Here is a 283,274-nt window from a genome sequence, read left to right as displayed (position 1 = left end):
GTGTGGTCTGTTGGCTACCACTCCAAGTAGAGCCGGGAGACTTTGGTTCTATTCTGAGTCTTTTTGGGAACAGGATGAAGGAGGGGGACGCGAGCCTTGCCCTTCTACGGGACTTCCCAGGATGCGGTGCCAACAGAAGGAAGTTGCTTCCTCCCGATCAGAAGGGGGCCGGGACCAGCATTTATGAAACCAGCAAAGCGCCGAGGCTCACTTAATCCTCGCAACTGGGTGAGGGAGGGTTTGCGACTTCCATATTGCAGATGAGGAAGCTGAGGCTCAGAGAGATGTTGTGAGTTGCCCCAGGGGCGCACAGCTTGTCAGCAGGGAACACAGCCTGGCTCTGATTTCATTGAGTTACTCAATTTATTGAGCACCTATTATGTGCCACTCCCCATTCCAGTTGGGAGCAAAGATCCATTTTTTTTATGGAGCTTCTATTCTCGTTATGGGCGGGGCAGAGGAAGGAGGTAGACAGGAAATAAACACAATAAATAGGTAAATTATGTAACACGCGATGTCTTCCAGGCTGAGGACAGAAGTAAAAATAAAGCAGGCTAAGGGTATTGGGAGGGTTGGAGACACAGTTGTACATTTACACAGGGTAATCAAGAGAGGCCTCCCGGAGGAGGTGACATTTGCGTGAGGATTTAAGAGAAATGAGAGTTGAGGGTGGTGTTTGAGGGAAATTATTACCGTCAGAGGGAACAGTCAAGGCAGTGCCGAGACCCTGAGGTGGGAGTGTGCTGAGCATGTTTGACCAACGGCAAGAAGGCAGGGGTGAGCAGAGAGAGCAAGGAGTCCTTACACAGAAAAGGGCCACTCTCCTGTGTTGTGAATAGACGGCAGAAGGGTGGGGAGAGCAGGCAGAGCAGGGAAGGGCTGTTGCAGTCCCAGGTTAGAGATGTAGTTGGGAGCAGTGGAGTGGTGTTGGAGTCTGGATTTGTGCCGAAAGCAGAGTTGGTGGGATTTCCTGACAGATTACAAGTGCAGTGTGAGAGGGAGAGGCATCGGGCACGTTCCAAGGTCTCTGCTGGCCAGAGGAGGGTTTTGAGTGGGGCAGATGTGGGCAGGAAAGGAAGATCAGGAGCTTAGTTTCGGACGCAATGAGTTTGAGATGTGTAACTTCTCTCCATTTGGCCCCAAATCAAGATATCACCCAAAAGCAAGTCCCAGGAGGCCCATTTATGGGGAGCTTCCAAACTAACCAGCCAGTTTCAGAGTTTCCCCAACATCATCTTCCTCTTTTTTTCTTTGAAAGATTTTATTTATTTTTTTGAGAGAGAACGAGGGAGGGAAAGAGAGCTGGGGAAGGGGTAGAAGGGGAGGGACAGAGAATCCCAAGCAGACTGCACTAAGCGTGGAGCCCAACGTGGGGCTCGATCCCTGGGCCCCGAGATCATGACCTGAGCTGAAACCAAGAGTTAGACGCTTAACCGACTAAGCCACCCAGGCGCCCCCACATCCTCTTAACCATCTATTTTTAACTCGGGGGTCTAAAAACTTGGATGGGAAAAAAATTACATCTTTTTTTCTGCCCCACTAACCTCTTACTAGAATTTTGCATTTCCTTCGGAAATTATGAATGTAGGCAACAAACCCCAGTAGACTTAGCAAGGCCAGTGACTGTTACCAATCGGAATCACAGATATTTTCATTTTACATAATTGGTGCCACAGATTATCCACAAATATCTTTTATCTTCATCACTTCTTTGAACTTCTGGTAATTATTAGGCACCTCTACAGTTTATAATTTCATGCATTAGCAAGCACATATATTACTATACCATAAATTGGAATTCAAGACATTTTTGATAATGGAATTTCATCATACTTAGTATCCCTGGTAATCCTATGCATTTTATTGTTTGTATCTAAAATCATTATTTTGGGGGCCTCTGGGTGGCTCAGATGGTTAAGCGTCTGCCTTCAGCTTGGGCCGTGATCCCAGTGTCCTGGGATCGAGTCCCACATTGGGCTCCCTGCTCGGCGGGGAGCCTGCTTCTCCCTCTCTCTTTACTGTTCCCCCTGGTTGTGCTTTCTCACTCTCTCTGTCCAATAAATAAATAAAATCTTAAAAAAAATAAAAATAAAATCATTATTTTGAGGGGTGCCTGGATGGCTCAGTCAGTTGAGCGTCGACTCTTGGTTTTGGCTCAGGTCATGATCTCAGGGTCGTGAGACCCAGCCCCCGAATGAGGTCAAGCTGAGGCCAGAGTCTTGAGATTCTCTCTCCCCCAGCTCCTCCCTCTGCTCTCTCTCTAAAATAAAGAAATAAGATCTTTAAAAATAATAATGAAATAAAAACAAGAAATAAAACCATTATTCTGAGAAAAGCTTCAGCAGCTTCCCCTGGCTGCCAAAGGGGTCCATGGCACAAAAGAGTTGAGACCCCTGATCTAAGTTAAAGACTCCTTGACAAGACGGGAGCAAAAATCAATAAATAAGCCAGTAATGTTGCTTGAGCCATAGCGGGAACCATGCCAGGAACTCAAGAGACGTTACCTCATGTAATCCTTGCAGTTGCAAGGTGGATATTCTTATTATTCCCCCTTTACAATTGAGGAAATTGGGGCTCAGGGACGTTAAAGTCACCCAGTCACTCAGTGAAAAATCGGGCGTTCAAACTCAGGGCTATTTCTAAAGCCAGTGTTTATGTTACTAAAACAAACTGGTTCCTATGTGGAGCCCTGCGTGGCCCTCTGAATCAGCACAGCCCAATGGCAGGGTGGTATTAGTTAAGAATTGAAGACTTGGGGGTGCCTGGAGGGGTGCAATCGGAACGGTGTCTGACTCTTGATTTCAGCTCAGGTCATGATCTTGGGGTCATGAGATGAAGCCCTGTGTTAGGCTCTGTGCTCAGCAGGGAGTCTGCTTGAGATTCCCTCTCCCTTTCCTTTTTCTTTCTCTCTCTCTCTCTCTCTCTCAAATAAATTAAAAAAAAAAAAAAGAATTTGGGGCACCTGGGTGGTTCAGTCGGTTAAGCGTCTGCCTCCGGCTCAGGTCATGATCTCAGGGTCCTGGGATCGGGTCCTGCATCGGGCTCCCTGCTCAGTGGGGAGCCTGCTTCTCCCTCTGCCTGCCACTCCCCCTGCTTGTGCTCTCTCTCTGACAAAGAAATAGATAAAATCTTAAAAAAAAAAAAGAAGTCAAGACTGGGACTAGTCTGCCTGGGTTCAAATCCAGCCTAAATTATTCAAATCCAGCCTTTGGCTAAATTATTCAACCTCTCTGAGCTTTCATTTCCGTGTCTATAACCTAGGCATGAGGGTGACGAGAATGCCACCAGCAGAGATGTGTTGTGTGTTAGCACGAGCGTGACCCCTTGAACAGTGCCTGGCATGTAGAAGGTGCTTGCTTTATAAGGATTTACTTTTCTTAAGAGCTTTGGCTCTAGAGAGAAACAGATTAGGTTTGAATGTCAGCACAACTTCTTACTAGCTGTGTGATCTCGGGCAACTCACTTAAGCTCTCTGAGCTTCCCATTCCTCATCTGTAAGTGGACAGTAGTCCACTGTCATCTTCCAGGACCACGATGGTGAGTTCATCCTCCATTGGTGATAAGCACCTTTGGTCTTTTATCATCTTTCTCCAGGGCATTGTAGCCTCCAGGAACAGCCATCCGATTCCCGTCTTTGAAACCGTCAAACACCTGATATATTGCACCCATCAATTCATTCTCTTCCTTCCATATCCCATTCCAGTTCACCACCAGTGAAAATTTTAACAATGGTGCCATCATGGCCCTCAAGAGGCTGCTGGAACTCCACAAGCCACCAATGATAGGGTCTTCATTGGCAGGCAACCCGCCCGTGATCCAGCTCTAAAATCCCATTTTAGTTCGCTTCCTAGAACCACTTTCTGTAGCAACTGATATAGGCTGGGTTCTCTGTGCAACAGATGCTGAGTCTGAAATGTGTATGGAAGACGTTTTTGCGGGGGTGGGATGCTCTCAGGAACCGTACCGGTGAGTGAGTGAGGGAAGCAGAATCCGGCAGAGCAAGAAGCTGAACAGCGACGAAGTTGCCCCAAAGCCTCAGAGAGAACGATGGGGAGCTCTGGAGTTGAGATGGATTTTCGGAGTTGTCCTGCCTGAAGCAAGGGGGCTGGGCATTGACTCTCCCTCCTGGACCAGTCGTCAGATACAAGGTGCCTTTAGGGAGGAGACTGATCTTGGGCAAGGCATCACTCTGTGGCTGAGCCGGGGGAGTGAGTGGCTCAGTTCTGCAATCTGGGATCTGCGAGAACCCCGCAGCATCCTCTACGGAGACTTTTTCATACCGGCATGCAAGGATTCCATGCACATTTTAAATATTTGAGAGTCTGAATATCTTTGTTCAATCTGTCATCTATCTGTCAACTCTTAGTGTCATTTGCTGAGCAGAATTCCTTAATTAGGTTGTAACCAAATTAATAGATTTCTCTCCTTAACGATTTGTCCTCATTCCCAAGATCACAAAGAGATCCTCCTACATTACGTGTTTTTCATTAAATATATTCTTACCTTTCAAATTTAGGTCTTCAGTCCTCCCGGAACCCACTTCGAATGCGGGTATTACGGGAAGTATTTCTTCCTTTTTCCTCTGTGTAATGAACCAGCTTTCTCCACGTGTCTTCATCTCTCTGCTCTCCGATTTCTGCTCTCATCACTGTCTTAAGACTCCACATCTGCAGAGAATCATTGGCCTCTTAATACTCTTACTTCACGGCTTTAAAAAAAGGAAAAATCTCCATTCATCTTGCCCTCTATCCAGCACTGGGCGCTTTGGACCATTTCCACTGCTTGCAGCTCTGTGTGCACGACCTTTCTAGACTTATTATTCTTGTTTGCCTTTTCCTCCTTCATCCTTTCCTCCTCTTTCATCCCTGGGGCTTTGTGGGTTGACTTTCTCTCGCAGCTCCTAACAATTGGTGTAATTTAAGGCTCTATGCTTGTCTTTATTTTTATCCTGTGTAATTCTATCTTCTTGGAGAAATCCCTTCATTTTCAAGGTTTCAATGCTTCCAGGTGTGTGACTTCCCGGCTGGCAGGTCCAGCCCTGACCTCTCTTGTGAATGCCGTCAAATTTCAAATGGAAAACTGGGCATTTTTAGTATGTGTAGATTAAATCAATCTTCACCACGCAAGTAATGATATATGATTCACCTATATTTTATGCGTTTCCAGATCCTTCAACAATCTGGCACGGTATCTTCTAAAAAGTAGGTGTTCAACATGTATTCATTTAAAGGATGAGAGGATCTCTTATGTTTCGCCCTATTAAAAGTCAGAGTCAAATATTTTTATTCATGGTTTAAAAGATCAGAGTCACACAAATTTCAGAGGGAAGTTCAGCCATGAGTCAGCTTGTCTTCTTCTTCTTCTTTTTTTAAAGATTTATTTATTTATTTGGCAGAGAGAGAGAGCACGAGCAGGGGGAGTGGCCGGCAGAAGGAGAGGGAGAAGCAGACTCCCTGCTGAGCAGGGAGCCCAATGCAGAACCTGATCCTGGGACCCTGAGATCATGACCTGAGCTGAAGGCAGACACTTAACCAACGGAGCCACCCAGGCACCCCAGTTTATCTTCCTCCTTTGGGAAGAGAGTGGTTCTCTCCTGGTTGGTCCCCTCCTCCAGTCTTGCAGCGTCGCTCTCTCTCGGAGAGAGTAGGGCGTGAGGAAAAGAGTTGACGGTGCCAGAGCCATAGTCACTGTGCGGTAGTGGAAAGATCATAGTTTTGGAGTCAGAGAGACCTGCGTTGAATATTCCAAGCCCTCCACTTACAAGGGCTTGCTTTTCTTACCTATCAAAGTGTGTAAGAAGGCTCGGGGCAGATGGCTACCACAGACCAAAACAACACACGGAGAATGCTTTTCACCTGAAGGATGCTAAAGAAAATTCTGAGTTCCCTTTCCTTCTTTCTCCTTGCATCCCTCTCCTGCATTCAGCTTCCCATGAAGACAGAAATATCTGAGCTCTCAGGATAAATGGCCTCTATGTGAGCACCCTGCAGAGCCAAAGGGGAAAGTCGGACTGCGAATGTCTGTAATCCACACGACCTTCCCCAGGTATCTGTAAACCTGGTTGAGGAACTACAACTGTCCCCTCTCTACAGATTCAGAATTCGACGGATCAGGTACCATCCCAAGAGCACCCAACGAGCACTTTACAGTTTACGACAGCTCAGAACTCAGACTCTCAGGAAGTGAGCTCACTGTTAACTTTTCAGATGGGCAGCGGAGGAGATCAGGTCAAACTATCCATCCACCACGATCCTTTCCAGCGACGTGGGCAGCATGCTCCGGCTGGTGCAGGGATGAGATGTAAAGTCACCGCGATCATCCCCAGTTTGTCTCTGGAATCCTTCCAGACCACCTCCTTGTTTTTCCACCCTGTGACTCCTCGTTCATGAGTTCATAAGTTTCTTAGTCCTCAACTCTCTTTGTTTTGGCTTTAGACTATGGCTCCTCTCCTCCACCCACCTCTGTGCTAGATGGTCCTCTGGGCTTGACTCACGCTCCTGGCTCTCAACCACCACACTGATCCAAGCCATTGCTTGGTCTTTGTGCTTCGATCTCCCACACTGCTCCCACGGGTCAGAGCAGCCCATCTGCCAGATCTGCTAGAGGCGCCCCACCCCTCAGCAGGACCACCAGGGGTCATGGTGTCCTGCCAGTTTCAAGATGGTAGAATCAGGGCATTTCTGCCCCCATCATTAAAAAGCACCCCAAAACAAACAGCGCAGGATATGAAAACAAAAGTATCGTTTATTAAATCAGGAGAAAACAGCAGCCCCCCATCGCACAGGGACCAGGAATGTGGAATGATGAAGGGCGGAGCTCCCCATGTAGACATTGGAGCCTCCCCACGGAGACACCAGAGTAGGCTGTGTGACAGGTGTGTCTTATGCATTTCTTTTTTTTTTTTTTTTTAAAGATTTTATTTATTTATTTGACAGAGAGAGACAGCCAGCGAGAGAGGGAACACAAGCAGGGGGAGTGGGAGAGGAAGAAGCAGGCTCATAGCGAAACAGCCTGATGTGGGGCTCGATCCCACAACGCCGGGATCACGCCCTGAGCCGAAGGCAGACGCTTAACCGCTGTGCCACCCAGGCGCCCCGTCTTATGCATTTCTTTATCCTCAAGGCTTAGCATAGGACTCATCATTCAACAAATCCTCATTCAACACTTGTTGAATGAATTACCTCATTTTATAAATATCACATAATAGTTATACGCAGATGAAGGCATATTTTATTGTAAGGGGAACCATTAGAAATGTTGCCTCTGTTACTAAGTGAAGCTGCCATTACTTCTCTTAGAGAGAGGGCCCTTCCAAACCCATATGCTAAGGAAGAGAACTCTAAGCAATGCCCTTACCTGATATTTAGCATTTCATTGCTCCAAATATTTTTAAAAACTCACCAAATCAGCTCTTTTATTAGCTCGATGTTCATCTTTCATTATTTTAACGTGAACTTGGTTCCTATGGCGGTCAGGACTTGATAATTACACGCAGCCCTTTGCAATTATTAATAAGGAACCAGGTAACGGTGCTGACATTTAATAGTTAATTGTTTTTGATCAGCATTAATTAGTCACAGATGCACACCAGATTCCCACTGAATTAAATTCTCTCGGGAACATATTGCGGGCTCAGGGATTCTAACCACATCAAAAAGTAAATGTTCAACTTTAAAAGTTGGGCCCTAGAGACCCAGGCATCCATGGAGAGGAAATTCCAGATGTCTCGCATTCTCCCTCTTTCGTCAGAAGTCAACCTCCTCCTTGTAGCCCCGTGGAATCTAAAACCTCCGGGTTCTGCAGGGGACCTTGCAGGCTGCAGTCTCTCCCTTTCATCCACCAGTTTAACCCTCTTCCCAGAATCATTCCCATCCGCCTACACACGAGGAATTTCTCCAATCCTAAAAACCTGCTATGGACTCTACCACTTCTCAAGCAACTGCCCCTTCTCTTTGTTCCTCTTTAGAGAAATACTCCTTGAAAAAACTGTATGCACTTGACATCTCCAACCCTGCACCTCCTGGTCTTTCTCAGACCCACTGTCTTCACTCTTGGGCTCCGACCCCTCCCAGGAGATTGTCCTTGTCGATGTAACCGGAAGAACCACCTTGGCGAGAAATCCAACAGCCGGGTCTTCATCTCCCTTCGACCACGTCAGTCATAATCTCTTTCTTGAAACAGCGTTTCGTCGTTTGGCTTCCAGGAAACCATTCGTGTTGGGTTTCCTCCCACCCACGGTCGTTCCTTCTGATTCTCGTGTGCTGGTTCACCCTCCACTCCCCAGCCAAGAGTGCCGTAGGCTCGGTGCTGGCTCTTCCTTGTTCCTCTGTCCACACTCATTCCTTAGGTGATCTCAGAGAAGCACATCTATGCATTGAACACTCATTTTTATCTCCAGCACTGACCTCTCCCCTGCTTACTCTGCGTGTCCTCTTGAATGTTGACTTAGCCTGGGTGCCTTAGACATCAGAGCCTGAGGCCAAGCTCACACTTGGGCATGCTCTATTAAAGGAGTGCAATCGCAGGGCAGAGGTGGGGGGAGGGAAACAAGCCAGGGAAGGAGGGAAAGCAAACACCAGGGGGTGCATTATCTAGCTAGCCATACATCATGAGAGAACCCAGCGAGCGGCTGGGTCACATGGGAACATCTCCAGAGAGAGGCCAGGTGTGTGTGTGTGTGTGTGTGTGTGTGTTGGGAGGGACCACAGCACCTTAACACTGCCTCTCAGGAAGCAGGAGGTTTATTTCTGGCCTGCAGAAGGAAATAGAATTCGTCTGTTGTCTCCTTCTTATCTCTTGTCTCTCAATGATCAAAGTTGAGCCCTGCACGGCAGGGCTGCGGTCCCTAGCCCTTTTGGACTCCTTAGGATGCCAGCACTCCCAGCTCTGGTTTAGAACTTAATCTGGGCTCAGACGTGTTTGGAGGAGCCAGGGCCTCAGTGTCTGGACCTGTGGGCCGTGTGCCGGGAGCTTGTGCGGGTCCTGGTGCAGCGGGCAGAAGGGAGCTCATGCTGGGAGAGACAGAGGCAGCTGGTCTTAGCAGAAGGCCATTCGCCGTGGTGGCCGGGCCCTTCTTTGAGTTCACAGTCAAGAGCAGGTGGGGAGGATGGGGGTTGGGGAAATACGGGGCAGCACATAGACTGGGTCTCCCTGGCAGCCCCGAACTTAAGCTAGCCAGATCTGTTCCCCCACACAAACTCTTTTCTCCCATTTTCTTCTTCCTCTTCTTCTTTTAAAAGATTTTATTTATTAATTTGCTGGGGGGAGAGAGAAAGAGCACGTGCGTGAGAGCGTGAGCAGGGGGGAGGGGTAGAGACGTAGAGGGAGAAGCAAACTCCCCGCTGAGCAAGGAACCCAATGTGGGACTTGATCCCAGGAACCTGGGATCATGACCTGAGCTGAAGGCAGATGCTTAACCGACCAAGCCACCCAGGCATCCGTCTCCTGTTTTCTTCTGTCTCAGCTTCAACTCCTACCTTTCCCTTTGCTCACACCCCAAATCGTAGAACTTAAGTCCTCTTTCTTTTTTCCTCAAACCTACTTCCCATCCATCAGTGAATCCTATCAGCTCTACCTTCAAAATATATCAGGAAGCCAACCTCTTCTCACTGCCTCCTTTCCCATAATTCTTAGATGATTGCAAGGGTCTTTCTGTCTGCCCTCGGCTTCTGCCCTTGCCCCCACATTCTCTTCTCAGCACAACAGTCAGAGCAATGCTTTTCAAACACAAGTGAGATGGTCGCTTCTCCTCTCAGGCCTCTAATGTCTTTCCGTCTCATCCAGAGTAAAACCAGGCTTTGCTATAGCCTGCAAGCTTCTATACCTTCTGCTTCTACCACCCCTCTGATTTTATCTCCTGTTTGCACACTCTGTTCCAGCCACACGGTGTCTTTATAGGGTCAAGCAGACTCCTGCCCCAGGGCCTTTGTACTTGCTCTTCTCTGTGCCTACAAGACTCTCTTCCCAATATCTGTGTGGCTTGCTTCCTCGTTCCTTCAGAGCCCCTCACCTTGTGTTCCACTGCTTCTCAGCTGGAGACGGCTCCATGGAGGATGGGGCTGAAGGATGAGAAAGACAGCAAAACAGAAGGGAAGAAATGATCCCTTCAGGAGCTTGTGGGAAAGCCCAAAGCAATTGCAGGGATAGTCTGGCCAACAACAAGACCTTCTGTGTGGGAGAAAGTCCCATGAAAAGAAAAAGTTGAAGAGGGAGCGGAATCTTTTCAAAAGGCTTTGAATGCTAATAAAGGAGAGAGTTGTTTATTCTATAGACAAAGGCCCCCAACTGGGAATCAAAGTCAGTTCACTTAAGTTTCCATTGAAAAAATGTCTTCCAACGGGAACTCTGAGTCAGAGTTTGCTCTGGTGGTCAAACATATCCACGAAGGAAGCAAGAGAAACCAGCATTGAGAAAGGAGCAACAAAGCTGAGGAAACTGTATGTTCCTGGGAAGAATTTTCCAGGCCCTTTCAGGAAGTTGATAGGAGAAGGTAGTCTTCTCTAGAGCCACTCTTTGAGATCTTACACATCCCATGATGTGGCAACTGGGGGTTGGAAATGGGATTTCAAAACCAACCCAACAGGAAGAACAGGGGAAGCTTGGTGTTCTCTTCTGGTGCTCTGGGGTCAGGACTACCTCACCCCATCACTAGGATCTCTTGACCCCAGTGTTGTAAGGTCAAGGAGGTCAGCGACTGTAGGCGCCACTGCCCTCTGCTGGAGGGACTGCAGTCCTCCCCAAGGCCTGTATTTGGATCCTTGTCAATGGCTAACCTTTGGATCATGGGTCTTTTTGAGAATGTGAGGCAAGCTATAGACTCAAAGGGAAAAGATATGTACTAATCCATAAAGATTTGCATAGAGCTTCAAGGATTTGTGGAAAGATCCTCTGAAACCCATCCATCAACCTTCCAGATAAAGGTATAACTTTACTTTTTCCTATTTATGTATTTATTTATTTAGATTTCTTTTAAATTGAAGTATAGTTGACGCACGATGTTACATTAGTTTCGGGTGTACAAAGTAGTGATTTGACAAGTCTAGACCTCATGCCGTCTATGCTCCCGGTAAGGGTAGCCGCCATCTGTCACCACACAACGTTATTACAATAGCATTGACTGCATTCCCTATGCTGTGCTTTTTTTATCCCGGTGATTTACTCATTGCGTAACTGGAAGTCTGCATCTCCTACTCTCCTTTACCCATTTTGCCCATCCCCCCAGTCCCTCCCTTCTGGCAACCACCAGTTTGTTCCCTGTGTTTATGGGTCTGTTTCTGCTTTTTCATTCGTTTGTTCCTTTGTTTTGGTTTTTCTCAAATCCACACATAAATGAAATCATATGTATTTGTCTTTCTCTGTCTTATTTCACTCAGTGTAACACCCTCTAGTTCCATCCACATTGTTGCAAATGACACGATCTTTTTGGGGGCTGAGTAATATTCTATTACATATAGACACCGCATCTTCTTTACCCGTTCATCTATGGATGGACACTTGGGCTGCTTCTGTACCTTGGCTATTGTAACTAATGTTGCAATAAACACAGAGGTGTGTATATCTTCTCCAATTAGTGTTTTTATTATCTTTGGGTAAATACCCAGTCGTGAAATTACTGGATCATATGGTAATTCTCTCTTTAATTTTTTGAGGAACCTCCATACTGCTTTTCCCAGTGGCCACACTAACTTACATTCCCATAAAGGTGTAACTTGTGAAGCAGCAGACCTAAGTGCCAGTTCAGGGCTGAGATACCCAGCTATCTGGCTGTGAGACAGAAGAGAGATAAAAACGAGGTTACTCCACCTATTTTTTTAAAAGATTTTATTTATTTATTTGACAGAGAGAGAGAGCACAAGCAGGGGGAGCAGGGGAGGGAGAAGCAGGCTCCCCGCCAAGCAGGGAGCTCGATGCGGAGCTTGATCCCAGGACTCTGGGATCATGACCCGAGCGGAAGGCAGACGCTTAACCGACTGAGCCACCCAGGCGCCCCCCTCAACCTATTTTCTGTCAAGAATGCCTTTTCCCTTCTTTGGATCCCATATTCAGAAATATTTTCCCTACCAAAAGAATTGCATTGACCAAATCTTTTGTTAACCAAACAGAATAGGCAAGTGATAGCCCGTAACCTCTTTATGGCTGAATCCATACAATCCAGGCAAAAATCAAAGCTGACGCGACAGTCAGTTGGCCAGGGGAACTGTCCTGTAGACAAGTACATGGTACATGGCTTTGGTTGGCCTTTGAAATAGCAACACGCAGGCTATAATGATTACACGTGCTCCAGCTCTTACTCTCAAGCTCATATATTTAAATCCAAAGCAATTCAGAGATGATATTTGTCTCAAACTCACCCACTCTCAGAAATCCATTTCCACGCCCCTTCAGTGTACCTTCAAATGCAGGTAAATGCACCTTACAGTGCATCTTTCCAAGCATCCCCTTAGACTCAAACTCTCTTCGAGGTCAATTCAAACACATGGTGACCACAAAACTACACTTAAGTCTGCTCTGGTTGTTACTCGAGCTGTGTCCCACCCTGGGGCCCTCCGGCCTCCTAGGCAGGGCCACGTGAGAACATAGAGCATCAATTGAGCACCACTTAGTACCTGGCGTGGCTAGTGCTAGAGTTGCAAAAATGAAGAAAAGCAAAAGCCATTCCTGCTCCTCATTCATTCTTTCAAGAAATGTTAGTTCAATGCCCTCAATATTATCAGACACAGTGTGAAGCACTAGGGGTATAATGACAATGAGACACATGAAGTCCCTGCTTCCATGGAACTTGAGGTCTGGTGGGAGAAGCAGGGCAGGGGAGGGGTGGGAAGGAGAGAGAGGAGTACATAAACAGAGAACGTGATTGCAATTTTGGATATGCCCTAGGAAGGAAACAAAGAGGCGGGGGGCCGGATAGAGAATGGGAGCAGAGCAAGGTCTGTCGTGGGTGTAACGGCCAGGGTCCCAGCAGGAAACACGGGGTACACTCAAAGAGGGGCATGGAGAGTTTAATACATTGGAGCTAGTAACAGTGGGAGCCATTGCCAACATTATGTCCACAGCACAAGGGGAAGAAGCAAACAGGAGAGTCTGGAAAGAGCTGATGGGGGGCGCATTTGATGAGAGCGGCTACATGTATGTACACAATCACCCACCAATCCGTGGCAGCGTAGACTGAGAGCCAGCTCACGATTTCCGTTCTGGCGCGTTCCCTGTTAGCTTGGTTTCCCAGGGTTGCTGTAGCCAAGTACGGCAGCCTGCGTGGCTTAAAGCAACAGAATGTTATTCTCAGTGCTGGAGGCTAGAAGTCTGAAATCAAGGTGTCTGCAGGTTGGTTTCTTCTTGGAGAGGCTCAGAGGGAGAATGTGTTCCATGTGTCTCTCCTAGTTTCTGGCGATCGCAGGAGTCCTTGGCATCCCTTGGCTTGTCGCCACGTAACTCCAGTCTCTGCCTTCATCGTCCCCCAGCCATCTTCCCCTGTATCTGCCTGCCTCCATATTTCTTCTCCTCTTATAAGGACACCAGTCATCTTGGATTTAGGGCTCCCCTTATCCAGTATGATCTAATCTTAACCTATACCATCAGCCGTGAACCTCTTTCTAAATCAGGTCACATTGTGAGGTTCCGGGAAGGACGTCAGTAGGGTAGGGGGCACTATTCAAGCCAGGATACCTACTTCTTTGCAAAGCATTAACTTTGCAAAGTGTCTTTGTCATCTTCTCTTTCAGGGTGCCCTTCATTCCATTTGAATCCCCCACTCCTGCTGTATTATGGATTTGGAACATACGATTGAGCAGTATAATCACTTGAAGAAGCTAGGATTATCTTAATGAGACGCCATGACACACGGATCAGATTGGCAACAATTTTAGAGTGTAATTGACAATCAGCTGCTGGGGAGGATGTGGAGTAACGGGAATGGTCATGCATTGCTGGTGAGGATGTAAACTGGTACCATCACCTTAGGATAAAGTCGTTAGTATCTAGTAAAGCTGAAGAGGAGCATGTCCTATTGCCCTCCTTGGTTACATATGCTATAAAATGTATGCTAGCGTGCATCAGGATACATGCACAAGAATGAGAAGCCCTGTTGATAATAATCCCCAAACGGAAACAACTCAAATATCCATGGACAGTAGAATAAGTAAACAAGTTATGGGTAAAATATAATAGAGTACTGTATAGCAATGAAACCAGAATGAATTATACACACAACACAGGTGAATCTTAAAGCATAATAATGAACAAAAGAAGCCAAATACCATAAATAGAGACAATTCCATTTATATGAAGTTCAAAATCAGGCAAAATTAAACCATACTATTTAAGGATGTGTGATCAGGTAACAATGCTTACAGAAAAGCAAGGAATGAGTAACGTGAAAGTCAGGATAGTGTTTATACTTGCAGGGAAGGAAAGGATGTGATTGGGCAAAGGACTCACCCAGGCGTGGGCTTCTGAGACGCTAGTAATTTTCATTTTACAACAATTTATTTGTTACGTTGTATTTAGACTTTTAGCACTTTTCTGTACGCTTGTTACATTTCTCACACACACACACACACACACACACACACACACACACACACACGTGAAATATGGAGGAGGAGCACCTGGGCTTTAGAACCAGACAAAGAGGCTACTTAGTAGCTGTTTGACTCTGGACACACCGCTAAAGGGGTGAAACCATCTAAGACCCTCTAGGGGAAAAGAGATATGAAACAAACAAACAACAACAAAAAAAAGTGTATCTCCTTTTAAGAAAGGAATTCACTTTTAATTGAAGGGAAATTGAAAAAAAAAAAAAAAACTTCCTGGAATCTGAAAGACCTAATTTATGCAGGTGCTGTGCTATAAAATATTCTAATCTGCGTTGTTAATGAAGCTGGATTTAGAACCTAGCAAACTAAATAAAGAGCTTATGTTTAGCTGAGTAACCAGTTGAGGGTGACATCTGACTACTTAAGTGACAGCTTTCACTTTTTCATTTTTCTTCTATTTAGTGTAAAAAGATGCTAGCTCCCTTGCTGTGAAATTGCTTTATTACAAGATTCTGTCTTTACCCATTTGAAGTGCAAACTTCATGTCTGTAAAACCTGTTCCATGCAGTGGGAAGTCCCAGACGTAATGACAGTGACTTACAGAAAGAGTTCCAGTTAGGAACCAAGTGCTACTTTAGGCAGTTTGGAGTCACAAAAACATTTTGACATGACATTGTTAACCTCTGAGGACTTCCTTACTCTGTGACACAAGAAGACGTTCCAGGGTCATCTCCTATTTGCCTGATCCAGCCCTGGAGCCTCGGTCATTTTTCTCAGGAGTCCTGGTATTTAGAAGCCAAAAGCTAGGCTTGCTTATTGCTACTGATGTGTCGTTGTTGATTGGTTGATTGATTGATTGATTGATTGATTAATAGGTTTCACGTCCAGTGTGGAGCCCAACATGGGGCTTGAACTCACAACCCTGAAATCAAGACCTGGGCTGAGATCTAGAGTCGGACAGTTAACCAGCTGAGCCCCCCAGGTGCCTGGTGTCGTTGTTTTAGACCCTCTCCTCAGACAGAATCAGGAAATACATGCACATATATTCATATTTATCTCTATTATATTAAATACCATGAGCTCATACCAATACATTCAATTCCAATCCAACAGCAATGGGTTCTTGCAAGGCTTCCCCCATTCCATGTTTGTAACTCCCTTCTCCAGCATTGGGACATCTATTTTTAATCTTTTCAAGCATTAACTAAGTTTACAATGAATGTATTGCTGTTTTTCTTTAATGTATGTGTTCCACATTTGTATTGGTCTTTGTTCTCTGAGAGCTATAAAAAACTCCAGAGTTTTCATTTCTTTTATTCATTCAACCAACACGTATTTATCAAGCCAACATTATGTGTCAAATAATGTTCTAGCAGTGGGGATACAGCAGTGAATAAAACACCGTGTTGGGAAAGGAACCATGGAAAGAGAGAAAAATAGATACAAGGCTAGGAAATGGCAAAACTGGGATCTGAACCCAGACAGCTTGGCTCCAGAATTCATGCTATTCCCATCTGCCTCTGGTTGCTTTTGTAAGTTGCTCTCTGCCTTCTACAAAAGTTTACAACTCTCTGGAAACCAATCAAAATGCCTCTGTCAGTTTCTAAATCTACACGATGCGGAGACTTCTGCATCTTCCCATACGACTTCTCTGAGACTCCGTTTCCAAATTTGTGAAAGTGAAGATACTAATTTCAACCTGCTATGAGGATAAATGGAATTATATGAGATGACTGGTGCTATTTGTGACACATCATAGGTATTTAGTGAAGTTAATTTTTTTTTTCTTTTCAACACAAATGCTACACTATACAATACCCCCAGAATGGTTTTTTTGTTTTAAGTAGGCTCCACACCCAACATGGGGCTTGAACTCATGACCCTGAGATCAAGAGTCCCAGGTTTACTGACTAAGCCAGCCAGGTGCTCTGAGAGATTTTTTTCTCTAATTCATTCAATCAGTCATCCATTTGTACACTAATTCATTCTTACATCCATGCGAAAAGTATTTATTGAGAATCCGACATATACCAGGCTCTCTGCTAGTCATTGGGGATACAAAAATGGCACAGGCCTCATTCTCAAAGAGCTCCCAGTCACATCTAAGAGATACACAGAGAATTACAATACAATCTGATACGTAGCTCAGGATAGAGCTAGAAGAAGGGGTGGTCATGGAAGGAAGCCCTCCTGAAGGAAGGGGCTCTGTCATGGCAAGGATCGGTACAGCAGTTCTGTTAAAGTTGCCAAGAATAAATGAATAAATTAACGGGTGAATGAATTCAATTCAGTTCAACAAGCACTTGGTAGAAGATCATATCGTCCAAGGCGTTGTGCTCTCAACAGGGAGCGTGCCGATGAAAAAGGGGCAGCTCAGGCCCATAATGAGCTTCTAGCTTTACTGGCAGATACATACATCTATAAAGAGATGTTTCAATAGAATGGAGAGAATTCTATGGTGTAGGCAGGCTACTTGGACAGTAAGGAGATAGAGGGGGCTCTACCCTCTATTAGTGGATGAAGGGGGGCTCTAAGATCTATTAGTGTGGGCTTCCTAGAATGAACTCCTCGAGTCCTGGATATATATGGAATGTCATTGACAGCTCCTAATTAGGATTGATATGGTCAAATTTGTATTTGTTGGTAGGATAGGGAATGCAAACGGGGAAGGAAGGCTAAAACCAACGCCACCAGCAAGGAGGCTGAACTATGAATAGGAGGCGTGAGGTAGACGTTTGATCTGGAGATAGAATTTGTAACTGGTTGCAATTACGCAGAGAGATTATGTAGAGGAAAAAGAGGATTGGTGGACTCCTTGGAACCCACACTCTTTAAGCATTTGGCAGAGAAAAAGCAACCCTGGAAGGGCACTTCAAGACTGGAGTCGGGAGCAGAACTAGGAAACATTGTGTCCTGGGAGTCCGATGAATAAAGAGAAGGCAGAGGCAAGGCGGACCAGGAAGGAGAAGGCAGCTGTGTCCAGCGCTGTGCAGAGGTCCGAAAGCATCCCTTTGATCTGGCCTAGGTGACCTTCGCCAGAGCAGTTTCCGTGGTAGTGGTGCAGGCGGGAGTCCCACTGCAATCAACGAGTGAATGAGGGAGTAGAAACAGTGAAGTGAGTACATGAATGAATAAATCAAGCGCTCTGCCCTCACTTGCCCTGGGAATTTCCAGGGCCAACGTCAGGAGCTGGTGCGGAGGAAGGGCCTTCCCGACAGAGCTCTGGATGCCGCCCGGGAAGTCATCAGCCTTGCAGCCCTCAGGTAGGCGCGGCTCCAAGGTCAGGGTCACCTCGGGCCTCCAGGCAACCCGTCACCATGACGACCAACTAAAAAAAAAAAAAACCCGGAAAGAGCGGAAGCACTCAGATCATCTCGCGATATCTGGCAGGCCGGCGCCGGCCTTCCGGGCATGGAACCCGCGGCAGGCTCTCGCGAGATTTGCCTGGAGTCGGAGCGCGGGGCCCGACCTTAAGGAAAGCGGGAGCTGCGGGTGGGGAACATGTCGGATTCAGAGCTCGGCAGGAAGTGGGACCGGTGCATGGCGGATGCGGTCGTGAAGATAGGTAAGGGGCCTCTCGCCCCTGGCATTCCCCGCCCGAAGCCGGGCGGCCGGCTCCAGGCCCCGCTGACCAGGCGGGGGGAAGGGAAGCCCCAGGGGAGGTCAGGCCGACCGGCCTGATCCAGCCCCTCGGGCCAGGGCGAGCTGCCCGAGTCGGGCGGGAGGTCACTCGGGCGGCGGTGGGGGACGGGCCGGCGGACCCTGGGCCCCCGCGCGAGGTGGGAGGGAAGGAGTCGCCGCTCTGGGGGCGGGGGGCGGTCGGGCTGGCAGGTGGCAGGAGAGGTGCAGAGCACCTCGAGTAGAAAGCGGTCTGCAGGGGCGCCTGGGTGGCACAGCGGTTAAGCGTCTGCCTTCGGCTCAGGGCGTGATCCCGGCGTTATGGGATCGAGCCCCACGTCGGGCTCCTCCGCTGGGAGCCTGCTTCTTCCTCTCCCACTACCCCTGCTTGTGTTCCCTCTCTCGCTGGCTGTCTCTATCTCTGTTGAATAAATAAATAAAATCTTAAAAAAAGAAAGAAAGAAAGCGGTCTGCAGGGCACAACCTCGTGCCAGAGGCTGGACATTCTCCTCCCCGTTGCCACATTTCCCGCACGGGGCGTGGAGCCTGGTCAGGGGTCACAGTGCTTGCCGGCTGAAACAAGTGCCTTCTAAAGAAGGTCATGGGGAGCGTTTTATAGGCCCTGCCAGGCCCCAGCGAGCGTTGCTGTCATTCCCGAGTCGTAACTCGATTTATTGGCCTCAGCGTAGTCTGCGGCCTGAAATTGGAGACTCAGTGATCCGAAATGAGAATTAACCAGGGAAGTAGGAGACCGGACACTTTTTGTTCCTTAGTATAACTCCGCGGAGCCTTTTAACACGTGCTCAGTGACGACACAAATTATGAGGTCACTGCATGGAGGGGAGCGGAGAGATGGAAGCTCATTTCTGGAGCGTATACTAAGTGCCAGACACTGTGTTAGGTGTGCAGCTCAATACATTCTCATTCAGGTCGTGAAATTGAGAGTCAGGTGAACGGATTTGTGCAGGATCGAATAAGTGACAAAAGTTGCTCAGAAATGGCACAGTTGGAAATTTAACTCAGGTTTTCTGGCTTCCAGTCCCATGCTTTTTCTTTGATACTAATTCTTATCCAAATTTGATAGTTTAGTGTGGAAAACGTGAGTATTCAGGGGTATTTAGAATTGTGCCCATTGAATGATGGTGTTGGAAAAGAATGAAGATTGGAAACACCGTGAGAGCGGGGATGCTTTTTGGTGTATTCACTGCTGTATCCCCAGGCCCTTTCTCCGTTTTCTCGTGCTTAATAAAAATTGTTGAGAAGGAGTTAATAAGAGGAATACTTACTTGATCACAGCCGTAGCTTCACTCTTGAATTTACTCACCAGCTGTGTGATTTGGGGCAAGTTGTTGAACCCCTCCATCCCTCTGTTTCCTCATTTGTAAATTGACAGTAGTAATTATTATCTCACAGAGTTGTTAGGATTACCAGTTAAAGTAAAGGCTTGGGTATGACTCACTTCTTAAGAATGGGTTATTCTGTAAGTGAGCGAAGAAATACAGTTTTTGTTATTGTAAACAGCTCACATTTAGGAGAGAAGATTTAACATGTCCATATTAAATGACCACAGTAAGTACTAAGCAACATGGTGGCAGTAGTTAAGAGTGGGAGGCAGAGGGGCGCCTGGGTGGCACAGCGGTTAAGCGTCTGCCTTCGGCTCAGGGCGTGATCCCGGCGATCTGGGATCGAGCCCCACATCAGGCTCTTCTGCTATGAGCCTGCTTCTCCCTCTCCCACTCCCCCTGCCTGTGTTCCCTCTCTCGCTGCCTGTCTCTATCTCTGTCAAATAAATAAATAAAATCTTTAAAAAAAAAAAAAAAAGAGTGGGAGGCAGAGGGCTGAGTTTGAAGCTTTGTAGCTTTGGGTAGGCTGTCTTCCATTACTCTGAAATGGGGACGAAAAGACAGATTTACCTAAAAGGGTTAGGAAGATTGAAGGATAGTAAAACACATAGGAACCTGAGCACTGTGACTGGTAGTTACGTGGTCAGCAAATGGTGGTCATGATAATTGTTGATATTAATATTGTGCCACTGAGGATCACCTGAGGGAGTGAGTAGCATGGCTGTCGTTCGTGAGTGGGACATTGGTGGGGGAGGGGTATACACGGGAAATAATGAAATGAGGCACAATGAATACATGATTACAGGTAAAAGTTGAAACGAGTGATTCCGGCTGCTTCCGTTGTAGAGTTGTTATAAATGCAGTCAGTGTGGTGATGGGCTAAGGTCATCCAGTGGGAGTTTGCAAGGAAAATGGGCCTTCATCTGACCTTTGGAGAATGACTTGGACTTGGATAGTCAGGGAGGGTGGGAAGACTGGAATGAGGCCCATTTGAACTTTTGTAGAACAGGAGATTGAGGCATGGAGAGGTTAAGAAGCTAGACGTGGATGAGCATGGGTTAGAACCCAGACATTCTAAATCCAGTACCCCTACTCTCTGAAGAAGGCTGGTTTGGGTGGAGTCAGAATTGTGAAATGTCTTAGAGAAATTCCGCGTTATCTTAATGGCTCTTGAGTTGCCTTTGGCTTTTACTCATGCATGGTGCATATTCAACGAGGCTGTCCTAAAGACCTATTTCTGCTTCTCAGGCTCATTAGGTCTAAACTGGTGGGGAATCATGGGATGGTTTTAAGCAACAAATATTTATTGAATTCTGGGCCAGTCCGTGGGCAAATAGAGAAGCAGAAGGCATTTCATTTCCCTCAACAGGGAACTGATGTGATATAAATGGAATTTTGGTATGATTGTTCTGGCAGTGTTTTATACAGAACAGGTCAGGAGTCGGGGAGGCCAGCGGTGCTGTGAATGTGAAGTGATGAAAGCCTGCTCTGTTAGACTAGAGAGGAATGGGTGTATTTGAGAAACGTCCAGCTTTGTTCCCCATTTATAAAATGGAGATAGTAATTCCCACCTCCTAGGCTAGAACAGTGCCAAGTTCATAGTAGAAACTCAGTAAATGCAATTTTCTTCATCTTTCTCTCCAGCTGGTTAACTTTGCTTCATTCCATTTCTTACAGAGATGACCCCAAGGTTAGAATGTGGTTATAAGGGGTGATTCACTGGTGGGAACTTGGACATAAAACAGGAGGGGGGTGTGTGCACCTCGTTTACACGAGGTACGGAAAGACTAGAAACTGATCATGGGGGATGGCGGGAGAAAGACCAAGGAGAACAGTGATCATGATTTTGGTCACTTTGCTGCTTACGTGATTGAATTGTTTGAGAGTGATAATGAAGTTGAGTAGGGAGTTTTAATTTTGTGGGAGAAGCTGACTTCAGACTTGGAGGGCGTTGTCCCTTTAGTAGTGGACTTAGAGAAAGGGCATAAGAGTGATGAAGCCCAGAAGTGTTATTCGGGGAGCCTTTAGTCTTTGAGACAGTGAAGAGGGGCACACTCTGTAGTGAGCGTATTGGTTCCCGTTCCCGTCGGCGGAGAGGTTAATGGGACTCTTCAGACCTCCTTGGCCGCCTGCTGCCTGGTGCTTCAGAATGGAGGTGGAGACAGAGTGGCTGCCTGCCAGAAGATAGATAGAGGTTTTGTCGAGATGTAGGCGGGGAAGAAGGGACCAGCGCAGGCTTTCAGCTACGTATTGGTAATTTCATTCCCTGGCTTGACAGAGACCGAAGGGAAGCCAAGGTGAGTGGACAGCTCCCTTTGTGAGCTCTTCTCTGCGTTTGACTGCCTTAAACCTGAAGTGTGTGTTTGTTCTTTTCCCACTGGCTTGCTGAAAAATGACTTATTTTCATTGCTCATGTTTAGCTAGAGGTAGTACAGCTGAGTTAACGAGCATATGAGCTTGTGCTTAGACAGTAGTTCTTTAAAAACAACAACGACTGCTCTTCATGGATCTCTTACTCCGAAGCTTGAGCAATGTGTCAATAGAAAATTCTCCTGTGATTTTTGTCCTGTAGGAAGAGCTACATTTATCCATAAATACCTTTTCCCTGCCCTTCGCTGTCATAAGAAAAGCAGTTTTATTTCCCTCATTAATTTTGGTTTTAAAATATCTATTTATTTTGTGTGTAATAGCGTGGTAGGATAGGTGGTTTCTAATATGGTTTGACCTAATATATCAAGCCCATGAATCAAACAAAACAAAACAAAACACATGCCTCCCTGTAATAGACACAATAGGCCATTGTTCCTAACACATCTGTTTCTCTCTTTCAGCTCCTGGGCCTTTCTTTCCCTTTCTCCCCCTCACATTCTTACCCTTCTCTTTGGCCTGTGTTCTTATGCCTGCCACTCATATGCATTTGCTTAGTTTCTCTGTAAAGTTTGAGATTAATGTAGCTTTAAAAAAAAACTTGTTAGCATTGTGTAAGTTCCTAGGTGTTCTGTTTATTGTCCATCACATCACTAATTTTTCTTAATAGCACATGGCATCATCTGAAATTCGCGATTTGTTTCTTTACTTGCTTGTCCCTCCTCGCTAGAATGTGAACTCTTGAGACCCAGAGGCTTCTGTTCACTGTTGATCCCCTAGCCCCTGGCACAGAGGAGGCATACGATAATTACTGATTAATGAATGAATGACATGTATTGCTGAGAATTTTGCAGACTACATTCTCTGCCCATATTTGCTCTTCAGTGTGTGTTTATTAACGGAATGAATTAGCATTTAAATTAAAAAGCCTAGTCAGGTAGATTTCATGTGAATGTCTGCCAGCTCACGTGTTTGATCCTGTGTCCCTGTAATCTTGGGACTTTTACCAACTTTTTATTTCATCTGGGGACGTAAATTGTTGTCAGTAGATCTTCATAATAAAGTAGTATTAGAAATGTTTGGGAGTAGTTAGCTAAGAAACGAACCAGAGAGCACTTTTGTGTTTAAACAAGTAGAGGGTGATGTTGGTTTAAGTGGTAGTGCCAAAGCCTTATTGCAGGAAATTAAAAAGGAGTGAAGAATATTACATTTTATGAATGGCGTGTTCCATTAGTTTTTATGTGAATGCGTCATTAATGGTTTTTTGCTAATTTTATGGATTTACTTTTAAGTTTTATCAGATTTATTGAATGCTCTGGTTTTCTTTCTGCACTCAGTTCACGGGCTGTGCCATTCGTTTTCCTTGTACATACCGAATAATTTGTCTTGTGTGTACCCACATGAATAAATAACACCTTCTTGTTAATGAGAATAGAAGGCAAGGTATCTTGCCAAAATAGAAGGCTTAAAAGCTCTGGGACAGAGCTGGTGCCCTCAGCTTGTGCTTGTCGCTCTGGACTGGATAGGCGGTTATATCTGCGTTCTATTTCCCTGGAAAATAAGATTCCAGGAGATGAGAAAAACCCAGCTAAGACTTCAGGAGGTGCTTGCCTGTGATTTGAGAATTTCTAAGCTGTGCAAGTGTGGGTCATGGAAGCACTGCCATTGTTCTCAGAGCCTTATTATAACTCCCTCTTGAATGCTGGAGGTCCATGCTGGCTGGCTCTGACCTCATGACCAAGTCGGTGTCTGTGACAGTGTCCAGGGCCTAGAGTTGCAGATTTGCCCAAGGAGGCTTAAGAGGAAAATCTGATCCCAGTACCTCCTGGATTCATACTAGGGTCCTGGAATCCCTAATGTAACTTTCAAAGTGGTGCAATGGACTGTGTCCCTTTTCCCGGCATTTTGCTCCCACTGGGATGCCAGAGTCCAGAATATCTAGTCTTACTAACTTGTGAATTGGCCAGGAGATCCAAAAGAGGGGAAGAAGATGTCATGGTTGGGGCTTGGGCTACCCAAAGCTGTGGTGCTTTCCAGAAAAAAGGCTGTCTCTGCAAGCCAGGTATATTCAGCACAGCATGGTTTTTCATTTTCTTGGAAACAAGGAAAAGTGCAAGCCATGAACACTGGGAAGCAGCCCTATCAGTGTGTTGCATTCATTGGGCTCCGGGGCATTCACAGTGCTTTCCTTTTCTTTTCCCTGGCTCAGTTGGTAGAGTGTGTGACTCTTGATCTCGGGGTCCTGAGTTTGAGCCCCACATTAGGCATGGAGTTTACTTGGAAGAAAATCAGTCAATCAATCAATCAATCAATCAATAAGTACCTCTTTGTGCCTCAGTTTCCTCATCTATAGAATGGTAGTATCTTCCTCAAGGGGTTGTTACAAGTAAGGATAAAATGAGATATTCTCTACAGAGCAATCAGGGCATTACCTGTACGTGGTAAATATTAGCTGCAGGCATGTGAATGAAAGCTGGCTGTCATAAGTTAAAATAATTATCACATTTGCTTTTGTCTTGCTGCTGTGGGTAGTATGGAAGCCTGATGATCAGTATTCCAGTTGATACATGTAATAGTAATCGTTAATGTATACTCCTCCCCCCCAAATTTAATGCCAGGCATTATGGAGAGCCTGGGGGGTGCAGTGCACAAATAATCGGCACTAGCCTTACCCTGGAGGGCCTTACTTCTGGAGGAATGTGCAAAGAAGGTGGTGATGTTGAAGTTCCACCTTGGAGAATGTGTAGGCGGACCAGGTGGAGGACTGCATTCTGGACCTTGGAAACTGTCCAGATGGTGTCCCAGAGGACAGAGAGGCTTTGGCTTCTGCAGGGAATGATGATAGTGGCTGCCATTTATCGAGCACTTAGTGTGTGCTGCCAGATACTGGCATTTTCCATTTTATATACATTATTGCATTTAAGCCCTATAGCCTTATGGGGTATTTCCCCAATTTTTTTTTTTATTGCGATAAAATACACATAACAAAATTTACCATCTGAACCATTTAAAAATGTACAGGTAAATGATAGTACGTTCATAATGTTGGGCAGTTACTGCCACCATCCATCTCCGTAACTCTTCGTCTTGTGAAACTGAAACTCTGTACCCATTTAACACTAACTCCCCATTCCTGCCTCCCCCCCAGCCCCTGGCAACCTCTGTTTTACTTTCTGTCTCTGATTTTGACTTCTCTAAGTACCTTCTGGAAGTAGAGTCCTACAGTCCTTGTCTTTTTGAAACTGACTTATTTCAGTTTGCGTAATGCCCTCAAGGTTCATCTGTGTTATAGCATATATCAGAATTTCCTCCGCTTTAAATCTGTATAAGATTCCATTGTGTGTGTATATGTGCGTGTAACACATTTTGCTTATTCGTTCACCTGTGGACAGTTGATGCTATTGCGAATAACGCTGCTGTGAACACAGGTACGCACCTGTCTTTTGGAGACCTTGCTTCTGGTTCTTTTGGGTTCATACCCAGAAGTGACATTGTTGGATCATATTGTAAATCAATGTTTAACATTTTGAGGATCTGCCACACCGTTTTCCACAGCAGCTGGACGTTTTACATTTTACATTCCCACCTGGAGTGCACCAGAGTCTGTCCCCATTATTTCACATCCTCACCAACAATTGTTATTTCCTTCCTGCCTTTTTTTGGTAGTAGCCATCCCAGGGGGTGTAAGCTAGTATCTCATTGTAGTTTTGATTTGCATATTCCTAATGATTAGTGATGTTGAACATCTTTTCATGTGCTCGCTGGCCATTTGTATATCTTCTTTGGAGAAATGTGTGGTCAAGTCCTTTGTCCATTTTTGAATTGGTTTATTGCTGTGTTTTAGGAATTCTATCTATAGTCTGGATATGAACCTCTTGTCAGATATATGATTTGCAAATATTTTCATTTATTTATTTGAGAGAGAGAGAGCAAGGGGAGAGGCAGAGGGAGAGGGAGAGAGAGTATTCCAGGCAGACTCCCTGCTGAGCACGGAGCCCAATTTGGGACTTGATCCTGTGATGCTGAGATCATGACCTGAGCCGAAACCAATAGTTGGACACTTAACCAACTGAGCCACCCAGGCTCTCCTATCATGGGATTTTGGTAAGGATTGCACTGAATTTGTAGATTGTTTTGGATAGTATTGACCTGTATTAACAAATAGAATATGGTTAATTAGTTTCTAATACTATTTATATTAATGATATTTATATTAACAGTTAGTATTAATACTGTTTGTTCTGTTACCATAGAATACTACAATATGGATATACCACATTTTGTTTATCCATTTACTAGTTGATGGACATTTAGAGAGAGCACAAGCGGCGAGGGCAGGGTAATGGGGGCTCGATCCCAGGACCCTGGGATCATGACCTGAGCCGAAGGCAAACACTTAACCAACTGAGCCACCCAGGTGCTCAGTCGTTTGTACTTTTTAGCCATTATGAATAATGCTGCTGTGATCATATATACAAGTTTTTATGTGGAGGCCTGTTTTCGTTTCTCTTGGGTACGTATATACCTAGGGGTGGAATTGCTGGGTTGTGTGGCGACTCATTGGGGATCATTGAGAAAAATCATGGAGTGTGAAGGTGAAGAGTGACATGGTTGGATGTCTGACTTCAGAAAGATCACTGAAGTAGCACGAGGAGAATGAACTAGAAAGGACCAGGATGAAGACAGGGAGATTGGTTAGTATGTTATTGCAGATTCATGCTAAAGATGAGGTGATCTGATTAGAGGAAACCAAAACTAAGATGGGGGCAGAGGAGTGGAATGGAGACAGATGTCATGGTGCTGTGCAGTGGTCCTATTTATGGAACTTGAAATGCTCATGAGTGGGAGGGTCGGGATGATGCCACGTCTATGTAAATGGAGAATGGTGTTGCCCTTGACAAATAGGAGAGGCAGGAGGGGAGCCCAAGCAACATTTTGCAGTTTATTAATTTCTGGTACGTCTTGGGATAGGTCGCTGGTTATATGCAGCTCAGTCAACAGAGATGAAATTGCTTTGCCGTGCATTCATTTTCATGAAAAGAAAGGGTTTGGCCTTGTTTCTTCCTTGTTTAGAAAGTAGGACGGTAAATGACTTAGCAGGTGACCTGCCTTAGAATTAACCAGCAGATTTTGTATATTCATCCAATAATCAATTACGTGTTGTTAAATTAATTGTGAAGGCCATTTTCATGTCAAAAAAATACTATACTGAAAGAGGCCATTGAATAAGGTCATGGAAAAAGAAAGCAAATTATTGTTTGTCTTTAAATATCAGTTCATCTGATCAGTGTGGGTTACCACAAAGTATTGGTGGCTCACCAAAAATTGGCTTTTGGTAGCCTGTGTTTGCAAACTGATACGTCTCCATTTTATGGAGTGATATCACTTAGGCTAAACTAAAATACTTCAAAGGTTTTTGGCTGTTTATAGATTTGGGTTTCAAATTAGTACATGTTAATTGTTGAATTAGTAGCCATATTTGTTTGTTATATGTATTTCTAAACAGTTTTTGAGAGCAAAAATACTTTTTCCATCTGCGGGCAGCGATATGAATAATGGAACATTGTGATCTTGCTAGAGGAGAATTTTGTTAGTATTATAGAATAATGTAATTAGGCACTCTATGGAACTTGAAAACATATTTAAATTTTTGTTCTGGCTGTGGTTTTATGCTTTCCTAAAATGTGGCCTGAAACAGTTTATTAGTAAATATGCTGAGTTGCTTTCTCTGGCAAGTGCATTTCAGTATTGAATCCAAGTGGAAATACAAATATTTACTTATAAAAGTCTTTTTGGTGTGGTAATATTTTCACTGTGGCCATTGACCCACTAGTAAAATGTGAGGGCATTGCTAGATTGGATCTTGTTTATTTAAAGACCAAGAGAGGGAAAGAGAGAGGAAGCTAACTTTAAGTGAGTGCCTGGTATCTGCCACCGTACTTGGTACACGAGTATCCCCTTTTTACCCTCCTAGCGACTCAGTGAGGAAGTTTATAGTCTCTCTCTTTTTCTAGCAAGAAAAACAATGCTCAGAGATATTTATAGAAATTGAGAAGCTGATTTTTAAATCTGTATTAAAGTGTAAACAATTCAAAGTCACGAGAGCAGTTTTTAAAATGAAAAACATAATTGGAAAAGTAACATTACCTGACATCAAGACTTCTAGTAAAGCTACAGTAAATGAGACAGTGGTATTGGAGAAGGGGGACACATCTAGATCGGTGTCTAGAAATAGACCCATCAGGGGCGCCTGGGTGGCTCAGTCGTTAAGCGTCTGCCTTTTGCTCAGGTCATGATTTCAGGGTCTGGGATCGAGCCCGGCATCGGGCTCCCTGCTCAGCGGGAAGCCTGCTTCTCCCTCTCCCACTCCCCCTGCTTGTGTTCCCTCTCTCACTGTGTCTCTCTCTGTCAAATAAATAAAATCTTTAAAAAGAAATTTTAAAAAAAGGCCCATCAGTAGATAGTCAGTTAAAGATGCCAAGGCAGTTTAATGGGGAACGGAAAATCTTTCCAACAAATTGTGCTAGAATAGCTGGGTATCCATATAGAGAAAAAAAAATAAACCTCATTATTGTGCATAAAAATTAACTCGAAAGAATCGCAGACCTAAATGTAAAAGCTAAAATTATAAAACCTCAAGAAGAAAACATAGAAAAATCTCTGCGACCTTGAGTTCAGGAAAGATTTCTTAGGTCACAGCAAAAGTCACAAAGGAAAAAATTGGTATACGGGATTTGATCAAAATCTAAAACTTTACTCTTTGAAAGACACCATTAAAAGCACGAAAAGGCAAGACACAGAATGGGAGAAAATATTTGCAGTACATATATCTGACAAAGGACTTGTTTCCGTAATAAATAAAGAACTCTTGGGGTGCCTGGGTGGCTCAGTCAGTTGAGCATCTGCCTTGGTGAGCCCAGGATCCAGCCCTGTGTCAGGCTCCCTGCTCAGTGGGGAGTCTGCTGCTTCCTTGGCTTCTGCCCTTCCCCCCCCCACCCCCCATGTGCTCTTGTGTGCTCTCTCTCTCTCTCAGATAAATAAATGAAATCTTTAAAAAAAAAATAAAGAACTCTTAAACTTAATGGTAAGAAGACAACCCATTTGAGAAAATGGGTGAGGGCGCCTGGGTGGCTCAGTTGGTTAAACATCTGCCTTTGACTCAGGTCATGATCCCACGGTCCTGGGATTGAGCCTGAGTCCGGCTCCCTGCTCAGTGGGGAGTCTGCTTCTCCCTCTCCCTCTACCCCTTCCCCCTGCTCATGCTTTCTCTCTCTCTCCCTCTCAGATAAAGAAATAAAATCTTAAAAAAAGGGTAAAATGTTTGATTCTTCACAAAAGAAATTATACTAATGGCAAAGAAGCATATGAAAGGATGTTCAATATTATTGGTCATTAGGGAAATGCAAATTTCAATCATAATGAGAATACCCTTCCACACCTATTAAAATAGTTAAAAAGACAGAGCATGCTGAAGTTCCACTAGGATGTGGAGCAGCTGGAATTCTCCTGTTCATGGGGTTGTGTAATAGTACAACCACTTTGTAAAACTGTTTAGTAGTTTTTTATAAATATACAATCTCGTCATTCCACTCATAGGTATCCACCCAAGAGAAACGAAAACATTTGTTCACATCAAGTCTTATATATGAATATTCATAGCAGCTCTACTCACAATGCCCCCAGACTGGAAAGAACCCAGAAGTCCATGAATAGGTGAATGCATAAACAAAATCTAGACTGTCCATAAAGTGGACTATTCATTAATAAAAGCAAATTCTAATACATACAACCACATATGTACATTTCAAAATCATTGTGTTGAGTAGCAAGCTAGACACAAAAGAGTGTATACTGTATTCCATTAAAAAATGTTTTTTTTAAGTAGGGTCCACACCCAGTGTGGGGCTTGAACTCACAACGCTGAAATTAAGAGTCACATGCTCTACTGACTGAGCCAGCCAGGCGCCCCTACTGTATTCCATTTATATGATGCCATTTGTATATAAAATTCTAGAAAATGCAAACCAGTCTGTAATGACAAAGTAGAGAAGTGGTTGCCTGGGGCAAAGGGTGGAGGGAATGGTGGACTGCAAAAGAACACAAGGAAACTTCTAGGGGTGACAGCAGTGTTCTGTTTCACTATTGGAGTGGTGGTTTCACAGGTATATACACTTGTCAAACACGTTAAGTGGCTGCAGTTTATTCTACAGAAATTATACTTCCAAAAGTTACTTAAAACCAAAAATACTCCGTGTTGGTGAGAATAAAAGCAACCAGAAGCCTCAGACTGCCTGTGGGAGTATTAATCGGTGAACCGCTTTGGAAAACTGGCAGTACCGACTAAAGCTAACCGTATGTGTGCCGTGTGACACAACAGTTTCATGCCTTGGTATCTACCCAGCAGACATGCATCCATGTGTTCACCAGATGACTTACACCGGACTGTTCATAGAACACGGTTCATACTTGCACCGACGGGAAGCTACCCAAGTGCCCGTCCGCGCAGAAGGGCTGAGTGGATGGTGGTGCGCTGCTGTGATGGACTGCTCTGCGGCAGTGATAATGAACGACCTACAACTGTTCCCAGGTGTTCGGCTGACGGACTCACTGTGTGATTCCATTTATAGGAGTTGAGAAGCAGGCAGAACTACTCTGTATTTGTAGAAGTCAGAAAGAAGACGATTGCCCTCGGATGGAGAGCTTTGAAAAAGGGAGCCCAAGGCAGGCTTCTGCGGATGTTGGTCATCCTCTGCGTCTTGCTCTGGCTGCTGGTACCGTGGGTGTTTTAAGTCTGAAAATACATCTCGTGGTGCACGTAATTGTGCAGCTTTCTGTCTGTAGGTTGTATTTCAAAAAGTTTTTAAAAGACGTGCTGTTGGGCCGCCTAGGTGGCTTAGTCGGTTCAGTGTCCGCCTCTTGATTTCGGCTCTGGTCATGGTCTCAGGGTCATGGGACCGAGCCCGTGTGGGGCTCCGCACTCAGTGGGGAATCTGCTTGGGATTCTCCGTCCTTCTCTCCCTCTGCCCCTCCCCTTGTGCGCACGCGTGCTCTCTCTCTCTCTCTCTCTCTCTCTCGTGCGTGCATGCACGCTTTCTCCAAAATAATAAATAAATCTTAGAAAAAAAGACGTACTGTCACAGAATGGTGTCCTTGATAATTATAAAGTGAGAAAAGCAAGTTGTAAAACATGCATGATGTGTGATCCCATTTATATAAATGGAATGATAAACAATAAACTTAATCCAAATTATCTCTTGGGAATGCTGATGATGCTAGGTGGGGAGGATCATTAACTTTGCTGTTTTTATAGTGTAAGCAAATAAACACATAAGAACAGTTTCTGTTTAAAAAAGTTATCTAGGGGCAGGCTGCTCAGCTGGTGGAGCGTGAGACTTGATCGCGGGGTTGTAAGTTTGAGCCCCATGTTGAGTGTAGAGATTACTTAAAAAGAAAATCTTTGAAAAAATGTTTTTAAGTTATTTAGGGAGTCCATTTGGTTCCTGTACTTGAGGATTATGAATAATCTTTAAATGAATATGTTAAGTCTAGTTTTGTTATTTAACAGGTTAGTACTTTAAAGTGAAAATCTTTTTAAGCTTGTTGCCAACTTTGAAATTATATTTGTGTCTATTAATGGAGTTTCTCATTGGGTGACCTGTTAAGGGGTTTGCTTTTGGTGGATGTGATGGTCCATTGTTGCCTTGGACGTCTCTGAATTCATAAACTTAAGGGTGTGGAAGCTGAGGGCCTTTAGCTGGAGAAGCAGTGCAGGATAGTGAAAAGCCAAATGGGCTTGGGACAGTTACGGGCTCTCTCTGAGCCTCAATTTCCTAGTCTGTAAACTTGGTTGTCTTTTTTTTTTTTTTTTTTTAAGTAGGCTCCACACTCAGTGTGGGGCTCAGACTCAACCCTGAGATCAAGAGTCACATGCTGTACCCACTGACCCAGCCAGATGCCCCTCCTCGTCTGTACGCTTGGGATGCTAGTCCCTACATGGTTTTGATGAGGCTCAGGATAAGATAATGATCTGAATGGACGTGAAAGCACTTTATAAATTGTAAACTCCTAGACCAGTGGTTCTCCACCGGGAGTTATTTACCGCTACCTCCTACCCCCTGGGGACATTTGGCAATGTCTGGCGACTTGCATGGTTGCCAAATAGGGGATGGGAGAGTGGGAACGCTACTGACATCTAGTAGGTAGGGGACAGGAACGCTGCCAGACATCCTACAATGTGCAGAACAGCACCAAAGGATTGTACACCCTAAATGTCAGTAGTAGAGGTTGAGAAACCTTGCCCTAGGCTTATGTAACTTCCCTCAAGTTCATACTCCCCGTGGCTCCCCTGCCACAGTCTTTCAGACTAATACTCGCATGACACAGGCCATATATTCATATATCTATATGCACATACTTTTTCAGCAACTGAAATCGAGGTGAGAAATGAAGTGAAGAAAAAAAAAAGGAACACACAGAATAAAATGATTTTAAAGAAGCATAGGCCATTATTTTTAGGGCCTTAAAAAAAACCCACCACATGCATGCATATGAGAAGGATATGGGATATGAGAATATGAGTCAGTATTAATGAATGACAACGGGGAGCCGAGTAGCAAAATGGTGTGAGGCACAGCTGTTGAGAGCGGGCAGATCGCAGTGCTTTTTGGAAACTATACAGACTTTCCAAAGTTGCTTCAGTTGGGTATCTTAGGTAGAATTTAGAGCTATTTGAGTCATAGTTAACAGTGTATATGGGAGGAATTGAAATCCACTATGTTTATGTCAAGTTTCTTTATCCAACCTAAAGCTGCATTAGAATGCTTAGGATAATTTATAATTATTGTAACACTCTGACATAATTGTTGACAGATTTGTAGACTTACTTTGACAAATGTTTACGAGTTAGAACAAATGTTTCTGATTGTCAGAACCTGCACGTGTAAACCACTCACAATTTCTGTCTGATAGATTTTAAATGATTAACTGAAGCGAATGATTTAAGCAACGTAACTGAGCTTTTACCAGGAAGCGGTCCTAAGAAAGCTGCCACTTTCTTGGCATCATCTCAGATGATTAAATCGAAATCCATGAGTTGTAGGTTTTTTTTTTTAACCATTTTAGTATAGGCCTGTATGTGACAAACCCTGAATTAATGAGCTCATCAATATCCCATTCTGATTAAAGCAAAAATACAGTATATTACTGCTCTTGTCATGCATTGTCTTGACTTTAGAATATATGCTACTAATCTGACCAGTTCCCAGAAAAGATTGGCTGTGACCATCAAAAACTCACAACTTTTCTTCTTGTTCCCACTACAACTTGAAATTCATTTTATTTCAGCTCATAACTTCTGTTTTAGAAGACTTTTTTTTTTCTTTACTCAGTTTATGAAAATTGAATTCTTGGTTTCTTTATGTGTGCAAGTCCAGTGATTTGGAGAGGTTTGTTCTTGGGGCTTTGTAGAGTAATGATGCCTTTCAGAAAGACTGTGGGCTTCTACGGGAACATACAGTCAGCTGGGTGCTGTCGCCTCTCTGGGGCCCCTTATTAGAGCCAGATTTGAGTAGCAGAGAAAAAGTCGCTTGCTCACAGAGGCCCTGAAATTCAGGTGAATCCTTCTAACACCTTTGCAAATGCTGATTTGGGATATTCCCCATTTGCACCAACAATAATGCAAATGGTTTTAAATGCAAAACCATTGGTATAGTTTTCAAATATTTGAGCCCCTTTTCTATCTCTGTTTAGCTTTGTCCGTGACTGTGTCTTAAGGACGCCGTATTTTAGAGTCGTCCCTGAGCATGGTCGCTCCCACTGCTCACAAGTTCCTAACCCCTGACCAGAGTCGCACTGTAACGTGTGCTGCTCACCTTTCGGTTCTGCCTAGCAGAGGGTACAGGGGAGGCAGAGGCGGGGCTGTTGAGGAGAGACCCCAGTATGTAAGATACCATTTTGCAGTCAGATGGACAGAAGAGAGTCTGTGGTCTGGACCTGTCTCCCACTTGGGCTACTGTGATGGCTTTCTCCTTCACCCCCATCTCTGATGAGGGCCTCTTCACATCTGTCCCCATTGCTGCCAGAGCAAGCCCGTTGTCAAGTGCTCATTGGATGTTGTTTCCCCGATTAATTCCCCCCCCCTTTTTTTAAAGATTTTATTTATTTATTTGACGGAGACAGAGACAGCCAGCGAGAGAGGGAACACAAGCAGGGGGAGTGGGAGAGGAAGAAGCAGGCTCCCAGCGGAGGAGCCTGATGTGGGGCTCGATCCCATAACGCCGGGACCACACCCTGAGCCGAAAGCAGACGCTTAACCGCTGTGCCACCCCGGCGCCCCTAATTCCCTTTTTTGCTTCCCTCCTGCTTACAGTAGAGGCCTGGGGCCCTTTGTGTGTCATGAGAGACTTGCTCCATCTGCCTCAGACTCATAATTTGGCACCAAGGAGCTCCTGGGAGCCCCTTTCCTTTGCCCCTTCTCTAGCCCTCCCGAATGGTTTGGGTATCCTCCCAGTGCTTTTTGTGCATCCTGTTTCCGTCATTGTACCTCGCACCTCGAGTTTCTGGTTACAGTCAGTTCCAGCACTGGACCGTGAACTTACCGGCTGCCCGGCCTAGCACAGCCGCCGCCCAGGGCAGGTCCTCAGCTCCTCTGATTAAGGGAATGCTCACGCATGGTGTTGGCCAGGATGAATTTGGGAAAGTATTCCGTTTCCTTTGGGGAGTCAAAATTATTATAATAGCTTTGTGTATCTGTGAGGGGGGTGATCAAGGACCAGGCCTTTGGAGTCAGGCTGCCTGGGTTCAAATCCCAGATGTGTGACCTGGGGCAAGGTACTTAACCATTCTGTGTCTCCATTTCTTGGCCTGTAAGATGGGGCTAATAAAAGAAGTTTATCGTCAGGATTAAATGAGATAATGGGCTCCTGAAGCTTAAGTGTTTAGTGAATGCTTTTCACTTAATGCCATACAGTGTTCCTGAAAACATTGTAGAGGTTCCTTTTTTTTTTTTTAAGGATCTTATTTATTTATTTTAGACAGCATGAGTGGGGGGGAGGAGCAGAGGGAGAGGGACAAGCAGACTCCATGCTGAGCTCAGAGCCTGACATGGGGCTCCATCCCATGACCCCGAGATCATGACCTGAGCCGAAATTAAGAGTCTGAGCCTCAACTGATGGAGCCACCTAGGCGCCCCTGGATGTTGCAGTTTTATAAACCCAGTTGTATTTTAGATAAAGGGAATTTGGTATTAAAAGGTTATTTGGTGAATGTTCTAAATAGCACCCATGTTTTTCTAGTTATCCAGATAGGCGTTCTCAGCATTTTCTTTGACAACCTGCCCCACTGCAGCCCCCAAACCCCAGACCAGCATACACATAGTTGTTACGTCCTGTAAATTCTGCCAACAGAATGTCTCTTCCTTTCCAAGGGATCCTACATACCTTAGATGAGTCTTATTAAAGCAGAGCTTCGGTCAGGTGACATATTTTAGAATACTCTTTAGGACGGCCTCCTGCCTGCTAGATTAAGTGCCGTCATGTTTTGGGGCCTTCAGAATGGCCCCATCCCTTTCTAGCCTTATCTCCTGCTCTCCCGGACATGCCTCATGCTTCAGACAGGCTGCCCCCTCCCCCGCCCCACAGTTTCCCTGCACGAGCCTTGGGTGGAGCACGTGCCCCTCAGTAGCTGTTGAGTCTACTCTTTAGCACAACTCAGATGACCCCTCTTTCTTGAGTATTTTTTTTTTAAGATTTTATTTATTTATTCGCCAGAGACAGAGACAGCCAGCGAGAGAGGGAACACAAGCAGGGGAGTGGGAGAGGAAGAAGCAGGCTCCCAGCGGAGGAGCCTGATGTGGGGCTCGATCCCAGAACGCCGGGATCACGCCCTGAGCCAAAGGCAGACGCTCAACAACTGCGCCACCCAGGCGCCCCTCTTGAGTATTTTAAAAAAATCTTCCCAGCTAAGTGTGTCCCTCTTCCTCTGGACCAGCAGAACATGGTCCCTCCTAGTTTTCTGGATACGTGACTTATTCTCCTTTCCTGATCACAAGCTCCCCAGGGAAGAGGCTCTGTCTTATTTATTTCTGACCTGTGTTGAGCCCCGGACTCTTGTAAATATTTGAACTTTTGATTTGTTCTTGAACAATCTTCCCACCTTCTCCCCGCTCCCTTCTCTAACCCGCCAGGATGGTTTGGCTGGTTGGGAGAGGAAGGGGACGGCAGTTACAGTGTGCGGTGCACTGTTCTTCCGGGCTTTTTACACTTGTTCTGCTGTGTCATCCTCACTGTTTCCCAGTCGGGCACAGGTACTTTTAGTATTCCTGATTTCCATATGAAGAAACGGATGCTGGGAGGAGTTCTATCATTTGCCCAAGGACTGAGACACACAACTAATAAGAAACCTACCGGTATTCTCCTTCACATTTAACCCGTCTTACCCCCAAGTCCACACAACCTTATCACTGAAGTAGAACGCCGTGTAACAATTCCCACCTTCAAAGAAGAAACACCTGTGCCTTCTACTTAATAAATGCTCATAAATGCAGCTCGAGTAAATGTATAAGGAAGAGAAATTATTGGTTCTTGTTTCTCCATTGAGTTTTTCATTTGAATCCGGAGTAGATGACAACATAATCTCTGTAATGATAGACATGTCTATCATTAGACACGATATCCCAGGTTCTTATATTTCCTTTCCCAAAGGCGAGAATCCAGTTATTATATTGATGGGGATGGGCTAGAAGGTTTGGGGCTATGGGGAGGGAAGGGACTCACTGGAAGATATCCTTCTGAGCATTTTGGATGAATTTGGATTCGTTTTATCAGCTCTCAGCCCATTTGGATTCATCTGATGTCCAGCCAGTGCACAGAGGGAAGTACTTCCCAGTTTGGGTTGTGGACTCTTTCTCATTGATTCTGAGTAATTTCAGGTTTTTGTTACCACTCCTGAAAAGTCAGACTTCCGTGGTTTCTGTTGTTTTCTTGAGGGACTGAAGAGTAACATAGCCATAAACTACCTGCCACAATGCAGAAAACACTTTGTTCTCATATGTAACATTAGACCAGTTGCCCTGCTGTTCTGCTCAACCCTCCATGAAGTTTACCCCTGTGTCTGGGAAAGAGCCTTGACTTTGGAGTCAGACAGCCTGGGTTTGAATTCTACTTTTTTAGTTGTGTGTACTTGGGTAAGTCAGGTCCACTAAATTGTTTCCTCTTCTGAGAGACAGGATCATAGTACACCTTACAAGGTGGTTCTGTGGATCAAATGAAATAATGCATAGAAACAATATGCAGGGCCTGACAGCGTAAATGTTAGTACCTCCACTGCACCCGCCCCCCCAGTAAGTGTAATGCGTTGTGTCTTACTGTGTTTATTGAGACTTAGTAATTCTGCATTTTTTTTCAGTCACCCTTAAATTACTCTTCAGAGCGTTTTCTCCTTTTCCTACATGCTCTGCCCGCATGTGAATTTATTAGCTAATTATATGTTAGTACAACGTGTACCAAACCTGTTTCTTCCTTTGTACATTCTTGGAAAGTCGTGTGGCTGTCAGAATTCCGGAAGTTGGATCACGTGCTACACGCACTCATTTAAAAGGACCCTTGTAGTGAGTTTGGCTTTTCTTGAAGCGGAGCACCCCAGTAATGACTCGGCATTTCCCTTCCCTGTCTTCACTGTTTTCTGCTGGCTGGCTGGCTTGTTCTGAGCAGGATCCCGGGAATTGATGTCCACCCGAGAAATCCCTGCTGACGTTCCAGCCTCCGTCTAGTCCGGGTAGCCGCAGGAGGGTGGAGGTCTCGCACAGTAGCCACCTTCTGTGTCCGCTTCCTCCGTACCCCCAGCGATGCTGACTTTTGAGAGGCTGGAGAACACAGACTGAATTTACAGTCTCTGGGTCTTTGGTCCGGCCCACTTTCTTGGGTAGTTCACATGACTTGGCATTTACACGTGGACACCTGGACAGTCTGTCTTTGCCTCAGAGCATTAAGTAACACACTTTGGAGCTGACTTAAAACTTTTTTTTTCCCTCCTAAATTGGGCCCTGAGCATCTTTCATAAATCAGGAATGTTCCTTGGAAATGTAACTCTCACTAAACTCAGTCCCAAGGGTACTTCTCTATAAAAGCGCATTCTTGTTTGTTCTGTCATAACAAATGCATTTGATGATTGTAATAGCATTGATCGAAACCTGATTGAACAAGAACGTGTGCCCATTATAAATAGATCAGTTTGATATTAATCCATGTTCAAAGCATGAATAGAGCTTTATGAAACACCAGATAGCCCCAGGAAAATTTTTATCATATTTTAAACGTTCTAGTCAGCGATGAGTCTGAGGGAATCCCCTGTTTTTAAGAAAAACGTCTGTCAAAACCTGAGGTGTTCCTATAAACAGTTGCTGATCCCCACACAGAGTTGGGGGGGAGGTCGTGACTTTCAGCCATGGTTCACGCACAGTGTGATCCTAGGCAAGCCAGTGGGTTGTATTTTAATAGAGGAATAACTATTACATGACACTTTTGACCTATTTTGAGTTTGATTAGAGAAATAACAGAACTTACGACCACTTGAGTTCTTTCCCAGACACTTCCAGATGCCTTCCGTTTTCCTGAAACAGCAACCCTGTGAGATTGTGTTTACTCTATAGCCTAGCGGGCTGAGGCCAGGTGACCTCAGTAATGGACGTGCGGTCAGAGAGCTAGCGGCCGAACAGTGGTTGACATGGGCCCATCTCGTGATGACACCAGTCCTCTTGCCATGCCACTTGGTGGGAGACTAAAGCCCTCCTTGCTTTAGGACTTTTCTGTTTGCTTTCAGACATTTATGAATAAAGTTGCTTGGCACGTGGCTTCTAGGGATCTGAAAGACTTGCTTGGGATTCCTGAAGCTTCTCATATTCACAAAATTGCCAGCGCAGTGGTACTTAAGTTCTTACTCCTACATTTCGATATAAGTTATAGAAATTAAAATGGAGTTGCTTTGCATTTTTACTTAATTTTTAGATACAGGTCAGATTTTAGCGTTGATAACTATACATTAGGCTCATAAATTTATTAGGAGCTTTGTTTAACGTGTGAAATATAAGTCCACTTCTCATGGCGAGCACTGAGTAATGTAGAGAATTGTTGAAACCACTGTATTGTGCACCTGAAACTAATATGACATCTGTTAACTATACTGGAATTAAAATTAAAAACTTAATAAAAATGAAAACTCAAAAATAAATAAAAATAAAATGGTAAACATAAGCTGGAAGGAGAACTTAATATTGTATAATAAAGTTATTAATAAAATGGGCCCATGGTCTCCCCGCCCCCCCCCCCCCCCGTGATCTTTCCTGGAAATGTTAGTTCTAAGTGACTTGATGAGGATTTTTTTTCTGTGCCCCTCTAAACAGTGAGTGCCGCCTCCTGGCCCTGCAAGTCCGTTGGCAAGTGCGGCTTTTACCAAGTCGGTTCCGCAAGAGCGTGGATTGCTCCAACTTGTTCTGCGTAGGGGCTCACGTCCAAAGTACACTTCTACCCCGAGACTGCAATCCGACTGTGTAGCCTGCTTGTTAATTCTTGCCGATTATGCTTGCTTCTTAATGATCAGCAGTGAAGTAAAGCGTTATGCTGGGTGGCATGGCAAGAGCTAAGATTTTTCTAAATCAAGTTGGAACCGGAAGTTGTCCACATGTCACAGTAATGGCCGTCAACATATATTTATTTCCTCCCCTTCCTTACACAGAACGTGGCTTAAGGCGTACACGGATGGACTGCTTTGGGTTGCTATTCTTTTAAATCTGTTACAAAACCCGCTTGGGCATAAGCTACGGCAATATTGTACATGTATTTTATGTGTCGCTAGTGGGAGTGAGTTCTTGTTTTCTTATTAAAATAGTATCAGATGAACTGCTAAGGAATTGGTCCTTCCTAAAAATTTGTGTTTCTGTCCTAGCCAGCTTTATGATGTCCTTTTGGGCACTAAGCGTGCACTGAAGTGCAGGATTAGATTGATTTGGAGTCCTTTCTTTTTGAAAGAGTTTGTGCCAATTCTTTTTCCTTTCCAAAAGAAATGGTTTCAGAGCATGGGCTCCTTGCCTAATGTCAATTCCATAAGGCTCCTCTGGGTGTGTGTGTGTGTGTGTGTGTGTGTGTTTGCCTTGCCCCCTCCTTCCCCTCATAACTGTGGACTTTGCCATGGGGAAGATGTGTACCTATCATCAGGCATTTCTTTCCTTTAGGGTGATTTGTCATTCCAGACAGAGCAAAAGAACAGGCTTGAGTGGGGGGAAGGCGAAGTTATATAAACTTTATTCATAGTTAAATATTTGCTTCCAGGGAAGGTGAAAAATGCTTTGTACTTTTTCCTTTGGCTTTTTTCCTCTAAGAGAGCTTGTCATGCAACAACACAAAAAAGTGGCCAAAGGCGGAGAAAACTCTTCTCTTTTCCATGTTGGTTTGTTTTTATTGTAAGACAAACCTTTCATGTTTTATTGTTATGAAGTTTAAACGTGGCCTAGAGGTGCCAATCTTTAGTGGAAACAGCTGCAGAGTGGGTGTCCCCGGATCAGGTGGGACTTTCTTTGAAGCAACATGTTGCCTTTTAAAAGAAATCCAGCATGTGAGAACTTGAGCCTGTAAAACTCATCAGCGGCTCCGCCGTTGCTAATCTCTCAAATAACCGAGATAGCTAAGTTTAAATAAAACATGGGCATTGAAAAAATCAGTTTCGGTATTACTTTTTTCTGAGGAGAACAGTCTTGTTATTTTGTGTCTTAAAAACACAGAAATGGAGGGGGGAAAATCACTCTTAAGAATTGAAGAGGTAGCAGCCCAGTTGAAGGCCGTCGAGCACCCTCCATCTTTTGCTCAGTCTGAACTGGGATTTGGAGCTCAGATGTGCGGGTAGGTGCCTTTGCTGGGAGCAGAACTCGGTGTTGGGCATATACCTGAGCTTAAGTGTCTGGGGTAAAGCTTTCCTGTGTTGCATTGATTGATGCCGAGACATTTCTCGTCTCTGTGGTGAGTGATGCTGGTAACAGTGGCTTACCATCATTCTTGGTCTACTACTTGGAAAAGTTGAGCTTCTGAGAGCTTTCTTTCCTTGGGGAAAAATAGGAGAGACAGGCATGGAGTCAGAAGGACAAGAAAAATGCTGAAATATTTTCCTTTTGGGCTTTTGATTTGTTTGCCAAAAAATTGCCTTCCAGATGGAGAAGACCAAAAGCTCTGATTGTAAGCCATTATGTTTTTACTGGCCTACCTCCCCATCCCATTGCCTGGTTTGAAATCTGTAAGCCAGTCCAAATCCTTTACCTCATTTTCTACTACCAATTTACTGTCTTACTCATCTTCCAGCTGCAAGGGGGTGAGGCAAGTTGCTTTGAAATAGAACCCAGTGCCATTTTATAAGCTGGGCGACAGCAGATTCTCGCCAAGGAGTATCAATCGTGATAGCTTTCATTTCTCTGAAGCTCTTTTTTTTTTTTTAAGATTTTTTTTTTAAATTTATTTATTCGACAGAGATAGAGACAGCCAGCAAGAGAGGGACCACAAGCAGGGGGAGTGGGAGAGGAAGAAGCAGGCTCCCAGCAGAGGAGCCTGATGCGGGGCTCGATCCCAGAACGCCGGGATCACGCCCTGAGCCGAAGGCAGACGCTTAACCGCTGTGCCACCCAGGCGCCCCTAATTTCTCTGAAGCTCTTGAATCTCACCTACCAGGTGGACTTCTGTCTGTGACGTGTGCAGTAGGATTAGTCTGGGAATGGATCTGAACAAGCCCTTTGGCCTTGTGCAGACTTGTTACTGCCCCGGTTGCTGAGCGTTCGGGGCTGTTGCATGGGAAGCACAATTTGGTTTTTGGCTGTATCTTACTTCAGTGGCAGTAGAAATCTTGACACTCCAGTTTTCCCTTGGAAGCTAGTGATTGTGTCGGGGTTGAAATTGTAGGGGACTCCAGTGTCAAGACATAGCGGGTAGAGTGGCTTTGGAGTCTGGCAGACCTGGGCCCCGTTCACTGCTCTACCACTAACTGAACAGAGTACCCTTGAGCAGATTATTTTGTGCATCTGAAAAATGGGGGATGATACTGTATCAGATTGTCGTTTGGTTTGAAAGAGAATTTGGGGGCAGGGAGGGGGAGAGAATGGTGGGTAGTCATGGGAAGTACCAAAACGTTAATTCCTTTTCCTTCAGATGATGTCAGCCTTGAACAGGTTTAACTATTGTGGTCTGACTGGCTTCCCACCATGTTATAAATTATATGGACATTGGGGTGACACGAGTGATTTTGAGATACTGCATTTTGTTTGTTTTTTTAAAGATTTTATTTATTCATCTGACAGAGAGAGCCAGCGAGAGAGGGAGCACAAGCAGGGGGAGTGGGAGAGGAAGAAGCAGGCTCATAGCGAAAGAGCCTGATGTGGGGCTCGATCCCAGAACGCTGGGATCACGCCCTGAGCCGAAGGCAGATGCTTAACGACTGCGCCACCCAGGCGCCCCTGAGATACTGCATTTTGAAGTTGAGCACTAAACCTAATGCAGGGTCTGTTGGACGGGGCAAAGTCATGATTTTTAATGAAAAGTCACATTTGTATAGGATGCAATCATAGGAGAGAAACCTGTACACCATGGCCGCATATGTGTGGGGAGTGGTCAGAAATCATTCTGAGTAAGTGGCCTTAATACTTTCTTCAGGCCTCCTTCAGCTGGCTGGTTGCATGGGTGGATGAAAACTCGTGTTTTAGCTTGCTTGTGCCGAAGTTCTGTGTCTAGAGCAGAGAGGTCAGGCTGCTGACCGGGGAAGGACTTCGAGTGTTTACACTGCAGTAGCCTAAAATCGTGGTTAGACGGAGAAGCTCTCAGAATTCCAACAGCCAAAATTGGAAAAGTATTAAGGCAAAGTGAGACTCGGGACTTTTTTGTGGTGCTTAATTGTAAAGAGGTTGGCCGGACCCTGGAGTAGACACTTCGTGAAGAGCCTCAGAATACTCTGAAAGGTCTGAAAACAATTGTCAAGTCTCAAAAACAAATATAAAATCAGACCTTGGCACTCTTTCTTGGTGTGTATAACTTTTTCGATAATGGAAAAATGACTTCAGAGTTTGGGACATGTATCACTATAGTTCGGGGGTGGTGATTTTTTTCCCCCTAAAATGGTACCACAGACCAAAAAAAAAAATTCTTTTAATGGTTCTACATTCATTTTAACACATTTTTAAAAAGATTTTATGTATGTATTCACGAGAGACAGAGAGAGAGAGGCAGAGGGAGAGGGAGAAGCAGACTGCCCACTGAGCAAGGAGCCCGATGTGGGGCTCGATCCCAGAACCCTGGGATCATGACCCAAGCCGAAGGCAGGCACTTAACCAACTGAGCCACCCAGGCGCCCCTCATTTTAACACATCTTATGAAAAAGATATAACTAGCACTCAAAGCTATGATTACACCAATATTATTTAAGTTCAGGCCAAATTCATTTAATGAAATATGTGCATTGATTTTCTTGTCTTTTTTTTTTTTTTAATGATTAAGTAATTGTGAAGGTAATGTAGATTTAGCAAAAATTGTGATGGCAGCACTAGAATAACCAAGGTTTGAGAAATACTGGTAAAAATGAGGATCTAGTCTTTTTCCCCCACAAGCTTAGGTTCCTGTGAGGTTTGATTGAAAATTAGGTATTTAATTTTTTTTTTCCTACCAGACCATTAAAATAGGCTTGCATTTGTTCTTTTATTTTGAAAGATAGTGGTTGAAGATGCCCTATGAGTGAAAACAAGGGAAGGAGACTAATCTTCACATTCGGGGCTTTTGAGGGAACACTTTCCCTCTGAGGACTCTGACTTGTGTCTGACCTGTGACAGCCTTTGCGAACTTTCTGGATCACTCCTTTCCCTATTCCTCAAAAAGTTGCCGTCACGCAAAGTGCGAAAACGACAAGGGGAGCTTCCAGCTGACGTTGCTTCCAGTCTGACGTCCCGGCCCCGGCACCCTACGGAAGAGGGCTCAGAGTGCCCGAGATGCCGGACACTGTTTGCGAGCGGGGCCCAGAGCGTCGACTCAAGAACTGTCTCTTGGCTCGCTCCCCTACCCCGCCAGACTTGTCTAGACGGAATTGGGAATAAAGTTTCCCTCCCCTGTTGCAGGCAGAAGGACCAAAGGCATCTGTACAGCCTCTGAGATGAGAAAATCAACTCAATACCAAATTATTTAAGACAAAATTTGTTTTCTAGATGTTCACATTTATGAAATATTCATTTTGTTTTTGTTAAGTTACTGTTAATAAGATTTAACCTGTTTTTCCTCCCTCTTTGTAGGTACTGGTTTTGGATTAGGACTTGTTTTCTCACTTACCTTCTTTAAAAGTAAGTGTGGCTTTACTACCTTTTCAGCATAATGTCCTCATGCGCGTGCACACACACACACACACACACACACCCAGAGCAGGCGCACTTCTGGAGGGCACAGCTACGTGGTTGCCACCCCATCCGTTTATGGGTGTAGGTAGGCCACTGTCGAAGGTGCTAGACAGACAGTGTGGACTCAGAGGAGGTCAAAGTGGGTTGGGCATCTCCAGAGTTCCCCCTGGGCGTTGAGTCAGGGTGCTTGATATCTTCAATATGATATCATCTGAAAAGCCTGTACTTTATGCCAGTGAGTCATTTGGCCAAATCTGCATGCTCCGATAGTTCTAATTAATTATAATTTTTTCTAAAGGAACTTGAAAGTGAGTCTTGCTGGTCATAAAAACAAGTGGACGAGAAATACACATGCTTTTTGGCCAGAAGTTCTCCTGAGCAAAGGGCGAGCAATGTCCCTTTCATTCTGTGGAAGAAATTCTGAAGTTTGGTTATTGAATAGAAGCCAGAGGGGTCGCTTTGACCCCTCTCTGTGAAGAATGGGTAGGGCATACATTACCAGAGAATCATATTACACAGTGTTGATACCAAATAATCACTTACCGTATTGGCATAAAGAAGCTTTATGACTTACCGCAGTCAGAATTCACTTGATTCCATTTAAAATTCAAGCACCTTCCTGAAAGTGCTGTTTCTGATAGGGCTAAGACATTAGTTAAAATGAGCAAATGATGAAAATGGATGTATGAAAATTAAAAGGTTCAACCGTGTCTGCTGTTTTCATATGCACCACTTGTTAAGACCTCGCACCTAGCAGGATAGGTACTTAATAAGTATTTGTTGAATTAATAAATTCAGTAGTAGACTCCCTTTGCTCGTCTTCACTGTGGATTAAACATCGATAGAAATGTGTGGCATGTTGCAGTCATCAGTAGGGTGTATGTTGAATATTTATTGAATCCTAAGCAAATGTATTTGAGCCAAAGAAAAAGCTTTTATCTTCTCTCATTGGTTCCCTATTGGGATTTTCCTTTTTGTGCTCACTAGGAAGAATGTGGCCATTAGCCTTCGGTTCTGGCATGGGATTGGGAATGGCCTACTCCAACTGTCAGCATGATTTCCAGGCTCCATATCTTCTACACGGAAAATATGTCAAAGTACGTACAGAATTGATATTTGTCCCCCTTTTAAAAGACAAAGAATTTCTCCAGAGTCCCTGAGGAATTCTTTGGAGCTCATTTGATTAGTAAACGGTGTGTGTCGTCGTGGCACCACCGAGCTCCTCGTCGCTCTTTGGCCTGTAGTGGTGTTGACACCGCTTCGGTGCCTGAAGCCTGTCCCTTCCGCTGTAGCTTCAGGCGCGGCTGTGCGCTCGCGGGTACACTCCCACGTTAGCGGGTGGAACTGACGCTGCCTGGGGAGGCCTGTCGTAGGACAGCAGGTCTGTCTCAAGTATCTGGAAGCAGCCCTTATGTTCACGATCGCAGAGTGCCCCATTGACCTCTCACACGTGCTCCAGCCGGGCCTCAGCATTCTTCCGCTTTTTGTTGAAGAGGGTACGTTCTGGACTCTTAAGTCCCATGTGATTCTGCTGGCGTCCTTGTCTGCAGATGGGTTTGTAGTAATGTGGACGGGATGAGACCCTGCGGGCCACGCCTCAGCGGGGAGCAGGTAGCCCACGTCTCCTGGGGTTCTTCCCGTGGCCTTACTTTAGATGATTGATTACCGTGGGGTTTGGGGGAAAGGATCGTGGGAGGCTGGGTGCTCAAGGACAAGGGTGGTATTTATATTTGTATGCCCAGGGCCAGGACCAAAGTAGACACTCGAATAAATAGGAAATGACCGAGTGAAGTACACTGTCTACCCTGCTAGGTGTGTTTGTGGCCTCGGGCTCGCTGAGGCAAGGTCTTTGTAGCGACACCAGCTTCAGGGCCGAGCGTCCCGTTGCCAAGAGGTGCAGAACCCTCTCCTTTCTGGGTCACCCTTGAGCTAGAGTCACTGTGATCTGGGCAGCAGCAGCAGCAGGGGACGAGGGGGAAGAGCCCAGAAGCCAGGAGACCGGAGGGTGGGTCCTGGGCCACCCACCGCTTGCCTCCCGTGTGATCTTGAGTTTTTCACTTCTGAGGTTCTGGCTTCTGTCTGTAAAATGAGGGTAAGAATTCCCGCCTGCATGGTTGCTGTGGGAGTTCAGTGTGAAGATGATTTTACGCTGCGAGGCGCTAGATTGATAGGAACGTTGGCGGTCATAGTCGAGGCCAGCCCGGAAAGGGTGATTGACTCCCCCATCTTGCCACCGAAATCACAAGTAGAGCAGAAGATGTGCTACTGTCAAGCGTCCCCATTCTGGTCAAAAGCTGGAGCCGCAAGGGTCACCAAATCTCAAACGATGGTCCCCACCACAGCTCAGTAGCCTCTCTCTTAGAACCCGCTCAGACCGCCCGCTGCCTGCCGGGCCCCCCGCCCGCGCGTGCCCGAGAGGCCTGGGAGCAGGGGGAGCTGTCCGGCCCGGGAGCCGGGCCACCCTCCCGCCGCCCTCCGCGCTAGTGACCGTCCCTGCGCCGGAGCCCGAGAGGCCCTCACAGGGACAAGAAGAGGCGCAGCCGCGTGGCACCAGAGCTGGCGACGGGCAGTTTCCGCCGCTCCCTGGTCCTTTGCTTTCTTGGCACCGCGGCTGGATTTGGGGAGAGGAGCTTCAGGTCTTCTAATTGCTCAGAATGTTTTCATTGTTCCAGACTGAGTTGTCGCGGACAGTGGCTCAGGGGTGACTCTGTGCGTGTTCTGCATTTCATGGCTGGGAGCTGCTGTGGAAAATACCGTTCCTTTTTAACAGCCGTGTGTGTACTGCTCCAGAGTGGCCTTGTAACCGTGTGTGGACTTGAGTCTGTGCCTCTGTGTGGTCACCCTCCATTCTCTGCGGAGAGCAGCACAGCGCAGGGCTCTTCCAAGGTAGTCGTCGCACGGTCGTTGCCTGCCGAGGGCCTGCTGCGCTCTGGGGGCCCTCCTGGGTGCCTTGCCTTCCTGTTCTTTCTCGAGACCTCCCTCCCAGTACGTGAGCGGGAGAGCTTTTCCTTGCCCTCCTTCAGCAGGCGAGGACGCGGTCGTACCGGCGGTGGTCGGCTGTTGGGTCCCAGAGCCGCGCCGCGTCCTCTCACCTGTGAGACAGCCGTTTTCTGAGTTTTAGGAACAGTGGTCCGGATACTGACTGTCGAGTGCTCCCCCCAAGATTAGGGAGCCACTCTTGAGGCCCTGGGTGGGGGGTGTTCACAGCTCTCCCAGGAGACTGTCGTAAAGGAAACAGGGTGTCAAGGTTTGGGGCGCATGGGTTCGGTGGGTCGGAGATGGTTGTCCAAGTGCCGTGTGCACGCTTCTCACCAGAGTGTCCTCACTTCGCAGGAGCCGGAGCAGTGACTTACACCTGAGAACATCCCAGTGGGAGGAGAAGAGAACTCATGTTTATTCCTCAGGAATACTGCCGTGCCCTGGAGTAAGCCGACATTCTTCTGTAACAATGTTATCAGTATCGCTTTAAACTCCAGTGCACTGTTTATGTATTGGAAACGAAGTCTGTTTCTTGTTTTGTATTTTCTCTCTGGAAATTGCAAGGAGGTGGTCTTAAAAGAAATAAATTAAAAATAGGCAGCCCAGTGCATCGCCTGCGTTTCTTTGCCTTGGGTCTTTGAGCCTCAGGAAGACTGTGTTTGAACTGCCAGTCGCTGTAACCTCCTGGTCCCCGCCTCACAGAGCCTTCCCGAAACCACAGCCGTTGCGCGTCCCGCCCCCTCGTCCCCTGACGGGTCGTGTTCGGAGCTGCTTCCACGTCCCTCAGGTGGTGTCGGAGGCGGCTGCCGTGTTGTGAGCTGACGGTGACAGACGCCTTGAGGAGCCTTGTCTTGCCGTAACAGCTCTGTAAGATCCGCGTGTCGCCCTTACCATAGCCCCGGTGGGACACGTTTCAGCCGTGCCTGCTGCACGAGGCCGGCCGGCCGGCTGTGTGGACGGGGGAGCATGCGGGCTGCGTCGAGGGCTCACTCCACCCGCGTCACGGTTCCCTGCAGCTTCGTGGGGCCGGACACAGCCCAGGCTTCACCTCGGGGGGCTTCGTGTTGGGGGGGAGAGCTCGTGGCATACCCACCCAGCTGGCTGGAAGGCCACGTTTGGGGTGATTTTATCTTCACGCAGCAGCTGAAGGTGCACACCCGTCTGTGAGTTTATTCCTTCGGCTTCACTGGGGAGTGAAACATGTGAGACCAAAGGAAGAATTCCACTACACTTGGAACCAGGGAGGCTGGACGCAGAAGTAATAGTGTGGCAAATTCTCTTGAAAGTGTACGGAAACCCGCAGGAGGCTCAGTCTTTCCTGTGGTGTTTCTCTCTCTGTAATAACATGAGGATGGGCAGAGCTTGATTCCACTGGGCCCTTTATCCTGTGCATGTGGGTTGAGCATCTCATGTGAGCCAGGCACTGTTCCAGGCCACAGAGAAAGACGGAAAGGTAAGACACAGCCCCTGCCCTCGAGCTGCTTAGAGTGTGCTGGAAAGCTGGGCCTGCAGACTCTTGACACCTAAGCGGAGGGGGAAGCGGAGGGGTGTAGGAGACGTGCAGTGAGAACCAAGGAGAAGGAGCAGATGGCCTGGTGGAGGAGGGATACCATGGACCGGTACTTGAAGTTGACAGGGACACTCGAGCCAGACGAGGAAGAGCCGGAAGGTGCTTATGTGAAGGCACAGGGTCACGCAGTGCATGTGGTCATTGGGGAATGACAAGGAGGTCCACAGGGGCCAGGAGAGGTGTGGAGGGTGAGGCCAGGCACTGGGGAGGAATAGTGTCTGACTCCAGTTCTGGAACATTGATTAGACGGTTCCTGCAAGTATCGTAATGAGTAGATTCTGGGTAGAAGTTCTCTTTTTTCCCTCCGTCATCCTTCACCCCACCCCTCTTTCCAGAAAGGGTTGCTCAGCTCTGGACCAGAACAGACAGCAGTGGCTCTCTGCCCTGCAAACTGTCCAGACTCTTCTGCTCTCTGGGCCTTTTTGTTGATTTGAATCCCTTAAAACCCAAAGTGGGCCTGATCCCAGGACTAGAAGTCACAGCCGTGGCTCCCCAGAGCCATTCTGCAGTTTTTCACTCTGCCCCCTTCATTCTGTGATCAAGACAACCCGTATCATTAAAAGAAAAAATACCTTTGCAACCTGTTTCATCCCTTACTCTCGTCTTCATATTTGCTTTAAAAGTTATTATTTCCCTCCAATTTTTCTGTCTTTATTCAGGCAGAGAGAAGAATAACAGGTCCCTTTCCAAAAAAGAAAACAGAAAACACAGCGTGCGCTCTGCTTCTCTGGGTAGTGTCCGAAGACTACGGAGTGGAAATGGACACTGGAAGCAGGCTTCCCTATCTCGCTTTGGTTACTGGCTTGGGCATGATGTGTGGAGGGTCCCTTTGCCCAGCATCTTTGAAACGCCACTTCTGTGTTTGAGAAACTGGTCGGCTCTGTGAGGGAATGATTCGGGCAAAGGCCAGCCAAAGGAAGCATTGGCTGTTTGCTTTAATTCCAGAGCACTTTGTATTCCTGCCTTGTAGCTCTTAGCAGAGACTGGCCCGAAGCACAGTGCTCAGTCTTGTCCCCACTCCCTGCCCCCATCTCAAATCAAAGACACACATTCTGTTCTACTTTAAGTTTCATTAGAAATTCAAGTCCTCCGGGGCTCTTTTCCCTTGTGGGGCTGTGAAACTTTGACTTTGCCTCTTGTCTGCCCTTCTGGAACCAAATACAAGGAAATTCGTGGGTTTGGGGAGAGAGTGATGGGAACCCAACTGGGCACAGGATACTAGGAGAAGGCTGTGGCGCCCCGAAAGTGGCCTGCTCTGCCAACATATATAAATTCATACAGTCTGAGCTTGACACTGTATAATTTGGCCCAGAACAATATGTATTTTGAACTCATTTAGGTGAATGGCTTTGGCATTCCAAGCACCCACTGGGGGAGCCTTTATCAGGCTGCGTTCGCCTTATGCAGAAGTAGGCATTTGTTCTGAGAAATGGCCTCAGAACGCACTCTGTTGAGCTGTCTCCTTAACTGAGTGTCATCCCCTCTCATCCATTTCAGAAGATCCCAGGGCGCAGTCTTGAAATCATGCTTAGAGGAAACGCAGAGATTGGGAATGAAGGAGATATCTATGTAGATTTGCTTTTAGTTTTCCCAAGCCTCACTGTTTACATTTTTTTTTTAATGTAACCAAGCCATAATTACATTTTACTTGTCGTGGTTCAATCTGATTGTATTGTTGAAGGACTATTTTTGAACCTGTCCAAATAAACTCTGCAAAGTATTTCCGCAAGGATGTGCTCCATGGGGCTGGAACAGCCTTCATCCTGAGTGGTCCGGAGACACAAACAAGTTGCCTGTTGCATGCTTTCTAATTACATAAATGCGAAAGGGTGGAAGGGAGAAAGTGGAAATTCTAAGTACCAAAAGGAATGTTAAGTTTAGAATAACAAGCTCATCTGGAAGCTATCGCCACTTTTTTCTTTAAGTGTGCTGCAAGCCCCGCTTCCCCTCAGACACCAAAGGATGAGGTCGGGGTGAACACCGACCTGGGCAGGAGTGGGCTGGAGGCTCCTGCGTTCGCTGAGCAGCGTCTGTGTGGAGCCTGTGTGAGAGGCAGTGATCACCTTTACAGCCAGAAAGTTCCTCGAAGGAAGAGGACCGGTGGGGAGCAAGGAAGAGGTCGGAAGACTATACGGGAAAGAGCATGGGATTTGGAGTCAGAGGAGCTGGGCCCAAGTTCCCATTCCACCACTTACTCGCTGAATAACTCCCTTCTCTGTAGAGGGGGGGGAAAGAATTCCTACCTTTATAGGCTTCGAGAGTCAAATATATGCGCTAACACAAGTATTAAAAAGGGGTTGTTGCTCTTTGAATCGGAATGGAGTATGTGGTATTACTAAGGGGGGGGGTAGAGGACTGTTCTAGAACAGAAAGGGCATGATCCTTGGGCTCAAGGAGTCTGGTTCTTAGAGTCTAAATGAGCAAGAGCTGAGCGAGAGAGCATGGATGTCTCAAAGGAGTTTCTTGTAATAAACTAGAAGTAGTTAGCAAACACTGCATCTTCATGAGTATGAACGCCATTTGTTTTCTCTCTGCTCCATTGAGATGCGCACGCGTACAGCCACTGTGGCATCTCCCCTTCCGACACGACCCGAGCTAAAACTCAGTTACTCGCTGAGCACACAGTACGCAGCAGGGGCAGGGGGACAGGGGACACGAAGGAAATAGAACGGGAACGTGACCTCCTCGCGGAGCTTCGGGCGTGGTGGGAAACAGCACCGCTAGTGAACGTTTGTATTCAGGATAATTGGCTTCAATTGTGCGATCCTCACTTCGGAGCTCGGAGCCAGGAGATGTAAGTGGGGGAAGGCGATGTCAAGAATTCTTGGAGGAATTCGCGAGTGGGCAGAAGAGTCTTTAATAGGGAAGAAACTGGGACGAGAAAAAGGAGCTTATTATCAACTGCCAGCCACGTCATCTTTCCCTCTTCCTGGTCCAGCCAGTCTGAGTCAGGCAGAACTTAATTTGATCACTTCGAGTGAATATATAATAAATAGGATTTATGGGGCACATGCTTGTTGCCGGTTACTGTTCTTAGGCTTTATGTATGTCGTGATGCTTCATTTTTGTAACTCTCTATGAGAGAAGTACTCTTATCCTCTTTTATAGATGAGGAAACAGATTGGGAAAGGATAAATTAACATGCCCAAGGACAAACAGCTAAGAAGTGATACAGGCAGGGTTTTTATCTGATTCCAGAACCCAAGCTCTTAACTACTCAGTTGAAAACTGTTGAAACTGGGAAGGGTCATTCAAAGGAGCTTGACCCACTTTATGTCTGATTTGACGCCCTTGAACTTGTTGAAATTGATCAGTTTCATTGAGTTTAAACTGATACGAACTGGGGCACCTGGGTGGTTCAGTTGGTGGGTGTGTCTGTCTTTGGCTTGGATCGTGATCCTGGGGTCCTGGGATTGAGCCCCACGTCGGGCTGCTCAGGGAGCCTGCTTCTCCCCCTCCCTCCGCCTACACCCCCTGCTTGTGCTCTCTCTCTGTGTCAAATAAATAAAGATGAAATCTTAAAAAAAAAAAAAAAAACTCATAAGAACAAGTTGATTCAATTTCAAATCAGCTGTATTTATCTAAAAAACATTTCTTACGTTTATTAATCAGAAACATAATTGTCCATCAGAGCTTCAGGTCAGTGTTAACTGACGTGTTTTGCTAAATCCTTGCACATGTGGTAGATAAAGCATCATGACACTTTATTGACCTCTGCATCTGAAAAACTACACTTTTCGATTAGGTTTTTTTCTAAAGACACAATTTACAAATACTAAAATGCACCCATCCCCTAGTTCAAAAATGAAAACCCTTTTATAATGTATACCTTTATATTTTACTTTTCAGAGGCTAAATATTTTTGTAACTTGATTTGATATAATTTTACATTTACAGAAAAGTTGTGAAAATAAGCCCCTTCGGAGCCTTACCCATGCTTATTACTCACACTTTACCCCATCTGCTATACCACTCTTCGTATCTCTCGGTGTGTGTATGGTATTTTTGAGCCGTACGAGAGTAAGATGGAGACGTCATGTCCACTGACACAAATATTTCAGTGTATGTTTTCTAAGAATAAGGACATTCTTAGATAAACACAGTACAGTTACCTAACTCAGGGAATTAACGGGCGCCTGGCTGGTTTCGTCAGTAGAGCATGTGACTCGATCTCAAGAGTCCTGAGTTTGAGCCCCACATTGGGTGTAGAGATGATTTAAAAAATAGAATCTTTAAAAACAATTGGGGGTGCTTGGGTGGCTCAGTCGGTTAAACACCCGACTCTTGATTTCAGCTCAGGTGGTGATCTCAGAGTTATGAGATAGAGCCCTGTGTGAGGCTCCGTGCTGAGCATGGGGTCTGCTTGAGATTCTCTCCCTCTACCCCTCCCCCTGCTCCCATGCATGCATGTGCTCTCTCTCTCTCAAATAAATGCAATCTTTTTTTTTTTAAGATTTTATTTATTAGAGACACAGTGAGAGAGGGAACACAAGCAGGGGGAGTGGGAGAGGGAGAAGCAGGCTTTCCGCTGAGCAGGAAGCCCAATGCGGGGCTGGATCCCAGGATCCCGGGATCATGACGTGAGCCGAAGGCAGACACTTAACGGCTGAGCCACCCGGGCACCCCAGAAATAAACGCAATCTTCAAATAAAAACAGTAAGTTAGGGAATTAACACTGATAGAATAGTATCATCTAATCCAGGTACATATGCCAGTTTTGTCGATTGTTGGAACAGTATGCCGCCCTGCTCTTTGCCCAGTCCAGGCTCACGCACGGTCGTTAGTTATCAAGTCTCTTCCTTTAATCCAGAACCGTGCACTGGCCTTTCCTCTTGCTCTTGACATTTGCGAGGCGTACAAGCCAGTGATTCTGTAGAGGGTTTCTCAGTTTGGGTTTGTCTGGTATGTTTACTCACAGTTACACTCAGGTTTTGCAGTTTGGGGGGAGATGAGTCTGTTTCAGTGCCCAGGAGGTCCATGTGTCTCAGCGGTAGTGGTGTGAACTTTGGTGACCTGGTGTGAGTGCTGCTTGCCCGGTTTCTCCAGTGTACATTGTGCTAATTTTTCTTTGTAATTAATAAACAAATTGTGGGAAGATGCTTCTGAGACTGTGACTATCTTGTTCCTTATCAAGCCATGGTGAGTTTTAGCATCTGGTGCCGATTTTCAGAATTCATTATTCCTTTTGACTTGGCGTCACTATGAGGAAGAACTTTGCCCTCCTCCCAATATGTTTGTTCCTTTATTTCTGTCATTATGGACTCAGGGATTCTCATTTTATGAAATTGATTCTAATCCATGATTGTCAATATTTATTACTCAGATTGTCCAGATATGCCTGTTAGGAGCTCTTCCCAGCTGACACCTAGTTTCCTTAAGATGCACCCATTCCATTCTTTAAGGACAAGATAGTCCAGACCCTTCCAGTGTTTTCTTTACCCCAGCCTTAGAATCCCGCCATTTCTCCGGGGAGCCCTCTTTCCTTTTAGAGGAGAGTGGTAGTCCAAAACCAAGATTCGTAAGTGCATGCATTGCTGTCCACGGCATTGCTCAGCAGAACTAGCAAACAGGTGTGTGTGTGTGTGTGTGTATCCACACACGCGCGTGCATGTCTGTAACCTTGAGTTCGTACTGATAACCGAAGCCCAAAACCTAGGGTTTTGTCTGGCTTTAGCCCATCCTGGTTTATAACTCCCATATCGAACAGTGAGAAACCTGGCTTGGGGATTTAATTTCTAGAGAGCAGTATTATCGGTGAGATCCACTTGGCTCCTGTGGGCAGGTGTAAAGATGAGTGAACATACGCTGCAGTTCTTTGGGAGGGAGTCGGAGCGTGAGTGCCCCCTGGCCTCTCGGCCTGTCTTCAGGTTCCTCTTTCCCTCCTCCTACCTCTTCTGCTGTCTACACCCCTGGGTGCCGTCAAGGCCCAGGGCGCATTTTTCCTGTCGTGGTGTTTATGAAGCAGTTTCATCCTTACTAGCTTTCAGTTAGGTAGTTGAGTTTAATATTTCGTGTATTTTCAAAACCCCTAAATTAACTTGCTTTTTAAGTGGGTGGCCCTGACTGATCATTTGTATGGGTCAGTGGCTTTGAATGGGAAGAAAGGCTTTCCTCAAATAGGGCGTCCTCTGTTCTCTTCTGAGCTGCTTCCCTGGGTCACTGTGTCATCATGAGAAGGTCACTCGATCTCTCTGGGGCTCATTGTAAGACGGTTGTAATGATCCCTTCCTGCCACACTGTACAAAATGTGAGGTCGCACACCCTGTGATTTTGGAGAAAAGTGGAACGGTCAGCTGAATATTATTTTATGGTATAATCAACATGTAACAAATTATGAGCAAATGAATCATTTTCCCACTTAAAATGGAGGTCTATCAATTGTGACATCACACGACAGACTCTTACAGCACAGAAAGAAAGAAAAGGCCCACCCCGGTTGCAGACTTCACTTCCTTTTCTCTCTATGGAGGACTTTGTGCATAAAATTCAAAGTCCCACTTACTCTACCAGGAAAAGTCCTCCTGCCGAGTGGTATAATTACAGATCCTTCCTCGATCCATTTAGATACCCTTCTTAAGGACCAGGAGATAGAGCCATAGAAGGAGAACGTTAGAACATGGCAGGCGGTAGTCACATCCCTCCAGGTTTCTTGGCTCCTCTCCCTGGGCCCTAGAAACCAGCCATAAAGCTGCTTTTTGGGCCCAAAGCTGTGATCTGCGAAGCCTTGTTCAGTCAAGGCAGGGGAGTCTTGGGGATTTCTTTTACCTCACCAGAATCTCTCTAACACTTTCGGTGGCCTCTCAGCCTCCAGCCTTACCTTCTCCCCCCTCCAGCTTTTTTAGGTTTTTTTTTTTTTTTTTTTTTTTTTAAGATTTTATTTTTGAGTAATCTCTACACCCAACATGGGGTTCACAATTACAACCCCGAGGAGGTGCTGGGTGGCTCAGTGGGAAGAGGGTGCCACTCTTGACGTCAGGGCTGTGAGTTCAAGCCCTGGAGGTTACTTACTCTGGCCAAGCCTTGCTTTCCTTTTTTTTTTTTTTTTTTTTTTTTTAAGATTTTATTTATTAATTCGACAGAGATAGAGACAGCCATCGAGAGAGGGAACACAAGCAGGGGGAGTGGGAGAGGAAGAAGCAGGCTCATAGCGGAGGAGCCTGATGTGGGGCTCGATCCCAGAACGCCGGGACCACGCCCTGAGCTGAAGGCAGACGCTTAACCGCTGTGCCACCCAGGCGCCCCATGCCTTGCTTCCTCATCTGTAAATGGGAACGATGATGATTCCTTCAGAAGGTTATTATGAGAATAAATTCATCCACATACGACTTCATTTCTATAAAAGAAACCTTTTACCACGGTGCCTGATCTGTACTAACGTTGGATTACATCATTATTTCCCCCCTTTATGCCCCACACAGCAGCCAGTGTTAAAACATAAATTGCATATGTCAGTCATCTGCTCAAAACCTTCCAGTGGCCTTTTGTCCCATTTTGGAGAAAAAGCCAAAGTCAATCCAGTGGACTCCAAAGACCTTGCGAGTTCTGGCCCTCCCCGTACCTGTCTGCCCTTGACTCTTCCCACCCTCTCCCTGGCTCCCCTGCTCCAGTCCTCCTGTCCTCGCTGTGGCCAAACACACTGGCACTTTCCCACCTTGGGGCCTTTAGACTGGCTGTCCTCAGCTTGTGACCTCTGACCTCTCCTCGCCCAGGTAACCCCAACGCTCACACCCTCGTCTCCTTCCAGTCTCTACTCAGTGTCTCCTGCTCAGTGAGATCTTCCTTGACCACTCTGGTCTTTCTAACCCTACACCCACTCTAACCCCCCTCTCTGCATGATTTTTCTCTCCGGCATTCCCCACAATCTCGCCATGGTCCGTATTTTTACCCGCATGGTCTGTTGGTTGACTGTCTGTGTCCTCTCACTAGAATGTAAGCTCCCTGAGGGCAGGGGTTGGAATTTGTTTGCTTTACTGTCGTATCCTGAGCACCGGAACAGAGCCGGCACACGGTGGGTACTCAATAAACGTTTGCTGACTAAGTGAATAGTAGTCTACGGACTCTGTTTCAGTCAAACTGGTTATTTATTCCTGAGTCACATTTTCCGAAGGGGTGATACGTTCATTGAACCAAGGTTCATCTCACAAGCGCAGTGTATCCATTAGGTGGTGACTGTCCAGAGCGGCTGTGTTAAGGAGGGTTCTGGGGCCATGTCTTGCCCATCCAGCCGCGTCATGTTACTGTTGTCCGCTGGAGCGCTGGGGAGGCCCGCGGGCCACGTGTTGGTCGAATATAAACCCCTTCCCCTCGCTCTTTCTTTTTCTTTCTTTCTCTTTCTTTCTTTCTTTCTTTCTTCCTTTCTTCCTTTCTTCCTTTCTTTCTAGATTTTATTTATTTATTTGACAAAGAGAGAGACAGGCAGCGAGAGAGGGAACACAAGCAGGGGGAGTGGGAGTGGAAGAAGCAGGCTCCAGCAGAGCAGAGAGCCCGATGCGGGGCTCGATCCCAGGACCCTGGGATCACACCCTGAGCTGAAGGCAGACGCTTAACGACTGAGCCACCCAGGTGCCCCATCGCTTTTTCTTTCTTAGTATGGACAGCTGTCCTGACTTGCTCAAGTCTTGCTCATATCTCAAGGCCCTGTTCAAGTCCTGTCTCCTCCAGCGACCCTCTCCTAGGCTCATCAGCTCCCTGGGACTTTGCTTCTTCTCATTGCCTATGTGTCTGCCCTTTTCCCTTCCCTTTCCGCCTTATTCTGTCCCTAGTGCCTGCCACTGTGCTGGACACTTAGGAAGGGGTCGCAGAAAGGCATTGTTTCAATCAGACTTTGGGGGAGGTAAATGGTAAACTTCTGCAAATTAGCTTAAGATGGTAAGACACTTGAGAAACTCAGAGATTCCAAGGACAGGTTACTGTCAAGGATGTACAAGAACCAAGCCCTTGTCGGCCTCTTCAGGAGCCCAGAGTTCTCTAGAATCCCCCTCCGACTGGGATTCAACTGCCCAGCACGGCCCCCGGGCCTTACAGTTCAGATTCCTTAGAGAGCATTTGATTGGCACAGCCTGGGCCAGCTGTCCACTCCGGTCCCACCGCTCTGGCCAGGAGGGCAGGTTCCAGGAGAACCGCTCACTGCCAGAGAACCCTGTTTATTTGTAGGTTTGGTCGGAGGCCGTCGCCTTGGTAGAGGGGCTGGACAGACATTCACCCAGATGATAGTCCTTTGTGTCTTTTTCTCCCCCAATCCCCACGTTCCTAAAAAGGGGATTTTTCCTTTTTTAAAAAAATTAATTTATTTGAGAGAGAGACGGAGAGAGCACAATCGGGGGAGAGGGAGAAGTAGGCTCCCCACTGAGCAGGGAGCCCACCGTGGGGCTCCATCCCAGGACCCTGGGATCATGAGCTGAACCGAAGGCAGACACTTCACCGACTGAGCCACCCAGGCACCCCAAAAGGGGATTTCTCAAGGAATTTATCTAGAGCACAAAAACCTTAAGAAAAAAAAGCTGTTGTGTGGGATATGAAATATGCATCAACACTTGAGGAGGGAGAAGAGCTCTGTTCTCTGCGGATATGTGTGGCCACTGGGTGCTGAGCAGTGGAAGAAACACTGTAAGATAACAATGGACAGGTGACACTGTCAAGGAGTTGACGCGCCTAGTGTGCCCCCCCCCCCCGGGCAACCTTGTTCAGTGCTTAGCGTGAGCAGCAGGCTGAGACTCGCAGGCCCCTTTCCGGACAGCCCAGCTCTTGTGCTGCCACAGGGGGGTGGCGGTTTGGGGAAGGGGGTGAAGGGAGGGAGGAAGCAGACAAAAGAGGGGCAAGGGGATGGTTGGGGACAGCCCCTGGCACCCCACCGCTGGCAACATCAGGGTGCTCACTGTTCGAGCTGAGTGAACAGCATGACCGCCATGCTAGGCCGGCCCTCCCGCGTGGAAAGGGACAACCATGGGGGTCAGATGGGTGTGGGCTGAAATTTCTACTCCAACATTCCCAGAATTCAGTTCTCGTCTCTCACTCTCTTCTCTCCCCTCCTATCCCCCAGCCTTGGCCCTTGATCCCTCTTTTTGATTCTGGGCCTCCCACCCCTGCCTACAAAGGGTATTTCAGATTTGTCCCCCGGGGCCTCATCCATGCTCTCCAGGCCAGCCAAGGCCACACCTCCGCACCGGACAGTGTCGTGCATCGCCACCTTCTCCTCCCGCTTTCTCTGAACCCAGGTGGGGCCCAGAGCCCTCCTGAGCCTCTGGAGACAGGGTGAGGAAGAGGCAAGCGGACACAGCCCAGGGGGCGGGCTCAGAGTCAGAATATCCGACTCCGCTCAAACTTAGGCAAATCCTTTTCCTCCACGGGAGAGAAGAACACCCGAGCAGCTCCCACTTCCCGGGAGGGGAGCGCGTGCCAGGCTCTGTGCCTCGTGTGCACGGCTCTCAGTAAGCCTGCGGTTGGGCACGGTTGGAAGTCCTATTTCACAGATGAAGAAACTGAGGCTCAGGAAGTCAGACGGGAGGAAGCTTTGTGCTCAAGCTGAGATGTGGTCCAGGGACGCGGACCCCCGCCTCTCCTCTGCTATATACGAACCTTCCTAAGATAGCTTTCAATTTCTGGAGCGCGCGCGCTGTTTTCCAGAAACCGTGCCAAGCACTTTGCATCCATTTATCTCCTTGAGTCCTGGCTCCTCACCACAGCCTTACCTTCGACGTCCCCTCTGAGCCGTCTTCTGCGGCTCCTCTCATTCCCATCCCTCCCTCTGGCTTACTTTGCTCCTTCAGACCACTTGATGGTGAGAAACCCATTCATCTGTTCACTCGGACTCTGCTCCCTGTTCCGGAACACACGCATGTCAAGGGCTGGGACCTTATCTGACACTCTGCGCCTGTCTGGCACGCACAGTAGGCACGATCAGTACCTGTTGAATAAATGAATGCATCCTGACCAACAACCCTGTGGAGTACCATGACCAGCCGCACCTTGCAGAGAATGAAACCGAGGCCCAGGCAGGAAACAGCTTGCACGGAGTCTCAGAGTCAGCGGGGATGGAGCAAGGATTCTGACCCAAGCAGGAAGACTCTAGAACCTTCTGTGATGAGCCCTAGTGGCCCCTCCCAACTGCAAACGTGGACGTGTGGAAATGCTTGGTCTTTATCTCATTGAAGAGGGAGGGACAGTGCTGCTCCCTGGGGGCCCCAGTACCAACCGTCTGATTGAGTGGGCTGGACTGGGAAGGAAGGCCTTTTGCTTGTTTTCACTCTCCAGGGGAGTGCAGAGGTTTGCACCCCTGTCGAGGCCGAGCTGACGGGATTAGAGGAAACAGCTGGCCCGAGCCTGTGCCCTGCGGGAGGGAGCTCACATTCCCGTGGCTCAGGGAGGGAGCAGCTCCCCACAGCCCAGCCACATTCCAGGTCGGTCATTTTCTTGAGCCCAGATGTTTGCTAATGAGCTGGGGAGAGAGGCTTTCAGCCCTCTACCCCAGCTCTGGGCCCCACATTACTCGGCCCCAAGAGGCTGGCCCGGGGCCAGCAGGCTCTGGCTTCAGGCCCGTGCCCTGTGCCAGCCAGGCCTGTCGGGGCGACTGGTGCGCCGCTGCCAACCAGGTGCATCTCCATGAGCTTGGGGACTCCGGCGTGACAGGTCCTGCCTTTCCTGCAGGGGCTCCGGCACCCTGGCTCCCAGTGGGGTAGCATCCTCCCGACAGCCTGATGGGGAGAGGCCCTGAGGCAGCCAAGAGGGTGTGGCAGGCGAAGGAGCCCAGGCTTCGGACTTGTCGGGTCTGGGTTCAAGTTCGACTCCGTCAGTCACTAGTTTTGTGATCTTGGGCAGGTCACTCCACTTTTTGAGGCCTCGATTTTTCTCACCTCTAAAAGAGGGATGATGCGGAGACTGCGGTGAGGATTCGATACGATAAAGCGGGCCCAGTGCTCGGCATGATACCTGCCACATAATGGGAGCTGTGGGTGTTATTGACAAGTCACTTTCCAGACCCTCTGCCCGCACTGCAGTCCTTCTGTGATGACCAGTCTTCCCCAGACAGGGGTGACTCAACACCAAGCCCCGTGTCCTTGATTAGGTGGGTTGGGATTGTTCTAGAACCTCCCCGTGTTGGAGAGGGTCATGGCCCAACTGTCAAGGGCTACTAGCCCCGGCATGTCTATGATCTGACAAGCTATGAGGCTACACAGTTAGCTTCCGATAGGGCTGGAGTGGCTTCTTTCCGAATGCAGACGTCCACCACCTACGCCGCCCAGAGTCTGCATGGACAATGGTCAGCACAGCGGTAGAGATTGCCTGGTGCCTAGGCTTTGCGGGACTCAGTCATCCAACAGACAGTAGCTGGCTTCATCTGCTGTGCGTGACTTTAGGCCAGTTCCTTAACCTCTCTGTAGGTTTTGCTTCCTTCCGTTATACAATGGGGACAACAGTACAGTTTATCTTACAGAATTATTGTGCCGGTGGCAAGTGCCTGGAATGGGAGTAGCACCCACTGAGGTGCTCAGGAGGCGTGAGCTATTCGGATTGTTATTATCCACACAAATACACGTCGTGAGATAACATATATTGGACGATTGTTATTCTTGTCATTCTCCTGGGAACACTTATCTATGGCGCTTAATAATTACTTCCCTTCAGCCAAATGCATCCTACACGTCCTTCGGCCCTGGGGACACTGAAATAGGTTATCGCTGCCCTCAAGGAGCTGTCGGTCTAATGGAGGAAAGAGAGGTGCACAAGCAGCTTAGAGGGAAATTGGCACTGCCAGAGGTCTGTGTTCATGCTCCAGGATCCCATCCGAGAAGAGAGAGGTTTATGGTACCCGAGAGTCTTGGGAAGTCTTTCCAATCTGGTGCTTAAAGAACGCCTTTACCAGGAGAGGAAAGGAGAAGGGAACTCCAGGCAGAGGGAACAGCATGAACAGGAGCTAGGAGGCACGGGGACACGTCTGGGTTTGGAGCCGTGGGAGCACACCTTGGAGTTAGCAGCAGGCCACTAGGAGCCCCCCCAGGTTGCTCAGCCACCAGGCACACGGATCCTCCCGGGGTAAAACACACGGACACGCACAACTCTGATAGAAAGCAAAATCTACAAGTCCCCCGATTGTGTCTACTACTTTCCAGGAGCAAAGCTGTTTCCTCATTCCACCGAGAGCACGCAGAACAGAGAGGGCGCAGCCGCCACCCACCCCAGTGCGGACTGCTCAGCGGGACCGCCGAGGCGACGCGGGGCGCAGGGCCTGCCTTCTGCCCTTCCCGAGAGCCAGAGAAGTGAGTCCGTGGGCCGGCGCGCCCGTCCTGTAGAGTCCTTCCGGGGCTCTCACACCCATCTCCGGATGCCGAGACCCGTGCCTGAGCTGAGAGGAGGCTGGGCGGAGGGCGAGGCACACGGGGGTCCCAAGAGCCGGACCTGACCCGGGTCGTGCCCCAGAGCGCATAGGTTGCGCGCACCGCGGGCCTGCGGAGCCGGTACGGTCGCCTGGTGCCGGGACTCGGTGGACCTGAGCGCCACAGCCTCGGAGCAAGCCCGCGGCGCCCGCGGCGCCCGGTCCCCACAAAAGGGAAGACCTCCATCTTTGTCACCCCGAGGCCTGGCCAGTGTCGAGAAAAGTTAGGCGGAGGGGAGTTCGAAGCGCGGAGAAAGCCGGCGGAGGGCGCTTTAGAACCGCCCGGGGCGCCGGGCTCTCTGCCCGATGCCCGGGGCGCCGGCCGGGGCGGCCCCGCAGCTCCGCTGCGCCGTCGGATCGCCGCGAAGGCCGGCCCGAGCCTCGCAGGCGGGGAGAAGGGCCGGGCCGGGCGGCCGGGGCGCCCCCTCCCGCGAGCCCGGAGGGAGCGGCCGTGCGCGCCCGCCCGCTCTTTCTTTTTCGCGTCCCTCCCTCCGCTGCCCCCGCCCTCGCTCCCTATTTGGAGCGGAGACACCCCTGACGTCGGAGCCGCTCGGCTCGCCGCTCCCCCGCACCGCGCGCCCGCCCGGGGCCGCAGACGGCGCGCAGCGCAGCCCAGCCGAGCCTCGCGGGGCCGCCGCCAGCCCTGCCGGCCGCCTCCCGAGCCTCCCGGGGGCGCCGGGCCTGCCGCCCCCGCGGCCCGCAGACAGCTCCGCAGGAACCGGCGGGCGCGCCGCGCTCCCCGCCGCCGCTGCCGCCGCGCGCGCGGTAAGTCCCGCCCGGGCCGGCACGCGGGCGCCCGGCTTCCAGAGGCTTCGGCCGCAGGGGCAGCGCCGCGCCCCCGGCCCGTCCCGCGGCCCCGGGGCACGGTGCGGAGGCGCCTCCGGACGCTGGGGCTGGGGACGTGGGCGCGGCGCGGGGTGGCTGGGCGCACCGCTGCGCCCCGAGCCCGTCCCGGGACTCGCCCGGGGGTTTCCATCGCTCGGTGAGAGTTTCGGCGGCCGGGAGAGAAAGGGAGGGAGGTGGGTGGCTAGCGCACGCCGGGCGGGTCGAGGGCGGGTCGGGCCGCGCGGGCGCCGGGGCAGCGGCCACAGCTCGGCCGCGGGGCTCGCGCGTCTCCCCGGCTCTGCCCGGGCCTCGCCGCGCCGCGAGCCGCTCCGGTCGGGTACGTTTCTGCCTCCTTTTTGTCTCGCCCCCTGTCTTTCTGTCTCCCCATCCGACTGCCCGTGTCTCTCGTCTCTCTGTTTCCGTCCCCCTCTGTGTTCGGTCCCTTTCTTTCTGTTTCTTCTCCCCTTTGCCTTCGTGTTCAGTCTCCCTGGGTTTGTGCCTCTGCCTTTATGTTCTCTCTGTCTCTCCGTTCTGCCCCTCTGGGGGAGTCCCTCTGTGTCTTTGCATCTCCCTGACCCCCCCCCAAATTTAGACAATCCCCCAGTGTCGGAGGCACGAGCCCCCCCATTGGGGTTCATGAATAGTTTCCTAGACCCGGTAAAAGAAGCGAAACCCTCCCCCTACCTTCCGCCTGCCCCCGGGGCCTGGCCCGGGTCATCCCCCTGGAATTGAGTCTGGGGCAGGGGGAGCCAGCCTTTCCGGGGGCTCAGTTTTCTTAAGAATTCCACCCCCGCGAGGCGGCCTGGACAACGGGGCCCCGCTGCCGGCCACCTGCCCGCCCCGCTCCCTGGGCGGGGCGATTCTGATCTTTTACAAGCGGCAGTAAAGGGGGCAGCTGCCTGCCTTGGCGCGGCCAGGGGGTTGGCAGGCATCAGGGGAGAAGGGCACATTTTCAGGCTTTCTGAGGCCCTCGCCCAGCTGGAGGACACCAGCCTGTAACTACGGGAACCCCAGGAAAACAGAGGTCAGGGCTGGAGGCCAAAGGCTGGGCGCTGCCTGGGGAGGGGGGTGGGGAAGCAATTTGTCAACAAGGAGCCCCTCACCCTTTGTTACTGTGGAAACCACCAGCCTCCAGAAACTCCCCCAGATGCTGGAACTGCTTGGGTGTGGTTTGCCTTTAGTTGGCGGCCAAAGAAAAGGCGAGACTGGAGCATTTCCTTGGTGACCCTTGCCCCTCCCCCCCACCCCTGCAAGCTGCACCTCTTTCTCCTGGGCCTGCACCGTTGGAGGCGTGGTTGGGGGGACTAGGTGGTCTACATTAGCCACGGGTATATCCTCATTCTTTTAAAGTGAGATTTCAGACTGTGTGGCTCTTTCTCCCCACCCCCAGCCCCAAGGGTCGGAGGCTGCAGAGTGGGCAGGGATGCTGGTGAGGTCTGCAGCGGGACTTCTGCTGAGCAGATGTGCAGCGGGCCCTGCAGCAGCTCATTAGCATAGATTTGTTTTGGAGACAGTTTTTGGTCTGGGGGCAGGAGGGTCTGCAGGTGGGAGAGCCGTGGCCTGGGTCTGGGGGCGGGAGCCCGGACGCTGGACCCGCCTGGCAGAGGCGGGCAGGCCTTTGGCGCACGGGCCTGGCCCTGTGTGTCTGCCCCCCGGACACTTAGTTCATGCTCTGCCAGCGCTGACGGCCGAGGGGAGGACGGAAGCCACCCTGCGGTGAGACTGGGGTCATGGAATCACAGTGGCCTTAAGCCACACACTGGAGCCAGACTGCCCTTGAGGGAATCCGCTGAAACGGACATTCCCAGGCCATGCTCCGTCTTCTAGAAGGGGCAAACGTGAGGCTCAGGGAGACAAAGCAAATGTTCAGCGGCTCTGTCTGTGACTATAGGCTCTCCCGAGCCCAGGCACACAGTAAGTCAGTGGATGAGCTTGGGCCTGAACTTGTCCTTGGACCCCAGAGTGGGCCCGGGAGAGCCTGCCGAGCAGAGCAGGGCTGGGGTCTGATGCCTCCTGGCCTGCGTCCCAGAGCGACCTTTCCAGCTGTACCATTCAAGGAAGTCCCTGCGCTCATTCCAGGACCTGCAGGGACTGCCCCACCCCGGCTGAGCCCAAGCCTGGGGCTGCGGCCACGGTGGCCACGCCCTCCACACCCGCAGCGGGACAGCCTGGCAGCCAGGCCCAGCCTGTTTTCTCCAGGCTGGGTCCTGGGGGCTGATCACTCCAAGACCCTGTCCCTCAGTCAGGGGCCCCAGGGTGAGGGGCTGAGTGGGTTCTTCCTCTCGGCACCCACCCTGGCAAGTCCGTGTGGGGGGCAACCCTCGACAGTTGATAAAACCCTTTCTGAGCCATCATCTCATATGGTTGGGTTTGCCCTAAATCCACTTTGATCAGGGCAGTCGCAGACCCAGATTTAGATATTTTCAGGACCCGCCCAGGATCTGGTGGGAGGAGGCGAGGGAGAGGGGAGGGCGAGGGGCATCGTGTGGAAGGCGGGGGTGGGGGGTGGGGGCAGAGTTCGGGGACCCCAGGCTGGCCCTAGGGGTGACATTACTGAGGCTTTATCCCGTAGCAGCTGCCCTCTGCAGACCTTTCCACGCACTCCGTGTGCCCACCTTACAGATGAGGAAATTGAGGCACGGAAAATTTAAGTTGGCTGAAGGAGGATGTGAGCCTGGGTCTGTGGCGGTCAGTGGTGGGGAACCCAGAGCTTGCCCTGTGTGTATGTGGACAGGAAAAGCGGGAGAGGGGGGCTGGGGTCGTGTGGTCTGATCAGTTCGAGAACAACACACCACAAAGGCCACGTACTTGCTGTGCCGGGACGCCGGGCCCCCAGCAGAAGTCTCCATCCGACTCCGGCGGGGTCCTACGTGGGAAGGGCGCCCGGGGGGGTTACGGAAGCAGGAGCTGAAGTTGGGGAGAGGCTGCCTTTGCCACCCAGGATTTGCTGGCCCTCCCTCACCTGCTTCCACACCGGGCTGGTTGGGTGATGCCACAGGCCTGGGTATATGTGTGACTGCTGGTGAGTGGACCATTCTAGCAAGCCAATCCTGGTGAACGTGGCCTGAATATTCAGCTTTGCCCCAAAGAGGAAACGGGCCACGTTTGTTCACTTCTTACACAAAACAGACTCTGCTCTACGCAGGGTTTCATGGTGGGGGTGGGTGGGCTGGAGGTCTCCCTTGAGATCAAAGCCCCTCCCGTGACTCGAAGACTTCATTCCGGGCCCTAGAATCCAGGCAGTGGGATGGGTGGCTCCCGTCAGCAGTGCTGTTATGAGGGCCCCTTCCCTGGGGAGTTTGGGGGGCCTCAGAATCATGTGGGAGTGCTGGTAGCTGATGCCCAGGCCACAGCCTGGACCTACACGGTCTGAATTTCCAGGGCTGGGGCCCGGGCGTCTGGGTTTTGGCAAGCATCTCCTGGAAGATGCTAGGGTCTGGGAGGTGTGCAAACAGAGAGAGAGGACCCCGAAGGCCCAGCCATGACGCCTGTTCTTGCTGCCCCACCCCTAAGCCTCCCCAGGGACCTTCTGAACCAAGGATCCCAAGAAAGCCCCCCAGCGGCTCTCCTGTGTTTGTCCCCTGCCCTCTTCGCTGATGTGAGAGAGCTGGGTGTTCACCTCCTTGGTCTGTGCCTCAGTTTCCATGGTGCTGGCAAGGGTCAGCCAGCATCCCCTCCCCTCCCCCAGGGAACTTTCTTGCTGTGTTGTTGGCAGCCTCAGGATGTGTCTGATGTTCACACGAGGCCTCTGAGGATCTGGGGGGTTTGGATTTGGGAGTGGCCATGGGGTGGTGAGAAGGCACCCACCCCGTGCTGAGGATGCCCCCACTGAAATCTTGCCAGGACTCTGAGGCAGAGCTGTATCGGACCTTTCCCGAGGCTCCAAGGACCCAGGGGTTGGCCTTGGCTGCATGTTTGTCAGTGTGTGGGAGGGGGATTGGGGGATGGGGTGGGGGGTGGTGTCTCATGAGCAGAGGGGTCTCGTGGGCAGTGGAGTCAGGAGTGAGACTTGAACTCTGCTCCCAGGTAGTGTGACTAAGGATAAGAGACGCAGGCTGCTGGCGTAGGGAGCCCCAGGCCTCTTGCCAACTCTGGACCCTTCCCTGGATTCCCTGGACACCTTCTCTTTCTCTGTTACTGGCTTTTTCCTCTGGGAGCCTTTCCATCTGCAAAGGTAGCTGGTGCTTACCTTGCGACTGTCCATGTTCAAATCTTGAGGCTAGTCAGTCCGAATTTTGTAAGCTTGAGCAAAACTCTTAAGCTCCCCATGCCTCAGTTTCTTCATCTGTAGAATGGAGGAGAGAGTAGTGTCTATCTCATGGGGTTGTTGTAAGGACCGCATAAGTGCATCTATGTAAAGCACCCAGAATAGCGCCTAGTCCGCGGTGAGCACGAGCTCTTGCTCCGGTGAGACAGGCAGGGAATGTGCTGGGCTTTGAGCGTTGAAGCCCCTCTCCTTGCCTTTGCCCATGTGGTCCCTTCAGCCAGGAGCTCCCTCCTCTCCCCATCATTGGTAACTCACTGCAGTCCTGAATTAAATCCAGAATTAAGGGGGTGCCTGGGTGGCTCAGTCCGTGAAGCCTCTGCCTTTGGCTCAGATCATGATCCCAGGGTCCTGGGTTTGAGCCCTGCTTCAGGCTCCGTGCTTAGAGGGGAGCCTGCTTTTCCCTCTCCCTCTGCTGCTCTCTCTGCTTGTGCGCTCTCCCTCTCAAATGAATAAATAAATTCTTAAAAAAAAAAAAAATCCAGGATTAAGACTCTCATCCTTCCCCACACCCCAGGCACTCCTACCCCGCAACCCATCTGATAGCTGCTTCCTCGAAACCCACCTCCTTTGACCTCCCCCTCTAGACTCTGAGCTCTGAGTGGGCATAGGGTCTGGGGCCCCAGCTCCCCTGCCCTCACCCTCGCCTCTGTCTCCCCCACCGCCTAGAAGGTGCTCAGGGGACCAAGGGTTACAAAGAAGAGCATTGCTTGGCCCGACTTGCCGGGGTGGGGGGCATTGGGGATGACCCTGTTTGCAAAGCAAGGGGGGTTGTTGGCCTGGGGGGATCCCTCTTCCCACCTGGCATTCTAGGAGTCCCATGACTTGTGCTGTGACCTCCAGGAAGGGAGGAAGAGATGAGAATCCGTGGGTGAGGTGCTTGTCTGAGGAAGGAAGGGCGCTTCTGTCTAAAAAAATTAGCTGAGTTGCTGCTTGAAACACAAAAAAAGCATAAACCAACAAACAAGAAAACCTGCCGGCAAAGAGCCCACCCTAGTGCGAGGGAGCAGCAGGGATTCTTGGGGGGTGGGTATGAGGGCGGCCAGAACCTGGGTGCATCCTGATGTCAAGTGTGTGTGGGAGAGACTAGCCTGGAGTCCTCCCCCCCCCCCCCCCCCGTCTCTTGCTCCCTCGGTCTGAGGCCTGCCCTCCCTTCCCCACGCTCTCCCAGGGGTGAGGGCTGGCCTGAGCTGGGGGCCTGCTGACTGCATCCTCCCAGTCCTTCTCCCCAGCAGTGCCATACTCCCCATCTTAGGGTTGGGGCAAGTAGGTGCAGAGAGAGCTTTGTTTCTGGAAGTCACACAGCTTCCAGGTGGGAAGGCCAGACTTGAACCAGGGGACTGCAGGGGCCGTGCTTGTGGCAGGAGCAGGGCCGTTGGCTGGAACTTAGGGCCGCTGGCCTGGAGAAGCAGACTGTGGTTCCAGCCCCCTCTGGGGTCCCGGCCGGACCTGGCGGGTTGGCTTACAGGACCCCCTCCTCCCCCATGGGCACAGCTGGTTTAGCTCTGGGCTGTGGACGGGGGAAGAAGACTCCCCTTGAGCTATCACCTGACCCTAATAACCAGTCCCCATACTCCAGGCCTATGACTCCCCTAAAACCTCACCACTACCCTGTCTCTCAATAAGCCTTGTTATTAACCCCACCCCCGGTCTCAGGTCTTCCCCCTTTAGCCTGGTCCCGGCCCATGGCTGCCATTCCACCCCCTCCCCCCTCCCCCGGCCCCAAAGCAGACCCCGCGGGGTTCTAGGCTACTTCCATATCATCCCAGTCTCAACTCCCACTCATCTCCACCCCACCCGATCTCCCTGAGGAATCGCACAGGGTCAGCTAGAGGACAAAGTCCCCAGACCCGTCTGAGGGCTCTGAGGGAGCTCTGGCCTCCGGTAGTCCCTGCAGGGCCCCTCGTGGTGTGCTGTGTGGTCAGACCCTGACTCAGAGCCTAATTCCCTAGGCACGAAAGAGGACTCGCTGGGGTCGGGGAGCCTCCTGGATGCCCAGCTTGTTGAAAAATTAGTTAGGCTGCCAGTTAGGAACGAGTCCGTTCTGTTTTGTTAGGATGTGGTTGTACTGAAAACATAGGCTTCGCTGTCCATCTTGTGAGTGAGACCGGAAATATGTGGGTGAGAGCCAGGGTCATGACACAAATGCATTTGGGATGGGGCAGGCTGGCCCGACTCACCTCCTACTGCTCTCCCTGCTTCACCCCTCCCCGCTGGCTGGGAGCAGGGGTCACCCAGGCGTTGGGTCCAGTGAGATCGGACTCGTCTCTGCTTCTGGACACCTCCTGCACGGAGGAGGGGCTGAGCAGAACTTTCTAGGTGGAGAGAACAGAACACAGGGCTGTGGAGGTGGTCACAGCCCTGCAGGCTGGCCCGGGCCCTCTCCTAGAGCCCAGCTGAGCCAGCCCCCCTAGGTTATCCCTGGAGCAGCAGCAGGCAGGACCCCCCCAACACCTCCCCCTTCCTGGACACTTCAGCAAGGAGGTGGGCCCAGGGTAGGATCGTTCAGAACGGGAATGTTCCCACTGCAGTGCTGGGCGTCTGTGGGACAGCACCTGGCCCCTGATCCCAACTCGGCCCTGCCCAGGCCCCTCTTGGGACTGTCCCAAGGCACGGAATCCCACACTGACTGAGCTGGGCCAGTGCTCGAGCCATGTCAGAAGCACCTTGGAAGCTTGCTAGAAATTTGCAGTCCCACTCCACCCTAGAACCTCACTCCCCAAGTCCCCAGGGGACTCAGGGGCTTCTCAGGGGTTTGGAAATCAGTGGTCCAGGGAACCTCACTCATTGTAGAGGCGGGGACAGTGAGGCCTGGGTGTCCAGCAGGTGCAGACTCCTGGCTCCTGGTCCAGCGCCCTTTCCTGTGCCCTGTCCCCAGAGGACCCCCTTGCAGGCGTTGCCCTCATTTCCACGTCGCTCTGAAGCCTCCCTTCTCCACACGTTTGGAGGTGGGGAGAGGGCGGAGCCTACAGAGGCTGAAGTTGGGGAACACTGGGAGAGCCCCCTCTGAGAGCCGTCCTTCAGACACACGCTGCCCTGCGGCGCCATCTTCTGGCAAATTCTGGTATTACTGTCTCCTATCCAGAGGGTCAAGCGCTTGGCTTGGCTTGTCTCGGAGGTTGGGATGGAACTGGGGACAGATAAGGATGTATGCGTAGACTCAGGGCTTGCGGCTCTAATGGGGCATCCAAAAAAGAAATAGCCTGGGGTTAGCTTTTTCACCTGACGCCTAGCCAGCCAAGGTGGCCCCGGAAGTCACCGTGCTGGACGGAGGAGGTTAGCTTTCCGGGTGGCCGAGCCGCGGGCAGGACGCCCAGGAGACACGCTGGGTGGCCAGCCCCTCGAGGGCAGCCCTGTGGTTCCCGGGGAAAGGTTTTGTGTTCCCCGGAGGGCCTGAAGCATCTCCACCAGCCCCGTTTCTTAGATGAAGAAACCGAGGCACAGACATAAAAAATAACTTGCTCAAAGCTGCCCAGTAGGTTATCAGAGTAACACCCACAGAGCGTGCCTTATCTGCTGGCCTCACCGCCGGGGGCTCTCACCCAGCCTTCCCGACGCCCGTCCCACATGTGTATGCTAGCAGCCCCGCCGTCCAGGTTCGGAAAGGAGAAACGACTTGTCCAAGGTCGTGCATTGCTGGTAAGCGGTGGAGTGAGGATTCGAACCCAGGCAGTCAGGTGTCAGAGCCCACACCCGTCACACCACCGTCCCCTCTGTCCACAGCCCCCTGTGCCCCGCCGGGCTCACCCGCAGTCTGTGCTCAGTTCTAGGGCTCTAGAGGCCACAGGCACAATGCTTCGGGTCCTGGTTGGGGCCGTCTTCCCCGCCATGCTGCTGACCGCCCCGCCGCCCATCAACAAGCTGGCGCTGTTCCCGGACAAGAGCGCCTGGTGCGAGGCCAAGAACATCACGCAGATTGTGGGCCACAGCGGCTGCGAGGCCAAGTCCATCCAGAACAGGTGGGACGCAGGGGCGGCAGGCGGAGGGGCTGAGGGCAGGGGCCAGGAGGGAGGCAGAGGCCTGGGGGCCCATCCCCGCCGCCACCGCCTCGGTGTCACGGGCACAGTGACCTCTCCTCCCACAGGGCGTGCCTGGGACAGTGCTTCAGCTACAGCGTTCCCAACACGTTCCCGCAGTCTACGGAGTCGCTGGTGCACTGTGACTCCTGCATGCCGGCCCAGTCCATGTGGGAGATCGTGAGTACCGCTGCCCGCCCCTGCCGGCCCGGCCTCCGCCCACAGCCTCGGCCTCGGCCGCCGCGCTTACCAGTCAGGCCCCACCGTGTGCAGGGGCCGAGCCTTGTGCTGGGGATCCAGACGTGCTCCTTGCCGCGTGATGGCTTATGTGTCTGATGCCAGTGTGTAAGGGCAAGAGATATCTCTGCAGCTCCATTCTGATGTCAGTCACATGATGAAATCCTTTCAGTGGTTTCACATTGTTTTAAGATGAGACCCGAATCGTTGCCGTGTCACTCAGTGCCCAGCGTGGTCTGGCTCACCAGGCTCTGGAGCTCTGTCTTGCCTCTCTCATCTTTTTTACTTGCTTTACACTTGACATCAATGTGCTTTCTTTCCATCTCTCATACCTGCTCTGCTTGCTGCCACCACAGGGCCTTTGCACATGCTCTTTCCCCTGTTTGGAATACCTTTCTTCTCCTCACCCAGTTAACGTCTATTCATTCTTCTGCTCTTGGCTCAGCACCATTCACAGGGCCCTTTCCCACCCCTGAGCACTGTGTGCCTCTGCTTTGACATCTGTCCCCTCACAATTTTCCATCTGCATTTGGGTGATCGTGAGACGTCTGTTTCCCCTGCTACACTCTGAATTTGTTGAGGGACCACGCCTATCCTGTGTCCCCAGCGCTGGCAGGGAGTAGGTGCTCTGTGGAAGGAAGGAGGGAGAGAAAAGGAAGGAAGGATGGGAAAAAGGAAGAGCTGTCGGAAAAGTGTGAATTAGGGAAAGAGCAAGACCCTGCAGCGTCCAGTAGGGCAGACCTGGGCCGGGCTCGGCTTCGGGATGGGGCTCTGAGGAAGTGACATCTGAGGGCAGACCCAAAGCTGAGGTAGAAGTTAGCTGGGCCGGTTTGGGGCAGGTGCTCCGGGGTGGATTAGGTGAGGACCTTTCAGGCAGAGGGAACAGCATGGGCAAAGTCTCGGGCAAATCAGGCAGCTCCGAGTTGGTGGGAGCGGCGCAAGGTCAGGGGTGGAGAGGTCCACCAGAGGCCTCCTGAAGGTCCTGGGGGGGCCTTGGTAAGGAGTCTGGACTTTTCTTCAAGTGCAGTGGGGAGCACTGAGGGGGTTGTGGGCAGGGGCAGGCCCCGCTGGATTTCTCCCCTCAGGCTGCTGCGGGGATGGGTAGGGAGGTGGCAGGACTGGCTGTGAGGAGACAAGTCGGGCGGCTCCTGCAGGGGCTCCCCCTCCTCCCTGTGGAGGGGCCCGCAGAGCTAACTGGGGTACCCCCAGGTGGGTTCAGGCATTCTGGGGTCTCTGGGATTGTCGGTCCTGTGGGGAGTGTAGTTGCCCTTGGGGCCTCTGGAAACATGTCTCCTCTTCTCTCCTGGCCTCCGCAGGTGACCTTGGAGTGCCCCGGCCACGAGGAGGTGCCCCGGGTGGACAAGCTGGTGGAGAAGATCCTGCACTGTAGCTGCCAGGCCTGCGGCAAGGAGCCCAGCCACGGGCTGAGCGTCTACGTGCAGGGCGAGGACGCGCCGGGCTCCCAGCCGGGCACCCGTCCCCACCCCCACCCTGGCGGGCAGACCCCCGAGCCCGAGGATCCCCCCGGGGCCCCCCATGCAGAGGAAGAGGGGGCTGAGGACTGAGGCCCCAACTCTTCCTCCCCTCTCGTCCCCTGTGGAATGTGGGGTCTCACCCTTGGGGGAACGGTGGGGAGAGAGGCTGGAGCCCCCCTTTGGCACTGGATGGACTTGGATTCAGACTTGGACTTGGAATGCTTTCCGGTTGCCATGGAGATCTGAAGGGAGGGGTTGGGGCCAAGCTGCACAATTTAATATATTCAAGAGTGACGGGAGGTAGCAAAGGTCTTCAGGGTTCTTTTTTGGAGGCGGGGGGGGGGGGTGTTCTCTTCCTTTCTGCCTCCTAGAGACGTGCCTTTGGGAGGGGGAGATGGTTGGTTAAGCTGCTGAGGTGGGTGTGAGGTCCTCACAGCCCCTGGTGGGGCAGGGCCCCTGGGGGGCAGATGGTGGAGTGGGGGCCCAGAGCTGAGGATGGGCGCCTTGCCAGTAGCAGCCTTGGGGGGGGGGGCTGGGTCCAGGCTAGGAAGACCACTGGCAGAAGCGCTAGCCCCATAATCTTCCCCGAAGACCTCCCATCCCCAGGACGGCTTCTCCCCAGTGGCACCAAAATGGCCCTCCCTCGATGGCATGCTTGGGAGTCAGGTCTGGGCAGGACCCTGCTGACTCATGGCCCTGGAGCCGGGAGCCAGGCTCTCCGGGGCCTCTCTGGCTTCCTTGGCTTTCCAGGGGGTGGAGGAAGGCAAGGGAGGAGCCTACCTGGGCCAGGGGGAGGGGAGGACTCCGGGACCATCAGCCGAGTATCCCTCCCTCTCCGAGATGGTTGTGCCTCCCACTGCCCCCCAAGTTTTGGGCCCCTCGGAAAGCTGATGGAGCCAGCCTTCCTCTGCTGGGGAGCTCTTTCTAAATATCTGATGGTGGGCAGGCTCCAGGGAGGGACCTGGGTGGCATGGACTCTGGCTGAACCTCGAGAAACCAGGAAGAGGAGGGGGGAGGGCTCACGGCAGCCAGTGTCCCCACAGCTCTCCAGCACCCAGTTCCACCCGTCACCTCCCTCCCAGCTGCACTTTAACCCAGAGGGGGAGTGGGGTCCTGGGGACAGGGCGGGTGGGCAGCAAAGAACGCCTCTTGGTGCCACACCTGCCTGTGTCTGCTCTTGTGTCCCCAGGGCGGCTGTCCGCTCCCCCCACCCCTGCCCGGGGCGCCCCGCCCGCCCTCACGGCTGTTCTGACGAGAACTTCTGGAGCTTCTAACCAGAACATTGTTTCCCTGAGTTTCTCCTGAATAAATTGTTCAATGCTTGTGTTCTCTTCCTCACTGGGTGGCTCTGCCGACCCACGGTCCCCCAAGGGGCCCTCAGCAAGGCCTGGGGGAGGGGGTCAGGCTGCATGGTGCACCCCAAGCAGACTCTCCCTGTGGCCAAGTGGCTGCTGCCTCCTTTCAGCCCCCACCTCTTTCCTCAGGCGCCCATTTCTGGCCTTGTATATACCTTGCGTGGGCCGCCAGACCAGGCACTTCTCATCTTGACCCCTGGGCCCCTTGGCTTGCCTCTTGCCACCTCTTCCCCCTCCCAGTGACCCAGCCTCAGCCCTTCCCTGGACCCCAGTCTAGCCCAGCCCAGAAGAAGGGGAAAGAGACAAAACCAGTGGTTATAAAGGAATATACGAGGTGGGGTGCTGTGCTAAGTACTTTACATAAAGTCACTCACTTAAACCTCAGCACCACCCCGTGATGCAGCTGCTGCCCGCACTGTACAGATGGGGCGTCGGAAGTGGGGAGGGATTACGTCATCTGTCTGGGGCCAGGCGGTGGAGAGGTGGCAGCCACAGACCTCGAGCCCAGGCTCACTGCTGTCAGCATACCCTGAGCGGTTGTCATTTGTCCGTCTCCTGCTCTGTGCCACGTGGGTGCTTGACCACCTGACAGTGATACTGCGGCCTTGGGATCATTACCCCCATGCCTTTTGCTCCTCCCCCTCCCCCCCAGCTTTCCCATCGAGACCCAGCGGGGCTGGTGGGGTGGGTGAGGGCCCCGACCCTTTCTTCCTCAGCCACATTGCTGTAAACACCACGTACCAGGCAATTCGCGTATATTACTTCTAATCCATTGAAAAACCCTCCTTTTGCAATTGAGCGCGTTTTTGCCCTGGGAGTGCTGTGCCCGGGCTTAGCAGTAGCCAGGCCCGGATTCTAATCTTGCGCCCTCTAGCGACAACGGTTGTATACCACACGCACGATTTCCTCCACGGACTCAGCCTTCCCTTCTTGGCTGCCCTGTGCTGTTGTGCAGGTTGTGTACTTTCCAGCTCCAGAATGGCGGTTTCTTGCAGTTGCGCGGACATAACCATCCACGGCGGCCCTGCGGCCCCGACGTGGAGTTGGACTGGAAAGAAGTATACCTCCTGCATGCAGACTTGAGGGACGCCTACCCTAGTCTGGTCGGGACAAGCCCTGGTCGTATTAACAGCCATTCTATATGGCGGGAGGTGAGGCCTGACCCAGGGGCTCAGAGAAGAGGCTGCGGGGCTTCAAGGACTCAGAGACCGGGTTCAAATGCAGGACTTCCTGAGGCCGTGTCGCCGGTGCTGGACCTGACAACCAAGCACTGTATTGGCAGGATGAATCTTGGCCAGGAGCCGCTGCCAGTCTGTATGGCACCAGAAAGGGTAGACATATAAACAAATTCAGAGGCTCGTTGGAAAGAAAGCAGGAGGGTAGGTTGGCGGGGCTGGTGGCAGGTCTGGAATGCTAGCCAGAGTTCAGACTTCATTCTCTTTGCAGTAAGAGCCCTGGAGGGCTCTGCACAGAGCTGGGTTTCCGGGAGAGTGGAGACGGGCGGCGGTGACTGCAATGGTCCGGGCAGGAGACAGAGACCGGAGGTGGTAAAGGCCAGAATTGGGTGGGGGCAAGGGCACTGGGGAAGCAGGGCCAGGCAGGAGAGGCGCAGCAAATGGGAGGAGCCAGATTGGAGTGCTGACAGAAGCATCACTTGTGCCAACCTGCCAGGGGGCATGAGATGGGGAATAATGACTTCGCTTTGCTTTTCCAGCCTCAAGCTGAACCACCAAGAGAGCCCAGCCAAACCATTTCAGGTCTTCCTCTGCCCTTCGCTCCCCGCCCCCCCCACAGCAATGGTGGCAGGATCTAAAATCTTTACAAGGGATTGACACCGAGAGCAAGGCCCTTCTTGGCAAGGGCGGGTCGCGTAATTAGCACCAGCTTCCCCGCCTTGTTTGCCTACATGGAGCCTACACCCCCCCAGCTCGTTTTCTTCCCCTGCTCCAAGCCTCTGGGAATATCCAGTCAGCCTGGGTTTAAATTCTGGCTGGGCCACTTCCTAGCTGGGTAATCTTGAGCAGGTCAGTTAAACTCCTTGAGGCTCAGTTTGCCCATCTGCAAAATGGGGACTAATGATCACACCTCTCTTACTCCCAGGGTCATGGTGAGCTTTACATAAATCAATGTACAGTGGATCTTGGAACAGTGCCTGGCATGTCGTAGGGCCTTGAAAAATGCCAGCTGTCGAGGCACCTGGCTGGCTCAGTCCGTAGAGCATGTGACTCTTTTTTTTTTTTTAAAGGTTTTTTATTTATTTATTCGACAGAGATAGAGACAGCCAGCGAGAGAGGGAACACAAGCAGGGGGAGTGGGAGAGGAAGAAGCAGGCTCCCAGCAGAGGAGCCTGATGTGGGGCTCGATCCCACAACGCCGGGATCACGCCCTGAGCCGAAGGCAGACGCTTGACCGCTGTGCCACCCAGGCGCCCCAGAGCATGTGACTCTTGATCTCAGGGTCCTGAGTTCAAGCCCCACACTCAGTGTAGAGCTTACATCATAGAACAAGACACATACACAAGGAAAATGCTGGCTGTCATTATAATTACTGAGAATGAAAGATTGGGTCACAACTGCTGGTGGCTGGGCTGAAAGGTTTGTTCATTCATTCATTGAACAGATGTTTATTGAGAGCTTATTATGGGCTGAGGATACAGCAGCGAACAAAACAGACAAATCCCCAGCCTCATGGAGTTTATCCAGTTAACCAGCGCCTTCCGGGAGAGCAGCTTTGAGCAGACTTCACAGCCTCTCTGGATCTCGGTTTCTCCATTCCCATGATGCAGAGCTCTGGCCGGCATGGGGTCTGGGGCTGAGGACTTCTGAAGAGTCCGCTGTTCCATCATGGTACCAGCCTTTTCCTCCAGAGAGGGAGCTCCCCATGGCTAGAAGTAATCAAGCAAAGGCTGAGCATCCCTGAAGATCCCTTTCTACCCTGAAAAGTTAAGGAAGTCTGGGGCTTTATTATTCCATGACAGATATGATAAACTTAAGAGCACACATATGGAACTTTCGAAAAAGTTCTTAAATTCAAGATAATAGTCTGGCCACAAGGTGGCACCACCGTCCAGGCCCAATCTTGAAAAAAAATTTTCAAAAAAATCATAGTTAAGGGGCGTCCAGGAAGCACAGCGGGTTAAGCATCTGATGCTTGGTTTTGGCTCAGGTGGTGATCTCAGGGTCATGAGATCGAGCCCCTGTTGGGCTCCACGTTCAGCGTAGAGTCTGCTTAAGATTCTCTCCCTCTCTCTCTCTCTGCCCTTCCCTCCCAATCCTGTGCGCACTCTCTCTCTCAAATAAATAAATAAATAAATAAATCTTAAAAAAAATTACAGTTAAGTACAGATCACGGTATAACAAACGTCTGTGAACCTGTCACTGAGAATGAACAAATATTAACAAATTTGTCATGTTTTCTTTAGGCCTTTTAAAAAAAAAAAGGCCCCGAGTCCACAGCTGGTAAGCAACAGCAATGGGATCCCAAGTCCGGTCTGTATGATTTTCAGCCTAGTGCCTGGTATCCTGTCCTCTGGGGCATGGCAGAAAGCGTCACAGGGATGTCACATGGGAGGGAGGACACACCTCCTTTTCCTGCTACGTAGACCCGTCTGTGGGCACGCCTGGGACTCTGGGCCCCAAACAGTGGCTTGGGGGGTGGGTAGGACGCTGCAGGATCTTGAGGTTTTTCTGTCTTGGGTGTTGGGCAGTCCTGAGTTTCAGTTCTACTTGGTCTCTTGTGCTGGTGACCTTGCATGAGGCCCTTGGCCTCTCTGAGCCCCCGTTGAACACCTACCTATCCACATTATTACAGCATTATTGCTGCAAGTTGTAGGAATAAGAGAATAAGGCCTCTGTACATAGCAGGAGTCTTATACATGGGGGGTATGGCTTTTCTGCTTCTGTGGAGGGAAAAAGACCCCCTTCCCCCTCAGATTCCCTTTATGTTGCTCTTCATTTTCTTTTTTTCTATAGCAGTGATCCCTTTATGGTGACTTTAAGAGATTATGATGCTTACTTTGTATTGTCTGTCTCCTTCCACTAGAACGGGGGCTCCATACAGCTGCAACTTTGCTGGGGTGATTGTAGCGGACCAGCGCCCAACATCCAGTCGGTGCTCAGTAAATGTTTGTTGAATGAATGAATGAATGAATGAATGGAATCCACAGGATTGATCTGTGAAGCGCCTGGTAGAGGCTCTCCTTAGCTGGGGGGAGAGATACCCAGCTGGGTCACCTTCAGAGGGCGCTACATCTCTACCTGCAGTGTCTCTACCCCGTCTGGCCTAGGGATCCCCAAATCTGTGCACATTCTTTGTTAGACTAGGAGTACCAGCACATCAGGGACGTCATCCTTCGCGCCTGGTGCTGTCGGGGAGGGAGTGCTGGGTTTCTGCACAAAGGACCCCAGGAGGAGGACGTAACCTGCTGTTTAAAGGTTTGAAGGAAGCATTATATGGGTTACTATGTATTGCGTATATTATTATATACATGTATATGTGCATATACATGTGTGTGCACACAACTGGGTGTCCAGCGAGCTCCCTAGTAGCTCGCAACGGGCTCCCCCTGCTAGCGCGGCGACCCCCGCTGCGGGTAGGCAGCCCCCCCATTGGGGAGCAGTCCTATATAAACGCGGCCACAGCCCCTCCTCTGTGTTCCTCCTGTGCCGCAGCCACGTCAGGTGGGAGAGGGGTGTGGGGGGCGGGGGGGCGGAGGCGGCGACCCGGAGGTGCTGAGGACCCAGCGCGCTGCGGGGCGGGGGCTCGGCTGTCCCCGCCCACCGCGGGGCGGGGCGCAGGCTCCGCGGCTCGGGGACCGCGCGCTTCTGGAAGCGCCACCGCTCCTCCGCGCGCGCCGGCCCCTCGCCGTGCCTCCCGGGCTCCCTGGGCGCCTGCCCGGCCCGCGGCCGCCTCTTCCTTCCCCAGCCCCGCGGCGCCTGCCGCAGTAGCCGGCCGTGGAGCAGCGCCGAGCGCCCAGGTACCAAGCGCGGGCGGGAGCGGGGCCGGGGACCGGCGGCGGCGCGGCCGCTGCTGCTGCTCCTGCCCCCGAGGGCCGGCCGGGCGTCCTCCCGCACGCCGCAGGGGACCGTGGCCGCCCAAGCCCTGGCTGCCACTGCGTCGGATCAGAGACCTGTCTTCCCCACCGGGGGGCCCCGCCCCGCCACCCCAAGTGGCCGCGGCTCCCGACCTAGCGCCCTGGTACGCCCACCTGCGGCGGAGGGGGCTGCTCGCTGCTGAGCGCGTATGTTCGGTCCCCGCTCCCAGCTCCTCAGGTCCCCGCCCCAGAGCAGGCGTCCCCGCCCGGACTTTCCCGCTCGCCCCCTCTAGGGGTCTCTGCTCCCACCCGTCCAACCTCCCAGTCGCCTGGCGTCCCGGTCCTCCTGACTTCCCTCCCGCTCCCTCTCGGGGACTCTGCGCCTCACCAGGTGCCCCCTCCCAAACTCCATACCCGTTTGCTCCGGGTCCCCACCTCACACCACATAACCCCTCTCCATCTTCCTTGGGTCTTTGCCCCTTAACCTAGTGCCACTGTCCCTATCATCCCACCTGACCCCTGGTGGCGCGTCTGTTTTCACCGACGACGCCCATCCAGCCTCCGCTCCTCCAGGTCCCTCACCCAGGCCTCCCGCCCATCCTTCCTCGTCCTCCGGACCCCTCTCGGGCCTGACGTCCTCGCCCCCGCCCCCATGGTCCCAGAGCCCGGCCCTGCCAACAACAGCACCCCGGACTGGGGGTCGGGGCCGCCGTCGGAGCCGGCGGGCAGCGGCTGGGTGGCGGCCGCGCTGTGCGTGGTCATCGCGCTGACGGCGGCGGCCAACTCACTGCTCATCGCGCTCATCTGCACGCAACCCGCGCTGCGCAACACGTCCAACTTCTTCCTGGTGTCGCTCTTCACATCAGACCTGATGGTGGGGCTGGTAGTGATGCCGCCCGCCATGCTGAACGCGCTGTACGGGCGCTGGGTGCTGGCGCGCGGCCTCTGCCTGCTCTGGGCCGCCTTCGACGTGATGTGCTGCAGCGCCTCCATCCTCAACCTCTGCCTCATCAGCCTGGACCGCTATCTGCTCATCCTCTCCCCGCTGAGCTACAAGCTGCGCATGACGCCCCCGCGCGCCCTGGGGCTCGTCCTGGGCGCCTGGAGCCTGGCCGCGCTCGCGTCCTTCCTGCCCCTGCTGCTGGGCTGGCACCAGCTGGGCCGCGCGCGAGCCCCGGCCCCGGGCCAGTGCCGCCTGCTGGCCAGCCTGCCCTTCGTCCTCGTGGCGTCGGGACTCACCTTCTTCCTGCCCTCGGGCGCCATCTGCTACACCTACTGCAGGATCCTGCTGGCCGCCCGCAAGCAGGCCGTGCAGGTGGCCTCCCTCACCACCGGCACCACCGGCACCGCCGGCCAGGCCTTGGAGACGCTGCAGGTACCTGAGGCGCGCAGGGAGACCTGGGCCTGTGGGATGGAGAGGAATGAGCAGCCGCGGGGTGCCCACCGGGCATCCATCACTTAATATATGCACTTGCTGATGACCTCCAAGTGGCCATTTCCAGCACACACGACTCTTTAGCACTCTAGACTCAGTGCGGACTGTCCACAGGACAGCTCTGTCAGCGCGCGGGGCAGGCTGGGAGAAGGTAACGTGAGCCAAGGGAATTGAGGGTGTCCCCACCCTCCCTACCTTTCCTGTCATGGCAAACGTCACCATCATGGCATTGCCCCACGGAAACTTAGGAATCGTTTTTTTCCCTCATGCCCATGGGGGCCATTATCAAGGCCTGTCCGTGCTGTCCCCTGAGGGCAGACCACCTCCCATGCCACCCTCCTCAGCCAGACCACCATGGCTTCTATCCCGGAAGCCCTCACTAGTCTCCTACTGGCTTGCCCTACTTCCTCTCCACTCCTGTCTGTCCTCTGCCCAGGAGCCAGAGTAATGAACAGAACAAAGTCACTCCTCCTAAAAGAGGAGACCCATGTCTGGGTCTGGCCTGGGAAAGTGGTCCTGCCAGCCTCTCCAGCTTCACCTCCTCCCCTAGCCCTCTCTCCTTCTGCACTGGCCCTTCTGATGTTTCTCGAAGGCACCAGACTGTGGTGTCCAGGCCTTGGCATTGCTGTTTCCTCTGCCTGGACGGCTCTTCCCCTGGCGCTGCCCTGCCTGACTCCTTTTCAGCTCACAGGTCCCCTCTTTCCGGAGTCTGTCCCTGACCACTGTGTCTGCAGACCCACCTGCGCTCCCTCACCCTGTTAGCCTCTATCCTAACCACAGGCTTATATGTTGACTTGTTCATGGCCTCTCTCCCCCACGAGAGTGTAAGCTGTGCACATCTGGGGTAGTTTTGGTCCACATTGTACATCCTGGGTGCTTACTAATGACTCGTGAGTGCTAAGGCCCTGCCGTGTCTGGAGTGGAGTGGCTGCTCTTGTCACTCAGGCCATACGGCACCCGACTCTTGCTGTCTGTTGTCCTAAACCCCCAAGGAATGGGAGTTTAGGTTGACCGGGCCTGAGGCCCAGAGAATTCGGTCACAGGCCTCGAGGAAGGTCCTGACAGGGCTCTCTAGTCTTGAGGTAGTCCCAGGTGGAGGAGGCTCCTGTAGGATGGGGGGGTCCCTGGAGGTTTGGGTGGATGGGGGCTGAAAGGCAGGCCCTCCGAGCGGCTTGCCTGACCCACCCCGGCGGTGCGGCTGGGAGCTGTAGCTGCCCCGTCGGCCAGGGTGTACAGGAGGTCCTCCCCCCTCCATCTGTTCTCACTGGAGGACATTCCTGAATTGCGGTAGGTGGCCGTGACCCTGACTTGGTTCTCCAGCCGTAGGAAGGCTGCCCTGGGCCATCCACACTGTCCCTGGGTTCTCGTAAAGGAGCGTTTCCCAAACTCGAGGCATGTGGGACCACCTTGGACTATCGGCCTTCTTCCCACCCACACACACCTCAGGCGTCTTCTTTCTTCTGTAATTTGCGTTTTCCTCTTCATCACCTCACTTATCTTTTTACGTCCATGCATTTGTTTAGAAAGGAAACTTCTTATCTCTTCCGGAAATGGAAACTCCGTACCTTTGCAGTAAACAGAAGGTGGTCCCAAAGGCGGCGTCAGTGCGAGGCAGGAATCCCAGCAGTGCTGCTGATGTCCTGAGGGGAAGTCAAAGCCGCCCAGCCCCAGGCCCGCTTCCTCTCTGGTGCCAGCGGGTTGTTAAAGACAGAGGCATCGACACCCACTTTTTCTCGACACAACCAGAAAGGGAGCTGGGAGAGTGCTGGGAAAGGCTGATGTGCTCACTCTCATTTAGTTCTGTTATGGGTCATCGTCCACTTCCACGCCTTGGGGAGCCCCGCGCCAGTGACTAAGGATGCGAGGAGGTGGCTGGTGGTGGGACAGGTCTGGATTCTCCGTGCCAGTGGTACCCGTGACACCCTTTTCTGTCCCTGAGGCTTCCTGGCTGGGGCCAGGCTTAAACCTGAGCCTGTGGCCGCCAAAGCTGGGCAGGAGCCCCGGGGTGCTGACTGCTGCAGCCCCACAGTTTCTGAGTGCCCACTGTGTGCCGGCTCCTGGCTAAGCTCATCCCCCAAACACCCACCCAGGCGAGGACTACCATCATCCCTGTTTGACAGATAGGGAGCCTGGGGTTCAGAGAGAGCGGGGAGCTGTCAGACCCCACCACTTCCCAAACCACTCAGCTCTAAGCCAGCCTCTCGCATGCCTGTTGTCCTTGTTGTCTGCACAGTTCCCTGCATTTTGGGAATTTGTTTCTGGGACATGGCCTCTACTCCATCTTCCCGGGTCATGAGCCCTTTCCTCCCACCCAAGCTGGCCTGCCCCTGAGACTCAGCTTCCTGCTGGGCAGTGGAACTCTCAGTGCCTGGACCTAGAGGAACTGATGAGAATGAACAAAATTTGGGGTGCATTGGACCCCTTTCCTCCTGTCCTCAGCCCTACTTAGCCCTTAGCTCCCTTCCCCAATCCAGCCACTAGCTTCTCCACGGAGGGTGGGGGAGTGGAGCGGGACATGGGTTTCTGAAGCCCCAGCTCCTCTGGGTTTGAGGACATGGTAACTGCGCAGGCTTGAGTATTTTAATCTCTCCTCCCACCCCCCACATCTGCCTAGTTATGTGAACAGGCTTTTCAGAAGCCACTGGTCAGCTCGGTGGTTTCAGCCAGGCTTTCTTGGCCCCGCGGCTGTGAGGTAGGGGTCTCGCTCACAGCTGAGGCAGACACCGGGCTAGGGATGAAGCGTGGGGCATGGCGAGAGTGGTTTCAGAGTGAGTAGATGCTGCCAGCATAGGGGAGAGAGGGAGAGAGACAGAGAGAGATCTGTGCCAGGGTGGGATGGTGCTCGTCGCCGGGAGGGACCAGTGTGGGAGCTCAGCGTTGGAGAGCGGCAGGGGGAAGCAGGTCTGCCGGGGCGTTTGCCTCCCCAGGCTCTTGGTCTCTGTGCCAGGACCTGTGCTGTGCCTTTGGTGTGGAGCCCCCCCCCCCGTGTCTTCCTCTGCACCTCGTCTTCCTCCCCTTCACCCACCCCTGTCTCCTCCCGGTCCATCTCGCCCCCTTCTCTGCCTTCTACGTCCTCCCATCTGCCTCTCCCCCTTCTCTCCCATCAGTTTCTCCCCATCTCCTCCTCCGCCAGCCTTTTCCACCCTCCCTCACCCAACTCTGCATCACTTTGTGTTAGCGATCTGTCTTCCCTTCCATCGCTGTCCTTCCTCCTCAGAGGAGGAGGCTGTGATCACAGAAATATCTCGGAGGAGGAGGAGGGGGCTGAGCTGGGGAGAGGCTGACAGAGGAGCAGTGCTGAGCATGGCAGCCTTGGCTGGTGCTGGGAACAAGGTGGCCTGGGGCAGCCAGAGCTGGCTGCAGGCGCTTGTGCACCTGGCTGGTCAGGGGTTCAAATCCTGCCTCCTTCCTATCCCTGCTGATGACTTTGGACAAGTCATTCAGCTCCCACTACGCCAGGGTAATGTCACTCATCACATGAGGCTGTTTGAAGAGTCGGTGAGATAACATATGTCAGCCTGGCACAAAGTAGGTGCTCAGCACGCGTTAGTTCCTCCCCTTTCCTCTTGGTGGTAAGATACGTGGTTCTGGAGAAATCATCCCTTTGAGCCTCTTTGGGGAAAAAAATCCGCCATTGCTGCCAATAACAGCATCATCACCGTAATCAGAGCTGAGCTGGACTCTAACAGCAGAAACGCTGGCTGACACTTACATGGGGCTTACTGTGTGCGAGGCACTGATCAAGTGACTTTGTGCGTATTATCTTCATTAGTCCTTACTACAACCCTGCCAGGTAGATGCCACTGTAATTTCCATTTTACAGATGAGAAAGCTGAGGCACAGAGAAGTGGATCTCCCTGCCTGAGGTCACACAGCCTGTTAGTAACAGAGCCACGATTTGAAACTAGACTGTCTGGCTCCAGAGTCTGTCTTAGAACCCTCACGCTAGGAGTAGGTGATCATAAAAGTTTTAAATTACAGGAGGGAATACATAAATACACTTTAAAATAAAAATCCAGGGGGTGCCTGACTGGCTCAGTTGGTAGAGCATGCAGCTCTTGATCTTGGGGTCGTGAGTTCGAGCCCCATGTTGGGTGTAGAGCCAGCTTAAAAAAAATAGATAAAACATTAAAAAATATCCAGCCATAGAGATGAAGTGAAAGGCCTTCCCAAGTCCCACCCAGTCACCTTCCATTCCCAGGGACACTCTTATCGATTTAGGATATGTCTTTCCTCTCCTTTTTCTTTGTGTTTTCGTGTTTGTCTATGCACCCAAAGGGACTTAATGCTTCGTTTTGTGTATTTTTTTATTTGTATTTTTTTATTTAAAAAACTTTTTAAAGATTTTATTTACTTATTTGAGAGAGAGAGAAAGAGAGAGACCACAAGCAGGGGAGAAGGAGAAGCAGGCTCCCCACCGAGCAGGGAGCCCGACGTGGGGTTCGATCCCAGGACCCTGAGATCATGATCCAAGATGAACCCAGATGCCCCTGTTGTGTGTATTTTTTAAGGAAATGGAGTCCTGTTGTGCCTATTATTTTGCAACTTGCCATTATCACTTATATATTGATATGTCTTGGAGATCTTGTCATTTGACCAATTACATTCTGTTAAACATCTGTGTCGTCGTCTGTAGTGTACGTATATGCCGAGTGTACAGACCTCCTCGGGTATTTATTGCACGGGGGAACCTGTCCGTGGGACTGCCTCCTGGAAGGGCACCTCCAGACTGTTGTCCAGGCGGCTGCCCTCGGTGGCGATAGGGGCATGCAGACAACAGCACTCGGCCGTGAGGGCAGAGAGAAGTGGGCAGGTGCAGCTGGCATCAGCTAGACCTCAGGGTGAGGCCAGTGGCTTCCACGGGCCTCTGCTCTATGAGGGCCTCTGGTGACAGTATTGGGGGTTTCTGTAGCCCCCTCCCCCCACATGGAAGCAGTATGATGAAGTAGAAAAGTGCAATTTCTGGAGCTAGAAATGACTTTGAATCCCTGACTCAACTGTTATCTGCTTGTGTGACTGCTGGCAAGTTCTTTTGCCTCTCTGACCCTCATCGGCAAAATGGGGATCATAATACCTACCCCATATCAAGGCTGAATGGCATGATGAGTATTAGATGCTGACACATAGTAAGTGCCCCCTAAATGCTGATGATGGTGCTGATTGGGGTCACTTGGGGTGCTTTGCTTTGAGGCCTTGTACCCGGACAGTGTGACCTGGGGAACGGCCCCTATCCTCTCGGTGCTTTGGTTTCCTTCTCTCCCCTTTTGCCTGTGTTCTTGGGTCAACTCTTTGGGGAGAAGAAGAGAAAGAAAAACCCAGGGTTTTCCCAGAAAGATTCCTAGAGTGGGAATCTGAGGCCATCTTTAATTCCTTCTCTGGAGCTCCCTTCCCAGTGATTGCTTCCCACCCAGATCTTTCTCCAGTGTCTCAGTTTCCCAGTGCCCTAGAGCCCTGACAAGATCAGGGCTGTCTCTTGCCCTGTCCAGGTTGCCAGAGGTCAGGGGGGGTACCTGTGTGGGTGTCTCTTCTGGAGATGGTAGCTCCCTCCTTCCCTAGTGTCTATCCCCATTGATGGCAGCAGTTTGAAGGCATGGCAGATCTTTGGGGGAAGCAGGAGCCTCGCCTCCAGGCTGACCATGGTGGGGCCACAGAAGCCATATAGAGTCTACCCTGGAACAGAGAAAAGGAGAGAGACAAAAGAGAAGAGCAGAGGCCTTTCCCCTCCCTTGCTACAGCATGGCGAGCATTTGTCCTGACATCTGTGCTGCTTTGGGGAGCCTGAGCTGCTGGCAGAAGGTGCTCAGAATTTCCCCAATCTCCAGCACATACCGCCGAACCGACCTCAGGGCTACCGTGTATGTAGCACTTAACTCTATGTCAGGCACTGTGCATGCATTTATTATCCACAGCCTCGCAACGACTCCACAAGCTGAGTATTGTTTTTCCCATTTTACAGATGTGGAAACAGAGACTGTCTCAAGATCACAGAGCGAGTAAGTGGTGGAGGCATGACTTAAAGCCAGATCACTTGTCTTACAAGACCATCTCTTACCTCTGCACAATGCTGCCCCACCAAGACAGAGGGGAGCAATCAAGGGCTTCTCTTAGGCTGCTTTTTGTGAATTTGTGCTTGGTATTCATATAACCAGATTTCACCTGGATAAACTGAGCGGTGGGAGTTACAGTGTGCTTTATCTCCCCTCTCCTGCCCGTCACCATTCTAGACTCCGACCCCTTGATCCTATAGAAAGAGAGCATATACTTGGGGTTTCAGCACCATGGACAGGACACTAAATCTGGATACCCTGAGGAGGCACGAAGAGCAGGGCTGAAAGGGGGCCCCTGAGCCTGAGAGCGGGGTGGGGGTTCGGCTTTGGTGCTCCCTGGGACTGACACATCCTCTTGGCTTTGCCTCCTCCGCCCCCTTTCCATCTGCGAAGGTTGCCTGGGAATCTGGTTCCCTTCCTGCCTCCTTCTGACTCTTCCAATTACCCTATACTCAACCCACCTCTGGCTCCCTCAAGAGCTAAGCTGGGCTCTCCTGCAGTTTAGGAAATGTTGGAGGAGGGGCACCTGGCTGGCTCAGTCGGAGAAGCTTGCAACTCTTCATCTCGGGGCTGTGAGTTTGAGCTCCACGTTGGGTGTAAAGATTACTTACAGATAAAGTCTTAAAAAAAAGAAAGAAAAGAAAGGAAAGAAAGAAAGAAAGAAAGAAAGAAAGAAAGAAAGAAAGAAAGAAAGAAAGAAAGAAAGAAAGAAAGAAAGAAAGAAAGAAAGAAAGAAAGAAAAGAAAGAAAGATTGGAGGAATCCCTTGGTCCCAAAGGCCAGGCATGTTCCCAGGCAGCACACACAGCCTTTACACAGCTCAATGAACTGTGCATACCTTGGCGTACTGGGATTTACTTAAGTTATAAATGTAAGTTGGTCTCACTTTGTGTAAAACTGAGGTATGAAAATCCAAATTGATTACAACACGCACTTTAGACGGGGGCTTCCTGTCCCAGGTTCCGTGGGCCTTGGGGCTTTTGTGGCTGGACCTCAAGGTGGTCTCTGAATCCGCTGGAAATGTGGGATGTTTTCTCCTTCTCTGGGTGCCTGTGCAACAGTTTATAAGCTTTTTGTTTTCTGGGGAAAGTTTTATAGATTGCAGCGGGTTCTTGATGAGCTCAGGAGGTGGAAATAGTTAAGAGAACAGCAGGGCTAAAGGATTGTCCAGTGCAGAGCTTTTTAATGTTTTGGGACTGCTGGTTGCCAGTTTGCAGAGTCCGATTCTAACCTCCTCATGCCTGTGTTTCCTTCGATGGCTGCTGCGGGCAACTCCTTTCTCCTTTTCTTCCCCGCGCTCCAGCTCTTGAGGTCAGTGTTGGGGGGTAAAGATGTCTGTCGGTCCACAGTGTAGTTTGAGTTGTAAAATGCTGAGGTCACTAGCACCCCTAGTAGTCTAAAATCGATTTCATTGTAAACATTTGCTCTGTGCACATGTGTTCAGAAAAGCACTATATTTTGCACAGCACTAGGGTAATGGTGCAGGCAAAGTCATTACTCCCAAGCAGGAGGAGAATCTGTTTATGAAGAGAGGGCCATGCCCTGGGCAGCAGCAGGACCTCTTTTGTCAAGTACTGTTTAATTGCAACTCATTCTTGTAGGGCCAAAGGCTTTGTGTGGTGCTGGGGCTCGCAGTCACGTGTGTTGACTTGGGCTGACTGTTGTCCTTTGCGAGGTGGGATCTTCTGAACTGTGTGACTGTGTGGCTGTCTCACTGCCCTTCCTAGAGCTCCTTGTGTCAGGGTCAGGGCTCAGTGCAGGGCCAGGATCGGGGCTCAGTCTACTGTTGAGCTCAGGGTAAGGTTGGGCTCAGTCCAGTCCAGGGTTGAGGCTCTGTTTGAGACCTTGGTTATGTAGGTCTCAATCTATGGTAACTATCTGGGCTCAGTCTGGGACCATGAGCAGCGCATGGTTTATTGCTGATGTCAGGGCTTGGTCTTGAGCCAGGATCAAGGTCAGGTCTACTGTTGGGGAATCTGAGACTATAGTTGGGGCTCAGCCAAGGATCAGGAGGGCTCAGTTTATTGCTGGTACTAAGGCTCAGTCTAGAATTAGGATCGAGGCTGTCTGTGGTTGGGATCAGGGTCAGACTGGGGCTCTTTCTCAGGTGACTTATGTATGTGGCCTTCCGTTCCACAGGTACCCAGGACCCCACGCCCAGGGATGGAGTCAGCTGATAGCAGGCGTCTGGCCACCAAGCACAGCAGGAAGGCCTTGAAGGCCAGTCTGACACTGGGCATCCTGCTGGGCATGTTCTTTGTGACCTGGCTGCCCTTCTTCGTGGCCAACATAGCCCAGGTAATGCCACTACAGGGGGCAGGTGAGTCCAGGCCCCTCTGGGGAGGCCCTGAACTGCACCCCAGCCCAGACATGGGGATGGAGGAGGGGGGCTGCCTCTCATGGCATATGTGTTTGTGGGTGCCTGTCCCATCTGTGCTGGCTGGGGTGGTCGGTGAGCCTGCTCCGGGACCGAGCATGACGTACCCCGTCTCTCCAGGCTGTGTGCGACTGCGTCTCCCCAGACCTCTTCGATGTCCTCACGTGGCTCGGTTACTGTAACAGCACCATGAACCCCATCATCTACCCACTCTTCATGCGGGACTTCAAACGGGCCCTGGGCAGGTTCCTGCCATGCCCCCGCTGCCCTGGGGAGCGCCGGGCCAGCCTCGCCTCGCCCTCTATGCGAACCTCTCACAGCGGCCCCCGGCCGGGCCTGAGCCTGCAGCACGTGCAGCCACTGGCCCTGCCACCTGACTCCAATTCTGACTCCGGCTCGGGTTCCGGTGGCTCCTCAGGCCTACAGCGCACAGCCCAGCCCCTGCTGCCTCGAGAGGCCCCCCGGGAGCCCCCGCCCTCTGCCAGGGTTGCTACGGTGGTCAATTTCTTCAACATCGATCCTGTGGAGCCCCAGCTGCAGCTGCACCCACTTGGCGCCCCCACGACCTGACCCGGGCTTGGAGCCGGTCAGTGGGGAGCTGGACCGGATGGGACGGAATCCCCAAGGCCTTGGACCAGCTCTCGGCTAAGGCTGGAAGGCTGCAGGCCTCTTGGGAGCCCTCGGAGTGCCAGTGGGGTGCACTGAGCCAGCCCCCACTGCCCACCCCCCTGGGGAAAACAGCTGGCTCCGATACAGTTTTCTCCAGGATGCCCCCACTGCCGAGTGTAACCCGTGGGTGTGTGTGGAGGTGGCTGGAGGACTCTGGCAGAGGGGAAAAGGACTTCTCGGTTCAGGTTAGGGTGAAGACAATCATCTTTGACATTTGATGAGACTGCAGGGGAGGGATGCCTGTCTACAGAGGTGGGTGAGTGCGGGGCTGAATCCCTCACTCCTCCAAGTGTCGTCCTCGGGCCACCAGCATTCGTGTCACCTCCCTGGTGTTTGTTAAAAATGCACCCCCCTCCCCATGCCCCTCCCGAGCCCTGCTGAGTCAGAACCTGCATGTTTGCAGAAGCCCCAGGTGAACTGTGTGCACAGTGTAGTTTGAGAAGCGCGGGCTTGGATGATCGTTAACCGCAAGGATGATTTGTTTTCAGCCTGGACAGCGCCTCAGGATGTGTGTGGGGCTGCACAGAAAAACACCTGACCTGGCAGTCAGGAAGGCAGAAATTTGAATTTCTGCTCCACTACTCACTAGCTCTGGCACAGGTCCCTTAACCTTTCTGAGCCTAGGATTCCATGTACAAAGTGGAGGGAACAATGCCTGCTTCATAAGATGTCACGAGAATTACGAGAGCATGTGTAGAGGACCCAGGACCCACAGGTGGTGACAACCTGCTGTTGTCACCACTCTGGGGCATCCAGCCCCCTTGGCCTCTCGCTGTGGGCCAGGAAGGGCTGTTTGTTCCTGCTATTTTTCCCATCTCCCTCCTCCTCTTCAGCCCTGGCCAGATCCCACCACCTGACTGACCATGGCTCCCCAACTTTTTGCTCTGGGTGCTGGGCGGGGCTCCCATCCCCGCTTCCAGGCTGCTGCACCGCCTCTCCTGGGGGACAAAGCAGGAGCTGGTGGTTTCTTGCTCAACACCAGAAGTAGGTCTCCCTCGACCCTGGACTTCCTTGGATGTGGAGGGGAACCAACTGATGGGGCTAGACCAGCCCATGGCCCCACCTCTTCCTGGCATTGCCTGGGTCAGCCAGGGAAACAGGAGTGGTGGCCACTCGAGTCCTCACAGCAGAGTGCAAGAGCTGTCCCGGGTGTGGGTTGCTGCCCTCAGGCAGGTCGGTGGACCCTGGCACAGGGACCTGGGTTGTTTTTCAGGGGGGATTCTTGGTTCCCACAGTTTACCTGCCATAAGGTCCTTTTCAGTCTGAGGCCCCCCAGATCCATCACCCCAAACTCCCAGGGAGCCCTCCACTAGTGGCCTGGCGCTCTCCTTGGTGCTGATTAGATTCAACTCTGGCCCCGCCACTGGCCACAGAGGGGTCATGGTGCTTCTTGGGGTTTCCCCTCTGCCCCCAGGCCTGCCCGAGTGGACTCTCAATAAACACCAGCTGAGGCAGTGACCGTGGTGTGGACTGGATTTGCTTGAGGGTCCCCTGGGGTTGGAGAAGCAGCTGGTGAGGTGGGATGAGACCCTGGGCAACAAGAGCAGTTCTGTAAGTATTTGTCGAATGGACAAGCAAACTCACATACGTGCGGACCCATTCAGCTCTAATATTCTAGTTCCTTCTGCTGTCCTCCTCCAGGCTGCCTCCCCCCCAGAGCTTGTCAATACTTTCTCTGCCTGGGTCTTGGTTTCCCCATCTGCACAATGGAGGAGAACCTTCTCTGGCCCCCTCATTCAGGGACAGCAGAACACAGGAGGAGGCTCCCGTGGAGACAGATACAGTGGCCGAGAGCTCAGGCTCTGGAGTCTGACTGGAGTTTGAGACTGACCAGCTGTGTGACCTTGAGCAGTTTACCTAACCTCTCTGGGTCTCAAGAACCTTCAGTAACATGACGATAATAATAGTAGCTACCTCATAGGGTTATTGCTGGGTCAGCCGAGACAACCCACGTAAGCACTCTGTCCTTGCTAAATTCTCAATGAGTGGTACCTATTATTTTTATTATAATCATTATCTCCCCCTTCCTGCTATAGGAAATCCTTCCCCCATGTAATTCATTCTTGTCACCGGGTCCACTTCCCACCCACAGTGCATGCGGATTCAGCATATGTTCACCACGCTGTGACACTTACAGGGCCACCATGTCGCACAACCGGGGGACCCTTCACATCACGTCCATGTGACCCAAGCTCCTGGGGTTCTGCAGTGCACAGCCTGCGCGACTGTACAGGCACATATGATTGCACCTCCCCAGAGCAGAGAGTCCGCTGCTGGCTCCCCATCTGCCCCTCTCTGTAGGGGCATCATGTGCCTGTGGGCTGGCGGGCAGCCCTGGCGTGTGCATGGATGAACAGGCATCCACCTGGATTTACTGGGGCCGGGGGAGCCCCCAGGGCCCCCAGATGGCCACCCAGCCCCCACAACTGTGGCCTGAAATACAGGAAGCCCAAGGCTGGTAGAGTCCTGGGGCTCTAAACCATGCTCGGTTGTCTCTGCAGGGCTCCAGCCTTGCTTCCTCGGGGAGGGAACACTGTCTTCCTGTGAATCCCCTCCTTCCAATTCCTTTCTTTTTAGTCCCAGTGCCTTCCACTTGGGAAAGGCACTGGTGGAAATTCGGAGGTCACGTGAGGCAGCTGGTGGAGGGGTAAGGAAGGGCTACATGGAGGAACCTCGAAAGGCAGCTCAAGGCCCCTTCTGCGGTTCGTCCAGCCCTGGGCAGGGCCCCTGGGCCTCCCTGGCACAATCGGGGCAGCCCCGTGGGTTGGGGCCCATGCCGTGGCTGCAGATCTGAGGGCTCTCAGCCGGGCTGGCAGTGGCAGGAAGGGAGGCTCCTTCAGACTGGTCCAGCCCTGTGGGCAGCTGGGCTCGGCCTGGCTCATTGGGTGTGGCCACTCTGGGGTTGTGTCCGGGTGTGGTGGTGTCTGATGAGGAAGTGGCTGCTGCCTGGTGAGGCTCCTCTGGGGCCAGACTGCCCGGGGCCAGCAGGAGCCCCTTTTCATCCCAGCCTGGCTTGGTGTGGATGCCCACAGTCTTCAGGATGACGTCCATCTGCTTGGCGTAGTCCAAGTGGCCGCTGACCTGTGGGAGGACAGTGAGTGAGGGCCACGGGGGGTGGTCAGAGCCCTGCCCTCCCCAGGGCCCCCAGCTGAGCCCTTTGGGCCTCACCCTCTCCCTCAGCAGCCTCAGCCACCCGATCACCAACGCCAGGACTCCAGCTCTCAATGACTCTCAAACCCAGAGGGGGGTGGGAAGCCTCTGAGTTCACGGCCACTCTAGAATTTATTACATAAAGATGAAGGATGTTTCTCTATACAGTCTGGGTCCTTTGAGGGCAGAAATCATCACTAAGACAAAGGTTGAGAACTCAGAAGAAGTGCCCACCTTCTTCCGCAGAGAATAGAGATACCCCCGCTTTTGTGTTGGGCTGTGTCGGTGAGTGAAAAGTAGGGGTGACTGAGAACGCCCGATGCCTCACGGGGATCATGGACAATGCCCAATGCGTCGCATGTCCTTCATACACTGTGGACGAGTTTATTGGATACAGGCCATTGACAGGTATTGGCTGCTGACTCTAGATGAAGGACTGGAGCCACGGAGAGGTAAGGTGACTTGCCCAAACTCATAGAGCTAGGACGTGTCAGAGGTGGGTTTTGAATCTGGGCCGGTTCTCTTCATAGAAGACGAGTTGGGGAGGGGAACCTGGAAAATCATGGCCATTTTACCAAAGAGGAAAGCAGTGTCCAGAGAGGGACGGTGGTTTGCTTAATGACACATGACACGTGAACAGCAAGGCCGCATGGGGCTTGAGATGCTGCATGTATAGTCTACTGGGCTCAGATCTGCTCCGGAAATGCAGCCGCGCGCTCTCCCCCCTCCCCCTACACCCAGTCCAGGGGGGTCTGCTTCAGTGCCAGAGGCAAGCGCAAGACAGAACATTCCTTTTTGTTTAGAAAGAAGACAGGAAAAACACTGGGGACACTTAGGGAACCACACAAAGGCTCAGTTGATAACATCTGCATTTCCATTTGAATCACAAATCACACTGAGCTATTCAAATGAGTTTTCAAGAACACAAGAAGACAATTCCCTGTAGGGTTTGGTTACTTTCTCATAACCAGAACCTGCTGACTTCTCCTTCCTTCTTCCTTCCTCCCTCCCTCCCTCCCTTCCTCCTTCCTTCCTTCCTTCCTTCCTCCTTCCTTCCTTCCTCCCTCCCTCCCTCCCTTCCTCCTTCCTTCCTTCCTTCCTTCCGTCCTTCCTTCCTTCCCCCTTCTTCCTTCCTTCCTCCCTTCTTCCTTCCTTCCTTCCTTCCTTCCTTCCTTCCTTCCTTCCTTCCTTCCTCCTTCCTCCTTCCTTCCTTCCTTCCTTCCTTCCTTCCTTCCTTCCTTCCTTCCTCTTCTTCTTCTTCTTCTTTTTTTTTTTTAAGATTTTGTTTATTTATTTGGGAGCGAGAGAAAGAGAAAGACAGCACAAGCAGGAGGGGCAGAGGAAGAGGGACAGAGAGAATCCAAAGGAGACGACACACTAAGCATGGAGCCTGACATGGGGCTCGATCCCACGACCCTGAGGTCATGACCAGAGCTGGAACCAAGGGTCAGATGCTCAAGGAACTGCACCACCCAGGCGCCCCTCATTCCTTTCTTTACAAATGCTTCTGAACAGTGTTCAGTGAACACACACACACACACACACACACACACACACACACACACACACGTATACATGCATACAAGGGGCGTTTTCGATCCCTGGGTTCAGGGTGGAGGTCAAGGTGGGGCAGTGTCCTCCCACAGACAGTGGAGGTTACTGGCTGCCAGGCACTAGAAAGAACCTAAGTTTGGCATCACAGAAACAGAGGTCCCAGCCTCAGCTTCTCTTACTAGTAACTGGGTGAGTCCCTACAATGTCCTGAACTCCAGCTTCTCTTCTGTAAAATGAGGATCACGACACCTACCTTGAAAGTCTACACAGAGTTCAAGGGCCTGGCACTTTGTAGGAACTGGCATACGTGACCTCTAACTATCATGTTCCATATATGGTCCAAAACACTTTCATAGGGACATTACCCAATTAGAGTTTGTGCTACCTACCTCCTGGGGTCGGTGGGAAGAAATAATACACACAAACCACGAGGTATAGCCCCTGGTACATTGACAGTGCTGCATAAAAATGAGCTCCCTTGCCTTAGTGTCCTTGGAAGGGGTGATGGGGGACAGAGGGCAGGGCCTTAGCGGGGCTGATCCATTTGGGAACCCAAAATGGCTGCTGAAGCTCTAGCCATCACACCTCAATTCCAGCCAGCAGAAACCCAGACCCACAGGGACAAACAAGAACTGTTGAAGGGCTGGTGCTGGGCCTGGTGGAGGCAGACAGCCACTGGCTGTAGCTGATTTCAGGTGGAAATCCCACCACGCAGCTCTTCTAGAATGCACAGCTCTGGCCTTCCTTGGCTCCACAATGGCCCAGGTTTTAGCCGACCTCAGTCTCAGAGCTGCCACTCTGCAAAGACCCAGGGGGACCACTCGCTGGCAGAGTCCCAATTTTACGGTTAGCCAAAGGGATGGGAGAGCCAAGGTGAGGTGGGCGGGAAAAGAATGTCTTCCCGGTGGCGGGAAGGTCTGCTGTGGCTGGTGTAGGACCCTCTCCCAGGCCGTCTTGATGGAACTGGGCCACCCATCGAGATTCACACTGAGTGTCGCTGGTGCGGACAAGCCCTCCCTGACCTTCCCACGCTGGCTGGGGACCGTCCCTGGGGCTCCCCTGTGACAGTGTTCGCTGCACCCCATCATCTTCATCTGCTCACACGTTTGTGTTCTCTGACGGACGGTGAGCCTAGGGAGCACAGGGGCCACTTCCCGCTCACTCGGTGCCCACGGCTGCCCTGCGCGGTGGTGCGCTCAGTGCTGCCTGATCCGCGCCGTGTGGATGGGCCTCCGCACCGCCTGTCTGCTGCCTTGCAGGGCACCGTGGGACCTACCCGACCGGGGGCTGCTGTCCCCGCCTCTGCCTGCCAATGACTCCTTCCCAGCCCTTCCCTCCTGGGCCTCCGTGTCCTCATCTGTAAAACGGGGCCCGCGAAGGCACCTGCGACGCGTGCGTAGGTGTGAGGCGTCAGGGAGCTGAGGCACGGGGCAAACTGCGTGACCTGGAGCCGGAAGTCACCGATGGGACACGTGAGCACAGTGGTGACGAGCCCAGGCTCTGGTGGGTTCCCCGGGCTCCACCCCTTGCACACCTGTACCGCGGGGCTGCGGTCCCTCCCCCACCGCGACGCTGTGAGGCCTGATGACACAAGATCTCGAACGCACGCGGAGCAGCTCCTGGCACATGCTGGCTTTGCTACCCTCTGTTCCTGCCCCGCCCTGGGCTCCATTCTAGAAGTCGGTGGGCATTTCCTGGGGGACATGAAGAGTCCAGAGGCTCCTGTGCTGGCTCTCTCGCCCCCCAGAAACCTCACGAGTTGGCCCCTCGGGTGGCGGAATCCCCCACCCGCTGCACCCCTGCCCCCACACGGGAGAGGCCGAAGGACAGGTGGGCGGTCCCGCCTTCTTCTGCTTCAATCGCCCCCACAGGAGACGCCCCCGCCCGCCGGCCGCAGGGCCAGCTCCTCACGCCCTGGCGGCTCAGGCTCATCTGAGACCAGAAGCCACCGCAGACCATGTCCGGGTCGGTGGCCGGTGCAGGGCTGGTTCACAAAGGCTCTGCCCACGTCGGGCCAGCAGGGACAAGGCAGACCGTGCCAGTCTGGGCTCTGAGCACCGGGCAGCGGTGCGTCCCCCACAGCACTGCCAGCAGCCTCTCCTCCAGCAAGAATTCTCAAGAAAAACCGGAGAGCGGCACAAAGGCAATGCGAATTACCTCCAATTACCCAGAAGAGAAAGGCCCTGCTCTTCGTGCTGCGCTCCTGTTCTGATAAAGAGTGAGGGTCAGGTAAGAGCCGGAAGCCGCCTCAATGACGGTCTGAGGAGACAGAGGGGTCTCGGGGGCAAAAGAACCAAAGGGGGTGGCAGGGGCAGGAGAGGAGGGAACTAGTATTGAAATGAAGGCCCACAACGGGCCAAGCATCTTACATTACCTGTCTGCTTTCAGGCCAGCCTTATGTGGAACTGGGGGGAAGGGGATATGCTGGGAAGTGCTTGGCACTTGACTGCTGTCAGCCAACAATGTAGCACCTGGAAACCAGCGCTCTTGCTCTCATGCCCCCCCACCCCCGCCCCCGCACTGCAAGGGTTTGCACTGGCCCGAGTCTGCCTGGGGACATAACTGCAGCTTAGCGCCCTCGAGGTGGCTCCTGTCCCACTGTCGGCCATATCTCCCTGAGCAGGAGCGATGCCCACTGGCCTCAGACCTGGGTTTGAGTCCTGCTTGGCCATGTGCCCCTCTGTGTGACCCTGGGCAAATCCCTTAGCCTCTCTGATTCTCAGTGTCCTCATCTGTACAATGGGGACGCTGGTGCCTGCAAAGGCTCAGGGCGGCGATGGACATGGAGACTGTTCCACATGAAGCTCTTAGCTCCCTGTGACAGGCAAGTGCAGGGGGAGCCCGAGAGACGGCTCTAGAACCTCAAGTTTGGTGTGTCCCACCCCGTCCCCAGCAAGCATTCTCTTGCACCATCTGCACCCCCTGACCTAAGCCTAGTTTTTGATGTCCAGGACCACTGGGGGGTAGTGGGGCCTGTTTAATCGGCAGGCTCTGCTCCCAGAGGCTGATCCAAAGGTCTGTGCACGGGGCCCTGGGGTCTGCATTTTATTTATTTATTTATTTATATTATTATTTTGTCCCCAGGGTCCCTGGGGGGGCAGTGTCTTGCATTTTAAATAAACCCCCAGGTGATTCCAAGGTGGGGGTTTTTGGAACACCTTCCCTGCTCTGCATTCCACAGTGTCACAGCCTGGCCGTCAGGGTCCGGCCCCAATCCCTCCACCTGCATTCTCTGGGGGCTCTTGGTACTTCCGCGGGAACCGGACCGTCCTGACGAGTAACGGGCAGGGCACGAGGGAAGGCACTAATGTAGGGTGCACATCGGGGCTGCTGATGGGCAGTTGTGTGACAGGAACTTTCCTAAGCCTCAATTTCCTAGTCTGAGAAATGGGTGTAATCACGGCTGCCCCCGGGGCTGGGTGAGGATTAGAGATAAATGTGTGTGAAGGACGTGGTGACAGAGCGCCAGCACAGAGACGGTGCCCCAACAGCAATTAGTTACACTCCCCCCCAAGTAAATTCTCATGACCTCCCTCCTCCGGGGTGAAACAGGCCAGTGTCCCTGGGGTGGGGGTGGGGGGGTGGCTGGGCTGGAGTCATGAAGCACCCCTGCGGGCAAATGCAGAGCCCTCAGCGGGACAGGCGATACTCACGACAGATGACAGGTCCACGTTCTCCACCCTCCTGTCCTGCAACAGCACGGGCTGCAGGCCGGCCACGCGGAGCTGCACGGAGGATGTGCGGTACACGAAGCTCAGCAGCCAGTCCCCCCTGCGGGCAGACAAGAGGGCGATGTCAGCCTCGGGAGCCGCCCCTGGCCCCGGGAAGCCTGGCCGGACCCGTGCACCTGTGGGCAGCCAGGGCCCCGGCCGCTCCGTGGAGCAGGACGGTGGAGCAGCGGCTGCTTCTCTGGGGATGCTGCCCGGGCCACGGCAGCTCCAGAAGGCTGTCCGTTTTGTCCCCCGCTGGGTCCCCAGAACTGAGAACAGTGCCAGGCATGCAACAGATGAGTGCCTGTTGGATGCATGCATGGGGACCCTGGATTACATCTCACAAGTCAGCATGTGGCTTTGGAGGGGTTTCCGGCTCCCAGGATGGGGAGGGGGGTGGCTGCTCTGGGGCTCCATGGGAAGAGAAAGGCAGTAGGGGTCCTCCTGGGGTGAGGGGACCGTGGGGACTGGGGGCTTCCGTGCTCTGGGGGATGGAACTCAGGGGCCTGGGTTCCTGTGAGCTGGGGGGCCCTGCTCGCGATCTGAGTCAGGTCCAGACCAGCCTCCAGGCCTCCCTGTCCTCAGGCATCTCAGAGGCGGCGAGGCTCGCTGCCCAGGCAGGTCACGTGCTGGGAACACTCCTCCACTTGCACAGGTGCAGTGAAACCCACTCCCGGCACCCTCATCCCTAGCCAGCCACACCCCTACAGTATCGAGAGAAAATAACCTTGGACTGCATGCTAACTTTTTTCAGGTACCGTGAGCATTGTCCATGGAGGACACGGTCTGAGGGGCCCACGAGATAGCCCTCCTCCTTGAACACTTGACTTTGTCCGGTTGAAGCTGGGCCAGCCAAGAGGGGTGCACATGGCTTTACCGCTCAGCAGGTCTGCACGAGCGGACACGCCTCGTCTCCCCTCTGTGGCCAGGACTGGCATCCAGCTTTGCACATCTGGTTGTCTTTTATTGAGACAGATTCTGACTCTGGTGTGCATGGCAACGTGAGACGATGTTTGCGTGCCCGTGTGGAAGAAGGGCCCCTCTCACAGTGCCGCGTGAGCCAGGAAGGGGCTCAGAGTCGGGGTCCCTGCCCTGTCTCCCTGACTGCTGTCTGGGGCCCGGGGTGTGGGGGTGCTCTCCAGACCCCCTTGCAGCTGGGCTTTGACCACAAGGGAGCTCTGGTGTTTATCACCCCAGAAGCCCCTGGAAGGACTGGGGCGCAGAGCTGAGGGGCCCTCTACAGGCCCTCTGGTTGTGTCCCACACAGAGCTCACCAGCCCTGACTCCCTCTCCACGGTCATCCGCCCTGTCCCCCAGGCAGAAACCAGTGGGGCAATGTCAGGCCCCCTTTTCCCCAACGGCCAACCCACCAGAGTCCTGCTGATTCTTATTACCTGCACCCACACCGGTCCCTTTGGCCGCAGCCCTGAGATCAGGCAATCCAGCCTCCAGGGACCAATGCAGCGGCCTCCTCCCGCTCTCCCTGCTCCTGGCCTCACCTCCCACATGCCACCATGGCTTTCCTGAAACGCCCATCTGACCACGGTCCTTCTCTCTTAGAAGCTGACCATGCCTCCCCACTGCCTGTAGGCTTTCCCTTCTAGAAAATTCCTTTACTCTCTCCAGAGAGCAATGCTTGCAAGTCCCAGCGATTATCTTAATATTGAGGGCCCAAGAAGCACGGTCTCTAAGAACGGACGGCTAAGTGGAGAAGAAAGACTCACTCGAGTCGTTGTACTGCACTAACCGTGACTTACGTGCATCAGACACTGGCTATGAGGGTGGTCCGTAAACATTTCTGATAGAGACAGTTATAAATGAGCAAAGTCAGCGTCGCCCCTTCCACATTGTTTCTGTCTCCATTATGACAACGCTCTACTTAAAATGCTAATTGCTTCTGGCCTGCAATGTGTCTGCTGAGAAAAAAAAAGTTAATTGCACTTCCTTGTGTGCATGTACGGACAGAACAGGAACATATGTTAGAAGGTTCCATATCCTCTAAACTGTGCTGAGTAAACCACAGGGTCTTCCCGGCATTCGAGACCCTTCTCCATCTGGCATCTGTCTCTCTTGCCCCGGGTGGGCCATGATCCCACACACGGGACCACACAGAGCCAGGCCCAAGTGCTGCCTTGTCAGTTACTAGCTGTGTGCGCTGGGGTGAGTTGCTTGGCCCCTCTGGGCTTCTCCTCACTGCCTCTTACCGCCCAGCGTGGGCAGGAGCGTGCACCGAGATGGCACATCACGGACATGGTGCTCACGCACGTGAATATTCAGGAAGCATCTGGTCGGATTATGCTTCCGGCTCTGGGCCCGCTTGTCTGGCCCAGTCTTCCCGTGTCTGATGGGCTCTTATCTGTCCCCTCAAAATTCAGCTTGGACATCACCTCCCCCAGGGAGTGCCCCTGAGCCTCTCCACCTGATATGATTAATAATCTGCCCCTTGTGTGCCTGGAATACATGCTCTTTTGGGGACATGAGTCCCATGTCCTCCGTGTGTCCATTCTTGAGTCTTTTTCCTTTCTTAGGCAGAGAGCTTTTTTAAAAAAAGATTTTATCCATTTATTTGACAGAGAGAGCACAAGCAGGGGGAGCAGGAGAAGCAGACTCCCCACTGAATAGGGAGCCTGATGTGGGACTGGATCCCAGGACTCTGGGATCATGACCTGAGCTGAAGGCAGACGCTTAACCGTCTGAGCCACCCAGGTGCCCCTCTAGGCAGAGAGCTTATTGATGGCAAGCCTGTGCCTTAGTCCCGTATCCTGAGTTGGATCAGCGCTCCCTGGTGGGGGCCCAGCAAGCCAGGCTTCCGTGGCCCTCCAATCGCAAGTAAGCTCTTGGCTGCCGTGGTTACTCACAGGCCTGGAGATCACGTGCAGGCAGGGGTCCTTCCTGCTCCTTTTACTGTCGTCCCCTCCCCACAGGGTATTTGGAGCAGAGACCACGGGCGTGCCCCAAGAGGCTCTGAATGACACCCTCTCACCACGGAGGGAGACGGGCCGGCCTCAGTTCACATCCTGGCTGTGCTGTGTGACCTTGGCGAGGCCCCTGACCCTCTCTGGGTACAACGGGGAGCAGTACCACTTGTCCCACTAGCTTCCAGGGGGTTCACGAAAGCCCAAGTAAGTGGACGTGTTTGGAAAGAGCTTTATTAATGTATATTATACATTTATATATGTCTATTTTTTGGTAGTTTTGGCATGAAGCTCCCCCCCACCCCCACCCTCCACCCCCCACGTTTAAGGAGGTTCGAAGCATGTAAAACACCTTCGGGGCCCAGAATATGAAATCCTGGTTGGTGCTTAGTTTGACCAAGAAACTACAATCACTGTTGGTCTGTGTTCCTTCCCCCTACTCTCCCTGCTTTCCTCCTCCTCCTCCTTTCTCTCTCTAGAGAGACGGCTCGGGATCTCACAAAATAATTGAAAACCAAGCTTATTAGCCTCAGGTTTGCAGCAGAACAGATGGGTTTAATAAGTTTTTGCTGTTTTCATATTGCACCCATGCAATTTTAATTCTTTCCCTTTGCTGTTTATGAAAAGCACCAAAAAAATCATGTGCTATGTGACCGGGCCCAGTTATTATAACGGCTATAGATTATTGGGCACCTACGAAGTGCCCGCCCTTTTCCGAAATAAGGTCGTTTAATCCCCCAGAACCCCTCTGCAGGACGGACTATTATTCAGTAAGTAACCGGCAGAGCCAAGATTTTAACTGAGGACGGTGTTTTTTTCCTTTTTTCCTTTTTTTTTTTAAGAGAAAGATTAAGAGCATGAGCAGGGCTTTGTGGGGGGATGGAGAGGGGCAGAGGCAGAGGGAGAGAGAGAATCCTCAAGCAGACTCCCCACTGAGCTCAGAGCCCGACCCGGGGCTTGACCTCACGACCCTGAGATCCTGACCTGAGCCGAAATCAAGAGTCAGATGCTTAACTGACCAAGCCACCCAGGTGCCCCGACTGAGGACCATTTGACATCAAAGCTTCCATGTTTCTCTTTGTACATCCATTTCTGGGCATGTGTGTCTTAGTCCAGCAGGATCACAGAAGTCAGAATGTGTGCGATCAGAAAACTGGCACATTAAAAATTTGGGTGGATGTGTCCACTTGTTCTCCAAAAAGTATTTACTAAATTCAACTGTCACCAGCAGTGGACGGCCCTGCCCATTTCTCCACATCTTTACCAACACTGCATGTTATTCAAGTTTCAGCTGATTAAGTGTCTGGCTCTTGATTTTGGCTCAGATAGTGATCTTGGGGTCATGAGATCGAGCCTGCATTAGCCTCCAAGCTCAGTGGGGAGTCTGCTTGAGATTCTCTCTCTCTCTCTCTCTCCCTCTGTCTCGCCCCATGCTCTCTCTCTCAAATAAATAAATAAATCTTTAAAACAATTACTGACTGTTTATTCTGTGAGTTCATGTGTAGATATCCTTTGAATATTTTCTTAGATTTTTTTATTGATTTGCACGAGCTTTTTATATATTATGGCTCTTTTGTTTCTTTGTTCTTCCTACCATATCCTAATTCTAAAAACTCAGCTTAGAGTATAAGTGAGAGAGCCAGACTGAGGGTCAGAACTCCTGTGTCCTGGCTAATGTCCTCTGTCTGTGGCTAAAAATCATCTTTATCTTTAGCTCTGAACGATACAGCTGTTGCTGTGGGCTAAATCATCAAATGAGAAGGACTTTCCAAATCTGTTCCATTTAGTTTGGGTCCTACTTAGGATGGTTGGGCTTAGATCAAAATTAAATTTCACTGGCCTTCGTTTTCTCTTTTGTAAACGGGGATTAAAGTGCTACCACCACAGGGTTTGGGGGAGGATTAAAGGAGATCATGATCACAAAGACAGGGGAGCAGGCGGTAAGAGTCTAATACTCCTGATATCCTTCCCCTCACATTGTGGCGTTGTTGTGTTTTCAGCTTTGACTTTTTTTTTTTTAAAGATTTTATTTATTTATTCAACAGATAGAGACAGCCAGCGAGAGAGGGAACACAAGCAGGGGGAGTGGGAGAGGAAGAAGCAGGCTCACAGTGGAGGAGCCTGATGTGGGGCTCGATCCCATAATGCCGGGATCACACCCTGAGCCGAAGGCAGACGCCCAACCACTGTGCCACCCAGGCGCCCCTCAGCTTTGACTTTTTAATAATTGTCTATTTCCGTGTGTGTCCTTTCGACTAGACGCAACTCTTTTTCATCGTGCCCCTCTTTGCATTCTCGTGCCCAGCTACGGTCTCGTAGCTGCATTCCCCAACCTCAGCTGGGAGCCTCTTCCTCCCCGCAAACCTGAAACATACTCTTCAGGCTTGGGAATCCAGCACTTTGCTCTTTCCCTGTGCTTTGCCTTTGCAATGATCTCCCCTGTCCCCTGGCTTCAGCAGAAGCTGGGGACCCCACTGGCCCTCACTCCAGCTCTGACTTCTCTGAGCTCTAGTGCTGCGTTTGCAGCCGGTGGGTGGAAACGTCATGTTCGTGACCCCGTGGATCAACCGCTTCCCCGAGTCCCACCTCCTCGTTTTCTAAATTGTCATATTTTAAGTTGTGTTCATGGAGCCCACAACGAGCCCGCCAACCTTCCCGTTTTCTAAACTCCAAGCCTGCTCTTCGGATCTGGGCTTCGAATGTCACCTTCTCGTCCATACCGTGCTTCGGGTTGCCACCATAAAATGCGGATCCCTTATCTAAAATCCGGGAGGCTGACCGCGCTTCAGAATTCAGACCCAGGTCTATGCGGTTCTAACTGACCGCTGCTCAACACCGCCGCCCCCGCCCCTTCCTTTGCCTCCTCTGGAGCCTGATGGGCCCGAGCACCTTCTCAGGCTGCCCTCCTGCGGTCTCAGGGCTGGGCTTCATCTTTTCTTCCCCAAAGCCCCCAGATGGCCTTGGCCAAAGCTCCTGAGTCCCCCTTCTCCGAGCCCAAACAAGGGGTGCCTCCTTTCCAGCCTCACAGTCGCCAGCCTTCACAGGCTCGCCGCATCTTGCCGAGGGGTGTCTCACAGTGTGGGTCCTGACTCCTCCGTTGTCGGCTGACTGTTCCGTCACCCCGCCTGAAACGGCGCTGAGAGCTCGGCCCACACACTCGCCCACCCCTTCCCGCGCTGCCAAACGGCGCCCACAGGAGCTCCTCAGCCGGCATTCGCAGACCTCCCGCTGGGGCCCAAGCTTTGTTTTTCAGTCCATCCCACTCTCCCACATCCCCTCCCCCCCCCCCCCGATCATGGTGGCCAGCCTGGTCTCGCCTGTCACCCTGTAAGCTGGCCTCACACCTGACACAGGGAGCCCCTCTTCCTTCATCCTATGGGGACAGAGGCCTCCCAGGCCAGAACACCTTGCTCCAAACAGGCCAGAATCCCACTGGTCCCTGGGATCCTCTAGGACAGGGGCCAGGCCTTGAACGTCCGCGTCCCCAGCACAGGGCTCGGGCGCACTACTGTCACCCCCGGCGCAAGACTGGGACAGACCTGCAGTAGCCATTAATGATCCTCCCAGACACCACCTTCCGGAAAGGTTCCCAGTGCTTGGCTTCTCCTTCCACGGGCGCACCCAGCAGGACGACGTCCTCGATGATCCCTTGGCAATCTGGGGAGAGACCCCAGAAAAGGTGGTCAGTGTCCCTGGCTACAGTGGGTCCTGGAATGGATGCCCCAACAGTGGGGGAGGAGGCAGATGTCACACCCACCCACCCACCCACACACACACGTGCAAGCACGCCTGCTCACACCCACACACGTTCACACACAGACGTGCACGCGCAGTAGCGGGGCCCTCGCACACAGAGTCACAGGCCAGGGGACTGAGCTCTTCCTGCAAAGCACCACTACCCCTATTTTAGAGGTAAGGAAAATCACAGGCATTCTCAAGATCACGTGGCTCGGCAGTGACGCAGCCTGAGTTCGGACCCAGATCTATTCTCAGCATCCGTGAAGCTCCCAACCAGCCATGAACTTGGGGGGGGGACATCTTTAGAAGGGACCAGTGGGCCCGGATCATCGTGCACACCGGGAGGGAGAGGCCCAGCCCTCCTTGGCAGCAGTTCCTCGGGGCCTGGCGGCACGGCAGGAAGGCGGGAGGGAAGGGAAGGTGGGGGCCGATGGGCCCTGGGGCCGGGGGTACCTCCATCGGCTGTACTGATGGCTCGGATATATTTTGGGCAGGGTTATTCAAAGTGCGGTTCAACAGACCAGGGCGGGCCCATGGACGGTTTGTCCTGTAAACACAGAGAGAGGCCAGCAGCCTTTCTTCCCCTCGGGGCAGACTACCATGCAACAGTTCGCAGACGGGCACCGGGCACACCCTGAGACACGCCGCTCGTGATTGGTGAGAGGGGTGCACGCCCCCCCCCCAATCACTCTCTGTTCCCTCCTCTGCTGTGGTTTTCCTCTTGTCATGTACTGCTTGTTTCTGTCGGTCTAGGTGCAGTGAGGGCCGGGCCCTGGCTGCCTCCGTCCCAGCCATACGGCCGGGGCTAGAACAGCGCCTGGCCTGTGGCTGATGCCCAGTGAAGATGTGAATGAATGAATGAAGGGGAAGTCAAGTGCCATCTCCCAGGGGAGCTGGTACGTGTACTTTGCAAAACCTTTGTAAAGCCCTGGCTTCAAATGACTTCTGAGTATGGGACTTGGGCCGGATCACTGAACTTCTCTGAGTCCACAAGTGGGCGACGACACTGGCCTTGAGGGTCTTTTAGGAGAGCTGAGTCACGGCGTGGGAAGAGCCCAGCATAGGCGATGCGCAGGGGAAGCGAGGGTGGCCTCCCCGCTGCCCTGCTCCCCCGCCTCCTCAAAGATGGCTCTTTCTTATGATTCTGGGTGTCTGCATGTCCCGGGAAGCTGCATGCTCAGTGTCACTCCTGGGGAACGCGCCCAAGAGGGACCGCTCTGCTCTGCCTCCCGCGAAGCCCCCTGGTGGCTTCCTCTCTCTGGGTCCCAGTTTCTAAGCAGAGTGCTTCCAACTGTTCTCTGTCTGGGATTCCAGCTCAGCGCTGCTCTGGATAAAGGGTTCCGGGCTAACAGGTGTCTGAGAACCCCCATAGTATCACGCGTTCTCAGGGCTCCCCTGTCTTGATGCTGAAAGATGCCATGGCACAGAATTCGGACTTCACTCCTTTTGCTTCCAGGGAGACGATAACCTGGCAGAAGGATTTAAAACTTCAGGAGGCTGGCCGTGTGTGTGCTGAACAGCAAGGATGACCCAGGGGCCCCTCGAGAGAAGGGCTATTTCACGTGCTTCTGTGGCTGGCCAGGCTGCAGAGAATGGGACTTTATCCTAACCCCTGCTATTGGCAGGTGAGGAAACTGGGTCTCAGAGGGGATGGGACATGTCCAAGATCACACAGGTAGGGAGAATAAAGTGGAGACCAGAACACAGACTGCTTGGACGGGGTGGGGCGGGGTCCTTGGGATCATGCTCTCTGCTGTTTGCCCTAACAACATGAAGCACCGTGATCACATGTGGGTCACCATTGCTCGCAGAGTCCCAAAAGGTTGCTGACCCAGGGCCAGTGATGGGAGCTCAGCAGCTCTCTCTGGGGGCTGGCGGCTCAAGGCCCCTGCTCCGCCCCACATGATCTCGCCTTCTCCGGAGGGCAGGGACCCCTTGTGGCCAGCAGTGGCAATGCAGCATTCCTGATGGGTTACCCCGAGCCACTGCCAGGATCCTGGAAGTGTCTACAAAAAAGATGTTAGGAAATGCCAGAAAGGTAGTTGCCTGTGACATTGAACTGAGAGCAGTAGTTGAACCTCACAAAATGGTCCAGAACGCAGCCAAATCAAGTCAGGGTGGGCAGTGAGCTGGAAACACATTAACCCATAATGATGCCTGGCCGGCCCTTCCTCAAGCCGTTTGCCACACTCAGACACGTGTCTTAAAGAGGGTTTGCCCTCTGCGAGGTTGCAAACCCGGAGGCAAGCCACGTGGCAGGCTCTTGGTAATGCACAGGCGTTAGCTGAGGGAAGTCAGCGAGAATGACTTTAGACCCACCCAAGGCAGGCTCCTCTATGGTCGGTCATCACCACCTGCCCGTTCCTGGGAATGGGATGGTCCAGGAGGGAAATCTGGGGTCAGGAGAAAGAGGACGCCGGCTGCTGTCATAGATGTTGGAAAGGAACAAAGATCAAATTTCACTGTTTGGTCCCAAACCTCACAATACCAGAAGATTTCACTCTTCCGGGTAAAATAGAGAAAATCCTTGCTCAGGTCTTGCTTTACTATCAAACACTGTCCTCACTGCCTTTTTGCTGCAGGGACAATGAATGTTTGCTGAGACATGGTTGGCTTTACTCCTATTGTTACCATCAACTTTTCTTCTTGCGAATTTTTTTTTTTTTTAGAGAGAGAGAGAATGTGTGCATCTGTGGGGGCAGGGGAGGGGCAGAGGGAGAGGGAGAGAGAGAATCTTTTTTTTTTTAAGATTTTATTTATTTATTTAACAGAGAGAGAGAGAGAGAGAGACAGCCAGCGAGAGAGGGAACACAGCAGGGGGAGTGGGAGAGGAAAAAGCAGGCTCCCAGGGGAAGAGCCTGACGTGGGGCTTGATCCCAGAACTCCGGGATCACGCCCTGAGCCGAAGGCAGACGCTTAACAACTGAGCCACCCAGGTGCCCCGGGAGAGAGAGAATCTTAAGCAGAGCCCAACTCAGGGCTCGATCTCATAGCCCTGAGATCGTGACCTGAGCTGAAATCAAGAGTCAGATGCTTAACCGACGGAGCCATCCAGGCGCCCCTCTTCTCGTGAATTTTTAAGGTATGAAGATAGTTCTATAGCTTTACAAACTGACTTTTGATGGAAAGGGAAGCAGGGATCCAACATGGGTTCAGTCACCTTCAAGTCAGGAGACGTGGCCTTTAAGGCTCGGATTTCTCACTTTAAAGATCTGTTTATTTATTTTGTAGACAGAGAGCGAGCGAGGGAAGGGACAGAAGGAGAGGGGGAGAGTGAGTCCCAAGCAGACTCTGTGTTAAGCACGGAGCCCAACGCGGGGCTCGATCTCACAACCTCGAGATCATGACCTGAGCCGTCAAGTGTCGGATGCTCAACTGACCGAGCCAACCAGGTGCCCCAGATTTCTCTTTTTAAAGATTTATTTTTTTATTTATTAGACAGAGAGAGACATCCAGGGAGAGAGGGAACACAGCAGGGGGAGTGGGAGAGGAAGAAGCAGGCTCCCAGCAGAGGAGCCCGATGTGGGACTCGATCCCGGAACGCCAGGATCACGCCCTGAGCCGAAGGCAGACGCTCTAACGACTGCGCTACCCAGGTGCCCCCCAGATTTCTCTTTTTAAAACAACCCTTTGTGTGTTATTAATATCCTGCTTTGTGGGGGCGCCTGGGTGGCTCGGTCAGTTAAGCGACTGACTCTTGGTTTCAGCTCAAGTCATGATCTCAGGGTTGTGAGATCGAGCCCCTCATTGGGCTCTGTGTGTGTGGAGTTTGCTTGGGATTCTCTCTTCCTCTCCTTCTGCCCCCCTCCCCTGCTCTCTCACTCTTTAATAAAAATTTAAAAATCTTAATTTTTTTATTAAAAATTTTTATTTATTTATCAGAGAGAGAGTGTGAGTGAGCGAGTGTGCACAAGCAGGGGGAGTGGCAGGCAGAGGGAGAAACAGGCTCCCTGCTGAGCAAGGAGCCCTACACGGGGCTCCATCCCAGGACCCTGGGATCATGACCTGAGCCGAAGGCAGACACTTAACCCACTGAGCCACCCAGGTATCCCCCAAATAAATAAATCTTTAAAAAATATCCTGCTTTGTTAAAGCTGGAGGCCCTCCACCCTGTTATAACTTTGGTGGAAAGGAGGCTCTGAGCCCCCAGGAGTTAAAGAAAAGCTTTGCCAGTCACATCTTTACCTCTCCAGTTCTAGTCTTTTCTGTCGTTCACACGTGTGGTGAAAAACATTTCTTTCCGATGCTCTCTTTGCTTCTACCTCTTGTTTTTATTCTTTTTTTTTTTTTTAAAGATTTTATTTATTTATTTTGACAGAGAGAGACAGCCAGCGAGAGAGGGAACACAGCAGGGGAGTGGGAGAGGAAGAAGCAGGCTCCCAGCGGAGGAGCCCGATGTGGGACTCGATCCTGGAACGCCAGGATCACGCCCTGAGCCGAAAGCAGCCGCCTAACGACTGCGCTACCCAGGCGCCCCTCTTGTTTTTATTCTTTTTTTTTTTTTTAAAGATTTTATTTATTTATTTGACAGAGAGAGAGACAGCCAGCGAGAGAGGGAACACAAGCAGGGGGAGTGGGAGAGGAAGAAGCAGGCTCCTAGCGGAGGAGCCTGATGTGGGGCTCGATCCCATAACGCCGGGATCACGCCCTGAGCCGAAGGCAGACGCTTAACCGCTGTGCCACCCAGGCGCCCCCTTGTTTTTATTCTTGACACAGGAGCCCAAGCGATCCCTTTCCAATGCAAGTCGTAGGCACGTGGCATCTTTGGGGGGTGATGGGAACGGTCCGAAATTGGGTCACAGTGATGGCCGCACAACTCTGGGTATTGACTAAATATCACTGAATTGTACATTCAGAATGGGGGATTTTGTGGTATGTAAATTAGGCTGCAGGAGAGTCAAATCCTTTCACTCCTGGGCTGAAAACTCTTCCGTGGATCCCACGTCCCCTGGAGTACGAGTCAGCCACTGTGACAGCCCTCAAAGGCCCACGTGACCTTTCCCTGCTTTCTCCTTGCTCCCTCTGCTCCGGCCACAGGGGCCTTGCTGTTCCCTCTTTCTGAACGCTCTCTCCTCTGATTTCCACACCTCCACCCTCCCTCACCTCTTGGCTTAACTGCCACCCTCCCAGGGAGGACAAAGGCACCCCACCGCGTGCCTCACCTCCCTTCTTCGATTTTTCTCCATTGCCCTTACGACTACCTGACTTCCTGTTTTGCTTTTTAAAAGCTTCATTTATAGTCTGTCTCCTACTAGCATGTGGGCTCCCCAGGGGCTGAGATTGTTTTTTTTTATGTTTTCTAGCGAATCCCCAGTGCCTGCAACAGCACCTGGCCCAGATGCTGGGCTCGACAGCTATTTGTGGAATGAATGAAAGCAAGCAAAGTAACCACTGTTCTCAGCTCTCCAGTTGCTCATTTCTAGAGCTCTCTTCCGGGGGAACAGGCACTACTGAGCACAACCGCAGTCTGCAAGGGGCAGAAGAGTGAGGGTCCTTCTGAAGCTAACACTGGTCCCGTCTCCTCCCCCCGCCTCAGACGACGTGATCCAAAGGCCCACAGTAGCCCTCCCAAGAACAACCAGATGTCAGCTGTATTTCTTGACTCCCTTGCGTCTAGCCTACCTAAGAAGACTTAGGGTCGCCAGCCCCTTTAGCCGATTCATGGTGCAGCTCAGGGGTACCTGATCTCCAGGGGTGGGGGGCAAAGATCTGGGGCGACTCTGAGGGCCTAAGAAACTGCACAAACACCAACTGCTGTCGGCCAATCAAATGCCTCCAGTGACTCACACATCAGGTGTCATAATTTCCAGACTACGAGGATGCCGTGCTGACTCACAGGATTCCCGGTCAAGGTCGCTGTCTTCTCAACCAGGAGACCCTGAAAATAGTACTGCCGTCAGGGGTAGGTCTGTGAAGATGGTTGCCCTTCGAAAGGGCCCACGTGCTCAGGAAGGCTGGGAATCACGGGTCCAGGGAAAGCGGCCTGGCCCGTGGCCTGAGAAAAACGTGGGTTCGAATCCCGGCATTGCCGCGGTCTGAACGGAGGTCGGTTATTCAGTCATGTGGCTTCTCAGCTGCCTCATCTGGCAGATGGAGAGAACAGAAGAATAGTGATTCCCCGGGGCCGGAGTGAGGCCGTGTGTTTGTCTCTTTGCAGACTGCCCGGCCGCTGATGGAGACAGGGCTGTCTGTAGCCGGCCGCTGGCTGCGGGCGCTGCTGTGGCTCTGCCGAGGGGACAGCGGTGACGCTGGGTAGATGGTGGCATGAGAACACAGTCACTGCGGAGAAGCAGCTGAAGAGCTGTCAACGGGGGTTCAACACCTCCTCACTTACTTCGCTTTAAACACAACTTGAAATTGTGATAAAATGCACGTAACATAAAATTGACCATCGAACCATCTTTCAGCGTGCGGTCAGTCGAATTAAGTATGCTCCCGGAATCTTGATAAATCAGTGTATGTCTTGTCCAGCATGCTTCTCAGGCTTCCCACAGTTCCCATGGCTTGCTTGATGGGACCCTTTTACCACTTGACCCTCTGAAGATTGTCTTAGCTTTTCAAAAAAAAAAAAAATCAAGAGCTGGGGCCACCTGGGGGCTCAGTCAGTGAAGTGTCTGACTCTTGATTTCGGCTCAGGTCATGGTCTCAGGGTCATGAGATCAGGCCCCACATTGGGCTCTGCGCTGGGCATGGAGTCTGCTTGAGATTCTCTCTCTCTCTCCCTCCGTCTGCCCCTCCCCCTCCTCTCTCCCTCTTGTAAAAAAAAAAAATCAAGAGCCGAGAACAGACAGCTTCTGTGTGACAGCAAACTTCCGTTTTCACTATAGTGTTGGTCTTGAAAACCGTATACAAATTTAAGTTTTTGTGAAACTAAACATTCCTACAACATACCAAGTAGGGTCGGTTCTTCCAAAGAGCCCTGTGGAGAATCTTCCTGTACAATGAGGGGACCCTTTGTCACTGGGAACGGCCCCTCCTAGCTTCCCCTTTGTCATTGTGTCTTGTCCATACAATGGGCTTTCTTCAAGTGAGGCAGCCCTGTGCAGAGCTTTCCAGGTGTTTCCAAACAACCCCCCCCCCCGGAGTTCACAGAAATCTCATCAAACGGCTGGAAAGGCGACATCACACACTCCCACATGCCTATCACGTTGTCGATAATGAGATTCCCCTGGTTTGCAAAGACCAAAGGATCTCAAACTTGAGAAGCAAAAAAAGCAGCATTTTCTCCCTCCTGGCAGGGGGCCATGTGTGCGGGGAGCGATAAGGCGGGAAACGAAAGAGGAAATTATCTCCTGACTGCGGGTCCAGAAAACAAACCTTGAAGGAAATGATATGAACTGCATCTAACACAAACAAAATCCACTCCAAAGATACACACACACACACACACACACACACACACACACACACACACACACTAAATACACGGCCAGAGGTGGCCAGACAGGGAGGGAGGCTGGTGGCAGGGCAGGAAGGGAGTTGGAGAAAGGGAGGCTCTGACTGTCCCCTGCCCCCCCAGGAATGAGGTTCACACTGGAAAGAAGCGCCTCAGGGAGCCCGTCTGGATAGACTGTAAGGATCTGGGAAATGAGTAAGCCTTTATCCCCCCCTTCAATTCCCGTCTCTTTGATTTGGCGGGGCAAAGCGGTAAGGCTGACACCAGCACCCCAGGACCCTGGAAATTCATCTGCATGCCCGGCCTCTCCTCGCCTCATCCAGGGCACAAAAGCCTGGTCTGTCTGAGGACAAGGCAACTGGTGAGGGCAGTTCCATGTGAGGGAAATAAATCACATCCAATGCGATGTCCGCTATCACGGAGATGAAAGGGCCAGCTGACCGAACGGCCGTCTGTTCTGCATGTCAGCTGGCATCTAGTTGCAGCCCGAAATAGTTTTCAGCCAAGGGGCAGCTTAGGGATTCAAGGGCCAGGAGGCTGAAACATAGCTGTGTGAGCGCATTCACAAGCTCTCTTGGCTTGGGTTTCTCTTGCAGACATCAGGGGTGGTAATGTTGGTCCAACTTCGTAGGGGCTGGGAATGAAACTGGAGAGAGAGATCTGGCTGCAAAGGTTTTATTGTTTTTGTTTTTTTTTGGTTTTGGTAAACAAAATTCTAGAATTTGATTTTATAATCCCCCTCCTTTGTTTATCATTATTGTCCTCACAGCTCACCTTGGGAGAGGCTAAGTGCTTTCTACGCATATTATTTCATTACTCCTCATAAGGGTCCCAGGAGTTGAGCAGGACTACTCCCACTCCACGACGGGAAAAGCGTACCTCAGAGACACGGAGTAGTTTGTCCCGGCTCACACGGCAGGTGGCATCAGGGCATTTGATTAATCCGACACTATCTCTCCTACTCTCCCGTCCCTTTCCCCTTGGCTATCCAACAGAACCTTGAACCCAAACCCATGTTTATGGACAACCGTGAGATCTTCCAAAATTGTATATTAAACACAGGACACATACGACCAGCCAAGACGAACGTTTCCAATTTGGCTGATTCGGGAGACACATTAGCAGGTTAAAAACTTTGCTAAAAGGTTCATATCCTGATGTGTGCACCAGGCCAAGGGTACGTGACCTTTCCGTTTTGGTAATCTCTGGAACATTTGCCGAACCAAGTGGGTGAACAGATACTGCTGCGAGAGAGAAAGCGCGGTCCTGGGTTCTGGGCACTGTGCTAGATGTTCTCTCTCTTGTCGCAGTAATTGTCACTGCTTTTCGTTTTTGTTGTTGTTTTGAAGATTTTTTTTAAGTCATCTCTACACTAACGTGGGGCTCGAACTCACAACCCCGAGGTCAAGAGTCGCTCGCTCCACCGACGGGGCCGCTGGCCAGGGACCCATCCACTGCATTTTGAATAGCTCCTCACTGGTTATTGCAGCAAAGGTCTGTTTGAAAACAGCTGTATTTTGTCCTTTATCTTGAACGATAGTTTCACCAAATATAGAATTTTAGATCGACTGTTCTTTTTCTTTTTCCTCTGGCTTCTATTGTTGTTTTGAGAAGTCTCACCAGTCTAGTTGAGCTTCCTTTGTAAGTGATCTTTTCTACCTGACCTTGTCCCCAACCTTTTAAAATCTTCTCTTCATCTTGGCAGTTCTACAATCTCACTATGGTGGGCGTGGGGGGTAAAATAGGTGTCCTGCTCAAGGCTCATGCTCCTTGAATCTCAGGAATCAATTCTGGAAAATGCTCAGTCAATAAACTGAACCTCTCTCCCACTGTCTTCTTTCAGAGCTCATATGAGGCAACCTTTAAGCTCCGAACTTCTCTCCATATCCTGGCTCCTTATCTTTCCCTGGTGCATCTCGGGTAACTTCTTCACATCAATCTTCCGACTCATGATCTCTCTCTCTCCCTTTGTCTAATCTGCCGTTTAACACATCCACTAAGGTTTTCATTCCAATGACTTTGTTTTTTCACTTCTAGAAGTTTCATTTGATTTATTTTCAGATCTCCCTGTGTTTTTCCCCCCTGGTGTCTTCTACTTTCAACTTATTGATAATGTTTTAATTTAGGTCTTTAATAATTGTAAACCTACTTATTTTTTTGGGGGGAGGGGCTCCTTCCAGACCGTTCTATCAATGACTCAGGGTCTATTCCTGATGCTTGTTTTTCTGTAACTGTCCCACAGGGTGGTTTTTAACTTATGTGTTTTAGAAGTCTGGATTATGAGCTCATCTTTAAACCTGGTCTTATATGGGATCCATCTGTGTGGTCTGGATTGAGGACCTATTTTCTCCAGAGTAGTCTGGTGTCAATTTTTTGACGTGGGGATTCCTGGATCCTGCAGGTGGTATACATTTGAACCCTAAATCCAAGTGAAGCATGGTCCTGTGTCTCTGAATTCCCCCAATTTCCTTTCCCCCTCCCTCTAGCCAGGGAACATGCTTACAGCTCTCATTTTCTGCTTTCTCCTTGCTTCTCATCTCTGAATGATTTCCTTTAATTTGGGGAGTGCTGCTTTACAACTCTTTATTCCACTTGAAACGGACGGGGCAGTGATCCCTGGTGAAGGACAGTCAGGGCAGAGAGCACGGATCGACCTGCTGGTGGTAAGAAGTCTGTAGGACAAACTCTGCATCTCCCTGCATGAGCAGCCCCGCCAAACAGCAGAGCCCCAGACTCTGGAATGGCCAAGATCCAGCAGCAGCCAGCATCTTTGAATGTCCCTGTGAGCATGGGCATGCATCCATGGACCTCTGGGCCTAAGCCCAGGTCACCGGGCACACATCATGAACTTGGCGATTGCTTGTCCACCTCTCTGCCAACGACTTTCTCCACATGGGTCTCTCACCCGGCAGGGGCTTCCCGGTGTCCTCTGGGATGCTGTGGAATTCTCAAAAACAACCCCACCTGAGTTCCCCTTCATTTTTTGAAATGTGCCACACAACCCTGCTTTTGTAGAATTTTGGTCGTTTTCAAAAAAGGTGGCTCGTCACCGACGGGATTCGATTTTTCTTTGTATTTTCTTATAATTCTTTTTTTTTTTTTAAAGATTTTATTTATTTATTTGACAGAGAGACAGTGAGAGAGGGAACACAAGCAGGGGGAGTGGGAGAGGGAGAAGCAGACTTCCCGCTGAGCAGGGAGCCTGATGTGGGGCTCGATCCCAGGACCCTGGGATCATGACCTGAGCCGAAGGCAGACGCTTAACGACTGAGCCGCCCAGGCTCCCCTAAGCAATTCTTGATCAGACCATTTCCTCCTGATATTCCTCTGCAAAAACATGAGGTCACTGAAATGGCAGCACACTTTGGGCAGTCGTGCTTGGACAGGAAGCGCTTCTGCTCCAAGCAGTGTAAGCAGAGGTCTGAGCTGCCTGGCTGGGGGAGTCGGGACCAGAGGGCACCTCTCCGTGTCCTCATCTGGAATGTGGCCCAAGAATCCCTAATTTGTAGGGCTGCTGGGAAGGTTCCACGGGACAAGGTCTGGAAACACCTGTTACAGTGGGGACTGGATAAATACCAGTTCCTTCCCCTCTCTGTATCTTCGGTGCCTAATAAATGCATACAGGAAGGCTATAACTGGGTGGCATGGGAATTTCTCGGGAAGTAGGAGCAGCTGTTAGGCTCCGCACAAGCCCTCAATGAGGGCAGCCCATAGACCCTTCCCAGTCAGCACTCGCTGGAAACTAGCCCACGCTGGGCTTGGAGGAGCCCTTTCCCACCACAAGGTGGTGCTGTGGCGACCACAAATGCTCCAGCTGCCTCCAGGGCCGGGCACTACCCTAGGGGCTTCCTGAATACCATTCAGGTTGGGGGGGGTGCCCTGCCAGGGGGTGGGCTGACCACATTGCCGGGCACCTGTCCCCCCGGGGACCCCTGAGAGGAGCCATAAGAAGAGGGGTCTGGCCCTGGCCCTGCCTTTATCAGCTGTGCAGTCTGGGCAGGTTGGGTAAACTCTCCGATAAAAAAATTAACGGGTGGCTCAGTCAGTTAAGCGTCCCGCCCGACTCTGGGTTTTAACTCAGGTTATGATCTCATGGGTCGTAAGATCGAGAACTGACTCAAGCTCCATGCTCAGTGGGGAGTCGGCTTGACGATTCTCTCCCTCTGCCCCTTCCCCCAGTCATGCTCGCTCTCTCTCTCAATAAATAAATCTTTAAAAATGAAAGGGAGAAGTCGAGGGTCCCTGTGGGCAGTAGACAGAGGCCTGCTGTGGGAGTCTCCACTTACATCTGTGTGACGGTGGACAAGTTCCCCGGGCTCTCTGAGCCTGTTCTCTTCAGCACCAGGGATAGCACAGCTCTCCCTCCCAGGCCACTTGTGATGGCTGATGACACTACACAGGAAGGGCAGTCAGCTGCCTTTGTGCGGTGCGGTTCACCCAGCCCCAGCCCTGGGGAAGCACAGAGTGTGCAGCCGCAGGCGGGGATGCCGAAGGATGGGCAGGGAGTGCGGTGGCAAGGGAGGTCCCGTCGCCTCCGAGATCTCCCCAGGTGGGGCTGGAGTCTGGCTAACCTCTGGCCCCTGAGCCCTGCACGGGTCCTGGCACGTGGGAGGTCCTGCTGATGGATAAATCAACACAGCGAGACAAAGAGGTGCTAATATCGAAGACTCGAGACAGCGCCTGCATCCGAGTCTCTGTGCTCCATTCGACAGGTCAGGCTTCTGAGTTCTGCACCCAGCTCACCTCTCCAACCTTACTTCTCCCAACTTCCCAGAGAAACCTGGGTTCTGGTCGCCTGGCCTCTGCAGACTGTTCACCTTCCTCCCTCTGGATCTTCGCTATTGCCCATGCTGGGCTCAGAGGCATCCTGTCTTCCTCCCAGCCTGTCAAGGCTCATCTTATCTTCCAAGCCTGCCTCCTCCTCCCTGAAGCCATCCCTGCCTTCTGGAAGGAAAGGCTCTCTCCTCTGAACCGCTTCTTGTCTAGGCCTAGGCGATGTAGCATTTGGTACTGTTATTTATGTCTTAAAGCTAGTATCTACCCTCTTAACTAGATTATAGACAACCTGAGGGCGGCGAGCTTATCATGAGATACAACATAAGAGAAGGGTTCACAGGAAATGGTTTGGAGTCAGACGTGCCTGCATTAGCACTCCAGATGTACCGTGTGTAATCCCAGATTACTAGCTGTGTGCCCTTGGACAAGTCACTTAACCTCTCTGGGCTTCTGGCTCCCCATCGGTAAAAATGGAAAATGCAACACCTGCTTCCAGGTGTAATAATGCCCACACCTTCCAAGGTGGAGATGGGTCCTGTTCCTGCCCGGCACACAGCAGGTGCTCAACGAACATCCATTCCCGTCCCCACCTTCCACCTTGGAAAGTTGGTTTCTTGTTTTGGAGATGAGCCGTTGTTCTCTATCAAACTTCAGGAGAGTATAGCAGGGCGAACTAAAAACCATGCTTTCCATTGTTGTCTGAGCCTGTGATCCAGGCTCAACCACGGTCTCTGCAGCCTTAACCTCCAGCAACCGCTAAATGACAAAATGTAAAATCACCCAAATGGAAACGCAACTGGGGACTTGTCACCTAATTAGCAGTCTCCCAAGTACCTGGCTGCTCCTGACAGCTCGAGATCATTACCTGCCGCCTAAGTGTCCAAAGAAGCCCCTGCGCCAACCTTCCTGATAATTAGGAGGCACCCTGGGGAGATCGTTCCCAGCCACCACACGGTCCTTGCAGTTCCAGGCTGGCAACTTCCAGTCGAGACCTGTCTAGCTTGCCGAAGCGAGAGACATTTGAGGCTCTGAGTCTGAGCGCTCAGCTCCGAAAGGGCGAGGGGGTGCGCTCTCGGGGAGAGGGGGAAACGGAGCCTCTCGCCCCCTGGGGACCCGGCATCTCCACGCCCCCTCCCGGAAGTGAGAACTCTGCCGTCGTGGCTTTCCGCAGCTTTGACGGCTGGGAAGCTGAGAGCGAAACGCACAGCTCGGTTATCACAACTGGGTAAACGCAGAACATATGATAACAGCGACAGTGACAAACCTAGTGGTTGCCGAATGCCAACTACTTGCTAGCCATTCTGCTGTGTGCTGGACCTACATTATCCCCCTTGCGTAGCCTCTGGAGAAAGCACTACCAGACCCATTTCACAGGTGAGGAGACTGAGGCACAGGGACTAAATGCCTGTACTGGTTTGCCGAGCGAGTGAGCTGGAATTCGGAGCCAGGCCTGGCTGCGGGGTCCGAGCTCCTCCTGCTCCGGGCCCTGCTCCCCTGCATCTGAGCTTCCCGATCAGCTCAGGCCTCTACTCACACACATGTTCTTTCTGCTCCTGATGTTTATGTTTACCCATAAGTTGTTGCATTCGAGGTTGTATTCCCTGAGAAGTCCTGCAAGGCCTTGGAGGAAGGAGATGGGGCTTTGCACAAATTAATAAATAGACATTTGAGAAGGTGAGTGAAAAAAAGGCAGAAGAAATAAACTATAATGAAGAACGTTCTAGAGACCTGAAAGGTTAGCGTTCACACGGGGACATCCCGTGCTTAGGTGGCAGGGACAGGGGCCCCAAATCTCAGACCCTGTCATTAAAATGCCAAGTATGGGGGACACACTGACCCACAGGTGGGAACATTTTTATCTTCTGTTGCAAAACAGGCCAGGCCATGTTCTGTAATGCGACAGTTTGATGATACTGCTAAGCAGGCTTGATGACCGCGGGCACCTTAGCTACAGGGAAAAACCCCAACAGGTTCCGTTACAGAATGCTGTGAACTGAGATGGTTAATTAATATGTAAATCAATGGGACTTGCGGTGTTTTCTTTCCTGGTTGGAATCTACCCAACTCCCATGGGAGCGGTCCTTCACTGCAGTGTCTGGATTCTTCCACGCTTATCAACTGGGACTCAAACAGACAACCTACTTACACAAAATTCTGAGTAAGGGGAGGCCCAGGAGGGAAGGAAACCGAGAATGGCCATGAGAGGTGGGATCTGTCCAGGAGCCTGGGGGTGGTCATCAGGGCCGAGCATGGCCAGGAAAAGGAACACTCCTAGAGACCATCCCCTCCCTAGCTCTGTGCTCACCACGGAAATTCTGGCAGATGATCTGCTTCCCCAGGAGCTTGGGCTGTGAGCAGGGACATCTGCTCCATCTGCTGTCATTGGAAGGTGACAATTATTGGTGACCTAATGAATCAGCATTCAGTTCCCAGCACTGTTTCTTTGAGTCTGCTTGATGGGACTCTGATCAGCTCTGGGTGCAAAACAGACAGAATCATGTGTCAGAAAATCCCAGGAGCAGACCTGGGGACGTGCTGGTCGCCCAGGGGCTGTTGGGCTTGGGGCTCTGTTGCCGTGCCAGCGCCCTGCCCGCACAACATCTGAACATGAACAGCCTCAGCAGATGCCCTAGACAGAGCCTGACGTTCCCCAGGCCACAAGCCATTGATGCGCAGATGAAACCGACCTGTTCCTAAATTCCTAACCACCCCGGGGCAGAGTCGTAAGCTTCCTGTCACCAGGAGCAATTAGGCAGCGGTGGGTAGACACGCGGTCGGTAGACACCCTGACGGATAAGGCCAAGGGGATCCTGTATGCATGGACGCCTGAACCAGGGGATTCCGAACAAGCCCTTGGAATTGCGTACGGCGTCTTTACTTCCTGGTGTTCATGGGATGGGAGAATGAACTGACGCCCTTGCTGACCGACCCCACGGATGTTGTGAAATGCCCCTGGATCATCAAACTGTGGTTAGACTGAGTGTTGAGCGGCCCTGCCAATGTTCTAATGCTTTCAAGACTCAAACCACCTGCTGTATGTATCATAGCCAGTGAGCAAGCATTTCCTACGGGTCAGGCTGGTGCAAGGTGCCTACTCTGTGCTGTTTTCTTTATCCTTATTGCATCTCCACGAGGCGGGTATCATTAGCTCTACTTCACCCGTGAGGAAGGCTTGAAAAACGTTTGTCACCCGCACAGGGTCACAGACTTGGCAGTGGAGCCAGGATTTGAACCCAGGGCTCTCTGACCCTGAGCCCATCATCTTAACCCTGTGGCATGGAGATCTGTGGCCTTCTGGGTAGTTATTGGCAGACTCTTCTATGACTTTTCAGAGTTAACCCTCCTATATTTCAGTTAGGAGGAGGAAGCACGTCTACAAGTGGCTAGACGGGGTGGTAGGAAAGACAGGCCAGGAAGACAGTTTGATTTCTGGAGGTAAGTGGACTCATCCAGTAGGCACTGGGGGCTCTGCCCTGCGGTTGACGGTGTAGCAGAGAGGCCAGGCCCCAGAGGCCAGGTGAGACAAGCCCTCCAATCCTTGCTTTCTTCATACAACTGAGACAACCCAGGATCCCCGTGTGAATAAATGCATGTCAGCAGGTGGCAACTGCCAAAGTCAAGGGTGTCTGCGTCCCCAAGAGGATGCAAGTGCCTTTCGAGGGAGTCAGTGGCCTAATCACAGCCACGCCTGGTAGAAAGACCCTGTTAGTTTAGACGAACAGAGCAAATGGATCCCACATTCTGCTGAATCATTCCTCCCCTGGGAGCTGGCATCTGAAGGTCTTCCTGTCTTACAGCGAGCTCAGAAGCATGCGCATTACGGTCTCGGAGACATCTGCCTGGATACGCTAACGGAGGAGAAGGGAGAAAGGAGTTCTTACTTCCTGAGGGTCCGCTGCCTGGCAAGCACTGTGTTGTCACATCCGCGATAGGGAAAGGGGCTAGAGTTGAACCCCGGGTCGCCATACATCTGTGATCGCACCTGGGACCATGTCCCAGGTCCCGTCCCAGGGGCTGGTGACACAGGGGAGAAGGGAATGGCAGAGTCCCTGCCTTCAACCTCCTCACAGGAAAGCAGGAGTATCAGTACCTATATCTTAGCGCTGTTTGTACGTTATGCAAAGTGCTTAGCACCGCGCCTGGTACGTGGTAAGTGTTCGGTAAAGAGAAGTTACTAAATCCAGACCAGCTTGACACGCATCAGTATTCTGACTTTGCCAACTAGCCTGAAGCTCAGAGGTGGAGTGACTTGCCTTCAGGGCACCCAGAGAGTAACGAGCAGAGCCTGGATTTGAACTCGGGTTTCTAGACTCCAGGTCCAGTGCTCCTTCTTGATGTCATCTGCTTTAGTTGCCACAATCCCTTGCATCTTGAAGATACAGGAAAAGTGACCAGGCAGCGCCTGCTTACAGATAGAGCGGGGATGGGGGTGCCCAGGACCCACTTCACGAACGCACTCCAGGGCCCAGAGCGCAGCACGCCCGGCAGGCTTTCATTCGCGGAGTGAATGTGCCGACAGGAGGGCTGGCGCATCTCAGCTGTCTCGCTGACTACGTGGACAGGGCCAATACGTAATGCCTCTAATTAATTCCCCTCAAATCCTTTTGGAACGAAGAGGAGAATAAATGCATCAATAAACTGAAACAGGGCTGATTTTTTCGTTCACGCAGCCATTTCCTGGCTCAGTTGGCTAACATGAGTCAGTCTGAATTGGGCTCGCTTTCCAACTACTTAATTTTTGAAACCTTTTAGAGCAAACACATAGAAAAATGAACAATCCGTTACGATCTGGGGCCCAGAGCCTCTCAGCGAGTACTTGGACCGTGGCTCTTCCTGGCACCAGGCGCCGTTCCCCTACCCCTGCCACCTGCCAGAGCCAGAAATACCCTTGGTTGGAGGGTCCGTCACTCCCAAAGCACATTCATCCCGTGAGCTGGCAGATGGGCCATCGGAAGGGGCCCGTTCATCTCTGGGAATTCTGGCTCCATGCATTTCCTGCCCAAAGGCAAACACTGGTTGGCAGGTGCACATTCTGTCTCAGTTCGCAGTGGGCAGGATCATCGCACGGGGTGGGAGTGTGTTGGCGGGTCACACCTGCTGGGCAGTCTGGAAGCGGAGGGGCCCAGGGGCCCAGGGTCACTGGGAGGCTGGCCCAGGTCATGGAGGGCTGTGCACTGCCCTCTGTAGGCAGCGCTCAGGGTGGACTTCCTGCCTCCATTCACGGGCCTCCTTGAATCAACTACCAACACGTGTCGGGCGCCTCCTATGGGCCAAGTCCTGGGGAAGAGCTGAACCCAACCGGCAGGTCCTCCATGAGGCTGACCACCCTCTGGTCGAGGAGGGAGACCTGTAGGCCATCCAGGCAGAATGCCCCCCACTTAGGGCTTGGGTACTGGGCAGGAATCTCTGCTCTGCTGCCTCCCGGCTCTGCCTTTGGGCAAAACCCTTCGGCCCTCTGGGTCTCTGCCTCCTTCTCTGCCCTTCTGTAAAATGGGACAAAGAATACTGGCCTTGTGAGGCTGTCTCGAGGATCCGCTAATAACACTGAACCACTAGGCCTAAGCACGACGTCGCGTCCTGTCGTGGCCAACACGGCACACAGAAGCAAGCCCACGCCGTATCCTCTGAGAGAAAGCCAAAACGAGAGGGTCACCTCATCAGTTCTAGTTCCCAAAGTGAACGAGCACCTCCCACCGTCTGCGGACTGCCCCATGAGAACAACTCCGTCCCCAGCATCTGGTGCGCTGAGGGCTGAAGACCCAGACGCCCCATGTGGCTTCCAGAGCCTCCTGAAAACATGGCTGTTTGTCTACCAAGAACAAGCCGATGAACATGGGTAACCTTGGGACTCATGAGTGTGTGTCTTCCCTTTAAGAGCCTGCCGTGTGTGTGTGTGTGTGTGTGTGTGTGTGTGTGTACGCAATTTGGTAAGCCTGGCCTTCTGAAGTTTGACTAGTTTGCACCTTTTTGCAAGAAACACCTGTTGTTGTTTTTTAAAGATTTATTTACTTATTTGAGAGAGACGGAGTGAGTGTGTGGGAGGGGAGGGGCAGAGAGAGAATCGCAGACTCCCCACTGAGTGTGGAACCCAATGCGGGCTCGATCCCACGACCCTGAGATCACGACCTGAGCCGAAATCAAGAGCCGGATGCTCACCTGACTAAACCACTCAGGTGCCCCAAGAAACACCTTTTCTTTTCTAACTGCTCCGGAGACTTCCTTCCACGAGGAGCATGGAGGACGGGGTTTTGGAGCCGTGTCTTGAAAAGGTTGTGTCTGAGCTGGCGCCAGGCCTAGGGTGGGGGGACGACGAGAGCCTTCTGGGCAGCAGGACAGGGACACAGCACAGGATGCCCTGACCCAAACAGACAGGGGTCGCCCTGAACGTGCAGTTTTCTTTCTTGGGCACGGGTGGCTCGGAGGGAAGGGCAGCTGATGGCCCTGCAACCAAAAAATCCTAATGGACGCACCTGGAAACATCGCTTTGCCTCACACTGAACCTTCGCTGCAAAATGGAGATAATTATCCGGACCTTAGGTTGCTGTAAGGCTCAGCGACCAAAGTCACGAGTAGGAGCACGGGCCAGCCACGGTGGGGGCAAGCTCCTGCCGCATCACTACCAGCCCTGCAACCACGGGCTAGGTGCTTTATCTCTGCAAGCCTCCGTTTCTCCATCTGTAAAATGGGGCTAGGGAGAGTCTCGCAGGATTATCATGAGGATTGAATAAAATACGGTATGTATGGTATTTAGCTGTGCCTGGCACGGCGTAAGTACCCGCGAACCGTCAGCTGGTGAGAGGCCCAGGATGAGGAGGAGGACTGCAATGAGTCAGCTGCGCAGACAGGGAGCAGGGGGCTCGGCAAAGCCCAGGTGAACCCGGGTTTATTGCTCTCTGAAGAGGGGATTCCTTGGCCACATGAAGCATGCAGAATACTCATCCGGGGCGCCTGGGTGGCTCAGTTGATTAAGTGTCCGACTCTTGGTTTCGGCTCCGGTCTTGATCTCAGGGTCATGAGATGGAGCCCCGAGTCGGGATCCAAGCTTAGCGGGGAGTCTGCTTCTCACTCTCCACCCCCCACCCCTTCCCCCTACTCACACACATGCTCTGTCTCCCTCTCTAATAAAGAAATAAAAAAATCTTAAAAACAAATATCCAGAAGCCAAGAGATTCTCAGGGGGAGTTGATCCTTCTCGTTCCACCGGGGCACATCTGAGTATGCTGTACGGCCGCTCTGAGAATCGGGATGCAGAGGGAGAAGACTCCGTGGGTAGAGTGTGGGTCAGCCCCCGAGCACCTGCAAACTCCAGCCACCTGCCCGGAGCCGAGGGAGGAGCACAGCAGCCCTGGAAGCCCTGCTAAGCATCTGACTATGTCCAGGAGGGGGAGGGGAGCTGGATTCTTGTGGTTCCTTCTGTTTTCTCAGCCAAGTACTTACGGGAGACCGTGGTCCCCCTATAAGGGCAGGACACTCAGATTAAGGATGTCAGCCCCAGGGGCGCCTGGGTGGCACAGTGGTTAAGCGTCTGCCTTCGGCTCAGGGTGTGATCCTGGCGTTATGGGATCGAGCCCCACATCAGGCTCCTCTGCTATGAGCCTGCTTCTTCTTCTCCCACTCCCCCTGCTTGTGTTCTCCCTCTCGCTGGCTGTCTCTATCTCTGTCAAATAAATCAATAAAATCTTTAAAAAACAAAAAAAGGATGTCAGCCCCAACCAGGCGGCTGCCCTAGAAGCTGGGATAGTAGGACAGTAAGAACTTCCCATACCGAGTACCTACTATGTGCCATGTGCTTTTCACATCACTGCTGACCTCCACAGCCATCCTGCAAGACCCCAACTTGAGTCTCCGACGGCAGGTTATTTGGGCAGACTGGCCTCTAAGCTCCACGGGGAGAGGGGCTGTACTGGCTTACTCACTGCCACCCCCCTGGGGCCCAGCATAGTGCCCGGCACACAGCAGGTGCCGAACGTGTAGGGGCCGATGGAGTGACTTTAATTTAGAGTGCTTCCGTGTGGCAGGTCTGAGCTGAGCTGCTGCTTTGAGTGAAAACATCCAACCAGGAGGGGCCCCAAATAACAACAGAAATAGGAGCTCTGGAGTCAGAGAGAGGTTTCAAGATCTTGGTTCTAGGGCACATACTCCTCCTTCACCAAATCTCTTGTCATCTGAAAAACGGAGGCAGAATTACCTGTCTCATCGGGTTGCTGGGGGGTTGAAGAGCATGATGCAAATCTCCCGGTGCAAGCCAGGCCGGGAGCTGGGCCTCCGTGACGGCACCTGTCACTCCCAGCGCTATCATGATCCCCAGAGTCCTTCCCATTGGTGGGCAGCTCTATATTTTCAAGGCATTTTCACCAGGTCCTCACCTCTGATTCTCTGGGCCCAGCACGTGCACGCAGCCTGGAGCCAATGGCCATCAACAGAACTCAGAGCTTTGGCCAGGATCTCCCTGGGCCCCACCCCTGCCAGACTGGACCCAGCTCCATACTGGCCTCAGCTCTGTCCCTTAGGTGGTTAACTCCCGACCCCGAGATCAAGACCTGAGCCGAGATCAAGAGACAGACACTTTGACCGAGCCACCCCGGCGCCCCTCCAGGGAAAAGCATTTTAAAAGCCAGTGCGTGACTCAACATGCTCCTTGTCTCTTGCTGAGGAAGTGGGTGTTGAGATGGGATTTCCATCGGCCTGGGTCTCAGAGTGATGGCAGAGATCGGAGCCCCTGCCTACCCACGGTGGACAGGTAGCATGAGTGAGCAGTGAACCTTTGTCATGTTATACCTCTAAGATCTGGGGAATGTTTGTTACTGTGGCATAACCTAGCCCATCCTGACTGATACAGTGTGAATGCTTATAACGCTATACTTCAAGTTCAAGTCACTTAAAGAGCTGACACTCTGGTGGTGTCATCCCAGGTACAGGAGGCACGGAGGCCAGTCAGACATGGTGCCTGCCCTCAAGGGGCTTGTAGTCTAGACACCTCTTCGAAAGGAAGCTGAACACACCAGGCCCGAGAGTAAGGCAGGCCCTGCGGTGAGCGGTACCTTATGAACAGTGGCATGTCCCCTTCTGTGTGTGACATCACCCAAAAGGGGAGAGGAAGCCGTGAAGAGGTTAATTCTGCAGGCAGCTTTTCTTGGGCGAGAGAGAAGGAAGAATGAGCTGCAGCGAGGAGGCCGTGGGGAGGAGGGGGAGGCCGGCCGAAGCATTATGGGCTCCGGGTGACTCTGGATTTATTGCTACATTTCATTACTAGGGGTCAAGGGACTCCAGAAAACAATGAGCGGATTCAAATGCGTTACAGCAATCCCTTTTTTACACCCGCTCCCTCAGAAAATGACGGCTTTCCCGCCACCAGGACAGGGCCTCCTCAGTGCGCAGATGAATTGGGTGTCAAGCAAGCAGGGCTGCAGGAAACCAGATAGCCACGCTGCAAGGAATTCGACGTGAAGCAGCAGCTCCAGGCCGAGGCGGAAGAATTCATTCACGATCCCGGCCAGCTGGGGACTTGAAGATGCCCCGTGAGTCACACAAGGCCCGCTGTGGGAAGGCGCTGTGGAGAAGAGGGGAGAAGGTGGGCGCCAAAACCAGAGGCCAGCTATTCCTGGGCTAGGTCCATGATGCGGGCGGTACTTCCTCGGACGGGCCCCTGCATAGTAGGAATGGGGCTCCCCCGGGCTGGCATTTTACACATGCTGTTGTGTCTAACCCCACAACCACCTCGCTGAGGTACTATTATTTCTTAAAAAAGAAATTTTAGAGAGAGTGCACCCACATGGGATGGGGGAAGGGGCAGAGAGAGAGCGAGAGAGAGAGTCTTAAGCAGACTCTGCGCTGAGGATGGAGCCCAAGGCAGGTCTCGATCTCACGACCCCGAGATCGGGACCTGAGCCGAAATCAAGAATCAGACACGCAACGACTGTGCCCCCCGGGTACCCTGGAGATACCATCATTATCCCGTGTGTCACATACATCAGTGCAGTGGGGACAGGTCAGGCGACCTGCAGAGCGTTGGGTCCGGGACTCCAAGCAGACGCTCTAAGTGCAGAGCCCACAGGCACGCGGCCCCTAGGCTGGCAGCTCCTCAGTGGGGAACAGCCGAGCCTCCTGTCACGGCGTGACCACCCAGACCGGCATCTTGCTCCCCTCCCCCCTGCCCTGCCCGGTCTGCTGAATGACTGGGGACCGGAGGGTAGGTTGTGGAGCCCCGGAGGCTAGGCGCTTGCCGGACTGCTGGTAAGAGGGCTGCACAGATGGGCTTTGAGGGCCTCCCTGGAGGCCGTGTGTGTAAACACGCACGTGTGTGAGCACGTGTGTATTTTGTGAGCATGTGTGTGTCTGTGTTTCTGTTTTACTTTCTGCTGTGGGTTAAGGAAGTTTGGCCCGCAAGATGCTGCTAGAGTCCCCGTCTGCTTCCTCCACCCGCCCCCGCCCCCCCAAGGCTGTCGGGGAGTCCTGTCCTCCGGATTCAGGACCTTTCAGCTCCCCTTTGCAGGTTGGTGTGTTTTGTTCTCAGCTTCCCACTTCTGGGAGCCATCAGGAGTTCCCTCACTTCCTCTCCAGAAAGAGAAAGGGCCATGGGGGAGGAGGGTGGTTATAAATGGCTCTGAGGCCTAGCTTTGGAGAGATCGCCCCTCCACGTGGAGTTGCTGAGAAGGCCAAGGGCGTGAAGCAGCCTGCACACCCCGGGCTCGGGAGGAGCCATCTGTCTGAGACTGACAGGTGACAGGCCACGTCGCCACTGAGGTGCACGCAGCTGCCGCTACTCTGGGAATAAGCCGGGGCTAACCAAGGGACAGACCCCCTGGAGTGTCCATGACCAAGGTCAAGGGAGAGGGTTACCAGAGCCCTCTCGCCTCCCGTCCAGATACAGGGTGGGATGGGACGTTATTAACAGGGGGAAATGATCAGAACGATCAGGAATAAAGACTTGTTCAGGGGCGCCTGGGTGGCTCAGTCAGTTAAGCCTCTGCCTCTGGCTCAGGTCATGATCACAGGGTCCTGGGATCCAGCCCCGCGTCGGGCTCCCTGCTCAGCAGGGAGTCTGCTTCTCCCTCTGCCTCTGCCCTTACTCCCCCCTTCCCCGCTCATGTTCTCTCTTTCATGCTGTGTCTCAAATAAATACAATCTTTCAAATAAATAAATAAAAATAAAACTCAGAAGTTTTCTCAAAAAATGCAGATGAGCTACGCTACCAACATAAAGAGGCCTCCCTTTCTCCTGCAAAACTTACAAGCATCTGTGCTCGGCGCAGGCAGGGCACAAAGCTGAGCAGGACATGGTCCTTCCCTGCAAGGAGCTCCAAGAGTGAGGGAGGCTGAGTTGCAGACCCCTGCCCCCGACACGTGGTGGGGCTCATCGCTCTTTGGTTCACTCATCACGGGACCACTGAGTACCTAGTACGTGCCAGATGTGAGCAGGTGACAGGCTCAGGAGGCAGGGATGAGAAAGAGAAGCAGTGCCCCTGCCCCCGTCTGTGCTGTGGTTCCCGGCCAGGGCTGCACATCATGGCTGCCCAGGGGAGCTACTGCCATGACAGGGGGTGACTGACCCCTTCCGCGTCGGGCCCTGGCATTTATGTTTTGGGAAAAGAATTGCCCAGGTAGTTCGGCTGTGCACTCCTAGGTTAGTGGGCCGGCGGGGCTGACGCGTAAACAGTCGGTTAGCAGTGACGCCAGTGCTGGGAAAGAAGCTGAGGCAAGAAGGGAACGGTGGCTTGGACAGATGGTCTGGCGTTGGGGTGGGGATCTCACAGCCTCTAGTCGGACTGCTGGCTCTGCCACCCGCTAGCCATGTGATTTGGGCAAGGTACCTAAGGTCCGTATTTCAGTCTGCTCATCTGTACAATGGGCACGACACCGGCATCAACCTGATGGAGCTGCTGGGGGGGATGACATGAGATGACAGCGGAGGAGAGTGTCAGACTGTGCGCGCGCACACAGGCACGTGGGTGAATGACGGGCGGCTCAGCTCGGACTCCGTTCACAGGACCCGTTCAGCTAGTCATTTCCTTCATGATTCAGAGGCTAAGCATCTAACCAGTCAGTTCCAGCTGCTTAGCCTGGCATTCGAGACCTTATACCAGGTTCCTGTCCTAACCATCTCCTGCTGTCCCACCTTGGTCCCTTTTCAAGGCTACAGAAACGCTGGACACCCCAAGAACCCCTCCTTTGCTATGCTGGCCTCTCTGGAATTCTCTTCCCTTTAGCCCCATTGGATGACCCCTGCCTGCCGTTCAAGGTCAAGGTCCTCTGCAAAGTATAGCATAGGGGTTGAGAGTGAGGCTTCTGGAGCCAGGTGACCTTCCCCACCCCAGCGGCCCGGCTGAGCAGAGGCAGGACTCAGATCCAGGTCTCAGCGGACTGCAAAGACAGGCTCCCTTTACTCTGGCACAGTCTGGATTGCCCTTTGGCGAATATTTGCTCCCCTCCCCTCCATGGTGGGAGGAGTGCCCTGCCCCACCCCGACCACCCAGGGCTTGGCCATCACTTGCTTTGGCCAAGGGAATGTGCGGAGATTAAAGATTGCCAAAAACTCTTTGCCACTCCTCCCGTTCTGGGGAACGGATTTCCCCTCCGGTCCCTTGAATCTGATCCTGCTTGTGACTTGTTCTGACCAACAGAATATGGCGGAAGTGATACGTTCTGGAGCCTGGCCTTAAGAGGCCTGGCCGCGTTCACTCCTGCCCACCTGAGATGCTGCCCAGAGAGAACCACGTCCGGACGTCAGGCGAGCCTGGGGGAGGATGCGCGGTCCGCCGGGAAGGCCTGAGGCATGCCAGCCAGCGGCCAGTCAGTGAGGGAGGCCAGCTCGCACGTTCCAAGCACTCCAGCTCTGACCGCCACCCCACGAGCGAGCCCGGGCGCGAGGAGGAGAGGAACTTTTCCTAGCCAACCCACAGAACTATGAGAAATACCCAGTTATTGCTGTTTCAAGCCACTAAGTTTGGAGAGGTTGTTTGCAGCAATGAATAGCCGATACAGATTATTAGTAAACGTGGCAGGACCAGAGGTCTAAAACGTGCACGCGGGTTTGCCTTGGCTCTGGCACTCTAGTGACCTACCCTGAGAGGAACATGCCCCGGGGGGCCGCTGCCCCTTCAACCCCACCATGACGAACGCACCCAGGGCAGATGTGAGCCCAGCCCGCAGCCTGGGGGCCAAGCCCGTCCAACCCATGGCCAGAAACAGAGTCTGTTCCAGAGCAACCAAACCAGAGCCTGAGCATGGAAATATTTGGTGCGTTTGTAACCCTCTGAGTTTGGGGGGGATGCTTGTTATGCAATATCACTGGAGCAAAAGCTCACTGGTACACCCATCCTGCCTCTCTCTAACCCACATATTTTTCACAAAGGTCCTGTGTCCTGTATGAGAAATGCCATCCTCCCAATCTTCCTGAGAGATTCTGATGGTGCAGTTTTCATTTGCACAAAGTCATCGGAGCACAGAACATGGCATTATGCAGGGGGAGCCAATGGCACTGCTGCGGTCCAACAAAGCCCTTTACCGCAGGGGAGAAGAGTTGAGGGCGGGGAGACACAGTGGGAGGGGGTTCCTCCCAGCCGGCCAGAAGGTCCCAGGTGGATTATTTGTACCAGGCAGAGCAGGAAAGGTAGGTAAGGGATGTCTTTTTGACTTGCTCTGCTCTGGTGATGTCTAGTTAGGAGAAGAACTTATACAGAAAGTACGATGTTCTCTATGGTGGAAGGGGAAACTCACCTTCAGCAGAGCCCCAGATTCAGCCCGGCTTCCTGGGTGGTTTTTGCTTGACCTCTGACCCCAGCCTGGATTTTCCTGGTGAACACAGCTCCAAGCTGGCTCCCCAGGCCCTTCTGTGTGGTGGTCCTAGGGTAACCAAAGCTACTGGAAATAGGACAGAGGTGCCTCTCCATTGCTTAGTGACACAGACAAAACCAAGTGACAAGGGGGCTGCTGAAAGCTATGAGGGAATGGGGTGGGGGTCGGGGTCCTCCAAAATGACACAGAGAAGATGTGAGGCCCTTCTGCAGGGCTCACCCTTAGGGGCTTGGCCCTTCCATGGTAAATGCCAAGGACAGCACACCCACCTTGCACCTGTGCAACCGGGAAAACAGCTCTGGTCCTCAGCCCAAGAAGGGAGACATTTTAGCAAAACAGAAAGAACATGAATGAACGAGGCCCCTAACCTCCAGAGTCTCTCCCACGCCCTCCGGGGAGGCCAACGCTGAAGATAACACCAGTCAGCCCCAACTTGTCCGACCACCCCCAGGTCCAGGCAACGGCAGACATTCCCACGCCTCCTCGCTTGTTGGCAATGGGTCAGCAATCAGGTCACACGCTTGGGTTGACCGAGGAGTGGCCGGAGGCCGTCTACAGGGTTAGCGTCAGGCTGGCAGCAGCTCTGAGAGCGGAAGCTGCAAGCGGACATCCCGGAGCTGAGTTTGGGCAACACGGGGTTTACAGTGTACAGAAATCCTACACACAGGGCACCTCAATGCAAGCACACAGGCTGGGTATTACAACTCCATTCCAGAAGTCGGGAAGCCAAGGACCAGAGAGGAGTTTCAGGAAATCCCCTGTGAGCCCGCTGGGTGAACTCCGGCCCTCTGTGCTTCCCACCCTCTGCTCCCAGGCCCAGGGGTCACTGAGTCAGCTCCTTCTCTTGCCTCAGGGGCCTGCTGCTGCTGTGTTCCCCCAGGAGACGGGTGAGACTGGGTCCCGCAGATTGTGGGCCACTCCCAGGGCCCCAAGCTCTGCACTTCCCTCCCCCAGATATGCCCCGCTGACAGATCTGTCCCAAACCGGCACTTTGTCCTGGGGACCTCTCCCACCCAAGGTCCAAGCAATGGCACTCAAGCTTTCCACTGCCCCAACACTCAAAGCGTGTCATTAGACAGCAAGACACACACCCAGAGGTGTTTGTCATGGCCTGAATGGTGGGTCCCCCAGAAGGTACGACCACCCAGAACCTGTGGATGAGAACTTCTTTGGAAAAGGTATCTTCAGATGTAATTGAATTATGCAAATGTAAGAAAGTCAAGGATCCTGAGATGAGATCATGCTGGATTGGGGGGGCGGGCCCTAAATCCGACACTGTCCTTAAAAGAGAAGAGAAGACAGGAAGGAGAGGATGACGTGAGGATGGCGGCAGAGAATGGAGGGGTGCGTCTACAAGCCAAGGGGGGCCAGGGACTGCCGGCCACCCCCAGGAGCTGGAAGAGACAAGGAAGGATCGTCCCCTAGGACCGTCAGAGGAAACGTGGCCTTGCCGATACCTCAATTTCAAACTTCTCATCCAACTCCTTTCCCTCTCGCTCAAGGACGCAGGTGAGAACATCAAGGCCAATGTCATTATTATAGGACCGTTTCACATCCACTTGAATTTACGTACGGAAAACATAAAACCATTTTCCAAGCGACTCAACCATTTTGTCTATTTTCAAACTATTTTTAACTTCTAACTACTATCACAAGAACTGGGAACACATTCACAAGGCTCGTGATCCCCCGCCCAGAACCCTCTGCCTGGGGGATGAACTTGGGAAGGGTTTTCATCTGTGACAATAAGCCAGACTCACCTTTCTCCTGAGCCATCTCTTGCAGACAGAAGTAGATGACCCTGGCTCCCAGGCTGAAGCCGATCAAGGTGACAGGTCTCCGGCCCTGTGGGAGACAGGACACAGGTGTCTGCCGGGGTACATTTGCCAGTTCTAGCAAAGCATCAGCCCCGACGAGGACGGCCCTCACACTTTTCTCACCGCTTGCCTCACGCTTTGTGAATCATGCGTCTGCTACCCCCGGTTGGTCCCAGAGCTCTGAGGTCTTAATCAGGACAGGCAGGGCCCTCATTCATGCAGGAATCCACCTGCCGCTGGAATTGCTTCCTCCCGGCCAACAGGCAGCCTCTGGCTCGGTTAATTCCCTTTCATCTCGAACCATTACCCAGCCACCATCTCTTCTTGCCCAGGGCACAGGACGCATCTATCAGGTGGCAGACGACTACAGTGAAGTGGGGTGCCAGGGAGAGGAGGCGGAAGGTACCTCCGGGTATGATGATGGGTACACAGGCAGGGACACGTGGGGGACAACTGTTCCATTTCTAGATAGGAAGGTGGGACTGAAATATTGGCTTTAAATCAGAGAAGATAGTAAGTTAGACATGGAGAGGGGTCTTCTGACTAAAGAACTTGTAGGAAAGGCAATTCCTAAGAAGAAGAAAGTTACGTGGAGTGCCAGCTCTACATGGAAGGAGGGGACAGGAGCTCCAAAAGACCGGTCTGGTCCTGCCAGTCTCTTCCTTTTCCTTGTTTTTGTGCCAGTACGTGCGTTATCGACCCTCCCTCCCCCCACCCCATCCACGGCGACAGGAAACCCTTGATCAAACAGCAGCCCAGTTCTGCAGGAACTGTGTGCGACAGCTGCTTGTTACCCCCCACCACCCGCTCAACCCCCTTGGTCCCTGGTAACAGAACTCCTGAGTTTTGCTGGCGCACAGCTCTCCAGCTCCCTGGCAGCTAGGGAGGGCCTAGGCATGAGAAGCGAGGCAACAGTGTGACTTCCATGCCCCTCACTCCGCTTTCCTGCCTCTGACTGTCTGGAATGGGGAGGTCGTGCCAGCGGAGCTGTCTTGGACCAAAAGAGACACCGAACGCTGAGGACGCGTGATCATGACGCTGAAGGAGTCTGGGCTCCTGGTACTGTAAAGCCGCCCATGTGGGAGGCAGGGTAACAGCCCCCCCAAGGATGGTCCCATCCGAACCCTGGGCCCCGTGAGTGCCACTTTATGTGACAGAGAGGGAGGCAGGAGGGTCAGAGTCAGACAGCTGACATGTTGGCAGAAGCAAGGGACAGAGAGAAAGATTTGCAGATGGCACAGTGCTAGCTCGGAAGCTGGAGGAAGGGGGCTACCAGCCGAAGAAAGTAGGTGGCCTCTGGCAGCTGGCAAGGGCAGGGCCGCGGATGCTCCCTGGAGCGTCTGTAAGGAATGTAGCCCTGCAGACCCATGGTAGATTTCTGACCGCAGAGCTGTAAGTTAATAATAGATTTGTGTTGTTTGAAGCCTGTAAGACTGTGGCCATGAGGAAACGAAGACACATTGCATTGCCCTGGATGCTGACATCCAGGCTGTTCCACGGGAGAAGATAAACGCCCACCTTGTTTAAGCCAGTACTGCTCTGCTGGTCTTTGCCTTACTGTCAAACCTGGCACAGAACTTCTCTATTTCTTCTGGCAAAGACACAGAAATCCAAGGGGAGTTTGGTTTCTTTCCTTTCCTTTTTTTTTTTTTTTTAAAGATTATATTTATTTGACAGAGAGACACAGCGAGAGAGGGAACACAAGCAGGGGGAGCGGGAGAAGGAGAAGCAGGCTTCCCACCGAGCAGGGAGCCCAATGCGGGGCTCGATCCCAGGACCCCAGGATCATGACCCGAGCCAAAGGCAGATGCTTAACGACTGAGCCACCCAGGCGCCCCTAGGGGGTTTGGTTTCTCAAGCAGTTTACCCACTGTGGCAATATTCATCCTCAATATTCATCCTCTCCTTTTCCCATAGCTAAACTTCAGCCGGGTTCACTGACACTCAGAAGGAAGACGACCTTCCCCAGCTTCTGCGCTAGTAGGGATGGTCTAGGACCAGGGTCTGGCCAATGAGACATCGGTGGAAATGCCACCAGGCCTTTGCTCTTTCTTCTTCGGCCCTTCCTTTTTCCTGCTGGCTGGAGCTCAGATGCTGACATCTGGGACCACAAGGTCAAGACCATGGACAACAAAGCAACAAGCCAGAAGGCACCGGGCCTCCTCACCACGGCAAGCATTCTAGTGCAAGACTGCCTTCCTTGGCCTCTCCTCGAGAAATGACCTTCTGCCTTGTGTAAGCCACTGTGCTTCACAGTTTTCTCTCACTTGCAGCTCAAACTAATCCTAACCATACAGTCATCTCTGAAACTTTTCCCCAAACTTCTGTCTCCGTTTACTGAAGTTTATTTTGAAGGGGGCAGTTTCCTTTTCCTGGTAAGTACTGGATTCAAATTTTAAAAGTTGTTTTTTTTTTTTTTAAGATTTTTTATTTATTTATGTGACAGAGAGACAGCCAGCGAGAGAGGGAACACAAGCAGGGGGAGTGGGAGAGGAAGAAGCTGGCTCCTAGCCGAGGAGCCCGATGTGGGACTCGATCCCGGAATGCCGGGATCACGCCCTGAGCCGAAGGCAGACGCTTAACGACTGCGCTACCCAGGCGCCCCCAAAAGTTGTTTTTTTTTAAATAAAGATTTATTTATTTATTTGAGAGAGAGAGAAAGAGAGCGTGAGTGCGAGCGTGTGCACGACGGGGAGGGACAGAGGAAGAGGGACAGAGAATTTTTAAATAGATTCCCCGCTGAGCACAGAGCCTGATGCAGGGGTCAATCCCAGGACCTTGAGATCATGATCTGAGCTGAAGTCAAAAGCCAGATGCTTAACTGAATGAGCCACCCAGGTCCCCCCACATTTTAAAAGTCTGATGGTCATTTATCTTCCTGACCATCATACATGGTATCTGGACCACTGAAGATCCGCTCAGATGGTAGCTCCATGCTTGTAGGAAGCAGCTCCTGGCCTTGTCCATCCCCCCAGATGTCCATTATTCAGTGCTTACCTAACTACCTGATGGAAATGCACAATCTCAAATTCTCATTGGTCCATCCTGGGATACTTTTGTGACTTGAACTAAGGGGCAGTGAAGACTGTCCAGCCCCCCAAAGCCACTAGACTGTCTCCATGTGGGCTTGGCATCTGTGCACAAGTCCGCTCGCTCACTTCCCCTCTTGCCCCTGCCCCGCACCCCACAGCCAGTCCCACGCACCTGCTGCCGGGAGAGCAGGATGTGGGCCAGGTGCTTGCCAACCTCTGCTGACCGGTGGAGACACACACCCCAGGGGTTGTCGATGACGTTGGCGACAGTGAGGAGTGAGGCTGGCCACGTCAGGGCAGCCACGATGCCTGGGGAGGTGGGATATCAGTGAAGAAAGCAGCGCAGGGAGGCCGTTCTAGGGAAGTGACAGGCTGGCTAGTGGATGCCCAGGTAAACGCAGAGTCTTGAACTTGGAACCCGTAAGTTTTCCAAGTGCTGCCAAACTGCTAAATAGCCATGAACAAAACTGAAGCTCATGCACTTTTGATTCATGGATTCCTTCTGTTCAAGCATCTGTCATGGCTGGGATTCCAAAGATGGCCTCGATGTGTCACTCCAGCCCGTGTCCTCCCACTTTGTGCCATACTCAGCAGTGCCCAGCCCTGCCCTGCCATCCATGCCAGGCTCGGCCACAGGACTTGCTTTGGCCAACGAGATAGGAGTCAATGTGAGACTTGAAACGGTTTTGTGCAGCCTCTCGTGCACTTCCACAGCTGCTGTGGGCTAGCTCCTGATCCCAGGGGTAGGGTGGAGACGAGCTGCCCTCGTGGCCCCAGACAGGCCAGCCTAGATCACTGGACAGTCAGCTGATCCACAGATGTGGGGCAGGCCCAGCTAAGATCAGGCAAATGAAGCCTCACGACTTCTCCACTGTTACAATTTAAGCTACTGGGTTTTGGGGTTGCTTGTTACGCAGCAATAGCTAATTGATACGCTGTGTGACAATGGGGTTGGCTGTTTACCTGTCCCCTCCCCATAAAAACCATAAACTTCATGGACAGGAATGCAGCCTTAACCTCTCCGTGTTCCTCAGGCCCAGCACAGTGCCTGGCTCACTGGGAGCCTCGGGCATGCAAAGACATGTAGCAGTGTGGGCTGGGAGCAGTGGGCATGCTGCTAGCGGCGGGGCAGGGGGCGGGGTAGGGGGGCTCACCGGACAACACTGTGTATTTCAGGGCCTCCTGGGCCACCATGTTGGCAAGACCACTAAGGATGGTCTCCAGGGCATTGCCGAGCTCCATCAGGTACTTGGCCTCCCAGGCCAGGCAGTACTGCTCGCGGCTGCGGGCCAAGGCCGCCCACGGGGCACTGAAGGTACCTAGGGGACAACACAGGCAGGTGGGTCTCTCCTGTCTGTGACAGAGGGTGCCCCACCCCAGCTTCCCAGACAGGCAGTGACAGGGGACCATGTGCCCTTGTGGGGAGACAGAGGCCCACCCCTGCTGATGCGCGGCTGCTGTCAGTGGAGCAGTTGGAGCACCCGACGGAGCTCAGCGCCACCCCGGGAGTCCGCAGGCTGGGGTTCGAGTCCCAACTCTGCATTCACTAGTAGCGGGGTGACCCTGGGCACACCACTATCCCACCCTGAGCCTTTACTGTGCTTCTCTGTGCAGCGGGGAGATGAATATTTAGCTCCCTTTATAGTGTAGTCGTAGGAATGAAATGTTGGAACTTCCGTGTGTGTGAAGTGCTACTCTCTCTCACCCCGCGGCCATTCTGGCATCAGCTGCTGAGGACGGATGATAGGAACGTGCACTGCACCGAGCAGTTGACTCTGGGAATTAGCGAGAAGTCATTCTATAAACTGGGGCTGGGAAATGATCTGGAAGTTTGGGGCAGAGGCACCTGAGCCCAGCTCGGCCACAATCTCACTGGGTCACGCAATGCTCCCAAGCTTCAGTGTTCTCACTTCGGGACTAGAAATGGGGGGATGAGGACAGCACCACCACGGTGACCAATGTCAGACAGAGGTCTAACCCCGACCGTCTGCCTCCTTCTCTCCCCTGCTCCGTCCCCTCCCTCTGCCCTGAGTGAGGATGGTGTCACCTCTCCAGCATGACACTGAGGCCCTGGGTGAGCTGGCCCCTGCCTCCTTCCCAGCCCCATTGCTCCCTAATTTCTCACTTACACTCTGCCCCCCCAGAAACACACTGCATCTTCTCACGGCCTCTGAAATAGGGTGCCACTATGCGCCCCGCTTCGTAGCTGAGGACGCTGAGCCATCTCGGCTCAGTCAGCAGGAACAGGGCCATGCACACATCACACAGTCACTCTATTCTGTGAGCAGGACAAGGGGGCACAGCAGGGTGCAGAATCTGGACCCGCCCCCCCGGCCCCATGCCTTTCTGCCTGTTCTCATCAGTGTGCAATTGTACGGTTCGTTGTGCCCCCGTGTGTTCAATGCACGTCCCCCACAGTCTGTTTGCCACGGACTAGACTCCCGAAGCCCGGTGACGTGGCAACGGAGTAAACACTCATCAAAATACGATCATGAGTGAACGCGTGGCATCACCTTCCCTAAGGCTTTGGGTTCTAGACATCAGCTCCCTGCCCGACTCAAAGGCCTCATCCCTACTGGAGGCTGACGCAGGCACCATCCTGGGGCTGCTCCCTGCTCTGCAGGGACCCTGTCACGGCTCCACGACAGCTCGGGGTGGAGAGCAGGGGCTGGGGTGGGGGAGAGCAAGGGTGAGAAGGGCTGTGTCCCAGCTTGGCAGCTTCCTGGTTGCTTGGCTCACAGCCAGGTGTGCCCCCTCGGGTCCCACATCTGTAAGAACGGAACAATAACATCTGACTCCTGAGTGTCACGGGGATCCCGTGAGAGGTCACGTGCACTGCATTATATAAACTGTAAAGCATTGTACCCCACTGCATCACCCGGGGCCCCGAACATGGGCTATGGAGCCAGACAGAACGGTGGTGAGTCCTGCCCCAGGCCCTGGCAGCCCTTATGAACCTCAGTTTCCCTATCTATAAAATGGGGGTGACAATAATGCCCCCCCCCGGCCTGGAGTGAGGGACTCAGTGAACAAGGCCCCCGAGATGCTTGGAATAGTGCCTGGTTGGCGGCAAAGCTGTTGTCGTTATCGTGCATCATCCTACGTAACCACGGGGTGGGCTGCAGAGTCCAGCTATTCCTATCACACACAGAAGCAAGCGTGCGATGACGCAAAGGCTTCTCTCCTGGCAGAGGCAGGCAAAGGGGCCTTATCGCCCTCCTGAACTTAATCTAGCTTGCTCCGTTTCTTTAACCGCCCCCCTTGCCGGGAGAGCACGCTGCACAGGCTGGAGGAGAACACTGAAGAGGGTTTCCTCCCTCTACACTGAACCTGGCCTTGGACCTGGGACCAACAGAGCAAACGGGGGTAAGACAAAGGGAAGGATTTTGCTTTCCAGATTGGTCAGAATCGCAAATTCCTTAACTTAGATACTTGCTCTCGTGCCTTCCCTCCTGTCTCGGTCCTGCCTGCAGCGTGGTGGGGAAGGAGTGAACAGAGACACCCATGAACTTTGGGTCAGGACACATGGGTTCAAATCCTGCATCTGCCACTCCCCTGACCTCAGGCGACCCCTCTGGGCCTCCTCTTCTGCCAGATCAGGCCAGGAACAGCCCCCACCTCAGCGGGTAGACGCGAGGATCCTGTAAGGTGATGGATATCAAGTTCCCATCGCGAGGGTAAAACGCCTGACTCGGGGAAAGCACAGACTAGGTGCTCAGTCAACAGCAGAGGCCCACTGTGTGGGGACCGGGCCTGACCACCACACACCAATAAGACTCTGGCACCTGACCACGCCTCCACACACAGCCTGGAAATTTCCTCACTCGCTTCTTCTGTGTCATTTAGAAGAGCTGTGGCTTCTACCTTCAGACCCCAGAGGGCTGGCAACTCAGGAGGCTGTCAGCACGGGTCTGCTTGGGATGCTCCGGGTGCCCTGACCCACCCTGCTCGCTCTCATTCTCTCTCTCTCAGTGAAAAATTGTTTGCTGAGCCTCACACTGAGCACTGGCAACGGTGAACCAGGCAGTGGGTGGACCACGGTGTTAGTCCTTGATGCCACCCTGGTTAGAATCTCCCCGAAACACATGTTCAAATTAGAGCAGCAAAGGGGACGAATGTTTGTGGAATGTCAATGAGAAACCAGGTGCCTTCCGTGTGTTAGCTTGTGTAATTTAAGCTTTGCAAATATCTCGAAAGGCAGGGATAATTTATTCTACTTTACAAATGAAGCAGCCGAGGCACAGAGAGGTTAAGTAATTTGCTTGAGGTCACACAGTCAAGATGTACTGATCTCTCACCTACTTCACGTCCTTTCAACTTTAAGTCATGTGCTTAAAGTCCTTTGCTCTCTCCCACTTGCTCTGAGGATAAATTCAAGCTCCTTGCCACACCTCACATGCTCCAGCATGATCTGACCCTGTCAACACCCCTGCCTTCTAGTCCCCCGTTCCAACCATCCTGTGCTTCTTCCGCACCCCTGGGCCTTGGTATATGCTGCTCCTTTGCTTGGTTTATACTTCTTGTTCCTTCTTTACCCAGGTAACCCCCAGTCTTTAGCCTAAAAGTCACTTTCTCCAGGAACCTTTCCTTCATTCCCCAGAAATACTCTGTATTGTGCCATCCATAAATCTTCCCTATAATTATTGCTCAATCGTCTGTCTTCTGTCTTGGACCACATGTTCCATGGGAGCTAGGCCATGATGGCGCTGCTCACCACTGAATTCCTAGGGTCTGGCTGTGTCTGGTGTGTGCTGTGTACGATACTCCATATAAATACTGCTCAACAGATCAATTACTAGGTGAACGGGTGGAGGAATGGATGGGTGAATGGATGGATGGGTAGATGGATGGTTGAGTGGATAGGTGGATAGATGGATGCATGCATCGGTGAATCAACGGGTGGGTGGAGAGGTGGACAAATGGACTGATAGTTGGATGGACAGATAGGTAATGGATGGATGGATGCACAGATGGATGGATATACGGATGAGTGGGTGGACAGATGAATGAGTGGATAGGTGAGTGGGTGGACGATGATGGATGGATGGAAGGGTGGATGGATGGGTGGGTGGATGGATGGATGATGGATGGGTGGGTGGATGGATGGATGCGTGGACAGATCAACGGATAGATGAAAGGTGGATGGGTGGATGGGTATGGGATGAAGTCATCTCAATTCTTGAGCCTCAGTTTCCTCTTCTGCAAAATGGGGCTCACCCCTCCCAGAGGTATACACAGGCAAGAGTCTAGACCAGGGTTTGTCCTACAGCAGCAGTCCCAGATCAGTCAACACCTCCCTCACCTCCCCCCGCCCCACCCTTCTCTGCTCTGCCCCTGGTCCTCACGGTATCTGCCGGACGCCAGCCACCCGGTGACGGCGATGGTGACATGCAGCTGCCTGCCTTCTGTTAGAGGCAGAAACGTGAACTCTTCAATGGCCCCGACACGCTTCTTCATCTTGTACCCTGAAGACCCAGATACCAAAATGAGGGTGGAGATGACTGGGGACCCCAGGAATGTTAGAGTGGCTCTCTGTGCTCACACTCTCACAGTGAGTGCCAACTGTGTGCCCTGCCCCTGGACAAATGTCCCATTTTCTAAGTCATTAAAGGTAGGTGCCATTATTGTCCCCAATCACAGCCAAGGCTAAGAGGCTTCCGAAGGCCGGCTGGCTCCCAACGGCAGAGCCGGGGCTGGAACTCACGGCTCCATCCTGACACCATTGGTTCTAGACCTACATCACGGATGTAACACACTCCTCTCAAAAAAGTGGATCAAACTGACCCTGATTCTCCATGTGGGGAGGGATGGACCCCACGTGGGGAGTGGAACAGGGATCGCTGTGTGTGACTGGGGGGCTGCTGGCACCTATGATTTAGACCCCCCTCTCCCCCTGTGATACTGGTAAACTCAGGAACCCTGCTGTGAGTTCCTGCAGGGCTGGGACCCAGCGTGAGAAGAGCCGTGTCCTCTTCTGTCCCCTGGGGAGCCACCTTGGGTGAGAATCTGGGCGTGCCCTGTAAGAGTCAGGCCTCCCTGGCTGAACATCCCCCCTGGGCCACCACTCCTCTGGAACCTTACCTGTCAGGCCAGCTCCAGCTGCCCCAAACAGCGAGGTCATGACAGCGATGCCGGCCACCGAGCCCAGAGCCGCTGCCCCAGCACTGCCAATGATTGTGGCCGCACTAGCGGCCACGAGCGGGGCAGCTAGACCCCCAGTCACGCCTGCAAGGAAAACAGCCCATGGTAGGTAAAGGGGGGAAGATGCGGCTTACCCGGTTCTTCCCCTACTGGCTGCCCACTGCCTTCCATGGATGCTTCTAAGAATGCACTTGCTGCTGACCAAGCACCTGGTGCGCACTGGGGGCCACCTCCCAGCTGACCCCCTTACTCTCTCCTCTCTAGCTTCAAGCCTGGCATCATCCCTCACTCCATACCGCCCTGGCCCAGGTTCACCCGCCCCGGCCCAACCCGGGCTGGCCTTACCAATCACGGTCCCGCCCCCGACGGTTGCCAGGCCTATCAGGAGATAGCGCTTCCATTTCCTCCGGTTTTCTTTCTTCTTCCGGGACGCCTCAGCCGTTCTGGGGGGAAAGAGGTTGGTCTTTAGAGCTGAGACCCCTTGAGACCACCCAGCCTCACTGACCCCCCAAACTAGTGATCAATGCTGGGTATGCTGCCATGCAGAGCAAGGTATCAAAGTCACCCTGAGCCCGTCGATGGTTTTGAGAAGCTGAGAAGTTTTTAAAACCCAGCTGGGAAATCCCAGCGTGGGGGATGTGCTACTCACCCAGTGGATCCATCCTAACAGGGTTGCAAGTTGAATAATAAAAAGACAAAAATAATAATAATAGCAGAAGCAGCACAAAAAATATCTTTGAGCATATGGACCCAGAACAAGTACAAATACAATCCCAGACTCCATCGCCCCCGTCTGCCCTTCCCCTCCCTGCTCTGCACCATCTGATCCCATCTGCCTCTGGAAGTGTCTGCCATCACAGACCGCGGCCTTGGGGCAATAGCTAGAATCGGCCAGACCTGACCTTTCAAAGTTATAAAATTGAGCAGAAAGGAAGCATTTGGGGTGACCTGGGTTAGGTGAGGCTCAGGATGGCCGCCGTGAGGGCGCTGAGAGTCACCAGGCCCAGCCCCGGTGGCAGGTGGGCAGCCCCCGTGCAATCAGGAGCAGGATGAGGGACCAAGGGCAGGTCGGTGCAGTCGTCCCGAGCACGAACTCTGCTGAGGTTGGAGTTTGGACAACAACTCAGTGAATAGCGTGACAGCATGACGACCAAGAGGGAAAATGGTTAATATTTACTGAGGAATTCCTTCTCGCCAGCCGCCGTGCTTAGTACTTCATATGGTTTCTCTTATCCTGGAAGCAGTTTTATTATTGTGCCTGAATGACAGGCCAGTTAAGGGACAACAGCAGCCCCCTCCTAAAGGGCTGTGGGCATTCAGCGTGATGGCACACTGCCAGGGGCGACCAAAACGGTGGCCGTTATTATCACACGACTGTGTGCATTTCTCCCGAGCCTCAGCTTCCTCTTCTGTAAAATGGGATTCATAACAGCTGTCCCGTCGGGTTGTGGGCCGTAAAGACGAAACGCATTCCTTCTTCATCCATCCAACCAACAACCTGTCCCCGAGGCTGGGCTTCGTGTCGGCACTTCTGGATGTTGTGTATCTGTGAGCAGAACCACGCAGCCCTCGACCAAAACTCGTTTTGTTGCCATCTCGTTCCCCCTGAACCGTGTGTTGCGTGGGGAAGTAGCTCGCCCCCCAGTCGTCGGAGAGAAGTGGGATTGGAGCTGGGCGCTCGGGAGCTGCTGTGCCGACTGGTTCTCTGCTGGCTCGCCTCGACAGGTTCCTTTCCCACGCCCCTCCTGGGTGACGAGTACCGCCCTTCACAGCTAACTTCACTAAAGGGAAGCGGAAACCGAACTTGAGCGCCCCCACGCACACCGCAGGTGCTGGTTCTCCAAGGCCAAAATGCATGCCGTTGGACGTGGGGTGAGGCTGAGCTGGGCATCAGGTGAAGCGGAAGGCAGGATGGCGACAGAGCGTGGGTTCTGCCGTCAGGATCTGACCCTGCGAACTTGACCTCGACCGCTGCTGTGTGGCACCACCCACCAGGTTCAGCTGTCCCTCCCTATGCTGGTCCTCCCTGCACAAACAGGACACCTCCCTGCCCTGTTGCACTGAGGGACCCCATGACCCACTCTCGCCAATGAAAGGTCAGTGGAAGGGGTGTGTGCCATTTCTGGAACAATCTTTAAGCGTCAGCGCAGGGGTCTGATGAGTCTCCTTCTGCTCTGCCATGAGCCAGCGACGTTCCAGATAAGGGTCCCTTTGTCACCCTGGGGCCCAGAACCAAGACAGTGCAGTGTGGCCTAAAGCCACCGCCAGTGTGCAATGGACACAGTGCACAAGAAGTGCCCCTTTGTGGCTGGAAGCCATTGAGATTCAGAGGTCATTTGTGACGTAGCAAAAGCCAGTCTATCCTGTTAGTTGAGCCACTTACTGCTGTGACAAAGCACCAGTTATTGACACGGAGGCCAAGGTGACTTGCCTCACCCCACAACTGGGGATGATAATAGCACTTCATCCCCCAGGGGCATCGTGAGGGCAAGTGAGATAATCCACATACAGGGCCCGGCATATCGTCATCAGTCAGTAAGTCTGCTGCTATTATCGTTCCTTTCGTTATTATGGTAACTTCCTCCTACACGCAGGCTGGAGATATACTTTGGCCCTTGGCTGCTAGCATCATTCCGTGCAAACAGGAAGGCTGGGAATTAGTTGCTTTTGGCCGAGTTCAAGGTCTGAGGAAAAGACTCCCATGGCTGAGGACTTGCAACAGGAACGCGCACTGCACTGAGCAGCCGGCTCTCAATCCGCGGCATCTCATTGAACAGACTCGGGCTGGGCAACAGTGTGGACATTTGGGGCAGAGGTATCCGAGCCCCGCCCCGATCTCACGGGGTCACCCAATGCTCCTGAGCTCCAGTGTTCTCACGTAGGCATTGGAAATGGGGGGGTGAGGACAGCCCCAAGACAGTGACGGCTAGTAGAACCCTGGTCGTCTGCTTCCCTCCCTCCCGGCCTCCGTGTCCCCTCCCTCTGCCCCGAGTGAGGATAGTGGCACCTCTTTGGCATGACACTGAGGCCCCCGGTGACCTGGCCCCTGCCTCCTTTCTAGCCTCGTCGCTCATTATTTCCTCACTCACACCCTGCCCTCCAGAAACACTGCACTGCCCCCAGGCATGCTGCCGGGACCTCAGTCCCTGTGCTCCCGCTGGACCTCGGCTGTCAAGGACCTTCTCACCTGCCTCCAGCTGGCTACACATTAGTCATCATTCAAGAGTCACCTCCTCCAGGAAGCCTGCCTGAGCCCCAGGGCTGCCCAAATGCCCCGACTCTGGGGTCCCTAACCCTCCGTACTCAGCATGACATTCTAGACCATTGGTTTTCAAAGGGTGGGGCTTGATATCCACTGCATCACAAGCCCCCAGGGTAGCTGTTAAAATCACGGCTTCCTTGGCCAGAAGCTCTGGCCATGAGGGTCAGGAGCTGTACCCTGGCAAGCCCTCCAGGGACCCGCTGTATCTTCAGTTGGACAATTGCCCAGACAGGACCTTTCTTGCTCTGTACCCTCAGCAGCTTGTCCTGGGCTTGGGACCTGGAGGGTGCTCAGAAAACGTTTCTTTCTTTTTTTTTTTTTTTAAAGATTTTATTTATTTATGTGACAGAGAGACAGCCAGCGAGAGAGGGAACACAGCAGGGGGAGTGGGAGAGGAAGAAGCAGGCTCATAGCAGAGGAGCCCGATGTGGGACTCGATCCCGGTACGCCGGGATCACGCCCTGAGCCGAAGGCAGACGCCTTAACGACTGCGCTACCCAGGCGCCCCCAGAAAACGTTTCTTGAACAGAACCTGATCATTCCAGCAACGACTGGACGTGAACACACTGCTACAGTATCTACCCCCCCACGCACTGCCCACATCTATAAAACCAGCAGGGCACTTTGGCTAAATCAAATATTTAGCCAGAGAACAGGCCAATCGCCATCAAGGATAAAACTTCTGAGATACCAGGACCAATCCGGAATGTTGTAAAGTTTTATAAATTTCTGCTTCTAGAGTCTTCCTGCAGCGACATCTGCACAACCGTGATACTAGATAATCTTTCCCTTTAGTGGAGTTTATGCAGAGTGGGGGGTGGGGAGCTCATATCCTAAAGGGAATAAAATACCTAAACAGTAAATATGGTTCTGGAAGCTGTTTTACTTCGATGTATGAATGCTAGTGTATCAAACCCATTTAACAAAGATGAGAGGGATGATACACTCTAAGCTCTACTATTAGTATTTAAATGTGTATAAAAGTTTGCTGAATAATGAGCAAAGAGAATACAATATTTCCCCCCAAGTTATTTAGGTAAGGACCTCTCTCTCAATGTTAACCCGAACTGATTTCCTTACTCATTTAAGTACTCGAACGTTCTTAATAGCTGTTTTGTACATAAAACGAAGGGCCTTGCCAATCATCATTAACTAACACAGCATTGTACTCCTGCAATGAATTCCATTGTCTAAATTCCAACATCTAAAGCACCAAGGAGATGCTGGCTGGGGGTGATGTCTATGATGCTTTCTATATTTGGCAGTGGGAATTCCTAAATCCAAGCGGAGCCCCGTTCCCATTACTGACTGCCCACAGGTCTGATACCATGGAAATCTCTGCCATCATCCGGTCCCGGCCACGCTCCTGAGCTGGGATGCCAGAAATGACCTTGAGTTGGCCTTCCAGGTCCGCCTTCCAAGGACAGAGGCTGAAGCCACAGATACACAGTGAAGAGTGAGACACCCACGCTGCCTATCTCACGGCTCCACAGAGAGACGTCACTCACGGCCACCTCATCTCCCATGAGAGGGTGTTTCTTATCCTTATCATCATCATCATCATCGCCACCTTGTTTTTCTTTTCTTTCCTTTTTTTTTTTTTTAATCACCTTCTCCAGTTGATAGAGGGAGAGCTTATTTTCTGGGAGGTCTAGAGACACTTTCCTAAGTAAAAGTGCAGAAAGCCTGATTAAGAAAAATCTTTACTGGGCGCCTGGGTGGCCTAGTCGGTGAAGCGTCTGACTCCTGATTTTAGCTCAGGTCTCGATCTCAGGGTCATGAGTTCAAGCCCCACGGTGGGCGCCGCACTGGGTGTGGAGCCTACTTAAAAAAAAAAAAGAAAAGAAGAATTATCTTTACTGGTTCCTTCAAAATTGAGATGGGAACCTGGGCGTGTCAACCGTGCCATGAAAGGATGCAGAGTGCTGTTCGGATGGGTATGGTGGATGAATCTGATGGTGTCACTTGGCCGAGGTACGTCACCCCTCTGACCTTCTGTTTCTTCCTCGGCCGCACTGTCACGGGACTGTCTGTGCATCAGATGAGATGGCGTCCTGTCCCACATCTACTGAGCGCTCAGGGACAGCTACGTGTTGACGACGTCATTCTGATGTGATCAGTGTCAAGGGCAGGCAGGATATTAGCTGACATTTATGGGCACCTAGTATGTGCTACAGGCGCTGGTCCAAGCTTCTGACCTGCATCTGTTCGTTTAATCCTCCCAACAGCCCGGTGACGGAGATACGACCATCACCCCCCTGCTGGAGGTGAAGGAGCTGAGGCACAGAGAAGTGAAGTCACCGAACACGCGGGGGAAGCTCGGCTGGCCTCCGGGCCCAGGTGGAGACCCAAGAACAGAAATGTCATACATCACCCTCTGAACCCGAGCGGCCAAGGATCGCCTCAGGGCGTCGAGTGATACGCTCGCCTTGCAGAAACACAAACCGGGGAGCTAAAAGAAGCCTGCACAGAATTCGATCCTCTACTTGTCTAGGTGAAAAAAACTGGTGCTGTTGCCCAGAGAGGGAAAGCAACGTGCCCAGGGCCACACAGACATTTAGTAGCAGAATCACCCTGGGAACTAGGTCTCCTGGCCCAATAGTCTCCAGGCCTTTCCTGGCTCTCAGACCCTTCCCGAGACCACAGGAGGTTTCCAGAGTCCCTAAAGCAGAATTTAAAAATTACACATGTGGAGTATTTTTCCGAGCAAAGGGCCCATATGGAGGAATGTCAACGATGATGCTTGTACTACGGCAGATAATGGAATTTTTCAACTGGTTACTCTGCAAAGCCTGCTCGAAGCACTTCACATGTATGAACTCATGTGAGCCCTCCCTCAAGGACCCCATAAGGAGGGTGCTACTGTCGTCCCATTTTGCAGATGAGGAAAACGGAAGCCCAGAGAGGTTAAATAACTTCCCCAATATCACACGCCGAGCTGGGCTGTCCTAGAATGTCTGCTTTGCATCATCCCTGATCTGGCATTACGAGTATCAGCAGAACAAATCCTCCCGATAACTTGGTTTTTTTTTTTTTTCCTGATAATAAGATTTCCAAACGCATAGCTAAGATTTTCCTTCATTTCCAAGCATACACATACGAGCGTGTGTATCTGTGTGCGACAAGACGAGACTCTGGGCCGTGCTCCTGATTATGGTCATGGGCCTGGGTCCAGGTGTTTCTTTACTGACCCGGCTCTGGGAAGCAACACAAGCCCGTGTTCAGGTTATTTCAACAGATCAAGTCGCTTCCTTTCTCCGGCAAACAACCCCTTCCGGGGCCCTGCTAACCCAGGCAGGCGGGCGGCTCTAGCGCTGAAGCTGGCTTCAAAGCTGCATTCCCGGCTGGGTGGAACTGTGCAAACTGGCTGCTCCAAGACAGCCCATTGTGCCGGCCGAAGAGGACGCTGGGAGACGTGCCCGGTGCAAAGAGCCTGCCAGTAGGCCGTGAGTGGGACTGACTGATGGCTCTGGCATCAGATCCTGTGTATGGTGTTCCGCCAAGAGCTGAGCTCCGGCCAAGCGACCAGGATAATACACGCCTGACCACGCGGGGACAGCAAAGCCGCTCTGCAGCTGGAAGGTACAAGGGCCTGTGGGGGAAGGAAGGACTCCTACCTACTGAGCACCTGCTACGGGCCAGCCGCGGGCTGAGCCCTCTGCAGGACCACGTTCGTTTTTCAGGGACCCTGGGAAGACGTTATCCTGACTCCCGTTTCACAGATAAGAATATTGTGGTTTAGGGAAGTGCGGGGGGCAGGGGGAGGACCCTGTCCAAGGTCAACAAGTAGAAGGGTATCAGAGATAGGATTTTAATCCAGGCCACTCCGGCCCACGGACCAGGTGTCACGAGAACCTGAGGCGGAGCGAGGTGTCGGGGTCACGGACTGTGGAAGTCACAGACTCATGCCCCCGCCATAATCCATTCAATCCCCACTTGGTATAACTGAGGACTAGGGCCCGGAGAGGGGAAGTGACTTGCTAAGGCCACACAGCAAGTCAGGGCTGCATTGGGACTCTCGGTCCAGTGCACCTTCCATCTCCCTGCGCCAGCTCTCAATGGCAGGGTGGGGGGAAGAGGGGAGCATCTGTTATCTGAACAGTGCACTCAAGTGGAAATCCTCGATTCCTAGCAGGCAGAGCTGGGGTCACGGGGCTCCCTTACTCAGATTCCTCCTCTTTAGTGTCCTTCAGGCTCTCAAGGAACGTCTCTTCAAGGAGATCCAGCTCCCCCAAGGGCACTCGGAAGAGGGAGGTCATGTGGCAAATGAGGACGCGGGCCCGCGCATCGTAGCGCCCTCGAAAGAGAGAAACAAGGACAGAGAATCAGTTTAGCTTTTAAGCACAGAGCCCTGTTAACAGCAGTGTCACGGACACAGCCCCAGGCCTGGAAACACGCCCAACATGCACAACCCCACCGGAGGCGGTCAGCTAAACCACAGGCCAGCCTCCCGGATGCGATACGGTGCAACGCCAAAATCCACCGATCAGAGGCAAGGTGGTATTTTTCAGCAAATTAGCAAAGATCAATTTTTTCAACCCCAAAGCTGTGAACGAGGTGATGAAAACAGGTGGGTGCTTGAGGACATCGCTGGTGGGAGTGTGCATTGATTTAAAGCGCCCAGAGGGCCACTTGACAATGTGGATCAAAACCTGAGAACGGCACGCCCCCCCAAATCATAGAGACACGAAGTAGAACAGCGACCTAGGGCTGGGGGAGGGGGACAGGGGGAGTTAGCGTGTAGGGGGACAGAGTTTCAGTTTCGCAAGATGAAAAGAGCTCTGCAGGGGCCCCTGGGGGGCTCAGATAGTGGAGCGGCCGACACTGGGTTTTGGCTTAGGTCACGATCTCGGGGTTGTGGGATCAAGCCTCGTGTCGGGCTCCGCACTCAGCAGGGAGTCAGCTTGAGGATTTCTCTCTCTCTTCCTCTGCCCCTCCCCCTGCTCGTGCTCTCTCTCTTTCTCTAAAATAAATAAGTCTTAAAAAAAAAAAAAGAAAAGAGCTCTGGAGAAGGACAGTGGTGGTGGCAGACACGGTGACTGTGCTTAATGCTACTGAACTGTATACTTGAAAATGCCTAAAATACTACATTTTATGTTACGTGTATTTTACCCCAATAAAAACAAAGATGTGCAGCCCTGCTGGCCCAGGAATTCCATTTCTGAAATGCTAATCTTAAGAAAACAATCCTGAATGTGGACACTGGTAAGTAAAGAGCCTACCGCTGCCTTTATAACGTGGAAGTGACAGCAATCTGGAGATTTCTAACATCAGGGGATCCGTTACATAAACAACACATCCACCCCATGGAGAATAAGCCATAGAAAAAAGATTCTTGAGAAACGTTGTAAATCTGAAAAAGACGCTTATGTAATGAAACAAAATTTTTAAAATGGATAGATTTACTTGAGAATAAACCATAGGGTTCCAACTAAGGAAAAAAAAAAAAAGCCCACTGTAGAGGAAAAAGGGAGAGAAAGATGTCACAGAGGACTTTTAAAAATTTTTTTGGTCTTTTCAAAATTATCCATAATGAACTTGGGTTAATTTTATAATTGGAAAAATTAATCAACCAAAATTTAACCAAAGGTGGTCTGTCCAAGCTCTATTTCTCAAGCCCAGAAGCTTGTACGAATGCATTACTACCTGGTTAGTGAGGCACGAGGGACGTGAGGGTGCCCCACCTCCGGACATGACATCACTCAGCTGCCAAGGCTGGAGACGAGGAATTCGCCTGTCCTCCTCCTTCACCCCGCACACCCAAAGTCCCCGAGACCATTAGTTTATCTAGAAACATCTCCATTGGGGGGGGGGGGAATCTCCACTGCATCCCTGTCCCTGCTTCCCACCCCCCGCTGGGAGGGCGGCCTCTCTGACTGGGACCAGTCTGGGGGTCCCTGTTCTCTGCAGAGAACGTGCGCGCTCCACCACATGGTGGGCATAGCAGGGCAGCGAGGCCCTCAGGGTGCAGCACGTCAGCACCTCAAGCCCCCAAAACTCCACCATCGTCTCCAATCATCCAGTGACACTGGGGCTCCCCTCTGCCTCACTCAACTGGCTCCAAACTCTGGTGGGGACAAGAGGGGTGCCCGCCCCCAAAGATTCCAGTTCTGCAGTGTGGGATGGGCCCTGGGAGTCTGTCTCTGCAGGTGACAGCCAGGTTTCAGGACCACTGGTCTGAGGGCTGGGAGGAGTAGGAACAGAGCTGCTGTTACTCCTGACCGCTCTCGGGTTTCCCTCCCTCAGACCCCCACTCACCCTCCCAGCCTAGAAACATCTCCAGGCCCGGGCTCCTGGCACTCCGCTTCCTTCTTTCTTTGGTGGTAATGCAGAAATGTCATGATTAGAACCAAATCCAAACCCTACCATGACCTACAAGGCCACTGGTCAAAGTCCCTGACCTCGACTTCTGGAATGTTCCTGCTCCAAGGGCCTTTGCACTTGCTGTTTCCACCACCTAAAAGGCTCATTCCTCAGCTCTTCACGTGGGCCTTCTCCTCGTCATTCAGGTCTCTGTTCAAAGCCTCCTGCCTAGAGAGGCCTTCCTGACCACCTACCCTTCTCCCTGCCTTTCGCTCCTCACAGAGCTCACCATCTCTGATACATTCGTGTACTTTCGTTTGTCTCGCCTCCTGAAATACAAACTTTATAAAGGCAATTTTATAAGAGTCGTCATTGCTTTGTCTTTAGTTCTCAGAATAGTGCGTTGCCACAAAGAACAAATGTTCAACGAATAACTTGACGGATGGGGAGGGATCCTGTTTGCGTGTCTAACCCTGGGCAAACAGCTCATCCTTGCTCAGGTGGAAAACGGAAATGGTGAGTCACCTCACAAAGGTTTGAGGAAGAGGACTCCCGGCCCACAAGAGGTCCCTGATGAACATGACAGAATTAGACTCCTCTGCTGGGCGCCCGCGATGTGGGCAATTGTATTATACTAAAGTAGTCTTCACCATGCATGGCCCTCCAAAGTCCTGAAGTTTGAGGTTTCAGCTTCTGCAGAATAAACCCGTTCCTTCCTAGCACGAGGGCACTCAGAGCGAGCGGCACGAACTGGCAGCGTCTGCCCCGCTGCCCTTGACTGCAACTGTCTACGTGCTGGGGAACAGACATGTCGTGTCCTGGGGTTACTGGGTCAATTAAAGCTTCACAAAGGAGCTCCCCGCTCTCATAGACTACTGCACCCAGGTGATAGTTGAGCTGTGGAAAGTGAGCCAGCCTTGGCCATGGTGATTAATTGGTAGTAATTATAATTAGCTGCGAATTCATACTCCACTGGTTAAGGCTCCAGTGACTTAGCTTCTAGAATATAGGTTGCCAGGTGCACAGGTGATTAGCTCCCTAAGTATACTACGGCATGGGGTTCTGGAATATCAGCCTTGTGTAAAGGTCACTGGCGGCCAGGCTGCTGGACTTGGAGCTGAGGTCCCATGTAAGGCCGATGGTAGGTGGTGGGGGAAGGGCACGAGTCCCAGGCCACCCCAACACTGGGGTTGTCTGGTCCTGGCTCTACCGCCAACGTGCCAGGTTGGCCAACTCACTCCTCAAGGGTCTGACTATCCTGTTGTGAAGCTCAGGTCAGAAGCCTGGGCATTGTTCCTGGTTTTTCTGGTTGCCCTACCCTGACATCCAATCCGCCGGCTAATGCTGTCAGCTGCACCTTCAAAATATATCCTGAGTCGGACCCCGGCTCTCCACTACCATTGCCTGCCGCTGCCACTGGGCCCACCTTCCCTCTTCAACTACCGGCCATCATGCTGGTTCTCATCGTTCACGCACACCAGCACACTCTTTGCCGCACAACAGCCAGAGGGGGCAAAGTCATACAACTGATTGTGCTCTCTCCCCAACTAAAAACTTCCCCAATACGCTCAGAATAAAATCCACATTTCTTCCCATGGTCCACAAGGCTGGACATTACCTGGCCCCTTCCCACCAGCCTCTCCCACATCACTTTCCACTGATCCCTGTTTCACGCACTAGTATCTGGCCCACCAAGAAGCCAAGCTCTTTCCCAGCCCAGGGCCTTTGCACTTGCTGTTCTAACTAGAAGGCTCCGCCCCCAGAGCTCTGCCTGGCTGGTCACTTCTCATCAGTCGGGTCACAAATATTATATCCTTACAGAAGCCATCAGCCTCTAAAGGACAGCAGCCCACCGCTGGTCACGCTGTCCCCATCCCTTGTTCCTACCACTGTTGTATCTGTGGATAGCTTAACTGTCTGGCTCTCCCCACCAGATTGTCAGTCCCACGAGGGCAGAAACTTTGGCTTTGTCTCTTGTTGTCTCCCAGAGCCCAGAATGATACCCGGCAATTAGTAAGACGTGTTGGCTCATTAACTAACTGAAGCTTTCCCTTGTCTGCCAGGGTTTTCTGATGTGCCCACCCACTTCTGCCTCTCACCTCCAGCTGACTTATTCTCTCTTTCCAGTACCCTCTGAGCCCTGCATTCCCAGGGGACAAGGGAGACAGTGGGTTTGCTGGGTAAGGCCTCTCTCCTCTTCTGGGTAGGGTCATCTCTTGCAGTGATGAGTTACCCTTAAATGTCAAAGTCTTGACAATGCCTCGAATACTCTCTCTTGGATCTGCTCATCACTCAGTTCCTCAAACGTCACCTCCTCTGAGAAGTCCTCCCTGACTCTACTTCACTGCTTTCTATTCCCTTATCAGGAGGTATTTTCTTATCCCCTTTTAAAACTTGATTTTTACATTGGCTGACTTGTTTATGACGCTTCCCCCTCTGGAATAGAAGCTCCAAATTCACTGTATATCCTTAGCATCCAGGCCTGTGCCCAAAACAGAGCAGATGTGTAATTATCTTTGTAAGAATAAAGAATAAGACTATTTGTAGGAATGAATGAATGAACGGATCTCTGTTGGGAGAGGTCCAAAATAGGGGAGAATAATTATGCTGGATAAGATCTGTATCTCCTTCCAGCAGAAACACCCTATGGTTAATACTCAATTAACACCGGAAGCTTCATTTCTGCACTGCTTCCTCGAAACCAGACTTGGTGCTACCCTCTGCATTGAGTCCCTGAATCCTCACAGTCACCCGAGCAGGCAGCTGCTGTAGTATCTCCATTAAATTCGAAGAGGACACGGAGACAGCTGGGCCACTTGCCCTGGGTCACCCAGCTGGTAGGTGGTGAAGTGGATGGTCCGACCGCAGAGGCTGTGCCCTTGGCCCCGCCCAGGACACGGGAACCATGGCTGAGGCAGCAAAACCCTGTCTTTACACATTTCCTAAGCCCACATACTGCCTTTGGCTTCTGCTCCGCCCTCCTGGCCTCCCGTTGAATCTGTCAAGCCTTGCTCTTGCCCAGCCTGCCCGGCAGGGGGCAATAACCACGCAAGATGGCCCCGCTGCTCCTGAGGGCGGCTCAGGTCCCAGTCCAGCACCTGGGCTGGCATTTCTGGAAACCCACCCGAAGGACCAAGGCCAGAGAAACTGGTCTCCTAAGGTCCCTTCCCGCTCAGAGATCTAAGGGTCAGCCTCTGGGTGCCTGTTCTCCATCCCAGCCCCTGGGAGGAAACTTCAGAGGTCCAAGGTCACTTGGACGTGAAACAGTTCCCGAGCAGCCTTGGCCCTATCTTTCATCGACCTCCGGAGACCAGAGTCTGCAAGTCACTGAACACGTGAATCCAGACGATGTGATGTGGGGTGATGGGAGGTCACAGGGGAGCTCGTGCAAATTCAGATTCTCCCGCCCCGCACTCAGGTCTGGCATGGGGCTCGGGAACGAGTACTTTCCACAAGCTCCCCACGTGATTCTGAAGCAGGTGGTCCCCACTCGGAGAAACACGGCAGTGGGCAAGCAGGTGAGTGCTTCCTGGTCTGAGAAGGTCTGGGCGCCCTCATGCCCGGAGGCGGGGGTGTGATCGAGATCCCCTGTGCTGTCTCTGCGGGAAGGAAAACCATGGTCCATGGCGCTCCTACTAAGGGCTGGGCATCACCGAGGGGCTGGCACGTGTGACTGATTGCTCATCCTCCCAATGGTCTTAGGAGCTTGGTAGGACGATGCTCGGCTTTGCACAAGAGGGAAAACAGGTGCAGAGAAACCTTCTAAGTCACTCAGCTGAGAGAGTGGTGGAGCTTGGATAACAAGCCAGGATTATCTGTCCGGTCCAGTGTGGCTGTCTCTTAAAGGTAAATCGACACTTGAGTGAGTTTGTGGTCAGCGGCGAATCCTATTTTCTGGGTTCAGGGGTATCTGGTGTGCACCCACAATCCCAGCCACAGCCCTAGCCCACGGGCCACAAGCACATATAAAGGTGAGGACAGGTCACCCTGTTCTTTGGAAAATCTTGGTGGTGTTGATGGTGATGGGGGGGGAAACCGAGGGATCTCAGCTCTGCCACCAGGGGGCAGGAGTGCGCCAGACCCGCACAACCGCTGAGCAGCCTGGGTGCCCACCCCAGACACACAACCACGTATCGCAGAAGCCCTTGGTGCCCAAGGGTCCCTCTGGCTTAGGAAGAGCAAGACGCGTGTCTGAAGTCACCCAGTACGTTCATGACAGAGTGGGGGCCAGAACCCACACTTCTGGGCTCTTCCTTCCACCAGCATCTCCCACTAGCGAAGCTACGGCATCCCGTCCTTCACTGTCCAGGGCTGTCCTATGCGTCGAAGGATGCAAGGCACCCCTGGAGCTTGGCCTGTTGCACCCCAGGTGTTGTGATAACAACCCCACTCTCCCCACTTTTTCAAATGCACCCCCCTGTAAGGGGGTGATGTAATCTTCATTGCAAGGCACCGCATCAGCCTCTGTTCTCAGCACAGCCCCCTCTCCAAGTACAGAGCCGGCCTGGCGGGCCCAGGGTTGACCTTCTACTTCCGGTACAGCAGCAGGATCCCTGACCTTTGGGAGGAGATCATGGTCACGGCCTTCCCTGTGGGGGCTGCCCCTCCCAGACCAAAGAAAGGGAGCCCAGAGGCAGAAGCTTCTCCTTTGTTGTCACACAGATTGGGTTTGAATTCTCAGCTACCTAGCTGAATAGCTTCAGGCCAGTTTCTTGACCTCTCTGAGCCTCAGTTTCTTTGTCTGTAAAATGGAGACAAGAATACCTTTTTAATCTGGCTTTTGTTGAGACGAAATAGGAGGCCCATGAGAGCCTGGCCAGCACTTGCGATGCCGGACCTGTTCAGTAAAGGACGGCTAATACAGTGGGTTCTGACACCTCCTTGATCCTTAGGCTAAGACCCTGGGGAAGAAGCCCAGGCTGCTGGTCCCACCCTGCTAGTGTCAGGCAGGCCAGGGACTCTTTTCACTTCTCCCCCTAGGGTCTGAGGACACACTTCTCAGGTTGTGTTCACACAACTGTCACCCACCACCCCTCAACGGACCAACTTGAAGAAAGTTTACAAGATCTATCCCCATTTTCACTCGAAGTGAACTTTTCTGCACATGAAGAATCTATGCCTTACTTCAATCCCATCCCAGCCTGCCCACCCCTCGGCACGGGGTTTAAGCTTTCACGTCGGCTGGTGTCTTCGCTTTGCAAGGCCGAACACAGCTGGGGGGATGGGCCTCTGAGGACGGACCCCCTCACAGCGCAGGAATTGAACTCAGATTGTTTCACACGTGACTCCTGCCTTTTCTTCCACTGGCTTATACTTTAGGGGGCCAATTAAGGGCATGGGGGTGGTGACAAGGTTCCTTCAGGACCAATGGTCATGGGAGTAGAGGGGCTAAATGCGGGACTCTCCTTCAGCTCCACCTTCTCGCTCCTCCACTCCTGCCAGCTGGGGCACCCACTCTTTGTTCTTTTTTTTTTTTTTTTTAAGATTTTATTTATCTATTCAACAGAGATAGAGACAGCCAGCGAGAGAGGGAACACAAGCAGGGAGAGTGGGAGAGGAAGAAGCAGGCTCATAGTGGAGGAGCCTGATGTGGGGCTCGATCCCAGAATGCCGGGATTACGCCCTGAGCCGAAGGCAGACGCCCAACCGCTGTGCCACCCAGGCGCCCCCCCACTCTTTGTTCTGACCTTGTCAAATCTCCTTAAAGTCAGCTACAAGGAAGAGGTCTTTCATCGCTTTCTATCCACATAGGAAGCATATCAGTAGTTAAGAGAAGATTCTGGAACCACACTACCTGCATTTGCATCCTGGCCCCACCACTTTGTAGCTGTGTGACCTTGGGCACGTCATCTCCCTCTCTGTGCTACGGTTACTTCTTTCGTAAAATGGAAACAGTAATGGCATCTGTGTACTAGGGTCACTGTGGGGTTTAAATGAGTGAGTATAAAGCACTTGGCTCAGGGCCTGCACACAGTGGGCTCTCCGTGAGTATCAGCTATGATGAGAATTACTCCCAGGGCCTCGTACAGGATCTGGCGCACACAGTGGGTGCTCGGTTCTGGCTGAGGGATGAACCAGTCAGTTTTGATACTGATAACAGGCTGTATGAGTCTCAGTGATGCTGACAGAAAACCCAGTGTGTGCAATTGCACCACGTCCAAACACCAATATCTCAAACTTCTGATTCATCGGGAAGGTAGGGTTTGCAGTTCAGTAATAAAGCCCAGGTCGCGAAGTAGAGACAAGCTCGCGGGGAAGACAGCTGTCCCATGTAGCATGCACCTCTTTCGGTTCCGTGGCCTGGAGCTGATGTTATCTTTGGATTCAGAGTCCAGAGGGCGAACCCCGTGATTCGGGTGAAGGTGCCCGGGCACCCGTGCAGAGCTCACAGTGACATTCACTTTGCCTTACATGGAATTTTGAAACTTACTTCGAAAGGCAACCCTGGGCTACTTATTCAACCTCCTGAACCTGACTTCCTTCCCTGTCCGTGGGGGTAATATTACCTTCCTTCGCAGTTGACCTGAGGACTATATACCATGCAGCAATTCACAATCTATGGGCAGGACCCAGGAGGGCAACTAGAATAACTTATAAAGATTACCAACTACAAATAAACCGGCCCCACGGGACATGGACAGATGCTGTGTCCTAGAACAGTGGTTCTCGGCCGGGGACGTTTTTGCTCCCCAGACGACATCTGGCAATTATGGAGACATTTTTGGTTGTCACAGCTCAGGAAGTGCTACTAGAGGCTGGTGAGTGCAGGTTGGGAGACCGCTAAACATCGTCAGTGCACAGATGGCCCCACAACGAAGAATGATCGGGGCCCAAACACCAAGAGTGCCGAGCTTGAGGAACCTGGTTTAGAGTTATCAGCTTAGATTCAGTTTAACCTTCGGCGAGTAAAAGAATTATTTTTTCAGTTGCATGGGAAAAGAGCTTCGTGGTTGTTACTGGATGAGACCATGATTATCACCCACAGAAGTCCACCCAGCTGCCAAGATGGCACCGTCTGGTGACTAAGATTCCAACGCTGTCGGTAAAGGTCAACGTTCCAGGAAGTTCCGAGAAATGCAGCCTTTCATATTGACTTCCTGGGCTGATTCCATGACTAATCACCCTACCTCACACTCAGAGAGAAACCCAGCAGCAGAGAAGGCCTTCTCCTACCCTATCAATCTCTGTAGAACATGGGTTAGCCTTCAAGTTCGGACAAACCACCCAGCTAGTATCTAAGCTCATTCTCTAAAGGCCATCCGTCCATCCATCCATCCATCCATCCATCCATCCATCCATTCATCCATCCATCTTTCCATCCATTCATCCATTTTTCCATCCATCCACCCTTCCATCTAACCATCCATCCATCCATCCATCCATCCATCCATCCATCCATCCATCCATCCATTCTTCCATTCATCTCTCCATCCTTCTATCTATCCATCCATCCATCCATCCATCCATCCATCCATTCTTCCATTCTTCTATCCATCTCTCCATCCTTCTATTTATCCATCCATCCATCCGTCCATCCATCCATTCTTCCATCCATCTCTCCATCCTTCTATCTATTTATCCATCTGTCCTTCCTTCCTTCCTTCCTTCCTTCCTTCCTTCCTTCCTTCCTTCCTTCCTTCCTTCCTTCCTTCCATCTATCCATCCAATAACTACTAACTGCCCACCATGTGCCCATCAGTATGGTAGATATTGGGGTGCAATGGTGAACAAGCCAGACCAGGGCCCTGTCCTCATGGAGTTTATGGGGGAAGCACCTGAACCAATGGGCCAACTATGACACTGACCTTCTCCTTATAAGATCCCTAACCATGCTCTTAGAACCAAAGACAGGTTTTTTGTTTTGTTTTGTTTTTAAAGAGTATCTGTCTGTTGCCCCTTATTTGTATTTGATGGGGCAGTTCAGAGAGCTTAAGTGACTTGATCAAGGTCACACGAGAGAGTCTCAGAGACAGGATGAGTATCCAGGTTTCTCGATTCCCAGGGCTTTGCCGCTTTACCTCTAACCACCATCACACGCGAGCAGCACTCGTAGCCGTCTGGAGCACTGTGCATGGCGTATCTCATTTAATCCCCACCACTGCCCTCTAATCCCATTTGATATGTGAGGAACTGAGGCACAGGACCATTCAGTAACTGGCCAACGTGGAATTTGAATTTTAACACCCAGGCAGGCTGATTCTCCAGATGCCCCCACTTCTTGGTCCCTGGTTCTTCATGAATATGGATAAAGAGTTGCACACAACAATTACTGGCAAGCCAGGCCCACCTCTGGGCCTCATTTTCCCAACTATGCGCTGAAAAGAGTGGTCTAGATAGTTTGAGAATCCACCCACCTCTGACCTCTGTAGATCTTTGGAGCCCTAGCACCTGCCCCTGTGGGGTCCCCGTGTGCCGCTGAAGCCGCAGGGACCTGGGGAGGCTATCAGATAATAACGGTTTTGATGCCGCTCCGAGAATGTCTCTGGGAGGGCATGAAGTACCAGGTGGTGACATTGGACACGCTGTTTTAAACCCACTCCAACTGTTCTGCAAGAACCAGGCCAAAGTCACCCACAGCAGAGAAGGCCAGGTTGTGTCCTAGTTGCTCAGGGGGCTCAGGAGGATTTGTGGTTTGCGGGTGGGGGGCAGAAAGAGGGGTAAGATAAACATGGCTCTCCAGGTAAGGACAGGGAGAAACTGAGGCAGAGGCAGGAGCACTGGGGACACCTGCTCCTCCTACCTGGTGATAAGGCAATGGGACAAAGTGCTGGCCCTGGAGGCCAGAGACACGGTTCTGACTCCCAGTCTGCTTTTAGCGCTGTGTGTCTCGGAGAAAGCCCCTCCCCCTCTCTGGGCCTTCATCTCTCCACCTGGAAAAACGAGAGGCTCATCCAAGATGCCCTTGAGACCATGTGTCTCAGATCTATAGCTTCACTGTCCCTCGGGGGGCTGAGTGGGCTCCCTGCCTCTGCGGCCCTCAGCTGCAGGCCAGGCCCATGGTGAGCGCTCGGCAATGGGTGGCTTTGTTGTTACACGATTATAACGTGAGGGTGTGTGGGCTCTAGCTACTGGAGTCTCAGACCTCCATGCAAACTCAACCCCTGACTCTACGAGAGTCCAGGAGCATCAGACCCGATTACTCCTCCTTTACTTCTGTTAAAAAAAAAAAAAAAAGTGATACAATTGGGCAATGTTCTCAGAGCATCTCTGCCACTTCCCGGAGCAAGCCCACTGGCAACGGGAATATTACTTAAGACCATGCTGGGCTGCTGCCCCGGGGACCTGGCCCTGTGGGCTCTTTCCTGCCTCTGTCCCTGCACCTGCTCTTCCTGTTCCTCCCCTCCCACCCTCCACTCCCCCATGAGCTGGGGTTCCCACAGGGGGGTTGGTGCAACTTTCCGTATGTAATTTTTCATAAAGGTGTAACTTCTTCCCACGCGATGGTCTGGAGGCTGTCGGGCGTTCACTTGCAATTCCGTGCCTCTCCTCCCTGCTCGCCATCAGAATAAACATCGGGGGGTGTTTGCGCCAAAACCTCTCACCAGTGCAGGGAACAGAGGAAGCCACACACACAATCATGGGGCGCCCGGGCAGGGAGGAGATGGGGAGAAACGGATGCGGGGCCACGGGGGCAGGGAGGCGGCGAGGCAGCCCTGTAGCAATCTGATGCGGGACACCCTGGGCGCTGCGGTGGGTTGCATGGTGACCCCCCACACGACACAGCCACGTCCCGGAACCCGGGGAGGTGACTTTATTTGGAACAAGGGTCTTTGCAGATACACTTAAATTAAAGAGCTCCGGATGAGGCCGCCCTGTACAAAGTCCCTGCAGGAGGCACAGAGATGAGAGGAAAGGGAGGAGCAGACCACGGGACAATGAAGGCAGAGACTGCATAGACGCGGCCGCTGTCTCTGCCCGGGGAATGCCCGGAGCTAGCAGAAGGTACGAGAGGCAAGAGGGATTCTCCCTACAGCCTTCGGAGGGAGCGAGACCCTGCTGACACCTTGCTTTCCGAATCGGGGCCTCCTGAGCTGTGAGGGGAATATCTTTCCGCAGCTTCAAGCTTCCCTGCGTTCGGTCATGTGTTATGACAGCCTGAGGCGAGAATGTAGGTGGAATCCCACACTGCTACTCACTGTGCAGCCTTGGGTAAATCGCTTAACCTCTCTGAGCCGACTTCCTCATCCACAAAACGGGGCAATAAGCTCCATCTCATGAACTCGTTCATCAGATATCCACTGAGTACATACTCCGTTGCAGGGGCTGGGTTAGGGACTAGACACATGTGGTGAAGGGAGCCCCATGTGGCTCTGCCCGCCTGGAGCTACAGACTGGAGGGGAAGCCCGCAAAGAATCCCGTTAACTGGTCAACCACAGCCACGGCCACGTGGTGCTGGGAGGAGCAATCCAGACTCGAGGCCAGAGGCTTCCCCAGGGGAGTGACGCTGAGCGGAGGGAGGAGGGCAAGGTAGGGAGGAACGGGGCGAGAGGGGCAGGATGATCTGTGGGCAGGGGAAGGGCACGTGTGAAGTCCATGGTGCCGGAAGCACAGGCACTTGGGGAGGGAGGCCGGTGTGGAGAGCAGGAAGGGGTGCGCTGAGAGATGAGGTGGGGCCGGGGCCAGCCCACCCAGGGCCACTCCCCTGAGGGCAGGGGGAGTCCCATGGGGACAGAGCCGGGAGGCAGTGCGGGGGCAGGAAGACTAGTAAGGACATCCCTGCTGTCATCCAGGATGGGGTGTTAGTGGCTCAGACCAGGGTGGTGACTGGATACCAGGAAGGAACCAGATTCAAGAGCTAATTAGCAGGTAAAACCACGGGGGCTTGTGAGGGGAAAGGACACAACCGCTCCTGAGCCCCCACAGTGTTTGGCATGAACAAGGTGCTCACTGGCTCCCCAACTATGCAGGGTTCCCTTTCCTTCCCTGCACCAAAAAGACGACGGGGGACGGGTCCACAGGGGGCAACACCCATCCCTGGCTTTACTGGCCAATTGTGAAGATGAGCACCCAAAATTTACGAACTTAAAAAAAAAAATTATAGAACTTAGAAAATCAACTCACCATCCTTGAGTGAGAAGCTCAGAAGGTCCTGGGGAAAAAAAATAACAGGAATTAGCAATACGTTGATAGATAATTAGCCTGCTCTTTTGACCAACACTTATTGACTTTTACTACGTGGGAGAACAAGGCCGACGGAGTACTTCTGCCCTGTGTTCTAGTGCTGAGCCAGCCATACGGGTAACAAATGCACAGACGTGCGAGAACTGCAAGGAGTGAACTCTGCTCATTTGCCAACAGCACTGTCACAAGCTGCCCGCTCTAGCGGCACACAGAGCCAGTTAGCCACCTGCCCAGGGCACACAGCAAAGCTGCTGCTTCCAAAAAGAGGCACCGCGGCTCAGCACTCAGGAGCCCGGACTCTGGAGTCAGACTGCCAAGGTTCAAATCCTGGCTGAGCCACCTGTCGGCTGCGTGACTCCGGACAAGTCACTTACCCTCTCTGTGGCTCAGTTTTCTCATTTATAACAAGGGGAGCATCCTACTACCTACCTCATAAAGTGGCTTGGAGAATTAAATGGGTTCGTGCTGGTAATGAGCACCATGTAAGTATTACATTAAATCAACGGTAAATATTCAATAATGATAATTTGCTATTAGCTCTGATCATCATCCTGTGATATGATGCTGAGATATTTTATTTATTTATTTATTTAAAAATTTTATGTATTTATATGAGAGAGACAGAGACAGAGAGCGTGAGTGGAGGTGGAGGAGAAGAGGGGGAGGGAGAGGGACAAGTAGACTTTGCCCCGAGCACAGAGCCCGATGCGGGGCCTGATCCCAGGACCCTGAGATCTTGACCTGAGCCAAAACCAGGAGTCAGACCCTCCACCAACTGAGCCATGCAGGTGCCCCAAAATATTTCATCTTTCAACTACACCACCCCACTAGCAGCGACTTTCAGACTGACTTTGAAAGGAAAGACTTTGTTCTACTTTCCCCAGCAGCTGCCCCCTGGGCAGTGGGTGTACCTGAATGATCACCAACGGGTCGTCCTTCAAGATGGGGTCCTTCAATAAAATCGGAGCAAACACGTCCGCTCCTTCGCCTCCCAGGCCGTTGGCAAAGGCAGTCATGGTTGGCAGGACGGCTTCGGGCAACTCCAGCCACTTCACTAGGCCCGTCACAAACTCTGTGCAGAAGGAGCTGAAAGACAGACGTGGCTTAGAGCCCAAGGCTTCCAGAACGGGTCTCAGAAGGCTGCTGGGAAGTTGAGGTCAGACGCGGTCATGGGTGTGAAAGGCTGACATGTACAGAAACCACAGTGACTGCGGTCCACGGAAGGAGACGGACAGCCAAACACCTAATTTCAGGTGATTTGGACCTTAGCTTCTTTTCCCAACAGCACTTTTACCAAAGCAGCTGACAAATCACAGGAAGGAGGGCGAGGAGCAGGTACTGACAGGTGCCCTGGGCCCAGCGTGGGCCCGGCGTGAGCCCGGGGCTGTGCTGGGTGGGGGCTGAGGAACCAGAGGAGCAAGATGTCACCTCTGGCCAGAAGCTCACGGCAGGGTGGAGACGGGCACAGGAGTCACACCCTCGTGCCTCGTGACACACAGGGACAGAGGCAGGGATGGAGCCCCGCTGAGCCCACAGAGGCAGTGCCTGAGGCCACCTGCGGAGGACAGGGGCCACTGCCGGAAGAGGCACCCTACGGAGGGTGACTGGCCGCTGTCACAAAACAGAAAGGACATGCTTCCAGGAAACAAGTCGGCCGCTGCAGAAGCGGCTAAGTGCACAGGAAGGGTCTGTCTCCCCACGGTGCCTGAGGATGCTGTTCGCTTCGGTTTCACAGGAGTCCCCGGACAGAGGACAGTCGGGTGCTTGCAGGGAGACGGAGCCCATGAACTGTGGGAAGCACACAACATTTGGGAGATGGGGGCAGAATCCACATCAGGCTTTGCTCCAGAGCCACCATTCCCAGCAGTGACAGCAGTGAACCCACGAGGTGGCGGGGGTGGGGATGCAGAGCAGGGGCGTCAATTAGGAGGTGATGACACCAGTCCAGAAAAAGGGCTGAGGCCTAGAGGCCACACCTATCTGCAAACCCTCGTCCCAGCCTGCCTCAACCGCACTGTCCCGGGGCTCCGTGCACTTGGCTCCTGCACCCCGGTGGAATCAGGCTCCCCGAGAAACAAAGAGAGCTCCCTGGTGGTGCGGGCAACCTCGGGAGGACCCCGTGGGCCGCAGGCAGTCCGCCCACCCCCTCCCTAGAGCCTCCAGTGCCAAAGCCCAGTGGAGAGGTCGCTGCGGGCCACCTGTAATCCTGCCCCACCATGTCATTGGTTTGGGTCCCCAAGAAGCAGCTCTGAAAGGGAGATGATTAGGGGTCCCCGTGAGGGGGAAGGAGGAAGCAGGACTGGGCAGGGGGGACAGTCAAGTTGCAATGCAGCCTCGACGGGACGCTCAGCCAGCCCCACAGGGAGTTCTGGAGATGGGTGACCCTTCAGAGCGGCCCAGTGGGGCCTTTACACCCCTCTCCCCTCTCAGGCAATCATCGAGCAAAGGCTGCCAGGGGAGGGGGGCGGAAGCATGGGCAACGTGGCTCTCTTTACCCGAGGCAGCCGTCTCTGCAGCGGCGGGAGAAGGCCACTGCCAAAGGGACATCTGAGCAAGGCAGCACATTGCCAGGGAAACTGACATCCCTGTGTCTCAGTTTCCCTATCTGTAAAAAGACCAACGTCACTAGGCTGTTTGAAGATTCAACAAGACAGTACATACGAAGCCCCCAGAGCAGAGCCTGGCATGTAGGAGATGCCCAAGGAATGTCAGCTGGCCTCACGACTTATTTCTAAGGTGACCAAGGGAGGCAGCGGAGAAGAGGTTTCAGAGTTGGGCTCTGACATCCAGGGCCCTGGGGAGTCCTGGCTCCCTCGCTGACGGGCTTCATGCCCGTACTTCACCTCTCTTAGCTTGGTTTTCCTCTGCTATAAAATGCAGATGATAACAGGCTTATGCCTCAGAGATTGGATAGAAAGATTAAGTGACATCGTAATAGGGCCTGGCACCTGATAACGCTCAATAAATGTTAGCTACTGCTACTACAATTATCATTTGCCCCGCTGCAATAGACTGGGGTAACCCCAGGGCAGTTACGTGGGTGTGTACAGAGGCAGGGAGTGACTTAGCGAGCTGAACATTACTTACAGGTCAACGAAGCATGGCCTGGCCCTGCGTCCAAGAAGAAAGTCTTGGATGCAGAGAAGCATCTCATCGTAAGAGCGGAGAGGTCAAGAGCACAGACTCTGGCTCCAATCCCAGCACTGCCACTAGCTGTGTGATCTTGGACAAGTTACTCGACCTCTCTGTGCCTCAGTTTCTTCATCTATAAAATAGTGGCAATCATGAAGAAACCCGTTTCACAGGGTTGCTGAAAGGATTACCTTAACATCTGCCCTCATGCTTAGAACTAAATCTGGCCCATATAAAGCGCTATATATGTGTTTCTTTCAACGAAGAAATGAGGGGTGCCCAGGTGGCTCAGTCAGTTGAGCGTCTGCCTTCGGCTCAGGTCGTGATCTCAGGGTCCAGGGATTGAGCCCCACACTGGGCTCCTTGCTCAGCGGGGAGCCTGCTTCCCCCTCTCCCTCTGCAGCTCCCTGTACTTGTGAGCACGTGCTCTCTCTCTCACTCAAATAAATAAATAAAATCTTAAAAAACCACAAATGAATGGATGAATTAATGAATACGTACGGAAAGTGGCAATACAGCAGCGGATTACATAACAAACAGCGTTCTAGATTGGCAGGGCTTTGGGAATTTCGTAGGGCTTCTAACGTGCTTGTTGGTTTGGCCAAAACGGGTGAAAATCAGCAGCAACAAGGATAACAAATCGCGGAGCAACGATCTGTCAGTCCCTGTGCCGGGTAAGTGCTTTATTCACACCGACTGGTTTACTTCTCGCCACACCCCCACCAGGGAGGAAGGTGTTATTTTACCCCCAGTCTAGAGATAAGGAAAGGCCCAGAGAGGGGAAGGGACGGGTCTAGGGTCTAGGGTTCAAACCCCTACCTATCTCCACGACACCAGCGGTCTTGCTTAACCACTGCAGAGACTGCCCCAGTGATTACATGCCTGGGCGCTCACCAGCGCCGGGCACTGGCTCAGCAGGTGCACTAAACACCCCCTTGCAGCCTGGCCCCCACCTGCTGATGGAGCCCGTGGCTGCAGAGGTTAAATCAAGGGTCTCAGTGCTGGGAAGGGGCAAAACCTTACTCGAAATCCAGTTTCTCATCCTGAGTCCAAAACTCCTCCTCACCAGGGGCTGGCAAACTACCCACGTGGGCCAGAGCGGGTCTGCAGCCTGCTTTTGTCAATAAAGTTTTATTGGAACACAGCCGCACCCACCCTCTGAGTACTGTCTTCCGCTGCTTTCAGGCTACGACAAGCAAAGTGGAGTGACTGCCACAGGAGCTACATGGCCTGCGAGCCTAAGGTACCTGGCCCTTCAGAGAACACCTGGGCCGCCCCCTGCTCCACCCCACAATTTCTCCACATTCAAGACACAGAGTTAATTGTAGGGAACGGCATCTGCGACGTTTATGGCTCAGATACGAAATACACAAGAAAGGCTTGCTTTTATGTCCCGTGTGGACCAAAAACTTCCTGAAACCAATGGCGTATCTAGGTTGTAACATGATTGAAATTTTCAAAATATGTTTTGGGCTTAAGAACACGGAGCTCAACCACGTGGAATGAATTGGCCTTCTGAAAGGGAAACTTTCAGGAAGGAAACACCCCAGGGCAAATGCTTCCAGCCGAGCAGAAGCACGTGTGGTTACAGTGGTACCTGGATGTGTGTGTGTGTTTGCCGGGGCGGGGGGCACACAGGACGGTAACTCGCTTCTCCCTGTGCCCTCCCAGGAGGTGCCCAGCACAGGCCTGGCACACAGAGCAGGCTTATAAATATTTGTTTATGGGAACGAAATACACAAAGGTCTTCCCCCACCATGGCTTGTCGGGTACACCCAGCTGTATAGGACGCTCTGGGGGCTCACAGGTGAACAAGGCAGCTCCCACCCTCCAGGAGCCCAAACTGGAGGGGTGGAGGGTGTGGGAAGAGCTGCAGGGGAGCATGGTGGCTGCAGGGCTGGGTCGCTGAACATACGGCCGGAGAAACACCCTGGTCTGGGGCTTGGGGAAGGTCTGGGAAGGCTTCCTGGGGGACGCCCCACGAGATGAATATGCTCAAGTATTCAGTCCAGTGGGAGAGATGAAGGGAACAGACAAACAAAACAAATAAAAACCCAGCTAGGACCTAAGGCATGGGGAAGTTCACCCATGGGGGACGTTTTGGGGGTAAGTCTTGAAAATACCACAGACCCCAAAACTTCCTGTCATTTCCTGCCCCCATCTGTGTTTCCTGTCTCAGTAATGGTATTTCTGTCCTTCTAGCTCCGCCCACCACCTGGAGCCTTGGGGCCACACTTAGCTCCTCCCTCTGCTCCATGCACAGCATCCAACCTGTCCCTAAGTCAACTCCATTCTCCCCAAGGAAAGTCTATCTCACCTGTGTGACCCACCGCCTCCTGGTGTCATTCAACCTGTCCATCTTCTGTTCCTATGACACCTGGTTTAAACCCATTCAGGCACTTAACCCCATTTGTCTAGTATAATGGTAGTCAGTTATTTGGGTGCCCTACCCCAGACTGTAAGCCCCTAGAGGGCAGGAGCCAGGCCTTGTTTCTCTCCTAGCACTACACCTCGCATACAGTAGGTGCTCAATAAATGCATGTTGCATGCATGAATAAATATCTTTTCTCCCATTAGACTGTGTCCTATTTGAGGGCAGGGATAGTGTCTGTCTTGTTCATCTCATTCATGTATACTTCCCATTTACTCTAAATCATGCCTGGCACACAGTAAGTGCTCAGAAAATGCTGGGTGTTGGTAAATGAGTGAGGACTGAATGAGGTATGTCTTATCCCCCAGACTGTGAACTCCTTAAGGTAAGGACAATGACTTTCTCCTCTTTGCCAGTAACACCCGGTAGGTGGCCTGGCTCTCAGTAATTGCCTCCCTGGGGAAGCATGACGTTCCTTCTGTGAGACAAAAGCACTCACCTTTGCTCAGGTTCTGGAAATAGCTGGGACAGGGAGACGCCACAGAGGGCAGCATAGGCAAAGCGGTTCGCCTCGGCCAGCTCCCGGCCTGTGGGCAGATGCGGCTCCCCCTCCACAGTCGGCTCGGCCACCACAGGCAGCCTCTGGCTCGATCTGTCCCGCGTGGCCATTTCCAACCCTTCAGGAAAAAAAAATCTCAATGAAAAATGCAACCAGGAGGTAGGTGAAAGTTACTTAAATGGGACACAAAACTATCAATCATGAGAGAAAAGGCTGATAAATGAAACGTCGTTCAAATTAAGAACTGCTATTCCTCTTCAAGAAAGTGAAAACACACACTACGGACAGGGAGCAGATATTTTCAATGTGTCTCAACAAAGGATTTATACCCATACTATATAAACAATCCCTATAAATCATGAAGAAAAAGAAGTAAGGCAAATTTAAAAATGGGCAAAACACTTGAACAGGTACTTCATAAAAGATAGCCAATGGCCAATAAGCACATGAATTTCAACATTGTTAGTCATCAGAGAAATAAATTAACGCTCCAAGGAGACACTGCTACTTTCTCGTCAGAATGGCTAAAATTAAAAGTCTGACAATACTAAGTGTTGGAAAGGAAAGGGACACATGGAACTTCCACATGCTGCCGGTGGGAGTGTTTGTGGTACAACCTTTTGGAAAATAGTTTGACATTTTCCACTAAAGCTAAACGTATGTCTTTTCTATGTCCCGGGAATTCTACTCCTCAGAAACGAGGACTTATGTCCACCAGAGGGCATGTACGTGAACGCTCACAGAAGCTTCATTCACAATAGTCCCAAACTAGAAGCAAGTCACATGTTTGTCCACAGTGGGATGGAAAAACTGTGTCATATTCAGGCCACGGAATATTACAAAGCAATGATAAAGGATGAAGTCTGGCTAACCACAACAACATGAGTAAACCTCACAGGCACAATGATAAGCAGACATACTTACCTGTGAAATTGTGTTCATATGAACTTGAAGAACCAAGTTGGTCGAACCAATCTAAGGTGAAAGAAGACCGAAGAGAGGTTGCCCATGGAAGGCAGTGAGTACTGGCTTAGAGGGGGCACAGTAAGGCTTCTGGATGAATGGAAATGTTCTGTGTCTATATCATCCAGTGGTGATTATATGGGTATAAATATATTTAAAAATTCATCAAGCTGCAGACTTAAGATTTGTATACTCTATATATGTTATACTTCTATGAAAGAAAGGAAGGAGGGAAGGAAGGGATGGGGGGAGGTCTCCTTTCCCTCCCTCCCTTTATTCTTTCTTTTCTTCCCAGGGACAGAAGGGGAAGCAGGGAAGGCAGGGGAGGAGACAGACCAAGTCAAGTCAGGCATCCAAGGGATAAGGAAGTTGTCCTGGGAGTGAGTACCAGGAAGGGAACCTGCCTTGACCATGGGGCATTGTGGATATGAATGCAGGCTCAGGACCAGACAGACCTGGGCATGGATCCAAGCACCTCCATGCGATAGATATGGAGCCTTGGGCAACTCAACCTCTCTGCACCTACATTTCTTCACCTGACAATGGGACTATAACAGTATCTGCCTGGAGGAGCCCTGTTAGCAGTAAGAGACATAGCTATGTGGGTTAGTATTTGTAAAGCACTTAGAACAAAGCCTGGCATTGGACTCACGCCACATAAATGTTTTTAAAGAAATAAATGCATGAAAAAAATCAACAAATGGGCACCTGGGTGGCTCAGTTGGTTAAGCATCTGACTCTTGGTTTTGGCTCAGGTCACGATCTCAGGGTCGTGGGATCAAGCCCCGAGCTGGGCTCCATGCTCAGTGGGGAGTATGCTTGGGATTCTCTCTCTCCCTCTGCCCCTCCCCCCAGTTTGTGTTCGCTCGTGTGCGCACACACTCTCTCTCAAATAAATAATAAATCTTTTAAAAAAAATCAACAAACAAATCAATAAAATGCTCAGCACAGTGCCTGGCACACAGCAGAGGTGCCCACGTAATGGCAAGAGCTAATATCAGGTGCCTGTTGCTGGGGGCCAGGCCCTGGGGCTGCAGTGTTAACGTGCCCAGTCTCAGCTAACTCTACGAGCCAGGCACTACCACCATGTCCAGTGTGCAAACAGAGCAGAAGTAACTGGGCCCACGTCCCACAGCCAGTAAATGGCAGACTGGAGCCCAAAGCCAGAGCTCCTGGCCACCACTCTGCTTAAACACTCACCGTATTACCCAGAGCTTTCCAGTCTAATACACACACTCTGCACTGACTTTCTTCCATAAATTCCTTCTCATCCGGCTGAACAATACAAATTTCGTCCTCAAAATATGATTTCCACAGAAGACTTATTTTTAAGTCTGTGCACAACTACTATTTCATTAGCTTTTCGAAGTAATCCTGAAATGGTTAAAGGCAGCAAACCAACACCTGTACCGCACGTAACAGTTTACAAAGCACTTTCCAATGCAATGAAGTCTGACAACTATCATGTAAGGTCAAGTACGACATGAGCCATTATGATTCCCTCCTACAGCTGAGAAACCGGCTCAGAGAGGCTAAGTGCTTTTCCCAAAGTTACACAGTAAGTAAGTGATGAAAGTCAAACCAGACTTTTGGCTCTGAACCCTGGGCTCTTTCCTCTACATATGCACACGGATCCCCCTTCCCTTGTTTCGGATGGAGAAATCGAGGCTCAGAGAGGTTAAGACCTTGGCCAATGTCACCCAGCAAGACTGGCCTCCAAGGGTTGCTCCAGGAACTCAAGTTTGAGACTCACAGCAGATTTTCCTGGCTTGCAGGATCAGCCCAGACGGTGGTGGAGGACAAAGGAGACAGCAACAAGTCACAAGTGAAGGACAGCTCCCGGGGCAGCACCCAGGCCTGATGCCGGCAGGCTTAGTGATGCCTACATTTAATCTACTCCACCTGCCATCTGGAGGCTGCAGGAATTCTGCTGACCACCCAGAGGAGCCCAAGATGGTATTTTATTGGGCTGGTCCTTGCAGAGCCCATGTTGGTTCCCAGTTCAAGAAGAAACAGCCTTCTAATCACAGAAGCATGAGCTGGCCTGTCTCTATCCACAGGGGAGAGGGAATAGGCTTAGCGCACAAAAAGCTCAGATCAGGCCACACTGATTTGTTTGTTCAACAAAATACACTCTTGATGCCCTATAATCCATTGTCTACACAGCAGCTGGAGTGGCCTTTCTGTCATATATACCAAACATGTCACTTGCCTGCTTAAAAGCCTCCAAAGGCTTCCCTCACACCAGGATGAACACTGATCCCCAAATGATGGCCCCTGCCTGCCCCTAAACTCTGTCTCATGCCCCCAAACCTGGCTTGCTCACTGTGCTACAGCCACACTGGCTGTCGCTGTGCTTTCGGATATACAAGCGGGTCCGTCCTCCAGGCCTTCGCACCTGCTGTTCCCCCTGGCTGGGACACTCTTCCTCTGACCTTCACACCATTCTGCCTCAGTCTGAATGTCACCTCCTCTGAGAGGCCCTCCCTGATTTCCCAGGCTAAAATACTTCTGCCCCTCTATCCCAGCACTCTGCTCTATTTTCATAATACTTATTCCCATCTTAAATAATATATATATATATATATATTTTTTTTTTTTTTTGTTAAAGATTTTATTTGTATGAGAGAGAGAGAGCTCAAACACAAGCAGGAGGAGCAGCAGGCAGAGGGAAAAGCAAGCTCCCCGCAGAGCAGGGAGCCTGATGCAGGGCTCAATCCCAGGACCCGGAGATCATGACCTGAGCCGAAGGCAGATGCTTAACTGACTAAGCCACCCAGGCGGCCTTAAATAATATATATTTAAAGTATTTGTTTACCCGTGTATACCAACAGAATTTAAGCTTCTTGAGAGAGGCCCCTGGTTGTGCTGTTTACTCCTATGCCCCTAGCTCTCTGAACAGGCCCTGGAATACTGCAGGCATTCAGTAAGTACCTGCTGGATGAAAGAAGAAGGGAAAATGACGCGTGACATCCTGGTCTGGGTCTTGGGGCAGATCAGGTGACTAACAAATTCCCTGCTTGCATTCTGGTGGGAGACAGGGGACACCTGGGTGACTCCAGTCGGTGAAGCGTCCGACTCTTGGTTTTGGCTCAGGTCAGGAGCTCAGGGTCATGAGATCGAGCCCCACATTGGGCTACGTGCTTAGCACAGAGTCTGTTTGAGACTCCCTCTCCCTCTGCCCCTCCCCCTGCTCATGCTCTTTCTTTCTCTAAATAACTAAACAAAATCTTTTCTTTTTTTAAGATTTTATTTATTTATTTGACAGAGAGAGGGACAGCAAGAGAGAGAACACAGGCAGGGGGAGTGCGAGAGGGAGAAGCAGGCTCCCCACTGAGCAGGAAGCCTGATGTGGGGCTCGATCCCAGGACCCCGGGGTCATGACCTGAGTCGAAGGCAGACACCTAACGACTAAGCCACACAGGCGCCCCAATAAATAAAATCTTAAAAAAAAGAATACAGCAATACATGATAATAATCTAAGTAATCTGCCCAAGATCACGTAGCTAGTTAGTGGTGGAACCAAGATTCACACTCAGGTCTCATTGTAGGATCCGTGCCCTTAACAATTGGGTCAGGAAGCCATCATCTGGGAAGAACAATTAGGGTGAAGGGCAGTGAAGTGAATGGGTAGGAGGGGGTGACGACGGTATGTGGTTGAAACGTGCTGTCGCAGCAGAGGCCCGCAGGAAACAAGGGGCACAGCCCTGCGGGTGGATGGGAGAGGGTATTCCGCAGAAGAAACAATGCCGTGGTAGAGACAGATAAGCAAACAGACGATGACAAGCCAGCAGGACAAACACTGGGGTGGTGGGGTGGGAAACACAGATGGAGGGATACAAACAGGGGCCTGCAGCCCAGAACTGGCTTCCAAGAGAAGGGGACACCAGACAGGGGTGGGGTGGTAGGAAGGAGCACGTTCTGGGCACAGGGGACAGCACGTGTCAAGACCCAGAGGTGGAAGAGAGAAGATGCTTTTGAAGAACCAAAAAGATGCTCAGTATAGCTGGCCCTTGGACAGGGGGTGGGCACGGAGGGGTGGGAGGGAAGAAATAAGCTGGCGGTGATGCTGCGGGGGGTGGGGGGGGGCACACCGTGCTGGACCAAGTTCTTCCAGCTCAGGAGTCAGACTTCCCTGTAAAGGCAGCAGTCATGGGGATGCTGAGTAAGGGTTTGTGGGACCTCTCGGTACTAATTTTGCAACTGCCTGTGAGACTATAATTATTTTAAGACAGAAAGATTTTAAAAAGCAGCAGGATGTCTCTACAGAATTTTAGGGACCTTTTCTCAAGTTCTAAGTAAATGAAAAATAAATGTCCACCTCCCCGCAAATGAACTAGTTCATGTAATAAATCCTATATGCACTGGGCGCCACCCCACACGCCGTGGGCACAGCGGAGATGACAGAGAGCAGCCCCCCATCATCGAGGTACCCTCCAGCGAAGGAGACAGACCATATGCAAACTCGTAATATTTAAAATAAGACAGTCTTAAATAATGGCAAGGATGTGAAGAAAAAGAAACCTGAAATAACACTTACCCAGATTTCAGGAAACAGTTGTGGACCTCCCCTCTCTAAGTCTGAAAACAGGCTGTTCAGCTTCCTGCAGGTTCTTGGAGAAATATGCAAATTGCTCTGGGGGAAGCAAACCAGAAAAACCAGCCTGTGGGTCCATAGGGTGTGGGATCTGGAGGAGGAGAGACGGAGGAGGATTGGGTTAGCCCCGGGGCTCAGGGGAGCCTCACTACTAGTTACACTCCTCTGGCCCGGGCCCCAGCAGGTCCTCTCCCTGGGATGCTTTTCTCAGCAGGGCGGCAGGCAGCGGCCACTGACGGAGCACAGCCCGGGCACCTGGCATGGGCCGCCTCATTTAATATTCCTGTTCGAACTCCTCATAACCCGAGATGAGGTGATAGCGCCCAGCTCCACGTAGCCTGCCGTAGCTGGCAGGCATGGGGTTTCCTCCTACCTGGGGTTTCCTCTTACCCCTAGCTGGTGCCCCAAGCACTTCCCTGCCACAGAGTGAGTGCTCAGAAGATACCCGTTACAAGGGCACCTGAATGGCTCAGACAGTTAAGAGTCTGCCTTCAGCTCAGGTCATGATCCCAGGGTCCTGGGATCGAGTCCGGCATCACATCATTGGGCTCCCTGCTCAGTGGGGAGTCTGCTTCTCCCTCTCCCTCTGCCCCTCCCCAATGCTCATGCTCTCGCTCTCTAATAAAAAAAAAATCTTTAATAAAAAAAAAGATGTCTGTTACAGGAACAAATGAATGAACTAGCTTTTAGGCTTAAGCAGGAGCCAGATCTTCCTGCTAATTCTCTCGCCAAAGGCACTCCTGTTCTTACACATAAATGGAGCATCAGATGAGGAAGGGAGATGGGGCAGGGGCCAAGCATCTGGAATTACCCAGGGTCCCCCAAAACTTCAAACAGTCTGAGTTTCATCCTAATAGCCATTGTTCATGCCAAAGAACCAGAATATTATTTTCTGCCTCTTCAATCCTTTTTAAAGGAATTAACAGGGATAAGGCCCTGTTCCTCGATAGCCCCTTCCCGGGGGCGTGAGAATGTGTCTGTACCATGCTACAAACGACGAGATTCAAGCTATCAGTCCAACCACGTCAAAAAGACACAGAGAAGACAAAATGGCTGGAAGGTATTCTCCCAAATTCTCTATGAAAGGCGAGATACCAGAGACTTCTCTGGATTTCCCCAATTTTCTGCCATAAGTATGTATTGATTCTGAACTGTGAAGAAAGTTCTCTAGTATATGAGGACTAGACCTGGGGCTCGATCCCAGAACCATGGGGTCATGACCTGAGCCAAAGGCAGACGCTTAACCGACTGAGCCGCCCACGTGCCCCAATTTTCTGTATTTTTAACATTTTCCATCCTGAGTGCACTGGTGCTTTTATAATGACAAAAATTTTTAAATTAAAAACAGTTTTGTTCTCGATCCCCAGAAGAGGAATGCCCGGGCCCCATGAGGCCCACCAAGCCCATGGGGCTGAGGTCACAATGAAGTCCCATTCCACGGACCAACAAACAGGTCTTATAATCAGCGAAACGGACAAGGGGTGGTATGACAAGCTGAGGCGATCCCCAGCTGTCCACGATGTGATGGCGGAGCCTTGGTTCCAACCCTGCGGACTGTCCGCTTGGCTGGGGTGGGAGGGAGAGTGCTGGCAGCCGTGGGGCTGGGAGATCCATCACCTGAACTGTGTACACGGGTCGTCAGGGGACTCTACCCCTTGCTTGGTGTGATTTGGGATCAGGGTCCGGTCCGTGTGGAGCTCAGAGTCTCCAGTCTGTCCGAGAAGCTAAACTAGTTTCAAGAGGGAGTACTGGATTCCCGCAGCGAGAAAAAGACCAGTGGTCAGGGCCACTGGTGACTCCAAGCCCTGGGGCCACCTGGTGTGCAGGGAGCTGGTCCAGCAGCACCCAGGGCCTAGGAGGTCACTGATGGACAGAGTAGCTTTCGGATATCACAGATCTCCTGGGATCCGTCCCAGTCCAGGTGCTGTGAAGACACCAAGAGACTCTGAGAAAGGCCTGCACTTGACCCAGAAGAGCACCGACTGGCCGGGAGAGAACACATACATAGCGAGAACCAGCAGGGCGAACGTGCACCCGTGGCTGGACGGCAATGTGCAGGCCCAGGATGCTGGCATTAAGCCAGCGTGGCCGTGGCACAATGGTCTACGATTATGAGCTTTATCTAGCCAGCTACATTACCTACCGCCAAAGAAAATGCTGGCTGAGCTATTATTGCCGGTAGGGAGGGAAGAGAGCCATTCCAAGACAGCTGTGCTCAGCTCTGCAAGCACCCACAGTCGGTGCTCAACCCGTATTTGTTAAGTAACGCCATAAACGACACAGCAGGATTTCTTCTTGGGGAGGTGAAAAATCCCCAAGTCAGCACCAAGGAGAAAACAAATATGATCGATATCATCCTGGGACATCCTTTAAATCGTCCTTAAAACTCCATGACCTGGGCCTTTAGGAGATCAGATGCTAGAATGAACTTCTTTTGTCTTTCTTTTCTTTCTTTCTTTCTTTCTTTCTTTCTTTCTTTCTTTCTTTCTTTCTATAAAGATTTTACTTATTTATTTATTTGAGAGAGAGAGAGAAAGAAGCGTGTGCATAGGAGTGGTGGGAGGAGCAGAGGGAGAGGGAGAAGGAGAGCCCCCACTGAGCGGGGAGCCCAATGCGGGGCTTGATCCCAGGACTCTGACATCATGACCTGAGCCGAAGGCAGATGCTTAATGGACTGAGCCACCCACATGCCCATAGCCATACCCACACACGCAACCTTGAGATGGTCCTAGAAGGGAAGATTCTAGGCAGTCCCAGTTCACTCCCCCACCCTGCCCCCCTCCAGCATTTTAGGAGAGAGAAACCCATTCGTTCTGTACCTCTCTCTGGAAGTTAAGCTGGAAGGCACTGGAACATGTAGCATCTCAGGAGGTCTCCATGGCAATAGTTCCAACACAGAAGAATCCAGAGCGTTTCGGACAATCCCACTACAGACCAGAAGAAGAAAGGGATGTTGACACAGAGGGAAAGCTCCTATCCCAACTCACTTCAGCAGCATGGAGGACGGGCAGGTGGTGGGTGGGTAGACAGCGTGCCATTGGGATGGACACTCAGGTTGTATGACATTCTGTCCACGGTATGGTTGCTCCACTCCTCCCCCACTAGCGTCCTGGTACAAGCCAACATCATCTCAGGTGGATCCCGGCAGGAGCCTCCCCACCGGTCTCCCTCCCACTAGCTGCCCACCACACTGCGGCCAGAGAGCTCCATCTTCACTGAAGTCAGATCATGTCCTTCTCTGCTCCAAACCTCCACTAGTCCCCTTTTCAGAGTCACAGTTCTTCCAGTGGTGCCTGCGCCATATGCAATCTGGCCCCTGGCCTCTCCGTCCTCCTCCCCTCTCCCCTTCACTTGCTCTGCACCGTTTGCACATCCTCCTCACTGTTCCTGGAGCCCACCAGGCATGTTCTCACCTCAAGGACTTTGCATGGTCTGTTCCCGCTGCCTGGAATGCTCTTCCCACAGACAACCACATGGCCAGCTCCCTCACTTCCCTTCTGTCTCTGCTCAAATCTCACGGCTCAGTGAGACCACCCTGCCCCTGCCTTTCATCCCAATCCCCTTTCCCTGGCTCCCCTGCTTGGCCCCCAGCACGAATCACTGTCTCACATACCAGATCATTTACTTGTCTACACCGTTGCTTATTGTCTATCTCTTTCTGCCCTCATGCAAGCACCACAGGCATTTATAAACATCTCTTGAATGAATGGTGCTTTCTGCTTGGGAATAACTAAAACATAATGGGAGGCACATTTGCCGAGGGAGGAGGTGGGGGAAATGGCAAAGTTTGTGATGGTTCACTTGATCCGCTGGTTTTTTAAACGGCCCCATGGGGCCCCAGGGACTTCTCGTACTCTGGTGGGCAAGAGGAGAGACGGTGGGGCTCACCTTCAAACATAGCAGTAAATTATCCAGCCAGACCACTTTGGGGTATTATGCCTCCAAAAGAACTGAAAGCAGGGTCTCAAAAAGATATCTGTGTACCGCGTTCATATCAGCATGAGTCACAAGAGCTCAGAGGTAGAAGGAACCCACGTGTCCATCCATGGGTGAATGGTTGAACAACAAAAAAGCAATATATCCATACAATGGAATATTATTCAGCTTTTTAAAAAGGAAGGGAATTCTGACATATTACACCACGGAAGAACTTTGAGGACGCTGTGCTAAGTGAAATAAGCCAGTCACAGAAAGACAAATGCTGTCTGATTCCACTTATGTGAGGTACCCAGAGTAGTCAAAATTATAGAGACCCAAAGCAGAATGCTGGGTGCCAGGGGCTGGGGAGGGGGGAACGGGCAGTTGCTGAATGCACACGGAGTTTCAGATCTGCAAGTGGAAAAGTTCTGGAGATGGGTTGCAGGGCGATGTGAATACGCTTAACACTACCGACCCGCCCACTTAAAAATGGCTAAGATGGTAAATTTTATGCTATTTTTTTTCCAAAATATTTTATTTTTAAATACTCTCTACTCCCAAGGCGGGGCTTGAACTCACAACCCGGAGATCAAGAGTCTCATGCTGTACCGACGGAGCCAGCAGGGCGCCCCAGTAAATTTTATGTTATTTTATCACAATTCAATTTTTATAAATTATAACAGTGAACGCTTGGTAAATGTTAGCCGTGGGCCTCCCCTTCCCCCCACCATTTCATTTCTTCCCAGTAGTCCTCCGGCGTAGGTGCCATTATCCCCAATTTACAGCCCTTTACTAAGGGGGCCCGGGGACTGCCATGAGCCTCCCTGCATTTACTCAGCGGCTCACTCCCTGTGTGCTGAGTGGGTGAACGAAGGGATGAGTGCATGAACACCTACCCCTACAACTGCAAAATGACTTCAGCCTCAGATAGTTTTTTCACTCAGCCCTCCTGCCTCCCGCCTATATATATAAGATTTATTTATTCATTTGAGAGAGAGAGATTGTGTGCGTGCATGAGTGGGGGAAGGGGCAGAAGGAAAAGAGGGAGCGGGAGAAGCAGACTCCCTGCTGAGTACGGAGCCCCACCTGGGGCTCGATCCCAGGATCCCGAGATCATGACCTGAGCCAAAGGCAGACACTTAACGGACTAAGCCACCCAGGCGCCCCTCAGCCTTACATTTCTGAAGAAGGACAGTTCAGTTTTACATAAAGCAAGGTTCCCATATTTGCTCAAGAGGTACTCCTAAATGTAGATTTCATCCCTGAGCACCTCTCAGCAGTCTCAGTCCAGTCCTGGAAGTCAGAAGGGTTGCAGTTGGGGTGGTGGACAGGGTACAGGCAGAAACTACCCCCCCCCAATGAGTATGCAACTCCCTCCTGGGCTAAAACTCCCACACAACTGGGGCGATCTTGTGGTCTGGGGTTGGGCTCAGATCTGAAGGATAAGGAGGTGTTAACCTGGGAAAAGGGAGATAAGCGGGAACGGTGGTCTAGAAGAGCATGTGCAAAGGCCCTGAGGCGGGAGGGGGCAGCAGGCCGCAAACACAGAGGGCTATGGATAAAATGGTCTGAGATGTGGCTGGAGGTGTAGGCCAGACTATGCAGCGCCTTAAGGCCCACATTCATGGTTTGGTTCTTTGGCCTAAAACGAACAGGAAGCCACAGCAGAATTTCAAGCAGAGAGTGGTTCAACTGAATGGGCCTGACTGCCCAAGTGGAGGGTGGCTAAGTAGAAAGTGGACTGGGGTCTCCCCTTCGACCCCCTTCTGCTCACTAGAACACATTCAAGGCAGCAAGCCCCCCCCCACCCCCCTGCCCATCTCATCCGCGGCCCTGGTTTATAACGTATAGCAGTGTTTACAAAACACACAGGCCATAAAGGACCCCGTGATTAATCACCTCATGACATTTCTCAGGTCTCACATGTGTGGGCCCACGTAGCCAATCCCGCCTTTGCAGCCAGGAGCACCAGCCTGGAGCACCTACGCAGGCTCAGGAGAAATTCTCTAGGCTCCCACCTTCACGAGCTTTCCATGCTGAGCCATGGCAACCTACTTGGTCAACGGTGCCCAACCAATCGCTCCTGGGCCTTTGGTCGAAATTCAAAAAGGCTCCCAGAGTGCCAGACACGGGGCCTTTGTGGTTTCAGCTACTTTCATCCTCATGACAACCTCAGAGACAGTAGTTCACAAATGAGGAAACTGAGGCACAGAGAGGTCATGTGGCTCGTCCAAGATGACTCAGGAGGCTACTGAGCTAGGACCTGAGCCCACATCTGTCTGCTCCCACACACGTGACAGCAAGCGTTGTAGAAACTGAAATGCTGTGTGGCAAACATTCTGTTTCTCCACGCTGGCAGGAAGAAGCCTCAGCCTCCTTGCCGGGAACTCAGCCCCCCCCCACCTCTGCCTCTTACATTTCTCTACTGAGTGGTAACAGGTTACCAACAGGGTCGCTGGAGCCTCTGAATAAATAAATACACCCTTGCTTATGCCTGATTTGGCAAGGCCTCTGCTAGAGACCACACTTTGGACCATGTTTCATTTAAGAAGCATTCAGACGCGATATTACCAACGCCATGCACTTTTATGACCCCCGTGGCATGAAAATGAAACAGAGGCCCACAGCGGTGATGTGACATAGCCAAGGTCACACAGCGAGGAAGGGCAATGCCAGGTTTCCAGACTCTGACATTAGCTGAGGGCTTCCTCTGGACCACCGTCTACCCACCTAGCTCCTCCCCACCAAATCCCTGGGGAGTTGGGAGAACGCTCAGGCTGGCTGGGCATCTCAGACAAGGCCCCCGAGGGTTTGATGCTATGAGGTTCAATCTCTCTCTGTCCTCTTCCCATACTTCACAGTTGGTAAGATTCCAATGGTCAGTCCTCTCAGACCAGCCCTCCCCACCCCTCCATCCCCCGAATGGAGAGCAGTGTTTTATTCCACTCTTCCCAGTGTACTTGTCCCCAAGGGCAACACTTCTTTTCTTCACTGCTGTATTTTCAGTGCCTAAACAGTGCACACACTGGCACACAGTAGGTACTCAATATGTGTCTAATAAATGAATGGATGCCCCTAAAACTTAAAGGGGTTTCATATTTTCTGCAGCAAAATGAATACTGAGTCAGGGAAAAGAGAACTAACATGTTAACTCCTACTTTGTGTTAGGCAGTGGTCTCTAGGCCAAGACCCAGAGTCTAGCCCCACTGCGTTCCTAACTCTGACTCCAGGGCAGAGCAGAGAAAGGCCACGGTGAAAGCCTGCTCTGTCTCTGTGCCAGGCACTGGGTCAGGCTCCGGAGTCAGGTAACCCAGGTTCTTAAAATGTTCTCCTTCCTAGGGGTGCTGTCTTGGGGAAGTCATCTCTCTGAGTCTGTTTACCTCGCTGTATAGCTCCCCCAAAAGTTAGTAGCAGTTCTTTCCGGCTATACCAACAGGGGGCAGGGTGAAAAACATGGCCCATCTCTAAGTGGGGACCTGGGCTTTTTTCCAGAAGGAATTTCCAGCCCCCTCTTGGAATTCTCCGTTTGAATGTGTGCTATGAGCTCATAGGGCTGTGGGCGCAAGGAGAGGGGGTGAGGGGTGCCGGACGCCTTGCTCACTGGTCCGTGGAGGGGCCTCGTGGGACACGGGTAAGCCCAGTGACCCTGTGTAACCTTGGGCAAGTTCCTTCCTCGCCCCGGACCACAGCAGCGTCCTCACTTATCCAGGGAGGTGCTGGGCGACCTTTACCGGCTTAGAGCACCGAGCTGGGAGGCAGAAGATGCCTGGGTGCTCCGTCCGGCCTCAGTTTCCCCATGGGCCGCCCTACGTAATTTCTAAAGGCACTTTCCGCTCTAAAAGCAACCAAGCAACAACTACGCAGCCCGGACTCCCGGCAGTTAGCGTGCGGCCACTCCTCCGGAGGCCCGGCGTCCACGAGGGGCGGAGGGCGCGGTGGGGGGCAAAGGCCCGCCGGGGCAGGGTCAGGCCTTGCGGGAGCAACCCTCGTGAGGCCACTGGTGGGGAGTGGCCCCGGCCTGAGCGAACTCCGCCCGCGGCCCATTTGAACCCGCGTTTCTTACCTGGCGGCGGCGGCAGCGGCGGCAAAGGCTGGGACTCCTCCGCCCTGCTCGCCCCTCGGCCCCGCCCCCGCCCCCGCCCCTCCCCCTCGGTCCCTCCCGGCCAATTCCGCAGCCTGAGCCTCCCGGAGCTCCTGGCCGTCCCGCCCCTCCCGCTCGGCCCCGCCCCTCCTGCCCGGCTGGTCCCGCCTCCTGCGTAGACCTTCTCCGGCGCGTGGGCCGGCTTTCCGGGCCGGGTCTTCCTTGCTGCGCGTCCCAAAGCGACTTGGATGGAAACCTTCAAAAGTAAAGGGTGTAAAATCAAGGAGCCAGCCACAGATACAACCTTCCTGCATGTATGTGCAGTTCTTTGGAGTTTCCAGAGTATTGAGATAGCTATGCTCTCTCTGATTCTTTTAGTTTGTCTAATGCTAAGTTTGGGCCAGTCTCGGGGCCTTCGCGTTTGAGGTTCCTTTGCCTGGCACTCTGCCCCGAGACCTTCCTTTTCCTACACCTGTTTCCAGCTTTCCCTTAGGGTCTCCACTCAGGGTGGCATCTGTGAATCTTCAATGATTGAAGGTTTCCTGTTTGCAGTTTACTTTCTGCCATCCCCACTAGAATTTAAAAATTCTGAGTGTGGGGGTCTCGGCTGCCTTGTCCTCTGCTGTGTGCCCAGCCCCAGGGACTGTGCTGGGCACTCGGTAGGTGTTTAGAATTTTATGAATGCAAAAATTATTCGTTGTGTATCTGAAATTCACATTTAACTGGGTGTCCTGTTTTTTATCTGGCCATCCAACTTGAGCCCCACCCCCAGAGATTCTGATTCTGTTGGTCTGGGGTCTGGCCATGCATAGGCATTGTTCCCAAGCTCACCAGGTATTTCTAATGTGTCCTTAGCTTCAGGAACCACTGTTGTAGGACCTGGTCCATGGATTTTATTCTGCATGAGATGGCGAGTTGTAGAAGGTCCTGGGCAGTGGTGTGACGTAATCTCACCTTTTAAAAGGGTCCCACTGGGGGCGCCTGGGTGGCACAGCGGTTAAAGCGTCTGCCTTCGGCTCAGGGCGTGATCCCGGCGTTATGGGATCGAGCCCCACGTCAGGCTCTTCCGCTATGAGCCTGTTTCTTCCTCTCCCACTCCCCCTGCTTGTGTTCCCTCTCCTGCTGGCTGTCTCTATCTCTGTCAAATAAATAAATAAAATCTTTAAAAATAAATAAATAAATAAATAAATAAATAAATAAATAAATAAATAAAAGGGTCCCACTGGCTCCTTGCAAGGACAGAGGGATAAGAATGGACACAGGCAACCGGTTAGGAAGCTGTGACAATATCGAAGCCAGGGAAGGGGCTTGTGTTTGTTGAGTGCCTACTACAAGCTAGGCACAAATAAAGTGTATAATGGAGGCATAGACTCTAGAGCCGAACCCCAGACCTACCCAAGGTCGAATTTTTCAGGGGTGTGGAAGCCTAAACATTTATGTTTTTAACAAGTCCCCTTGGTGATTCTGATGATCAGTCAGGTTTGGACCAACTAAATGGTTAGATTTGATTCTCCCAGAAATTATAGAAATAAGCGTGAATACTGTTTCGGGAATATTACCCTGTGGCTGGCTCTACATGATTCCCATCCTTACTTTATATCATTCAGTCGTATGCAGTTGATATTATGATTAGCCCCAGTTCGAAAAGGAAGGAACTGAGGCTCAGAGTGGTTAAATAACTTGAACAGTGTCACCGAACTACCAGAATGGCAGAGTAAGGACTTGATGTCAGACCTGGCTGATTCTGCCCTGCCCTTCCACAGGCTTAAGTATCAACACGGGTTCAGATAAGAGTTTCAGATCATGAGTTCCCAACAGGAGAAGGGTTCTTTATTATGTCTCTTAGATGTCTGTCCTTCCAGGATGTAGGTGGCACTGGCCTGGCATTGGTGTTCGTTGAATGGAACTGAATTACGGGGGTGATGTTACTGAAAGCAGCCCCACATCCCTTCCTGTAGAGTATCCTTATGATGCCCTCATGCTGACCTTGAGACTGAAGGACCCAGGAGATTGTTTATGGTTCCTTCTTTCCTAACGATGTTCAGAAATAAACAACTGCCATGGGGTAGGACGGGACACACTCAGAGCGGGCCCAGAGTGGAGGGCGCTGCACACGGTTTGTGGTTACCTTGCATATTGTGATATTGCTGAGCAATCTCTTGTTTGTGTTTCCAAGGCATCTTTGACCTGGAGAACTGAACATCTTTTTGTTAATTGGACCATCAACTGGCCCGATTAATTGGAATTGGCGAAACTAAGTAGCTGGGGCTTGGGGTCAAAGCCATATGGGTTAATATTTCCCCCCATTGTACTTGAGCATTAGGTGATAATTTTGTAGTTACCTGCATTATCTCTTACACAGAGACCTGGGTGACGACCTCTGCTTGCTTCTTATCTAAGAATGCTTTGTACTTGCCCCTGGTCTCATATTTTCCAGTGGATAATGAGACCTACATCATCAATGATATGTGTTATCATTTAGCTCGCACGTGAACTTGCATTAAATCCCCTTGGATCAGGGGCGCCTGGGTGGCACAGCAGTTAAGCGTCTGCCTTCGGCTCAGGGCGTGATCCCGGCGTTATGGGATTGAGCCCCACATCAGACTCCTCTGCTGGGAGCCTGCTTCTTCCTCTCCCACTCCCCCTGCTTGTGTTCCCTCTCTTGCTGGCTGTCTCTATCTCTGTCAAATAAATAAATAAAATCTTAAAAAAAAAAAATCCCCTTGGATCATACATGAGAAAGTTATTCCCTTCAAGCCTTATTCCACTGAGAACACAGTTTAATGCTATCGAATCTTTGTGGGTTTTTTTTGAGGTACAATTTTTATTCGTTTCCTATAAACTAATCAAGGCCATTAATTAAACTCCTATTTAAGCCATTTTTCTTTGACTTACAGGTTTACAAACAGAAAGGATATATATATACACACACACACATATATATATATACTTTCTTTCTCTTTAGAAACGTTATTGAGATATCTTTCCTGTATAAAATTATATGTATTTAAGGTATACAATTTAAAATTTTGATACATGTATACCTTGCGAAAAGTTCACCTCGATCAAGCTAAAAAAACTTAATCCATCTCCTTGACATAGTTACCATTTGTGGTGTGTGTGTGTGTGTGTTGAGAAAATTTACTGTAAGATCTATCCTCTAAACCAGTATGGAGGTTCCTCAAAAAGTTGAGGAAGAGTAGGGTAGAGCTACCCTAAGACCCAGCAATTACACTACTAGGTATTTACCCCAAAGATACAAATGTGATCCGAAGGGGCACCTGCACGCCGATGTTTAGAGCAGCAATGTCCACAATAGCCAAACTGTGGAAAGAGCCCAGATGTCCATTGACAGATGAATGGCTAAAGAAGATGTGGTGTATATACACAATGGAATACTACTCAGCCATCAAAAATTGAAATCTTGCCATTTGCAATGATGTGGATGGAACTAGAGGGTATTGTGGTAAACACAATAAGTCAATCAGAGAAAGACAATTATCCAATGACCTCAGTCATATGTGGAATTTAAGAAACAAAACAGGGTCATAGGGGAAAGGAGGGAAAAATAAAACAAGACGAAATCAGAGAGGGACACAAACCATAAGAGACTCTTAACCATAGGAAACAAACCGATGGTTGCTGGAGGGGAAGGGGGGGAAGGGGGGTTAACTGGGGGATGGGCATGAAGGAAGGCACGTGAGGTGATGAGCATTGGGTATTATATAAGACTGATGAATCACTGAACTCTAAGTCTGAAACTAATAATACACTATATGTTAATTAACTGATTTTAAATTAAAAAAAAATCTATCCTCTTAGGAAATTTCAAGTCTCTGATAGGGTATTGTTACCCATGGTCGCCATGGTGTCCATTAGATCTCCGGAGCTCATTCATCCGGCTTAACTAAACCTTTGACCTTTGATCAACACTCCTCACTTCTCCCTTCCCCTGCCCCCAGGCCCTGACAACCACCATTCTGCTCTCTGCTTCTACTGAGTTTGACTATTTTAGATTCCACACACGAGTGAGATCAGGCACTATTTGTCTTTCTGTATCTGGCTTATTTCACTTCCGACAACGTCCTCCAAGTGCATTCATGTTGTCGCAAATTGGAGGATTTCCTTCTTTTCTACAGCTGAGCAATATTACTGTCCTCCTCGAACATTTGCTGATCTTCCTTTTTAACAAAGGGGAACAGGCCTCTGCTCAGAGCCTTTGGCTCTCCAAGATGCCGAGTTAGGATTTGATCCTTCTGCTATTCATTTATTTCATAAACTTTCTATTTTGGAATGAGCTCAGATAGACAGAAAAGTTACAAAGGTAGCACAGAATCCTTATCTAAGAACCACGTATCCTTCACACTGTTTCCCCAGTGTTAGCACCTTGCATAATCATGTTACATTTGTCAAGACTGAGACACCGATATTGGTAAATTACTATTAACAAAAGTATGGACTTGATTCGCTGGTTTTTCTCCTAAGGTCCTTTTCCTGTTCCAGAATCTGGTCCAGGATACCACCCCATACTTAGCATTATTTATTTTTTATTTTCAGGCTTTTTTGTTTATTGAAGTGTAATTAACATGGAGTACTTAGTTTCAAGCGTACAGTGTGGGGATTCGGCAATTCTATACACTGCTCAGTGCTCACTACAATAAGTGTACTCTTCATCCCCTATATCTGTGCCACCTGTCCCCCACTCACCTCCCCTCTGGGAACCATCCGTTCGTTCTCTGTATTCAATAGTCTGTTTTTTGCTTTGTCTCTTTTTCAGTCTTGATTTCATTTTTTAAGGCTTTTTAAATTACTTTTTATAATGCAAATGGTTTTTTATGTGTGACAGTGATCTATTTCCTTTTAAAACATTAAGCAAAGAATAATGGGATTATTTTCAAAAAACTATAATAGTAAAAGTGGTATGTAGACATGGAAAAAAATTTTCAATTTCCTCTGGGTCAACTTCACCATGGGCTGGCATGATGGTCACCAGCCAGAAGGGTGGTCTTCCAGCCAGGCTGGTTTCTCTCGTTTGTCTTGAGAACGTATGTTTCCCTTAGGATGGTCGGCCACTGCTGTGACTATCAGATACTGACCAGCACGGTGGCCCAAATCACGACACTGAGGACTTATAGAACAGAAAATCCAGAGAGACGTGGTTCCAGACTTGGCCCAATAGCTCAGTGATGTCGGCAAGGACCTGTACTCTTTCCACTGTACATCAGCCTCAGCATGTTGGACCACTCTGTCCTGTGGTCCAAAGACAGCTGTCTCAGCTGCATGCATCCTTCAGCAGTTACCTTCAAAAGCAGAAGAGAAAAGAGGAAAAAGGGAACTCTCCCCATGGTTAGGGTGGAAATGATTTCCCAGAAGCCCCCTTGCTGGGATCACATGTCTGCATCACATGACCATCCCTGACTGCAAAGGAGTCTGGGAAAGTGAGGCTCTGGCAAGGAGACTGGCTCAGATCCTTGTAGGTGGGAACAAGCCCGTCCTAACATTTGTGGCGCTCAGGGCAAGAACATGAAATGAGAAATAAAACATGTCCTGACCTTCCAGCCCTGCAGATACACCTTGAAAATCACGTGGGGATCAGGCATGCATTTAGAATCCTTCAGCTTATCAGAGTTCCTTGCCAGGATGTGGTTCCTGGCTCACTGCCCATCTTCCTTCACTCCCATCCCCAGTTCCATCCCATACCACATGAGGTCTTGCACATAGGTGTGTGGACACTCCAGCCCGCACATCTGAGCTGTCTCCCCTCCCACAAACGGCCATTCCTCAAACCTAGGAATGCGGGTACTGGCTGCACTCTTGGGGGAATGGGTCAGGGAAGAGGCTCATTCCTGCAGACTGGAAGTGGGCTTGGGGGTGCTTGGACAGGGAATGTTGGGATATTAGGTATCCAGAGTGTGGACTTAGGTGGGCACATCCTCTTGGTTTGGTAGACTCCTCTCTCCATGGGGATGGGCATGGCTGGAGGAGGGTCAGAGTGGGGCTCTCTACAGGATGGGGCCCAGAGCAGAGACTGCTCTTGCCAGTGTGGATTGGGCACCTTGCTGCCCAGAAAAAATCAGGTTTCTCTTAAAGCAGGGGGTGGATGGGCGGTTGAGCAGGCAGCCCTCAATGTCTGCCCCAGGGCAAGGTCAGTGATCTTAAGTCTTATTGACCCCTGCCTTTCTAGGACCTAACTCCATGTATGGTATATGGTAGGTGCTCAATAAATACTTACTGAATGATTGAGCGCATGGATGAATGAATGGATATCACTATTAGTGCTGTTTGAAACCACAGGGATGGATGCTGTTGGAGGCCAGGAGCTAGAAGGGAAACCCCAAGGGAGCCTGTCCAAGATCCATGGTGGAGCAACAGCCCAGGACTCCTGCCACCTTGTGTGCTGTACCCCCCTCCACACCATGCTCACCTCCAGTGCACACATCTTTTTCATGCTCACGGCCACAGCCTTCTCCCTGGGGTCTGCCAACAAGGGTCCACTGTTGCCATTTCAGAGTTTCAGGGCTGCTAGGAGCTCTGAGCGCTCCCATACCAAGTCCTCCCTGTCCATGAGTGGACCTCCGCCACCTGGCATATGGGACCCCATCAGGCCCGCCTTCCTCCCCCTGACCAATCCCTAGCTCAGAAAGGTCTGCTTTCTGCCCCTGACTATGCTGTGTACTGGCCAGCTTCCTGTGGCCTGCAGTGGTCTCGTTCAGCCCATTCTTTCTGGCTATTCAAATCAAATCCTTGGTTCAAGGCCCAGCCAGTTCCTGTAACCTTCCTGAGGCTTGCCTTGGCTGCCCCGACCCCGTTCCTCAGGTCTGCCGTAGGAATTCACATATGCCAAGTCCTGCCCCAGACACTCCTCCGTTTAACCGAGATCGCAGGCCTCACCAGGCACCAGATCTTCCACTGGGGAAGGGAGAAGGAGGTATCAGAATTCTCTGGGTAGTGAGCTTATTTAAAGAGAGATATGAGAGTATATGACAGGGGTCTCACGGACAGGCAGGAGAGGAATGGCAAAGAGCAAGGACCCACCAAGACGGGCGGTTGGGGAAATCAGGGCAGGAGGCTTCTCCCTGCCTCTCTCTGCGAGCTTCAGCTCCATGAGTCATTTGCACCCAGCTGCCCACCTTTGACATGTACCTGACTCCATATCGGCTCCTTAACTTTCACTGCACGTGACCTTATCCCTCAAGCATGCGCGAATGAGTCAGGGTTCCCTTGGGTTACAAGAGAAACAACCCAGTCAAAATGCTGTAAGCAAAGAAAGGGCATTTACTGACTTACGTAACTACTGAAAACTCCAGAGGAACATCAGGTTTTAGGCATGCCCAATCCGGGTACCCAAATAATATGATCAGGAACTTCTCTCTATTAGAGAGAAAGCTGGGCTCAGCTTCCCTCTGGGTTGACTTTACCAGTAGAAAAATCTTTCCCTTGGGAGTGGCAAGACTGCCACCGGAAAGTCCAGCCAAACATTCTACCAGCTTAGAAAACACTCCCTCCAGGTAGCTCCAGCAAGCTTCCTGGGTAAAGCTTAGCAAGCAAGCAAGATTCCTGGGTAAAGCTGTCACTGGCTTAGCCTTGAACCAGACACTGTGGCCAGGGCACACGATGCTGTGATTGGCAGGTTTGGGACACAAACTCTACCCTCAAAAGACCAATATGGTATTACCATGAGAACCCGCCGGGACAGAGATTGGGTGGGGAAGAGGCCAGCTGCTCAAAGAGAACTCACATCAGGGTGGAAGGTCACCTCTCCTTAGCTGGGGTCACAGTGGGGGATTGGCACAGACACCTAGGTTCTCTGTAGGGCCATCAACTACTGTCCATCAGCTCAGTGCCCCTCATTCTTCTGCAAACAGCAGAATGTTCCAGGTCCTCCTCCTTCGCACCCCAAGATTCTATTGGGGCTGCCAGTCACAGGCCTGCTAGCCACAGAGGAGGGCATGTGACCCAGGAGGACTCATCAGAGTCCTTCCTTGGGATTTATCATCATTTACCCAAGGAAGAAACTTAGTCTCTTTCTTTCTGGAGGTGAAGCCAGGAAGATGTCAGCAGGAGATGGTCAAGTTTCCAAGCTATTGGAAAAAGCTGGTCGGAGAGAACAAAACCCAAATGCAAAGAGAAAAGGAGGCAGATATGAGGAGAAACAGTCTGAATGGAGAAGGCCCGGCCCCAGCGTCATCCTTACCAAGGTTCACCAGGAAACTGACTGCCTTTGCCACCACTTGGTTAAACGAGCCTGTACACTCAACTTTTTGCCTAACTAGAGTAGTTAGTGTTTGGGTAATTGGCACATCCTCTGTGGTCTCTACAGGTGCTCTAGTTTGATGCTTACAATTCTGTGAGTGTGATGATTTCCCCTTTCTGTAGATGTGAGAACCGAGGTTCGGACAGTTTGAGATTAGGAACTCATTCATACAGCCAGCAAGTAGAGTCAGGACTCCCACTGGGCTGTCTCCAGAGTAACCCAAAGCTCTGCAAGCCTGGGGCGGACAGCTCAGCACAGGATTAGCCCTGGGCACCAGTTTCACACTGAGTCTGTCCTCCAGCTGCTTAGACTCCACGGCATTGTTATGTGGGGCTTAAATTGTTTTTAAACTGTGAAATATGTACAGACACTCCGGGGTGTGAGTACTTAATGTGTGAAACAGGGATAATAATTCAGTAATTCTCAGGTGGCTGTTGCCAAGATTAAGGGTATTTAGGGAATGTGGATGATGAACGTAACTCCATCTCTAACATGTTGGGCACTTTTTGGGGGGAAGTCCCTGGGCTTCTCTAAGCCTCCTTTTCCCATCCATAAGTGGAAGAGGTAGGACGTAGTCTTAGAAGCCACTGGGACGTGACTTGAGCTGACGGTGCCACTTACGTACCACAAGACTCTGGGCGAGTTACAGACTGAACTTGAAGCAGCCCAGCTGAGGGGCACCGTGCAAGGAAAGGCACAGAATCGGGGAGGCAGGGTTTCCTAGGGCTGTCCTAACAAGATGCCGCCAGCTGAGAGACTTAAACAACAGAAATTGTCCCTCGCATTTCTGGAGGCTGGAAGTCCAAGAATCTGGTGTTGGCGGGGTTGGTGCCTGCTGAGACATCTGGGGGAGAATCCCTTTCAAGGCTTTCTCCCAGCTTCTGGCGCTTTGCTGGCCACCTTTGGCATCCCTTGGCTTGTAGAAACATGGCCTCGGCCCGCCTTCATCCCCACATGGCGTTCTCCCCGTGTGTCTTCACCTTGTCTTCCCTCCATGCATGTCTCTCTCCATGTCCACACATCCCCTTTCTAGAAGAACACCAGTCATATTGGATTGGGGTCCATCCCAAGGACCTCATTTTACATTGATTATCTTTATGAAAACCCTATTTCCAAAAAAGGTCACATTCTGAGGTAGTGGGGGTTAGGGCTCCAACATATTTTCTTTTTGAGAGGGAGACAATTCAAGCACTATCAGGTGCTCGACATACAGTAGTTTTCCTTCCTCATCAAACTTCCTAATGGAATGAGATTAAATACCTGGCATAGAGCAGGTCCTCAATAAATGTTTGTTGAATAAATGCATGGATGGATCCTAGGTTCCAGAGTGTTCTGAATTCTTCAGAGAGTTCTCTAATGACCCAGGAAATATTCCCCCCCCCACCTTTAAAAAGGTGATTTCAATATATTCAGACAAGAATATAAAGTTCCTAAGAACAGCCCCAGGCAGGTGCAAAAACTTGGATCTGATGTCTCTTTGAATGTGTTCTATGCTGTTCCTACAGCCTGAGAAATGGCAGGCAGGTCCCTCATTCCTGGAAACGCTTTCCTCTGCCACTAAGAATTCATTGCTTTAACAAAGGCTAAAAAACTTCCCGAAAAAAGTTGAAAAGAGGTTCCAACAGTGAACGCGAGATGAGAAAGTGCCTGTGGGTCATGGGACGGGGGATTCCCACAACCCTGTGTCTCAAGACCCACTAAGTCAGGAAGCTGTAACCAAATGGAGGAACCCTATCTCTTGTTAATTCTTTGGGTGGGTGGGGGCACCCACATACCATGAACACTCATGATATGCCGGGAATGTTCCATCAGATACAGCTCAGTGACTCAAAGTCCAAACTCTGGAGGTGGACTTCTGCGGTGCACTCTTGGCTCCAGCGCTGCCTCACTGCGTGCCCTTGAGCCACTTACTTAACCTCTCTGTGCTTCAGCAGCCCTGTTGGTGATTTGGGGGATAATAATAATACCTACCTTATAGCATATGTGATAACGTATGAAACACGCTTTGCGCGGTGCATTCAGGTCACGTTTGCAATTATTTTATTAATTATTGTTGAAGATCTTGCTGATGCCGAGGGTGATAACAGAAGAGATGAAGTCTAGTGTCCAGGCTTTGGTAGACTTCCCTATCAATAAGATTAATAAATTAAGATGAGCCTGTCCTCATCATTCCTGTTAGAGCTTTCTAGAACTCAACCCATCTCTTTCTCCTTGTCTTCTCCCTCCCTTCTTTAACTCCTTGTGATCCCAAGGGCTCGGCCACGGGCTATTTCATCATGCCCCCCCGAGCCCTGTGAGATATGCACTATAACCTCTACTTCATGCATAGGGAACCTGAGCCCCAGGCAGGCGAGGTGGCTTGTGAATGGGGATGCTAGAACCAAGCCAGCTAAGTCTGACTCCAAAGCCACAGAATAGGGAGCCGGTCTGATAAGGATGAAATGTGGCCTCTCCCTGCAATTCCTCTTCATCCTTAGGACCTAAGCGCCAAGTTCTCTACCAGATTGGTCTGAACGGTGCTCCCCCTCTGCACTGGCTTCACCCCACCATCAAGGCCAGCCCCCTGCCCACTATCACACTGAACAGGCCCCAAGAAGCCCGTTCACCCACGAGGGTCACTGATTGGTGGGAAAAAGTAGCCTGTTAGGGCCTGGGATTCTCATCCAGTCGCTCTGTGAATCCTCGTGGGGCCTGGGAGGGCTGTGGCACCCTCCTCCGCTTTGTAGGTGAGCAAAGGGAGGCTCAGAGAGGTTCTGTAAGCTTCTACTGGGCACACACTGGGTCACAGCTTAGCTTTGGGCTTAGGCCTGCCTCTCTGGTTGCTTCCACATGCATCCTTTCACAGAGCTGGCTGTGTCTCTGTTCTCCCCCCGCCCTCCAGGACAGCCCACACCAACAGTGGCCTCTAGTGCCCTCCACGCGCAGATGGCCAGGGGCCAGAAGGTTCTTGGGACTAGCTGGCTTCCAAGGGGGTGAAGACAGCAACGTCAGGACGTCTTCGCCCCGGGGAGATGGAGGGCCCACTGGTTGGGAGCCATGTGCCAATGCAGCTTCCTGCAGAGGAGGGTTGGGGCTGGGTAGTAAAAGTCTATATAGGGAAGCCATTCCATTTCTATAATTCTCTTTTCTTTTCTTTTTTTCCCTCTTTTTTGTAAAGATTTTATTTATTTATTTATTTATTTATTTATTTAAAAGATTTTATTTATTTATTTGAGAGAGAGAGTGAGGGAACACAAGCAGTGAGGGGAGCAGCAGAGAGAGAGGGAGAAGCAGACTCCCCACTGAGAAGGGAGCCCAATGTGGGGCTAGATCCCAGGACCCTGGGAACATGACCTGAGCTGAAGGCAGATGCTTAACTGACTGAGCCACCCAGGTGCCCCTATTTATTTCTTTTTACAGAGAGAGAGAGTGCACAGGAGGAGGGGCAGAGGGAGAGACGGAGAGAGAGAGAATCTTGAGCAGACTCCATGCTTAGTGGGAAGCCGGCATGGGGCTGGATCTCACCACCCTGAGATCATGACCTGAGCTGAAATCAAGAGCTGGACCGCTTATGACTCAGCCACACAGGTGCCCCTTTTCTTTTTCTTTAGTGTAGACCATAGGTTCTGGAATTCTGGGGCCTCTATGGGTACCTGACCACTGGAAGTCAGAGCCTCCCGAGGTTAGTTCCCTGTTCTCCCTTGCAAGCCCACCGGCGGCAACCAGCTTCCTGGTCATTTTGGAACAGCACGCAAAGGAGGCAGCTTGATGGAACAGAAAGAGCTCTGGATTAATTCCTTGGGGAGCTCTGGAAGTGTTCGACTGTGTGACCTTAGGCAGGTGAATTTACCTCTCTGATCCTCAGTCTCTTCATTGGCAAGATTATTTCTACTTCATAAGTCTGTTAGGAAGACTCAGCGAGAGACTTCATGTAAAGCAGTTAGCGTGGAGCTTGTCACGTCATAAGTACTCAGTAAATACGTGCCCGCCATTATGATGGTACAAATGGGGTTGTCATTGGCAACTAAAACCTGGGTGGAGGTTTTTTCCTTGGTGGAGGGCCCAAGAACTAGATGGAATGTGAGTGGAGGTGAGTGGGGAGAGAATGTTCTTTCCCTATCCTACTGGCAACTGTCCCAAACGGCGCATGCCCGAGGCCAGCTCGGAAATGCTGAACGATTTCCATTGTTTGCTCATCCTGGGAAGACAGGGTGTTCTTCCAGCCCACCTGGCCTTGGCTTAAGAGCGGGCACAGGCATTTGTGCACACACTCACACACACTCTCATCGTGAGGAGTAACAATAGCATGGGTAACCCAGAGTTGCCCTGGAAATACCTTTACAAGAAACGAAGGCAGGCACCCAGATTTCAAGAACAGCTATTTGCATACATCCTTCTGTTTTGAGTTTTCTCCGTGTGAGCTCGGAGGGGATGTGACTCTGGTCCCCTGCTCAGGGGCCCAGCAGTGCCCCAGTTCCTGGGCTTCGGGGTCTTAGGAATAATCCCACCCAATCAGCTCATTCCAGGGAAAATGAACCGCAGAGAGGCAAAGCATCTTGCTGGGCCACACATACCCATGGGGCCAGGATCATGCCTTTGGGCCCCAGCGGCTGACTTCTCTCATCCCTCTCTGACAGAGGTACAATTTCCACGAACGAGTGCCCAACCTGCACCTGTCATCCTCCCAGGAGGCCAGGCGGGGCGGGGAAAGGACAACAGATTGAGCCCAGGTAGCCCCTCTGAGGTTTCAAGTCTGCTTCCCAATTATGAGGCCTTTGGAGGGAAACAAGGTGTCATCTCCCAACCTCCACTCCCCTGCACCCCAAAGTCCCCCCTCTGGCTGAGACCCAATCCTGGCAACCATGGAAAGTCATTCCCTCCAGCAGAAGCATTTCAGACAACTGTGACTGTCAGGGCAAGGCAGGAGATTGGTTATTGTCAAGAACCGTTGGATTTATGGGGCCTCTTATCTTTATGACAAAAGCTCAGATGGCAATTGAAATGCAATCATACAGGAAAAGCAACACCCGTAGAGAGCTGGTTCTGTAGTGGGACCGCACATCCGATGGGCACTGGGACCTGCTGTTGGGTGGGGGCGGGGCGGGAGTCCTTGTAACCCTGAGATTCTCTGTGAAGCCAGAGCCCAATGACATGGGGCTGGGCAATCTGGTGCATTTCCCAGACTCCCCTACATCCTCTCCACCCCTCCCCAACTCTGCTGACTCAATGTGGGACCCCCGGCAGCCTCAGAACCGCTCCTTCACACAAATTCTCTCCCTATAACCCTGGGGGTGACTCAGGCGACAGCCAAACCACCAGGACCTTTGTCGAGGTGGACGAGCATGAGGCGGGCCGCACAGGACTTGCCACGGGCTCTGACTTCCCAGGAGGAAAAATGTGTCACAGCCACAGATCTGAACAGACTGCCCCAAACACAAAAGACCAAACCAAAACAAAGCGAGAGAATAAAACCAGCTCCATAAATTGCAGAAAGGGCGCCTTGGTTCTATTTGCTCTGCAATAAGTTCATCAACGTATATAAAGAAAAGCCAGGAGCATTAGAGTAAGAGGAACAGGAAGCCCCTTGTGACGTCCAAGTAATCTGTCCGCTGTCCCCGACCCCGCGCGGTTTAGATGTGCTGCGCCCTGGGCAGACGTAAGTCTATCATCCGGGTACCTAGTTCTTGACCCAGCACAGCCACCCGGCTGTGGCTTGCAAGTCCCGCTGGCATGTAATCCCCCAGGGCAACCAGCCTTCGTTCAGAGCCCCTTCACCTGTTCACTGTCAGCCTAATGGGGCCCAAGAGGCAGCAGGTGCCGTCCACTCGGAGCGCACTCAGGCAATGGAAGAGATCTCGCTGTGTTTCCGTCCTCTGCAGAAAAGAGTCCTGGGGGAGGGCCAGCAGCTGCCCTGGCTGCCAGGATGACAGCAGAAGAGGGAGGACATTAACAGGGCCAAGGTGATAATGAAGGCGAGTGCCCACCGGATGATGCCCAGGTGGATGAAGGGCAGGATGAGGAAGACGAGCAAGATTAGGAGGAGCAATTGCGCGGCCAGGTGCCGGGCCGCCACGCGGTTGGCTTCTGCCACGTCCTGCCCATCCTCTCCCACCAAGCCGGGGTGCCCTGCCGCTGAGGTGGCCGAATCTGCCAGTCCCTGAGGACAGAGCCGCACCTCTGGGCATGGCCGGCCCAGCCACCCCACCACGGCCTCGTGGTCACGCAGGCTGCAGATGAGGCCCCCGGGGACAGAGGTGGCCTGGCGGCACAGCGGGCAGGTGATGGACCAGGTGTTGTCCTGTACGTACAGCAGGAGCTTGAGGCAGACGGCACAGAAGGAGTGCTGGCAGCCCAGCAGCTTGGCAGGCCGGGTACAGCTGTAGGGCTCCCGGCACACCAAGCACTCCATGTCGCCCTCTGCCGAGCCGCAGTGCCCGCCAGCAGGGCCCGCGACCTTGGGGGTGGTGGCGGTGGCTGTGGTGGCGGTGGCTCTTGTGGAGGTGGGCTGGGGCTGCTCCGGGGCTGGCTGCTGCGGGACCTCGGCGCAGGCCATTCTGGGCACGGAGTCAGCGGGACGTGGCAGGTCAGGGCCTGGATGTGGACAAGGGGTGTCCGCCAGCGCCACCGGGACCTGGATGCAGTCTGGCCTCAGGCCGGGCGTCTCAGCCGCCCTCTCCTCCTCGTCAGGCGCCTGGTGACAGTGACCGTCTAGCATCCCTCTCCTGGGGGTGCTCGGCTTGGTTCTTGGCTTATGTCTTCTCTCGAGTTATTATTATTTCTTTTCTCGAAACCTAGGGTTAATCAGTAACTCGCGAACCTGGAGACCTGGAGTTGCCCGATAGGAAGGCCGAAGGGGGCAGGGCCCGAGCTGTGAGTCAGGACTTTCCTCTTGGGACCATGTCCCTCAGGAGCACCAGCAAGATGGGGGCTGATGAGCTTTGAGATGCATTAGGATCCCCACCCCCCGCCCCTGGAGCCTTTAAAAATGCAGATCCCTAGGCCCCAAACTCAAAGACGGTGATCTGCCGGCAGGTCTGGATGGGATCTAAGAATCTCTGGGCACAGTGAACAGACATCTCATCATGATGCTGAGGCCGGTGGCCGGGGGAACCCACTTGGAGAAACCCCACCCTAGCCAGGTTTCAGACAAAACTCTCCAGATGTCAAGATGGGTGGGAAACGGTTTTGCGCTTTGAGCACATATGCCAACAGGTGGCCTTGTGAAAAAGAGAGAAATGAAGGGAAAGAAAACTCTGGGTGGCGGGCTGTAGGGTGAGGGGAAGAAAGCCCAGGCCAACACGGAAAAACCCAAACCCAAACTGCTCGCGGGTCTTCAGTGCACCTGCTACTATAGCCAGTTCCTTTTTCGTCCCGGCAGCTGGATGGACAGCGACAGATTCACGAGCGTCACACTCGGGGCCCACTTTGCCTCCAAATGCCTAACTATAGGTGCCATTTGTTGTACGCTAGGCACATACATCTTCGGGGTTGTAATAGCCGCTGCCCTTTATTTGGGATTACTTTGAGCCAAGCCCCGTGCCAGGGGCCCTCCTCTGCCGTCTCCTGGGGTCCCGGCACAGCCTGCAAGGGAGGCACTGTGAGGCCCAGGAGCAAAGACAGGGTGTGGTCCAGGCAGGCCAGCTGGCAGCCTCCCAAGTGGACTTCCATGGGGCCAGGGCCCTGTGGAATCTACCAGGACCCAAGGTCAGGTTCCCAGGAACTCAATCTCGCCGCTCACACGGCCTCCCGGCAGCCGGCTCCACCTACCAGGACTCAGGTGGGATGGACGGACGTAAGCAGCGTGTAGTTAAGAAAATGTAATTCCCCCTACTTTGCCCTGAACATCAGAGGGTGGGGTGGCACAATCCACTCCCTCACGTAGGCTGCATCGACTCCAGGAGGACCTGCCTGATGGTCCTTCACTGCTCATGTCACCTGCTGAGGTCCACACAGAGTCTAGCTCTTTTGATTCAACTCTTCCCTCCACCCCAAGGGGCAGGCCCTGCACTCCTGCTTCACCCTGCCCCACCGCCACACCCCAGGCTTCTGTCTCCAAAATCCAATCCCCAAATTCGACTTCTGCCAAGGTATTTCTTCTTGGCCTTCAGCTTGACAATTGGTTGTTTCTTTCCACTAATGTTTTCCCCCAGATCAAGCTGAAGGGGGCCCTGGATCTGACGCTGGGTGTCTTGTTGTAACCCCATGCCCGGCATCCATTTTCCCTTCTCCAGGGGCCTGTTTTTCTTTGAGGCAACCCCTGCGGACCACTGTCATTCTGTATGGTTCCCACTCTGCGGAAGGGGGAAGGGGATGTGATTCCGGGCAGACCGATCAGTGTATTCCATCCTATTGGCTGCAGGTGATTTCAGACACCGGCATGCGATCTTAACCCAAGCCAATGAGATTCACCTCCGGAACTTCTGTTGAGAAGCTTCTCTTACTGCTAGGTCTCCAAACTGGAGGATGGAACCCTGGGGCCGCTAAGAACACAGGGTGCAGAGAACCTGCCTGAGAGTAAGGCCAGCACAAAAGAAAGACGAGAAGAGAATCAGAAACCCTGATGACAATTGTTTGAATGCCTGGATCCAGCCATACCTGCTGCATAAAGATAGTGCTCTATCTTTGGATTTTTTAAGTTATATTAACCTATAAAATCCACCCCTATTTTTATTCTTCAACCAGCTCAAGTAGGATTTCTGTCCCTTGCATGAGAAAGACTTCTGAGTAACATAGCAACAGATGAAGAAAAGAAGCCTTTACTTGCTGTCTGACCCAGGGTCAAGCGTCGTAAGACAATCAGCCTGTACGTGGCCAAGAGTGAACTAATGCCTGTGTGTTTCTAAGCTCAAAGGGACTCTGTCTTTTCGCTGCTTTGACTCACGTCGTATACTACTCCTTTGTGTTTGCTAGACCCTAGGAAGGGTCAGGGATGGAGGAGGAAAAATTTGTTGAGCTGCATTATTTATAATGAGAAAGAGAAAATCGGGTGGACAACACAATGATGTCAGTGTGGCTAGTGCCCCCCCACCCTGGCTAGCCAGCTCTACAGAAAGCCAGATAATCAAGAAGGTCCCTGGGTGACCTTGATATCAGACCAAGGGAAGCTATTTACGGGTAGTGTCTAAAGAAGAACCTTTTTTTTTTTTTAAGATTTTATTTATTTATTTGACAGAGAGAGAGACACCCAGTGAGAGAGGGAACACAAGCAGGGGGAGTGGGAGAGGAAGAAGCAGGCTTCCAGCGGAGGAGCCTGATGTGGGGCTCGATCCCACAACGCCGGGATCACGCCCTGAGCCGAAGGCAGATGCCTAACGACTGAGCCACCCATGCGCCCCTACAGAAGAACCTTTTGATACCAATGGGCAACCGCCTTTAAGAAAGTATATTAGGGGACACCTGGGTGGCTCAGTTGGTTAAGCGTCTGCCTTTGGCTCAGGTCGTGATCCCAGAGTCCTGGGATCGAGCCCCATGTGGGGCTCCCTTGCTCAGTGGACAGCCTGCTTCTTCCTCTGCCCCTCACCCCACTCGTGCTCTCTCTCTTGCTTGCTCTCTCTCAAATAAATCAATAAATAATGTTAAAAAGAAGAAAATATATTGGTTACAACAGCCCAAATATTACAGGAAAGTAGAAAGTAGAAGAGGAAAGCTCCTTTGACTATCGCCCCTGAGAATGACAGCTCTTAACAGCACATTCTGTCATGGTTCCTGCACCCTACCATTGCAGCTTGGGAGACACTTTTTTTTCTTTTCTTTTTAGTAGGCCAACACAGGGCTTGAACTCATGACCCTGAGATCAAGATCTGGGCTGAGATCAAGAGTCGGACGCTTAACCCACCGAGCCACCTGGGCGCCCCAACCCTTTGTTTCTTAAAGGTGTTTTGGCTTATCTATCATCTGCACTGGCTTTAAGTTGGACATCCAGGGCTTGTCTCTTTACTAGCTGTGTGACCTTAGGCAAGTCATTTCAACTTCATCGGGGCTCCAATTTTAAGTTGATCAACTGGAGACATTAACATTGTAGGAAATTGTGGGATACTACTTAAGGCCCCCACCTCCATCCAACTCTGCTCAGGGAAGACTCAGTAATGTATACACCTTGCTTTGTAACCGACCTCGACCTCCGTGTCATTGATCTCGCCCAGGGACATGGAGATAAGGCACTCGGGTGATCTGTTCAGCCAGTGGTTCGCAAGGAGGAGTGAATGTGTGCAGGGACCTGGAGCGTAGCCTGAAGCCGCGCTGTCTCAGGGCAAGTACAAAGTGTCCCTAGAGACTTAACGTGAGAATTCATCTAGGATTCTCATTCTGCTCCGTGTTATGTTTGTGCTTGCTGTAATACGAGAATTTGAAAGCTTCGAGTCCTTCCAACTCTTCAAAGAAAATATGTTTGTTTTTTTTAATTGCTGTACAAATATGAACTCATTTGTTCTTTGTGAAACTTCTTTTTTTTTTTTCCTTTGAAGTGCAGTTTCTTGCATCTGGTGACTTCATACAACCCCGGGGCTCTAGGGAGTGTGAGCGGTATGGCCTCAAGGGAGGTTAGGCTTTCACAGCCCACTGCGAGTGGGGAAGCCAGAGCCAGTTCTCCCAATGGACCACCTGGGCTCGCCATGCTGGTCACCACGGACCCACGCCCTACAAAAACACTGCTGATCTGAGCTTTAGGCCCTGTCTCAAGTTCACTGGGGAAGGAGTGAGAAAACAGCGATGTCATGAGGTCAAACTGCCTGATCCATGCCTGGCCTCTGATCTTGGCCAACCCACTCTCACTCTGCATTCCAGCGGCCACAGAGGGCTGTGCCCCAGCCAGACGCCCCATCGTCCCTGTTCCTCTCTGCCCTGAGCTGACTCAGCTCACACCCTTATTCCCGGATTCCTGCCTCTGTGCTCATCAGGACCCCGCCGCCTACACCCCCACCTCACTCAGAGCATCTGTGGGTCTGAGGATGGGCTGCTGGGGGAGACAGAGGAGTGGCATTTGGAACAAAGTGACAGTATGAGGATAAGGAAGATCAAGTACGGAGGAGAGGGAGAGATGAAGCAAGAGAGACAGCATGGGCCTTGGGCACCAACTGCAGGAAGTTTGAAACTGTGCTTTGCTTTCTTTTCCTGTTTTTTAAAAAAATAATTATGTAAAAAAAATCGTGTTTATTTATAGACAATGAAATTGCTGATGACCAAAAAGAAAAAGAATATCAGTAATCAGCAGTCTCGCAGCCCACAGAGAACCCGTTTTAATTTTGAGATCTCCTTGCAGACTTCTTTTGTTGCATACTTAACACGAAAAAAATGTTTGCCCGTTACAATGGGACGCTGCTATTTATATTTTGATAATCTGTATTTTTACCTACTAGTTTATCGTACGTTTCTTTCCATATTAATACACCTACTTCAAATCATTTGTGAAGGTGGTAGGGTGTTCTGTCACACGAATACATCATATTGTTGTGAATTCAGTTCCCATGAGGACCATGTCTAGGCTTTTCCATTTTCCAACACTACAAGCAGTCCTGGGATGTGCGTCCCCGGACATGTGTTTTTCATATCTGGCCCTTTCAAAGTTTTGATGTGCACATTATCTCTCTAGCTGCCATTTTGGCTGGGGAGCGTGCGGTGGTTCAGATCCCAAACCTGGATCTAGACCGAGTCGTTGATGACTTTGCTTTAAGCCACAAAGGTTACAACTGTCAGCCGGTGAGCAGATGAAGCCACTTTTGACCAACTCAGAATCATCACTGCGCGTCTCTCCCCGAGATTTCAGAAATCAGGTAGTGATCCCCTAAGGCCACATTTTCTTTGAATTCACAGGGATGCTAGGCTCTGGACCCATTTCCCGCTGCCACCTCCAAACTTACTTTCTTGCCCCTCCTACCTCTTATCTCTTTGGCTAGCTCTAGTTCAGACTTCAACTTGGGATTCTTCCTTGATCCCCTCTGTCTACCTCCAGAGATCTAGTCCCGAGACCCCATCCCCCTCAGTGCTCCCTCCGCTCCGTGGAGCTGAGCCATGGGCAAAGGGAACCCCACCTTTGCACCTGGCCCAGGCCCCGAGGGGAGCACACCTTTCCCCTCATGGTGGGGATGGAGCATCTCGTGGGTTCTGAGAGGTCCTTGTCTTCGTCTTCTGTAACCTCTTTCCTGTGTCCTCCAGTTGTGTGGACTAAGAATGTGAGCCCTGGAAAAGAGGGATTTGAGGAAGAGGTGTTCTTATTACATCACCAGAGTAGCAGAGCACCGGAAGCCTGGTCCCCATCAGACGTCATGGCCTTAGACCATATCAGTTGGCCAACTCTATTAAATGCCTGGTGGAGAGAGGTTTTACTTGGAGTTTAGCTCACCCATTCTTCCAGATCTTAATTTCTCAAACTGTGTCCATGCATCTCTAGCTTTCTGTGAGCTTCTTAAAAGGTCCTCCTGAAAAAATGGGGGTGGGTGGAGAGGAGCGTTCCAGAGACAAACATGGGAAAGAATGTATCCTTCACCTGAGCTTGGGAGATTCACATGGATGCTGGAGTGTTAAAAGCTCTTGGAAATCCCATTGTTAGAAAACCTACTTGATTATGTTTAATCCTGATTTTATCTTGACCTTCTCTGCCTGTGGAACCCATTTCCCACAGAATACTTTCGAATGCCACATAAAACTCTGGGGTACCGAGAAACAGTTTGGGAAGTGCCGTGGGATCAAGCTAAATGATCAGAAAGTTGCATTTGCCTCCATGTTTTTGAAAGGCTCTCACTGAGTTGTATTTGGGACTATTTTGTTGGCTTTTTTTCAAAGGGCACTCTAACAAGTAGGCTTATAAAATCCATTACTGCATGTACTTTCAGGGACGTGGCTAGGGACACCTGTGCATGACACTACTCAGTATCACCTCTACACACACACACACACACACACACGCACACGTGAAATTTTTCCTTTTGGGCTAAGTGCTGGAAAAAGCTTTGTTTCCTCTGAGGGCAGATTGTGTCTGTCCACACTGCTTAGATATTCTGAACTACATATTGTAGCTTCCCACTTTTGCTTTGGCCACCAGGAAGCTCAACCATAGCCATTGTGAAATATCCCATTTAGCATTTGGTGCTGCAGTCCATCCCCATCCCCTTAGTGTACAGTTCCTATTCTAGTTTATGGTTTACTGAGTCTTGAGGTCTGATGCTCCATTTTTGGATTTATATTTCATTTGTATATATTTTTTGTAAATAATTCCAAAATGTTTGTATGAAGAGATGTAGAAAAAAAGAAGAAAAGACATGAAGATAGAATAATTGAAGAAAAATTGGTAAATACAGTGGGGAGGGTGTGTGTGTGTCACGTGGCATTCTTTGCTTGAAATGAAGCCTCAGGGCTCTCCTCCTTCGACTCATGCTGTCCTGGATCCAGGAGCCTGGAGACAACGTGTGCCTGTCTGGGAACACCTCTCCACTTGTCCTCGGTTCACCACATTCCAGGGAGCACAGACCTGGGATCTGGACCACTGGGCCATGTTAAAATTAATCCTCCCAAGTGTGGCCTGTGACCCATTAAACTGTTCTGCAGAATGGTCAGCCCAAGGTCAGGAGGCAGCCAAACTAGCCTCTCTTTGCTCCATAATGTCCAGTCCTGGCCTTTGCAGAGTCTTCCTGGGAGGAAGACACTCTACTACAAATATTAGAGGCTCCTGGGGACCTGGGCTTTGAGTCACGGTGGGATGACTACTTTTGAGCAGACTGGCAGGTCAGACAGACCTGTGTTTATTTTTTTAATTTTTTAAATTTAAATTCAGTTAGCCAACATCATTAGTTTTTGATATAATGTTCAATGATTCATTAAGTTGCATATAAATTGCTATTAGTTGCGTATAAATCAGAGCTGTGGATCTTTGAGTAGCCAAGTTAACCTCTCTGATTCTTAGCTTCCTCGTCTACGTAATGCGGATGAAAATAGTGTCTGTGCCAGGAATCTTTTGGTCATAAGAGTCAGAAAACTCAACTCAAGCTGGCATAACCCACAAGGAAAGGGCATTTCTTGGCTCACGTGACTGGGAAGTTAAGGTGGTCTGGCTTTAGGTGAGCTACCGTTTGGTGAATGCTTTCAATGGATTAGTCACTTGCTCCCCACCACACGCTGAGGAAATAGAGTGTATTTCTACTCTGTGGGTGAGGAAAGTAGGTCACGGAGATGTTAGGTGGCAATACATGGCTAGCAGGAGACAGCCAGGGAGGGAGGGAGTCTGGCTCCTGCACCGATGCTCCAGCCACTTAGATTCCTCCTTTGCTAGCAACGAATGTGTGTGTGTGTGTGTGGTGGTGGTGGTGGAACATGCACATTTAAGGGTAAAGAAGGAGCCCTTAATACCCAGCCCTCCCTACCCCAGCACTCCCACCTCACCACCGCGATCTGTTTCGAGCTCCATGACTGATCTTATGAGCCCCTCTGTCCTGATGTTCATCATTAGCCGCGTGGACTCCAGACTCCCAGGTCGCTCCTCATCTTGGGTTGCTAATCTCCAAAAGGCTCTATCATGCCCTCTTCTGTTCCCTTCTCCCACCCATCCCTGACTCCTGAAAACCTTCCACTGTGCCCTCTGGGATTGGGTTATCTGCAAAAAATCTCCATATCTTGACTTCTTCCCTGGATAGTCCCTTTGCCCACATGTGCTACCAGGAACCCAGCTCCCCCTTGGGATTCTGCTGCTCCTACTGCCCTCTCAGGTGGCAGCTGTGGCTCCTCTCACCACCCTTGTACTGAAGGGTCTGGAGGTGGGCAGGTGTCCTCTTTGCTCCTTATTGCCACGTGTAGACCCTTCTCCCTCCCCTCTTCCTAAAACCTCTCAGCTTTTGACTTCTTGTCATCAAATTCTACTTTCTACTGTCTTCCACTGACTTCTGGCTCATGCCCCTCATTTTCCAGTGATCTGAGCTCCTGGCTCACTGTTGCTTTCCCCTCCGAACTCCACTCTGAATTTGTGATGACTCCAACATATTTGTGGATGATCCTTCCGAGCACGGGCCCCTCAATTCTTTGACCATCCTTCTTCCTGTGATCTTGACTCCCACCCAATCCAGCCTCTCACTCCCCTGACCATGTTTTGCTTTTACTAATAAGCCACGATATCAGTTTTGTGCATCCAACTCTCTACCTACCACTTCCTGTCTTTCTAGTTCACTTTCTTTAATACCCAAACTCTGACAATCCTTGGACATTGGAACCTTCAGTGCTATCAGCATTTTATGGCCCCTTGTCTTTTAGTGTCCTCACCCCTCTTCTTCCCCAGCTACAATTCCATGGTCCCTTATAACAACCACTTGACTTCTTGATAAAATCCAACTCTCCACGTGTTCTGTGCCTGCCCCAGTGAAGCTAAACAAGGCTGGAAAAAAACACACAACCATGCTGACCATGATGTTCCAATGGGGCTTTAATGCTTCCAGGCAAGGACCCACCATGTCTTTAGTCCATTCATTCTTCCCTCTCCAGAAAGGCTAGTTTGTATCTTCTGCTCTCTCCTTAAAGTCCCACTTCTTCCCCAAACTTACTCTCACCTGTTGACCTTGTTGCCCATTTATTGACATATTGAAATAATCAGAAGAGAACTTCCCTAGTCAGCCCGTCCCCACCTGCCCACCCACCGGGATCTGCTCCCACATTCTCTGCCTCCCCTCTTGTTCCCATAGGTAAACTGTGCTTCTGGCTAAAGCCAGTCCCTCCACTTGTGAACTCCACTCCCTCTCCTTGGGTCTGGCCAAGGACATTGCACAGACAACTCTCTCCTGTCTTTTGTACAACATCACTTCTCTTGCTTCCTTCAGGATCATTCCCAAAAGCATGAAAACATCTATTATTTTTCTTATAAATTCTTCTCAAGTGCACATGGAACGTTTTCCAAAATAGACCATGTATTAGGCCATCAAGTAAGTCTCAATAAATATAAAAGGACTGAAGTCATATAAGGTATGTTCTCTGACCACAATGGAATAAAATTAGAAATCAATAATGGAAGGAAATCTGGGAAATTCACAAATATGTGCTAATTAAACAGCATACTCCTAAATAATTACTTGGTCAAAAAAGAAATCACAGGAGAAACTAGAAAATACCTTGACATGAATGAAAACAAAACCACAGTATACTAAAAGTAGTGGTATGCAGCTAAAGCAGTGCTTAGTGGGAAAGTTATAAAGGTATAACTGTAAACATCCATATTAATAAAGAAAAAAGATTCCAAATGATTTACCTGAAATTCTACTTCAAAAAACAACAGAAGAAGAAGAAAAAGAAGGAGGAGGAGGGTTGGAGGGGAAGGAGGAGGAGAAAGGGAAACTAAACCTGAAGAAAACAGAAGGAAGAAAATAATGATTAAATGAAACACAAGATAGAAAAATAATAGAAAAAAATCAATAGAACAATAAGACATTTCTTTGGAAAGATCAATAAGTTGACAAACCTTTAGTTAAACTAACCAAGAACAGAAGAGAGAAAACTTAAATCACAAAAGTAATGAATAAAAAGGGGATATTACTACTCACTATAAAGAAATAACAAGGATTATAAGGCAATACTATGAACAATTGTATGTCAATAAATCATATAACCTAGATGAAATGGGCAAATTCCTAGAAAGACACACATTACTGAAACTGATTCAAGAAGAAATAGAAAACCTGAACAGACTTATAACAAGAATGGAGATTGAATTAATAATAAAAAAATTCTCACAGAGAAAAGTACAGGACTAGATGGTTTCACTGATGAGTTCTATCAAATGTTTAAAGAAGAATTAAAACCAGCTCTTCCAAAAAAATAGAAGGGGAGGGAACACTTCCAAGCTTATTCTCTGAGGACATATATTCTCCTAATACCGAAACTAGACAAAGACATCATAAAGAAAAAAAAATAATAAACTAGAGACCAACATTACTTATGGATATAGATGCAAAAATCCTTGACAAAATCTAGCAAACCAAATCCAGCAGAATATAAAAAGAATTATACCATAACTAGATGGGATTCATCCCAAAAATGCAAGATTGGTTCAATATAAAAAAATCAATTAATGTAATACACAATTTTAATAAAATAAATGAGAAAAACCATATGATCATCCCAATAGTTGCAGAAAAAGCATTTGGCAAAATTCAACACACTTTCATTATGAAAACACTTAGGAAGCTAGGAAAGGAAAGGAATTTCCTCAATTTGATAAAGGGCACCCACAAAAAACCCTATTGAGAACTTAGCTGTCTACTTTTTTTTTTTTACAGAAATTGACCAGCTGATTTTAAAATTCATATGGAAATGGAAGGGACCCAAAATAGCCAAAACAGTTTTTAAAAAGAAAAACAAAGTTATAGGGCTCAGTTCTCGATTTCAAAACTTACCACAAAGCTGCAGCAATCAATACTATGTGTGCTAGCAGAAATGTAGATGTCGAGTTCAGTGGAGTTGAGAGTCTAGAAGTGAAATCATACATTTATGGCCAATTGAATTTCTTTGCTTTTTATTTTTAAGATTTTATTTATTTATTTGAGAGAGAGAGTGCAGAAAGAGAGAGGGAGAGTGAACATGAGTAGGGGGGAGGGGCAGAGGGAGAGGGAAGGGAGGAAACATAGGCTTGATCCTAGGACCCTGGGATCAGGACCTGAGCCGAAGGCAGATGTTTACCAACTAAGCCACCCAGGCACCCCTATGGCCAACTGATTTTCAATGAGGATGCTAAAACAACTCAATGGGGAGAAATTGTCTTTTCAACAAATGATGCTTGTTCAACTGGATATCCATGTACGGAAGAATGAAGTTGGACATACTTTAAGAAAATTAACTCAAAATTGATCAAACCTAAATGTAAGAGCTAAGGCTATTAGAATTCAGAAGAACACGTAGATGGGAATCCTAATGACTTTGGATTAAGCAACAGTCCCTTGGGTAGGACACATAGAACACAAGCAACCAAAGGGAAAAAATAGATAACCTCATCAAAATTGGCAAAGACCCTCTCACAAATGTGACAAGAAAAGCTACAGAATGAAAGAAAATACTTAAAAATTCTATGTCTGATAAGGGTTTAGTATCCAGAACACATAACAAACTCTTATGACTCAACAGTAAAAAGAAAACCCAATTAAAAAGTGGGCAAAGGATTGGGGTGCCTGGGTGGCACAGCGGTTAAGCATCTGCCTTTGGCTCAGGGCGTGATCCTGGCGTTGTGGGATCGAGCCCCACATCAGGCTCCTCCGCTAGGAGCCTTCTTCTTCCTCTCCCACTCCCCCTGCTTGTGTTCCCTCTCTCGCTGGCTGTCTCTATCTCTGTCGAATAAATAAATAAAATCTTTTTAAAAAAAAGGGCAAAGGAGTAGACGTTTCTCCAAAGAAGATATGTAAACAGTGATTGAAAAGCATAAGAAAAATGCTCGGTATCATTACTCATTAGCAACATGCAAAGCAAACCCACAATGAGATACCACTTCACACCTGCTAGAATGACTATAATAAAACAGGCAAACAGTAACTGGTGTGGGGGAAATTGAAATCCTCATAACTGCTAGTGGGAATGTAAATCATGCAAATACTTTGAAAAACATTATGGCAGTTTCTCAAAAAGTAAAACAGGATTACCCCATGACTCAGCAATTGCACTCCTAGGTATATATACTCAAGAGAATCAAAAACATATTCACATAAAAACTTGTGAATGAATGTTTATTGCAGTATTATTCATAATAGCCAAAAAAAGTGAAAATAACCCAAGTCCATTAACCAATGGAGAGACAAAATGTGGTTTATCTGTACGATGGCATATTATTCAGCTATAAAAATGAATAAAGTCATGACACATGCAGCAACATGGATGGACCCTGAAAACTGTGCTGAATTAAAGAAGTCAGGTAGAAAAGGTCACATATTGTTTGATCCTGTTTATAATGTCCCCAACAGGCAAATCTGTAGAGTCAGAACCAGACTATTGGTGATAGGGGATAGAAGGAGGAGATTTGGGGAGTGACTCCTAAGGGGCTTGGAGTTTCTTTTTGGGGTGATGAAAATATTCTGGAATTAGACAATGATGATGTTTGCACAACCTTGTGAATATCCTAAAAGACAATAAATTGTGCACTTAAAAATATATATTTCATTTATTTGTCAGAGAGAGAGTGCACGCACAAGCAGGGGGAGCAGCAGGCAGAGGGAGAAGCAATCTTTCCGCTGAGCAGGGAGCCTGATGCGGGACTGCATCCCAAGATCCTGGGATCATGACCTGAGCTGAAGGCGGATGCTTAACCAACTGAGCCACCCAGACGTCCCTAAATTGTGCGCTTTAAACCAACGAATGTTATAGGATGTGAGTTATATCTCAATAACTCGCAGGACCTAAGTTTTCACTATTGGAGAAGGAAGATACAAATATTGAAGGGGAGAAAACTGAATAAACTCTGAGGTTTTGAATCAGAATTAGGATTGGTGTGAACTCATGGCTTTCAGTAAAAGAAAAAGATAGGTTCAGAAATAAACATAGGTGTGCATGTGTATGCACCTGCATGTGTATCCTTATCGCTCTGCCAAAGGGGTCTGGGAGCAGTGACACCCCCACAGCGATCCTCAGAGACAACTAGCCAACTCAGCTCTTGGTCTCTGAATACCATTCTCCATTAAGGACTCTGCTAAGGAGTCCATGGAAGCAGAACACCTTGGAGAAACGGTTGATTCCAAGGCCGGGGTGGAGACTGTATACAGTGAGCCCGGAACACCATGTGGTTGCCAAAAAAAGAGAGAGAGAATGTTCAAAGAACAATGTCTCACTGTCTAAACGAGGGACAATTTGGCAATAAAATAATTAATAACAGTAATAGATTAAAACTCATGAAATGAAATAAGAAACCGTGAGTCCATAAGATAGAAATCAAGAAAGGGATGAATTGAAAATGTCATGAAGAAAAGGACCATTACAGAGTTTCAAAGTACCTCCCCACACAATACTTACTAATTACAAAAGGAAAGACAATAACCTATAGTGTTGGTAGACACCACCTTACTCAAGAGATAAAAATGAACCACAATAATGGGATAGATCTGAACAATGTTCCTCCTGATAGGACGCAGTGAGAACTCAGCACTGCACCTCTAGCTTTCCTGCCGATGATGCAAAGCTTCAATAGAATCATGAGGAAGTATCAGCCAAACCCACATCGAGGGACGTTCTATAAAATTATTGGCCTGAAATCTTAAAAAATGTCAAGATCATGAAAGTCAAGGAAAAGCCAAGGAACTGTTCTGGATTAAATGAGTTGCAGCATGTGATTCTGAACCGGATCTTTTTGCTATAAAAGACATTGTTGGGACAATCCGTGAAACTTGCAGGGGGTCTCTGCATCTGATTTTTATAGTTTTAATGTGGGTGGATGACAGAATGTCTGAATTTGGGGGAAATACATACTGTTGTATTTGGGGATGATGCATCAGGTTGGCAATTTTTTCTCAAACGGTCCAGGAAGAAAAGTTCTTTGTGTCAGTGGTTGTGCTGGAGTCCACCATGTTTCTATCTTCCCAACTATGCATTCAGGAACCCTATGTTGGCAGCTTGGAACTGGCTGTGGTGGGAGTATTTACACCATGGAAATTAGCAAATGTTGCAACTCAGGCCATTTTTTGCACTGGAGAGCCAATCGTGGATCATTTACCAGGACGCCATTCTTTGTAGTATCTTTCCAACATTTTGGTACATTTTTGGTTATTGCAAAGGTTTATGAAGTTAAAAAAAGAGGAAAAGATTTATTGACAAGTTCCTGTTTCGAACCCTCCTTTGAACAAGGCGTGCAACAAACACATAAAGAGCATTTGTATTTTTTTACTCAAGTATAATTAAATACAGTATTGTATTGTCTCAGGTGTACAAATAATGATTCAGCAATTCTGTACATTTCTCAGTGTTCATCATGGTAAGTGTAGTCTTTTTTTTTTTTTTTAAGATTTTATTTATTTATTCGACAGAGATAGAGACAGCCAGCGAGAGAGGGAACACAAGCAGGGGGAGTGGGAGAGGAAGAAGCAGGCTCATAGCGGAAGAGCCTGATGTGGGGCTCGATCCCATAACGCCGGGATCACGCTCTGAGCTGAAGGCAGACGCTTAACGACTGAGCCACCCAGGTGCCCCCATGATAAGTGTAGTCTTAATCTCCTTTAGCTACTTCCCCTGTCCGCTCACCTACCTCCCCTCTGGCAACCACCAGTTTGTTCTCTATAGTTAAGAGTTTGTTTTTGGTTTTTCTTTTTTTTCTTTGTTCATTTGTTTTGTTTCTTAAATTCCACATGTGAGTGAAATTACATGGTATTTGTCTTTCTCTGGCTGACTTATTTCACTCGGTGTTCATACCCTCTAGGTCAATCCATGCTGTTGCAAATAGCAAGATTTCATTTTTTTTATGGTTGAGTAATATTCCATTATATATTATATGTAATATAATATATAGACTATATATAAAATATATACACAATATTATATATTATATATCACATATAATATTTCAATATTATTTATATATATGTATAATATATAATATTTTAATATTATATATATATACCCCCCAACATATACCTCATTTTCTTTATCCATTCATCTATCAATGGACACTTGGGCTGCTTCCATGTCTTGGTTATTGTAAATAATGTTGCAATAAACACAGGGATGCATATATCTTTTCAAATTAGTGTTTTTATTTTCTTGGGATAAGTACTCAGTAGTGGAATTACTGGATCGTATGGTAATTCTATTTTTAATTTTTTTGAGGAACCTCCATACTGTTTCCATAGTGGCTGCGAAAAAAGGAGCATTTGTATAGTTTTATAGTTATAGTTTATAGTTTTATAGTTAACAGAGGTATACTTCTATACTTTCATTTAAGATTCTTGACAACCCTGTGAAGTAGAAGTTATCATACCCATTATAGAGACAAATAAACTGAGACCGAGCTAAGTTAAGTTGGGATCTTAAATTTTAGAATAAAGGCTCTTTTTTTTTTAAAGATTTATTTATTTATTTGACAGAGAGACAGCCAACGAGAGAGGGAACACAAGCAGGGGGAGTGGGAGAGGAAGAAGCAGGCTCACAGCGGAGGAGGGAGCCCGATGCAGGGACTCGATCCCAGAGCCCTGGGATCACGCCCTGAGCCAAAGGCAGACGCTTAACGACTGAGCCACCCAGGCGCCCCAAGAATAATGGCTCTTTTTATAACATCTTTGTGCCCTCAGTCCCTGGCATATTCCTTGGCGTATATTAGTTCCTCAATAAATAATAACCAAGTATCTCCAAGTGGAAAAGCTAAGTCTCCAATCCAGAACTTACAACTGTATGTATTCATTCTAAAATTGAATGCACCCCAGGTTGAGTCGAACTTCTCCCTGACCACCTTTACCAATCCCCAGGGCCCCAATCCCAGGCCTCTCTGTCAGTTTGGTCTTCTCCACACCTGTGCTATGCATTTGTGTTTTCCTCTGGGCCACACTGGGTGACAAGTTCGTGGCCAACTCTGACAGTCCTGAAGCATTACTGTTTTCCCTGGGAATGAACTCCACCTGCCTTCTTTCTCTCTTCTCTCTGTTGACCTTAGTTTTCCTTCTCTCTTTGATAAAAAAAACATGAAGTCATCTTGCTAGCAATTGAGGCATGCTCCTCCACACAGAGACCTCCTTAAGAGTAATGTCATGTCAGAGTAAAGTCCTGGTTTTATAGCTTTGGTCCCACGTCACAGGAAAAATCACCAGGGTTGTCTGGCTGTTTCTTGACAGTGAACTTGGGCTCTAAAATAAACAGCTGTGACCTGAAAAGAGGAGGAAGGAGAGACAGAATATTTTCCTCATGTCGGAGGGGTATGAGGGTGAGGGCATGAAGGGGGGCAAGGGTGGGGCTTGGAATTTCTTTTTCTTTCTTTGGTCGCCTTCTGGGGAACTGTCTTCACCCTGCAGAATCAGCATTACCTATTCGTCCTCAAGAAATTTGTCTGCCTCCTCATATAACTGGACCAGCACCTAGGGAGGTCACCCAGTTGCTGTCAGGCCCGCAGCCCGAGCATGTGGTTGGCGTTCTAAGTTTTCTGCCGATGACACAGTTTGCTCACAAATGGATCTCTCATCACAGATAAAAAGGAACTCACTTCAAACAGCTCGCTTTATTTTTTTTAAAGATTGTATTTATATATTTGAGAGAAGAGACAGAAAGAGCATGAGCTGTGGGGGGCGGGGGCGGAGGCAGAGGGAGAAGCAGACTCCCCGCTGAGCAGGAAGCCCGATGTGGGGCTCGATCCCAGGACCCTGAGACCATGACCCGAGCCCAAGGCTGATGCTTAACGCACTAAACCACCCAGACACCCCTAAACAGCTCACTTTATTTATTTAAAAAATTTTTTTTAAATTTAAATTCAATTAGCCAACATATAGCACATCATTAGGTTTTTGTTTTTGTTTTTGTTTTTTTTTCAGTTTTTACTTTCTTTTTTGTTTAGGGAGAGTGAAGAACATACTACTTGTGTCTATGTGATCATTTGCTGACATATTATTAATTTGTATTTTTGTTCTCATAATGATAGATAGTTTCCTGTTTTTCATCCCAAGAAGGTAGCCAGAAGCAGAAGTTTCCAGGCCCCCTTAAATCAGAGCCCCCAGGACTTGAGCTCCTCTGGGTGACCAGAGCGGGATTGTCTGAGAGAAGGTGGGGCTCCAAGGGTTGGCAGAAGCAGCTCCTAGTAGGGAGGGGACAGAGGAAGAATTGGGGAAGCTCTCCCAGAGAATAGGAAGGGTGGGATAGAAAAATTTAATAGGTTCCAGAAAAGCAGAACTGGCAGGACCTCTGATGGGCATGGCTGTGGGCTGAGCAGAGGGAGTTCTGACTCCAGGCAGAGAGATCCCCCTACATTGGCCAGGGCAAAGATGTCCTGTACTCAAGCTTGGCTCCAAGGCGACAGAAATGCTACCTTCAAGGTAGGCTGGGATGCTGGGCCAGCAAGTCCAGGGTGGGCTGATGGTTGGAGGGTCTCTCCTGGAATGGTCCGGACTGTACAAGTTCCTGAGGACTTTTGCAAAATTCTCGGGAGAGGAGTGTTTTGCAGAACATGACTGAGATGGAATTTTCTGGCAGCCAGGCGGGTGAGGGCTCATTAGCTGATTTATAAAATGAGCATTTCTTATGCCACATCGTTAGGGAGTTTAATGTACACACATTACACCCATTATATAAACACTGACTTTGATCCATGTAATGATCTTTATACTTCTTTTACTATCAAATTGTATCTATCTGGGTGTATTCCACTGAATACTCTATGAGATTCAATAAAGCTCTGTCACATACAAAATCCCATGTTATCCACACATTACACTTTGATGGTGAATAAGGGAGGTATTGTCTAATTTGTTGAACGGAGAGAAGCCTGATCTTTAAAGGGGTCTTTTGTGGTTCTTTCCTGTGTCCTGGGAGGGTTAGGTTGGGCCCCATGCTGTTCCACCCAGCCTTGAGATTGGCCACCAGCACTTCGGTCCTCTTGGTTTTTACTGGCCTTGAAATTTGTCAACATTTTGCTTCTCTAATACTCATTGCCTTGGGCAATGCATACGAGACTACCCTGTGCCCCGTTTCTGTCCCCTATCAACACTCCATGCCTATCCATTCTCCCCAACAATTCCAATCTTCCCAGAGTGGTACACTTCTGTTTCTTCGCTTCAACAACTGGCTCGGATCTAACAGACATCTAATGAACACCTCCTACGCGCCAGGCATCGCACGAGGTGTTCTCATACAGTAACTCATTTACTCTTTATGTGGGAGGTAGAACATGCCTGGTTTTTAGACACGGAATTTAAGGCTCAGAAACTTTAAGGAATGCGTCCAAGGTCACCGAGCTAGGAAGTGGTAGAACAGGAATTCATACCTTCCTTTTCTGGGTCTGAGTCTCTGTTCTGTGCCTAACTAATCCCACTTGGTTGCCTTACACAGTTTCTGGGTTCTCAGTACACTTTCAAAAAAAAATAAGATCAATGTTAAAAGGACATCTACTCTGTATTTCCCTGAATCCCAACTTGAATGTTTGTACCTGTCCTGATTTAAAGTCACCCCCGGAGTAGGAACTCCATTTTGACTATTACCTGAGACGCACTAACATAATAGCAACCCTCATTCCTGTAGCTCGGTGCCTCAAAGTGTGTCCCATGGGACACCTATTGCGTGGGACATTTTGCAAACAAGCTTGGGAAGTGGGGTGTTAAGTAGAGTTAAACAGGATTCGCTTTCGCATTCCTTCTTATGGAAATATGTGCATTTGAATTGCCAAGGATTGTATGGGGTGGACATATATAACATTGTTTTCCAAACTTATTTAATCATAAAACTGCCTCTCCCCTTTTCAGGTAGAACATTTCCCTGGATGAGGATTCAGTAGAACACAGTTTCAGAAACTTGGCTAAGGTTCTACTCAACTGAAGACATTTTAGCTTTCTGCCATGTGGGTCTTGACAGCCACCAAAGTGATTTTGGTCTCTGAAAACAGCCAAAGGGGAAATGGAGCTGCTGTGCCTTCCCTAGCAAGAAAAGTCCCTTGAACTTGTAGTTGGCAGGCCAACACTGGACACTGCCCCTTTGGGGTCCTGAGCAATGATTGGAGCAGCCCCTCACCTTACAGAAGGGGAAACTGAGCCCAGAGAGAGAAATCAACTTGTCCTAGATACAGCCAAGAGCACAGTCCCTGCAATGCTAATGCCCAGCACCGAGAGGTTCAATCTCACTGAGTGACATGGCACCTTTCATACTTTATCTTGTTTAATGTTTAAGGACACTATGTGCACAGAATTTATAACTCTTCATTCCACGGCACCTATAACTACCTATAAATGTAGGACTGGCAGATAAAATTCAGGACAGTCATTTGAGTTTGAACTTCAGACAAACAACAAATAATACTTACATCGAAGAACTATTCATTACTTACTTGTATTTTGATTTGCTAAATCTTAACAATCTTGTGTAAGTCCAAAGCCCCACGGGAGTTTTTAACCAAAATGCAGTGGAAAGCATGGAAAGGTCTGACATTAGGTTGACATTCTAATTTGGCCACTTACAGACTGTGTGACCTTGGACAAGTTACTTAAGCCCTTCGAGCTGCAAAGAGTTGGAGTAAGAAAACGTATGGGAAACCTGGCATGTAGCTGGCACTCAAAAATGGCCACTATCACTGTTCTCTTTTACTTAGAATATCATTTTTACTTGGGCCCTTGTTCTGGTCAAAAAAAGCATGGTTGTGGATCCTGGGGGTATTAGTTGGAAATGTGTACCTGACTTGGGCAACCTCAAGCACATCCTTCACCCTCTCACCTACTACAACCAGAAAAATGCGAAGCAATCAGCAGAATGTGGGCTTTGGCACATGTGGCAGGCACTGGTAGATGCCCATGAGGGGTGGATCCAGGTTTTGTAGAACCTGAAGGTTATGCAATTGGGGGTGGGTGTTAAGAGAAAGAATATGAAACTAAGTATACATAGTTAAACATAGGGCAGGGGCTCCTGGGTGGCTCAGTTGGTTGGGCATCCGACTCTTGATTTTGGCTCAGGTTGTGGTCTCAGGGTAGTGGGATCGAGCTCTGTACTGGGCTCTGTGCTCAGTGTGGAGTCTGCTTGTCCCTCTCCCTCTGCTACTTCCTCCCTCCCTGCTCCGCCTGTAAAAGAAATTTTAAAAAATTAAATATAGGGCCTTGGAGGAGGATGGATAAATGAGTTACCTTGAAGCTTAAGCTTTATTAGCTTTTCAGTAAACCTGTTCTGATGACAGTCCAGTAGCCACTCTCCGTTTCTTAATTTTTAAAAAAGATTTTATTTATTTGAGAGAGAGAGAGAATGAGAGAGAAAGCATGAGCGGGAAGAGGGAGAAGGAGACTCCCCACTGAGCAGGGAGCCCGAAGCGGGGCTTGATCCCAGTGTCCTGGGATCAGGACCTGAGCTGAAGGCAGATGCTTAACTGACTGAGCCACTCAGGCGCCCCTCTACTTCTTAATTTTTAACAGAAACCAAGTTTTATTTGGGTGGTGCTATGGACTGAATGTTTGTGTCCCTTCAAAATTCATATGCTGCAAGGTAATCCCCAGTGTGATGGTATTTGAAGGGGGTCCATTGGGAGGTGATTGGGTCATGAGGTGGCATCTTCATGAATGAGGTAGGTGCTCTTATGAAATGGCCTCAGCCCTTCTTCCATGTGAGGTTGCTTGTGAACAGGAAAGTGGGGTCTCACCAGACACTGAATATGCCACTGCCTTGATCTTGGGCTTCCCAGCTTCCAGAACTGTGAGAAATAAATTTCTGATGTTTTAAAGTCATCAGTCTATGGTATTTTGTTATAATAGTCCAAACAAACTAAAACAGGTGGCAATCATCCCAGAGAAAAAAAATAACACTCCCCCCCATTTTCCAGATACCCTTGCTACATGTGCATGTGGCCTATCTTGCCAAAGAGATGTTAGCAGAAATCTCTTGGTCATACCTGCAGAAAAACAATTGTTTCCTTAATTAAAAGGCACAGATTCAGCTGGTGCACTTTTGTCTGTGTTCTTTCCCTTCCCCCTTCTTCCTTCTTGAAATGAGAACATATTCTAGGGGGTGCAGCAGCTATCTTGCAACCATGAGGACAAAAACCACACATTAATATGGCTGGTTGGAAAGATAGAAGGCTGCTGGATCCTGGGTGGTATCATGGAGCCACTACTCCTGTACTAGGTGGTCTATCTCCAGAATTCTTGGTATGTAAGAAAAAGAAATCCCTTTGTTCCAGCCACTGTAATCTGGTTTCTGCTACATGGAGCGAAATACAATTCTAATGGAACAGCATTAGAAATATCTGGGTTCAAATCATAAGTCTAACACTTACTGTTTGGATGACTTTGGGCCATTTACCCCAATTCTCTGCAATTAACGAAAAGATTTTATTTATTTATTTGAGGGAGAGAGAGAGAGAGAGAGAGAGAGAGAATGTGCATGAATAGGGGGAGGGGCAGAGAGAGGGAGAAGCAGACTCCCCACTGAGCACGGAGCCCGACACAGGGCTCAATCCTAAGAACCTGAGATCATGACCTGAGCCGAAGTCAGATGCTTAACCAACTGAGCCACCCAGGCATCCCCCAATTCTCTACAATTTATTCATCATATTTAAAACACAAGGGTTATGGTGATGATTACATATCAGAATAGAGAACTCAGAAACAGACTACATATATAGGAGGCTGATGTATGACAGACATGGCTTCGCAAATGAGTTGAGAGAGGACAGATTATTTAGCAGATGGTGTTGGGAAAACCACTCATTCTATAAAAAAGAAGTGTCCTTTTTTATTTCCTACAATATGAATATTTCCTGCAATATGAAAAAAAATCCCCCATGAACTTAAGACCTACCTGCAAAAGATAAAAACCATAAAGCTAATAGAAGAAAAGTGTAAGATTATATCTTGGACATATTGGCATGGGTATGGATTTCAAAAACAAGAGTTTGAAAACAACTTTTTGGAAAAAAAATGGACTTAGCTACATATAAACCAGCATTTTTTTTTTAAACAAAGGAGGCCATAGACAAAGTTAACAGATGGATGGACCAGAAGGAGATATTTTCAGACTAAACCAACAGAGAATTATTATCTCAAGTATAGGTTCTAGGCCTACACTGTTCAGTATACCACTAACCACAATTGAATACTTTATATGTGACTAGTACAAATTGAACTGCATTGTAAGTGTAAAATAGATGACAGATTTCAAAGTCTTAGCATGCATACAGGAATGTAATGTGTCTGAATAATTTTAAATTGATTATGTGTTGAAATGATATTTTAGATATATTGAATTAAATAAATTTATTGTCAAAATTAATTTCACCTCTTTCACTTTACTGTTTAAATGTGGCTATTAGAAAAATTTTCATTACGTATGTGGCTCACAATGTATTTCTATTGGACAGTGCTGCTCTTTGGCAATACAAGAAACTCTTATACATCTGCAGGAAAAAAAGAGTGGAGACTCAATAGAATAATGGGCAAAAAGCATGAACAGGCAATTGATAGATAAAAGGGGGCAACCCATATGGCTAAAAAGGAGATGAAGAAAAAGAACCAACAACCAGAGAAATATGAATAAATACAACGAGAGTAACTCGACCCATCAATTTAGCAAAAATGAAAAATTAGCAGTTCCAAATGGTGACAACATTTGGAAAAAAGGGGATCGTCATGCACTGCTGGTGGACTGCAGACTGGCAGAGCCATTCCTGAGTAACTCTAGTTGCACTAGTGAAACTGTGTTTGTGCATATGCAAGGTAGATGTCCAGCTTGTGGGTACAATCTAGCTCATGAGCAGTGACTATTCTGAGTGGGCAGTGCCTGCATCTTGATGGTTTTTAAATAGTTTGAATATCATGTATGGGTATATCCTAGAAAAAGCTACCCCACTCCTAAGAATGATCCTCTGAGAAACTCTTACACACATCTGTAAGGTAGAGAAATACAAATAAATACAAGATTGATTTGACACCCATCAGACGTGCACAAAATCTGACCCAGATTGGAGCCAAGAGGTAGAAATTTCCTTGGTGTCTACCACTGGGGAACCATTAGGTAAAACCTGGTCTATACATTCAGTGAAATGTTATGTAGACTCCAGAACTAATGGTTCAGATATGTAGCAACACGGGTAGATCTCAAGAAGAAAGTGTTGAGGAAAAAAGAAGGAACAGAATGAGATTTATAGTGTAATTCCACTGTGTGAATTAGAAAAAAAATCCATACAATTTCCATTTGTGTATATATCAAAATAAATGAAAGGTAAATTATATGGACTTATATTAATTAAAATCAATTTGGATGCTTATGGTGGGAGAGAACAGGAGTGGAAGTGGAAGATGAAGGGGAGGGGAAAAATAAACAAAATAAAACCAAAGGGGGCCTCTTTCTAGGGCTGCCATATTTAACAAATAAAAATACAGGACACCCATTAAATTTGAATTTCAGATAAAGAACAGATAATATACATTTTTTATTTTTTAAAGATTTATCTGTGTGTGTGTGAGAGAGAGAAAACACGAGTTAGGGGAGGGGCAGAGGGAGAGAATCTTCAAGCAGACTCCCCTCTGACTGTGGAGCCCAACAGAGGGCTCAGTCCCACCAGCCATGAGATCATGACCTGAGCTGAAACTGAGTCAGATGCCCAACCGACTGAGTCACTCAGGCTCCCAGAACAGATATTTTAGTGTAACCATGTCTCCGTACTTACACATATAACTGTAATGTTCACCATGGCTGAGCAATTGGCAAAATTTAAATTTAACTGGATATTCTGGATTTTGTGTGGCAATCCTAGGCTCAGGATTTGGTAAATTCTCTCCTTTATCTGGCTGAACTGGCTAAGGCAATGATAAGAGTGATGTTCACCAGTTTACAGTTCTTGGGACCTCAGTCCCTGCTTACTACAGTGACAGCCTGAATGGTCCTTGGCACTGACCATACCTTTCCGGTTGGGTCACTGGGTATCAGAAAGCTATTCCCTTGGATATATGGGTGGTATGAATTAGGTCTCTTTGGCCATTTACAGTAACACCCAAACCTTACACATGTTTAACCCTTGTTCTGTGTCAAAGGCTTGTCACTAGGACCCCCTGGGAACATTCAGCCCATCGCTCCTCTTTTACGTCCTACAGGGAAGAACAGGAAGCTGAGAGAGAGAGAGAGAGAGAGAGAGCAAGCAGGTAATGGACAAAATCATGAACATTACTGCCAGTTCAATCTTATTTCAAATCCCAGCCCTGCCAACTATTAGTTCTGTAACCTTAGGTCACTGATCTCCAGAGTCTTGGTGATTTCATCTATAAAATAGGAGAAAAAACAGATACCTCCCAAGTCTGTTGTGAGGATTATAAGAAATAGCAGTGAGAAGCATGGTAATAAAACATATGTAAAGGACTTAGCACAACCACCAAAAATATTTATCTTGTATTAAAAAAAAAAAGCCTGGGAGGAAATCTGAAATATTAGCAGTGGTTAAGTACATGACTAAATGAGGCAGAGCGTATGAAGTGCTCAGCACATGATAATCCCTCAATAAATAGGACTTATCTTTTTCTATTAGTATTTCTTGGTGATTCTTGGTGATTCATGATCTTGGGTTCATGAATGATGGTTATTCTTTTCTTTATACTTTTTGGTTATTTCCCCCCTTATTTTCTAAAATGAAAGCATAATTATGTTTGAGCCAACGAACATTTGTGGGGCACCTACCATGTCCCGGGCACCATGTCGGTTGCTTGACATAGATTTGGAAGAGACAAGGTTGTAGTGGGAAATCCGGCTGAGATGACAGGATGATAGCTCTACAGTTGCTGTTCTCCCTCTTGCTCTTTGTGTTGTGGGATCTGTACACTAGTTACAATAAATGAGATAAGCAACATAGCCCTCAGGGGCTCGGCACCTTCCTTTAGCCTTTCAGACCACTCCTTTCCAACATGGACCCTCTTTTTTCTCTACTACTCTCCCATCCCAGAGTACTAGAAAGGGGCACTAAAAATCACTTAGCAGTGCCCATCGATTTTACAGAGGGAGCACCAACCTGTGGCTTCTCTCCTCTCTCACATTCTGCTCCATCAGTGTTCTTCCTCTTAAGAGACAGAATGAGGTGGTATTAAATATTCTAGATCAAATGTTAAAAAGTCTCCAAGTTCAAGTCCCCAAATACCAAAAATATCAGTTGCAATATATTCTGAGCTTACATTCTGATGCCAGGGTGCGTGCTGAGCCCTTTCCATATGCTTTCTTGCTTATGCTGAGACACCCAGAAAGGTGTTTGAAGAAAGACAGCTTTATAAAATCGTTTATTCTAAAGTATTAATGAATGCTAGCAGGGCCAGTCCCCTGAATCCAGTGATTTAAAAAATTGCTCAGGTGCAGAAGTACCTTTCATCACAGTACTTTTTGTGGAACACCATAAAACTCATATATGTCCCCCCGAAGAACAACTAATGCAACTCTGCTATCTGTTCAACTTCATTAAAAAAAGAGAAAGAGAAAGACTGGAGGAAGCATGGATCTCTTTGAGCTTCCTCTCTAATTTTAGGCTGCTACTTATCTGTTTAGTCATTTTTGAGCATTCATCAGATAGCAAACAGATACTATATTTATTGGGGACCTTTTATGGGTCAGACTCTCAGCAGACAGATGGTAGTAGGTTTCAAAAGTCTGGGAAAAGAAATATTTATGTGAGAAAAAATAAAGATTGACAGAAATTCAGGAGGCTTTCTGGGAACGCTTACATTTTGAAAGAGGTTTCACTGTTTTTCCAGCAAAAGAGGACAACTCTGATGGTGGAATTCCAGCCAGTGTGATATGTCAAGATAAGAGATGTTTTTGGGGGGTGGGGTTCTCTTCCAAAGCCACTCAGCTCATGCACCTGTGGCAACGCTTTCCTTGTCATGGCAGGGGCCTTCCCAGTGGGTGGGCCTCATTGCCAAAATGTATTTGAAGCTTCATCCTCAGATAAGATGGGGATAGGGATCCTTGGGAGCTCCTTTGATGGGACTTGGCCTTTGCACAACTCTGAAGAAATGAGAGGAGAATAACTGGAAGAGCATGACTGGGTGGCACTTGCCCCATTAGTGGCCATCTGGGTGGTGGAGTAGGTGTTTCTAGGTGTGTCCAGATTGTCATGTTGACAAACACGTCAGTCTGCACCCACCCTGCTGTTTTCAGAGAAACCCTCTCCTCTTCCTGGTGTCCTTTGTTCTGGGGTTCAGCTCCCTCAGCTGTGACTCTGAGTGAACCTGGGCCCTAAGGAAGCCCTATGTCCCCACTCTGTCTCTCTGTCTAGAAACATGTCTGTAGGTGGGGAAGGAAAGGCAATAGAAGATCACTGATTTCAGAGTGTCAAACCACAGAGTGACTTCCTCCTAACTAGGTGGCCACAGCAGGTTGTCATAAGGTCCTTCCTGGGCCTCGGTTTCCTAATCTGAAAGTGAGAAAAAGAATAGAATCTTCATTAGAGGGTTGTCCGAGGATTTAAAAAATGCATACAGGTGCTTTAGCTCAGTGGTGAACGCTCAATTAATAGTAATTTGGGTGGTTATTAATGTCCTAAAAATTCAGGATATGGGATCACCTAATCCTTAGGGAGACTCATGGCTCTTGCATGCATCTGTCTCCCACTACCCTCTCCTTGGTCATCCAGAGTCTACTTTGCATATTTCTTGGGAAAGAAGTGGCTTTCTTTATGGGATAAAGTCCCCCATTGCAGGAGGGAATTCAGAGGGGTGGAACAGACCCGGGTGTTGGATTCTGATCTCTGTGGATGACTCACCCACTTTGGCTTGGAATCTGCCTTCACAAAATGGAGACAATAAAACATTTTCCCCTTTACTGCCTCACTCTTTTTTCAATTTATGAGGTTGGCGGGAGCACTGATTAGCCTGTGAACTCTCCTGGCCTCCCTTGGAGAATACCATCTGATGGTTGTCACTTATAGAATCGAAAATTTGTTTTCAAAGCAACCCTTCCTGATACCTGGAAGTGAAGACGTTATTCTATATTGACTTAGGCAGATGTAGGTGGAAATAGTATGAAACTCAATCTTGGAGAAACCAATAGTCCTAGAATTGATATTTGTGCCTGAATCCATGCAGTGGGATATGTGATTCTCAGGTTCTTGGCACTGGACAGTTTTGTTTAAAACTCTGTAGTTAGGAGCACAGGCTCTGGAGTTGGACTTAGGTTTGAATTCCAGCTCAATTCTTGCTAGCTGTGTGAATTTGGATGAGTTTACTTAATTGCTTTGTGTCTCAATTTCCTCATCTGTAAAATGGGAATAATGGTAGTACCTAACTCATGAGATTGTGAAGATTGAATGAGTTAAAAAATCTAAAGCTTGTGGAACAGAGTGCCTTACAGACTGAGGGTTTAGTAAGTGTTTGTTTTATCTATCTATCTATCTATCTATCTATCTATCATCTATCTATCATCTATCTATCTATCTATCTATCTATCTATCTATCTATCTATCATCGATCATCTATCAATAGCCTCATCATTTGGATTGAGCATTGCAGTGTAGAAGAAAGAATCTAGGATTCGAAACAGATCTTTCCAAGCCTGCCTGTATGACTCAGAAAATTTGAGATCTCTGGGCAAATACTATTCTTAAGTTTTCTTATTCAGTAATGGCTGAAAGCTGAAGATACTTAAATGGGCTGTATAAAATACAAAAACATCTTAAAAGTCTCAAAGACCTAAAAAGATAGGGTACCGGCTGAGATCTGGGAACAGATAGGAACTCAGAGAAGTGAGCCATACATTCAGGGCCACTTTTTGCTCAGGAATGCTTGGTGGTATCAAATAAACAGCTGAAATATTGAGCTGTCTTTTGGCAACCGGTCAGAGCTAGGAGAACTAAAGTAGGATTTGGAATTCCATCAAGGGTGGTGGTCCTGGTAAACCATTTCCATTTTTAGCTGAGACTCAAAAGTGCTGTGCCCGAGGAGAAAAGGTGAAGTGGAACTAAGTCAGCTCTAGCTCAGACTATAGCTGGCTAGTCTTTGAGTCATTAGAATGGCCCAGAAAACCATAGTCTTTTGAATTTGATTAAAATGTCCTGACTGGTTAGTACCCTCAGGTATTTGATAGAAGCTAGTGAGCTAATGAAAAAAAAATTTTTTTTGAAGAACATAACATCATTCTAGGCCTCAAATTATTTTAACAAATATGTTTAAAAATACAATATTCAACAAGACAACATGAGCAAGTGTCTACAGAAACAACAGACAACAGAAACAGACCCATATGGACTACCATTGTAAGAATGATCAGAGACCAACAATAAAATAACAATACTTATGATGTTCAGGGAGATACAACCTAAGCTGGAAAATTTGGTTAGGAAACAGGAAGTGATAAAAAGTGACATAGCAGGGGCGTCTGAGTGGCGCAGTCATTAAGCGTCTGCCTTCGGCTCAGGGCATGATCCCGGCGTTCTGGGATCGAGCCCCACATCAGGCTCCTCTGCTGGGAGCCTGCTTCTTCCTCTCCCACTCCCCCTGCTTGTGTTCCCTTCTCTCTGGCTGTCTCTCTCTCTCTCTGTCAAATAAATAAATAAATAAAAGCTTTAAAAAAAAGTGACATAGCAGAGTTTAGAAAGAACCAAATGGAAATTCTAGAACTAAAAAATATAAGAACCCAAACTAGGAATACAATGGATAGGTGTAACATCAGATTAGGCACAGCTAAAGAAAGGATTAACAGCATATAGTATAAGACAGGTAAAGAAAATCTCCAGAAAAAAAGGATAGAAAATCAAAAAGGTATGAACTACAGAAGAGGTAAGTGGAATAGAATGTCCAATTTGGGATTAATTAGAGCCTCAGAAGGAAAAACAGAATGGAATGGAGGTTGTATTAGAAGAAAAATGATTGAAAAATTTCCATAGACGAGGGCACATATCTCCACAGACACACGAAGCCCAGAAATGTCCAGACAGAATGAATAGAAAGAAATCAGACTCAGGATGCCTAATGGCGAAATTGCCCCAGTGGTTCCCTATTTCTGGAACATTCTTCCACAGTGCCCATTCTAGCTAAATCCTACCCACAAGTCACATCTTAATTTACATCTAACCTAAATTAAAATGCTTCATGTCTCACCTCCTCTCCCCAGTTCTGCGTTAGGTGGCTCTCCCTCTGTGCTCCTATAAGATCCCAAGCTTACTCGGATTTTTAGACTCAACTGTACTAGAAATTGCCACTTCATTTGGCTACATCGCACACCAGCCTGTGAGCTCTACAAGAGCGAGGAATGTGTCTTAATTGCTTATTGTTGATTTCTAGCACCCCAGCACAGAGGCTGGCACACACAAAAGCAGTAAAAAGTGTCAAAGAATGGAAGTCGCCTATACTCTTTAACCCTCAGTTTTCTCATCTGGAAAATGGGTACAATAATACTAATTTCCTGCATTCTTATATGGTTGTTAGAATTAAATGAGATAAAACATGTACCAGACATGTATTGACATAATAATGTTATGTATTTGGGGTGCCTGCGTGTCATAGTCGGTTGGGTGCCCGACTCTCGGTTTCAGCTCAGGTGATGATCTCAGGGTTGTCAGATTCAGTCCTGTGTTGGGCTCCACGCTCAGCATGGAGTCTGCTTGAGTTTCTCTCTCCCTCTCCCTCTGCCCTGCTCACTCGTGCTCTCTCTCTCTCAAATAAATAAATAAATCTTTAAAAAAACATAATGCTATGTATTTGACCTTCCTGAGCCTCTGTTTTCGTATTTACCCAATGGGGAAAATCATACCGGTAAAGTCATTTTTATTATGGCTAATATAAACTATCAGTCAGGTCATAGTTGACAGTGAGCAAACGGGAGTTCAATGGGCTTAAGGGAGACCAGGCTGATTTGTCATATTTCTACAGCCTGTCATTTCCTGTGCTGGGAACTGTATATTCATTACTTCATTTTGAAGTGGATGAGGGGCCCCTGGGTGGCGGAGTCGTTAAGCGTCTGCCGTCAGCTCAGGGCGTGATCCCGGCGTTCTGGGATCGGGACCCATGTCAGGCTCCTCTGCTAGAAGCCTGGTTCTTCCTCTCCCACTCCCTCTGCCTGTGTTCCCTGTCTCACTGGCTGTCTCTCTCTCTGTGTCAAATAAATAAATAAAATCTTTAATAAATAAATAAATAATAAATAAAGTGGATGAAAGCGCGAGGCGTATAGTTCTTTTCTTTCCTGTTAGATGCCTGAGAGCTGAAAGCCTTGCAGGGACCCTATCACAGAAGAATTGTCCTGGGGGAAGAGGAAGTAAAAAGAGAAAAGATGTTTTATATTCTGGGCGAAGCTCTTGATTTCCAAGCTCCACTGCAAACGCTGAGCCCGAGGAGGAGAGAGATTACATTGCTGAGCAAGCTTCTTTACTTCTGTACCCCCAGCAATTAAAAAAAAATATTTTTTTGGACAATACAAATCTGCTATGTCCAAGGAGCCTAATATCCCTCTTCCTATAGTTTCTGATCTTCCCAGAAATAAACATCCAGTGCAGTAAAAAATCAGCATTTCTGGAAGGGTGAGAAGGGGCAGGGGGTCAAAATCTCATGAGGCTCATTTGATAGAATTCAAAGCCCCGTCCTCAGTTACGTTCAGCCAGAGACCACTTCGAGTCGGCCCTGCAGGACACATTGACTTCTCACAACACTGCCGGGCTGGGTTAGCAAGTGCGGTAGTGCCGGATGCCATCATGAATACACCCTCCAACTTCAGACGTTGCCCACAATCAAAGCTTGAGTTTCCCGACTTAGTCTGTGAAGGGGTGCTCCTGGGCAATGGAAGCTTTTCCTCCTTAAGGCGACTCAGAGTCCCAGGCCTGGCAGTGACACACATCACTTCCGTCCACATCTCAGTGGCAAAAATTTGTTTTTGGCTGCATCTGGGTGCAGGAGGGACTGGGAACTGCGTTCCATGGTAGGTCCGTTGCCTATTAGGAACAGCTTCCTGCTCTGGAAGAGGAATTGTGGATTTTCGGTGGGCAGCTGGTCACCCCTTTTGTAAAAATCTTCTTAATCGTCATCATAATCCTCATTGTTCTCATTTCTGGGTGGGGCCACAGAGGCCCCCGTGCTTAGGTAACTTATCCCAGGTCTGTGGCTAGGAAGTGGTGGAGGCAGGATTTGAACCCAGGTAGTGCGCTTGCAAATCCCACGTGCTTGCCACCACATCCTGCCAGCTCACAGTGATGAAGGAGACCTAGGGCCCACTGAAGTCAGGGGAGCCTGGGTGGCTCATTCGGTTAGGCATCTGCTTTCAACTCAGGTTGTGATCCCAGGGTCCTGGGATCAAGCCCCGTGTATGCAGTGTATGCACGTGCTCGCTCGCTCTCTCTTTCAGAGAAATAAATAAAATCTTTGGAAAAAAAAAAAAAGGAAAAGGTGACATCAGACACGTCCCTGAAATTTTATTTTCAGGAACAGAGCCTTTGAAAAAAAGCTAAAAAAGTACTTGAAAACGAGTACTTTCACAGTGCTCCAAAGTCGAAGCTCAAATGCCACCTTCTCGGAGGGGACTTCCCTGCTCCCCTTGCCTTCCAGCCACCCTGAACCCCAAGGCCCTCTGTTTTGTATGCCTTTATAACCTCTGTCGTTTCGTCGTAGTCACCTTCTGAGATCAGACACACATTTGTTTCCTGGTGGATTGACGATCTCCCCAGCCAGCATATCAGCTCCCGGAAAGCGGTTTACTATTTTCCCATGATAAATGCATAATTAATTTTTTTTTTGAGGTTAGGCATCAAGTCAAGTGGTGTGTATGTTTTTAAAGTATAACTTAAAATGACAGGCAAATGGGGACATCCCAGTGGCTCTAGCTGTTGCAAAATAAAGACTAATTTAAATAAAGTGTGTGTCTATGCGTGTGTAAGATGTTATGATTAACTAAATACAAAATACAGAAATTAGACACTCACTTCTTTGCATAAATCTACTCCAAGGGGGTCAATTTGACCTCAATTTCTTTTCCTCTAACTGAAAAAAAAAAAAAGAGTGATGTTTGCCTGGGGAGCTGTAGGTGTGGTGGAATCATCAGATGTCCCCTCCTCTCAGGATACTTCTGGGTCGTGCTTTTGCAGCCGGAGATTTTACAGGGGACACTTAGGGGCTTGGGATCCATTTTACTTCCGAGATCTTATCTCTAGGTCTGGGTGTCTCCTGAACTTCGCTGATACGTACAGTTTTATTCCTTCCATCTTCTCAAAAAAGAGAATGAATCCAGAACCCCAGGCAGCTTCCTGGGACATCAGAGCAGTACCTCGTTCAAAGCACAGATGTGCTCTCGAGGAGGGCTGAGAGCCATGCTTCCCAGCTGCTATACAGGGGCGCCAGCTTGCAACAGCAGTCACGGCAACGTTCTGGGTTTTGTTAACCATGAGGAGTTTCGTTCTTTCTCAACGACCTTGGCCAGCTTCAGTAATCAATGGTCGCTCCCTGCCAACCCAGCTTGCTAATAAAAGTTGCTCCCATTTATAGAATGTGCATCAGGCCGTAAACTGGGTAGTTTATACCCATCACCTTGCCAGGTGGTGTCTCTGTGTTTTGCAGATAAAGAGAACTCGGACGAGGTGAGCTCTCTCGCCTAGGGTCACACATTCGGGAAGCAGAAGAGTCAGGATTCTAACCCGGCTCTGTCTGATTCCAGAGCCCCTTCACTCGGGTCGCTATGCCTCGTTGTCCCTATGGTTTATGGTTATCTGTCTGTTTTGTAGTTCTGTTTACAGGCAAACTTTAAACTCATCAGGGTCAGGAAGATTTTCACTATCAAAGGAATTGGGTGTTTTTGTTTGTTTGTTTTCTTGGTGTGTGTTTGTTTTTGGTTTCGGTTGCCTGTGTTCTAGGGCTCCTGCTATGTCGTTTTCTAGCACTCATAAATTAGAATTGTCCGAAAAACTTGGAGATGAATATAACCAGAGAATCCTGAGACCATGTCATTGCCTTTATCTGAAAATGTGGGCTTTTTGTTGTGATGGTGGGAGGGATGGAGGCTCAGGACCCTCTAGAAGCTTTTCTTTTTTCTTTTTTTTTTTTAAAGATTTTATTTATTTATTTGACAGAGACAGCCAGCGAGAGAGGGAACACAAGCAGGGGGAGTGGGAGAGGAAGAAGCAGGCTCCCAGCAGAGGAGCCCGATGTGGGGCTCGATCCCAGCACTCTGGGATCACACCCTGAGCCGAAGGCAGATGCTTAATGACTGTGCCACCCAGGCGCCCCATCTAGAAGCTTTTCTTGATGCTCCTGCCCCACCCCCAAAGTTCTGGACAGAACTAGCGCCCTGTGTCTGGCACCAGGGAGCTGACAGCGGATGAAGTGTTCTGTTCAGCCTTGACGTCTGCCTGTCCAGATACGAGAGCCGTCTTGTCATCAGGGTGCTCTGCCTTGGGTCCCCAACAAAGGAATCTGGGTTTTTCTAGCACCATGGTTCTTCCTCTGTTGCTTCCTACATTTATCCATTTATCCAGGACCCATTTGTGGGGCCTCTCCAGCCACAGGTAACGGAGAGAGTGCCAGCACAGAGACGCCCAGCCTAGCGCACAGAGGCAGATAGTGAGTCTGCATATTTAATAGCAAGAAACTGAAAATGTATGAACAAAAGCCATATGTATCAACAGGGATGCATTTTCAAAAATAGAATGTTTTTTTTTTTAAAGATTTTATTTATTTATTTGACAGAGATAGAGACAGCCAGCGAGAGAGGGAACACAGGCAGGGGGAGTGGGAGAGGAAGAAGCAGGCTCATAGCAGAGGAGCCTGATGTGGGGCTCGATCCCAGATCGCCGGGATCACGCCCTGAGCCGAAGGCAGACGCTTAACCGCTGTGCCACCCAGGCGCCCCCCAAAATAGAATGTTTAATAAGGTATACAAGTCACAGGATGAGAAAGCCAGTTTGGTGTCATTTATTATAAAGCTAAAAATGCTAAATAATCCTGCATACTGTGTGATCTAAACCTAGCTACGATAACCACCAGATTTACGAGAATGGCTACCTCAAGGAGACAGGGCGCCCACTGGGGAGGGGCGTACTCGGGGCTTCAGTTGCATACGTGACATTTCATGTCTCGAGGCCGCAGTGTTAGGCAGGCTAGTGTATGTGCACATGTTTGTTATCATTAATATTTCATTTTAAAAGACAGGCTTAAAAAATACACATATGTGTATATAATCCCATCTTGAATTTGTATTTAAAAGTGCAGTTATGGGGCGCCTGGGTGGCTCGGTCGTTAAGCGTCTGCCTTCGGCTCAGGGCGTGATCCCAGAGTGCTGGGATCGAGCCCCACATCGGGCTCCTCTGCTGGGAGTCTGCTTCTTCCTCTCCCACTCCCCCTGCTTGTGTTCCCTCTCTCGCTGGCTGTCTCTCTCTCTGTCAAATAAATAAATAAAACCTTAAAAAAAAATAAAAGTGCAGTTATGTTTGTCAGACAGAAAAGGTGGGAGGAAATATTAGGTTAAACCACATGGGATTGTCCCTTTCGTAGATTAGAAAGGGCTAGTTATCAGCGATCTCATATGGTTCAAGCCCATACGCACGAACATGGCTACAATCGCTACCTCTGAGAGGGATCGTGGATGATTTTTTTCCTCTGCTATTTTTTAATGTCAACATTTTCTCCCATGCGCATGCTGTATTTTTCACGTCTGAAACATCACCACGTGCACTGTTTGAGAGGCAAGAGAGAAAGCTGTCTTTCTGCTGCCCCCTTGTGTGCCTCCAGCACAGGGCTCCTCTTCCCTTCCCCGGCGGGGCTGATGGGGCTGCGGGGCACAGGCCTCGTGCAGGTGCTGATGCTGTAGGTAGATCACGCAAGGGTCACTTGAACAACAGACCCTGTGGGCAGTTAGGATCTCTGGCACAGAGACACCAAACAAAGAAATTGTCATGGAACCGTAAAGATAAATCCCGCCCCTCAAAGACTGGCAAGGTCATCGAATGAATGTGACCATCTAAAATCTAGCCCTGGTATAGAAGCCCCCATTCCCACACTCTTCTCTCCCCATCAAGGGCCATTGATAAAACAAGAAATCCAGCAAGGGTCACACAAAACCGGAAACTGATGCCTTTCATTCCCCACGAGAGCAGTGAATGTTCTATTTCGTTGCTAGAAAAAAAAAAAAGCCCGGAGGATATTAACTACTCCTTTTACATAGATAAATAATTTAGTATATATGTTTCAGTATGTTGTAGTACATATTAGAGAGTCATTTAAGGGAAAGCGGACAGATTGGACAGTGGGGAGGTAGGACAAAAGAGAAGTAAGGGAGAGAGGGGGAAAGGAAACCGGTATTTACTGAATTAGGTAACTACCTGTTAGGGTCACGATCACAATGTCTCAGAACAACTCTGCGAGGAAGCTGTGACAGCCTTCATTTTCCAGAGGAAGCTGGAGCTTTGGAAAGATGACAGAAAACACCGCTGGTCGCACGGGTCTAAGAGCAGCAGAAATGGAATTGGGATTTATTTCAATCTGACCACTCCCAAACTCTTTTCCTTTTGGTCCACCAGATGCTAAGTGGGTGAGACAAAGGGGCCCTCGCCGGAAGTCCAGAGGAAGAGGATAAGGTCCGGGAGGGGGAGCAGGACAGACAGAGGGAGGCAGCGGGACCAACCAGCACTGGAAGCAGGAGCCACAAATGGAAAAAGAGACAAAGGAGTGACAAAGCCCCCCATCCCCACCGCCCCGTGTGCGTGCACATATGTGCGTGTATACACACACACACACACACACACACATGGACAACAACATAAAATAAAAGATGCAGAAATAAAGAATGACCGAGAGAAAAGAAATTTGAAGGAAAGAATAGATTTTGTTAGTCCAGTAAAAATAATTTAATTAATGTGATTATATACATCGTACACAATTACACTGCCCTCATTTTAAAAAAATAACCTATAAAAATAAGTTCTCTTTCACTCTTCCCTCCTTCCTTACTCTTACCAATTTGGCATTTATCTTTCCAGGCCATTTTTTTTTTTACATGTTTCAGTCTACATATATATCTGCAGAAAACATAGTTCTTCTCTTTTGTTTTATGTTATTTTTGTGTGTCAGGTAAAAGCTACTTGGAACGCATTGTTCTGCCTTTGCTTCAACCACGTGTCCAAGGAGAGCTGTGTATGTGAGTTTCTAGACCAACCTCATTTCCCTCCCCCTCATCCTTTTAAACCGTTGCAAAGTATTTAATAAATGGCTGCTTCGTAATTTTAAGAAGCCATTTTCCTATGGATGGGTATTTACGTTGTTTCTAATTATTGGCTTTTACATACCATCCTGCCTTAAACATCCGTGGGTATATAACTCCTGGCCCATGGTGCAAGATTTGTTTTAGAATGGGTAATGAGATGTGGTATCAGGGTCATGAGGCATTTGAAACGCTACCAGGGACTGTCCCATTGCCTCCAAAGGGGCCAGACCAGTTTTCCTCCAAACTGCAGTGTGTGAGAGTTCTCATACCCTTCGTGGTATGTTCTGACAACTCCTAAAGCTGCATTTCTTCACTAAAATTCTGCTAATCACCCTTTAAAAAAACCTAATTTGCAAGTAGTCCCCCTTATCGATGGTTTTGCTTTTGGCAATTTCAGTTACCTGCAATCAACCCCAGTCCAGAAGCAGGTGATCCTCCTGATGATGTTAATGGATTGTCAGAAGGTCAACAGCCGACTAAGGATACGTCATACGCCTGATCATTCACCTTCACCTCACTACATCCCATCACACGGGTATCTTATCATCTCGCGTCATCACGAGAAGAAGGGCGAGTACAAGCTATTTTGAGAGAGAGAGAGAGGAACCACATTCACATAATTTTTCAAAAAAGATTTATTTATTTATTTGAGAGAGAGTGCACAAGTGGGGCGGGGGGGGGAGCAGCGGAGGGAGAGGGACAAGCAGACTCCCCCAGCTGAGCAGGGAGCTCGATGTGGGGCTCGATCCCAGGACCCTGAGATCATGACCTGAGCTGAAAGCAGAAGCTTAACTGATTGAGCCAGCCAGGCACCCCTCACATCACTTTTATTACAGTATTTTTTATAATTGTTCTATTGTATTATACGTTATTATTGCTGATCTCTTTCTGTGTCTAATTTATAAATTAAACTTTACCATACGTTTGTGTGTATAGGGACAAACATAGTATATATAGGGTTTGGTACTATCTGTGGTTTCAGGCACTTGCTGGGGTCTTAGAATGTGTTCTCCCAGCAGAGAAGGGGGGACTCCTGTACTGTGTGCCACCCAGTAAGGTTTCATGAGTCTTCGAATCAACTCTGATGAAGTTGGTAGAGCGTCCGTGTCGCACCCAAGTCCTCTTTCCCTTTGGCCTTTCGATGTAACATATAAGCAGTCTTCCTTTGCACTCAAAGGGAGACATTGTCTAATACACTTGTCTGCTGAGAGAAGACCAACTAGCTCGTTCAAAATGCTAGGCGTGGGCCGAAAGGCCACGGGCCTCTGGAAGAAACGAATTTTACGAGAAGGGCAAGTGTTTGCATTTCGGTCACTATTTCTACATGCTCTGCATTTCCATATGTTTCGTGAAGACAAGCCGTCGTCCTCTTCTGGTTTCGGCAGTTTGCAATGCCAGGCTTTTTGCCTCGTTCTCACGAGCTTTCCGTCACAGAGGAACGATCAAGCAACTTCGTGAAGCTGATGGGCCTGGGGCTTTAGGTTTCGATTACTGTTTACAGCTCTCCCTCCCATCCCTCCGCTAGTGTGGCCGTTAGACAGAGTAGCAAACTGAGGCTCAGAAGTTCAGTCACTCACCTAAGTGAACCCTGGAGATCCAGCCCTAGCAGGCTCTAAATCGTTGTGATCCACTTTAACACAGAAAAACTTAAATAGAAAATCGGACAGCAGTGGTATGCGACAACACGGCCGGTAGAAAGACCGCCTCAGCAACGAATGTGGGACGCATAAGAGAGCTAACAACGAAATGAATGCATGTGTTATGCAGAGTTTTGTGCAGTTCATGAGAAGTTATGTGTACTGTGGTCTAATACAGTGATTAAGAGCATATAGTCCTGGGACACCCAGCCGACCCAGACGGTCGAGTGTGTAACTCTTGATCTCGGGGTTGTGAGTTCAAGCCCCATGGTAGGTGTGAGGCCGACTTAAAAAAAAAAAAAAAAAGAACATATAGTCTGGAGTGAAATGGCCTGGCTTCGAATCCTGGCTCTGTCACTTTGTGACTTTGGGCAAGTTACTTAACCTCTCTGTGCCTCAGACAGTACATACTTCAATGGGTTGTCGTAATAATTAAACAAGATAGTATTTGTAAAGCAATGAGAACAATGCCGGGCATACGGTAACAACACAGAAGTTTGTCATTTCTGTCCTGCTGTTGCATTTGGTCTTTGCTGTTATTGCTGCTATTTTACAGAGAAGCAAAAGGAACTTGGGAGGTGGAGGAACTAACCCAAGATCACGGCATCTGTCGGTGATAGACCCGGGCCAGAACCTGGGTCTCTGCCATCCTGTTCAGGGGGTTTGCACTCCCAGCACTGCCTCCACCCCTTACTAAACACAGCAGAGGGGGTCATCTAAGACCTCGGAATGTCTGTGCAAGAAAAGGCAGGTCCAGGCACAATTCACACTCTTCCTGAGAACAAAAGAAGGATCTGTAGTGGAAGAATTTCGGGAACTTCAGTGAAGCATGTGAAACATTCCAAGACAAGTCAGTCCAGTTCCCTTCTGTGTGCTTTCACTAGCATGTGAATCTATCTTTCCCATCTCCCTCACTTCCCCTCCATCCTAGACGAGCGTCATGTCCTAGACCCAGAATCAGATCACCGTTATCCGTCTTTGGAGCCTCCTATATGACATCCGCCCTCTGACCCATTCTCTTCACCAAAGCCAAAGACAGATTTCTAGACATACACCCGATCATGTCTGTCCCCAGGATGGCCCCTCATGGCTCTAAGGACTTGGGCTGAGCCCCTTCCTAGGCCTTATGAGATTGGGCTGGAGCTGGGCTTTCCTTCCACTTCCTGCTCAAGCCCTCGTCCTGCCATTAGACAGAATTTCCTTCAGTTCTCAAAACTGAGGACACTGTCCCTTCCCTCTGAACTCTTTCAGTCTGCCCAAGTCCTCACCCTTTCAGCTTCAGCCTGGCACTCAGCTCTTCCCAGAAGCCTTTTCGCATCTTTCACTCTACTTTTTCCCCTGATGGCATCTATACCTCCTCCTTGATAGCATTTCTCATACAGTATTATAATTGCTGTGTCCTTGTCTATATGTCCCATTGGAACCTAGGCTTCCTGGGGGCAATCCCCCTGTCTCTTTGGTTTGGGGTTCCACCGGGCACCCGGCACAGGGCCTGAGATGAGAGTTACTGATGGAAGAAAAATACTGATGCTGGTTGAAACTGGGCATGCAGATGCTACTTTTGGCCATGACCCAAGAAGAACTTGTAGGTAGAGTGAGAAGATAATTATTACGGACAGAAACATTAGGAACATTCCCAGGGATGGCGAGATTGGTTTAGAGGGCCACGAGAAGAAGGCAGTAGCATGACTATGGGAAGGGAAGGAGTTAAGAAGAGGGGCTGAGATGAGGGACGAGAGGGTGTTAAGGTCACGGAACAAGGAGGCCATTAGACCGAGGTGGCTGTAATGCCTTGTAACTATATAAGCGAACCTAAGCCAGTGTCAATGCACTCAAATCCCAGAGAATGAAACTGAAGAACCAAGCACAGTCAAATAGGTTTTCCCAAATAAGTCAAGGGCTCACGCTATAGCCAATCAAATAATTTCCTTGCTTAGCTTCCTGTCTTCTTCCTGTCTATAAAATCCTCTCCCCTAGCTCCTGTTGGAGGAGCGCCCCCAGCCACCTTTGGTTTGGGACTGCTCCATTCCAATGATGTATGCTCAAAATAAATCCTCGAAAATGTTGATGTGTCTCAGTTTGCCTTTTAACAAAGGGATTATTGCAGGAGACAGGAGGTTACAGATGGGGTTAGGTACCAGAGTAGATGGGTGTGAATTGGAGTGATCAACAATCCAGGTTTACCCAGGACTGTCTCGGTTTTAAAATTGCAAGCCCTACGTTTCAGGGAACCCTTAGTTCAAGGCAACCCTAGGTGGGTCACCCTAGATTGGAATTCAGATTCCCGTAGTTGCCAGAAGTTTTGCATAAGGGCAACCTCTCCCTTGAGTTATGAGAACGGTAGAGAGGGGAAGGATTAAATAAACAAAACGTATGGGCTTTGGAACCAGGGCAAAGCTCTGCTTCTTTGCTGTGTGATCTTCTTGAAATTCCTTAACCTCTCGGTTCCAGTTTCCCGTAATATGGGGAATAATTAAACACGAGTGAGTCATATGAACGGGCCTACCCCAACTGTAGGCTCATAAGTAGAGTTAAAAGTTTTTAGTTTCCTTTCTTTCCTTACTTTAGTCACTGCTCTGGTCTCCCACTTTTCAATCCTCGGTTTCTCTCCTTGACCTTTCCCTGCCTCGTTCTCGGCTGTCACCTGCTCCTCACTAAGAGCACCACCCACCGCCGGGGGGAAGAGCGGAGCCAACAAAGGTGGGTGCCCCTCTGGCTCTCCCAGGCGAGCTCTCTATGGTGCCTGCCAACGGAGCCGCGCGGAGCTGGAGGTGGGAGGGGGCGGGGCCCGTCACGTGAACCGGGCGCCCGGCGCGCGCGCAGGCGCGGTGTTCGCGTCGCCGTCGCCGGGCTTCGTCGCCCGCGGCGCTTCGCCTTCTTGGCACCTGAGACGGCCCTCCGGCGGTCAGGCTTTCCCTCTTGCAGCTGCGGGCCGCGAGTCGCGGCCATGTCCCGAAAGCAGGCGGCGAAGGGCCGGCCGGGCAGCGGCAGCCGGAAAGCTGAGACCGAGCGCAAGCGCGACGAGCGGGCGGCGCGCCGGGCCCTGGCCAAGGAGCGGCGGAACCGGCCGGAGTCCGGAGGCGGCGGCGGCTGCGAGGAGGAGTTCGTCAGCTTCGCCAACCAGCTGCAGGCCCTGGGGCTGAAGCTGCGGGAGGTGCCGGGGGACGGGTGAGGCGGGCCCGGGAGCGCGGGAGGCGGCGCCGGGGGACGCGCCGGGCATGGCGACCGTCGCCCGTTCTCATCCACTCATTCATTCAGGCGGCGCCAAGCGCCACCGCTTCCCAGTGCGAGCGAGGGGTGGGGGGGGGGTGTCCCTCCCCTCGGGACGCTCGAGTAATCCCAAATTGTCCTAATGATGGTAGAGGCCGCTAGGAAACTGTGCAGTGGTCCTAAGAGACAGCACTGGAGCAGGTCTCCTTTAGATCGGTGCCCAGGAAGGCCTCTTTGAAAGGTGACATTTAAGCTGAGACCTGGAGGAATGAGATGGAGCCGGTCTCTCGAAGAGCAGGACAGCACTTAGGGCAGTCAGAATGACGCTGAGACAAGGAGAAAGAGGCGAAGCCCTACTTCGTATAACACTCTGTCCCTTTCGAGTTCTTACTGTTGGGTGTTGACCTCCTTTTCCACTTGGGAAATTAGGTCTTTGAGGGCCTGTTGTTTACTGAGCTGAAGGTAACTTCTCTAGTTCTGACTTCTGTGGGCCTCAGTTTCTCCTCTGATGCTTGCCCGAGCTTGTTTGGGGCTTAGACTGGAATCTAGGGCCAGCTTTTTTTAGGGAACACGAGCTAAATAAGTGGGATGGGAGGGGGGAAATGGGGAAAGGGAAGGGGATATGGATCCAGAATCATGGATGACAGAAGGAAAAAGAGGAGAGGGGAGAACAGTTAGCGTCCTCATTGCAGGGGTAGGTCAGAGGGAGTCTGGTTCCCAGGGTGTGTCACTCTGAAAGAGACTGTATTAATAACAGCCTGGCTGCTGCTGTTCTTCGCTTCATTTGAAGGCTCAGAAAGGGCAGAGGAAGGACTAAGATTAAGTTAAAGACCATATAGAATTGCCTTACTTACTAAGTGTGGAAAAGAGGGAAGAGAGTGGTGTTTTTTTTTGGATTTCACATTACATTGTAGTTTATTCATCGAGACTGTTTATGAACTGGCCCTAATTTATCTTTCCCATCTTTCCCACATATGTTCAGTGCTTAGACACTTGGCTTTAGAGCTTGGTTGCATTTTACTCACCATCACCTAGCATAGTGCCTAATACATAGAGGGCATTCAGTGCATTTTTGTTGTATGAGTGAATGATAAAAATATCATGGAGGCCAACTACAACCTCAGCAGGGCCTCTCAAAGGGACGTTTTCTTAGTGGAGTCACTCCCATTAAAGACTTGCTTTGCTGTGTCTTGGTTTTAGCCTAGTACTTTGCTTTCATCAAATGTAGTTGATTAACTATTCTGGGCCTTACTTATCTTAATCAAACTTACAAGCACAAGACACTGCTGTATAAACCAGAATACCTTACAGTTGAATATTTTACACTGGGATTGTGGTGGGGCTGTTCCGTGGAAATGATTGGATTGCTTGTGTCTGTTTGACTGGACATGGTATTCCCAGTGTCAGGGTGTCCAGGAAACTGAAGTACTCAACAGAAGGTTGCTTCTGAGCAGGAATTGTAGCACGGGGAACTATAAAATCTTGAGGGAGCTTTCATAATGCTATGGGAAGCTTTGAGGATACTACCTCCACTCCGCTCCTCCCCCAAGAGAGTTAATTCAGCAAACATTCGTTGAGCAAGAGCTGGGAATCCATTAATAACTAAGATACTTAAGGAGTTCACAGCCTAGTAAGAGGTAAATGAATAAGCGAGCTCAAACATTTTGGCCTAGGGGCTCCTTTCCACTCCTAAAAGTTACTGAGAACTCCAAAGAGCTTTTGTTTATGTGTGTTATAGCTATCAATATTTGCTGTATTTGAAAGTAAAACAGAAAAATTAGAAACACAAGACTACACAAACACACATTCCATTAACTGTCAGAGTGATAACCTTATGTATCAGGTAGGCTCTGGAAGTCACCGTATACGTGTGAGAGAGTGAGAGTGCGCAAGGTAAGTAACATCTTAGTTTTGATCTCAAGAATACCCTGAAAGGGGCTCAGAGCTACCTTCCCCTCCCCCAAACTGGGCCCCACTTTGAGAATGGGTGATATAAATAATTACGGTTTGGTCTGTTTTTAACAGTGACTGATTATGGTACTATTGAGAAGGAAGTGGCCGGCACTCCCTGAAGCGATCAGAGAGGCCTTCTCATTCATTCAGCCAATGTTCAGTGAAACTTACACTGTGCCAGATGCCTCTCAGAGGAGGTCATACTCAGACTGGGTCATAAAGGACCAATAGGAATATGCCAGGAGAACATTCCAGGCTGAGGAGTAATATAATACCTGTAAAGGCACAGGAACGCATTAATTTTGAGAGACCTGCGAGTTGTTTAGGATGCAGGAGTATCAGGGTCCAGGGTGAAACACTGGCAGAGAGGCTGCAGAGGCCAGAGGCCAGCTTGACTGGAATGTTCATGTCTCTCCCTTCTGAGGTCCCTATTCTTGAGACAATGTTAGATAAAATGATAATGATAATTCCTTGTGTGTGGGTTCCATGAAGCCCACCCCTTTCTGTTCACACATTCTTTCCATGGGGACCATGAGACGGGCTGTGGCTCAGCCCTCTAGTATTGTGGCGCTTTTGGACGTGATGACGACAGGCTTTATCACTGTGCAGTGGATGGTGTTCCCTGTGTATGTGATGGCTTAGTAGGTATCAGCAGATTCTTTAGTAATATTTATTGAGTACTCTTGGTGAAATATAATAAAGTTAAGGTAATATTGAAAAGTTGACAGCCTCCATTCTTCTGTCTTTCCATTCTGGTCTGATTACAATATTGAGTAGCCTTGCATAGCATCTTGCTTTGGAGGCGTATCCATTGTAGGCGGTATGGTACTGTGGCATCCTGGAACCTCTGGGCGCTTGGGGATAAGTTAGCTGGTATCCTCTAATGTAGCCTTTACGTGAGTTGAGTCAATTTAGCATAGATTAATCACAGAGCTACTTATGGGGTTTTGTCATGCATCATAGGCCACCTTCGGATTGTCATGTTGTCTGGAGGGTGGACCCACATAAATTAGATTCAATTTCAAAACAAGAAAGAAATATTTTAACCTTGGTGTTGTCCTTAAAAACATGATTGGCTGTAGTGCGAAAAGAATCTCTAATTGGATTAGGCAGTACAATGTTAGCATCTGTCTGAACTGTATCTAGTTGCATCTTACTAAATGTCCCCCGCGATTCCATTACTAATTAGTAGTGTTCTATAGTTAAAACACTAAAGAATCACTAATTTTAACCATTTATCTCTGTGCTAAACAAGTTATTTTATTTTTTAATTTTTATTTTGCTTTTAGAATCCTAGGATTTTGGTGATGGAAGGGTACTCACACATCACCTTGTGTAGTTATCCATTAGTACCTGCATCCTGTGTACAGCAGCTCTGCGTCCGGCTCACTGGTTTTCAACCTTGCTGGCACAGCAGAATCACTTAGGGAACTTTGGAAAAAGTACAGTGTCTGGGCGTCTCCTAGGTCAGCTGTACCAGAGTCTCAGGCAGTGGGACCTGGTTATTGAGAACCTTTAAGATGTCCACAGGTGGTTCTGATGTGCAGCCATGATCTCAAACCACTGAGTTAGAGTCTAGATTCTAGGCTAGTGTCTCTCAAACTTTAGAATGCAACAGAATCATTTGGAGGAGCCAGATTGCTGGATTTTAACCCCAGAATGTTTGACGCGGTAGGCCTGGGGTGAGGCCTGAGAATTTTCATTTCAAACAAGTTTTCAAGTAGTTAGGGATCACACTTTGAGAATCAGTGATCTAGACCAGTGCTGGTCCAATAGAAATAAAACAGGAACCAATATGTAATTAAAAATTTTTCCATTAGTCATATTAAAAAGAAACAGGTGAAACTACTTTATATATATATGTCACTATATGTTAAAATATTATCATTTTGACATATAATCAATATAAACATTTTTAATGAGATATTTTACGTCTTTAAAACGCTATTTAAAATCCAGTATCTTATCCTTACAATGCGCCTCAGTTTCAATTAACCACATTTCACGTGCTCGTGAAATGTCACACGTGGCTAGTGGCTACCATTGTGTACAGCACATATGTAGACAGTTACTGTAGATTGCCAACAGGTAGGAATTTTCAAGATCCTTTGTTTATAACCTATTTTCTTAGAGCTAAAATTTCCTTTCATTTGCCCGAATCTGTGTCTGTGGAGCCCCCATGTTTTAGCTTTGTACAAATAACAGCATCCCTTTCACCATGACACACAGTTGGAGGTAGCTCTCATGTCCTGCTGAGCCCGCTTTAGGCTCAGCACTAGTTCTTCATGTTCTTCATATTACATAGTTTAAAGCCACTTCTCATCGGAGCATGTCTGTCTTACAATGTGGTACCCAGAATCGTATCTAGTAGCTGTGGTCTGACCTCAAAGAGGACAAGACCTGTCCCTCCCCCACCCCCACCCCGCCCTTTCTGCCCATTTACTACTATGATTGCAGCTTCGGAGGCCATTAGTTCTTTCAGTGGCTGTTACAATACTGTCTCCTCCTAAACTATTATCCAGCACTCAGAACTCTTACACGCTACTTACATAATTGCTTATTTTTGTGAACTCATATGCAAGACCTTACGTATATCCTGATAGTGCAGTGGTTCTCACGTGGAAATGATTTTGACGCTCCCAGGGGACATTTGGCGATGTCTGGAGACAGTTTTGGTTGTCCCAATAGACAGGGAGGATGGCAGCGGGGGTGCCACTGTCACCCAGTGGGTAGAGGCCAGGGATGCCCCTAAACATCCTACGGCGTACAGTGCAGCCCCCACAACAAGGACTCACCCCCAAATGTCAATAGTGTGGGTGTCGAGAAGCCCTGCTGTAGTGTAATGGGGAGGGGGTGGGCTCAGGAAACAGTCGGGAATCTCCTAGAGGGCCTCTGGGGACTGACTGGTTACATTGTTCTTGTGGGTATCAGGAGTGCTCTTGCTGGGCTCCTGGAGGCTGCCCACTGCACTAAGGGTGTAGTGTTTGTTCACTTTTCTTATGTCACTCTCGTGTAACTGTCAGAAAAGAATGCGATTTGTCTATCTTGATTTTTCATTTTGACTACTTATTTTTAGTAAGGTCAAGGAGAGTTTGGCTAATATAGACAAATATATTAAAATATGTTTAATAGTTACTCCTAATTCTACTATTTAGGGGTAACTACGGCTAACCTTTTGGTGCCCGGGTTTGACTCCTGGGCCCACCATCCACTGACTTTGTGACCATGGGTAAGTTACGCAAGGGGGATAGTAATAGCACCTGTCCCAGAGAGTAGTGAGGACTAAACACATCTAATACATATCAAGTGCTTAGAACAGTCTGTGGCACCTTGTAAGAACTATGTAAGTGATGGTTTTAGTGTTCACATACATATATAGTGTGCAGATGGACATGGTCAAGCTCACGCAGCGTATGTAGTTCTGTCCCTGTTTTTTGGTTGTATGGAGAGTCAGATGCCCAACTGACTGAACCACCCAGGCCCCCCCAAATCACACCTCTTAAACTAGATTCAAGAATAGACTGACTAGTGGTGGCAGATACTAAGGGTTTGAAGAAGTTTGAGAGAAAAGCTTAAAATTGAGAACATCTTATCCATTAGCTTACTTTTTTCCCTGTGGGTGAAAAAAGATGGCTATTGTTATATTTTAACAAAAGACACCTCAGTGTAGTATATATAAATGCTATATTCCAGTTGGTTCTAGAATCTTGCCCCAAATTGATGCATAGTTTCTTGGTTTCTAATTTATAGAATCTGCATTCTTTAAATACTCTCCTCCCCCTTTGCAAAAAAAAAAAAGTATACATCCTTATATGTTTGAAGAGATTCCTGCCTTCTCCATAACTTTCTGTTGAAAACTCAATTTCGTGAGTTGAAAACAAAAAACCTCTTTCTCCTGAACATTTGGGTCTGAAGTTCTGGAAGTGATAAGTTTATATTTGGCAATGAGTTTACTCTTCATTTGGAAGAGCGAACAGTTTGGTGTGAAACTAGGCAACTGTTGGGCTTCAGAATGGCTTTTATTGCCTTAGTTTTAAGGATACTAGATGGTGTTTGTCTTCTTTCAGTTTCCGTGTGTCTGGGCTCTGTGTTTGTGATACAGTTTGGATTTTTAGAAGCCTTTGAGGGGTTTCCAAATAAAGATAGCTCTTAGAGTTTATCACCAGCATTTTAATTTGAGAAACAAAAACTGGTGTTTAAAGTTTCCATTTGGCAGGAATAACAATGGCATTGTGGCTCCCTGGGTGGGAGGAGAGGAGCCAAGGAGGGCGAGTGTCCTTGCACAGTACAACCCATGGGCTTTCCTTCTCGTAGTCTTCTCCACTATGTTTGTAGGACTCAAACAGGATGTAGAGTTCAATTGCTTGTATTAGGAGCTTGGCAAATTGCTATCTTTTGGGTACTCTTTGTTAGATGAATGATTAGTTAGCTGGGCAGCTGTAGCTGAGCTCGTTTCAGAAAGAGGCAGTAGATACGTTACTACTTTGGAAGGGGCTCTGGGAATCGTAGTCCTTAGGTGTGGAATGGCCTGTCTGGACCTTGCCTGCAGGTGGTTAGTGTATCACCACCTCCATGTGTTGACGCAGCTGAGGCCTGGCGAGTTTACTGTCCGTCCTGAATCAGCCAGCTGCTGATGGTGGGAAACGAGGTCCTAGTTTGTTGCCTCTCAGGAACGCGATGTGCTTGAACGCCCGCCCTGGTGCTCTCCCCACGGTGTTCGCGAAGAATCCTGGACTGTCTGAGTTGAGGCTTTATCTCCAGGGGAAGGACTTCCATAGGTGGCCTCGCACGAAGCATCATTGTTTCAGATGAACTGAGTTCATTTTTAAAAGGTCTTGACCAACATTTTTGTTTTGATAGCAATTGCCTGTTTAGAGCCCTTGGTGACCAGTTGGAGGGACACTCACGAAATCATCTCAAGCACCGACAAGAGACAGTGGATTACATGATAAAGCAGCGGGAAGATTTTGAACCCTTTGTAGAAGATGACATTCCTTTTGAGAAACATGGTAAGTTCACCGTGGGACACTGGATCCTCCAGGAGTAATGCGTTGGGTAATTAAATCCATTAGCATTTCCCACCCTCTCAGTCAGGGGTTTGATTACATAAATTATGGCATTCATTTATTCAACAAATACTTGTCTGCTCTGTAATAGGCAGCATGCTAGGCAGTTGGGAATCAATAGGTGTAGGTGTCTGTATACTTAATAAAAATGATGGTGTTAATTAACCTGAAAAGCTATTTATGACTTCTTAGTCGGGGGGTGTGTGTGTTAAAAGCAGCCTATAAAATGTATATAGACTGATCTTCATTTTGAAAGGTATATACACACAGAAACACACTAGGAGAAGTGTGTAGGTACTAACATTTTATGGTTGTTAATTCTTGGCTCCACTTATTTTTCAGAAACCACTCACTTTCAACAATTTGGTGATAATAACAACACCAGTTTATAGGGTGTTTGGTAAAGATTAAATTACGTAATACAATTAAAATAAGTTCTTAACGTCAGCCATCTGGGGATGGCGGGACTGTGACAATTTTAAATGATCTGTGTATTTTTCTGATTTTCAGAATGACCACTTGTTGCTTTTATAATCAGAGAAAGCAGTAGTCATTTTAATTTCTCACCAAAAACCCAAACACAACCACTTTTCTTTGAGGCATGTCGGTGATTTAAATTAGCTCAGATCTAGTAAGAAAGTACATATGAGCTTCCCCCCCTTTTATTTAAAAGATTTTTATTTATTTATTTTAAGGAGAGAGAGCACACGCACAGGGAGGAGCAGAGGGAGAGGGAGAAGCGGATTCCTTGCTCAGCGTAGAGCCTGACACAGCTCAATCCCAGGACCCCGAGATCATGACCTGAGCTGAAATCAAAAGTCGGATGCTTAACTGACTGAGTCACCCAGGAGCCCTAGTACGTTTGAGCTTTTAAACTTTAAGGTTCGGGGAACCTGGATGGCTGAGTTGGTTAAGCATCTGCGTTTGGCTCAGGTCATCATCTCAGGGTCATGAGATAGAGCCCTGCCCTGCATCGGGCTCCCTGCTCAGTGGGGTGTCTGCTTCTCCTTCTGTCTCTCCCCCTGTTCATGCTTGCTCTCTCCCTTTCAAATAAATAAATAAAATCTTTAAAAAAAATAAAAAAAACTTCAAGGATCTACTGAACGAGGTGTTGATATATTTGTATTTTACAACTAACATTTTCATCACAGGGCTCACATAATACCCTTATTAAAGAAGAGACAGAATCATTCTGTGTTTTAGAGAACTGATTCTGGAAACCATGTCAAGAATGGACGGAGAGAGACTGAGAAGGAGGATGAATTAGAAGGTTCTCCGCATTGGCCAGATGAAACAATAAGAGGGTCTCCACCAGCTATCGGGGGGAATGAATAGAGTCCAGGCCAAGACACAGTTTGGTAGTGTAATTGACAGGCCTCATCGGAGGTGGGGAGGAGGGGAGGAGAAAAAGGTGATTCTGAAGGTTCTAGGGAACGTCTGGGTAGCTGTATCCTTGTACCCTCTGTCAAGATAGAGGGCAGCAGGAGGAAGACCTTTGGGAGGGAAACTATCCATGACCCCAAAGCCTTTCTCATTCCTCAACTAGGAAAGGACTCATTCATTAGGCACCAGTGGCAAAGGGACACAGCAGCAAACCACCCCTCCCCCCATGAGTAGTTTATACCAGTCACCGTGTTCTTATGGTTCCTCTCCCTGGCTCAGTTTTTGTCTAGCAGATACTAGGTTACCAGATGGTCAGCTGTTAACAAGTGTGGGTCTACCGGGCCAGTTTTGTAGTTTAGTGCTATATAAAATGAATGGTGTCATTCGTCCAATTAAAATATCATTTTGGGTGAAGAGAGTTTTCAGTTTGTGACTGGAGATTCCGCTGTGAATATCTGCAGTGGAGGTCACGTGGTAGATTGGGGGTGTGGCAGGACAAGGGACTCAAGCCTGCAGTCGCCAGCAGGATGGTCCCTGTAGAAGTACGACAGGAAGGTGTGTTTTGAAATGCCCCTGTGTTTGCCTGGTGTTTGGTTGGTGCTCTGTAAGAATCGGAGCATCAGAGGTGTGAGAGGTGGCTCTGACTGCCGTAGTGGAATGAGAGGAAACCGAGAAGTCTGCACGTTCCATTTGCGGGTCACTGAAAGACTAGACTTACTGCATTTATCACTCTCCTACTTAATGTGTTTTTAATGCCTGTCTGCCTTTTTACACTGTGAGATTCTTGAGGGCAAGGACCGTGGTTGTTCCCCAAAGTGGCACTGCCTGGCACGTGGTAGGCACTCGGGAGACATTTGTTAAGTGAATAAATCAGTGGCTCACCTAACTGTTTAGGGCCTGGTTACCCTGGCATATGGCTGTGTTGTTCAGGATTGTTCCTTTCCTTTAGACTCTGGCTTCTCCAACTATACAGAGACCTGAATCTGCTCAGTGCTTTCTGCCCCTCTCTCCTCATGCCCAGTCGTTCATTAAGTTTTGTCCCTTCTACCTCAGTGTTTTTTTCTTTCACTGCTTCTCCCTTATAAAATCAAACCTTGGTGGCCATTTGCTTAGATGTCTTCGATACTTTTTGGACTGATTCTTTCGCCTCTTGACCCCTTGAGTTTGTCTTCCACGTTGCGGCCAGAGTAGTGATCTAAGTGTACATCTAAGACCTCTTTTCCCCTCTCTAAAACCTGCTGGCACCTCCCCACGGACCTGAGGATAAAGTCTAAACTCTTCAGCTTTTGTTACTTCTCTACCCTCGTCTCTTGCTGTTTCCCGCTCTGTCTTCTGCTCCCCCATCCCCTTTCCCCCGCTCTCAGCAGTCCCAAGTTCCCACCATACCGTACAGCACGCAAGCTCATCCTTTCGCCTCTCCTTGGAACATCATCCGTTCCTCTTCTGTCTGTCTCCTGCTCACACGTTGGGAGTGCAGTTGTCTCAGCTGAAAAGGTTGTCTGATACACCTTACCTCCCCCTCCCACTACCAGACTGCGTTGTGGTCCCGATCTGGAGTCAGCCAGATGGCAGGGTTTAGGGGGCACAGTCTTCCACGAGACTTCCCTCTCTTCTGATACCAACTGCAAACTGGGGGTTTCCCAGAACCACTCTCAGGTTTGACAGGTCTTGTTAGAAGGACTCAGAGAACTCACCAAAGGCTGTTAATATCACAGTTCTAGTTTATTACAAGGAAAGGATATGGATCAAAATTAGACAAGGGGTAGAGAGTCTGGGAAGATTACACAATCACGGAATATTATCAGCCAAGGAACTCATACAAACTTCAGTCCTTGGATTATTGGGGCTTCATTATATAGATAATGTTATAGACTCCGTGATTGATTGCCTAAGTGGTTGCACTCAGTATCCAGCTCCGAATCCCCCAGGTCTTCCTAACATCATGTGGCCAGAGAGGCCCACCATGAGTCAGCTCATTAGCATAAACTGTCAGGTATGGCCAAGGCGCCCATCATCCTTTCACCTGGGAAATTTCAAGGGTTTAGAGGTTATACTGCCTAGGAGCGAGGAACAAAGGCCAGATCTCTCTGGGTAAGGCCAAGTTCTTTATTATACATCCCTTTCCTACAGCACTTAGGCATCAGTGGTGCCTGTTTTCTTCTTGTCTGCCCACCACTGGTTGTAGACTCCTTGAGCTCAAACTGTGACCGCCTGCGTAATGGAGTGGCTGAGAGCCAGGTCTTGGAGGCAGGCTGCCTGGGATGCAGTCTCAGCTCTGCTGTGTACTGGCTCTGTGACCTTGGGCCCAGCTGTAAACTACTCTGTGCCTTGGTTTCCTTATCTGGAAAGATGGTGTGCATGATGATACCTCTTTCAGAGAGTTTTGAGGATTAAAAGTAATAATCCAGAAGTGAGTAGAGCCGTGCTTAACACATAATAACACTCATTAATGCAAACTGAAAGTTACTCTGGTGGTTGGTCCGTTTCCAGTGTCTCTTACAGAGTTAGGCATGTAGGAAGCAGTCAGTCAGTATTTAATGAAGGAGGAAATGACTCCTTTCTTTATGAATAGTTGATACTCTTCTGAGTAGCAGTTGACATACTGTTCAACCAACTGGATTCCTAGTTCTGACAAAGCTAGTGGACTTCTCAGATGTACCCTTCCGTTTCTTATCCTTTGGAACTAAGCAAATACCGAAGCATGTTTGCACTTGGATTTTTCCATTCTAAAGAGTTCATTTTTCTCTCTCTCCTATTTCTGTGCAGTGGCCAGTTTGGCAAAGCCTGGCACCTTTGCTGGCAATGATGCAATCGTAGCCTTTGCAAGAAATCATCAGTTGAATGTGGTGATTCATCAACTTAATGCCCCTTTGTGGCAGGTAGGTCACCTACTGAGGGACTTATCTTAAGCTCTTATTTATAAATTAGAACTGGGGGCCTTGGGGTGTCCGAAGATGGTGATATTGAACTGTACAGGGTCACTTGGACCGAAGGCCTCACCACAGACGGGAAGGTGCTGGTGGCTTGGAATTCAGCCCTGTGCTGTGTATACCCGGAGTCTGAGGTGTAAGTCAGAGACCTTTAGAAGGTTGGCAGTATTATTCAGCAAGGTGATGGGGATGCAGGAGGGCACTTGTGATGAGTACTGGGTGCCCTCCAGAAGTGTGGAGTCACTAAATTGTACACCTGAATCTTATACTACACTGTTAACTAACTTGACTTTAAATAGAAACTTAAAAAAATATATATTATTTAGCAGTCAGTTACCTGGGTAATTTGAGGGCAGAGAGCTTAGTGTGGAAATACTTGAGAGAATGTTGTAGAAAATACTGAAGTGGGAATCTAGAGGATTAGTGCCTACAGATTCTGGTTGAAGGTGCGCCTATTCCATGTGTATGTTTTGTTTTTTTGTGTGGAGGGAGACAAAAACCAAATGCACTTAGTAAGCATTGCTAAAAAGTGTGTTCAGAACCGCAGAACGTATTTCATGGCCTAGGAGGTCAGGCTCTGTTCTGTACTCTGCCCAGCCATACAGAATGGTTTTAGTGGTTTTTCTACGGCAAAGAAAGGATTTCATGACACAGGTTCAGGATGGTCCCCCAGTCCCTGTCATGAAGTACCTGTGTGTGCAACTGTTTTCGCCTTTCTTTGGTACCCTCATCTCCCCTAAACAGTCCGTCAAACCAGACATTCTGGAATATGGAAAGCCACAGGTCAGGGGGAAAGTGTTTGTAGGCTACCACTGCCTTCCTCTTCGTCCTTGCATTCGGAACACTGCTTTTCACGTCGTGGCTCAGTTCCCAAAGCTATGTGTAGGATTTCCATTCGTCCTCTCTTCCTCCCATCACTTTCCCATTTCTGAGTTTTGTTTTTTTTTTTTAATTAGCTGAAACGTGGTAATCATAGAAAAATTTGAAAATTCAGAAAAGCCCATGAAAGCAAATAAAAATCACCCAGAGTCACATTACGCAAAGATTATTATGGTTAACATGTTAGTGTGTGTCCCTGGCATTCACACACACCGTTAGCTGAAAACATTCATATGTAATTGGGAAGAGACGTATCACGGTGGTTTCATACCTGTTTGAGGCACATCTGCGCCCGTGTAGACGCATCCAGGTGCGTGTGTACCCATACGTACAGATCTCTGTTATTTTCATAAAGGCAACGATGACCTTTCTTTCCTCATTTTTTAAATATACCACCTGCACATATATATTCCTTTGTAAATTGTTTATTTCTAGCCTTTGCTCATTAAACATAAAGTTTATAGAGACACAATTTACATATAGCAAAATTCACCCTTCTCTAATGTATACTTCTGTGTGTTTTGACAAACAGTCATGTCACTACCACCACCATCAACATACAGAATATTTCCACGACTTCAAAGTCACCTGTGCCCCTCTGGAGTCACAGTTCCCTCTCCCCATCCCTCACTTCTGGTAACCACTAATACTATTTATTTTCTACAGTTTTGCCTTTTCAGAATGTCCTAGAAATGGAAGTATATAGTCTTCTGCGTCTGTCATAATATCCTTTAACAAAATTCTCTTACAACAGAATAAATGAGATACTGCATGGGTTGGTGGAAGATGCAGGGACAGAAGGGGACAGCGACTGGACGTGTTGTGTTTTGGGGCAGTGTTGTCAGGTGTGCTGACACCAGGGAATGCGATCATATTTCCTGAGACTCTCTTTGTGGGGATGGTCTTTGAGCCAAGGATACTGGTTACTGCTTCCGCTGTCCCAGTTTTTGTCATTCAAGTTTTACTGTTTAGCAGAAGTCATCAAGATCATTTGAATATATAGCATAATGACCCTATTCTTGAAGAAAAATGCTCCGTGCCAACTTAGTAACACAGCCTGCCTTTCCCTCCATTGATAACTATTTTCTACAGATTTTATTTACTTATTTATTTGAGAGAGAGAGAGTGGGGGCGCGGAGCAGAGGGAGAGGGACAAGCAGACTCCGCACTGAGTGCAGAGGCTCGATCCCAGAACCCCGAGACCGTGACCTGAGCCGGAATCAAGAGTCAGACCCGTAACTGACTGTGCCACCCAGGTGCCCTGATAACTGTTTTTTAAAGTTTATTGATTATCCAGGTAGTTGTGGAAGATAATTCTGCACAGTTAGAATTTTTTTTGCAAATACGTTTCTGTAGTATTCTTTTTCATGGATTGCTAAACATTGAAAATATATGTTTTTAAAATAAATGTAATTGCTATATGATGGAACTATGCACTGGGTCTCCTCCATCTTCCCTCTCCCCTTTGAAGCATCTTATAAAATTTAAGAATTGAAACTGCATTGGTTGCTGCTGTCTGGGGTAAGAGCTCTTGCATGAATAACAAGTAGACTTGCACTCACAGCACGGAGATCCTGAAACCTGCATTTTTTTCCTGCTTACAAATGGGGTATGTGCTTCTGTGAACAGTGTAGACATGTGTAGCGTAGAAAGTGAAAGTCCTCTGTAATCTCTTTCCCCATGAACATCACAATTAACAATTTGGTGACTATTCCAGTTATTTTTTCCTATCCATAATGTGTATATAGTACTATTATTTAAATATGTACCTGCTTTAGGGATAATGTCATTCAAAGATTCTAATCAGCTAGTTTCCTTTTCCACTACTCTTCCTGGGGGATAAATGGTACTCGCTCTATTATGTGTCAAAACCAGACTTTCTGTACTTTGAGACCTAAGTATTCCACCTGGAGGAAATTTCCGTGGTTCTGACCTCTAGACTTGAGTGGTTCCTGCTTGTTCCATGGCTTTTGCCATGTTGTAGACCACAGTTTGAATTGATGGTAGTATCTGAACGTATGACTTTCAGTAAAAACAAGAAGGATGTGCTGATGTTTTGGAGTTTTGACAAGAAACAGTTACTGGGCTTTTTAAGGGACAGATTCAGAATTACTTCGGAGTTTCTGTGGAGGTGGTGGTTTCTTGGGGGCGTACCCAGGCCGGCCCTTAGGGCTTCTGTGCGGCACGACTCCAGGGAACAGAATTCTTGTCGGGCTGTGCTCCACGGGTACCGTTCGCATAGACTGCCTTGGGAGCAGTGCCCTCAGCCTTGTGTCCTGCGGTAGTCCTGCTTGACTCCATCTAATTTTGTTTTGAAATTGGGAGATTTTTGAGTTTGTTCTTTTTAATGTTTCTTAGTATGTAGTTGATGGAAAACGCGAGTTCTGGTTTAACGATGGTTGGATTTACTGTGAAGCTAATAAAGCATGAGTGTCAGGTCCCTCATTTTTATAGTCCCCTCTGAAGGTCTTGGGAGGGCTTTGAGCAGTTTAATATTTGTAATTTTGTATTTTTCTCAAAGAGGGCCCCAGGTAGTTTGAGCTTCAAGCCGAACAAATCTGTCTGGGCCCCTGGGCCTTCCACCCCGCGAAGGACCTGTGCCTGGAGGGGCTGAGGGGCGCAGCTGCCTCGGAAACGTGAGCTGCTCTAACTTCCTCGTAAATCTGCTCTGGCTTTTGACTGTGTTTTTTCCTGTGGATGAATTTCCGTAAAGTTACATGTTAAGCATATCAAAGCCTACATAACATGGATGGGAGAAAGAGAATTCAGAAGTTGCCTAAGCATTTTTTTTCTTTAAGAGAAAGTCTTTATTTTTTCCCCACAAATTCAATCAGAGGCTAAAAACACAGGGCCCAGAGTCCAGGTGCATAGCATCAAATCTCTCGTCGTAGCAGATGCTTGTCAGATACCTGTTCTTCCGGCCCAGCCTTCTGGCACATCCTGGCTGGCCCGAGTTTGTGTCTGCATAGAGTCTGCTCACTGGGCTTCCTGGACAACCCAGGGGGCGTTTCCCTCCTGCAACTGACACCATCCAGATCCTCGCTGGCATCTGTCTCCCCTTCTTTTGCCTGCAGATTCGTGGCACGGAGAAGAGCAGTGTGCGGGAGTTACACATCGCCTATCGGTGCGGGGAGCACTATGACAGCGTTCGGAGGCTCAATGACAACTCGGAAGCCCCCGCACACCTCCAGACGGATGTGAGTGAGGCCCCTGTTTTCTTCGTGTTCTCAGCCCTGGAGGAACCGGGTCAAGAGCTGTATGCCCTGGAGCTAAAAACCAGTGATTTTTTTTTTTTTTTTAAGATTTTACTTATTTATTTGAGAGAGAGCGAGAGCATGAGTGGTGGAGAGGGGCAGAGGGAGAGGGAGAGAGAATCTAAAGCAGACTCCATGCTGAGTGCGGAGCCCGACCTGGGGCTCGATCCCGCAACCCTGAGATCACGACCTGAGCTGAAACCAAGAGTCGGACACTCAGCTGACTGAGCCATGCAGGCATCCCCAAAACCAGTGATGTTTTTATGGAAAGTTGTCTTTATGAATCTGTGGGCTTGATTTTTAATTTTTTTTTTAGCCTCAGTGAGCACGATAGATAAAATTGCTTGTCATTCTTTTGCTCTTCCTAATAGCTGATGACTGTGATTACATGAATAGAATTTATATAAAATTCTGAAATTACTTGTGTGCTTTAAAGTTAATCCATACTTCATATCTGAAGTTTGGAAAGTATAGAAAAAGGGAAGAAAATGAAAAGTATACGAACCACAGGGCACAATTTTTGTTATTGTTTTGGTGCTTATCCAGCGGTGTTTCCCGCTTTGTTCAGTTAACATTATTTCATGAGCCTGTTCTCGCTTCACTACAAGCTTTCTTCGTAAGTGACATTGCTCTTCCAGCCTTGTTCCCAGCCTCAACGCAAACCGTGTTATCAGTGTGTCATAAAATCTGGAGGTACTTCCCACACCAAGCAAGTGTGCGTGTCTGTGTGTGTATTCTGCTTTTGCTGTCTTTACACGCTTTCTGGCCCTGGTTGTAGCATCCCGCACGCACTGCTGTGTGCTGTGCTTTTCACGTTGTTCCTAGCTTGGGGTCTCGCGCACAGGGTCCAGAAGGCCACGTAGTCTTCCGTCTGGTTCGTGCGCTGGCGTGTGTTTGGCCAGTGTCTCTGCTGCCCTTTGAGGCGGTTTTCATGCTTTTGCTTTTAGAAACAACATGTGGTGTCTTATATTTACATCTTCTCACACTCGTGTGAGTGCATCTGTGGGATAGATTCCTAGAAAGTCCTTCCTGCATCAAAGGACATGTGCATTTATGATTGTGACAGGTATGGCCGAACCGCTGTCTGGAAGCTTCGCTGGTCTGCACTCCCGCTCTCGGCCGCGTCTCTTCCTGCATCTTGGCCATCTGGGCGCGGCGCCGCATTCCCTAACCTTTGTCAGTGCCGTGGGAGAAGTTGTTTTCTTAACAGGTTTAATTTGTGGTTCTCTTATTAGTGAGTTTATGCATCTTATCCTGGGTTTATGACCTATTTGTATTTCCTTTTTTTGTGTGTGTGTGAGCTGTATTCATTTTCTTTGCCCATTTTTTCCCCTATTTTATTTTAGTGATTTTTCAAGAGCCTTTATATATTAGGGAGATTAGCCCCTGTCTGTGGTGGAACCTGCCAGTATTTTTTTGCGGTCTGTCTTTTTATTCTTTCCCCAACAGTCTTTGCTGTGGTGGAGTTTTAGATTTTTATGAGGTTAAATTTATCAAGTTTTTTTTTACATGTGTTCTGGGCTTGGGGTCATAATTAGGAAGGTCTTTCATACCCTGAGGTTAAAAAGAATTCTCCCATCGTTTATTTTAGCACTTTTGTGGTTTAGTTTTTCAAAGAAAATTGAATCTTGTCTCTCTTTGGAATTTATATTCCTATAAATGTATGAGGGTAGGGACCCAACTTTATAATTTTCCTTGTAGTTACTTAGTTGTACCCAAACCATTTATTATGTATCTCTTCTCCACTGATTTAAAATGCCACTTTTTTCGCATATAAAATTCCCATATGTAGTTGGTCTGTTTCTAGATGTTGGTTCTGTCTCACTGGTTTCTCTGTTCATGTGTTTTTTGTTTTTTTTTTAAAGATTTTATTTATTTATTTGACAGAGAGAGAGACAGCCAGCGAGAGAGGGAACACAAGCAGGGGGAGTGGGAGAGGAAGAAGCAGGCTCATAGCAGAGGAGCCTGATGTGGGGCTCGATCCCAGAGCGCCGGGATCACGCCCTGAGCCGAAGGCAGACGCTTAATGACTGCGCCACCCAGGCGCCCCGCTCTGTTCATGTGTTGTGTTCGTTGTTTTGATTAAGAGTATATTTTAAAATCTGGTAGAATTTTTCACTTACTCCTTTTCTTTCTTTATAATTTCCTGCATGTTCTTGCTTTTTTTGTTTTATGTATGAATATTAGAATAGGGTTGTCAAGTTAGAAACAAGTCCTCTTGATTTCGTTTTTATTGGGATCTCATTAAATGAATAGATTAACTTCAGGAACAGTGACGTCTTTATGGCATTGAGTCCTCCTAGCCAAGAACCTGAAAGGCTTTTTTTTTCCTCCCGTTTAATTGACTTTTTGTTGCTCCTCAGGAGCATTTCCTGCATATAGATCTTGCCCATTTTTCGCAGAGTTTGTTCTTAAGTGTTTTGTGTTTTTATTTCTGTTGTAAGGAAAGGATCTTTCTTTTCTTTATATTTCTTAGCTGGTTATCATTTATATAAATGAGAGTTGTTAGTGAAATGTTAATTGTATGCATACCCAGCTATCCTGCAGAGTTCTGTCTTTTTTAAAAAATTCAGGTAAAATTCATGTAACATAAAATTAACCATTTTAAAGATTTTTTTTTTTTTTAAGTAGGCTCCATGCCCAGCATGGAGCCCAGTGTAGGGCTTGAACTCAGGACCCTGAGATCAAGACCTGAGCTGAGTTTGAGAGTCGGACCGTTAACCGGCTGAGCCACCCGAGCACCCCCAAATTAACCATTTTAAAGCGTACAGGTTAGTGCCACTGAGTATACCCACAAAGCTGTGCAACTCCTTCCTCCATCCAGTGCCAAAACATTTCCTCAACCCAAAACGAAACCACGTGCCCATGAAGCAGTCACTCCCCATTCCTTTTCTCCCTCAGCCACCCCCAATCTGCTTTATGTCCCCATGGATTTACCGGTTCTGGACCTTTTATATAAATGGGATCATACGATATGTGGGCTTTTGTGACTGGCTTATGTCACTTAGCACCATGTTCTCAAGGTTCGTCCCTGTTGTGGCAGGTGTCCATCCTTCATTCCTTTCTAAGACTGAATAATATCCCGTTGTGTGGATAGAGCCCCTTCATTTATCCCTTCATCTGTCGGTAGGGATTTGGGTTATTTCCACTGTAGGCTCTTGTAAATAGTGCTGCCATGAGTATTTGCCGATAGTATTTGAGTCCCTGTCTTCAGTCGTTTGGATACATACCCAGGAGTAGAATTGCTAGGTCATATGTTTAATTTCTTGGGGAGCTGCCCCTGTTTTCCACAGCAGCCGCGCTGACATTGCTACCAGCAACGCGTCAGGGTTCCACTTTCTCCACACTCTTACCAACACTTGTTTTCTTCCTTCTTTCTTTTTTAAATTGTGGCCATCCTACTAGGTAAGAAATGCTGTCTCGTGGTTTTGATTTGCATTTCTGTAATGACTGTTGAGGTTGAGCATCTTTTCATGTGTTTTTTGACCATTTGTATGTGTTTGGAGAAATGTCTGTTCAAGGCCTTTGCCCATGTTCTAACTGTGGTATTTGTGCTTTTGTTGTTGAATTATAAGAGTTCTTTATACATTTTGGATACCAGATTCTTGTAAGTATATGATTTGCCAGAATTCTTTTTGTTTGTGGTAGTTTTTGGTTGATTCTCTTGGGATTTTTTTTACGTATAGAATTGTATCAACTGCAGATAGTGGTAATCTTTCTTCCTCCTTTTCAATTGCATACTTCTGGTTTTTTGTTTTTGTTTTTTTTGAGGGGGAGGGCTAATTGCATTGGCTATTACCTCCAAAACATTGTTAAATAATAACGTAGTGAAAATGTTTATCGAGCTCCACTTTAATGGAAATGAAGTATCATTGTATGGATTTACCGTGGTTATTTAACCATATATACACTGTGAAACCCTCAGGTTTCTTATTCACCATTATTAGTAGTGCTGTGCTGAGCACTTTCACATAAATACTTTCTGTAGTTGACATTATTTGACATTATTTCCTTTGGATACATTTTAAAGACTTGTTACAGGTTGCCAAGTCGTTCGGGTACGATTTTATAATAGATTGCTTTGTATTGTAAAGAATGGACTGCACACTGCTGGATTCCACTTACACTTTTACATGCAAACAAGTAGGAATTTGTCCTTGCCTATTTCCCATCTCCCTGTGTTAGTAGGAAGTGAAGAGAGAAGGTGATCGAGCAGCCACAGAGGGATGATTTTAGCTATTCCGAAATAGGCTTAGGTTGGAAAGGCCTCGTGGATACCAAGTGAACTGCTCTTTGTGTTTTTAGGATTTGGATTGCCAGGTTCTCTTGCGTGTGGTGGTATGCACGTGGCTAGATGAGGTCAGATGAGGTCAGATGAGTCACGCTCACCTGTGACTGTCCAGCTGGGACAGGAACTTCACGCCACAGCTTGCTGATGATCAGATAGGGCCTCGGGACCCAGATGACGGATGTACGAATGTTTCTTCCAGGACAACTTGTCCTGCTGTAGAAGCTCATCGGGTGAGCTTCTGTGACTAAAGCTCCCAGCTCCGGAAATCAACTGAGATGAATGTGCGCTGTTCAAGTCAGCAGTCGTTGCTGGCATGTTGGTATCCGGGAACTGCATAGGAGCGCTAATGCCATTCTTTCGGAACTGTTTATCCTATACCTTCGGCCTTTCTTTTTAACACTCCTGTTGTGGTGTGGAATCTCCGTGTCTGGGTGCAATTTAGCCTAGTCATTGCTTTTCCCTTAAGATGTTCCTGAAATCTTATCCCCATCAATATTAGAATGATTTTGTGATGAGAGTATCTTTCTGTGTTGAAGATTCTGAATGTAATTTGCGTGTTCCACGATGATTACTCTTTATATTTCCTTTAGTTTCAGATGCTTCATCAAGATGAATCAAATAAAAGGGAAAAAATCAAAATGAAGGGCGTTGACTCTGAGGATGACCTGAGAGATGAAGTGGAAGATGCTGTCCAGAAAGTCTGCAACGCCACTGGATGTTCAGTGAGTGTTTCTGTCCTTAGCAGTAACGGTGCATGAGCAGGCATTGCTGGGCCCAGTTCGTGTGCCGGTTTCGTAGCCCCAGTCTAGGCTGCCCACACCTGATGGGCCAAACAAGGTTCGTGATGTTTGTGGTTCATTAGATCGAGTGAGAAAACTTAATGAGAGCTGTTTATTCATTTTTCTCCTGTTTGCTCTACTTTTCCCAGTACTGGGAAGTGTGTGGGTTTGTTTTTTTTTTTTCCTAACTAGCGTTTAGACTAGTAAGAGTGCAGTTTTATAAAGGAATTCATTTATATTAAATGCTTATTTCAGATGACCAGCCTTTGCTCAATGGAAAAGGTCTCGAAACCATGCCCCGATTCTCACCGTTATCTCTTATTGTGTGTCAGGTTGTTGACGGAGAGGTAGGGAGAAGAGTAGACCCAGTCTTGAAGTGTTCCTTTGTTTCTTGGATAGGATTTTAATTTGATAGTCCAGAACCTGGAAGCTGAAAATTATAATATTGAATCTGCAATAATTGCCATGCTTCAGATGAACCAGGGGAAAAGAAATAGTAAGTCCATGATTGATATTTATATGCTTTCAAAGTGACTGTATTGGTGATTTTCCAAATGTTTCTTTTTCAAGGGACAGGTAGTGATTATATTGTCATTTATCACTTTCTGCATGTAGGCCTGTTTTACAAGGCCCTAGCCCTGCCTCGGGGAGAAGATAATCTGGAGTCGAGGGGAGGGGGGCTGAGGGGAGACAGGTAAGGAAACTGATATAATTATATGTGCTAGTGTCGGGGAGTACAGGGAACTGGGGGGCGCATGGAAAGGCCGCCTAAGCTGGTCTTGGAGGGATGGAGAGTGTCAGAGAAGACTTTGTTCTTCTCAAAAGAAGAATCTCATATAAAACCAAATGATAACTGAAATAGAATGGCGAGAGAAATAACTGATTTTTCTAACGGAAATATGTAGGTGACTGGCATCCATCAACTGGTGATAAATTAGAATTTTTTTACTTGAACTGGGTTTAATTCTGTGACTCAGAAGATGGAAAAAAGAGACAGAGTCTTACTGTTTTTACAAATTGTTTAAAATGATTTCAGTACATATTGACAGATACGTGCCATATACTGTTCCCGGCATTACCGTTTTCTGTGTGTTCGGGTATTTTCTGATCCTCTTTATATATTTGCTGTGCTTTCTCAGAAAGCTGTGAGTAACTTGGTCTTTGTGACGTTAAAACAGCACCGCCCAGTGTCCATGCCGTCCAGTATAGTGTGAACTCAACACGTGTGGCTAAGTGAGAGTAAGGAACTCAAGTTTAAATTTTATTTAACTGTAATTATTTTTTTTTTTAAAGATTTTATTTGTTTATTTGACAGAGATAGAGACAGCCAGCGAGAGAGGGAACACAAGCAGAGGGAGTGGGAGAGGAAGAAGCAGGCTCATAGCAGAGGAGCCTGATGCGGGGCTCGATCCCACAATGCTGGGATCACGCCCTGAGCCGAAGGCAGCCGTCTAACCGCTGTGCCACCCAGGCGCCCCTTAACTGTAATTATTTTTAATTTAAATGGCTACACGTGCCTGGTGGCTCCTGTATTGGACAGTACGGGTTTGGAGCCTGTTTTGTTTCTGGGTTTTGGGTGCAAATGAAAGATTTCCTCCTAAAAATGCATGTTAAAAAGTGGTTTAATAAAACACTGTGCAGGTGGGAAGCCGAGGATTAGGCTGGTCAGCAGGTTATTTTTGAATTTATTTTCCAGGTATTACCAGTTATCCACGCCCCCCCCCCCCCGCGTTCCCCATTGTATTGACTTGATATTAGAATTTTGCTTTGAGGAAACGTGCTCTCCATATGACAGGTGATTTTGGAGTTAGGCATTGTTAGGTTGTGTAACTATCGTAGGTTCTCAATTTTAATAAAATACCTTTCTTTGGAAGATGCAGAGGAGAACGTCGAGTCCAGCGGCCGAAGTCTGCAGCAGTGTGGCCCTTTATGGGAGGAGGGCGGCAGTGGCACCAGACTCTTTGGAAATCAGGGCTTAAATGAAGGCAGAACTGAAAACAATAAAGAGCGGGCCAGCCCTAGTGAAGAAAATAAAACAAACAAAAACCAGCTCCCAAAGGTATGGAAGATGGGCTCGCAAGGGCAAGTGGTGGGCGGCTGTGATTCAGTGGGCGGCTGTGGGAGCTTGGAGCTCATTTTAGTGCGTCATTGTTTTCTGATGTTTTTAAAGTAGTTGTAAGAAAATACGGGGAGTGCATAAAGGGATATCAAGAAGCAGAATGAGAGCCTTGCTTGTGCAGTTTGCCGTGCAGTGACGAACAGAAGTGTGCCCGGACGTCCTTCTCTGTGTGCACACATACAGCTGCCTTTCCTGCCCGGTGTTACTGTGTGTCCGGGTCTTCCATGTTAATCCGTGTTACAAAATCCCCATAAATGCCATCCTCGTCATTGAAGAACTGTGTATAAATCTTTGTATTTTGCGTTATTTTTTTTGCGGCTAGAGTCCCAGAAGAGGAATGGAGAGGTGCAAGGGTATGGATATTTGAATCTTTTTAAGGCTTTTTGGTAAACTGTCAGATGCTTCCCAGAAGGGTTGTCCGTCTCCCTCCCCACCGCTGACTCCGCAAGTAGTATATGAGTCCATTCTTTTTACTGAATTTGGAATTCATTTTAAAGACTTCGGCCAGGCAGTTTGAGCCCCAAATGCAGCATCATGTAAAAAGGCAGAGGCAGAGGTAAAGATGCAATAAGCTTCTGAGGATTTTACTAGGATTAGCTGGGGCATTCAGTTTTGTAGAGAAGGGTGTCCTATGGCGAGTTTGAGCGTCGTCGCGTGCGGGACTGGGGTTAATGTTTCTTAGGTCCTTGTCTGTTGGATTACGAGGAGAACGGAATTGATTCCATTTGCTAGCTCAGCACGGGGATAGAAGTTTAAATGTAAACTTGAGCCGTGATGCGAAAGACATCACTCTGGTCTGTCAGGTGGGTTTTCTCTGTTCCTGCTGAGAAGCAGTCCGTGCCCCTCGGATCCGCCCGCCCCGTGTCTCCCTTCGGCAGGCGGCACCTGAGTCCGCCGCCGTGCGCGCATCTCACCTGGCGGCCTTCTCTTTCAGGTCACCAACAAACAGAGACGGGAGCAGCAGCGACTGGAGAAGAAGAAGCGACAGGAGGAGAGGCACCGTCACAAAGCCCTGGAGAGCAGGAGTGGCCACAGGGACAGCAACCGAAGTGAAGCGGATGCGAACACGCAGGTCACCTTGGTGAAGACCTTTGCCGCTCTCAACATCTGACTCTGGCCTTCTGGGAGCTGCAAGGTGCGAATGGAAAACGGAGCGCTGTGTAGCAGGCTCTCCCCTGAGGCCGTCCTCTCACAACATGACAACCCACAACACTCACCCACAAGCTCACACACCAAGTTAGTCTCCTTCAAGCTGCCTCTGTTTCGCTCAAACTTTTGTTAGTGTTGTGTTTTATTTTATGGAAGTTCCGTGAAGCCATTCATGTTCCGTCAGTAAAATATCAAGTTCTAGGGTTGGATGGTTAGTTCAGACAAAACCTTTTAAGTGTGGTTTTATTTGCCTTGAAAATCCGAGTTCAGCGACCCTGGGATTTTTCCTGAACACTTCGGATGAGTTTTGCCGTAATTGTTCATGAAGTAGTTTAGATTAATTGCTAGAAATTCAGAATGACAAGTTTCCTTTGTGCCTCTTTCATTTTCAAGCAGATATTCACATATGAGATAGTTTATAAAACGGTTTTCAACTCAGGAACATGTTTAGATTTAATTTTCTACTAATTCAACTTCATTAGAAAATAATTCAGGAAGTATTTTTCCCAAAGTCATAGGATATGAGGGTTGTGGCCTATGGTCAGGGTGGAAATTCAACAGCTACGTGTTTCTCCTTCCTCGTTCTGACGCTGTTTCAGGTGGGGTGCAGGTCGTGAGAGTTCACTTGCGCTCAAGCCATACGATAAACACGCTGATTGGTCATTAGGCCTGGACTTGCCTGGAGAAGTGGTGGTGGTGTTGAGGTTTTGGTACTTGTTTCCTGACATGGAGAAGGTGGCATATTACTGCTTGTAATTCTGAGCTGCTGATCGTCGGGAGAGCAGAACCGCAGTTATAAAGGGAGAAATGAAGAGATTCCTGAGTCTTTGTCTAGGGAGAGTCTAAAGAGTTACTTGATCTTGCAGGGGCAGAGGTCTGGAAGAGTAACTAAGGCTTTTCAGGTTCACATTCTATGTAATTAACTGTATTTTCTTCCTTGCGGTTCTAGACTCAGATGCCTTCAGAGAAGTAGTTTGACCTGTTGCTCTGTTTTCTTAGTGTTGTGAGAATGGAATCCCATAAAATGCTGCATTTCTTTCTTTCTGTTCCAGCCCTGTCTGGGATTTGGTGTTGGAAAAATTCTTCCGCACTCAGCACTTGTCAGTGACTTAGGTTAGACCAACAGGGCAGATGCCATGGAGTGACTCCACAGTTCGGACATGGATTTGGGAGGTGGAGAGGGGTCGTTCCTAAGACTGGTAGGTGGGTGTGAACTTCCAACCTGGAATGTATGAAGTGGACAGGCGTGGACAGTCTTGGCCTTTTGGGGACCCAGTATTCGGCCAAATAAATTCTGCTGAATCAAAAGGTAAATTAGTTACTTCTCCACCTCAGATTTCAAAAGTATAACCGTTCCAAGGAGAAGGGAAAACCGTAAAAAAAGTTTTGACTGAATGGGTGTACCCTTGTCCGGGCTGGCCCCGGATTCATTGGATTGCTTTCATCAGCAGATGATTTGCTTTCTTCAGTTTTAATGATGTGTTTTACTTTTTTGTTCGGTGACTTCGGTGACTTTTTGTAGTTGGAGCGTCTGTCGTTTCTCGGAACTGCTCTCAGGCTGTTGGTTTGGGCTCCTTCCTGGTAGCGTGCTTTGTAGTAGCGGATGTGGGAAGTGCAGAACATGTCCTCTCGGCACGTTGTGGAGTCCTGAGTCGGAGGCCCTAGTACCCAGTTCCTGCAGGTGCAGGGTCTCTGTTGCCTTACTGTTCCCAAGGGAGTGAGATCCAGTGCTTAAGGATCAGTCATTCTCTTGGCTTTTGACTCTGGACACTTTCCTGACTGTGGCTGGTCTTTTCTGAGTGAACACTCTTGTCTATCTGGTAGGACGAGAGGGCAGGAGACCAGATGCTCTCAGGAAGGTCAAGGTTGTGTATCAGAAACTCAGCAGAACTAGGAGTCAGAAATAGCGTAAGGGATACTCCTTGTCAGGAGCAATAGAATTGCTTTATTGACCTGGTTAATGGAGGTGGCCTTGGGCCCTGTTGGGTTTTAGAAGTTTAACTAGAAGCTGCTAAAAAGTTATGAAAGAATATTGTGCACACTTGTTAACAAAGTACCAAATTCTGATAATAGACCAGCATTTCTGGGGTAAAATAACAGTGGTTTTAAAAACCAATCTGGCTTTGGTAATTTTCTCTTATTCTATTTCATAGTTTTCCAGTTAAAATTGGTGTGCGTTTAATATGTTAATTATTAGGAATGGGGTACACGTACCCGACCTTAGTGATCTCTTCTTGCTAAGGGTGTGAATTTAGACTTCACTGCCTCAGTCTCACTGAAGTATGAAGATGGGAGCCATGGACTTAGCTGCCCTCTGGGCGTTTGAAGATTACTTTATAGGCAGCCAGCGTGGAGGTCCCGTGTGTTTGGCTCCGCGATGACTGTTGTCAGTAACTCTTGTCCCCGTACGGTGACTCACATGCACTCTGTGGTAGGAGGCACGTCTTGCTTGGCCTCTGTGCTGCGTCTCGGCCGTCAGAGGGTTCTGTTACATGGGTTTGTCTCGGGAGCTTCTAGTGAGGTCAGGAGAAAGGGGATGGGGCAGTGGTCTGTAGCTGCTTATTAGTCTTATAAACTGTATGTAAAGGTTTTATGGATTAAAAAACCAAGATTTTTTAAAGGTCAAAATAAGAAATAAAATTTTAGTGGCAACAGCTTTGTACTAGAAAGGTAGACGTATATTAAAACCACCTAGAACCACACTTTCTAAATAACATAGCTGCCGTCAGGAGATATTAGGGAGCTAGAACGCATATGTATATTTAATTTTTCACTAGCTTTCTGGAGCAGAGCCTCGTTGAGGGATGGTGGCAGAAAGAAAGATCTTGAATATCAGCTGAGGTGGTTGTCTGTAGTTTCTTTTATAAGCTCTGAAAACACTTACAAACCCGTTTTGATCCCGAGGGCTTGTGAAGTGGGGTCTCCCTTGTGGGGCGGCTTGAGTGGGCGTCACGGGAACCTTGGAGTAGGTCATCGGTAGCGCCCTGCCTTGTCTCCCTGGGGTTTACAATGTGAAGTGACGTGGCCCTGGGGGAGGAGGGCCGTGCGACGTGGGGGAGAGCCGCTCACTTGCTGAGTAGGTAGGCATCCGAGGGACTTCGGCACCGGCCTGTCCTCGTGGTGAGTCCCTGTCGTCAATGTGCAATTTCTCTCATTCCGAGAAACTTTAGACTCTGCCTGGGTTTTACTGGGTCAACAGAGAATGCTATCAGTTTACCTCTGTGAAATGGTCAGCTCGAATGTGCAGTCGGTTACCGGAAACTGGGATTTCTAGTCGGCGCTGACTAACGGTCTCCCTGAGTAAAGGGATGAAAATGGAGCTCTTGGTCTCTGTGGATCACAGCTGGGGCCCTCTGACTCCCATTTCGGGCAGACACGTGGCTCTTCACCTTTTTACCTTTTTACCTCAAGGCTCTGTCTGTCTGTAGCAGACGTCTGGATTCAGAGTCTGCTGCTGTTTTCCCATCTGGTCATTTCCACTCTTCAGCGTCCGTTCACCTCTGCTTTCAGAACAGGCGGGGCTGGAACTCTGGGCCTTCCGACAGTGCGGAGGTGACGTAATAAAGCACTCTTTTACAAGGTGTGTTCTCCTGACTCTAAAGCAGCTTGTGTTTTTCCGCTGACGTTGAAGCGACGATCTTCCAGATGGAGTGTTCGGGGAAGTCTTCTGCCGTCACATATTAGAGGGAGAACGGGTAACTGCTGTGGAGCGGAGATGGGGACCTCCAGTCACAAAGTGCTGGCACGGCGTGGGGCGCTGCACCTGCACCCCGGAGCCCAGCTTCCTTGCGGGCTGCCTGCCCCTGCTCAGGCCCCCAGGTGACGCTCCCGGTGACCTCAGGCTCTTAGCCTTATCTTCAAAGCTTACTAGTCTCTCTCTCCTAGTTAGGGGTGCTTTGTAGCTTGGTTGAAATGGTTAGCATCCCTGCACAGTTACTGGAGAAGGGGCTGCTGTCATGAAGAATGTTTAAAGCACGAACTTTTGCACGATGGCTTTATTTTCAGCAGGGCAGCCCCGGGTTCCCTGTGCCGCTCCAGGTGGGCGGCGATCCCCGGACGAAGCGTCTGAGGGCTGCCCCCGCCCTTGCGCATGTCAGCCGCCAGCAGGTCACCAGGGCCAGCCGTCTGGGACAATCACTGGAGCTCAGTCAGAAACCTCAGCCTGCAGTTTGAGCCCCTGGCAGGTCCCTTGACCACAACTTGAAGAACACTGGTGTGGGGCTGCCCACATCTTCCCACCCTCATTATTCGTTTTCCACGGCGGAAAGGGCCCTCGGCCTCCCCGGCCACCCTTCCGGCAAGCTCCAGGAACACTGAGCTCAGTGAGAAGAAGGAAGGAGCCGGGAATTAGACTTGAGCCCTGCGTGTTCCCCTTGCTGACGCAGATGTGCCGGTGGGCGTGAACCCCTTGGGAAGGAGGGCAGGGGGTGTCTGTGGAGAGCACGGGCCTTCGCAGGCTCAGGAACCTTCTCTCTTCTAATTGCACTATACTTGTTCTAGCTTCAGTCTGGAGATATGTAAGACCTCCATGGGGTCACGATCCACAGACTTAGCAAGTCTTGCCTTATTTCTGGAGCTCGACAGGGAGAAATGTGACCATCGTCTGACGTCCATAGTTCATTTCCTCTCAGTGGTTTCTTTTCACAGATGGTGTTCATCTGAACCATTTTATTTTTTATTTACCAAAGTACTGTACTCGGCTATTTGCAGTGTTTTCAAAACCAAATGTTTCTTTTTTTGTGTTTTTAATCTTCCATACTTGGTGCAATAGAAGCTGCAAAGATGTGCCACTTTAGGAAATGGAGTTTTGTATACCAATAAATTCTAGTTTAAAGACAGAGCTTCGTGGTGTTTTTGCCAGTGTGAGCGTCATTCGAGTGCGTGAGACTGAGAGAACTTGCCAGCAAGTGGCCTTTTTAGAGGCCTTTGCATGGAGGGGGGCGGGTACCGTCATTTGGGGCCTCACCGGGCTTGGAGGAGCCGAGGAGCTGTGGTGCAGGGGAGGTCCGCTGCTCGCTGGCAGAGCCGCCCTTAAGGACTGGACGCTGATTTCTGCTGGAACCTCGGAGCAGCTCTGAGAATTTGCTGTTGTCTAAATACGGAGCGGCTGTCTGTTGGCTGGCACGTGGGGGTTTCTCCAGAACTCTGAGGGTCGTTTTGACCCCATTCTAGGAGGAGGCACAGTCCTCCAAACATGCGTGGACAGCTGTGACTGGAGCTCAGACACCTGGAGAGGGCTCAGAAGGGGACAGGGCCGGGAGAAGGGCAGCCGCAGAAACCCAGTAGGTAGGGAAGTCCTCTGCGCTCGCAGGGCCCAGCCCACATGAGGGCTCGGGCCAGTCATGAGGTCAAGGCCCGTGTGGTCTCACCAGGCTTGCCACGTCCTTGGGATTTTGGCCTCGAGACTCCCACTCTCTTGTTCTAATTTTGTACTCACTAAGCAGCCTTTGGATTGGCTGTACCTTGATACCAGAAGGTGTCCAGTACCGTACACCCTGCATGAAAGAAAATGTGGCTACTGGCAAGGACGTGTCCCCTCGGCCACTATCCTTATGTGATTTTCACCTCAGTCCATGACTGAGACCTCTGGGTTCACGTCCCTGGGCCTGCAAGGCCTGGGGTCTGGACCCTGTCAACCCAATTGAGAATCTTTCTGAAAGACCCTACTAGAATCAAAGTGATGCCCCAATTCAGGTGCTCCTTCAGCTGGAAGCCTTTTCCCTGGCCTCCATTCCAACCTGCAATGAGTCACCAGGGGCCAGGGTGCACCTGCTAGCTCGGGCGGGGTCAAGGGGCTTCCTGCCGGGGCCCAGGTGACCGGTAAGATCCTGTGAGGCAGGCTGAGCCTGTGAGGACAGAGAAGTATTCTTGGGCCAAGTAGGGAATGATCAGAGTACCCGAAGTTTGTTATTTACATTTGCCTCCAGGCTCTACAGCACTGCTGACTGGCGGGAATGACAGCAGGATGCCGAAGACTGAAACACCACAAGGGGGAAAGTGGCTGTTCTGTGTCCCTATTCAGGAACTTCATGGTTGCCTAGGAGAAAGCTAGGTTAGAAACCCAGGTTTAAAGTTTGCCATTTAGCAGACACCCCACGAGCCCTTACCGCCGCCCCCCCAAATGCACAGAAGGTGTATGCGTGCCTTGAGATAAAATAAACAGTTGTCATAGGGTGCTCTGCACCAACGTGGGTTTTGTCAGCTGTTGGACAACGTGGGCACTCAGATCCTAGTGATTCAGTGATTGAGAACTTGTTTGATTGTAAAGGATCAAGATTTAGAACTTGTTTGTCTGTAAGGGCCGAGACACATCCTGCCACTTCGTAGGATCTGGCTTGGTAGAAGGAAAGCTTTCCCACCTTGGAGAATCTTGTCTGAACCTCCCAATGCAGAGGGACGTAGGTACCTGAAGGTACTCTGTTTTTATTCCATTTATTCACCCATCCAAGCATCCAAGAGTCCATCCTATGTTTATTGAACCTGTATGGTCCAGCGGTTCTTATTTCTGGGCATAGAATCAGACATGGACCCTGTCCTCCAAGTTTCCAGGAGTGAAAGAGGACACATACACACACATGATGTAAAAGGAAGTACTATGGTAGGAGGGCTGTGAACTCAGAGGGAAATCAAGGAAGGCTTGGTGGAGGAAGCGACATTTGGACTGGGCTGAAAGGGGAGATAGAGGGGGGTGTCCCATGTGCTGAGGACAGAGTTTATCAAGGATATACAGTTTGGGGAAAGACCGGGCACTTCTTCAAACATGTGCCCTGCGGCTTTTGCTACCGGAAGACCAATGTCGTGCTTGCCGAGCCAATCCCCGAGATGAGGCGGACTTTGCCCATCCTGACTGTTCGGCAGAGTCCGGAGCTGACCCCTGGGTGCATCTTGACTTTGGAGCTCCGCACAGGTAGCAGCCCTCCAATAACGGGGCTGCGCACGCTCTCCCCAGCCAGGGGTGCCTCATTTCCTCCGTGGGACCTCTGCTCGGGGCACTGACGGTGAGTGGTTTTCAAACATGTGTCCGCTCAAGATCAATGAGCACTCAGAGTAGTGAGCCCAGGGGCTCTTCGAATAAGCGAGCATAGGATTTATCCTATGCATGATGCCGCTTCCCTAAAATAATTCTGAATATCAAGTGTCCGTGGAGTCAACTGAATATTTATCTGGCGTGTATCGTGATGGATGCCGTAGGGGAGGCAAAAATACATAGAGCGGCCCGGCCAAGATGGAACTTCCAGAATGCTCCAGGCACCCTGATTGTGCTGTCTCATTAAACCTTTCCACCACCGTGTGAGGCTGGTGATTGTATCCCCAGGTTACACAGAAGGGAATACATAACCGGCTCAAGATCACAGATCAGCAGGATTTGAATCTGCGGCTGTCTGCCTCCTCCACATAGGAACCGCAAACAAGGACCCCAGTGACGGGCGTAACTGGCCCAGGAAAGGTACAAACACGTTGCCTGGCAGTTCAGAGCAGGGTGAAATCTCCAGCTGGAAAAGCATCATGGAAAAAGTGGCATTTGAAATGCACCTCAAGTGCGTGGATTTTCACGTGTGAGCAGGGAAGCTTCCAGGCTGAAGGCAGCTTTGTACAGAGGGGTGAAGGCTGGAAGGCAGGGGGCGGGGCGGGGTATAAAGAAATATCTAGGGCTGGATCTCCGAGGCTGGAAAAGCAGATGACGTCAAGTTTGAACGCCAGGGGTTGGTGGACAATGGGAGCTATTGGTGGTTCGGGGGCAGAGGAGGGAGCGACGTGATGGAAATCAGACTGGGGGAAGATGAAGCCGGCATTGGTGGGCAGGATGGTGACCGACTGGAAGAGGGAGGCCCTGATGGTCTAGTCTTGCTCTGGGAAAGCACTTACTGGTATAGAATGACGTGTCTGTCTGCCGGTTGGCCACATCGGATGCGTCTCTATCTCCGGCATTCAGCGAGGGACCGGCAGTGTCGCCTGCATACACGCTTACTGAAGGTTGGATTCTCCCGCAGTGACACCGCGAAGAACCCCAAAGAAGCAGATGGAGGTCTGTGAAGTCCTAGTCGGAAATTCCAATGTGCTTTAGTTTCTAATCACTAACCCAGCAGGCACTTGTTCAAACATTTCTTTGATAGGTTTTGTTAGGGGTTAAGTGGGAAGGAAACACATCAATCCAAATCGTGTCATCAAAATTGGAGAGGCCATCTCTGAACATTCAGGAACCGGAGTCCCTCCCGCAGCCTTGAGGCAGCCCCCAGGCCTCATGCATTCCTTCCTTCATTCAGTGAATTAATCAACACTTAGAACAGTGAACAGTGAAAGCACTTAGAGTAGTGCCTGGTAAATGCCAAGACTTGATGAAGTGTCAGCTATTATTACGGCCGTCATTCATTCACAACACAAACGCTTCTTATGTGCTAGGCTTAGCTGTGTACCTTCACAAACGCTAACTGGTCTAAACCTTGCCACAACCAGCCTGCCAGGGGCACGTCCTTGTTCCATTTGGCCCCATGTCAGGGCTTTTTGGATTTTAATAGGCACACGAATCACCCAGGGCGGGGGAGAGGTCTGCCTCCGGGGGCCTGGGGTCAGGTCCGAGATTCTGCATCTCTAACAATCTCCCCGAGGATGCTGCTGCTGGTGTCCACGGGCTACACGGAACAGCTGGTCTAGAACAGTTGCTAACTGGCTGAGCAGAGAGGTCCTGGCCTGGAAACTGTGACCTCAAGTTCAGGGATTTTTCAGTCCTTTCCACAAGTCTGCAGCCAACAATGAAGTGTGTGCACCCCAGACATGTACACGGAATCCAGACCCATTGATTCACTCACCGAACTTTATTGATCACTGGGAAGACAGGCTGTGCCGGGTCTAATGTGTCAATTCCAGTGCTCACTCTGCGGGATGCTGCACACCTTTCGGGTGAGCAGGTGCCCGTCCCGTGCCTGCCTTACGTCCAGCGCCCCCAGAGCATGACCTCTCTCTGTCTCTCCAAGCCCGTTCCCTCCTCCCGTGCGGCTCACTTATGCAGTGGCGTCTATCACTCTAAGATGTTCGTAAGGGCTTCGCGGTTATTTCTCAGCATATTTATGATCGACAATGCCAAGGCACCGATTTCACTAGCCCAGAAGCCACTTTGCCCCCTGATGGAGGGAGATCCAGGTGTAAGGGGAGTTTAGGTGTCCTCCTCGTGACCTAAACCAAGTGGACACCAGAGGGCGCCTCAGGACCACTCTTCCCACAAAGGCGCTCGCTGGCTTCCCCAGTCCCTGTGTTGCTAAGACCTGACTCTACCAGGGATCCGCATCCTTCACAGCGGCAAAGTGCGCTCACCTGCCCCCCACTTTGTTTTGGCCAACACAGAACTTCTTCACCTTCAGAGTTCATGATGGCCATCCTTTAGATTTCTTCCTGCTCTTTCCTGCCCTCAAAGTCCTGAAAGTTGCACACATGCATGAAAAGGAGCAAGGACGTGAACATTTACTGCGTGTCTGCTGTGAGCTTTGTCCCCTCCAGGTAGCACCTTTCCCATGCTTGTCTCACGGAGCGGGCTCATCCCCATCCTGGCAGGTTTTATCCGCATACTGTAGATAGTGGAGAGAATTCTGTCCGTAGCGAGGATTAGAATCTGCTAAAGTACATTGTTTCCAGGATAGGCTGCGTCCCACGTGGGGGGACGCCTTCGGTGAGTTAAATTCTTCGTGGCTCCAGAGTTAGAGGCTGGAGGCTGACATCTTTCCTCTTCCCCTCCCTGTACCAGGAGGCCGACCTGGCCTGGGCACCCTCGCCTTCTCTGGGCACTCTGGGCACTCTGGGCTGTCCGAGATGACAACAGAGGGTTGGGTTGACATGGCCGTACATACGGAGTGTCACTGGTTGATACCAACTTGTGAAGACACGGAGGCACACCGGCTGGGAGTGAGGACACCCCCTGAGGTAGTACTTCCCCTCTCCAACCCCTGCACACCTCTCTGTCGGAGGAGGGATTTGGATAGACTGATTCTACAGCTTTGTTTCACACTTAGCCAGTCTGCTAATGGGGAGGGATTTGAGGCCTGATGACATGGTGGGGACAATATTTGTAGGTTGGTATTTTTCATGCTTCTCACATGACACCATATGGCCAGAGAGATTCCTTCTGGAGATTGCCATTATTGTTTTGCAGAAGATTGTAGAATGTTAGAAAAACAGAATCACAAAAACTTACTATAAGGGGAAATGGAAAGGACAGAATATTAGAATTGCACGCCCGGGCCACGATGTCAGATTGGTTCCTGCCGTATCCCCAGTGCTTAGCGCGTTGCTGGCACGTGGTAGAGACTCAAAAAAAAAAAAAGTGAATGAATGCAACTGTAGACTAATGAAATCCTGTAATGATAGAATCTGAGAATCAGAGAATATTAGAATTAGGGGACAACATTATTCACTTGTTCAGAAGAGGGAACGGAGATCTCAGGACTGGGTTATAGAATCTTCTGGGTGCTAAAGGGTCCCTTGTCTCTTCCTAGGGGGACCAGCGATGGTCCAGGCCACAGTCTGGGAGGTCTCAGGGAGGGATGGGTGTGCAGGAAAGGAATTTTCTGGAAGGAGCGCCTTTGGTGTCAGTGCTGCCCAGGCCTGGGGCCACTGGAGGCCGGGTGCAGAGCGGAGGCGGGGCCCGGGCCTAGCAGGGCGGTGTGGGGCCACTGCACAGCTTGTTGGGGTAACGGACGAAGTTGCGGTTGTAGGTACCCAAGTTGTGGCGGAAGCAGAGGGCGGCCGTCCGGTCACACTCGCAGGTCTGACGCTGGCAGGCGGTTCTGCCGGCTGATGGGACAAGGTGAGTCAGGGACCCTGTGGCTTGGGCCCCCCGCTCTCTGGGGTCCACGTCTCTGCCCCATTCTGCTGGAAGCCCACTGCTGCAGGGGTGTGTCGGGTGTGGGGGAGAGATGGGGAGTCTGAGGGGGGTGCCAGGACGCTGGAAGCTGGGGGAGGTCTGCCTTCGCTGTTCTTCCTTCCTCTCCCAAGCCCATGCACCCCACCTTGGCCCTCTGGCTGGCCCGGGGACAGACCATCTGGTTCTCTAAGGAACCTGCTCCAGCCCCGGGGAGGATTTTAGACTACCCCCTCCCCAGGTGAGGCAGGGCTGCTGGTGGAGTGCAGGCACCAAGCTGACCGGGGAGCAAGAAATGCCATCGACTCAGTCCCGGTGGCCTGCGCGCCCCCGAGCAGCCTGGGCCCAGACTGGAGCCCGTCGGAACTGAAGCCTGGCGCCTGCTCGGGCCCTGGGCCTGTGTCCACCCGAGGGGACAGAGCCTGTTTTTCTGGCATTTATCTCAGGGACCCCCTCACACCCGGCCTGGGCTTGGAGCTGGCTTCGGCTCTGCAAGCCCCGGGGCCCCAGAATTTCCCCTTCTCTCTTCTGCCTCTGTCTGCCCTAAGTGGCTCTGGCTCCTCCCTGGCCCCGAGAGTACATCTCCCGGAGATGTCCTGGGCTCCTCATTTCCCCTCAAAGGTCAGCCTCCACTTCCCATCAGGGTTCTGCCTGCACCTGCTATTCCAGCAAAACTCAGGGGTTTATCAACCACATTGGTTCTTTTGGGTGGTTCTTGCTAGGAGCTGGAGGAAGCAGGGGAAATGAATGTGATGGGCTCCATTTTATAGATGAGGAAACAGGCTTTTGAGAGGTTCTGTCTCTTGCCCAAAGTCACCCAGTGGGGAGGAGGGGAAGCCCTGAGCCTCTGACCCTATTCTCCTGACACCTCTCCTCAATCATCCCCTCAGTGCCATCCGGACAGGTGACTTGTTCCTACCTTGCATAAACCTGCAGTGACAGGGAGCTCACTACCTGACAAAGCTGCCTTGCTGAGTAGATAGGTGGCTGCAGGAGCAAGAGACTGAGCTAAATCTGCCTCCAGTGGTTCTGGTCCTGGCTCTGCCCCCTCCCCCAGGACAGATCTTAGCATCTGAGCTGGCCTCTTTGACCCTCCTGGGTTCTTCTGCTGCCCCCTCACTCGGCCCCACCCTCCCTCCAGGCTGCTCTCAGCTTTGCGGTGGGGAGGCTTGGTGCTCTGATATCTGGGCCCCCTCCACTGGGACCGGTGGCGTGGAGCCCCCCACACTGTCACTTGGTCCAGGCCACTTCCCTGGGGCTGGAGACCAGAGGAAAACTAATTGGCTCAAGTGGGCATTGGATCTGGCAAAACTGAGCAAATAGGTCCCTCCTGACAGCTCACTGGGGGGAGTCAGCCTTTGGCCATGGGGTCTGCTGTCTCAAATTGTAGCCCCAGCTCTGTCTGGGACTGTGCCCTTGAGGTTCGTCCTGGGGACCTTGCTGCCCAGGCCAGGGAGGGGGTGTGTGGGTACAGCTCCTCTGGGCCTGGCTCAGCTCTGCCCCCTTTGCACCTCTTCCCAGAGGCTGGAGCTGGTGGGCCTCTGGTGGGGAGAAGCGCCTGGGGCCAGGGCGGGAGCACACAGGTCCCGGGATCTTTAGACTGGGTGCCCGGCGACCATCTGGGTGCATGGCCAGGCCTCTCTACAATTCCCTGGTGATGGAAGACCCACCTCGCCCATCTCCCCAACCCAGGCTCCGGTCCTGATGAGGAACCCGGGGCCGCCATCAGCAGGGGGTTCCCATCTGAAGCTGCCCCTCCACCCCCCCGACCCGGTGTCTGGGGCACTCCAGAGCTGTTCACTTACCACAGAAGATGTTGTGCCTGCTGGCCGAGAAGAGATACCTTTCCAGTTTGGGTTCACAGCCCAGCTTCTCCAGACGCCCGTAGCAGCAGTCGTGGGCATGGCAACACCTGGAAGGGTCACGGGCAACCTGAAGGGGCCCGTGAGCCAGGCTGGGCTGGGCCAGGGGCTGCCGGGGGGCCCAGGGCTCAAAGGGGCTTAAAGGAGAGGTCAGCCTCCACTTGCTGGGTGTCCCAGCTCCTCCCCGCTCCCAAGAGGTCTCCCTACTGGGCCGTCCGCTCACCAGTCCGTCTGGTCCACGGGCCAGTGGGAACCACCAACGCCACAGTAGCAGCCATAGTCGTTGTACTGCAGGGCCGGCCTCCCCGTCATCCTCTCGATCATCACCCCAAACTGGACCAGGTTCCCACCAGCCAGGGCCACTGTGGGGACGGGGGCAGAGGCTGGCAGACTGGTCAGGGCTCTGCCGTCTGCAGCCAGCTTCCCCCATGTCCCGTCCAGTCTGAGTCCAGACCCCTCCCCGACTGTCCAGTTAACCCCACCTCCCCAAGCACCTTGCTCCCAGCAACAATGACGCTAATCAGTAATAATATTCCCACGCCATCCGGCCCACCTCGATGCCTAGTGCTCACCCCATTGTGACAACGCTCCCAGTGCCCCTCCCGCTCTCCTCCCTCCTCTCCAGAATACCACCCACTCATCCTCCTGCTTGCCCTGCACTGCTCCCCCAAAGTCCTGGGTCATTGGGTCCTGATCATTTCCCCAGGCATCAGCTCCGTGCTCCAGAGCACTCTGTCCCCACCAAGTCCCATCAGATGGTACTGGATCGGCTTCATGACCACCCGGGGTTCCCCAAATGCCTCCAGCTCCTGCTAGTTCAGCAATGGGGGCCTGCCCACCCAGGCAGGATGGAGCCCAAAATGGAAGCTAATGGGGAGGGGGTGGGGCGTGGGTGGCAGGAGCCTCGTGTGTGCTCTCTTGGATCCCCACCAGCCTCTTTCCTGTGCCCTCCCAGGCCACCTGGGCTGCATTCCCCCCCATGCCCCTCCCTTCTTCCCTGGCCAGTGCTGCCTCAGGCACAACTGGCCTCGTGATGACCCCTCACACCTTCCCTAGAGACTCCGGGGAGCTCTCGGTTCCCAGCTGGGGAGGAAGAAGAGGAAAAGTCACATAGGCCACTTACCCAGGAGGCAAAGGAAGGTCAGAAGAGGGGGAGGCTTCATCCTGAGGGAAGGGGAGGTGATCAGGGGGCAGAGGATCTGGGCTGCAGGAGAAGGAAGTGAGCGGGGTGCCTCTGATCTCGGGGCACCTCCCCAATTAGTTAAATACTGGATCCTGTCCACTCCCCATCATTAACCCCCAAATGCCCAGTGATGCAACTATACTTCCAGGTCTTTGGTCAAGTCCCCGGGGGAGGGGCCAGCCTGGGGACCGTGGACTTGGTTCCCAGGTGGTTTTCGGGGAGCAGTGTGTGGCTCTCTCTTTTCCCTGCCTCTCCCTTCACCTACCCCTTTCCGAAAATCACGGTGCTAGCTCCCACTGGCTGGGCTGTGAGCCAGGGGCTGCACCAAGGGCTTTTCATTCTTGGCATCTTTTTCTCATCCCCATTTTACTGATGTAGCAACTGAGGCCTGGAGAAGTGGAGAAACTTATGTCCACGCAGCCAGTCTGCCCTGTTGCCATGCTGTTAGCTACTGCAACATGCCCTCTGCGCCCTGTCCCCCACCCCAGACTCCGCGTTACCCAGAGGGGGAGCACTGAGGGCAGCTTGACCACGAGGCAGGACCCTGGGGACCCGGAGGACCATTTATCCAAGATCAAACAGGCCGGAGGCTGGGAGCTCAGCCAGCTGAGCTTAGGGATTTTTCTTCATTGTTCTTTTCTGGGCAGGCTGCTGCTTGTTTGACAAGCAGTGGAAATGCTCCCAGATGTGACTTCTGTCTCCCTAGATCCCCCAGACAGTGGTGCAGTGTGGCAGCCGTAGAAAGAGGCTCGGCCTGAGTCAGCTGGAAAACCCACATTCCAGCATGGACTGGAAACTTCCATCCTTTTGATGTTATCTTAAGGGGATAGGTTGGGGAGACCATAGCCCCTGACCCAGCTTGTCTCCCAGCGTGAGCTGCCATCCCCAATGTCAGGCCAGAACACGGAGGCCAGGCTTCAGGGCTTGGCTAGAGGTTGGGGGGATGGAAGAAAGGCCCCAGCTCTGTTGTGGTAGGAGACTGTGAAGTCCCACCGGACATGAGCGCACAGTGGCCTCGCTGGCTGGCTGCCGCCCACGCCCCTGAGTCCATGCCGGCAGAAGTGGAAGCAAAAGGCACCCCTTGTCCTAGCCTGCGACTTCCTCCTGCCCTGCCCTCCCTGTTCCTGGTCTGGAGTGGGTATAAACTTGACCAGCCACTTCCATCAGCACAGGACCTGGGAGCTGCATGATCTATAGGCTTGTGGTCCTGTTTCCACCACTTAGGTGGGTCCTTTGCCTTGCTCATCTCCTTAGTTTTCCTGTCTGTATAATGGGCATAGAAGGCATCCCACCTTGCCTCCTGGGTGGCTAGCCCCTCTGAGTATTTACCATGCACCAGGACGGTGCCAAAAGCCCTTCTCAGGCAAGATCTCAAGGAGCCTTCCGGCAGCCCCACGACGCCGTAGCTCTGATCATCCCCACTTTACGGAGAAGCAAACGGAGGCACCCACCTAAGTCCACGGTGAGCCAGAATTTGGGTCCAGGCAGTTCAAAGGACTTACCTCGTGCCTCTAGTAGGCCTGGTGCCTAGCATGCGTGATATTTTTAGGGTCTCCCAAAATATTTTAATTTCTTTAAAATTAGAATGACTACAATCCAGCCTGGATTCTATTGGTCTTCCTACCAATAGGGTCATAACATTTGCTTTCCACTTTTTTTTTTTTTTCTATTTTAATGGAGGGAAGTACCCGTGAAAGCAAAAGTCATATCACCACCTGAGACTGATACCTGGCAGAAGGCCTGCCCCTCAGGAGCTGGTCTGGTGCGGACGCGGGGTCTCACACCGCAGAGGGGAAGGACTCCCCCACACCAGATCCGTGACACCATAGTTAGGGGTACAGGCCCTTGGGCGGGTGCCACCCGCGGAGGGGAAGAGACCGGCTGGGTGGCGGGATCTCTGCCAGTGATTTGGGATTAGAAGTTTGTAAGGCAGGGTAAAGCTGGGTGAGCACAGCCCTGCCACGTGCCCCTCCCATTTCCTGCTCCTGACTCCTCCTGGAACTCACCCCCCCCCCCCCAGACCAGACTCAAGACTCTAGACTGGGGGGGTGGGGAGGGAAGCAGGCCAGGGAGGTGAGTGCCCCTGGCCAGGATCACCCAGCAGCCATGAGTCACGGTCTCCAGAGAGGGGGCTCCCCTTTGTTCACCACTGCCTTTTGATTTTAACGAGGGCACCTGGCAGCCCCTGGCTCCTGGCCTGGGTCACGAGAGCCCAAACAGTGAGTCACTGAGGAACTAAGTCTAAACAACTGAAAAGGAGCTTTGATTCCTGGGAGGTTCGGCCCCTGCCCTTCCTGCAGCGGCGTAAGGGTGTTTCCCCGGAAGGGCCGGGTTTCGGAGGCAGTCCCTTTGGTGAGCCATTTGGACTCCCAGGCTGGCCAGGATGGGGCCCCTGCCAGCTCCTCCCATGTGCACCTGGGGCAGACAACCAAGGCCTGTGGGGCCAGAGTCAGGCAGGGAAATCTAGGCAGGCTTGCAGGCAGAGGTGTCCCCAGGTGAGGTTTTTTGGGGGAGGGGCGGGCGTTTGGGGAGGACTTGGACATGTAGGAGAGTTTCAGGCATTCGGGACCTGTGTCTGGTGTTATAGTTTTCACACAGTGACACAATGTGGTCACTGCATCAGGAAGATTGGGACTGGAGTGTCTGCTCTGCCACTTAGGGGCTGGGTGAACTTGGCCAGACCTGTCACGTCTCTGAGCTTAGCTTTGTCATCCGTAATAGGGGGATAATTGGGACCGGACAGAAAGCAAATGAAGGGTGTAGAGTTCTCTGCGGGGTGCTGCGCCCAGGGGAGGCCCCCACAGATGTTGGGCCCCTCCTTCCCTTCCTCCTTACCTGGCCACAGGGGAGCCAGCTGCTGTCCCCGGGAGCTCCGAGCACTTATGCCCGCCGGGGTGGAGCCTATGCGGCTGGGCCAGGGCCCCCGGCGCTCCAGCAGGATGATGGCCTCCACTTGACAGATTTTAACTTCCTTGACAAAGGGTGGTCGGGCGGGAGGTGAGTAGAAGGAACAGAGCCCAGTCTCGAAGCAACGTCTTCTTTCTCCTGGCGTAAACGTGTTCCTTGCAGCGTAGAAGCTATTGCCACCACCATCATCCTCAACTCACCATTTCCTTAGCGCCGGGCGGGCCGCATGCACCAGGCTGAGAGCTTGATCTCGTCCCCTCTGTGGCTTCCCTCGGAGCCCGACGACGCCTGCAGACGTCTCCCAGCAAAGTGGGGTCACCTGATTCCTGAAAGGATTCGTTGCCTCTTCAGTCAGTCACCTGTACTGGGGACTTCCTACGTGCGGGGCAGACACCGAAGAGCCATACGTTGTGATTCTGGCCCTCATGGAGCTCACAGTCCGTAGGGAGACAGACGTTAGTAATTACATACTGAAGGGAAACTGACAAATAGGCCTAAGTGGTTTGACAGGATGTTCCATGGGCCTATGGGAGCAATTATGGGGGTGTCTGATCCGGGAAGGGGGCCAGTGAGGGCTCCTCTGTGGAAGAAATGGTTTAGCAGGGATCTCAAGAAATTAATCGGGTGAAGGGGAAGGCAGAGAGAGTTTAGTTAGAGAGACAGCCTGTGCAAAGGCCCTGTGGTCCGAGGGACATGCATCCAGGAGGGGCTGAGAGGTGGCGGAGGTAGCTGTGCTACTTACTGGTGGGCAGGCCTCAAAGGACATGATTCAGTGGGAAGCTGACCCCGGGAACTTGACCTCCTGTTCACCCCACGGTATGCCTTTTGCTTGAGCCTGATGGGCAGGTGGTCTGGAGCTTGCAGAATGCTGGAGAGGGCCCTGGAGTCCCCCATGAGGATGAGGCCCCTCTCCGAAGGAGATCTGTGGTATTCTCCTCCCAATGGGGAGACGCCATGGGCACCCGAAGTCCAGGGAGACTCGTCCCTCCGCTGGGAACTGGCTTTGTACGGCTGTCATCACACAGCTGGGCTCTCCCCTTTGTGATGGGGAGGAAAGAACAAGAATCCTCGGTGTGGGCCTGTTGTCATCTTTTACAAGGTCGCCAACGTCCTTGTAAAACGGCACAGCTACGCCTTGTTGGTCTTCGTCCAGGGAATAATGGAACGCCAATGAAGAGTTTTACACCAGGAGGCGTCCTGCTCGTATCCGTGTTTGGACAAGATGGAGCTGGCTGCCGAGGGAACCAACAGGAGGGACAGCGGCCAGGAAGAGAAGCCCAGTTCGCAGGTACCCCGCCAGCTCCAGGATGGCGTGGGCCTCACGCACCGGGTGACGGGAGGGGCTGTGCTGGGCCATACTAGGTGGGTGGTGGCCATGGAGAGATGGTGTGAGTGTATTGGGCCACCACTGTGTTCACTGAGGCTTGATGGGTGCGGGGGTTGTGGGGAGGGACAGGAAACAGCGGCTAGTTCCACGCTGACCCAAGGAGGGAGAGGGAGGGGGGACTCAGGGGAGTAGGGACACCCGCACAGGTGCAGGCGGGTGCCTGGGGCGGCACAAGCGTCTGTGTGTTTTGCTGGGATGCCTGTGTCTCTGAGCACCTGTGTGTGTGTGTTGGGGTGGGGGACACATAGGCCCCCGCCCACTGTGAGGGACCCCTTTGCTCCTGAGTGTGGTAGTGTCCCGATTGAGAGGACGTTCTGGGCTCTGGGATCAGGCTGCCTGGCTTTACCATTGGCTAACTGGATACTCTTGGGCAAATGACTTCACTTCCCATGGTCTCAGTGTCGCCACCTGTACAATGGGGACAATAATGGCACCTGATCCTGGTATGGTTGGGAGTTAATCCAACAGTACCTGCAAAGTGCTTAGAAGAGGAACTTATAAAAAGCACAGTGGTTATGCCTATTGTCTCTGCTAGGAGCGGTCGTACTAGTTAACACAGATTAACTAGCAGGCCTCCCCTGCAAAGCCCCTTCCTGCTTGGAGCCCCCTCCCCACCCCTTCTTTCCCAGAAGACTCCAGGATCCCCATGTCTTGTGTCTAAATATTTAGAAGTTATCAATCAAGCCACCAAGGTGGGAAATAACGTATGTTTTATTCTTCTATCTAAATACACTTTCGTAACAACAGGTTCAAGAATATATTGAAAACCACAGTGTTTATATGACTGAAAGTCAGACGTTATGTCCAAGTTGCTCGAGTTTAATGATTATTGTGTGTGTCTGGTGCTCTGTTGATGGGCTGGCCATGTGTGAGTGACTTAGAGAATACAGACATACGTACTTCATAAATGATTGTACCTTTGTTCCGTAAAGTTTTCTTGTTTTCATTTCAGCAAAATCTCCAATTACGTGATAGTCAAATTTTTACATAATTTTTGCTCCTCTGACTGTAATGATCTAAATGATTTTTTTTAAAGATTTTATTTATTTATTTGACAGAGAGACAGCCAGCGAGAGAGGGAACACAGCAGGGGGAGTGGGAGAGGAAGAAGCAGGCTCACAGCAGAGGAGCCTGATGTGGGGCTCGATCCCATAATGCTGGGATCACGCCCTGAGCCGAAGGCAGACGCTTAACCACTGTGCCACCCAGGCGCCCCTAAATGATTTTTAAAACGTAATTGTATTCAAAGTGTATAAAATGTGTTTCATAAAAAACAAAGTAAATCTAAAGAGAAAAGTTAAAAATATTTTGATATGTTTGCAAGAAAGATTTTTCTTCTAAAATACTCTAAACTCTCTATTACAATTAAGAGGCAAACTATAAATTATAGCCAATGGATATGTAACATTTAAAATGATTTGAATAAAGCTGACTCTTGGGAAGCATTTTTGTTGGAAGGTAGTCACAGCTTGCCAAATATTTTTTAAAAATGAAACTACTTGCCATCGAGGAGTTCAGTGTCACGCAGCTGCCACCGTAAAGTTCTGCTACCACCGGACAGTGTTTGCGTCCCCCCGCGTTATGTACATTTCCCAGTGATACGCATTGTTTGATATGGCCCAGTGCTCCTTAGTGACCCTGTGAACCTGTGGCCCATGAGCGGCTCGACCCCACGAACTGGAAATGACCAGGCACAAGAACATGGGTGTTTGGAATGAGTGGAAGTGATCTTTGTTAAGCAAGACCTGGTGTGTCTTCCAGAGGAAGGGTCTGACGAGGTCAGCCATCCCGGGGCTCCCGCTGCCCACCCATGGCCCCCAACGACCGCACGACCACATGGCAGCAGTGCGGCTCATAACCTTCTGAGATTTCGAGGCGGGTGCCTTGTGTTGCCAGGACACAGGGCAGGAGGTGCCAGGAAGTGGGTCACCGGGCTGAACGGTGTTAATTACGAGACCAGAGGAGAGAATTGCAAACGAGGAGCCAAGAGGCCAAGAACGGTGCTGACCCAGTGCTGGGTGCTGGCAAGGGCCAGAGGCACTCAGGGCCTTCCAACAAATTTGGGGTGTGTGTGTGTGTGTGTGTGTGTGTGTGCATGACTCTGTGTGTACATGCACGTGTGTGTACGTATGCACGTGTGTCTTTGTGTGTCTGCATGCGTGTGCACGCATGTATGCATGTACACGTCTGTGTGTATGTGTGCCTGTGTGTCTGTGTGTGCTTGTGTGACTGTCTGTGTGAAGTGCGGGTCCTCGAGGGCACGGGAGGTGCTGGAAGTAGTGATGTCACCATCCGTTTAGCACCTCCTGTGTGTTCTAGGGGCTTTACATTTAACTTCACCCCAACGCTGTGAAGTGGGCATTGTTGTTTCTGTTTTGCAGATGGTGAGACTTAGGCTCAGAGACCTGCCAAGGAATTAACCAGCCAAGGCCACAGCCTGCCCAAGTCACAGGATGGCTCCCAAGCCAGTCTCAGGCTGTTGCTCCATGCTGCCTCCCAGTGGTGAGTTTAGGAACAGGCCTGCCGTCCTTGCCGGGGTCCTAGGTCCTGGGTCCTGGAAGCTGGTGTCTAGTTCCATGGAAGCACTGAAGCTGACCTCGGTGGCCTCCTCGGACCATTTGTGCTTTGGTTCTCCACAGTCTGCTGCTCTGCCCTCCCTCGAGGTACCCAGGTACCCAGAACCCAATCCTTACGGTTTCTTTGGCTCCTGACCTGGATTGCTTGAAACAGAGCTTCCTCCTCTGACGGAGATCCACCATCTGACATCACCAGCGCCCCAGTGCTCGGGGATACTGCTCCTCAGAACTTGAGAAGCCTGGGGCAGAGGCTAGAGGAAAAAATTCCGAACAAGGAGGTGAGAGCTCAGGCTTCGGGCTCTGCCGCTAACCCACTGCACCGAATCCAAACCAGTTCAGTAAAATGGTGGAGCTGAACTCCTCCTAGAGAAAATCCAGAAGCACCCCGGGCTGGGGCTGGGCAATTCTGGAGGTGTTTTCTCTAAGCCCCAGAGTCTTCATCCAAGGATATGAATCTTGCTGTCGCAAGTCGTTGGAAGATGTGCGTGTGATACCCAGGAAGGCCACACACTCAGAATCCCAGAGGCTGGGGTGCCTCCCTGACAACCGCATTCCCTTAAAGGGAAACGCTGGCCCTAGGAAGACAGCCCAGCGAGATAAAACGCGAACACAAAGAGCACATCTCAGAAACAAAGCAAAGGAGCTCGGAGGCTCC

At 50.2% G+C, this 283,274-nt stretch overlaps 7 protein-coding genes, 1 long non-coding RNA gene and 1 pseudogene across 14 annotated transcripts; 6 read left to right on the top strand and 3 right to left on the bottom strand.

Annotated features, from left to right (window-relative positions):
- The first annotated feature begins 17,924 nt into the window (after window positions 1-17,924).
- MICOS10 (mitochondrial contact site and cristae organizing system subunit 10) lies at window positions 17,925-47,842 on the top strand. Its single transcript, XM_045782246.2, has 4 exons — window positions 17,925-18,096; window positions 44,157-44,204; window positions 45,246-45,355; window positions 47,592-47,842. The coding sequence occupies exons 1-4, from the start codon at window positions 18,033-18,035 to the stop codon at window positions 47,604-47,606; spliced, it is 237 nt and encodes a 78-aa protein (XP_045638202.1). The 5' UTR covers window positions 17,925-18,032; the 3' UTR covers window positions 47,607-47,842.
- Window positions 18,103-33,239, top strand: LOC148107231 (uncharacterized). Its single transcript, XR_015722749.1, has 2 exons — window positions 18,103-19,760; window positions 19,980-33,239. It is a non-coding gene; the product is annotated as an uncharacterized LOC148107231 (long non-coding RNA).
- A 6,755-nt stretch (window positions 47,843-54,597) lies between the features above and the next one.
- On the top strand, window positions 54,598-63,162 carry LOC148107230 (uncharacterized; annotated as a pseudogene).
- NBL1 (NBL1, DAN family BMP antagonist) lies at window positions 62,138-73,301 on the top strand. 2 transcript variants are annotated; one of them, XM_045782454.2, is made up of 4 exons: window positions 62,138-62,258; window positions 71,030-71,224; window positions 71,350-71,461; window positions 72,835-73,301. In XM_045782454.2, the coding sequence occupies exons 2-4, from the start codon at window positions 71,058-71,060 to the stop codon at window positions 73,081-73,083; spliced, it is 528 nt and encodes a 175-aa protein (XP_045638410.1). In that variant the 5' UTR covers window positions 62,138-62,258; window positions 71,030-71,057; the 3' UTR covers window positions 73,084-73,301. The 2 variants fall into 2 exon arrangements, with proteins under 2 accessions (XP_045638410.1, XP_045638411.1); XM_045782455.2 differs by lacking the exon at window positions 62,138-62,258 and adding an exon at window positions 62,807-62,941.
- A 6,351-nt stretch (window positions 73,302-79,652) lies between these two features.
- Window positions 79,653-91,365, top strand: HTR6 (5-hydroxytryptamine receptor 6). The gene is made up of 3 exons (XM_045782641.2): window positions 79,653-80,755; window positions 89,001-89,159; window positions 89,359-91,365. The coding sequence occupies exons 1-3, from the start codon at window positions 80,033-80,035 to the stop codon at window positions 89,806-89,808; spliced, it is 1,332 nt and encodes a 443-aa protein (XP_045638597.1). The 5' UTR covers window positions 79,653-80,032; the 3' UTR covers window positions 89,809-91,365.
- TMCO4 (transmembrane and coiled-coil domains 4) lies at window positions 91,354-182,308 on the bottom strand. 5 transcript variants are annotated; one of them, XM_045782646.2, is made up of 16 exons: window positions 182,220-182,308; window positions 177,058-177,165; window positions 174,182-174,329; window positions 168,619-168,796; window positions 163,528-163,702; window positions 162,557-162,584; window positions 149,356-149,488; window positions 142,275-142,372; window positions 141,870-142,013; window positions 141,134-141,253; window positions 136,943-137,107; window positions 135,961-136,097; window positions 132,700-132,784; window positions 104,776-104,893; window positions 98,265-98,382; window positions 91,354-92,988 (listed from the first exon to the last, which is right to left on the bottom strand). In XM_045782646.2, exons 4-16 carry the CDS (start codon window positions 168,786-168,788, stop codon window positions 92,593-92,595), a joined length of 1,887 nt encoding a protein of 628 aa, XP_045638602.2. In that variant the 5' UTR covers window positions 168,789-168,796; window positions 174,182-174,329; window positions 177,058-177,165; window positions 182,220-182,308; the 3' UTR covers window positions 91,354-92,592. The 5 variants fall into 5 exon arrangements, with proteins under 5 accessions (XP_045638602.2, XP_045638606.2, XP_045638603.2 ...); XM_045782650.2 differs by having other exon boundaries at window positions 174,182-174,277; XM_045782647.2 differs by lacking the exon at window positions 182,220-182,308 and adding an exon at window positions 178,127-178,409.
- Window positions 182,309-195,933: 13,625 nt separating this feature from the next.
- Window positions 195,934-197,402, bottom strand: RNF186 (ring finger protein 186). Its single transcript, XM_045782567.2, has one exon. The coding sequence runs from the start codon at window positions 197,183-197,185 to the stop codon at window positions 196,307-196,309; it is 879 nt and encodes a 292-aa protein (XP_045638523.2). The 5' UTR covers window positions 197,186-197,402; the 3' UTR covers window positions 195,934-196,306.
- Window positions 197,403-237,673: 40,271 nt separating this feature from the next.
- Window positions 237,674-266,695, top strand: OTUD3 (OTU deubiquitinase 3). Of its 2 annotated transcripts, XM_045782277.2 has the most exons (9): window positions 237,674-238,010; window positions 244,866-245,014; window positions 249,221-249,333; window positions 253,338-253,460; window positions 258,399-258,530; window positions 258,987-259,083; window positions 260,462-260,646; window positions 261,641-261,841; window positions 265,366-266,695. In XM_045782277.2, the coding sequence occupies exons 1-8, from the start codon at window positions 237,790-237,792 to the stop codon at window positions 261,815-261,817; spliced, it is 1,197 nt and encodes a 398-aa protein (XP_045638233.1). In that variant the 5' UTR covers window positions 237,674-237,789; the 3' UTR covers window positions 261,818-261,841; window positions 265,366-266,695. The 2 variants fall into 2 exon arrangements, with proteins under 2 accessions (XP_045638233.1, XP_045638232.1); XM_045782276.2 differs by having other exon boundaries at window positions 261,641-266,695.
- A 5,799-nt stretch (window positions 266,696-272,494) lies between these two features.
- On the bottom strand, window positions 272,495-275,729 carry LOC123782231 (group IIE secretory phospholipase A2). The gene is made up of 4 exons (XM_045782287.1): window positions 275,690-275,729; window positions 274,790-274,928; window positions 274,510-274,616; window positions 272,495-272,637 (listed from the first exon to the last, which is right to left on the bottom strand). Exons 1-4 carry the CDS (start codon window positions 275,727-275,729, stop codon window positions 272,495-272,497), a joined length of 429 nt encoding a protein of 142 aa, XP_045638243.1.
- Between the last annotated feature and the right edge of the window lie 7,545 nt (window positions 275,730-283,274).

This window comes from Ursus americanus, chromosome 33 (genome assembly GCF_024610735.1).
Source record: "Ursus americanus isolate L20-20 chromosome 33, mUrsAme1.1.p, whole genome shotgun sequence".
Lineage (NCBI taxonomy): Eukaryota > Metazoa > Chordata > Mammalia > Carnivora > Ursidae > Ursus > Ursus americanus.
This window is presented reverse-complemented; position numbering and strand designations above follow the sequence as displayed.

Coding starts and splice junctions, on each gene's coding strand:
- MICOS10 (XM_045782246.2), top strand. CDS start 18,033: ATGTCGGATTCAGAGCTCGGCAGGAAGTGGGACCGGTGCATGGCGGAT. Junction 18,097..44,156: donor GGATGCGGTCGTGAAGATAG/GTAAGGGGCCTC, acceptor CCCTCTTTGTAG/GTACTGGTTTTGGATTAGGA. Junction 44,205..45,245: donor CTCACTTACCTTCTTTAAAA/GTAAGTGTGGCT, acceptor TGTGCTCACTAG/GAAGAATGTGGCCATTAGCC.
- NBL1 (XM_045782454.2), top strand. CDS start 71,058: ATGCTTCGGGTCCTGGTTGGGGCCGTCTTCCCCGCCATGCTGCTGACC. Junction 71,225..71,349: donor GCCAAGTCCATCCAGAACAG/GTGGGACGCAGG, acceptor CTCCTCCCACAG/GGCGTGCCTGGGACAGTGCT. Junction 71,462..72,834: donor CCCAGTCCATGTGGGAGATC/GTGAGTACCGCT, acceptor TGGCCTCCGCAG/GTGACCTTGGAGTGCCCCGG.
- HTR6 (XM_045782641.2), top strand. CDS start 80,033: ATGGTCCCAGAGCCCGGCCCTGCCAACAACAGCACCCCGGACTGGGGG. Junction 80,756..89,000: donor AGGCCTTGGAGACGCTGCAG/GTACCTGAGGCG, acceptor TCCGTTCCACAG/GTACCCAGGACCCCACGCCC. Junction 89,160..89,358: donor TCGTGGCCAACATAGCCCAG/GTAATGCCACTA, acceptor CCGTCTCTCCAG/GCTGTGTGCGACTGCGTCTC.
- TMCO4 (XM_045782646.2), bottom strand. CDS start 168,788: ATGGCCACGCGGGACAGATCGAGCCAGAGGCTGCCTGTGGTGGCCGAG. Junction 162,585..163,527: donor ACCCGTTGGTGATCATTCAG/GTACACCCACTG, acceptor TTTTTTCCCCAG/GACCTTCTGAGCTTCTCACT. Junction 142,373..149,355: donor ACTAAAGAGGAGGAATCTGA/GTAAGGGAGCCC, acceptor CTTTCCCCCCAG/AACGGCTGAGGCGTCCCGGA.
- RNF186 (XM_045782567.2), bottom strand. CDS start 197,185: ATGCTAGACGGTCACTGTCACCAGGCGCCTGACGAGGAGGAGAGGGCG.
- OTUD3 (XM_045782277.2), top strand. CDS start 237,790: ATGTCCCGAAAGCAGGCGGCGAAGGGCCGGCCGGGCAGCGGCAGCCGG. Junction 253,461..258,398: donor CCGCACACCTCCAGACGGAT/GTGAGTGAGGCC, acceptor TATTTCCTTTAG/TTTCAGATGCTTCATCAAGA. Junction 259,084..260,461: donor GAACCAGGGGAAAAGAAATA/GTAAGTCCATGA, acceptor TTTCTTTGGAAG/ATGCAGAGGAGAACGTCGAG.
- LOC123782231 (XM_045782287.1), bottom strand. CDS start 275,729: ATGAAGCCTCCCCCTCTTCTGACCTTCCTTTGCCTCCTGG. Junction 274,929..275,689: donor GACCTTCCTTTGCCTCCTGG/GTAAGTGGCCTA, acceptor CCGTCCCCACAG/TGGCCCTGGCTGGTGGGAAC. Junction 272,638..274,509: donor CAGGCACAACATCTTCTGTG/GTAAGTGAACAG, acceptor TTGTCCCATCAG/CCGGCAGAACCGCCTGCCAG.